The sequence below is a fragment of the Hippocampus guttulatus genome, chromosome 14 (assembly GCF_054856545.1).
Source record: "Hippocampus guttulatus isolate MCC_2025c chromosome 14, RoL_Hgut_1.0, whole genome shotgun sequence".
Classification (NCBI taxonomy): Eukaryota; Metazoa; Chordata; class Actinopteri; order Syngnathiformes; family Syngnathidae; genus Hippocampus; species Hippocampus guttulatus.
In genome coordinates this window covers 1,023,590-1,255,879 of record NC_141274.1, presented here as the reverse complement: position 1 = coordinate 1,255,879, position 232,290 = coordinate 1,023,590, and the positions used below count along the sequence as shown (strand labels likewise).

Genomic DNA, 232,290 nt, shown 5'->3' with positions numbered 1-232,290 from the left:
AGTCGTGTGCAATTCCACCTATTTATTAGAAAGCCTGAAATCAGTCCAGCTTTGCCCTAATGTTTTCACATTACAAGAAGAGAATTCACGACCCACTTTCAGAGTACCTCGTGTTCATCAGAATTCACATGGTCTCAAACATTATGTTGATTCACAATTTGTTGCTATTTGCCTCCAGGAAACAAACCCCATATTCCTTTTCAACAAGGAGATGATCTTGTCCGACCGGGATCCAACCATTCCCAAAACCACCTTCTCTATTGAGAGCGAGATTCAGGTGAAGGTGGAAGAGTCGCTACTGATGCCAGCCGTCTTTCACACCGTTGCCTCTCGAACACAACTTGCTCTGGTAATTGACTGTGAAACGCTTCTTGAACAATGCTAGCGAGACATTATTATTGTTTTTTTGTTTGCCCCCCCCAACGCGTCTCAACACTTTGTTGTCCTGCAAATAGCATGTGCACATTGTTTTTTTTCCCCAGTGTGGGACAAATAAAGGTTATCTTATCTTTGTTCACAACAGTACTTGAGATCTCAACTTGTGCCAAATTGGGCATTTCTTGTTAATTCACCACAGGATTTGAATAGATTTTGATCAAATTGAACATGAAGCTTAATCCTCACCTAACGCTGAATCATTTATACCGGTACATTATTTTAGTCAAAGTCCGGGTCCTGGTCCTAATTTACAATAAGAAGTCAAAAAGGTATCAACTGGCTAGCATGAATAATGTAGAAGTAAGAGACATCGATAGGAATAAAAAAAGCAAAACGTATACCACTTGTGTCAAGCATGGAAATAAGATAATTTGTCGTCTTCTTTGATCAGAATGAGGGCACCGCAATCATCGATGTTGCCATCACAGCGTGCTTGACGTCACTCACTCCAGGCTGCGTTTGCAAGTAAACAAGCAACTGCAGTCCTCCAACAGCCAATAGTCTGTCGATTTGTGAAAAACAGACATTCAGAAAGATTGGTCCAATTCTCTTGAGCATTTTAGGATAAGTGAACCAATCTCTTTTTTTCATCAATGGACGCTGCAGCTTCTTCTTTACTTTCAAACTTAGTTTGTAGCCGACGTGTGCACATGTTGATCATGATGTCGCTGATCCACTGGTGAAAGGACACTTTGAATCTCTCATCTTTCATCGAGAACTGCTTCAAACAACAAAGCGTATGAGGGAAAAGTGAGAGAAGATTGCACGACCGTCCGTGTTGATGTTAACTGTTTTGTAAAGCGCTTTGTTACAGCTGCAGCTGTTGTGAAAGCATAATCTAAATTAAGATGTATTGTATTAGCCGCAAACCGCAAAACCTTATTATTGTGACCTGATGCCTCTGTTAAACAACTTAATTCGATGGTACCTGTACTTGAATATTTACAAAAAAAGGGACTGTGCCATGAGGTACGTTGTGGGCTACTCCAACCATGCATTTTGGTTTTCAAAGAATAAATAAGCTGCAGCTTTGACCTGTCATTTGACTGATATAATGTGTTCTGCTTGCCACGCAGGAAATGTTTGAAGTTGCCAACAAGCTTAGTTCGTTCTGTGAACGTTTGGTTCATGACGAACACCTCCAGCACCAAGGCTGGGCCGCCATCATGGCCAACCTGGATGACTGCACGCTGTCCTATCAGAAGCTACTCGTAAAATTTGACACTGCATACTCAACGTACCAGCACGATCTGGAGGAAATTAAGTTTAAACTCACAAAGTAAGTGTCGCCCAAATCAAACGCAGTATTTTTGCAGTACTTTTTATGTTATGGGAATTCTGTTTTGCATTTGTTAGCACCACATTTAGCAAGCTTTTAGTTAAACCGCTGCAGAACAAACCTAAAACGAGGCACTCTTTGATGTGGTATAACGCAATGCATGGGAAAACTTGACTTAGCTGTATTTTTGTTTACTGTACTGTCAAACAAGTGTAAAAAGAAGTTAACTGCACTACCTTAAAACAACTTTGATGCATGGGGGTGGTAACGACGTGTGTCTGGGAGATGACGCTTTTCACATTAAGAACAAACACAACTGACTTTGTGGTGTACACTCAGTTCTTCAATATTGATGTATACAAACAGGTGAAGCTCCACGAAATGGAATATCTTCATGCATGTACCAGTTCCATTTAAAAAGTGAAACAAATGTATAGCTTCACTACATAATGAAGTATTTGATTACTTCATTTTACAATTTTGGCGATTTTATCTTTGACCTACCGAAAACCAAAAGTTCATCATCTCAAGACACCAGACAACTGAGATTATGTAGGCACTGGACATCTGACAAGTATTTTCCCATGTGTTTAATGGTTCTGGAAATATAAGTATGAGTTTTACTCTGAACAGAAATGAATTGCTGAAATAAATTAAATCTTATATTGTTTCTATAGCATATTGTACTCAGCAAGGACAGAGAGATATGTTCGTGCCCTTTTGTTTAGTCTTTGCCGTCATTGGTAAACGTCTGTGCCTTAATTGTCAACAGGCTGGGGACAGCAGTCTCTGTGATGGCTAGGATACCTCTGCTGGAATGTTTGACGAGACAAAGTCATCGAGAGCACATGAAGAAGTCTGCCTCCACCCCAGAGAAAGATTCCGACGAGACGGAAGAAGAAAAATCCACTGACTCGGTGCTATGTGCCCCAGATGCACAGCGGGGCAACAAGATACCAGGTTCTACCGAGACGTCCAAGAGCAAAGGTACTTGTGAGCGAGACATGAGTCAGATGATGGACAACGTGGAGCTCAGAGCCGCGCTGCAGGATGAACACATCCCCAAACCCGGAAACCTGCCCCAATTCAATGTCACGCTTTTGGACTGGATCAACGTGCAAGATCGGCCTAACGACGTGGAGTCTGTTGTTAGGAAATGCTTTGATTCCATCAACAGGGTGAGCCGCTGGTTATTCTTTTTGAAAAAGTCATCATAAATCTGTGATGGCTAAAAAAAATACATATATCCTGTAATTCTTTTTTTGACAGCTTGACCCGCGCATCATCCAACCTTTCCTCGCAGACTGTCGCGACACCATCGCCAAGTTGGATAATCAAAATATGAAAGCCATCAAGGGGCTGGAGGACCGCTTGTACGCTCTCGACCAGATGATTGCAAGCTGCAAGAAGCTGGTCAATGAACAAAAAGAACTTGCTCAGGTGTGTAAAGTGGATAAATACCGAAAATCGACTGACAAACAGCGCAACGGTTGATCTGTTCATCTTTCCAAGTAAAGCAACAAAACGCTGCCGCCGGAAGGGAATTAGTCAAACCGCTCCAGTACTTTGTCAGATAGTGTATCATATTTATTGACATTTGTATGGATCGTCTCACAGGGATTTTTAGCCAATCAGAAGCGGGCTGAAAACCTGAAGGACACATCTGTTCTGCCAGACTTGTGTCTAAGTCACACCAACCAGCTGATGATCATGTTGAACAACCACAGGAAGCTGCTGGACATCAAAAAGAAGTGCACCACTGCCAAACAGGAGCTTGCAAACAACCTTCAAGTCCGACTCAAGTAATTTCCCTCATGCTTTCGCTTAGATTGCGCGTTGCGGGTGGCTGCTTCCTGCTCATTTTCTCGACCTGTCATCTGAATCTTTGCAACAGATGGTGCTGCTACGTGATGCTCCACGCAGACCAGGACGGTGAGAAACTTCAAGCTTTGTTCCGACTCCTCACTGAGCTCCTGGAGAGGGTGCGCGTGGTCGAAGCCCTGAGTACAGTGCCCCAGATGTACTGCCTGGCGGTGGTGGAAGTTGTCCGGAGGAGAATGTTTATGCGACACTACAGAGAGGTCCGTAGTCTTGCCTCTACTGCATTACTTCTGTGTGTTGGGTGTGATTACACAAACTGGGAATCGTATTTCTTTTCCTAGTGGGCCTACGCACTTGTTAAAGATGGCAAGCAACTGTACGAGGCAGAGAAGTTCAAAAGGGAGAACTTTGGGAAACTCTTCAGTAAGGACAAGCAAATCGGTTGTTAGATTACTTGTTGACGACACACGAGATCATCGCTTGAACTGTTTTTTCAGGAAAGTCCTTCCTCCGAAATCGTTTGTTTCGAGGGCTTGACGCTTGGCCTCCGACCTCATTTTGTGTAAGGCTTTATGTTTCTTGAATAATAGCATTTTACCCTGATATTATGAATCATTTTCATTCACTCTGCTTCTCAATTGTTTGCAGACAAGCAAACCACGAAGATTTGATGATGAACTTCCAGACATCTCCGTCAATGACTTGGAGTACTTGAAATCGTGCTGTCCTGTGGAGGTGCAGCCTTTCCTCATGTAAGCCTTTACCGGAGACGTGTGGATGAAAATGCAATTGGAAAAATTGTATTCAATTCTGAAATCCATAAAATGTATTCTTTGTCTCGGTAGGGTCCCGACGATGTGCGATTTTGATCCCTTGAATCAGCACGTGCAGAAGCTCACTCGTCTGGTTAAAGCTACACAGAGTTTGGACGATATGTCTGAAACTATTACTAACCTGCTGAGTGAACAGAGGGTAATCTTTCAGATTTGGTCTACTGGACATTATTCAACATGGGAAGTTGTCTAACCATAACGACAACGATAAATGACATGCATCATATTGACAGATTTATTTGGACACTTGTAGGAAGTGAATATATGGCGCTTCAGCTCTTTCTGGGAAAACAGTCTGCGGGATGTCTTATGTTTTTTGTCCATTCGTCCATCGACACCAGGGCTGCTCAAAATATGGCCCATTAGTCACTTACGTTCCAATGTGTTTCTTGTGCCGCGTTCGAGAAAGGTGGGAAGTCGGATTTATCCCACTCAGATTGTCCCAGTTCCGACCTCAAATCGTTCGAGGATGGAAACAACAAAGATGGCCGATGCCGAGTAGTTGTTTGTTGTTCATCACAACACATCTGGACCTCCAGCAAAAATTATTCATAGTTTCCTTTATTTATACAAATAAAGGGATAACTTCTCTTTAAAGCATTTCACCAAATAACATAATGTTGGGAGATAACGGCATAGCTTCGTGGAGTCATTACAAAGCCCTCCTGCATTGTAATCTGCCTCCAGATTGGCTAAGGTAGCGTAGACCAATTTGAATACATCTCCTCCGTGCCATGTCATGCCAAGGTCAGAGGAACCGTGAAGTATGCGCCAGTCACAATTAATAATTTAGGTTTCCAACCTCATATGTTGTTCATTAAAATTTAATTTATTTCCCAAAAATGTCATCATTATTTGTCCAAAAATGTCAACGGATGTTTGGCTCTTCACCCTCCTGTTGTTTTCATTTCTTAAAAATGTTCACGGGGCAGTATAACCTGCTCTAATTTTTAATCATTAAAAAAAAATATATATATATATTAAAAACAAAAATGAAAAACACAGGCAGCAGACTAAGCATTTTCCTTTTTTCTTACCTTTATTTTAAATGGGTCAATTTCACCCACAATGTAACAGGAGGGTTAAATCATATCAAATAAATAAGTAATAAATACAACAGTAATAATATTACTTCTCGCAAAGTTTTGGACGTTGAGCGTGTTTAAACAGAGAAATGGGAGAAAATGTTAATGGTGAGGTGCTTGGCGGATTTCACCTATCGCAGGTTCCCCTCGACAAATGAAGGGACCACTGTACCTTATCAAAAGATATAACTTTCAGATATTTTTGAAGTAACTCAATTAAACCCGATGTAAATAACCAGATTTATCTTCACTGTTTTGTCTTTCAAGGTGTCTTTTAGCCAGAGCATGCACAGGTCAACCGCATTAACGCCTCAGTCCGCAGAAAGCCCACCTGGGCTGGCCGCGGCCTCCAAAGCTCCCGCCTCCCTCAGCCTTCAAGGAGCCAGCTCTCATCCACTCAACATTCCCGCCCCTTTAGAGGACCTTTCTCCAGACAGCATCGACGCACAGACATTTGACTTCGAAACCATCAGCCATCCCAACATGGAAGGCGTCTTGCAACCCGGGTCCCTCGACCTGGATTCACTGGCAGAGAGCCCCGAGTCCGACTTTATGTCCGCCGTCAACGAATTTGTGATTGAGGAGAACCTGACTTCCCCGAACCCCATTAGTGACCCGACCAGCCCCGAAATGATGGTGGAGTCTTTGTATTCTTCCGTCATTAACGCCATCGACAACAAGCGCATGCAAGACACCACGATCCTGGAGAGGGAGAACTCGAGAATCGCTGTGCTCCACCAAGCGATTGACAACTATCGACTAGCGGCTGAGGAGTCCCACTCCAACCTGAGATGTGTGAAGGACGACTTGTGTCGCCTGCGAAGTCAGGTCTCGAAAGAGCAAAACGACTTTGGCTTTGCCCTGAGGAGTGTGAGCTCAGAGGTTCGCGACATGGTGGACAACATCTGCCGGGCGCTTCAACTGGAGCTGAAAGAGCAGCATCAGAGCGAAATTGTGACCCTTCGGCAAGCATATGAGAAGCAGGTCCGCTCGCTAACAGAGGACAACCAAGTCAACCAGAATATCGTGCGAGATGTGCAGCGTGCCATGCTGGAGCTGGAGGGACTGATGGAGCGCAAAGAAAAAGAACTCACCCAGCTGGAGGGCGACAAGGCGCTTTGGCTCGAAACGGAGAGCAACCTGAACGAGAAGCTCAAGAAGTCTGAGCGGCTGGTGAGCGTTGGAGAAACAGAGCTCCAGAGCGTCTTGGCTTGCAGAGACTCTCTGAAAAGTCAGCTGGAGAATCTGCATTTTGAGATCGAACGTGGCCAGCAGAAGATTAGGCAGGAACTGGAGGCTGAGGCGCAGGCGCATTTGAAGGAGCTTGAGGACCGACTGAAGGTGGAACATAGAGCAGAACTGGGTCACCTCTCCAAAGACCATCAGAAGGCTTTGGAACACATTGCTGCTGACAACATGGCTAAGCTAAAGGATGCAATAGAACACCATAACAGAGCTGTACAAGAGAAGGACCTCCAAATAAAAGAGCTTGAGGCTCGCTATGCTGAGCTTTCAGAACTGCGTTGCAAGGTGGAAATGGAGTTGGCCCTAAAAGAAACAGAAGTAGAGGAGGCAAGGGTCCTCCTAGAGGAGACCAAGATGCAGCAGGCCGAGGCAGTGAGCTCCCAGGTAGCAGCCGAGACGCAAGTACTCACCGAAGAGCTCGCAAAGACCAAACAAGAACTTCAGGTGAAAAATGAGGAGTACGAGATGGACCGAGCCGAGCTGAAGAGCCTCTTGAAGATTGAGAAGGACCACTGCATCTCGGAGCTGGTAGACAGACACGAGAAGGAGATGGGCCTGTTGCGAAGCGAAATATCATCCCTGCAGCAGCAGGCCCAGGAGACTGACGGGAACCACGCAGAGCAACTGAAGAACCTCAAACAAGAGTTGGACCGGCAGGTGTCTGCTGCCAATGAAAAAAAGGAGCTGCAGTTAAGGAATTTCCAGGAACTGGAGCTAGAGTTGAAAACTCTGATCGGTAATTTGCAGTCCGAAAACCAGCTTTTATGTCAAAGACTAGAGGAGGCAGCCTCAGACGAAACGTTGAAAGTGTTGCAGTTGAAAAATGAGGAGATAGAAAAGAGACTGTCTGACAGGATACGACAACTTGAGGATGAGCTTCAAAACAGGCCGTCGTTATCGAGGTAAATGTTTTGACCAACTCGCCACAAACTCTCGAACATTTCAAATCTGACATGAAAGGAACTTTGTCGTCTACGCAAGTTCTTTGCCAATATACAATTGCACGTTGTGCTTTTCAGTGACGCAGGGCTACCCCTTTGCGCCGAGAGCCGCACAGATGCACCTCTCTCTCTGGACTCAGCCCTGCAGGAGCGCCTGCAGCAGGAGAGGGCCTCCCTGCAGACCCAGCTAGAGCTCCTGGAGAGGAAGAAAAACGAGGAGATCCAGAACCTCAAGACCTCCCTGATAGCAGAGCAACAGGTCATTGTTACTACTCGTTCTGTTTATAGAACAAAGATCCCCCCCTCAGCCTGACGTTATACTGTCAAGTAATTAGTTTTGTGGGATTTTAGTTCAGTTTTTTCTTTCAAACCAAATCTCAAAATGGAAGTTTTTCAAAAAGGTTTGGAGACGCAACTTTTTTTCACACATCTTACAACTTCAGCAGAACAATCCAAGTTTTGGATAAGATGTCAGACAAGCAATCATATTTTGGTGTGGGAATAGTATGCAAATGAAAAATGGGTTTTGGAGCGCTGCATGAATTCAGATGGGGGTAAAAAGGGGGCTGTGTAACTAAAAGCAAAAGCAAAAGCTTGTAATGTGCTAAGTCTTGACGTAATGAATCCGACTTACTGCCGGCAAAGGGAATCCAAACTCCGGTGGTGCACGGATTGAACTGCTCGTATTAGGGCGTCAGATATCCCGTACTCCTGGCGCACACCCTCCACAAGATACCTCGGGGTACACGGTCGAACGCCTTTTCCAAGAAGGCAAGGGCCTGGCTCAATGGTAGAGCGGTCGTCTCCCAACCCAGAGGTTGGGTGTTCAATCCCTGGCCATTGCAGCCTTGTCCAAGCGTCATTGAACAAGATAATGAATTCCCAGTTGCTCCTGATGATGTGTCATCAAGAGCTACGGCCCATTTTCCAAGTCCACAAATCACCTGCAGATGGGTTGAGCGAACTTCCACGCACCCTCGAATATCCCGCCGATGGTGTACAGCATTTGGCCGCCACCCAGCTCACTCCTCGCCCGACCCCCTTGGGGTCAGGTGGCGAGCCCATGGGAAGCGGGGCCCAAGTTCTCCCTTCAGGCTGAACCCGGCCAGGCCCCATGGGTGCAGGCGCTCACCTTTAAGCCCCACCTCCAGGCCTGGCTCCAGTGGGAGGCCCCAGTGACCCATGTCCGGGCTGGGGAAAACTGGATCAATTATTCTTTTTCATCATAAGGGGTCTCTGAGCCACCCTTGGTCTGGTCCTCACATGGGACCTATTTGCCATGGGTGACCCTGCCAGGGGCTTAAAGCCCCAGACAATTTAGCTCCTCGGCTCATTGGGACACTCAAACCCCTCCACCACGATAAGGTGACGGCTCATGGGGAGGAGGAATTTCATAGTTGTTGCATCTTAACTCTTTCATTCCACAAGACGTACTTGTACGTCTTTTTAAAATTAGGCCCCGCCTTACTAAGGACGTACTTGTACGCCTTAAGTTTTATTTATTTATTTATTTATTTATTTTTTGCGTCTTCGAGAGGAAGGAGGGTCTGATGCAATCTGAATGAGAATAATCCGTTTACATTGTAAAAAAAAAGCCATCAGTAGGTGGCAGTGGTGCCTCACGTGATTGAGATGCATGCTTTTACAAAAAGTTCTTTTTCTCCGTTTTTTGCCCAGGAATCGCCATTTCCACGAAACTTAGCCATTTTGTAATGCCGATTGCTGAAGAATGGGAAAAGATAGAAACAATTTTTTTTCTGCTGAAAGAAGAGAGTCCAAACTTTATTTTGGTAGGCTCCATGTTTATATAGCATTAGAACCAAATATTCTGTGGGCCTTGCAAGATCAGTCAAAATCCAGTAAAATTCTGGGATTGAGGGGGTTGCTCCAGTGAAAATGGCTGGGATCGAATGAGTTAAGTGTTGGTGTCTTTCTTTAGACAAACTTCAACACTGTTCTGACTCGTGAGAGGCTGAAGAAGGAGCAGATTATCAGTGACCTCGCAGAGAAGCTGCAGAATGTCACCCAACAGCAGGAAAAGGACAAAGGTGAGCGCCTCGCATGTCTTTTCATATTCCCGTGAAAAGCGCCAGATGACGTCCGTCTCCATTGTTGGTGCTCGTAGCTCTGATAGAGACACTCTCTGAGGACCGAGCCAGCGTGATGCAGGAGAAGAAGCACATGGAAGAGGAGCTGAGCCACTTGCGCAGCACCGCCCTGGTCTCCTCGGCCATCTTCACCACCCACGCCTACGCGCATGAGGTCGCCGGAGCGTGTTCATCCGAGCTCCTGGCCGACACCGACAGACTAGCCTCTGTGGCCACCTTGAGGGACGACGAGCATGTCGACTCAGCAGTGGAGGCCAGCATGGTGACGGTCCAGTAAGTATCATATTGGAAGACGAACCAAACTGATTTTACGATCATTGAATATTACATGAAGAAGAATTACATTTGCATAGCTTCACGGCTCTCCTTTTCTTTCTTGCGCCTGCAGTGAGAACATCGTAATGTCAGAGGAAAAGCAGAGGATACTCTTACTGGAGAGGGTATTTACACACACTTTGCATTCGCAAAACTTCCACCAGAGGGTTCACTTCAATTCAGTGTGATAAACAGCACATCCGGATCTATTTTCCCTTTATCCATGTTTCTTGCCGTTTTTCTCCATAAATAGTATGACGGAAAATTACCAGGTTCATCATCACAAGTTCATAGGTGGTACCCCATTGAACTTGTGATGATGGAACTGCAAAAAGCTTCCCGCATCACTGAGCCCAAAATGTGCTGCTCTGTGGAAAGGAGACAAAAGAGAACTGTTATTTGTGTGGTCTAATCAAGTGTCATCAATGATTTGTTTCAGACTTTGCACATGAAGGAGGAAGAGAACAAGCGCCTCAGCCAAAGACTGGTCAGTCCACCATTGCTGCTCTACTCAAACCTTCCGTTAGATGGCAGTAGCATCAAAGAGTAGAATTCTGATGAACCCACAGACAATTTGTAGCCTGGAGTGGAACGAAACGATGTATTAAGGCTGCATACAGGCAAAAACACCAACAATCAGACAAATATACAGTTTTAGTGCCTTTTGCATAAGTGACATTGTTCGGTTTATTTATTTGCCTATTTTTCATTTATTTTTAGATGTCTCAAAGCATGTCTTCTGTGTCCTCGCGGCATTCCGACAAAATCGCCATCAGAGAGTAAGTGAACACAAGTCGACACGATCGCCGAACGCATGGGATTTCTGCACTCGGTTCTATAATCGTCTTTTCGTGTTTTCTCGCCTTAGCTTCCAGGTCGGCGATTTGGTTCTAATCATTCTGGATGAAAGGCACGACAACTACGTGCTGTTTACCGTCGGCCCGACGCTCTACTTCCTGCACTCGGAGTCACTTACTGCGCTGGACCTCAAACCGGGTTAGAGTGAAAGCAATAATTACAGTTTATTAGATTTTTTTTTAATGAATGATTGTGCTAAACAAGTTTCTATGTTGTGCTGTTGTAGCCTCGGGGACATCAAGGCGGCCGTGGGTGCTCGGAAAGGTGATGGAGAAGGAGTATTGCCAAGCTAAAAAGGTATTTAGTAAGACTATAACAAGCTGTGTTTTGAAGTGAGAAATTCTCTTTTGTTCGCTGTGTTCGGAATCACTCCCTATCCAACATAGAGTGATTTTATTTTGTGCCATTCAAACGTGTTCTTGCCTTGGAAAGTGGTGAGCAACGATATTCATTTGAGAATCGAAATCCCATGCTGCGTTGTGCCAATACAGAAAAATGATTTTCCATTTCCAGGGTATTCTTTCATCAGTTGGGGTGTGAAAATACCCAACGCGGATGGACATCAATAGAAATGGAAATGATTTTACATAAAATGCGGTCAGTTTTAAAATGATCAGTTTTTTGTTTGCTCATATTTACTATAGAAGGTAAAGCATCTGAAGGTGAGTCGATACATCTAATGTAGTTATGCATCACGGATGATAGTCCACTATGAATAAAATAATTGTCTGGTTTTAAGGGAGTAGGAAATAAGTGGATGATTTTGAACACAGCAGCCGTCTTTTTTGGAGCGTTGGGCCTCACAAAAGCTTTTCCTGTGTTCTCTTACCAGGCCCAGAACAGGTTCAAGGTTCCTCTCGGAACCAAATTCTACAGAGTCAAAGCTGTTCCGTGGAACAGAAGAGTATAAAAACCAAGTCATAAAATGTAGAAATCATCTCTTCCTACCCTCACCCCAAGACATAACATTTCACTTGAAAGAACTTTGGAGGAAAAAAAAGATATACAAGGAAAACTATAGGGCAGCATCATGCCATTTATAAGTTGAAAACACTCACCTGCTACCGTTTTTTTTTCCCCCTCAATCAAATCAATCAAACTTTATTTAAGCTACGTTTGGTTTTGTGGACCAAATGCTATTAACATGAATAGTTAGGGTGTTGCCCTATTCAATGTGGCATTAAGCCATATGACCTGTGTGTAAAAACAGAACAAAATGTAGACGGCATTAGTTCTCATTTGTGGGAAATATCTTTGTCATTATCAAAATAATTAAATGAAGAAAAAAAAATATCGAGGCTACACTTGTTATGATTATTCATGTTTATGGAGGAATGTTCATGGCATGCATCTTGATATGTTTTCTTTGATTTGACTTATCCAAATAAGTGTCGTAGTGGGAAAATGTAGTGTTCCTCACAGCAAAGCAGTCAGGCCCTTTTGTGAATACTGACATGTATATTATTATGGCCGTGCTGACTCGGGGGTGGGGAGGTGTGGCAAACAAATCACCTTTGCAATCCTGAAAATGCACTTTGAAAAACAAACAAGTGTAAAAAAAAAAAAAAATGATTTTGGGAGGGGCTGTGGGCAACAGAGCAGTCGTGGTGATTATTACGTCAATAATCACACGCAAGCTTTCCGGCAGAAAATGTAGAAAGGAGCTCTGTGTGACGGCGTTTCATGATGAGACCACATTGTACATTGACCATCAGATCTCACGTGTAATAAGCAAATGACTGTATTGCAACAGAAGAGAGTTGTGAAACAATAAAGGATGGAATCCGAAATACACTTTCACTGCCTTTCCTTTTTTTGTATGCAGTGAGATCCCAATTTATTGCACTTCACATCTTCCAAATTGACTGCACTTGGAATTTGTGATACACCCACACAACCTTTTACACACTGCGTTTCACTTTGCAGATTTAGGGGATAAAGGCTGTTGTTGTTCGATTTAATTATTCTCAAGCTGCTGCTGCATCACTTGCTCGGCTTTTATAAAACTAAAGTTGGCTTATTCCAAAATGATGGCAATTTTAGGTACACAAAACCTTAATACATTGCCTTGATCTGAAGTTAGCTGAGCAGTATTTCATTCATTTCATTTTTATCACATTGCTACACCATTAAACGTGAAAACTTGGACTCACCCCATCCATACATTATAAATAGCACAGTCACCTTATGCAGCATATATGCAGCGTATATGCAGTTGCATATATGCTTATATCTATATTTTATATTTTATACTGCATTCTGTACTGTGTGCAGTTCTTTTTCTGAGACATTTATTTTTATGCATGCAATACTTTGTCCCCCCCCCCCCCCCCCCCACCCCCTTAAATTTTGCTGCTGTAGATTGCAAATTTCTCCGTTGTGGGACAAATAAAGGTTTTCTTATCTTAAGCTTACTTTTTTGCCTTTGATATAGTTGAAATTCGCTTCTTCCATTTTGATAGCAAGTTTAGTTTGGGATCAACTTCATACCTTCAATGCCTCACACAACAAACATTCGGAACCTTAGGTTGTTTTGTTCAACAAAAGTACTGCGGCATCAATTTGTAAATTGCGCCTTGAATATATCTGAAAATACACTTGCCTATTCTAAACCTTTTTTTTTTGTTGCATGCACCCATTTAATCATAACTGGAAAATAGCTCAACAGATTTATAGAATAAAAATGGTTCCGTATTTTTCTCCCAACTGCTGTGCTATCACTCGTTCCACCTAAGCCTTCAACCTTGCTAAAATGAACTTATTCCAAATTGGTGGCTATTTTAATATGGGTTACACTCGCACAACCTTTAAAATAACTCAAGCTAGTTTTGGAGTTTAATTTTCCAATCTGCTTAACCTTACAAGCGTCGCGGACGTGCTGGAGCCTATCCCACTTTCTTCCGGCAGGACGAGGGGTATACTACTGGCAGGGCACACATAGACGAACAACCATTTGCGCTCACAATCACACCTAGGAGTCTTCCATGAACCTGCCATGCATGTTTTTGGAATGTGGGAGGAAACCAGAGTACCCGGAGAAAACCCACGCAGGCAGAGGCAGAACATGCAAACTGCACACAGGAAGGCCAAAGCCAGAATCGAACCCTGCGCCTCTGCACTGTGAGGCAGACGTGCTAGCCAGTCGACCACTGGCACGCGTATATCATTGCAAATTTGTAAAATAATATTGAGACCTACTCATTTTGTAATATAGGGTGGTGTAAGTGCAAGACATGACTGCCATCTAGTGGTGATTGGTGATATTCCAATTTAAATCTACACTTGAATGTGCATACCTTTTTTTTCCTCCTCCAATATTTTTTCGTAGTTTGGAATATTCCATAATTTTTATTTTATTTTTTATAATTCTCAGGCTTGTTAGATTCCATTTTGCCTATCACAAAACTCACTCCAAACTGATTGCAGTTTTATTGCGGGATATAGTCATCGGGTGTCTTCAAATCAATAATTTGTTACTTTGGGGGCGTCAATAATAACTAAATAGCTTTAATCATATCTTTAAAACAGTTGGCAGACTATCGCGTGATCTTTTTTAAAAAAAAAAATGTATCGGAAATGTTGCATTTGGGTTTACTGTATATGTTTACTCGCACAACTTTGAACACACTGCCTAAAACAATTGAAGGTAGCTTAGCATTGCAAGCTCAACAAGAAAAACATTTTCTAAACATGCTCGTGAGCTACTGCACTTCATTTTGCCTTTCACATCACTGAAGTTCCAAATAGATTGCAATTTTACTTTGGGACACACTCCCAAAGTACCTTTAAAAATAATGATGAGTGACTTTGGGGGCATCTATAATAACAAATGGCTTTAATCACACCTTGAAAACAGTCGGGGGAATTCGGCACACTATATAGCACATTCATTTAATTTCCCTTTTGAGGAAGCCTTGCAGTTGGCACACGCGGCTGCAGGCAACAGACTTCAAAAAGGCTTCAAATAGGGGGGGCCCGGGAACGCCGCGGCCCTCATGGAGACGCGAGCCCACCAACATCACTTTCCCAGTTCACAGCGGGGTGCATCGCAGCTCGCCGCCGAGCGCTCCCTTACCATGTGGGTCTCGGGGTGTTTGAACAATGTTTAGCTCTATTTCCTCCGCTCAGCATAAGCCTCTTGTCACATTTTGGATGGCTCCTTCATAAATTGATGGTGTGATTCCTACAATTTTCGGGACAGGCCTGAATGACAAAATATGCAACACAACATTCGATACCGAGGTGGCTGGCAAGCGCGGAGCATGTGCACTGGACAGGCTCTTAGTGTAAATGTTTACAACCCCCTGCTGAGCTCGGTGCTGCCTGGAGTCGCTCTCGTCAGGCTGAATGGGATGCTGCGTTGCCATGTGCGCCTGTTTCCACCGAAACCTTTGAATGGCTGTCAAAACTTCTCCCTACAAACACTTGACGACCCCTCCGTGGCGCAGACCAGCTTTTAATTGGCCAGAGAGTAGAATGCACCGGACACCGTAGTGGGCACCTTTTGAGCTTCTGTATTGTTTGTTATGGATTTAAATAGCTTTAAAAAAAAAATCAGCAATAGATAAATAGATACTTTCTTCATCCCGTTAGGGAAAATGAATTTAAATGGAGCAGAATAGTAAAATATTACGAACACACAATGGAAATTGTTGAGCTGTAAAGATGTGCTAACAATTCAGAAAAAAAAAAGGTCAACTCATAAATAGTGAGTGGGAAAAGAAAATTGAAGCTCAGACATTTGATTTTTTTTTTAAACCTTAACAATATTAAACACAAAATCAAACTTCAAAACACTCAAGATATTAATTTGTTGGTCAGTATATTTTTGACCCTCGAGTTGCTGACTTCCTCCCTCGTTCCAAAAATAAGGTTGATTGATGACGCTCAATTGTCTTTTGGTGTGAACGTGAGTGTGAATCCTTGTTTGTCTCGATGTTCCCTGTAATTGGCTGGCAAGCAGTGTGAGGCGCACCCTGCTTCTCTCCCAAAGTCAGCCGGGATAGGCTCCAGTTCACCCGCGACCCTATTCAAGATGAGCAACGTGGAAAATGAATGGATGAAATATTATTTCAGTGATTATTTGGAACTGTATGTATCAAGGTTCAACATTTCAAAATCGTTCCAAATAAATAAATGTGTGTTGATTGGGTGAGAGGATTTTCCAAATCACACAGAATTATTATTATTTTTTTAATAAGTTGTCGTGGTGGTATTATCAAGCATGAGTAATATTAGCTACTCTTCTCATCACAATCTCATGACATGCTGTGTTATAATTTGTTGGGGAATAATTCAACTCAATAACGCAACAGTGGGTCTGACGCCGAAATATTTCCTCATGGCACACCTGCGTACAGTGCTGCTAAATATACATTTGTATTGTAACAAACAGATTTTATTGAGTCCCTTCAAAATTCTAATTGCTATATTTTTCCGTTTTTAAACACAAAAAAAATTATGCTGCCCTTCATCACTCCCTCCATTTTACCCGTGACATAATTTCAATTAGAATAGCATAAGAATGATGTCTTTTGATCAAGATGCCGCACATCAAGGAGTGACACCTGATTTCATGTGTTTATATTCCAAATTAAGGTTGACTTGAGCATCACTGAAGTTAGCGTAGCACATGTGCAAAAATGGATTTCTTTGTCATTCTCAAGCTACTGTGCCATCACTCACTCTTAACGTAACTGAAATGACTCGATTGTATGGCTTCATGGCTCTGAACGTCAACGAAAAGAAGAGAAGTTAGGATGTTTGGTCCCTGTGGTCTCACCCTGTTGACTTGGGCCTTATGGCATCTTATCTAAGGGCAACAGTCTAGATTATAGACTTCCTCAACTGGCGGACCGCGATCCACGACCGGACCGCTGATCTCCTCTGTCCGGGCCTCCTCTGTCCGGACCCTCGGCAAATTGTATAAAATAAAAAATTATAAAGTGATTTTTATGTTATACATTTTATATTTTTGGACTATAATCTGCGCATTACCGCGATCGCTTGTTAAAATTATCCGTTGTATTCTTTGCGTGCACTAACAGATGTAATGCAGAGGACCGCAGCAGCGCGACTTTGTGTGTATAATGTTTTGACTAACTGGAGACCCTGGCCGAGCAGTCGGCGATAACGATGCGCTGATTGGTTCCTCTGAACTGAAGGTGTGTCCATACACAAGCGTCAGCATATACGATGCGCTGATTGGCTCCTCTGAATTTAAGGTGTGCTCATACATAAGCGTCAGCATATACGATGCGCTGATTGGCTCCTCTGAACTTAAGGTGTGTTCATACATAAGCGTCAGCACGCGTCTATCCCAATACACACGCATTCAAAATGGATGATTGTGTCAGGAAACAGACGCATGCGCGACCCCACGGTGTGCTCACAGCTTCAGCACAGGAGAGCCGCACACAATTAGACAAAACGAATCGCGGGAGGTTTCGATTGTGTGCGGTTCTGCTCCCGTCTACCCGGGGATCTTTGCAGCTGTTTAACAGCAGAACACCGCAACATGGTAAATGAACATCACAATGGCGTCCTCAAATAATATTTGCATGCCTCAGACATTGCATTCACCTTTAGTGGAAGAACAGCACTGCACATTCCTGTGCTCCCTCGTGTCAGTATTTAAAATGGTTCTTAGCTCCTCTTCTGAAATAATTTTTAAGTGATTTCAGAGGGGATGTGAAAAGGGGAATTGTACAAATGAAAAGGATATTTTTGTTTTCATGTTTCGTATTTATTTCGGTAAAATTAGTATTTTGTTTTGTTTTTGTTAAATTAAGGGAAAAAAAGACAACTACTGTTTAAAGTAAAAGTTAAAGTAAAAATGTCTTATTTCCCTAAAAGGGCTATTTCTATTATTAAGCAGGCACAACTTAACAAAATAAAAGAGTTCCTGTGCCTCAACACAATACCTCTCATTATTTGCTGTGTACTGGCAAAGTGAATAATTGTTATTTTCATGCACCCCATTATTGGTTGGTTGTGAGGAGTGTTGATTTGTATAAGCTTGGCTTTACCATACCAAATGGGCATATAGCCCTGCTCCCCATGAGCGCCGTGCATGGGATCGGACCTTGGTCTTAAAAAAAAAAAGTGGACCTACAGCATTTCTAGTTGAGTACCACTGGTCTGGAATTTGGGTTTTAAATTGGACAGTGATTTTAAAATGAACTAGCAAATTCGTGTTGTTGTTAAATCCAGCTGGTTTTTTTCTTTTCAATTTTAGGCAGCTGGCTAAAGTACGGTTCACAGCAGTACTTAGAAACTGTAACCCATGCCTTTGTTACATCTCTGCTGGATTATTGTAATGGATTCAATTTTGGAGTCAGCCAGTCCTCCTCTCAACTGTCTCCAGTTGGTCCAAAATGCTGCTGCTCGCCTGCTATCTTAAGCTTGTAAGAGGGAGCACATAACTCCAATTCTGGCTTCCCTTCATTTTATATTTCATTTGAAGTTCTTTTCTTTGTTTTCCAGTCATTTTCTTGTCCCACCTTACCTCTCTGAGCTCCTCCGCTCCTATGCACCTGCCCAATGTTTCAGGTCAGCGGACCAGATGCTACTGGAGGTACCGAGGACTAAGAGGAGGCTCAGAGGGGATCGAGTTTTTTCCGTTGCCAGTCCCTCCCTTTGGAATGACCTTCCGTTGAATGTTCGGCAAGCCCCCTCGCTGCCCATCTTTCAAAGTTAGCTCAACAATTTTAGATGGTTCCCCCTATTATTTTTTTCAACATTCATTTTGTTTATTCTTGTGTAGCTACATCACCACGAGAGTTGTTTCGAAAAGTTTGGTTTTAGCTACAAGAGAGTGTCAAAGTATTTGAAACGGGTATCAATAAGTAATCTACTGCCGCAATAATTAGCAACATGTCATGTTGTCAGGCTTGGTACAGTCTGCTTCTGTGTTGGGTGTCATTCCATTCAGCTGTAGTGAACACGTGATACATTTGAAGTAGTCAACTTCTTTTAAAAGCGTTTAATCAGCCGTCTTGATGCTATTTTGATCAGGCCAGGTTTGTTAATACGGCTTTAAAAGGGCCTCAGCTGCAACCCCCCCCCCCAAAAAAAACCCCATTACAATACCTTTTCTCCTCGTGTCAACACGCAGTCTGCTGACGCTAAATGAAGGTTTAGACGAGCGCACGGGAAATATCAAGACGATGTCGGCGGTGATTCTCGAAGAATGTCAAATCTCGCCCTTTTGTCACGCTCATCATCCGCCGTTTGCAGATCATACACAAGTTTTATTTGATTCCCTGACACTCGGCGAGATAGATGCAGCTGTAAATAAACAAGCATTGTTTGGCGAGGGGGGTGGGCGGCAAATATATGCGTGAACTTCAAATGACAGATCAATGAAAATGAATAGGCAAGCCTTCATGTAACATTTTTTATTTTTTTTTTATATATTTTTGAAATCTAAATGAATGCCAACGTTTGGAAGAAGAGCCAAGGGGAATTAAGGCTGAAAGTGCAAAGCAAGGAGGAAATCGACTTAATGCCATCACATTTCCGCCCTATTCATTGCCAGATAGAGAGTGAGAGAGAGAGATTAGGTTACATATCGACTGTCAAGTGGAGAAGTTCACCTAAACACAATGATGATCAAACAGACATGCTTTAACAGACATGCTTCATAATCTCATCCGCCATTGTGCCTCGACTACAGGTTGCGGAGGAAATCTTAGACAGGGCCAGATTAAATGTGTGATGAAATGTCGGCGAAATATGACTGGAAGCCTGTTTGAGGTTTTTTTTTCCTTTTTTCTTTTTCTTTTCCCCAACCCACATAATCGCTATTAGTAACACACGCAGCCGCATACATTTGAAATTTCAACACATTTATTGGTTCGGGATTGGAAATTGTCACCAAGTGATGGCAGCGTTTTATGGCTAATTAGCGGTGTGAAAGGGGAGCTTTTGAGGCTCCCTCGTAAAGGAAAAACACTGCGTAGGTTTGTGTCGTACCCAAAAGGCACATTTGCGGAAAAGTTTGGCGGGGAGCATCGAGTGTGTCTAACAAGATGAAAAGTGTAGATTTTTATGCATTTTGTGAGTCAAGTTGAAACCATATTTGAGACCCACAAAACTAGAAAACTATCAGGAGCACATTTTTACAAAAACGAAAAAAGTCCTGGCAAAAAGAAGCAGAAGTATCAGATCAATTCCAAATGTCCTCTCTTAAGGGGTGAAAAGTGACATCTTGCATGGCGTTCATCACAACAGCAGCACCACCAATGGGTGATATTTCACCCTTTTATAAAAATGTGTTTTTTAAAGGAATAAAACATGACCATCACATAGTTTTCGCTAAAATGGACTATGAGAGACTTTTGAAGTTAGGCAAACGAAAAAGACAATTTTTAGTGTGTTTCAGCGTTGTAGTCTTTTCATTTTATTAAAGTTACTCTCTGGTGCATCTCGGACGCACATTATGAAATAACGTTTTAAAGATTAGCGAGATGGAAAAGAAAAAAAATAATTTTACATATGTACTGTATATATATATATATATATATATATATATATATATATACTGTACATACAGTATATATATAGTAGTTTGTGACAATCTGCATTTAAAAAAAAAAATTTAATCGTGAAAGTCATTTGGAAAAAGAAGTACAAGTATTGGATAAATGGTAAACATCCTTCTAAAGTTCCGCCTTCCCGCGTGTCGTTAACATGACTAGCCCACATTTCAATGGACAATCTCGCATGTCAAACATTTCGGCAGCACCACACAAGGCCCATAGTATACGTTTTTGTAAATGTACCGTATTTTCTGCACTATAAGGCGCACTTAAAAGCAATCAATTTTCTCAAAAGCCGACAGTGCGCCTAATAATCCGATGCACCTTCTATATGCATTAATATTCCGATTTCTTGGATGTATTATTTCAAATGTTCTGTAAAGCATTTTATTACAGCTGCTGCGGTTGTGAAAGCTCTATCAACAAAACTATTGTATTGTATTGTATTCCTTTAGCATAGCTCCATCTAGTGGATGTATAACACAACCGCAGCCACTATTGTAGCTCGTATTCTATGCGCCTTATAATGCGGTGAGCCGTATATATAAAAACAGTCTTAAAATAGGCCATTCATTAAAGGTGCACCTTATACTCCGAAGTACCTTATCGAGTGGAAAATATGGTCGTTTTTTTATTCAGGCCAAATATTCGATTCGAGTACAACTTTACATTACATCACGCAAATGTCTGTTTCTCAAAGACCTTTTAATTGTTTTTAAATGATTAAAGACTGTGACTAATATATATTTTTGTTATGGTAAGAAAAATACATTAAAAAAATCAAATTGAAATAGGGAAGAGTATGATTGGAACTTGGGTAAATTTTATTTGTTTGTTTATTGTTTATTGAACATATTAAATATACAATAACAACAACAAATTGGCAAGAAATGAAGGCAAGCAAGATATAAGAAAGGAAAAGAAAATAGTCATCATCACAAATTATATGTTCAAAGGAGTAGGAAGAAGTAAAAAAAAAACGTATCTAGTCCTACCCCTTGTTATATATTATATATGAATTGATTATTTATCAATACAGAAAAATCCAGAACATTTTTGTTGTGTTGTATTTCATTTTGAATGCATGAAAGTTACCGCCCGCCCCCCGGCGCAAGCCTCCTCTATTTCAAGTCGGACAAATTCTTTACACGTTAACTTGAATTGCATGGGTAATCCTTCCAAATATAAATACAAGTGTGGAAATAATTATTCAAATAGCTTGTTGCACAAATCGCGTTAATGGAGCGCGTGACACCGTTTTTGATTCCCCGCCGTGAAACAAAAGCAAACATTAAAAACGGCCTTGTCTTATATTTGTAATCTGCCGGCTTAGGCTGACAAGTATATAATCGATACAAATAGTTGTGAAGTGTCTGGAAATAGGCGGGCGATTTCCACTGTTTTTTTTTTTTTTTTTTTTTTTTTGCAGCTGCAGCGTGGTGTCGAGCAAATGACACCAGCTTTGATGGCTTGTATAGCGTTTTGAGATGAGCCTCTTTATGCCCGCTTGCCGCGCCATTATGGCTTTGTTGGAAAGCTTGTTTACCTGCTGATAACATACACCGGTGGATTCGGGAGCAGCGATCCAAAAATCTGCTGCCAAAGTCACTCAAGTCTCATTGTGCTGCAGCAAGAGGGAAGAATGAAATGTTTACGCGGAGGGGAATGCAAATGCTAAATGTGAAATCAAACTACGGGACCAATAAGGGATCAGAATAACTTTGCCAGGTTTTATTTTTAGCCCGGTTGCAATGCTAGATTTGTGCAACCCCCCCCCCCATTTAGCCTCTGTGCAATTGGCTTTGCTCAGTGACTGAAAAGACTCTAAAACTGCAAGGTTCTTTCTTTGTCAGCCTGAGTGAAACAAAATATCTCCTGGGCCTGGTACAATCTAGGATGCATTTAACACCCAGTTGAGATTTGATATCTCTTTCCAGGCTATTTCCATCACCGCTTTCATCGACTGAACGCTTGAAACAAACACCCCAAATCTCAAGTTAACAAGCGCTGGTCTGTACAGAAGCTGAAGTCCTAAAATCCGTCAGGGAATATACGCATGAGCAAACATGCAAAATGAATCTGAATACCGCTACGGAACAGAAATGGCAATTGTTTTCAACATTTGCAACATCGGGCGGACAGCCGGCGTCAAAACAACACAAATGAATGTGAACGCCGCTATAGAAATGGAGGCGCTGATTCATTTTGACAACTTTGATCAAATATCAAATCATCTTTATCTGATTGCGCCATGCGGACGTTTGGTGAGCGCACCGTTCGCGGATGCTGAATGCAAAAGTGTGTGAAAGAAAAATGAATCTACAACTGAAAAAATGTGGGATTTTTTTCCTTTTTTGGGGGTGGGGGGATGTGTGAATTGGGTGAATGTTGAAAATCATGAACATTTTGAAATTTGAAGCGGAGTGATTGTCGAATGAATGTGGGAATTTTGGACGTGAAAAATGTGGAATTGTGAGGTAAGAAGAAGACTCATATGGGGTGAGTTTTTGGAATATGTTGAAGGTGCATGGGTGAGAATCGAGTGACAAATGTGGAAGGAGAAAACATATGAACCCTTTGAGGGACACCTTATCGTGTTATCGGGTTACAGGTTATCATTATTGGTGCATGAAAGGGTTAAAGTTGAATTGATGAATCGGTGATCAAAATAATTTTGGATGAATTTATTAATGGAAGACTTGATCAATCGCTGCCGCTCAAATCTCACGGCGCCATCCTAGCAAAGAAATGCATTGCCATGCCCCAAACATTTTTTTTTTTTAGCTATAGCTGAGACATCATTTTGTTCCTCACGATTTTTTTTTTTAACGTCGTCCGCTGAAGTTACATCAAACTACGCCGTATGGATTGAAAAATACCCAGCAGATGAAATGCTCCCATTTTTGCATTCCCTCGGTCAATTTCAGAGCCGTCTGGCGGATGATTTCAAATCCAGCGCGGGGTATCCCTTCGTTTGCGGTGTGAAAATCCGTCCCCCCTTATACCTTGACGCGAAGGGCCGAATGGAGATCGCCTCGCGCTAGACGCGCCGTTAGCTACAGTTCTACGCTTCCATTTGAGATGGAGAGAATGGTCGGCGACTCCCATCCGGCGCCAACCTGAAGATTAAAGACCATTGGAAAAAGGATCAAAAAGCGCCCGGCTCATTTGTGATACCTCGCTCTAATACGTGAGATGTGATGCTTCGCAAAAACCAAAGGGTCAAGGGAAAAGACCCCCTTTGGTTGGCGTATGAAACGAGTTGGCCGGACCTTTGTTAGTCACGCTTTGCCCATGCGGGCAGGTCTCCAGGGGGGCCAGCAGGACCCCACAGACGGGCGACTAAGGGGGCCAGGTGACCCCGTCTCCGAGGTTAGTAGGAAACACTAAAGAGGGATGGGCCGCGAGCTGAGGAGCCATCGAGTGCGAGTGTGCGAGGCTGGTGATGGCAGCTGTCAATGGTTTGGAAGGAGAAGCGGACAGATTGTGCGTTCCGTTGGTGCAGCCAGTTCGCCACCTGGCAGGCTTTTCCTTGTCAGAACTTCTTGCCGTTTCTCTGCTCGTCGCACAAATGTGGCTCCTCTCATCCGCCGTCGCCGGGGGAAGTTGGATTTGTCAAAGTGTTTCATGCCGATTGCTCAGTTCGGCAAGTCTTGCAAGTGCGATCTGGGTAACGCAAAGAATCGCCGTCGGATCGAGAGCCGTCCGCCGCGAAATGTCCTCGTGCGTACATTTCCAACTTTCTTTTTTTTTTTCCTCCCCCCCAGACTTTTCTTTGCGTTTCAGATAAAAACTAAATTCGGAAATAGTCAACACGGCATGGCGTGTATTTGAATTGAATGAAAAAAGTGTTCATGGCGGGTGCTGTCACTGCTGCTTGAGATTAAAAAAAAACAAAAGGCCGGGCAGGATAGGCGCTTCTAAATTGAAATAGAATTTGGTAGAAACATTTATTCATCTCACCTCACAAACAAATAAATACATAAAACCTAAGGAACATTCTTTACCTTAGGCCAATATCGTCTTCGTTTGATTGATTGATTTATTTTTAATGGTAAATTTGAGGTTTTATTAGCTTAGTCGTCAACATTATTAAAAAAGATAATCATCATCATAATGCAACCGTTCAATTTGTCTAATATGATTTCTCCTTTTTCAATTGAGCTACTGAAAAACAAATCAAGATTTGAATGTGTTGAGATATCACCCAATGAAAAGTGTGAATCCCCCAACTTTTCATTTCATCTGAAAAACAGCAAAAATGACTTTTCGTTGCCGGGTGGATCCCACGGAGATTTGAAGATAAATGCAAATCAAGATCTTCAACCCAAATGGACGAAACGGCCAACATACGTGTCTAGAAATCTGCTCTGCCAAGTCAGAATTTGGATCGGCGCCTTCATGATATTGTATGTCTATATCATGCCAATGCCAACATTTTATCGTATTCAATAGTGCATTATTCTCAGATAAATTCACAAAAAAAACCCAACAACCCTCGTCTTGTTGACAAAAGTAAAAATATATTTCATCCACTTTAGGGTCTACCAAAATCCTCCTCGTCAATCCTTTCACCTTCAAGTTTAATGAACATGAGTCTAGTAGAAGCTTGACGACTTCACCTTTGATTAACGATCAACCGGAATTGCTTTCTCGCCTCCCTTTCGGAAAGGTGTGTCCAAAATCAACGTTCACATCGATGGCGCAGCGTCACAATTAGACGGATTGGTGGGTGACCTCTGCGCGGCAATTGCTTTCAACGCAAAAAGGGCCACGGGCGTTAAACGTCACACCACGGTCGCATTCCGCCTCTGTTACATCCCTTAAACCTTCGCATACGATGGCAAATTTGTGAGTTAACCACGTTAAGCGTCCATTGCGCACGGAGAACAATGAGTCGGCAAAAAGGTGGGAAGCGGCCTTAGGTGTCTCGTGGGTAGGACGCTAAATGAAGAGTATCGCCAACCTCGTATTTATCGGATAAAAGATACACACCGGAAAGATCATCCCATATGTATTCTGGCTCGGACAATAGCTCAGAAGATGGGACATTTCCTGGTCGACATGGCGAGAAAAGACTTCATTTTTACATTTACATACAATTTGAATTTGGCGGAATATCCTGACAACCGAAGGCAGAAGAAATGTCGATGCGCCCGTCTCTCCGTGTTGTTTTTAGAGAACAGCAACATGGAATAAAGGCCCAATAAAAACACGCAAATGTTAAAAGACTGAAAGATACCTTCCTCCCGAATTTCGTTCGCCGAAGAGCATAACTGCCCAAGTCACTTTTGAATGTTTGTGAGAAACAAGAAAACCACAATAAATTTCACCAACAAGAACAGTCCAGGCACACTTATTGAACCGTGATCACCGTGATCGAGGAATTTGCATGCAGACGTTAAGCGACCCCCCACCCCCAAATTTTACCAAGCTAGCACATTTGTATAGTAAATAATAATAATTTACTATATAATAATAATAAATTTAAAGTGACTTCGGCAATTATTCTATGAGGATGACAATATTCTTAAATGTTTTGTTTCCTGCGAAATGACGGAAAACTTCTGGAAAAAAAGATTCCTCGCAAAAAAAAATCCTTGCATCCCGTTAAACGTTTTCACGAACCCTTCTATGTTTTCCTGGGAACGGATTTAGCAGTTCTTGTGTAATCCTTTGAAAAACAGAAACGGTCAACATTATCCGAAATTTGCAGCAAATAAAATGTTGGGTGTGCCATCATTCAATGTCGGTGGGCAAAAATCCCAAAACACAATTTTGTCCTTTGTATTCATATATAATGACTTAATGATGGAAAAAAGTGCCCGCTTTTGTAACGTTGATGTCACCCCCTCCTCCTCCCGACATGCTCCTAAAGCAACACGGTACGCCTTCCAAGTGGTATGAATATTAACATTGTGTTACTAGTTGAACTATGGCTTATTTTTAATTTACTTAGGGGAATATAATCTGTAACTTTCAAATCCTATCATAGCAGTAAACACTGCTCCGTGTTTCAGTTGAGTGGTGAAACTGGAAGAGCTTAAAAAGTACATTTAAAAATCAAATTTGGCAGTCAGTCCTTGTTCCAACAGGATTAAAAAGAAAAAAAAGTCTTTCATTGGATATAAATATATGCAAAGCGAGTGGCGTGGTGATCTGGGTGCCAGAGGTGGCGCTTTAGTCGGGATATTCTGGCTTGGGCCTGTAAGGGACATAAATTAACATGAATTAACACATGCATGCAAAGAAAATAATTAATTCAAGTTATCAGTCACCTCTTCCCTTCCAGGAATCTGATTGACAAGATAAAGTAATGTGCAAACTGCTTTTTCAAAAGCTTAACAGCCTGGAGCGCCCCTCCTATTTAGTTAGTCATTCCCTCAGTATCACACCCGGAATCTGTCATTTCACAATTTTCTCCCGTAATGCATATGTGCCGCTCGCTTGCGCTCCACTACAGCGACTGCCATGTTGCGCGTTGACACGGCGGATAACACCATTCATGTCCAGCATTCACGTCCATATACGGCACTCATTTGAGGCAGACAGGTCATGAATATGGTACATTCTGTTCCCTCACAATTTTTGCTGCTCTGTAATGGCGGTAAATTGTTACTACACTATGCTATAGAAACTGTACATACAAATAAATATATATATACTGTATATACTGTATATAGATATATATTGTATGTATATATATATATATATATATATATAAGATTGCATTGAATAATTTTATTCTTGTTTTAAGACCAATCACTTCATTTAGGTTCGGTTTTCCAGTCAGCTTTTTTTATGGATTTGACAGTAGACAGGCTATACCAGAATTTAGCCTTAAGATCCAGTGTGCCACCATCTAGCAGTCGACTGTGGAATTACACCCAAAATACAAACGAGCATTCGACCAGAATAATTAGCGGAACAAAAAAAAGCCGTGAAATAGCGTGACAGTGAATTTAGAATCAGCGATAGAATGTATGAAGTTATTAAATGAGACCACTATTACATTTTCAACCACATATATCACAGTTTTGGCAACCTAAAGAAATGCCACTCTCTGAAGAATAGATAACATTTCTGAATAGACCAGGGGTCGGCAACCCAAAATGTTGAAAGAGCCATATAGGACAAATAAAACCAAAAAACAAATATGCCTGGCCACAATAAAATAAAAGCCTCCTGTAAAACGTACAATGAAGGAAACACATGCTGTATGTGTGTAGGAGACTGGACTGTCTCAGAATTGTTTATGTTATTCATTCCTTTGTTGTGTGTTCACAACCACCCCCATAGAATTTATTTTGTGATTTCCTCGCTTGATTTTTTTTTTTGGTTCGCTTTACTTAGTTTCAGTGACGTGATCATGAATTTCCGTTTTTCGGAGGCTGTCTTTGAACGCCTCTCGAGTTGAACGAGAAGAGGGAAGGCAGGGAGTCGGACACAGACGTGTCTGTGTTTGTCGAGACTGTTAAAAGCATAAATAGAGTGTACGTTTTAAAAAACCAACACCACAGATCTCCTTTTTCGGAGCTGCAACATGTATCTATATCTATTTGAGCTATATTAGCCTACTATCAAAATCTTTTTCCATTTTCAAACATTTTTATAAAGCTCCAGGGAACCACTAGATGTCGCTAAAGAGCCGCGTGTGGCTCTGGAGCCGCGTGTTGCCGACCCCCGGAATAGACGGTAGTAAGTGAAAATACATTCCTCATTCCACTACAGCAACTATTTTCCAAGGTCCTTATTGTCGCACCCCTTCAAATGTCTTGGAAACTTTTTAGGAACTGTAAAAAATAAAAATAAAAAATATCCCCTTTAATGTTCACACAGCTGCTGCACCACCACTCGGAAATAAACAAAACCCAAATGCACCCCAACAACATTGTCAGAACTAATGTGGAATTCACAATCCAGGAATGTCACTCTTGAATCATCTCAAGGTAAGTCAAAATCTCTCTTTGGAATAAATCTGAGCAAGTGCCGCGTGTCTGAAATAACATACATATGCAAATACTGTTTTTGAAAGAACGCAACAACGAAAAAGTATCTCGGGGAGTTTAGCTCACACAAAAGTAATTCTGTTAGTTGCCGGCGTGGTGTCAGTCGGTCCCGGCCCCGGCCGCGGCCCCTTGCGGCCCTCACCGTTCAGGCCTGCCTGCAAAGTGACTGCAGCCGGGCACATGGCACATTGTTCGCTGCCCCCCACGCCCCAACCCCCCCCCCCCCCCCCCCCACTCCGACCCCCTGTCTCTGTGAAAAGAGTTATGCTGTCTGTTTTGAATGGACAGCGTTTTGCTTTGTGTGCGCCACTAAAACAGAGGGCAAAGTTAGTCAGCAAGTTCTGATTCTTCGAGCCCTCTTTTGAGTACGCAAGTGTGGCACAATGTTGTACTGTGTGTTCCAGCCGAATGGCGCGCTGAAGGTAGGAACGCTCCGCTCCCTGTGGCTACAAAGTATAGAAGTGACTCGCGTGCGTGTGTGCGTGCATGTGTGTGTGTGTGAACAGATAGTTGTCATTGGTTTGCTTCCAAACAAGTACAATGATCACACGGGGTTAGAAAGTGTGCAACAAAATGCCAGAGTACGGCGCCGCTGAAATATTCATCTGCTTTTATCTGATCTATTTCCTAACCGCAAGGTTTTTGCCTGCGAATCCCTGGCACTTTTCATATTACCTGGAGGCAAACGGTATATAGATTTATACAAGTTATTTACAACAAGAGCCAAGCCATTCCTCTGGAAACTAGGCTGCAGATCAAAGGATTGTTTTGATCTCGACTTAGCATATTTGTTTAACCTAGCCAGTGATTCTGAAAAGTGCAGCAGCTTTTCGGTGATATGCAGAGCACCCTTTATCCGTCTTTTTCTTCTGTTCGGTCTGGATTTAAGTACTTTCTGTATTTAGGAGACAACTGGATTTGCCAGCTTTTGAAATGTAGTTGCCCACTTCCTAGCAGTCTTGGCACTCGGAAATAGATAACTAGGTATGTTCCGCCACTAATCCTGATCGGCCTTGTAATAGTATTTGTGGACTGTACCGCGCTCAATTAGGGCATAATGTGCTATTTTTATTTTCCTTTACGTTGGATTAAATGTGAAAATGCGTTTCCCTCATATGTTTCCAGCTTCCGTTTACTGTTTATTTATTTTTTTGGTATTGTTTTAGTACTGCAGTCAAAAAGGCAGACAAAAAAAAAACAATGTGGACATGCCCTCTAAAAAAAACAAATGTCAGGGCAATCAGTACAGTTTCTGGAATGCTTAAGAGAATGCACTTGCACACAATGCCCTAATTCTCTCTTTAGCTGGTCATACACACTGCCGTTTGGGAACTTAAAGTCTGACTCGCGCTGTATGAGATAATCATCAATGCTAGCGACTGAAGTGCCTAGCGACTTGGAGCAACGAAGTCACAACTTGGCTACCATACATTTGGATTGTTGCTGTTTCACTTCAGTCCTGCGGGTGTCAGGAGAATTTAAAATGTCGCCCACGGTACAGATGAATCGAAAAGAAGTCGACCTCCTCACAAAAATTCAAATACGACCAACAATGTTAACAACACAGCATTGTGCAAATGTGGCTGAAAATCGTATGTTTACTGTTCATATTTCAAACTTGAAGAGTGTAAAAAAAGACGAAGTTTTGGCATCATTATTTTCACCTCAACTCAACTGTATTTCTAGAGCACTTTCAAACAGCCATCGCAGCATACAAAGTGCTGTACATGGAGCAACTAACATATATACAACAATAAAGATGGCGGCCAGTGTGTGCGACGACGCTCCTGCCATTTCGGCTTTTTTTTCATACTCGCAATGCTTGTTGCTTTCTTAACTGCGTCTCGATAGGTTTATGATCGCCATTCGTTGCTGTTTCTTCAACAACATGTCAGAGATTCGGCCGCGTTTTGGCAAGGCGGTGGTGAAAAACTCTTGGCTAACATATCGGCTAATCTCTTCGCTATTTTAACGCTCAAAACAGTGCTCTGTGCCAAAAAATCTTAAGTCACATCTCCAAGTACTATCTACTAGTCAATGCTAGTCTACCCCCCTTATCTAATTGGTTGACAAGTTTTAGTTAAACATAACCACCAATTTTTCGGGCAGGCCAAAATTCCGAGACATCACCCGCTCAAAATTAGCTTCTCGTTTCGAACGCCAACGCGTGCCCATAAAATTTGATGTAGCCAGCACAAATGGAAGATTGTTGATGAGAAAAGTGTGTTTTTGGAGGGGGGGGGGGGGGTGAATTTTTGAGGCATTTGAAGTGCTCATTCCATGTTCTTTAGCAAATTCCACAAAGATAGCATCCACGTGCCACGCTGCGAATTAATAATTGCAGCCGTTCAAATTTGCAACACGCACCAGCCATGCATCCCACCTTTGGGGAATTCCGGTTATTCGAAAGTAAGTCTCAGACGAGGACCTGGCTTAATTCGCAAAGTGCCTGCCCAGCTTTACTTTGGGTTTTGGAAAAGATGAGCTCAGGTTTTTAGTGAGAGCCAAAAAAGGGGGCAGATGGCTCACAAGGGGGATAAACCTGGGAAGTCATGCTGTAAATGTGTTCTACAGAAAACAATGAAAGGAGCGGACAAAGCGATTGTGGCAAAGTCCTTTGGAAAATGGGAAAGCGGCTCTCTGAGGTCCAGGACCGTGGAGAAGCCGGATGAGCTGTCCGAGGAGAGCGAGCGCGAGAAGCCGTCCAGGAGCACCGGCGAGGACCCTCAAGTCGGCGAGAGAGCAGCAGATAAACGTAGCCTATCTCCTCGACGCCCCGTTCACCGCGCTACGTCCCCGAGCTTATTTTGTCTTGAGGCAATTTTAATTATTACTGCGGCGACTTGTTTTGTTTTTTGCTGTTTTGACTCTCTGGCCTGCCACATCCGGCGAACAAACAGACCACATTGTTGGGCAGGAGAATTCCTTTTGGAAGCAAAGTGTGTCTCAGATGATACCGCGCTGCCAGGAAAAGACAAAGCAAAAAATAGCAAGCACAAAAACAGTCACAGGTGCATGGGAGAACGAGGCAAGCGAGTGAATGGTCACCGCGGTCCCCGGGAGGTCTTTCAGTGTTAGCCAGTGCGGTGGGTGGACTTCTGACAAGGACGCTGGTGCGCAGCCAGGTGGAGTGTGTAACTGAGAATGCGCCTGTTTATTCTTTTCACATGCTAATGCGGCTCCTGTGCGACTCGGAAAAAGCGGCGAAACTTTTCCTCCCGAGTTAACGGTGGTTGTTGTCGCAATACCTGCTCTTGTATCACAGTGGTGGCTTGATTCAAAGCCCGCCCCCCGCTCACCTTTATGGGAGTTCTTGGGAGGGTGCCAAGGGACGGGGGAGGAATAAATCCTACTGTCCATCATGAAAAGCATACACTTGCGGTGCAAACAGGTTCATATATTTGGCTTCTACGCCCATGAATACAAATTTAATGATTGCATTCTGTTTTGCCAGCGGAGACAGTTTTGGCCTACTTTTAGGATACCTGTGTTTCACCATCATTTGTTTTAACAGCATCCCAATATTCAACAACAATAACACCAAAAAAAAACAAAGTATCCCTGCGTGTACAAATCCAGGCCATTTTCCCTCTATAGGTGACGCTCGGTTCATGATGGCCCATGATGTTTCGTGGCTACGTATGAAGCGGAATGAACTAGTTTCCAGTACGCGAGCCAACCACAGGACTCAAGGTAAGACATTACTCTCTTTTATGACGGTTTCTCATTTGATTGTTTTATATTTATGGCTTGAAATGTTTTTCATACTAAGATTGACTGTGATTATGATTTTAGTCCGGCATGAGCATCAGTTAGCGCAGGGGTGGGCAAACTTTTTGGTTCGGGGGCCGCATTGACTTTTAAAATTTGACAGAAGGGCCAGGTCAGCACGAGCTATGGCACATTAAAAAAAAAAACAACAACTGCATTTGTTGACAGTCCATATCAAACATCAACAGAACAAAAGCATGAAAGTACTGTATTAATATACTTTTTTAAAATGACAACAGTGTTGTTGATGACCTATTAGCCTGTGCATTGCTGCAGATGGGTTGTGATCAGACCAGTAGAAGTAGAGCGATACAGAGGTCCTAGGTGGTTGAACCCCCCCCCCCCCCTCCCCTCCACGTGCTGTGCAACTTCAAGTCAATGCGCCACCTGGCGGTGAAATGCCTGTCATTACAAGTCCAATTGAAATGAATGCAATCATTCACATAGAACCTTAATTGTGGACCGACCTTCGGCGGGCCGGATTAAAAAGACCAACGGGCCGGATTCGGCCCGCGTGCCGTAGTTTGCCCACCTCCGAGTTAGCGGCTGGTCGATAGACGGCGCTTGGGCACCAACGCACCACGCACGATAGTCACTACATTACTTTCCGAAATTTGTCCTTTTCAAATTACCGGTATTAGCATGATTTGAACGTAGCCTCTCTTTACTTCTCCCTACCACCCCAGTTTTTGCACAAAGGCTCCCCCCTCACTTATGTAAAACCACATCTGGCACATTGTTAGCATGACTTACTCAGAATGGAGCGTTGTGTTGCTGTCCTTGTTATGTCTTGAGCTGTCCAAGTCCTTCTTTTATAGCTTTTATTGCTAACCATAGGTAAAAAAAATCCAGTCAAGGAAAAAAATATCTATGTATTAGGACTATGCATCTCCTGGGGTACGATTTGATTCAAGAACGGGCCATTTTCAAGAGGAATGATTCAATTTGGTTCGATTCATTTGCAATGTACATTTATATATCTATCTACACACATTAGCAATCACTCTCTAAGTATATCTCTGTATCTGCCACTCTGTATTTAGCATAAAATATGAGTTGGAGCGCTGAATGAACATTCCAAATGGTCCTATGTGATATGAATCATTGGACCATCGCCTATAACATCCCCCCCTGACGAATGTAATGCCTTGTGAGAATATTGCCTCCCACCAAGGCCTTTCTTTACCTTCTAGTACAAACCTTCAAAAGCCTGCCATCTGCACTTCGAGGAACTCTTCTGCATAGCCATTAAAAAAAAAAAAAAATCCAATGTCTCGAAGGACAGCGTTCTGATTTCAGCCTCTCTCGCCTGCATTACTGGGTGCTCATTGTAATTATAAGGGAGGAGTGTTGCCAAGCTAGCGCGCGGGATGCCAGGTGCACGCTAACCATCGACGAGCGCTTTTTAAACAACTCCTGTCTGTACGCGACTGCGACATTAGTTCACTGTAGCTTTCAGTCTTTTTTTGGAAGGTAGTGGACGACTTTACCGTGTTCCATTCTTTTTTCTTCCCCTTCTAAGCCTTCTTAGAGGTTATGTGACTGCTCTGTGAAATTGTATCCCGATACTGGCACCGCATCCTTGTGAGGGAGTCTTGTAAAATTGCTTTACTTAGCGCCTCTCTTTTTTTTTTTTTTTTTTTGGCTGGCATTTTCCGAAGATAGCGAAAGCACAAACGCCGTCCGTGATCGGATTAGCCGTTTGACGAAATGATGTAACTCTTTGTCTCTCTTGTGTGACACGCAGGTTTCCGTCTACGCTTTAAGTTCAGTGGTCATCCCGTCAATATACGTATAATCCACCAGTACAATAGCTGACAGCTCGAGTTAATCGCACGCCCGCAGATCCTGCCTCCGATTCTTTAAGGGATACGAGGCGTTTAATTTTTCAACTTTGCTTGTGTACCTCTGCAGCGAGATTGAAATTGCATGTGATGAGTGTGAAGTGTTTCCTTTAGCATCATCCATGTTGAGTGTGAGCTACCCGGTGCCAAGCGCAGCTCCATCTTTTGCACCTGAAGACATTTTTCCCTCCATGTCGTTGCAAAGGTGTGTTTAAAAAAAAGACCCCCCCCCCCCCCCCAGTAATTACGCAATTTATGATGAGGGAATCAGCGAAGGCATCTCCGCAGATCACGCTTATTTACATTTTAATTATGACTATTACTTGTTTGTTTTTTTTGGTGGAGGATGTGGCCACAGCCAGCCCAATTCCTCCCCAGCATGAGAAAGAAGCACAAAAAAAAATGTTTTCCACCGGCGCTTTAGATGCTTGTTTATCACTTTTAAATACCGTCATCTTTGCTGAAATCCCCTCTCAAAAGAACCTTTCACTTGCTGGAATAAATTCAAATTAAAATTTAAATCCCTCTTTGCATTTCTTCAGCCTTTTTTTTTTTTTTAAATAGCTGCCTCCTTTTTAGAAAGCTGTTTATGTAGTGATCTGCTCATAATCCAGTTTGTTTCTCAACAGCGGAAACACACACACACACACACACACACACACACACACACACACACACACACACACACAACTGAAATCGTATTATCTTGGAAAGATGATGGGAGAAATCAGGGAGTATAAATGTCTGAGGATCCGCGCAAGTTTTCAAAAGTTGCCAGGCTTAAAGAGACCAAGCAAAGAATACTTTTATTTGACTTGATAAAGCCGCAGGAATACAAGGCCCGTTATTTGCACACCTCTGTAAATACTTGACATTTTTGCCCCCCCCCTGCCCCGCATCAGCACCTAAGATTATACGTCTTGTGTAATGTTGATGGGTGACACCCAACCGGAAGATTAAAGACGTTGTCGTTCTAATCTGACGAGGTGGTCACTTTCCAGCGGCCAGCAATACAAAAAAACAAAACAAACAATATCTAATCAGAAATGTAACACGTGGCAGACGTTTACATGCAGTGCCATTTTGATGAGAGTCCATTTCAGATGGCGGGCGAAGGAGGCCAACGGGGGGAATATTTGATTTGTGAGCGGGCGATTGCGAGTATTGTTTGGAAACAAATGACAATTGTGTCTCGGGAAAGTTAAGAAAGATGGAAACAAAAGCAAAATCAATGAGCGCCTCACGTTAATCACTCCAAAAAGCCAAGAAACTTATTTCATTATCACGTGCTTTGTTTGCTTCAAATGCGCAATCACCAAATTGCAAATCATCCGCATAGCGTGTACTTATCTACTCAACGTGATTTTTAGTTGTCTTAAACTACTCCTCACATTTGTCATATGTCATAGTTACACCCATAATTATTCATGCTCTGGCCAAACTAATTACTTGCAGATTTCGAGGATGCAAACATTCCACATTGAACCAGCTTGTTTCCAAGAAGGCACACAAGTTCCCACTATGCTTAGTTTTTCATTTGATTGTTTCTTGTATTGCGGCCAATAACTGTATTTCCGACAAATATTACAATCGCTATGACTGTACTACTGCAATAGTGTAGGCTAGTGATAGACTGCGGCGCCTTCAGAATTGCGTACACATTTTGTGTCATGACACCGATGCAGTTGATGAGAAAGCTCTATGTGAGAAAACTTGCAAGTGTTAGGCCCGCCGCACACCCAAGAACGTGGCCGTCAGAAAAAAATTAAATAAGAATTACAGTTTGGTGACACTTGGATGCAGACCACGCAGCTGAGCACCTGGCGGCTACCTGTTCCCTATTTATGTATGTATGTATTTATTTATTTATTTGTGACGATGCGCATTAACTCATTCACTCCCAAAGACGTATTTAGATGTCTTTTCAGACGCCACACATTTAATCCCAGCTCCTCATTTTATATTGACGGGCTGGTACTGGTTCCACAGACTGGTTGTTGGGGATCACCGCTCTAGATTGTTCGAGATCATCCTTACCTAAACACACCCCTTCAACAAATATGGGGCAACCCTCTCGCCCTGCCCACAAATTTAAAGCAAAGCCCCCCCCCCACACCCCCACCATGCAAAAATGATCAACATGTGACCGTTTTTCAAATTTGTTCATTTTTCAATGAAATTTCATACTTTGTTGAAAAATTGCTACTCTTTCACCTTTTCATTTTGCGAAAACATCACATCGCAAAGTTTTGCACACCCGCAGATTTCCACTCCTTGTCCTTGTAGTTAGCAGGATTCTTTAGAATGGTGCACAAAATATTGTGTTTCTTCAAATTGCACAGTCATATGACACAACCCTAACCCCAAAGGAAATGAGCAAAAAGCCCAAAACACATATATTTCATGAATATCACTAACACAACTTCTTGTGTCAATTTCCATCTACCATTCAAGAAAACGCGCCCCAGGTCCGTGGATTTAACCATATTTGTGACATTCGTGTTTATTCGTATCACAATATCTGAGCACTCATGGGACACGCGAGAGGAGACAGCATGCCTCCCCTTCACTTTTGTGTCTAGACACACTATTATGGCCAGCAAGGTCATTACCCGCGCGCACATTAATACACACCTGTTACCATTGTCTCCCCCGCTCGCTTTTTTGGCCCAACATCTAAGCTGCTATCTGGCCTTTAAGAGGCGTGTCGGCTTTCATTGTGCTCCTGCCTGAGTAGAAAAAGATGGGCCGAGACCCCCAGAGATGCCCGCGAATGCGCACGTCACCGCCCAATGACAATGAGTTGCTGGCCTATGAATTGCAAAAGCCAGACGTGAACTGACCACTGAGGCGATGATTTGTCTCATGTGAGCGTTTAAGGGCAGCACAGGCCGATTGGTGGAGGCTGATGAAAGATGCTTTTTACTATCATCAGCAAATCTGAAGCAAATTAGCATCTCTGGTGCCTGCTTTTTTTTTTCTTAATTAAAAAAGTAGGTTTATAAAGCAATGTACCCAACACCACATATGTCCCACAAAAACGTTATCTCAACATCTGTTGCTAGGCAGAATTCAAATTTAGCACTGACATCACTGGCCCAAAGCTTTATCAGAAAAATATTGTGGGTTTATGTAAAATCGATACAGGTTAATTTCACAAACGAAATAAGATAAGATAAGATAAGATATCCTTTATTTGTCCCACACTGGGGAAATTTACAGTCTACAGCAGCAAGATTGTGGGTAAACGGGGATATGAAACCGTGTACTAAATATAAAATGCAAAAACTGAGCTGAATTTTCATCTCTTCACCTTCTGAATCGAAGACCACTCTATCTTAAATCGAAGTCTGAAAGACTGCAATAGTTGCTGTTGAGATATGCTCATGCGCGGAAATTCTACAAATGGATAACTACACTGTATTAGCTATTAGCTATAAAACATGGAAAAACAGCACCACCTGGTGTTGAGATGAGTACATTTATGGACATGAATTTGAAACATTGAGACATATCAACACTAAAATAATGTTAATATAAAGCACAAAATAGATTAAAACAGCATTATCTGTTGTTGATATCCATTGTCGATTCAACAAACGTATGACTGCTAATAAAAAATAGAAAATATCAAAACCCGAAAAACAGTGCCATCTGCTGTTTACAATTTTAGTCATACATTTATTTTGCAAATGATTTCTACTCTGCATTAAATAGTGACGTAGGTAAAAGAGGTGCGTAGATCATTTATTTATGCACGTTTTTGTCAATTGATGACCACTTTGGATTAAAGGGGACTCAATTCAAAAAGTTTCTCACATTGATGTTAAAGGGCCTTCAGGCTCACATTGCGAAAAACGCGGCTCACCTCTTTTCTAGCTTTGGTCACGTACCGTTTGTAACGCGAGCCCGAGGGCACTTTGACATCATTTTCATTCAACAGCAGAGGGCGGAAATCATGTCCAAATGGGAGCGCCCTGAAATGGTTGAAAATGAAAATTATTTTCCCATCAACGCCACATTAATCAGAATGCGGTGGTTAGACATGTCAGGACACTTAGAACATATTATTGCAAATAACATTTTTTGACTTGAGGTCCCCTTTAAATCTGAAATAAGAAAACTGGGAAAATAGTCTCCTGTCAAAAAACAAGCTTCCACATATTCATTTTACAAATAGTTGACTACTCTGCATTAAATATAACATGCCAAAAGCGTTCCTACCTGCTGCCGGGACAACTTTATTTAAATATAATGCCATTTTGCAATCAAATTACTGCTCTGTATTCCGTATAAAATATTAAAGAAAGGAAAACCACTGCCATCTGCTGTTGAATAGGTAAATTATTTCTACACATTTCTTTTTTAAAAATTGGTGACTACTCTGTATGAAATATAAAATTCAAGAACCAGCCCTATCTGGACATTTACCGGTATTTTGCCAATCGATGCCTCTCTGTCTTTAATATGATTAAGAGAAAAGCAACCTCATTTATTTCTTTGTATGCATTTTGGAAAGGGATTACCATACACCTAATTTTACTCTGTATTAGATTTAGAAAAGAGCGCCATCTATTGAATCTGATGGGGCACTGCCCCCCACGTCTCGCCTGCTTCGCACACAGGTTACAGGTTAGGTGTTAAGCCCTTTAGTTACCGCCACTGGATCTTAATTAGTTAATTAGAACAATTTAAATTTTTTTTTTTTTTAATGTTTGGCACACTTTTGTCTGTTCCCAGTGTCCAAAGCAAGGTCGATAACGGCACCCTTGGATGAGTTTAGCGGGGAAGAACTTGGGATAAACTGTCCCAATACGTTTGGTCCTTAGTGCCTATGGCTTGTACCAAAGAGCAAAGTGGCAAACATTTGTCCGTTAAAGATACGAAATGTTGTGGAAGTGTCTTCAAAGGACACGGAATCAATTATATATTGCGGGGTTGCTGCCAGTCGCACATGAATGGGCCCAAAGGGGACGACTGGGACGTCATCTAATCGCTGCTTTTAAGTGAGACACGCTGACACGCGGTGTAGATAGTGATCCCCATGAAATAACGTAGTGAAGAATATCTCCTTTTCCACTGACATTAACATAAAGATACAGTTGTGTGTGCGCGCGTATGTGTGTGTGTTTGTCCCGCAGCCATATCAACATGTACTTATGTTGGCTTCCTCCCATTTGCATATGCAAATAAATGTTTTTGTTTTTTTTAAGAATGAATTCAGTCCCTTTTATGTCACATTCTGCGGTGAACGGGCGGCATCAAGAGTGGCAACAATGAGGCTTCAAGACCACCGCGAAGATGCGTTTGTGTCACATTAGCGCGAGCGTTGACGGCTGAGATTAAGCACAGTTTAATATAGATTTTGTACACATCGCCGCAATTCAATGGGGTCGCTTTGTTTGAGTGTACGGGCTGCCACGTGACATTAGGCGCTTTGTTATTCACTGTGAAGTCAGCGAGGGAGTGAGTGGTAAACTTCAACTAGATTTGTACACAATTCGCTTGACACAGTATTTCGTCTAAATTATGAAGGGCAGGAAATCAGTGGCGTCTGTTCTCGAGAAACACAGAAGACAATCTTTTTAAAAATATGAACCACAAAAGACAAAAACAAAAGCATCACCATCTGCTGTTGAGAAGTTTATTTATATAATACAATAATACTATAAATGGGTAACTACATAATCTGCATTAAATAAATGTTAAAGGCAGATAGGAGCGCCATCTGTTGAGCCAACCTATATGCAATCATTCTACTAATGAACGACTACTTGGTACTGAATACAAACATACAAAAGAGAAATGTTTATCTGATGCCGTACATACACAGTGCTCTGTATTAAATACAAAATACAAAAGACAGAGCCATCTGCTGTTGGGATAACTTAATTTACTTCTCTGCATTAAATGTAAAATATGGAAGCCAGATAATCAGTGCCATCTGCTGTTGATGCAACCTTTACACAAAGTGATTGACAGTACATATTAATGTTGTATATTGATCACTACTCTGTATTAAATATGAAATACGGAATACAGTGCGTTTCGACCCGAATGTCTTACTTTCTCACCAATCTAGGGGAAACGGCGCCATCCCCGTTGAGAAAAGTGTACTGATGATAATTTCAGAAATGATGACTAAACTATAAACGATTAAAGACAGGAAACACAGTGCCATCTGCTGTTTAGAGCAATTTATATTTCAAGGCACCTTAAGTTATGAGTGTTGCAATATTATAACTTTGTAAGCAACGTCCATTTGGACACAAGCATTGGAGTAACACAGGGCCAGAGACAAAATAAAAAAACACACCGGCATATCTTCCCTATCCTCTACAAAGAATGACTAATATGACTGCGGCTTATTTCGGAGCTGAGACGGGGCTCCGTGTACTGTCTATCCATATGTCCGTATGATACTGCCCCCACGTGGTCATGGCGTGCACAATGTTGAAGAAGGAGCACAATGTACATGGAACTGAAACATGTTTTGTCAAGAACAATAACATAGAGTGCTGGTTTTGTGTGTGTGTGTGTCTTTTTTAAAACAAATATTTTCTTGTTTTTGGGGGGCGGCTGGAACGGATTAATGGCCTTTCCATTCCTTTCAACTGGGAAAGATGATTTGAGATATGGCCAATGTACCTTAATTTTTATCAGTGTTGAGCATGTAGTAAATATTCAACATGGCGGACCGCTATGTATAACAGTGTCATCTGCTGTTGACGCAAGTTTATTTCCATATATTCATCACTTAAGGCTGAGATTAAGCATGGTCGAATATAGATTTTGTACACGTCTGCGTAATTCAATGGCCCTAAGTACTCTTTGTTTGGGCCGCCACATGACATTAGCCGCATTGTTTTGTGGAAATTGCAGGGTGCGCTGTGCCGCGGAGTGAGCGAGCGAGCGAAGTTCCGGCGCTGACACGGTGACCCGGCAGTGCATTAGAAGAAGTGAGGCTGACATGTTTGTGTAGGTTTTGTTTGCGCGAGGAAGGTATGGTGCTCCAAAACAACGGGGTGCTGCGACACTTCACGAGGCTTGCATCATTTGCGGCAGAATGCAAAAAGCTTTTAGACACAGATGTGACCCATTGTAATACCTTTCTAAATGCAATCAAACACTTTCTACAAATACGAGGCGGCACTTTTAAAAACGCGCACCCTTGTTTGACATGTAATTTTGTCCAACCCACTCCTCCATCAGTCCATTTTTTGTTTTCAAGGGATGAAACAAGCTAAACAAAACGGCAGTTTGTTTGATGCTTGCTGGGAAAGAGATTTTATTTTTGTGTGTTTGGCAAACTAGGGTTGAACAATTGATGGAATTTAAATCGATACCTTACTGTAGTAGAATGCATTTTCAACGCAAGGGCTGCAATCCTGGGGGAAAATATATATATATACAGTATGTAGTCAAACCTCGGTTTTCGAGCCAATTCGGTTTTCGACCAAAAATTTCGAGTTTTTTATGCCTCGGATGACGAACAAATTTCGGTTCTCGAACAAACTGAGCACGCTTGAATGCACCATTTGACTCCTCTCGCCTTCCTTACACGAGGAAGTGATGCTTCCTCGTGTTGCTTTCCATTGTGAGCAGACGTGTTCATGAAACATTTTTATTTTAAAAAGAGCGTGGTTTCGGTTTTCGAACAATTTCGGTTTTCGAACAGCCTTCTGGAACGGATTATGGACGAAAACCGAGGTTTGATATATATATATATGCACACACACGCCCGTCCGTCCGTCCACCCATCTTCTGATCCGCTTATCCTCACAAGGGTCGTGGGCCTGCTGGACCCTATTCGAGCTGTCTTCGTGCAGTCAACGGGGTACACCCTGAACTGGTTGCCAGCCAATTGCAGGGCAGACGGTGATAAACAACCATTCACGTTCATAATCCCACCTAGAGACAATTTGGAGTGCCCAATCAATCAACATACCATGCATGTTTTTGGAATGTGGGAGGAAACCGGAGTACCCGGAGAAAACCCACCACAGGCACAGGGAGAACATGGAACACCTCAGCACTGTGTGTGTGTGTGTGTGTGTGTGTATATATAAAGCACCAACAATTTTTATCCACGTTACATGGGCTTCTCCTCCTGGCTCTTTCCAGTCTTTTTCCTTCCTCTTCTCCTTCTCCCTCTGATCCTATACAGTATTCCTTCCCTGCTTTCATCAAGTGGCTGAAGTAGCCACACCTGCCGGGAAATGTAGTGTCTGGCTTGTCGGCCATTTTTGTGTGCGACATTGGCTTCTGAAATGGGAGGTAGCGTCCTTCCACCGTACGTCCCCGTGTGATGCCACATATCCCTTTGCCAGGGCCCGACGTCCTCGGCAGGATGACAGAAGACCAAACGGCATTACAGCGCGACAATGCTTCTGCGTTTCCGCTCTTGCTCCCCGGCCTGTGGACAACAGAAAAATTAAAAGCGGGCTTCAAAACCATCTAGTCACCCTGCTATTTGTTTTCTTGTTTTCCGCCATCAAGTCAAGTCAAGTCAGCTTTATTGTCAAGTATGCTCTATGTGCAGCATACAGCACACAGATGACATTTATTTCCTCTCAACCACAGTGCAAACATGCAGTGCATTGAAACGCACATCCAGGCATTCCATTTCCACGATAGCATCGTTTTTCTCTCTTGGTGGCAACTTCCGACTCAAATAAAGTGTCGGGTGTTCCTCACTTCCATTGACCTAGGCAAGTACAGCACCCGGACCCAACTCCGAGGCATCTGCCCGGACGACAAATTCTCTGCTGAAGTCTGGGGCAGTCAGCACGGGTGTTGAACACAGGGCCGTCTTCGGGTTGTCAAATACCTCTTCAGCCATTAGGTTCCGCTTGACCATCCGATTGTGTCTCTTCCTTGTCAAATCTGCGAGGGGGGCAGCTACTGCGGCAAAGTTAGGAATGAATAGCCTTTTGTAATTAGCCAAACCTAGAAATGATCTCACTTGCTTCTTGGTTACTGGCCTTGGGCAGTTTTGAATGGTGGAGAGTTTCGCTTCTTGGGGCTTCACAAGCCCCCGCTCAATAGTGGATCCCAGATAGCTTGTCTCGCTGCTGCATAGCCTGGATGTGGCTGCAAGACCTGATTCATGAAGCATTGGAATGTTGCTGGGGCTCCAAACAGACCAAAGGGCATCATATGGTACTGCCACAAACCTCCTGCGGTGGAAAAGGCCGTCTTCTCCTTTGACTCTGCTGACAAGGGAATCTGTCAATATACTGTAGCTTTGGCGAGGTCCAGCGCGGTTATACAGTGTGCAATTAGCTCATCGACCCGAGGATTGGGTCCGAAGAGTTGTTCCAAAAACGTACCGTGTTGTCTGTTTTTTAGGCTTGATCAGGAGCTCTTAGAGCAGGGTGTGTCAAACTCATTTCACATTGTGAGCCACATACGGCTTCGGTCGATGTCAAGTGGGCTGGACCATTAAAATTATACCATACTCTGCTATAAATGACCAAAATAGCATGTATTTCATTTGTTTTGGTCCAAAGAAGCAAAGAACATTAGGAAAATGTTGAAATTTGATGAACATATCTTTGACAAAACATTTCATGAAGCACCTTAGATTTCTTTGTGCAATTTACTTTTTTCATTCACGTACTGTATATGCGTTGCAACTGATCCCACTGATTATAAAAGGCACACAACTTTTAACAAGTAATTGGTATTGAAAATATAGTAATGCATTTGAAGAGAAAACGAGATTTAAAGAAACGAAATTTTAAACCATTTACACATGTGCATATAAAATCTCAATTTAATCCCTGCCTACACCTTAGAAACTAAGGAAGTGCTATTACATGTGTAAAGAAGAAAGTATCCACCTGTCCTTGATAGCGTCTGTTGTGTTGGGTCTGTCTCAGTGACAGACTGAGACTGCTGTTGTCTTCTTCTCTGATCAAAACAATCTTCTCTTCTTCTCTGATTAAAACAGTGTGTCCCCTAGCGGATGCTCCATGAATTGCACCTTATTCATGAATTGCACCTTATTCATTCTGTGTCTTTTATGCATTTTTTCACTTTGAAATGATCCTGCGGGCCTGATCGAACCTCCTTGGGGCCCGGTTCCGGCCCGCGGGGTGTATGTTTGACACCATTGTTTTAGATGGTTCTATGTGTGTGTGTGTGTGTGTGTGTGTGTGTGTGTGTGTGTGTGTGTGTTGTGTGTTTGGCCAACTAGGGTTGAACAATTGATGGAATTGAAATCGATATCTCACTGTAGTAGAATGCATTTTTCAACGCAAGGGCTGCAATCCTGGGGGAATATATATTAAAAAAAATTTAATTTTATATACAGTATATATATATACAGTATATATATATATACTGTATATATATATATATATACATATGATTTGTCTTACTGTATTTACAGCACACTTGTTTGATAATATTTTGTGAAGATGCAGTAAATACCCAAAAGACTACAAGACTAAGTGTTTTATAAATTAACAACTCTAGATTGAAGTAGATAAATAAACTGACTTTCATATTAATTCATGTTTCAGTTGCCAATTGTTCAATTTTAGCCAAACGTACAAGGCCAAAAAAAAACGGATGTATGTTTAATAAATCTGATATTGTTTATTGTAATACAGATTCATGTATTGCTTCTTTGTTAAAAAAATATATAATAAGTGGAATGAGGACCTTGAAAAACATAATCACATTTTGAAATTGCAATTGCAATTTTGGGACTTGGGTGGGAATCGCAATAAGATTATTTTTCAAAATCGCTCAGCCTTACCTCAAACATGTGAACAGATGTTTGGAGCCAAAACGAGAACATTACATTTTGTGCGTTGAGTGCAATTTGTCAGCGTTGTGTTGACACAAGTTGATTTGTCGTCTTGACACTGGAAATAATCCCGGTTTGTTGTCATCCCCACGGCGACACTGTCGTTTGATAAGATGCTTCGGATAGATGTTGCATTGCCTCTGACGCCAACTCCTCTTCTTCTTTTTCTTCTTCTTCTTCTCCTCCTTTTGTGCGTCTCTCCTGGCCGAGTGGCTCTGGAGTACAATTGGGCATTAGAATTTCAAATGAGCCATTAAACAAGGCGACGATCAACCGCCAGACCTTTACGTAACAATCGTATTGGTGCGTGGAGAAAACAAGTGGAAATATATTATAACTCCATATTGTGTTCTCACATTGATTCCCTTGAGATTTGAGCATGCAGAGGGCGGGCTTGGGGGTGGGGGGGGGGGGGGTGATAAGCATGTTTGGGTGGCCTCTTCCATCAGCTGGGTGAAAGGAAAACGGCGGGCGGGGGGTGGTCTCTTTTTTCCTTTTTTTTATCCAGCCACAACCACCCTCCCCCTCTTTTGCCCCCTTTTGCCCTCAGGCTCCACCCAGAAGTGCGGTTGCCTTTTGTCATTGTAATCTGGCCGTGTTTGCTAAACGTTGCCACTGTTTACTCTCCGCCACGGGGGCTTGTATGAACAGGAGTCAGCGGGACGACAGGGGTGACATCACTTTGGCCGGAGGGCCAGGAGGAGGTGGGGAGGGGGAAATTAGTGATTTCTCAGGAACCTTTTTTATTAATCAGGGGTAAGGTGAGCATGGCCTGCAGGGAGGAATTAAACCCAGTGACTTGAGTAACGGGACTCGGCGGCAGTCAATGGTAATCACCCGGAATCATTTCCAGGTCGCCGTTTCACAGATAGCCGAGGCTTTTATTGAAATGATGCGGGAGAAGTGAAACAGACTGACAGGTAGAGACATTTAAAAAGAAGAAGAACAGGGCGAGTTGGAGGGAGGGGGCTGGGGGTGAAATCAAATGAACGGACAAGGATTTCATATCATCTATTTTTGTTGTTGCCGTAGCGATAAAGTCGCAGACATTGAAACTGGTCTGTTGAGCCATTGTTATCATCCCTGGCCATCTGCTACTGAGGAGTGACATTCGCTCTCATTTGCATGATGAGTGATGGAGGAGGAGGTTGGGAGGGCATATGCCTCGGTCTTATGACAAAGCCAGGGAAAGTTTTTTCCCCTCTTTAAATATCACGGAAATGAGGCTCGGCAAATAAAGTGGCAAAGAGAATCTATAAATGTTAGCCCGGCGTACACAAATTTGTGGTTTGGGCACACATGCGTGCATGCACATTTAGGAGGCCTATGGGCCTTCCTTTTATGACAAAGGCAGAGAAATCTCCCCTTTACAAATTCAAGGGGAATAAGCATAATTAGACAATGTGTTGAAAATAATATGGAAGAACAGGAGGAGACTTGCCACGCAAGTGTGTGTGTGTGTGTGTATATATACTGTATATATATATCCACATATATATAATCCACACACTTATTTCTTATTTCTTGTAATAGCCATCCATTTGAATGACTAATTGAATTTGAAGTGAACAATTTAATATAATCGACATGATAGACATGACATTGCCGGTGTGGCTGTGAGCGGGTCTGTGTGTGTCCTGGAACTGGCTGCTGACTAGTTCAGGGTGTAGTCCGCCTTTTTTCAAAGTCACCTGGTATATGCTCCAGCACCCCCCCCCCCCCTCCCACCCTTGTGAGGATAAGCAGTGTCGAAAATGACGTGACATACAAGATACACACACACATATATATAATATTTAAAATTTGGTTTGGTTTAATTAAATCAAAACCACCATTTCACCATCTCACCATCTCACCCCAAATATACAGAATATACGATTTATATTAGATGAGCAGAACTACAACAAATAAGTATGCACTTGTCCGAGTCTGTGCATTGCCTTTTTCACACACATCTGCTTCTTGAGCGCACCCACATGCATTTTCAGTAAAGTTGGGAGGGCATAGAAAATCATATGAGGACTTTGAAAAAAAAATCGTCTCATATTAAAACACAATTGGAATTTTTGAAGAGGAAAAATGGGAATTGGATTTTTTTCTAGTCATAATTGTTCCCTCTTCTTTTATGATACTTTTTTTTGGACACAAATCTGCTGCTTGGTTGCACTCTTGCATGAGGGTGTTCAAAGTTCTGACAAGTATCCTTAAATGTTGATAAATTAGTACAAATACTACATAAAAATGATTATCATTCTTGCATTACTGTTGCATTTTTTTTAAACAATTCTGCTGCCCAACGCCCCCCCCCCCAAAAAAAAAAATTGTAACAATTAATAACGGCAGCAAAGTAGTAAAAAGCAATTCCAAAATGTTAGTCTTATAAGTGATACCGTTTTTCCGCACAAATCTGCTGCTGGAGCGCGCTCGTGCATCTGCCTCTTTGCTTGCCTGTTTGTGTTTTTCTTTTTTGTGTGTGTGTGTGTATGGGTGTGTGTGCGTGGCTGTGGGAGTAGAGCGAGGAGGAGGAGGAGGATGGGGGGAGCTGAGGAGGGGGGGGGGGGGAGGCTGAGGAAGCTGGGTGGAGGGCGGCTGTTGATGTGCAAATGTGCATCATGTTGAAGGGCTGTGAATGGGGAGGTGTGACGTAAAAAGAAACCCGAGCGCAGGTGCTTATCTCGAGCCTGTCAAAGACACAGTATGTCATATTCCCGGGGACTACCTTTCAAAGCCGGCGCACCGGCGCCAGCTACCATCAACAGCACCAGCAGCAGCATCGCTGGGAGGAAATCAAACTTTTGGGGATCGCGGCACTTAGGTTGGTTTCAAAGTTCTTCTGTGTCATTTCTTGTAGTTTCGCTGAGAGGATCGATCGGCGTCGCTTATACGAGCGACGCCGAAGCCTTTGAGGCTCGCCCGCCGATACTGGCCGGCATGCTTCAAACTTGCGGAGATGTGTGCGTGTGTTCTTCACGTTTTCTGAATGTGCTGACAAAAGTGGCGTCTTGGAGGATTTTTTTATTTGTATTTTTTTGCTGGAAAGCCAGCGCAGGTTTTCGACAGTTTGAGGGGGAGATTAAACAGCTCAAAGTGTTTGGTGACCCCTTTTTCTTGGGGGGGGGGGGCGGATAACGAGAGATGGTGTGGATTTTAAAAAATCGCCGGTTTGTTACTGAGTATAAGCTTGTCTTAGAGGAACACATGTCGGTATTGTGCGCGCAGACAAAAGCATTGTCGCGGCTCGCCTGTGGCTTTGACAGTGACAGCTGCACATACAAGACCACTGAGCCCCGCTGCCGCACTTCAACATTGACTCTTGTGTTTTATTTCAACGCCGCCGTTGATCGCCCCCCCCCCCACCCCCTTCCCCCCTGCCCCCCGTCCAAGATTTAAAAATGTGTGTTTTCATGCCTTCCGTGTCAATTGTATCAGGATCATAGCCTTCGAGTCGGGACTTGTGCGGAAAGTTTTGCCAAACTAACACTTTGGCGTCGCACGTGGGCGTCGTTGGAAAGCGAGCGGAAAGCACTTGACAGTCTCTCCAGCAACTATTGGTTTAGCAGGACAGATGCCCGTTTTCGAAAAGTTCATCATTGACCAGATAAGAGACGCCAGGCGCAGTCGGGACTCCAAATATCCGCTTGGATGATTACAAAATGATGTTGGCGGCGGTGAATGCGAGATGCGAGGTATTAATTTCGAAAAGAAACAGTATTTCGGGATATTTTAATCAGGGATACATTCATCCGAAAGGCCCACAACGAAATAAGGTTTCCCAGTTCGCTTTCAGTGCGTCGCGATGGAACAAAACAGTTTTGGTGTAGAATTCATCATATATGTACTGTGTATATTTTTTGTCTTTCTGACTTTTAGAAGTCTTTGTAAACCCCACATAGATTTTCGTTTATGGATTCCCGCGTCCAAGTGTGTTAAATCTGGCCTGCAGAATACACATTTAACATTAGTGAAAAGTAACTGTACAGAAGTACATAATGGGCGAGTCTCCTGTAATGTTCCTCAACTTTGTGGTGTTCTGGAGATGACGGTAAAGTTCCGACTCTTTACTTTTTGATTACACAAGCAGCATCCAAGCTGTGTGCGTGTGTGTGTGTATGTAGTGAAACAATGATAAGAGTCATTATTCCTCCCTGGACCCCTTGCCACTTTCCCATCCCCCCTCTTGCTCTTTAAAGTGCAGGCGGGTTGGTTGCTAAACAACGCATCCATGTGACCTGCACTCGCCTGCAGGAACTGTCCATGGTACCCTTCGCCATCTAGCAAAAAAAAAAAAGAAGAAAAAGGCCGCCACGAAACCAAATCCGACCCTAAAAAGATTTTCCTTTCATTCTTTCGACTCCACGAGGCAGAAGGACACGGTGTTACCTGTCCCGACAGGGCCACGCATTGTCAAACAGCCGTGACCAGCGTGCTCCCACTCCAACTTCAGTTGGTTAATCCAGGAAAATGAATTATGTGGATTTAATTCAACGTGGTCTCAGAAATGATCCATCTGCTGTCGAGCAGCTGGCCAAAGGATAAATGTAATTAATGACTTAACTTTTGATCAGTATTCCACAGAAAGAGTTGTTTGCGTGGTGGCCCCCGGTGGGGGGGGGGGGGGGGGGGGGACAAACAAAACAAGGCCAGAGTGTGTTTTTGTTTCCTCAATTAATGCCAGGATGGAGTTTTTAACACCTGCGATATTTTGTTTTACATTGCTGATGTATAATTATTGGTGTAGTGGCATTGGGCGGCAGCACAAGAATATGTTGCAAATTAAGAAATGACTTTAATAACATCAGTCGTTAATGTGGTGATTCTTGATGCTATTTCAGACTTTTTCTTGTTTGAGTCAAGCAAATTTGATTCCAGATGCTTTTGTTTCCACTCGCAGTAGTATGTACTCCAGTGGAAAATATATTCCATATACAGAATATATCTGTGTGTGTGTGTGTGTGTATATATATATATATATATATATATATATATATATATACAGTGTATCCAAAAAAAACAACAACAAATCTTCTTGACGACAGTCACGCAAAAATTACATGCAAGAAAATTTGCTTTGATGAAATCCATATTTTCCATTGCGACGCGGCCTTGTTTTTTTTTTTTTTTTTGGCCTAAAGTATACATCCCAATGTACCTTGATGGCGGCGCACCTCATTGGCTGCGCTGCGGCTCACTTGGCCTAACTATAAAGCATCTGCTTATACCCTTGTGGGCTGGGAAGAATTAGGATTTATGAATTTATTTCCTCTGTTGTATTGTTTAAACAGCTTTGGTTTAGTTTTGATCCCTTCCTCCCGCCTTTGAGGCCGTTCCACGGTGTCAGCTGTTGACTGATAGTAAGAGAACTGCCTCACAGTGTGAATGAAAGAAAACTAGCGCTTGGTAAACACTGATAAGGGATAAATAGAAAGCGGTCAGGCAGAGATAGTTCTGTGGGAGCCCAGATTGTGTGCGGTCTGTTAAAATGAGATTCGGAGCCTGTCCTTTTTATTCTCGCCTCCCCTCCCTTCCATGGTGCACCGTTTGTCTGGAAAATCTCCAGTGACCAGGCTCGCCAATCCCAGGCTGCGCCATTCTCTTCTTCTATTTGTTTTCTCTCCCAATGAGGGTCAAGTTGGCCAATAGACACGTCCTCGCTGCTTATGGACAGCTGTCATGACTTCAAGTGCTTACGCTCGTTACTTAAAATTTTTATTTTTTATTTTTATGGATGCCTTTTCAGGCAGAATAGTCAGAAATTACTTTCAAAGTCATCGCTTAAAGTTACATTTTACCGTTGGGCTAAAGGGAGCTGAAGAATTTTCATATGTTGTACAAAATGGCATTTTTACATCAAGAGGAATCTGCCAGTTTTAGTATCTCAAATTGAAGACAATTTTGATCGATTTGAACACCTCTCTTTCATTAAATGTTACCACAAGGAGAAAGTAAGTCCAATGAGGTCACGTTAGGTCACATTATTTTTCATATTATGTATGAATCATTTTTGCATTCGGGTATCCACAACTTTGAAGAAGCAACATTTCATCTTTTTAAGACCTCCCATCCAATAAATGTAACCACAAGCCATATGGGCTGAACATTGTATGACAACTACTTTGATGTCCAGTATGATTATTATTATTTTTTTTATCCGCAGCAGGCTATCTGCAGGTTGAAGGATGCAAAAATGCAAATAAATCAACACATAAATAAATAAAAATACCTCCCTTCCACTAAAAGAGACCATGAGGAGTGAGTGGGCCCTCTGGGCAACTTATTATGTCGCATCTTATGCAATATTTTTCATTACTTGTATGACATTTTTGTCCCAGCAGGATAGTTTGAGGCTTCAGGAAACAAAATTTTGCACTTTTTCAGATCTCTCCTTCACCAAGCCTTGACACATTTAAGAATGCCATATTTAAGATAAGATAAGATAAGATATCCTTTATTTGTCCCGCACTGGGGAAATTTACAGTCTACAGCAGCAAGATTGTGGGTAGATTTGCTCTACTTAAGACATTTTTCCTCAACTCTGTGACCTTTTCTTGACTAAATGGGACCACAAGAAGTTTCTCATATACATTGAAAGTTAATTAAGGCCTCCATTTTCGAAAATCCAAAGTAAGGCTTTTTAAAGATACAGTGAAGCGTGATTACAATGTCTATCTATCTATATCTATATCTCTATCTATCTATCTATCTATCTATCTATCTTGGTATATATACACAGTAAGTTCTGAGCTTTGTCTCTGCCCATCCAATCTCTTTGCAACTGCTATGTTGGTGACTCGCCCCAAACCTCAAAGTAATTGTTCTTTTCAGGTGCAGTCTGTTGTCATCCCTGTTGTCATTTTTGGGGTGAAACTGTGTGTGTGTGTGTGTGTGTGTGTGTGATGAAAAAGCCCTTTCCTTGAGGAGCACCATGTGGTGTATTTACACAGAACATAATTCAGCCCATTGTAGCCCAGCAGCTAATGAGATTGGTTGTTAAGTGAATGACACAAAGGCTGAAAAAAAAAAGGCTCGGTGTTTCGAGTGACACAGACACACACGCATGCAATACACGCATGCACATCACTGTGTTGGTCGAGTCCACCTCAGTGCGCTCCTCGTGCTCCGTCTCTCCTCTGCTGCGTCACCATGAGATGGAAAACAAAGGCTCAGGAAAGTGTAAGTTGAGCTTGCCGTTCTGACACGTTCGTGCTTGGGGGCATGAGTGGTGGATTGGAGTCGATGGTGGGAGGGTCAGTGTCTGTGATGCTCAGGAAGTCTTGTTTTCACTTTGGGGGATTTATTGGTAGTCTTCAGTGAAGCTGCGGTTTGCTTATTTCAATCTGTGTTAGAGTTGCACATCCGCCAAAGTGAAATTGCTGGTGGTTGTCGACTTGCACTTTGCCAGAGTTGAAGCGTTTAGTTTTGGGCTGTGTCATACTGCAAGATTTGATATTGTGTTGATGTCAATCCAGTATATAAAAGTTTGGGATTTTACATTATAGTTTCAGTTTAAATCATTTTTTTTAGAGTGGTTTGTTTTTAGTTCTTTGAATTTTTTTTAATTTTAGTTGACATTTTCTTAGCTTTAGTGTTAGTTTTTTGGACTACTTGTCAAATGCGAGATTAAGTCAATTAAAGTAAGCGCCAATTTCCAAACGACTGTTTGACCATCCCTCTTCTTTACAGGCATATGGTCATACCAAAAGGAATACATTTAAAATGAACAAAGAAAGCTCGCTAATGATGCCAATACCGATACTTTTTTTGAAGGTGGTGACGTTAAAAAATGTTATTTTGCCCCTTAACTGTAATGTATGTTGAGGAAATACAATACAAAAACAAACAATTAATTCCCTTCACTGAACGAGTAAATAAACAGTTTAAAAAGCTTGATCATACAATAAATTACAAACTTGGCCTGTGACGAGCTGACGATAAATCCAGAGTGTACCGCGCCCGCCACTTGCTCAAACCCAGCTGAGATAAGGTCCAGCTCAGCACCCTAATGAGGATAAAGATGGTCAGACGTCCTGGCCTAAATTTGAAGTGGACGCGTGAGAAACACTGAAACTAAAGTATCCATCTCATTACATCGGCATCGATCTTACCGGCACTTGGATCGATCTGCTCACCTCTGCCGTTTGGGTGTGTGTCGTCGCCCTTTTTGGTGGCAGCGGCAGTGATGGCTGCTTTGCAGAATGGAAGTGCATTAGCTTATCATGCTCGGCTGTGGCACCGGAAAGTGGGTTAAAGTCCGTCGTGTAAAATAAAGCCTGGACTTAAGTCAAATTTACATTTTGTTCAAGATTACTCCTTTTATTGATGCCCATAATCATATTCATGGACCATCTGCTGATTTTGGCAAGCACGGATCAAACTCGCCCAAAAAGCATCCTCGCTAACCTTTTAAGTACAAAATAGTCTGGCTTAACTGTGCAGGCCCAGAAGTGTGTATGTGTGTACGTGAGAGATATTGTTTGGATATCGGTTGCTCGTGCCATATTTGATTTTATCGTGATCTTCTTATCCACATCTCCTCCATCTTTCTTGGCGACGGACCGCGTAAAATGTCGACGCAAGGAATCGGTTTATTGCCGGTGACGCGGCAGAGTCGTCAAAACCCGAAGGCTGCCGCGTGTCATAAACACGGGCGAAGGTTTTTTGTTTTTGTTTTTGTTTTTGTTTGTTTGTTTTTTTGTCTGTTCTGAAGTCCCGACGTGCACATGCCACACACGAAATAGCAAATTCACCAGTGGGCATCCTTTGCCGCCTGAAATACTTGATGTTCGACTCACTCCAAACAAAGCTTACGCAGATTGAGAATTCATATGCATGAGGTAAATCCGAGTTAACACGGATTTATACTGGCATGAGTTAAAGGACTAGAGTTTGTAATCCAAGTGGCCATGGGATTTTAGCGTGCAATGGCAAAAATCACTTCAAACTCCCCCCCCAATGTTCTGAGCCACTCGGCTCAATGAGCAGACGGATCTTTCCCAATTGATGAGAGCGCAACTTTGTCACCAGTGGACAGTTTGTGTGCGACATTCATCTTGGATGCCAATGCTCCTGCTACTTATATTTACTCCATTGAAGAAAAAAACATAACCCTCGAGTCGAGAAGTTGTTTTGGAAAATACTCTCATACACCTGCATGCCCGGGGGCCCTACATTCAAAGTGAACTTTATAGGCTTTATCGTGTGATTAATCAACACTCTGTGATTATCGACAATACTAAAAAGCAATGGATGAAATAGAGCTTGTGTTCTTGTTTCCCCCATAATGTGGGGACCGATATGTTTTATGTAACTTTTGGAACCAAAAAGCAAAAAATGTGAAATGGTACATTTTACAATAAAGAGAGAGTTGTATCAAACTTGTGAAGTGGTGAATGTGTTATATCAGTGGTTTGCATTGAATGGTGATGAATTTGGTATTGTGGGTTTTATCAAAGTATTAGGTTGTGGCAGGGTTACGGTACATCTGGAGTTGTAATCAAACTCTGTTTTGAGTATGATTCTTGATTTATTTGCAAAACAATGACATTGTTTTCAATAAAAACTTTGAGCACAAAAAGCAAAAGAAATACACTGGTACTTTATAGGGTGTTTTTTTTTTTTTTGTGATTCTATAAAAGTTTGAGTTGTGCATTGGATTATCTAGCTGCCATTATATAGCTGCTAGTATTACAGTGAAGTCCAAAGGTGAGTGCGTTTTTGTTTGTGAAGACCCATATCTTCTTACGTCATGGTGTTATTTAGCTGATATACTTTGAGTTGTAGTCAAAATCTAATGAGTGTATTTTCAAGTTTGTCTTAAAATCCAGGAACCCATATTTATGTATTCATTTGTTTTTGAAAGAAATGTTTGGAGACTCTGAACCAAAGACATAAACGAGTTAATTTTAGGGTGTTTTGTTTTTAAATAGTGTGTGTTATACCAAAGTTTGAGGTTTTGTCTAGGGCTCTGTTTTATATACGAGTGTTGTAGTAAAACCCAGAGGTATATATATGCCTTCTTGTTTTTCCTGCATTGTAGGGGACTGATTGTTCTTCAAAATGCAAAACAGTTAAACTGGTACAATTTAAGGTGAACAGTCTTTGTAATGTGGCTTGTATCAGGATTGAATATTTCTGTTTATGTTACCATAAAGCAAATGATTAGTCGGGTTGTCGTCAAACTGTAAGACAATGTAGGTAAACACATTTTTAAGTACAGTACCATTTGAAGAGAAGAAGTACTAGTACAATACGGTTGTAGGTGCATCTATATTTAGCTTTAGTGACTAACTACTATCTGGGCAAAAAATAAAAACAGTCAGTTAAAGTTGAGAGTTTTTGTGTCAAAGGTTTATGGGAATATTAGGTTTAGCTGAACTGAGTTAGCTTTAGCTTTTTTGTGTGTGGTTTTCACTACAAATTGAATTAAATTTGAAGCATAATTTTACGTAACTCATCGGGACAAAAAGCAAGACAGTAAATCGGTACATTTTTAGGTCAAGATTGTTATTGTATTATGATTTGGTTTGGAGTGAGATGTTTGACATAGTTGGTGTGACTATCGTTAGCTTTAGCACAATGATATTAGCTGTGTACTCAGATTGTAGATTTTACTCAAACCAAAAAGATTGTCTGTCTTGTTTTGCCTGCAATGTTGGGTCAGAATTTTGAGGTATCCTTTGGGGACCAAAAAAGCGGAATACTTTCTGTATTGTGTGTGTGTGTGTGTGTGTGCTTCTTTTTTTCCTCTGCAATGTGGGGAATCATGATCTTATATAACTTTTCAGAAATAGCGAAATAAACATTTTAAGGTGAAGACACTTGATCGTTTGGCATGTGAAGACTAAAACGAGAGGTGTGGTTATTGTTAGCTTTAGCATGTTATGCTATAACTAAATTATAGTTGCTTGTTTTCATGTCAATGTGGGGACAAATCATTTTAGGTGTTTTTTTGGAGTCAATAAGCAAAATAAATATATTTTTACCAATTTAGGGTGAATTTAGCTGTCGTGTTTGAGTGAGAGTGGGAGTGCCTCTCCCGTTTTTCCTGCAACATCAGGTACACAATTTTTCAGCCTAAAGTGTTCTATTTGAGTATTACGTCTGTAAAGTGGGTCAATGGTTCCAATCCAAGTCGAGTATAAGGTCAGTGGGTGGGGTTGTGATTGGTCTGAGCTACTCTATGGACGGGGTTATGGTCAGTCTCCAGGGCATAAACATACATCAACATCATGTCGCCTGTAGTGTTGCCTGTGTGTCCGTGTGTGTGTGTGTGTGTGTGTGAGAGAGAGAGAGAGAGCTAGAGTGGAGTTGTTTAATGACAGGAACAGCTGACTCATTTAGAGAGCGCAGTGAAAGGTAATTAACCCTGGGAAAACTACAGCTGCCATGCGAGCTGTTCACTTCAGTGCAATCTGATTAGAAATCACTGACTCCTTTCGCAGGCAGCGTGTCCAACATCAACTTTTCTTCTTTTTGCACGGGAGACCTGCCTTTTGTGCGGGGGGGAGGATTAAACGGAACGACTCCTATGTGCCTCCCAATTGGGGACCACCTGGTGGCATTCATGCAAAAAAAAAAAAAAAAAAAGAGGCTCTTTGGGCAGGATTACTCAGCTCATTGTTACACCGGGGGCCTGGAACTTCTTTTTCCCCGAGCACCTGTCCCCAAATTAGGCAAAGCATGTTCACAACACCATTCAAAGATTGCAAGTAGCCTGAGAGTGCTTTGGCAGAAGGGTCTACTATCCACTCTGCTATTGATGCGCTGAGAAGATACAAATTTTATTAGACTCGGCATTAATTGGATTGAAATGAGCAAATAAAATAGCAGATCTTCATATGACAGGAGAACTAAAAGCAGTGAATATGTGGTCAACAAAAAAAAAAAAAAAATCAGCAATTGGCTCTCTGATGTCAGAAGAAACGTTCTGGACTCGGCGCCGCCCGTGTGGTCCGGCTCCAGATGAACTCAATTTAGAGGGACTGACTTTGGAACGCCATGACAAGATTTGCCAAAATCACCGCGGCAAAGGTGTCACCATCTGACTCTTTCATTGGGACGCTTGCTAACTGGCTCCAATAACAAGTTTCCCCTGTAGTTATGCCATCAGAACAAATCATTGAAGCTGTCGTGGTGAGCCAGCTTCCTAATTGTCTGGTAAGAATTCTGTGAGCGCTGTCCTCTTATTGAAGCTTGTCTGTCTTGGAGAGGGGATAAGATAGCAAAACGATATGAAAGTCCTCTTTGGCAGAAGGCACAAACACTTTGCAGGAGAGCTGAGAGGCTGTTCCCTTGGACGTGTCTGTTGATTTCAAGATTTAACACCAACGACAATGTCCGTGGAGCAGAAATAGTATCAAACTAATTCTCATAAAATATTGTGATCTAATATTGTCCCCAAATCGCCCACTCCTGATGCTTAGACTTACTGAAGGAGAGATCTTAAATGTGCTCAAAGGGGCCTGGATAGGCTTTTAGATGATTGTAAATCGGCTTCTAATACAAATTGCAACCCACATAACAAAAGTGAGCGATATGAAGCCAATTTCGCGTGCTGTGCTCAATGAAATGCTCTCAAAGCAGTGGTGTGAAACTCCCCGATATCGCGACGCCATAGAAATGCATTCATGATTCCGCCATTCTCCCGTCATTTGATGATCGGGATTTTAAATTGAGTGATAACTTTAGTAAAACTGAAGGACTTTAGTCGCAGAAAGCATTGTTGGATGCAATCATATTGAGATCGAATTTTGAGTTGCAGTGCCAATTCTTGGCCCTAATTGAAATGAGTAATGAATTAAGGGGAAAAGATGATGACATAAATATGCCGGCACATTATTTCCATCTTTTGGAGAAAAACTCTCGCTCTCTGGATTAATAAAAAAAAAAACAAACAACAACAACAATTTGCTTATACTTTGTGAACACGCGTTGATTTTAATCTCGCCACCGAGCTTCATTTGCGCAACTATTTGGGTGAATCATTCGCATGTCAATGAAAAATGGCAAAATCCAATGAATCCGATTTGGCCACTGAAAGAGGGGAAAAAAAAGGTGCGTGACATCACTTTGTAGCCATCTGATCTTTTGTTGCCGTCACAGAAACTTTCGATTTGGATTGAGGATGGACACAAGGGATTGGAGTCACATGGTACAGCAGCAATCAAACAAATCATAAACATATGTCGTGTGGAAGTCTCAGTTATGGCACTGTTGTTTTAAGTTGCGAAATGGAAGCAGACCAATACATGGGTCGTCATAATTACCTGCGATACGGTGGCTTGGTCCGGAATAAAATCGATGTAATCTGACACTTGTAATACATATTGGATGAGAAAACAATTTCCTTTAATGTCTAGTTGATATCCAAGACCATCTGTTTTTGAAATCAATTAGGGTGCTTAAAAAATGCATCCGACCCTCTGACTTTAAATGTGACAGAGAGCAGCCAGCATGAGGAAGTGCTTTAATGCGCTCTATTTCTGTTTCAGAGGTTTCTTGAAAAACTGAATTCTCCTCTCTGTCTACCCCAAATGAACCACTAAAACACTTTGGCTGTCTTTGGAAATTATTCATGTGATTCACTATTGTTTTATTTTTTTTTAAATTGGAAAATAAATATCCAACAATAATCACTATGTTATCATTCATATCATCTTATCATTTAGGTGAAAGAGCTCTTGCACACAGGTGTCTTGATCATTCCGGGAAACATCCGAAAATGATTTTGGGAATTAATACCAGTGATCATTTTGGACAATTTTGGCATCAGTCTTCCATTTAATTGAATTGCATCCAAAACAGACCGTGGCACAGCAAAAGTAAGCGTTACACAAATCGGAAATATTAAACATAATAAAACACTTCTGTTTTCCGAGCGGATCAGCGTCAGAAAAGTCTTTCAACACATCCCACACCACCGGAAAATCGCTCTGGATCATGTTTCTTCAACATCCGAAAATATTGAGTTTGATCGGAAGGGAGGAGAAATGAGGTCAGATTTTCGGTGTATGTGTACACTACTTACCATTGTCGGTACATTTTCGGAGCGTTTTTCATTGTCAGCGATGCCTGCTTTTCTGAGCAGGTTAGGGGAGACAAATCCCTCTGGACACACCCCTCACCACATGATAATCAATCTGGATAATCGTTTTGAGACACCTGACAATCTGACCTCTTCATACATCAGAACAGAAGAATTATGCTCAAAATAGGTGAGATTATCAGTATGTGTGTACCCCACGTTTCCAATTGTCAGACACAACTTTCGAGCAGCTCAGGGTGGAAAAAAAATCACACTTAACATACCACACACCTCAGGATTATTGGGGATAATCCTTTAGAGACATCTGGCAATTGGGGCCTTTGTTGACTTTGATTGAAAAAGAGTAAATATGCTTAAATCAGGCCCGATTGTCGATATGTGTTTACCCTACTTAACGTTAACATTAGACGTGACCGTTTTCTGAGTAGATGGGGCTGGTTGGAAAAATTTCTCTTAGCACATGCCACACCACAGGATAATTGATCCAGATAATCGCTTGAAGACATCCAACGATCAGTTAAATGGAAGGAAGGAAAAACGTCTTCAGTTCGACTTGATTTTTGCTATGTCTGTACCTCCTAAACGGTTACCACTGTTAGTTGTGACCATTTTCTGAGCAAATGCGGGGTAGAAAAATCATTCTTAGCATACCCCACACCGCAGGATAATTGATTCAAATAATCCTCTCGGAGAAATCAAATGATCATTTGAATGGAAGTAAGAAAAATAAATTCTTCAATTGGACCCAATTTTTGGTATGTGTACAGCCCCTCAATATTTACAACGCCCTGACTGTTGAGCAGCTCGGGGAGGAAAAATCACTCACCCTACATCACAGGATAACCACTCAATTTTGGCTCGATTGTCAGATGTCTTTACCTTGCACTTCCCATTGTCGGTGCTGACCATTTCTTCCTCAGACTTAAAAAGGGGGAAAAAAAATCATCACTTGAGACATCCTCCACCACAGCGCAAACATTAAGGGACATTTTTTGCAACTTGCTAGCCTTTTATTGATTTTGATTGGAAGAGGGTAAAAATACTGGAATAGGCAATCGGCAGTATTTTGTATCGTATAAAACAACAATACGCTACATCGCAGAATTTTGTCCCGCCCCGCATGGAAATTTCGCACCCCCCACGATGTTCCATGGCAAAATGAGATCAAACCACCCATGTCGCCAAACATTCATTACAAGGAAATATGAAAGTAAAAAGCGTCTATCTCTCGCCCTTTATTACACATAAACAGAAACACTTAGCATGTAAAATGAATGTGAAAATTATTCCCGGGGTAAACTATAAACACACACAAGTTACCCTCTGCACGTTTCCGCCCTTCTTCTTTTTCTCCCCCCCTCTGCTCCTTCCTCCCCTAGATCAGAGTGTAATTGCCAGTAATCAGGTCTGTTTGCCGCTGATAAAACCACTCTGAATGCGAGGAAGCCTCTTTGTGTGATGACTCAATTATGCCAGAAGTGGCTCATCAAACCTGGCCCATCAGCTGCTTTAATAAATAAGGAGGAAAACTTGCTGCGGGCGCATTATAATTCCATTCATTCCATAATTAAATCCATTCCCCCCGTTTTTTAACCCCTCACGCTCGTCGCATTTCTAGAAGGGGGAAACAAAAACAAGAGCGAACGGGGGAGGAGGAGGGGGGGGGGCGGTGCGCTTTGGTGGGATGTACACCAGACAGTGACCTTGCACAGAGCACCCATCCGCCGCCTATAATTCACCACGATACTGCTGAAGAGAGGTTAAGAGAAGGAGGCTCCTGAGCACCGTTTCCACGCCGCAATTGTATTAAAATCTCATTACCAACTGTCCCCATGATGACATTTGGAAATCTTACTCTTCGTCTAATCACATTTGCATGCAAACAACGCTGTGTCCAGCCAATCGCGCTGTCCCTGCTCTCTTTGCCTGAAAGACCCCACCCCCCACAAAAAAGCCTTTTTAGAGTTGGGGCTACACTCCATCACAATAGCGACTGTGTTAATTACGCCACGAGAGCTCAGATAAACAGGCCGCCGAACTCAAGGTCAGCGGTGGATATCCGCGCCAGCTGCGCACTCTCGTGATGATGAGAACAGCAATAATAATAATAATAACAATAATTATGATAATAATAATAAAATTTTTTTTAATATATTATTAGAGGAAACAATTCTCGGAAACAAAACAAACACCGCTCATTGCACTTTCACTGCTTCTCCCTGCATGCAGCATCTCGGATGTGGTGCTAATGGTGCGAGGCCATGGTTATTCATGACCGCTGGACCCCCCCGCGCCCCCCCCGAACAACCCAGCCCCCGATCCACCTCCCCAGGCGCGGCCCGCTCGCCCCTCTGTGCTGGGAATACTGGCAGATGGGGTTAAGGCGGGGGGGCCTCAAGGACAGCGAGCAGCCAGATTAACACAGACAAGATCGGCCGGCGACACCCTCGCGCTGAGGGAGGGCTTCGAAAGTGTTCTCGGAGGAGCGTCATTTGTCTCTGTATAAGGTGGCGGGGGTGAAGGGCGCGTAAATATGATTCAGCAGATGATGAACCAACTCAAATAGTCATGAGTCTTTTTTCATATGCTAATGAATCCACAGTGAATACCCCTCCCTCCACCATCATCATCCCCTCCCTCCCGACACCCCCCCCCCTTTTTTTTACCTCACCCTCCCACCCCGTGAGCTATAATTAAGATGTTTTTTTTTTACCCCCCCCCCCCCTCCACTCAAAGCAAACATAAATAAATAATTCCATAATAAGATCTGTGAAGTGAGCAGGGCTGAATGTACTCATTGTGCTCCCGCGTGTTTTCCCACTTGGATGTTTTGTATTAATTAGAAGCGAGCAATTTGATCCCTGTCGAGCAATCAATTTGCATCGTGTTTCCTTCCTGTACAGTGTACACATGCACCCCATTTACACCTTCGCCCATGTTACTCTATACTGCAAAAATAAATATTCAAATCTAAAAAATATACATATTAAAAAGTAGTGCAGTTGGACTCACTTGACATTATCTATCTATCTATCTATCTATCTATCTATCTATCTATCTATCTATCTATCTACCGATTAAATGACTTCCATATTGTTGTCATTAATGTATGCGCTTTGTATTGCAGGGAATGAAGCACATGAACAGCTCCTGAGAGACAAGACGAGTGTCGTCGATAAGGCCCAAGAGTGTGGAGCTGGCATCTCTCCCAACACAGCACCCTCCAAACAACAATCAAAGGTAAAAAAAAAAACAATAATAATAATGCACAAATAAGAAAAGAGTGTTGTTTTGTAGATTTGTTGAACAGTGTTTTGGCATAGACGGATTACAATTACTGGATGATGAAATACTGATGCTGCTTTTTCTGTTTATCAACACTGTCATATTATTGTGTTGCCTTAATCAGATGTTTTTTTTATGCCTATAGTTTTGTCATTTTCTCTTTCGGTGGGCATTTCAAACCTGAGAAATGATGTTACAATAATTAACAAATTCTTGTTCCTCATTCAGAAGACCGTACTTTCTGTTGTGTTCCAGTTGTAGTGCTTTTATGTTGAAAGGAACATGGCTTTGTACTTATGATGGTGAAGATATTGTGTTAGTACTTAAACAGTGTACACGATAAGAAAACGTGAACAGAAAAGTTTGTAAGATGTTTTGAGGACAAAATCAACTCCATTTTAAGAATACGCAGAAGATACTATTAGCAAATCGGATAATTTGCTATCATACCACGAAGGTTGTCCTCGATTTCATGAAACTGAGCGGACATTAATCTGAAAATAAGGATAAAAAAAAGAAAAAAAAGACTGCTCTAACATCTTTAATTTTAAAAAAACCTAACAAACAAATTACGATTAATTTTGGTTTGATTAAAAAAAAACATCTCATACTTACAATATACACATTAAAACTCATTATTCATATTCATGCACACATTTAAGAAATATATATTCAAAAATACAACAAAGTCTGTGTCATGTTTGATTTTTAGCTGCATTGGCAACATGACCTTTGACATTGACATTACAATTTGTGTGTGTGTGCGCACACATGCATGTGTGTGTGTGAGTGTGTGTGTGTGTGTGTGTGTGTGTGTGTGTGTGTGTGTGAGGAAAAAGTGTTCCAAACTAACAAGGTACATTCCTTTTTACACCAGCTAATGTATAGTGTTTGCGAGTTGTTTGTCTCAATAGGCCGCAGTAATCAAAAGTAATGAAGCTATTACGAGCAGGACCTCCGAGGGTTCGGCATGGCATTAAGAGTGCACCACATAAAAAGGTTTATTAAAGGAAATTAAGGTCCATCACTGCCACACCTGCTCCCCTATTATAAATGTATGACAGGTCAGTGCCTTCAATCACAGCAGCAAACGAGAGAGAGGAGTCATGTTTGCCATTACCAGGGAAAAAAGTAACAGCGCATCCCGTGACTCACACATTTCGCTGGCTGGTGACCACTATATGCCGCCATCAGCCTGGAATAATTATGTTTAATAGCTTTTATTTGGGAGCCACCGGCAACACGCGGACAGAGTGGATGGGTTTTTTGCCACTGTTTTGGTCGAAACACACACTCGCACACACACAGCCGAAGCGGTGGCTCTGTCCGCACTTTAACGTCATTATTTGTGTAATGCATTTTTTTGTTTTTGGGTCACCTTTTCCAAACTTTTACTTTTTTAAATTTCCACTCCAACATCGCGCAACATGATTCGGTCAGCTGCTAACCTTGACACTTTGGCCCCGTCTGACACTCTAGTTTGGGTTGGTGATTGTTACCGGGTGCAGATGTTGAGTTAAAGTGGACCCTCAGGTTGTTGAATGGGGTGTCTTTTCGTTGCAAATTATGGAGGAGTATTTGGGCCACATTGAAAATACACTGCAGTACGAATTACAGTGGAAAAAAGTTGTATATTTTGGAGACAAAAGTACATTTTTGAGAGGGGAAAGTTCAAAATGAGGTACCAGTATATCAAGAGAAAAGCAACAGCTATGTGTGTACTTTGATTGTGTGGACAGATTTTGAAACTCACTTCTCCAAGGATGATTTTTTTTTTTAATTTTGAAAGAAAATGCAATATTATTCTCTTATGTTGGAAATTCAGTCCCCAAAATTATATCACTTTTATGCATCAAATATCTAACTTTTATTTTTTTTTCCTGTGTGGCCCTAAAAATCCATTGATGGAAATCACACAAAAAAGTGAACAAGATTCATTTCTTCCTCTTTTTTCTTCTTACATTTTCATAAAGCATGTAGAGTAACTTACTTAATTTTGAAAAAAGCAGTTTTGCATGTATTGAGAATGGTGTCATTTCTGCATGGACCATATGGCCATTTAACATTCAGTGCTTGAATGTGGAATCTTTTACTTTCAGTGATTTCGCCGTGTTTGACGGGAATGGGACATTTCAAAGTAGGTTCCCGTTTGGGGCATAAAATCGGCTCAGATACAAATAAGTCTGGGCTGAACCCTCAGTCGGAAATTGAGCTGGAACCTGTTCATATTTTGTTTGTTTGTAACAGCACAAAAACGGAATGCTTGTGAATGCGTTCATTAAACTGTCATTGAACAATTTACCAGAACAATTTGCCTCCAAGTTGTGTCGCACGTATTCAGACTGTTGGGCACGAAGAATTCACAACAAGTTCCCACCCGGAACATACCAATGAAGGAAAACTGCAGTAACTCTAGCCACACGTCTTCTCTGCAAACAAACACAGAGTGGCTCAGCTTCTGGCGAGCGCTATTCTTTTTTGGCAGTATGCCAAACTTGCTGACTCGTTTTTGAACGGCAACCCTTTTGTTTAGCTGAGAATCGGTTGCATTTTAAGTTTGATGAAATCTATTCCTCTTTACACAAAAAGTGCTATTTTTTGCATTTTGCTCTTTTACTGCAGTCGACGTGATTGTTAAATTCCTTGTCAACTCCAATACATGACAACATCGCCCCCGTACAAATGTCAGGTTTTTGTGAACCCCCCCCCCCCCCCCCCCCCCAAAATAATAAATGAGATCACGATAAATCACTTCACAATTGAAAGAATCATCTGTCAGCACGACAGTGACCCAAAGCGTCACCACAATAAGATGAAGGTTCAGGAATAGCAGAGCCTGAGTCCAGACCTGAATCCGATCGAACGCTTGTGAAGAGAGCTGTGCACACGGGAAGCCTTTGCCTTTTGAGAAAACATTTTTTGTGATCATTTTACCAAAGAATGGGCAAATATTGCCACAATAAGGTATTAGTTTGCCAGAATTCTACTTTTATGCGACCGGGTGATTATTATGTTTTGATTTTTTTAAGCTTTCTCCTTGAAAGATTTTGATTTGAGTCGTACAGGTTGTGAGTCACATTCATGGTGAAAAATGTTTTCATTCGGTCTCATTGTTTGTGTCGCATTTAGAGAGGGGTGTGTAGACTTTTTCTATCCACTGTACCCGAGGTTGTATCGTGACTCTTACTAAGAGCTTAAGCCGGGGCATGAATCATTGTCGGACTTTTTTTATTTCCAGATGGATTCTGAAGGCGAGGAGCAGAGCGTGAAAATCTGCGGCGCAGGTGAGTCGCGCACACACACACACACGCACACACGCACACACGCACACACACACACACACACACACACACACACACACACACACACACACACACACACACACACAGACATGTTGGACTGGTCAAAGTGTTGGAATGCTCCAGGTTCAACGGTCCAACTGTACCAACAGCCGATTCTGTGTGTGATCTTGTTGGCCTGAAGTGCAGCGCCCACCACACTTGATTACTTACATGGGAATAACTATATTCAACTGGAACCATGGCTACAATTAGTTAAGGAGTATGTGTTTGTGCCTGAGTTTGTGTGTGTGTGTGTGTGTATGTGTGAGAGAGAGAGAGAGAGAGAGAGAAAACCATGTGATTGAAAGCCTATAAGCTGCAAACGTCACGATGCAAGTTTTTGGGTCTTTGTGGAGGCCTGTTGCATACTGGCGAGATGCGTGAAAAGAAAATCATTTTTGTTATTATTCTTATTCTCTGTTGATGCCACGCACGGTAAATTGATTTAACAATTTGAGCTCGTGTTGTCAGCGCCGTCGGAGGATAGGACACACATGCGAGCGAATGACAAGCTTTTCATGTCAATGAAGTGTCCGCATCTTTGTTCTCATGCTGGCATTGCCCCCAAGACAGAAATGGAGGAAAGCTTTTTTAAAAAAAATGTTTTTTAATGCCTACGCGGTTCTTCAAAATGTTAATTTGATTTCCTATAAAAATTACTAAGTGATGCTACACACACACACATATACTATATGATATAAATTCAGTCTCAGCTCTCATAGTTCAGTGGCTTTATTCTTATAAATTGCAATTTCATTTTCGTAATTTTAATAATGTCAGATTGCAACTTCTTTTCAAAATATACAATGAATCTCGTAAATGATTGACTTTATTCCCATGAATTGCGACTAATTGTCATAAAATGTTGACTTTATTTTTTTTTCTTGTGATTATTCTCATCGGATTATGATTCACAATCGTATAACAACTCTCATCTCATGACATTTTTCCTCATGAAAGTCCAAAGATACGTGATTTTCCTCGTGACGCGAGAAGGGGGAGGGATTACAATTTATTGAAAGAGACTTGATGTTTGTTCCAATTAAAAAAAAAAAATCTTGCAACATTGAAACCATTCAATTCAATGCATAAAATTCTTTTTTGGAATGTAAAAAAAGCCGCTTTGGTGGGGGTTCTCGTGACTCTTTTTATTTATTTATTTTATTTTTTTCCAGACCTGACCAGTCAAGACTTTATTGTTGAGACAAACAGGTAAGTTCTTGGCAACATAAAGGCCATCTCCCAAAACGTCCGGCTAATGAACAATAACAACTGTTTGCCCGCAGCCCATATGGGTCATCGGTTCGTAAGCGAAGCGCTCAGGACGGGGTGCAGGGCGCCCCCATCAACAAGCGGAAGTCCCTGCTGATGAAGCCGCGCCACTACAGCCCCAGCGAGGCCTGCGATGAGGAGAACGAGGACCCGGCGCCGCGGCGGCGGCACAAAGAAGGGGCGAGGAGCGCCGACGCTCCAGCAGGTAAACAGATGTCCTGTTGTTTTGATGAACAATCCACGCTGAATTTTAAAATCCCATCTGTTGCATTCATATTTGCCTCCCCTCCCCTCCCGCGAGCCGGCCAACCAGCAGCGGCATCAACAGCAGCCGTGCTCATTGTGCACTGCGCACCGGCCACATTAGTCGCGTCTGGCGGAATCGACGCGAGTTTTTGACAGCCGATCGGCCGCGACGGCGGCGACTTGGCGCCACCCTCTTTGCTTGGGGCCAGCTCGTTTGCCGACCCCCTCGTCTGTCCTTGAATGGGCCGGTCCAAAGCCATTCGATCCATAGAATGAGACCGCGAACGGACGCCTGCGCCAGTTCACTCTGATTCAAATGAGACTCCCTCCATCCTTTCTCAATTCAGTTCCAATTCAAGTGGCGGAAAACAAATTAGTTGTCGTAGGACCGGCAGGCAAAACTCTTCACCAACACGCACCGTCAGCAACACTTTGTGTGTTTGTATTTTGTCTTGAGAAAAAGAAAAGTCTTTTTTTTTCGCCCCTTTAATGACTTGAATTTTGTCCATTTTGACAAACACGTGCATTCTCGCCCACTGTAATCCGCCCTGATTTGGTATATTTTTAACGATGTATCCAAGCAACAAACGTAATTGTCCCCTTTCAAAAGCTTTTGTTAAGCCCTGCAACACAGTCTAATACATAATTAGGCATAATGTCCACAGCTCATTATAGGACACATGCGCGTGTGCGCGTGTCCTTTAAATGGACCGCGAGAGGAGCCGACTGGAAATGGAATGGATTTGTTTCCATGCAGGGTTCGCATGACATGATCATGGGGGGGGGGGGGGGGGGGGGGGGGGGGGCACGATTTCCTCCGGGATGAATCATGTTTTTTTCTTTTTTCTTTTTTTTTTAGGTTGTCCAGGACATTTTTTGAGACATTTGTGTTGCATTTCCTGTTCAAAACGAGAGAGACAGCGAGAATGTTAGCAACAGGGGGGGAAAGGCGCTCGGTGGCCGCGTTGGAAGGCGTCAAAATCAGGCTGTTGTTTTGGTGGCGTCGCGCTGTGTTCAGCTACAGCCAAGTGCGGGCCTGCTGCAGAGTGCTGCTAATGGCTATTCTGGAGTGACAACTCTTCACCTGCTCCAACACACAAACCATCGCGTGGATCCAAGTTTTTTTTTTCCTCCTCTTTCTCTGCTGTTTCACTGTGTGTGTGTGTGTGTGTGTGTGTGTGTGTGTCCAGCTGGATGCTAAACAATACCCCGCTCGCTCGCCTACTGCATGAATGTAAATACATGTTACTGGCTGTTGGGGGTTTTTTTTTTGCACTAGTAGCATTGTCTTTGCAACATACGGTACTTTTAGGGCCATCTATAGAATATAATCAAATACAGTTCACAGCCATGCATTTTTGGCGAGGTCTTTTTAATAGCCGACATTTAAAAAAAACAAATTGAAAAAAATTAAGAATAGGGCTGAACAATCAACAAAGTGGTAGAATGCAATTTTCAATCGCAAAACATGCAATTAAAAACAAAATGAAAGAAAACAAACTCCCCCATGTTTGCTGGGTCGACTTTGGTCAAGTTTTCTTGATTTCAGAGTCAGCCTAACTCATAACATTCATGTAGAGAAAATCTGATATAGTTTATTGTAATACCAATCGATTTCTTGCTTGGATTTGTTCAATACAAGGACAAAAAAATAAGCGCACATGAAATTGCAATCACAATATTAAAACAACAACAACAACAAATACCACAATTAGGTTATTTCTCCAAATTGTTCAACCGTCGTGATTTGTAAATGGCTGAAATATTTTATCTTACTATACACTCCTAATAAATGCCACAATCCAGAAAGTGGTACCTGTGTTGCTATCCATCAATGCAAACGTGGAATGATATCACAACTTTTTGTGATTCATACAGAATTTTATAAAAGAAAGAAATCCAGAAAAGAAGCACAGAATGTTAATCGATTGTTTTTGTATTGCATTTCCTGAACACGCTGCCTGAAAAAAAAAAAAAAAAGGATTTGTTCCTCAGTGTCATTTCTGTGCACTTGATATACAGTATTTTTTCAAGAAAAACGTAGGGGCAAATTTTGTTACTGTTATATTATTTGGCTCCATTTATAAAGTAAAGGAGGGCAGCACAGCGCTTAAGGGGACATATGCCTCGTCACAGCTCTGAGGTTCCAAATGCAAATCGAATTATGTGGACTTTGCAAGATGCTCATTCGCAGGTTTTTCTCCTTATACTCTGGCATCCTCCGCCATTCCAAAAATATGCACGCTGGGTTCATTTAAGACTCCAAATAGTCTACAGGTGTGAATGTGACTCTTTATTTGCCCCGTGACTGCCTGTTAACAACCAAGTCCGTCTCTCCTCAAAGTCAGCTGGGAAAGACTCCAGCTCCCCCGCGACTCCATGAGGACAAGCGCGCTCGGAAATGGATGAATGCAATGCGAGTGGCGATACTTTTTGCGGATGGCATTGTAAGATGTCGTGTCATGTGGCGCATGACAAGAACACAATTTGGCCACGGTCCACTCCTGTCTATGTACCTACTGGAGGTTGTCTGCCCCCCAGGTCAGATCACTGGCATTGGTCTCACGGCTGTCCGCTGCAGCCGTGTTAAAGTCTGCTAAAGAGGGTTAGAGTCATCCTCTCAAATGTCCGCGAAACAACCCCTTATTAACACCAGTCCTGTCTCTCAAGTGTTAGTCAGTGATTAACAATGCAAGGCTATCGGCTGGATTGATTCCATCAAATCTCCCTTGATCCTCTCAAACGCTTCAAACTTATGCTCTGTTAAGGCTCTTTGGCTTTTTTTTTTTTTTAACTTTCTATCCTCTTAAGTGGCCAGACAGAACGAGAGCAACGCAAAATGTAGGATTCAATGGATGAATCAGGTCACATGAATGATAGATGGATGGATGGATGGATGATGTCGATGAAGATGATGAGGATGATGATGAGACAAACACAGGAATTAACAAACTTGCTAAATGGGTCAAAATGTAAAAATTAATCCAGGCAAAGAGGTTTTTAAAATCTGTCAAATAAAATATGTGCCTCTAATAAGTAGACAACACAAATCCACCGACGGCCATTACGTAATGTGACCGTTTTGTGGGTTGAATGTTAATGGGTCATTTAAAGCGGTGAGTCTATAAAAAAAAATAAAATTGTCTTAAAGGCCGGCGTTTGCTTTGTAGTTTTTAGGACTTTGTTCATGGCAGCCATGCGATGAAGAAACAAATATATTGGACAGGTTGCATTTACTGACATTAAGTACCATAGGCTGCCGTTCCATGTTGAAATTAAACAGGCAAGTTTAGGTTTTTGCATTCATTTTCTATTTGGACATAAACATTGTCATGCGCAGTTTTCAACATGATTCCGAAGCACATTTCACTTTGGGCTGGGCAATAATCCACAATCGATATATATCGCGATATGAACGATATCAATAGAAATTGCGCTCAATGTAATCCATCCATCCTTTATCCGAGCTGCTTAGCCTCACGAGGGTTGCGGGCGTGCCGCAACCTGTGCCAGCCGTTTTAACGTTAAAAATAAGTAAATAAATCAGGAGGCAAAGCTAAGCCCAGCATCCTGCGTGCTGCGGGTAGAGGTGACAGTATGACATCACAATTGTCGTGAAAAAAGAATTGTCTGAGAATTAATTTTTCAAGCTGAAACCTTTGTACTCTTACTAACGTGCTTTAGTGAGAAAGGAACTACAAAGTTACAAGAACTAAATCTTAATCGTGTTTAAAAAAATACTTTGAGCTAAAACTCTTTCAGGCATACTTTTGTTAGTTTTTTACGCAACCCGCCCAGGTTCATAGTTGGACCAATTGCAACGCGCTGAACAATGAATTTGATTTTGTTCAACAATCTCCTGCGGTTGACGTCATTTACAGAATGCCGACTTGCCACAGTCAGCCGTAGTAATGCGTTGATTGTCCCGTTAACTGCTCTTTGCCATTGTTATCGAATTATTCGGCGAAATACCTCGCCGCCGTGTCGCAATGCACTATACACATTCGTGCAAACAGTCGTTTGAGTAACCAAAAGAAAAGAAGAGGGCACGTGAATGGACCAGAAAATTGGAACGATACAATTATCCCGTTTTCTCAACCGGATTTGCAAAAAAGGTAGCTGTGCTAATCAATGAATAACTCTGGTTGTTGTTTATGTAAACATTTGATTCAAAGTATTATACGTGTTCATGGATGCAGTCCTGTATGAAAAAATTCAAATTACACGAGTGCACGGATTGACCAACAATACTGCCGATATAATGCGCGGAGTGGCCGACAACGCAACAGAAGTACCTCAGCAATGACAATGTAGGACACCAACTCACTATGACGTGTGCTCTCAGTGCTAGCGGGAATCCATGGAACAAGGAGGTAATCCAATCGTGCGCGATTTATAACACGGCACAGCATCAAATTGCAAACAATAATGCTAGGCTAATAATCGCGGCCTATATAGCCTTTGTATACGTTCCATAGTGAGCCCCGCTATTGTTGTCTTGAAGTGACGTCATACTTCCAGATTTGTCGTTCATCGGGATCTCACTTCAGGAAAACGATTACTTTGTCAAATTCATGAAATATAAATTCTTTTTTCAAGCTTTATTTAATGTATTTTGTTTAATTACTCGTGACATAAAAACATATTTTGTTTGGGATTTTCAAAAGTCACTTCACACTTGACCTTGAAGATTTTGTTCCTGAAAACGTATTGTGCTGTTACCAGAATAAAGATGTATGTGTACAAAGATCAAATCATACAAAGTCATTAATAGCGCATAGATTTATTCCAGCCTGACCAGCGTGAATTGAATTCCCACTCAGTGTCTGGGAATATCAAACAGCACGGAACCAGTATAACAACATGTACGAGGAAAGTCAACAACTAGTAGCATCTCATTCTCTTTTTAAAACGACAACAACATAATCCAAATCCATTTTTGTCTTCAGGAATCTTCACTTTCCTTCTTCCAGATTTGATGTTTTGACATCTGTGTTTGAGCAGATGACAACATGTTGCTGCTTGGCTTCACCATAAAAACACATAACTAATTATTATTATTATTTTTAAACGTACTGCAAATCCCCCATAATCTTCATCTTCAATCTTTGTTTCGCCAGACAAAAAGAGGATGGAAGCAAAACAAATTTAGTTCCTCAATTTGGGTTTTCATGTTCAGACCACGAGGAAAACCCAAAAATGAAAAAAGATAAATCTAAAATATACTTAGCGACGAGTAATTACTCGAGAATCCCGCAACCTTACGCTGTTACATGTGTTCTTCACAATAACATGTTTTTCTCACGGTATTATTTGGAAAAGTCACACAAGTTCTAAAACCTTAAAAGGATTTTGGAAGATTACATCCAAATTATTTTCCGGTGGTTGAGCGGTTTTGTTCCTTGAAAACGGGGCATGTCCGAAGTGTGCCATGGCCTGCAGGATGATTTAGAATATACATTCAAAAAATATCATTATGTATGGAATGTGTCATTAGAATTTTTTTTTCTCACCAATCTATACTATTGGTCAGTCCATACATGCGGGTGTTATTTTTTTTACCTGTTATTGACCCCCCCCCCCCCCCCCCACACCCCCAAAAAATATCTTATAAAGTAACTACTGAATGTTTGTGTTATTTCAGATGGAAACTTGAGTCCAATCAATGGCGTGCCGGACAGAAATGGCCGCTCCAACGATTCACCGGGGTGGTCGGAGATGACGCCCGAGGGCTCGCCGCAGTGCGAGGTCAGCACGCCAGAAATGTACGATGACGATGAAGAAGAAGTAGAGGACGACCAAAGTCAGGACAGGCTAAGCAGGTCGTCGTCCCCACAGAGCCCGAGGGAGCTCCGGTGGGCCCTCTCCGCAAAAACGAACGGCTTGAGCCCCTTCGGAATCTGTGACGACCCTTCACCCCTGAAGGAAGAACCTCAACCGGACCTGAGCTCAGGCCTTTTCCAGAGATACAGGCCGGAGGAGGAGCGAGACAGCGACACGGAGGTGGAGAGGCCCCCGCGGCTGGAGGGTTGGGCGCTGGACCACCTCCACCAGAGAGGCCTGGAAGTGGGCCACGGCAGAGTCAATCTAAGCCTGTTGGAGCAGGCCATTGCCCTGCAGACGGAACAGAGGCAGGTCCTGCATCATGCCTACCGCGAGATGGACCGCTTCCTCATGGAGCAGATGACCAATGAGAGGCGGCATCAGCGCATGATGGACATGGACAACAGGATCAGCTGCCATTCAGGCAAAGGTAAGACTGAGGGTGCTATTTTTGTGCCCAACTCAAGTCTCAGCTCAGGATCTGTCTGTCAAATCCACTAAAATCATATTACACCAGCCGCGCCACAACTTAGACCTGCTTTTAGTTGTTCTAAAGTGTAGTCTACTTTTTGTCAACAAATTGTCAGGTGCGCTGGGGACGTGTCAGAGGAAACCTTTCGCTCCAGCTGAACGCGTAGTGAGGCGCAACGCGTTTGCCAAATTACCAAACATTGTAAACTAGACTTGCCGCAGCACGAACATGAAGATTCACGTGCACCTGTCTATCAAAATAGGGCCCTGAGTGGACCATACTGAAACACGTACAGTACGTAGAAACACCTTAGCAGCGTTACGGTTTCTCGACGGAGGGTTCGGCCCAATATGGATCACGGCATCATTTTTAGTGGTTTGCCATAGTCAGAATCATTTACTCCTTTTTTTTTATCTGATCATAAAGTAGGTTTGAACATTTTGTGACAAATGATTTTTCAACATTCATGTGAGTCCCAAAGTAATTCTGTAAATCCATTCTGCTATTTAACCCTTAGAAAAAAGAAAAAACAAATACAAAAAAAAATGATACCCAAGTAATTATTATTAATAATGGAAAACATGGTCTTCTATTTTTATTTTCACACATCATATTCATAATATTGTTTTGTATTCTCTTAATTTACTAATAAAATACATGTAATTATGTTATATATTTGCTGTTAGTGACCATTATTTTACTCAAGAAATCTTTTTTTTTTTTTTTTTCAGATCAGGCCCGCTCATCAAGTATACTGCAGTTGTTGTTGAAATGTTGCACCCTATTTTTTTTTTTATACATTTAGTAAAGGCTCCATAAAATTGATATGGATGAACAGGCTGTCCAGCCCCACAGAAAAGAAATGCGTGTCGATTGCGCGCTCATAAAGCAGCAAAGAGAATTACAAAAAGAAATCGAGAGGAATCCGAGCTTGAAATCCTCTTTACCGCTTAAACATTTTGGCAACGAGTCAAGTAATACATAAACAGACTTATAATAATAATAAAGCGAAATTGCAACGACTCCGAATATTGGATTTTGATAGGAATCAAGTGGATATTTAACCATGACCATAAGTCTCAAATCCTGCTAAAGTACCTCTCATGTTTCGCCGGGATTCTTCAAATGACCATGGCTAAATGTGTAATCCTCCGTGTAATCTTTCCATGGTCGGGCATTAAGAAGTGTGTTCAACTACAGCCTTAACTAAAAGGACAAATTAATAGATGCTTTTTATAAAGAAAAAAAAAAGTGCCCGCGTTGATATTTCAATCTCTTGGCTCGTATCCAATACGTCCTTGCTACAAACTCCTTTTGTACTCAGAAAGTTGGTGTAGCAAAACATATCATTTCAATGTATGAAATCAACAACAAATGTTTCTCCAGACTCTCCGCGGACAGACAAGCGGGACATCAGGTGTCCCACGCCGGGCTGCGACGGCACGGGTCACGTCACCGGACTGTACCCCCATCACAGAAGTTTGTCCGGGTGTCCTCATAAAGTGCGAGTTCCTCCAGAGAGTGAGTGTGCAAATGAACAATATTCATCTTGGGACACTTCATTAGGCACACCTGTTTTTAATCGACACCATCACAGATGCAGCAGCACACTTTGGCCATCTTGTCAGGACCCCCAAAAAATGGATTCAACATTTATATATATGATATCGGCAATTTTTTTTTTTTTTTTTACATTTTTAAATTTCTTTTTCATTGTATTTTATTTATTCAGTTGACATATTTTTCATTTACGGTCAAATTCCGCGAATAATATGCACCCGTGTATAATACGACTCCTACCAAAAATCATCCTTTTTTTTTCTCTGTGCTTGTCTAAATTTGAGGTATAAATAGAAGGTGAATAATTTTTTCATTTTGTATTTTATTTTGATACAGTCGCTGATGGGAAACTCGGTCAAACTTGTAATGTTTGGTACAAAAGTCAATTTGACAGGTGCCAAGTCTGCTCTGTGTTCAACGGCGACAGGTAGTGCCGTCGGAAGTCTTTCTCAGCGTAATCCAGTGGCACATCCTGTTATTTGAGGTGTGGCAAAAATAAATAAATCAATAGTCACTGATTAACGAGGAACAAGGCATCTATTAGATCAAAGTCCACTGTTAATGCCTCCCCGCGTCAGCATCGTTTTAAATATGGTTTTATTGTGTTCCAAATATTGAGGCTGTTTTATAAGCCTGTTTTTTTTCTCTCATACATAAAGCGTTTATTTGATTCAATTCAACGGTCTTATGGAGCGCGTCTTCCTAAAAAATTGAATTGAGTTGAAGCGTGCATCACTTTAGCGAGTAACTTAAAGGATTTGTCAGTGGCTTCTGTTGTGCGCATTGAAGTCTCTTTAAATGTTTTATTTCACGTCCCCCCCTCCACCCCTCATATTGCCGATTGTTAAGACATTCCAAGAAAATTCCACAAACATTGGACATTAAAGCGTGATGTTACAAAAGCAACAGGAAAAGTAATTAACTTTTCTCGCCGAGTGTAGGCAGTGTTTGCAAATCAAAGGGTCGAGCTAGTATGCCATTGAACAAAATAAATACGACAAGTCCGGCCAACTAATTGGAGGACGTGGAGAGAGAAAAGAAGTTTCTAAGGATGTACGGGAGCCCTTAAAGACGCTTTTCTTTTGAAGAATATAATCAGCCGTCTTTTCTTTGCGTGAAGCTATTTACATTGCGGCCACTTTCTCGCTCCCTCATACGCGCCAAGGCACTTACATAAATCATCACTGAATGCCTAAAATGTTCACTGCTCTCTATATTCATCTCATAAACATTTAGCGTGACTCATTGAAACACTTGCAAATTCAACATTTTCAACCCTGGAACGGAAAAGACTGCAAGACTTGTTTAACTTCCATCTGGCAAACCTATTTAATTATTTCACTGTTCATTTTGTCCAAGAAACAGCACCGAAACAGATTTATAAGAGGCTAGGGAAGATTATAGGGTCATCATTTCCATGATGCTGATCATTTTTCTTCATCGATGAGCTGGAAGAAGTCATCGAACCTCAGTGTGAGACATTCAGGGTCCATTCCAAACACCGTTTAAGGTACCAAATGTGGTTCCTGAAATAGTGGTTTTCAACATTCTTGAGTTTTTTTTTTTTTTTTCTGGTAACGCAAAGCAAAATCTAGAGTGTTTTAATTTGCGAAAAATTACCCAGAGAAGGCATCCTCAAAGGACTGCGAAGCATACAGGGTTGATTTTGAACATCCACTTAAGTTAGCAAATATGTTTTCCAATCGAGAGCTAATCCGTGGAATTCTAAAGTATCCTGGTCATATCTATGGCATCTATAACATCAAATAAAATGAGCTGAAAGAAGTCATGCTGACCCCATCGTGATGCATTCAGGGTCCCCCCACTTATGTTACCAAATATTGTTCCAAGTGAGGTGCTCATGAGCAACTTTCTGAAAAATCCTTGTCATTCCTGACATTCTAATCACCTATAAGTCGATGCAAGATGTCACGCTCACCTCAACGGGAGGCATCACATAAATCACCAAATACTGATTTTGTAATTCACACTATTCTAAAGAATTATGCTAACTTTAGCAAAATCCGTAGTATTATAATCATTTACAATTCGCTGGAAGATGTCGCCTTGACCTCATTGGGGCAAATATGGTTCCCACAGTTGAGCTTATTTGCATCATTCTACAGGATCCTGAAAGCTTCTAGCAAAATCCAGAGCAGTCTTGTCAATTTTATATTAGCTGGAATGCCTTGTGAGGTGTTTCGTGTCTATTTCGAACCAAATGGGGTTCCCGAAGAAGAGCTAAATTGCTCCATCTTAGAGGGCCCTGGTCATTTCTAGAAAAAAAAAAACATCTAAAGCAGTGTTTCCCAACCAGGGGAATACCCAATTCCACAGAAATTGTGTGAAGAAACATTTTATTTTCTATCTATACAAGTGACATATAATGACTGGCAGAGTAATTCAATGCTCTCCCATGAGATGGCAGTACATCGAATGAACGTGTCACATTTGCCAAGAGTAAGTCAGCTTTGCGTTCAATCAAAGAGGCTCAGCGAGTAGTTCATTCGTTTCGTGATATGCTGTGAGATCGTTCGAAGGGAAAATGGACGCCTTGGCTCGATAAAGGATGGGGAGCGCGGGTCTCGAGCTATCTCATGCACATCGAACAATGAGCTCGATGACATCACGATGGCCTCATCGTGAGGTTTTCAGGGTCCATTTTGAGCACCGTTTAAGTGTCAGCAAGTATGGTTCCCCAAAACGATCGAACATTCAGATCGCTCTCTTTCTCTCTCTTTGGTCCGCTCAGTCTTGGCCATGCACGAGAACGTCCTAAAGTGTCCCACTCCCGGCTGCACGGGAAGAGGCCACGTCAACAGCAACCGCAGCACCCACCGGAGGTAAGAAAAAAAAATAATAATAATAATAATTTAAGAATACGCCATCCATTATGAGAATAAATAATCATATCACACCACAGAGAGCAATGAGAGTATCGGGGATTGGCTTACACCGTGTTTGATTGTCTTCCCAGTCTGTCGGGCTGCCCCATCGCCGCTGCGGTGAAAATCTCCAAACCTCAGGACGAGAGCCTGAAAAACAGACAAACGCCCGATCGCTCGCCGAGGTACGCGCCCGCGCCAGCAGGCGTTTAAAGCCGTCACGCGATTTGCGAAATAATTAGCGTTCGCAAAGTCTGGACTGGAGAAGAGTTGGGGGGTGGAGGGGGTTGAGAGGGGTGGTTTTCTTGTGCAAGTTAAGCTCTGCAAAAAAAGTGATAAACACTCATGTTGTGTTTTATTGAGCGATCCCTACAGAACGCGCAGTCTGTTGCGAGCTCCATCCCCTCTATTAGAAATGATAAAAGAGCAGAACTCTTTGTTCCCGCTGGATTTATCGCGGGCAGGATGCCCACTGCCGCTATATTAATTAGTCTGGCAACCTGGCTGCCGCATCGACAGCATCAAATCCCAGACTATGTGTACAACAAAAAAAAATGTATAATTAAAAATACTTTCTAAAACAATGCTTTTTATTGGGGTATCTAAGCCACAGCCGTCTTTCACTTTCATGTTGGATCTGGTCAAAAAAGGTTTCAACTGAGCCAGCTCGACTACTAAGGTCGCGATGGTGCAAGAATAACGTTGTTAGATTCAGAGGAATAAAGTCCGAATTTTAGGAGGACGCGATTGAGGGATAACAACATCTACGAGAATGAAGTCGCAATGTTTACAAGAAATCAAGTCTGAATTCTACATAATTTGTTCTATGTTGAGCCTAAAATAAGTTAAAAACAAGTCTACATTTGAATGCCGTAAAGCCGTACTATTACGGGAAGAAGTTTGAAATTTTACAAAAGTTTGCAAAAATAAAGCCTTGTGCATTTAGAGGGAAGTTAGAGCCACGTAATACAGGGATGTCAAAGTCATTTCTGTCATGGGCCACATCTTAGTTACCGTTTCCCTTGGAGGGCCGTTATGATTGAAACCAAATAAAAAAAGTCAATTTATTCGACTATTGTTTCAGTCGCTGTAATGAGGGTTTTGGTTACAAGCAAATGATTAAAATGTGTCTCTTATTTATTACATATGAGAATCTTAAATTATGGTAGAGATTTTAGCAAGCAACATGGAGGTTGATTCGCTTTTGCAGGCCACATGAAATGATGTGGTGGGCCAGATCTGGGCCCAGGGCCTTGGGTTTGACACCTGTGACATAATACTTGTATGAATAAGGTTGCGATTTTTGAAGGAGAAATTTCATGAGGATAAAGTTGTGATATTAGCAGAACTAGTTTGTAAATTTATGAGGAAAAAAAAGGGGTCGAAATTTGTACAAGATTAAAATCTGAATTTTACTCACAAATAAATATTTTACAAGCCTACAGTTGTCATATTACAAGACCGAAAAGAGAATTTAAATGTAATTTTATGTGACTTGTGCTATTTAATTTAGTCCGGTGAGAATAAAGTTGCACTATTATGGGAGTGATGGCGTCATTTTCAGGATAAATTCATGAAATTATTAAAATATGAGGGAAAAAAGCAACTATTTTATGAGAATAAGTTCCAATCGTGCAAGAGACATACTTTAATGAGGGGCAAAGTCTGATTTTGTCCAAACTAAAAATCTGAATTTTCTTGAAGAAAAATGAAATGAAATATTTTATGGAGAAAAACGTTGTAATATGGAGAAAAACGTTTGAGTCTAATGAGAGTAAAGTCATCATTTTAGAGTGGAAAATGGCATCACCTCAAAAGAAAGAAAGTTCGCAGAATGTTACCTGAAAATTTTGTCGTAATTCTTCTGAGGTTACTCGAACCCTCATAACTAACTGCTACGTCGATAGTACCGATTGTGAGACTGTCGACCCCAAAAAAATCCCAAGTCCTTTCGAAACAACACTTAACTGTAAGAGTGAAGTGAGCCTCACCCCTCCTTCATTTTGTGTTCGCTCGCAGGGTCGTGGGCCTGGTCAAGAAGTTCGACCTGAGCCAGTTGAACTACCGCCTGGCTCATCCGATGGCCGCCCTGCAGAGCGGCCTGGCCAAGGACATGGACAAGTACAGCAGGATCCGCTTTGACTACGCCAGCTTCGACGCGCAGGTCTTCGGAAAGCAGCCGCTCAATGGTGTCAGCCACGATGTGGAAGTCTCACGCTATCCCGACTGTACGTTGACTCACTAGAGCGCATGTGCCACACTTCATTGGGTGTGCCCGCACAACACCGATACGACTCGATACGCGAGCTGAATCCACCGGTCTGTATTCAGAATCGCGAGCGCGCTCGTGCGTGCTATTCTTTTTTGGTTTTGTCTTTTTAAAAGGCGCATTCGTTGTAACAGTCCCGTCGTATTATCAAGCTCTTATAAAATAAACAGTACAGCATTTTTGGAGGATTATTAGGTTAGCCCCCAACCCCACAAAAAATGACCACTGAATCCGCAGTTCAGCTACTAGTTTTCATGAGTGACCCAGCATTTTGTGTTTTCCAATAATACTTAACTATATTCATAACTTACTATGAACCTGTGACTAAAAAGCAAAGCGTGGAGAGTCTCGGTCGACATACTACAGACATAGTCAATTAATGGGCTGAACGATCACTGTCAACAGCCTCTAAAAAGAAACCCACACCCTCCTTTAGTTCTTGCCTGGTGTAAAGTGAATGTCGTAATGGTGTCACTTTGCATGAAAAGTTAGAATTTATGAGAAACAAATTGCAATGAGGTACAATGTTGTATTTTTAGGAGGAAAAATTCGTAACTGGATGAGAATAAAGTCCTAAAAGTAAAAAGAGTCACAATATTATTATTATGAGGAGATAAAGTTACGATTACGATTAATTGACGAGGATAAACTCGTGAACATGAGAAATGAATCCACGTCTTTAGCAGAACTGAACACATTGCAAAATTGCAAGTAAAAAAAAGTGGTAACTCCGCGACAACAAAGTCCAAGAAAATGCTCTTTCGCCGTATGATGCCGAAGTTACATGATTGCTTGAATGGCTTTGTAACTTTCATGAGAATAACGTAGCACGTGCATGACGCAAAAAGGCCGTCATTCAAAATTGTCGTTTGAAATATTTCAAGAAATGAGTCGCCGTATTTCACCAATAAAGTCGGGCATATAACAAAACCGGCGCACACCACAACCACACTCAAGAAGATATTGTTCAACCGACGCCTGCGTTGAACACCACAATATGGTAAATGGTTGGAAGTGCTCGTTAATAACGCCACATGGGCCCTTTTTGATGGTTTGTCGTCCAGCATCTTATTACTACATTTGCTTGGAACACCTGCTGTCCCCCGCGACTGAATTATTCACCGTCCGTTCTCGCCATTTATTCCTTTATTTATTCCTTTCTTTCTTTCTTTATTCAAGCACCTCAGCAGTATCATCCCGGCTTCCCGGCGGCTCCGGGCGGCCGCTTGCCGACCTCCGGCCGGCACAGCCCACCACCTAGTCACTTTAAGCAAGAAGACGGCGGCCCCCCAAGCGCCGCCACGGCCGCCATCCTCAACCTCTCCACTCGCTACCGGGAGAGCGGCGAGACGGCGGCCACGCGGCCCCCGGCAACCTCGACAAAGGTAATCAAATCGGACCACTTGGAAAGGAGGCGTTTCATGTGCTCATTCGAAAGCAACGCTGATTTGTGCATAAAACGGCAAGACATCAAGAGAAAGATGTTGGCAAAGAGTAAGAGAGAGAGAGAGAGAGGGGGCGGGGGCTCAGGTGACAAAAAAAATCAATCAAAAATGCATTGGAAAAAAAAAGGCTTGATAGCATCTCCGGCTTTAATGTACACGCATGAAAATTGGTGTCGTCGTATCAAAAGAAAATTAGAGCCATTCATCTTTTCTTTAAAATAAAGCTATTTGGACATCAGCTGGCCTGGTGATGAATAATAGAAGAATTGAATCCCAATAACGGGACATTAAACTTTTACAAAGAAATGTGTATTACCAGGAAATTTTAGTCAAAGTCGTACGATATACGTTATTTCATGAAAAAAAAATAACATCAAGAGATCAAAGTCATAATCTTACCGTGAGAAAGTCATGATATCACAAAATAAAAATCATGCTACTATGAGAATAAGGTCATACTATTAGAAGATTAAATGCATGACATTAAGAGAAAAAAAGGCAGGATGGAAAAGAATTGAGTCCAAAGGTTACGTGCAAAAAAAAAATTTAAATGATGACATGATTAAAGTTTACATGCAGACAAAAGCTGTAAAATTGCAAGGGGTAGAAGTAAGCAAGTCACGATTCTGCTGGGGGGGGTCATCATTTTATGGGAATTTGTTTTTTGTCATTTTAAATTGGTCCAGAGTAGGAGAAGAATGCCGCAAGTTTTGGGATGTCATGAGAATAAGGTTGATATCCTGTGGGAAAAAAACAACAACAACATAATTTAGGAGATGAAAGTCAAAATATAATGCCAAGAAAAAGTCTGACCCCGACAAGGAATACAATTGCAATTAATGAAAAAAAGAAAAAAATCACAACAAAGTTAAAACTGTACCTCAGATTCCTCGAAGAAACAAGTACTACTCTTAAAAAAGGCCTCATTTTATGACGATAAATTCATAATATTACATCAAAATGTCCAAAATTGAAGTCAGACACGTACGAAAAAAGCCATCATGTTTCTTTCCCATCATAAGGTTGTACTTTTATGTGAAAAATCCTAATTTTAGGGGAACAATATTTTTCTAATATTCACAGGATAACGTCGCAATTTGTAGCAAATGCTGTAATCCAATCCAACGATAAAAAGACATGAGCTACTCCTCCTTTCCTTAAAAGTGCGATTCCAATGTTGTACAATGGCATTTAAATGGAGTCGTTCGCTCTGCGATGTGTCTGAGCTTGGCTCTCGGTCGTCGTCGTCGTCGTCGTCGTGGACGACGGGAAACACTTGGAAAAAGTTGTCTCTACACACATGACAGGCGGTTGCGTAACGTCGCCGTCACCTTCCATACTGTAGGACACGTTGATGATTCGAGGTTGTTGTTGCACACCTTTCCGACACGTCCTCGCTTCCCTGGCCCGCTACCGAGCTGCGCCCCCCCCCCACCACCACCCCGCTGCCCCCCCCCCCCCCCCACCACCACCCCGCTGCCCCCTCTACCAATGTCGATGAATAAAACAGTGTGAGCGAGTTGATCATCTGCTCCCGTTTTGCAGCTAAGTCGTCTTGTCTGCGGGCGCAGCAAATAAAGAACAGCTTTCCTGTCTGGAAGGCTTGGCGAAGAGGAGCAGCCATATTTAGAAGGCTACAGTATAGGCGACAACATATCTGCATATGTACGTTACGCCTCGAGAAAATGGCGCCGGTACGGTTTGAAGTGCTTTTCAAAAACGATCAATCATACAAATGGTCACGTCATATCATCAAGATGTGATTGAAATGTTCATTTTTCATCCATTCAAATGCATGGATATTACAAGAAAAAGAACTACTCTAGACTTTCTAGAGTGATTTTTTTTTTTTTTTTTTACAAGCATGATGGTGTAATATCGTGAAGGGAGTGCGGGGGGGGGGGCAAGTTAAAAGATTTTTTTTGTTTTGGTCACTTTACAAGAGAAGCATTTTCGTTGTAAAATCAAATTTGTGGTAATTTGACGGTATAGATATGATTTGATTTTGAGGTGAATCAAGACACGTTTACACGAGAATAAAGTCAAAGCCAAAAAAATAACTTGTAACTTTATGAAAGGAGTGTTTTCATTTTATGACAACAAAGTTGTCATTTACAAAAAAGGTGCCAATTAAGTTTCAGTTTAAAGTGAAAACTAAGTGGCTGTATTATGGCCATGACAGTATGGTCCAATATATTTTGTTATTATTATTATTTTTTTATTTTTCTGCCCTAAACTTGCTGGCCACGTCTGTTCGAATCTGAGACATCCTTCATTCAACCGATCACTTAATTCTTCCTCTGAAATTAAGGTATTGATCAATCTAATCAGTATTTGGCAGTATCCTCAACCTGTGTTAAAATGAGGACTGTCAAGTTATTCTTTTATGACCATGACTTTTTTTTGTCACTTGATATGACGATTTGACACCGGAATTTGACATTTCTTTTGGTATCGTGAAGTTCAGTGAAACAAATTGGCTCCCTCAAATTGATTCCTTTTCCTGGGAAGGGAATTTTATCTGCTCGTGTTTCGCTGCAAACATGGAAAACAACAACACATCTGTCAGCGGGGGGGGGGAAACTTATGTCACATTCAGGCTTTTTCATTTGAGCTTTAATAATGACGACCTACAATCTGACGCAATACACACACATGCATGCAAAACCCCCTTCTGATGTGTCCTAGAAAAAACACTGACACAGATGTCAATGTATAAACACACACACACACACACACACACACACGCGCACCCACAGTGATTATTGTGAGTTTGCTGTGTTTGGCTCATTCTCATGATGTGTTTCTTCCTGCAGGACATGCATATAGAGGTGGATGAAAACGGCACCTTAGACCTGAGCATGAAGAAAAGTAAGGAAAGCGCCCATTCCAAAGCGCCTTCGGACGAGCAAGTGCTCCCGGAGCAGGCGGCGGCCAAAGGCTGTGGCGGCGTGCTGATAAGCCCCGCCTTCTACCGTCAGCTGTGCGACAGGGACAGCTGGGACAGCCCCGTTCCCGTCGACTTTGGTCAAGCTCACGTCTTACATGAGAACGAGGTAAATTCATACCAACCAAAGTCCGTGTTGCAAGTTCACTCCTAATGGACGCTTCCTGAGCCGCACCTGCAAAATGTAATGAGACGCCATGTTTACAAATCGTACCTTTCAATCCAAAGTGATTAAAAAAATTGATCATTATGGCTATATTCCTGTAAAACTATCAGTCTGTCTTCAGAAAATGTAATTATTTTTAACTGTAAAGTAGTGCGTCGGCCTCACAGTACAGGGGCGCAGGGTCCGATCCCGGCTCCGGCCTTCCTGTGGGGAGTTGGCATGTTCTCCCCGTGCCTGCGTGGGTTTTCTCCGGGTTCTCCGGTTTCCTCCCACATTCCGTGGCAGGTTAATGGAAGGCTCTAAATTGTGTGAGCGCGGATGATTGTTCGTCTATGTGTGCCCTGCGACTGGGTGCCAACCGGTTCAGGGTGTCCCCCCCACCTACTGACCAAAGACAGCTGGGATCGACTCACCCGCGGCCGTTGTGAGGATAAAGCGGATTGGAAAAGTGATGATGGATGGAAAATCTCCACCGGACTCTGAGTGGCCCCTCGATTAATTAAAATTAAAAGTTTTCTCTTTTCCTAAAAAGAAACAAAAAAAGAGAGAGACAATATCCAATGCTTTTGTCCGTTCCATTGCTGAAACAAAAACATTATAAAAGAACTTCCATGCTCATTGGCCTCAATGTTTCTTAATCTGGGCTTTAAGGCTTTTGTTTTCTTTTAATTTCACTCATTTGTTGGTGATATCAAGCGCATGTGACCTGCTTTCTTTCTATACAACATCTGGTGACTCCTGTCTGGAGGGAAGGCGGAGCGGGGGGGTCCATACGTCATGATAAATATCATGTGGGTTAAGTGTGACTTTAAATGGATGTATGGTTTGCTCGTGCGCAAGTATCCGAGCGCGTAATCTCTTTGCCTTGCACTCTATCCCGGCGGTTTGTCTTTAAAGAGTATTATAGTGCAAAAGGGGGGGGGGGGGTGGTGGCTTTGATTAATTAGTGACTTTCAGGTCATCGCCCAATGACACCGATATCTCGTTGTCTTCTGTGCGAAAGCAGGAGGAGTTTGATCAAGTCAGCATGGAGGAGCAGCACTACCAAGGCGAGGCGGGCATGATGAAGGCCAGGATGCTCCTACAGAGAGAGTCCAAGAAAGAGCTTCTGAGGTACGCCCCCTTGGCGTCGGCAAACAACTTTACTCAACAGAGCCCCCGTGCCTAACGTGAGCTTATCTGACAGATGGCGGCTGGGAATAAATAGGTGACTTCCCGAGGCTCCTAGCACAGAAGATAGATCGACTCGTTTAATACTGCGCCGGGCAAAAGTTTGAGGCCACCGTGATCTTATGTTCGAAAAAACTATTTTTTTTTCCCGGGCACTCACGATGGCTGCAGTCTGATGACAGTCGGCGAATTAAGAGCAGTAGACACACAGTTAGCAGTTTAGACAAAAATTGGACAAGCGCAAAACTTGAGTGATGATCTGGAACTTCAAATAAATCAAACTAAAATTATGTTATGAATTTTTTTTTTTTTAAATTCTCCTCACATGACAAAGTTCTTCTCAAACTCTTCACTAAACTAAACTCCATTCAACTAACATTGAATCTTTCGGCTGTAAAACCTTAAACATAATTACAAAATGTCATCTTTCGTTCCTTTTTGAATAATTACGACTGCTGTTTGTAATATGTTTTTTTTTAATGGAAAATCTTTGATGTTGTCATTATGACATTACTTTCAAAAATATAAAAAAAATTCTTATGACAACTTAATTTTCTTAAAATTCCCATTTCTTTAAAATGAGGACTTACTTCTTTTTCGTTGCAATTTTACTGCTAAAAATTATGGCGACAGCAAGCCGCCCCCACCACCCCCCACTCCCGAAAGATTACCGCTAAATTCTGCTAACTGTAACTTTATGTTCTAAAAATGTAAATATGGAATTTTATATTTAATATAGTAATAATAAGAAATTAAAATGATATGATTTTAACTATATTAATGATTTATTCTTGTAAAATGTATATTTATTGTACCATTATCACAGATTATATTGGTCAATTTACACTATTCTTCTTGTAATACAACTTTTTTCTTCCGACGTTAATTTTCTTGGAATGATTTCATCTTTCCATCAAACTTGTGTTTTATTCTGTTATTTGGACTAATAGGGGAAGTAAAGTCCATTTTTTTTTTATTTATTTATTTTTTTTTTTTGGAGAATATAGGAGTGTTTACACGGCAACTTTCACTCCGGTGTAGCACCAAGGCTGCCCCTCAAGAGCATTCACATGTGCAAAGTTATACCGGTGTAGCCCCTCAAAACAGCTTCAACCGGAGCAAATTTAACCCTGCTCAGGAGGCGGTTTACAAATTTACTCCGGAGTAAATGCTCGTTTGCGAGGCAGCACCGATACAAAATGGGACGTGCGAATGCTACAGGGGTAGACTCGCTACGCGTGAGAAGAGTTGATTACATAGGTTGCTCTCGTGCTCTGTTGTACTTCCGTCATCTTTTCTTTCTCTCTCCCCTCGTCCTATTACGGTGTCTGATAGACCACAGTGTTGATTTGTCTGGAGAAGTAATAACTATGGTTTTTCGAGATGTCACAAACAAGGCGGGGAAAAGGAATTACACATTACGAATGCGCGTGTTTTATTTCCGGTCGCAGAAACGGCCGCGTGAACGCGAGTGGGGCCGCGCCGGGGTTAACGCGCTTCTCCTTAGTAAGCAGCTTTTTACGTGCGAACGCTACACAAAATTTACACCGGTGTAAGATAGATCGCAACAAAATACGTCGGTGCAGCACCGATGCAAATGTGCGCCGTGCGAACACCCCTTATGTCCTACGCGGCCCCGCTTGTCTGAACGCAGCATTCTGATTCATATTGTGTTTGTGGAATATGAATTCAGCATCAAAATCCACCTGTATTTGTCCATCTGAAGGGGCAGCCTTGGCGGCACCGTGATGTCATTTTTAGGGGGAAGCAAGTGGCAAAATGGCCGCCCCCTGAGATGGCTAAAAATAGCTGGATTTTACTGCTTAAGTATCATATCCCACAAACGGTATTAATCAGAATGCCGTGTTTCGACAAGTGGGGCTGCGTAGGACATATTCTTATCAAGAAAATGTTCGACTTGATTTCTCTCATTTCTAAAATGCCATTCTTTTCTTATTCCAACTTGATTTGTGTCCAAATGGGACATCATTCTTGACAAATTACAACTCTTTAGTTATGGCCTTCCAACTTCATTGTTGTAAAGTTGCCGCATTTTATTTTCTCTTCAAACTGCATCTTACACTTGATATGACTCCAGCAAAAACGTCGAGTAAAATCCGGCACGAGGCAAATAGCGGGCGAGTGTGGGCCTTGTGGGCCTCACGTCACGTTGTAACCGGTATGTCCGCAGGTTCATGTGGCCTGAGAGGAAATGTGTCACTTTGGGAAGTGAGTTTTTTTTTTTTTTCTTTGCGCCTCTGCTAGTTGGACTGCATGCTCTGCAGAGCCGTGACCAGCGTCAGTAGGACCCTATAGTTCCGGACCCTCACTGACACTAGCCGACGCCATTAAACAAACATGAGGAATTTCTTACTAAATGTACTAACCCCCACGCCACTCCACCAGCCTGCTCCCTCTTCCTCCTCCTCCTCTTCCTCCCCGTTAATGCCCATGGGAAGCGTCTCCCAATCGGCGGGAAGTCATCCTAATCTGTGTATGAAATGTTGTGTGCCCTCCCGCAGCTGTCCGACCCCGGGCTGTGACGGCAGCGGCCACGTGACGGGGAATTATGCATCGCATCGGAGGTAGCGTAATTAATCACTCTCTCATTAGCATCGTCTGCCACCTAGCACGAGACGCCAGGCGGCGGCTGCACTTTCAAAAGCGTGCGACCGAAAAAAAAAAAGAGGCAAAAACACTTTTTTCGAGTAATATAATTTTATTCGATTAAAATGACAACCGTATTCTCTTAAAACAATGTAAACTCATTTGAATATCCCTGAATGTCTCTCGAATTTATTATTTTTTTAATCTTTTTTTTTTTTTTTAAATAATAGTAATTATAGTGGGCGGCCCGGTAGTCCAGTGGTTAGCACGTCGGCTTCACAGTGCAGAGGTACCGGGTTCGATTCCAGCTCCGGCCTCCCTGTGTGGAGTTTGTATGTTCTCCCCGGGCCTGCGTGGGTTTTCTCCGGGTGCTCCGGTTTCCTCCCACATTCCAAAGACATGCATGGCAGGCGGATTGAACACTCTAACATTGTCCGGTGTGAGTGAGGGCGTGGATGGTTGTTTGTGTCTGTGTGCCCTGCGATTGGCTGGCAACCGTTTCAGGGTGTCCCCCGCCTACTGGATGAAGACGGCTGGGATAGGCTCCAGCGCCCCCCGCGACCCTAGTGAGGATCAAGCGGTTCGGAAGATGAATGAATGAATAATTATAGTTTTTAATAGTCGTTTTTTATAATTAAAAAACGAATAATAGTTTTTAAGATAAGATAAGATAAGATATCCTTTATTAGTCCCACACTGGGGAAATTTTATAATAGCCTGACCTTATTGATCTCCATCCATCCATCCATTTTCCGAACCGCTTGATCCTCACTAGGGTCGCGGGGGGTGCTGGAGCCTCTCCCAGCCGTCTTCGGGCAGTAGGCGGGGGACACCCTGAATCAGTTGCCAGCCAATCGCAGGGCACACAGAGACAAACAACCATCCACGCCCACACTCACACCTAGGGACAATTTAGAGCGTCCAATCAACCTGCCATGCATGTTTTTGGAATGTGGGAGGAAACCGGAGCACCCGGAGAAAAGCCACGCAGGCCCGGGGAGAACATGCAAACTCCACACAGGGAGGCCGGAGCTGGAATCGAACCCGGTACCTCTGCACTGTGAAGTCGACGTGCTAACCACTGGACTACCGGGCCGCCCTTATTGATCTCATTTTATGAAATTAAAACTATGGCTTTACCTATGAAACATTCTGCTTTATTGTTGTAGTATTACAACTAAAATATCTTTAAATGGTGACACTGTTCTTCAACTTCTAAGGCTTTTTTCTGGGCATGATGACTTTTTTTATAGTCATCATGTAATCATACTAAAAAAAACGATTACCGGTATTTCAACTGTATTCTCATATTAGAACTTTATTAGTCTCAAATCAGAAATTTTTGATCATAGCATTAAATATTTTACCTAATGTCACAAGTACATTATTAGAAAATTGATTTTAATTTTAATATTTTGACTTAAGTCGAATAAAGCGACAGCTATTTTAATCACCAAAAATGTCACTTGTTTGTCCATTTTTTTCCTTTTTCCTGATAAAGTTTTGAAGAATTGCTCATATCATAACAAATTGTTATAAAATTACAACATAAAACTTTCTTCATTTCCTTAATTTTTTTCTTGTGATCATTGGACTTTGTGAAGTTCATTTGCGACTCAATCCCAAATTGAAAAAGATGACTTTTGCCCTCGTGGTCCTCTCAAAACGTTGACTTTGCACTAAAAAAAGAACAACATTAAATTAAAAGACTTTTCTTTTGATTACTTCAATTTGGTAAAACCACAACTATTTTGTTCAGTAACATTTGACTAACATGACTGTATTTGCCTTTTTTTTTGCTCTTTCTTTCCTCATAAAATTTTTATTCTTCCAAAATCGACGTGGCTCTTGTAAACTCGCAAGCTTGGGCTTTAATACCTGAAAGGCATGACTTTTCTTGTGATTTGACTTATCTTTGGGTAAACTACCACTATGTTGGTAAATAACGTTTCACTATAGCTGGACTTTATTTGTCTATTTTTTTCTTCTTTATTTTTCTTTTCAATTTTTACTCAAATAGACAACTTTGTTGCTGTAAAACTGCAACGCATGGCATTATCTTAAAATTGTGGCTTTTCTTGCTATATGACTTGAAGCAAAACTACAACAAATTTCCTAAAAAAAAGGTTTGACTAACATGCCTTTGTCCACCGTTCCCCCACCCCCTGACCCCCCCCCCCCCCTACAAATTTGGACTTTTCTTGAGGTAGGATGACTTTTAGTCAAATAAAACTTCCCATCGCTGTTGCTTTATTTAAAAAAAAAAAACATCCAGGCAGATGAAAACAACTCCAGCTGACTGTGGGCAACCTTACCGCAGGGATTGAAAACAAACAAACAAACACACAAAATCCCCCAAAATACGAGCGCTTTGTGAATATCTGCAAACAAATAAAAGCATGTACGCGCGTTTAAGATGCTTTAGTGCAGCGGTGTGATCAAAGAGTTCACTGAGATGACTGTTAGCTCTTTATCCTCACCGCAGCGTGTCGGGATGTCCCCTGGCTGACAAGACACTCAAGTCGCTGATGGCAGCCAACTCTCAGGAACTCAAGTACGTATTTAAAACACGGCCATTGTTGTTTTTGTTGTTGTTGTTGGAGGATTTGACACCTCGGAACAAGCTGGTTCTGCTCCGCCCCTTGCTCCTCTAGGATGCATATTTCTGCGCACTTAAGGGATGAGTTTCTTTGGCGTTTGCAGCGGTGGCGGTGGCTATTTGCATGATGAGCATGATGTGTGTCTCGGCTGCGCAGGTGCCCGACACCTGGTTGTGATGGATCGGGACACGTGACGGGGAACTACGCGTCGCACAGAAGGTAGCCATGGCTGAGGGGCGGCGGCAACACGAATAGCAACCGCCCGAACACATTTGTCAGATGTGTGACATCGGAGCAGACGGTGAAAGTCTCACTCTGTGTAGCAAACACGCTGTACTTTTTCCATTTATGGTCTTGTTTTTTTTTTTAAATTGATTTATTCGGTGGAGACCTCTTATTATCTTATTTCTAAAATGATTAAATAAATCAAAACATTTCTACTCATGAAGGAGCTACTCTGTGTGTTTGTATGTGGCGCATGGCACAGAAACTCAACAACTTGACTGAGCAATCAAGTATGTTCCACTTATCAGAAGTTAGCCTTGTTGACTAACACTGGCCAACAAAAGGGAGCGCAGCTCTGCTTACCATTTGGCTTAGACGCGGGTTGGAACGACAACAGGGGCGACGCACATGTGCGTGATGTGGGCGTTGCTCCATGCTAATGTTGCAGGAACTGGAGTCCAGCTGTTGCTTGAAAGGGGCTTTGAAGCTTTGCTCAGCCTCGCTGATCATGTTATGGCCCAAGAAGTTAACTCTGGGAGTGATTATGATGTAAATTTGTACGAATACATAGACAAAAAACCTGAAATACAAAGACAAAAATGCAGTATTTCCGCACTATAAGGCGCACCTAAAAGCAGTCAATTTTCTCAAAAGCCGACAGTGTTCCTTTTAATCCGATGCGCCTTATATATGGACAAATATTCTGATATCTTGGATGTAGTATTTTAAATCTTATGAAAATCGCTTTGTTCCAGCTGCAGAGGTTGTGAAAATGCAATCTAAATAAAGCTGTATTGTATTGTATTGTATTCTAGTGCTGCGATTGGCTGGCAACCGGTTCAGGGTGTCCCCCGCCTACTGCCCGAAGACGGCTGGGATAGGCTCCAGCACCCCCCGCGACCCTAGTGAGGATTAAGCGGTTTGGAAAATGGATGGATGGATGGATGGATTCTAGCGGATGCATAACGCAACCCGAGCCACTGTTGTAGCTTCTATTCTACGCACCTTATAATGCGGTGCGCCCTATATATGAAAACAAATTTAAAATAGGCCATTCATTGAAGGTGTGCCTTATACTCCGAAGCGCCTTATAGTGCGGAAAATACGGCACTTGTTTAATTTCATAGCTGATGAATGGACAGGCACTCGTCAGATCCGACTGTTTATATACAAGTCATGAAAAAAGGAGCCTCCGCTTCCCATATGTCCCCTTGAAATGTTCAAATGTGCTGTGCTGTTCTTCCTTCACAGCCTGTCAGGGTGTCCACGTGCCAGAAAAGGAGGTTTAAAGCTCACCCCGAGCAAGGAGGACAAAGATGAGCAAGAGCTTAAGTAAGACATTTCTCTCTTTAGTCGCTCTTACTTTGCTGGCTGTCACAAAAAAAAAAAAAAAAGCGAGGTAGCAGCCTTCGTATACCTGCAGGCCATCAAGTTGCACCAAAAAAAAAAAAAATCAGCAGCTTTTGTACTCACATTAGTGAATTACTTTCCTAGGATTAGTACGCTGTGATGTGTTTTGTGGGATTTGAAAGAGAATATCAGGCTTATCACTCGCTTGCTGGCTCTCTCTCTTTTGCTTTCTCTCTCTCCCGCTTTGAGTGCTTTCTTTGTAATTATGTGAAGAAAACGTCGCCAGCGGCCTCATCATCCAAAACAATAATGTAATTGACATGTGAGCCTTTGTGGACGTGTACATCTGGATGCTGAGTTTTGGAGGGGTTTTTTTTAATTACTAATGCATCAGCTTATAGGCATTAAACGGGTATGGATCTCATACACATTAAGAGAGGAGGGAGGGGGGTCGGTGCCCAGATGGCACGGCCATTTTGGGTCTACCTGTGGTTGGTCAAATACAAAATGTGGACCGTGATTCCCTTTGCTTTACATTTACCGGTAGTTTAAAAGTACAACACTCAGCCTCTCTTTGGCTGAATTGCTCACAATTTGCCAAACTGTGGCCTGTTGTCAAATTGGCTGCCACAGGAGCTCGTGCTCAAAACTTCCATGTTTGCTTGACCCCCACCCCCACCCCAAATGCCCGAAATGGCAGGAATGACAGTTTCTTTTCCTTATTATAATATTAATAACTACAATGACTTTTATTGTGTGAATTATTATGTGGGGCTGCCCGGTGGCCCAGTGGTTAGCGCGTCGACCTCACAGTGCAGAGGTCGTGGGTTTGATTCCGGCTCCGGCCTCCCTGTGTGGAGTTTGCATGTTCTCCCCGGGCCTGCGTGGGATTTCTCCGGGTACTCCGGTTTCCTCCCACATTGCAAAAACATGCATAACAGGCTGATTGAACAGTCTAAATTGTCCCTAGGTGTGAGTGTGAGCGTGGATGGTTGTTTGTCTCTGTGTGCCCTGCGATTGGCTGGCAACCGGTTCAGGGTGTCCGCCGCCTACTGCCCGAAGACACAGATAGGCTCCGGCACCCCCCGCGACACTTGTGAGGACAAAGTGGATCGGAAAATGAATTAATGAATGATTATGTTCTTCTCATGAGCCTGAATACTATTCGACTTTTTGGGTTTCAAATGTTTTCAAAAAACAAAAAACATGCTTTTGCCATTTGCTCTTTTATTGTATTACCTTATGCTTCATGCTAATGCAGTGGTTCTCAATTATTTTCTGTCATGCCCCCCCAAGGAAGAGGAAAACATCTCCCCCTCCCCCCCTGCACGGCTATAAATAGTATCATTTGTATAACACTGGATCCTTATTAACATATAAGAGAATAAAAAAAAGAAAGAAATATGGACCAACTTACAACAAAGAATAGCTTTAGTAACTGGGATAGAAAAGATTTAAAGTGCATCTGAAATTCAAAAATAACATTAAATCCTTAATTTAATAAATATTTTTTGACTGACTAATCACCAACATTATCTCAGGAGCACAATATTTCAAAAAAAACAACTTTAACCAGCAAAACAAAAATACAGTATAAGAATGTGTGCTTTTTTTTTTAAATCAAAGATGATGTCTGGATTAATGGCTACAATGAGCACGTTTTGCAATGCATAGCTTTTCGAAGCGAGGTTTGAAGCAGGACACAGCAACTCCCGGCTCCTGCTCAACGGGACCTGTATTTTAGTTTACTGAAGTAGCAGTCACAAAGCGGCATGATTGTTGGCAATATTCGGCACGTTTTCGCTGAAAAAAACTCAAGCACCTTATCAGCGTGATTGGGGTGTAATGTCTTTAAGTGACGCCTTCATTTATTTGGCTTCATGCTGTCCGCTACCAAAATTTTTAGACAAAGTAAGCACATCGATCTTCCCTCGTCTGCCGCCGCAGGCGCATTCATAAAGCCAAGCTCTACATACGCCTCGTCATATTTCCTCCCTGAGAATGCTCCCTGCGCTAACTCTGCCAATGAGAGCGCCACTGCCTCCTAGCGTAGTGGAGGTGCAACTGCAAGTTATTTGAGGACAGTAAAAAAAAATAAAAAAGCATGTTCCCCGAGGTCAAACGCGCCCCCCCCCCTGATGAAGCCTCGCGGCCCCCAAGGGGGGGGGGCGCCCCACTATTTGAGAAACACTGTGCTAATGCGACATTTTCTTCCCCACACATTTACAGCCTTGTGTCCTCAAATCTTTCTCATGAAAATGCTAAAATGATGTGTTTTGTGTGGCCGTCGCACCCCTATTCTGCACTCTGCACCCCACCCATCCTTTTTTATCAATCATAGCACACGGAAGCAGTCCAACTCACTACTGAACTGCACAGTGGCATGTAACAAAACAACAGTAACATATCAAGCCTGTCAAAGCAACTCTCGATGAAATTTTCTGTCAGCGCGCTCCCATTAAAGTTCAGCATGGATTAGTTACTTCCACTTAATGCGATTATTTGAGTCCATTTCCAGTTTTGGCCACTTCTTTTTTTATTATTTTTTTTTAATCAGCATTTGGCTGGATTAATCAACTTAATGGTCAACACATCTTCCGGTCCAGTTATTGAAAGAGATTGTACTAATGATCTCAGACCCCGTTTTGCTCACACACACACACACACACACACATATATATAAAACATGTTCTCTTATCTTATATGCGTATATTGGAATCTTGTCATCGAGAGGCATGCACTGAAAGCATAGAAATGAAATAAATTGACCCAAAGAAAAAAGAGGGGGAAAAATACATTGTTAACCAAAAGTTCTTTCTTTTTTTCTGGATCTGGACACAAATTCTGTACCGCGGTACTCTTTTCAAACTTGCAAAGGACATGCTCAAAAGATGGGACTTTCTTTACATACCGTAATATTGCAAATGTATTCTGTGGAAATCATAACTTTATTCTTTCTACAATAGCAATTTTTGTTGTTGTAGTTATTTTCCAGTATGATTTTTATTTTACTTTCCCTCGACAGAATATACAGTTTTTCTGTTGTTGTATTTTTGGTCCAGCCTTGTGTCAAGTTGACTAAAAATCAGATGTTGTTGTTGTGTGGTCATTCTCATAAAGAAGCAAACAAAGGTGGGACGATAAACACCCCGGATTGGTTGCCAGGTAGACCCATGGTTGACGTAGTGCCTTCGATCAACATCGTGGACATGTTTTTAAAACGTGGAAAGAAGCTGACCAAATGTTTTATCACTCGGCCCAAAAAATCCCAACACGGATGGTTGTTTTTCCATCAGGTGTCCGGTTTTTGGCTGCGAGGGGCAGGGCCACATATCGGGCAAGTACACGTCTCATCGCAGCGCCAGCAGTTGTCCGCTGGCCGCTAGGAGACAGAAGGAGGCCTCCTCCCTCAACGGACTGCCCTTTGCCTGGAAGAGCAACAAGCAGGAGTTGCCTCACTGCCCTCTGCCCGGCTGCAACGGCCTCGGTCACGCCAACAATGTGTTTGCCACGCACAGAAGGTGAGCCTCGCCTTCACGTAACAATACCGTGTGCATCAGCTTCATGCTAAATTGCCCCGTCTCGAATCGAAAAGCTTGTCGGGATGTCCGCTGAATGCGCAAAGTATCAAGAAAAAGCACTCGGAAGAGGAGATGATGACCATCAAACTGAAGGCCAGCAGCGGTACGTTTTTTCCTTTTGCTTTTCCTTTTCCTTTTGGTGGGTGAATTTACTCAATTTCATTTCATCAAGTGGTTGCACAAAATAAAATCCTCTGTATCTAGATGCACTTTTAAAGCGGATGTACAGACTGCTGGATTTAGATGATTTCATTTCATGCAACCGTTCAAAGAAATAAAATTGAGCAAATGCGCTTTCAGTCTAGGAGCATGTTCACACTTGTGCACGCACGCACGCAACATTACGTACACTTGACCAGGTCTGCACTCCTTCACGCCGAGCTTCTCCTCTCCTATAAAAAGGTTTTGTCTTTCGTAGGAAGCGACCAATTTCTTCATCCCATCTCTACTCCTTTAAAATCAGTCAAAATCGGCCCGTTTTTGGTCATTTTCTTTCCTCGCACAGTAACACATTATGCAACGCAAAACAAAGATACTGGCATGAAACAATGACTGCCAAATAAAAACGAACCAATTTGTGCCAATGTTTCTCTCTGTCATAAAATTAAACTAATGCGAAAGGACATCGTATAGTCGACAAGGCAAATTGCTGCACTGTTCTCGACTTTTTGTTTGTTCTATTTCCGTACCCAATACAAGCCTTCTCACATTGTGCGCGAGGGTGGAGTTTTCTTTCTTTTGCTACTTTTGTCGACGAATGCAGTTAGAAATGGGCGTTTGAGCCGTTGTGGGAGTGAACGCAGCTGACTTTATTCCGGGCCAATCAGAGAGAGGCTCCCCTCATTCCTTTTAAATTGAGCGCACTAGCTGCGCCGCGGTCACTCTGGTGCTTTTATATATTCATATCTACAATTATTCAGAGGCTTGGATATCACGTTTCTAAATAAAATATGATAACCTCCACCACGCATATCAACGGAGCAGAAAATCCGTTTGCCTGCGCATCGAGCGAGTTCGGCAAAATCGTGTTACTCCACCTGCGCCATAACTTAAGACTTGGTCGACTTTCTGTCACTCAATGGACGGGGGCGTCGGGAGCATGTCATCCAAAACGGAATGCCCAGTGAGGCGCTGCATGGTCTGCCAAATTCCCAAACACAGGAACCTGGACTTGCCCCAGCACAAAAACGAAAACGCAGCAGTTGTTTGCACCTCTCTACGAAAATACACCCTGTAAGGTCTTTTAATATAACTTCACTCTTGATTTTATTTTGATGTAATTTTGTAAACTATACTATGTTCACAGAAAATTCGATCCCAAATAAAAAAATTACGATCAACAAAGAAACACATCCGCAACGTATCCAAGCACCATTTAAAATGAAGACTTTTCGCAGACATGCATCACTTCATTCTTGTACTAGTGTGACTCTCTTATTATGTCAACTTTGCTTTTATATTTCAAAGGAATTCTATTAAAATGACAACTCTTTGTAATATTACAATTTGATTGTTTTTTTTTAGCTCATGTCTTGTAAAATGAAGACTTTATTATGAAAAATAAGACCTTGCAACTCCACTCAGACCGACAACAAACACACCCTACACTCTGGCGGTTTCTCCTCATGAATTAACTTGAGTCTGGTCCACGTAAAATAACAATTTTCCAGCACCGTTATAAAACCAGCCAACTTTGTCCATCGGTACTCCTTACTGACTACAAATTAAGATATGATTAAATATTGTCATTGAAATTGGGTAGATGCAATCATCATGGCAGGAAAACGACTGTTTAGTTTTTTAAAGATATATTCACCAATTAAAATGTGCGACTTGTAGGCATTGAAAGCAAAGAGGACGGTCAACATTTGGAGCAGGATATTGAGCAACTGAATGAATCCAACATGCAAATGGAGGCGGACATGAAGCAGCTGCAGACGCAGGTAAGCATCAACTCCTTTGTGGAGAAAGGAAAAGCGGACGTCTTTTGAACTGGACGGCTCTGCCGCCGTCGTCGTTTTTCTACCCGAAAGCAGATCTCGTCGATGGAGTGCAACCTGAAGAGCATCGAAGAGGAGAACAAGATGATGGAGCAGCACAACGACGGCCTCCTCAAGGAGTTGGCTCGCCTCAGCCAAGCGCTCATCAGCAGCCTCACTGACATCCAGCTGCCTCAAATGGTACCGCGCGCGTGCGCGCGCGCACACACACACACACACACACGCGCCTGAGCCGGACATTGCATTTCAATAGCAAGCCGTGTTTTTTGCCGTGCGCAGGGGCCCATCAGCGAGCACAACTTCGAAGCCTACGTGAACACGCTGACAGACATGTACAACAAGTCGCAGCGCGAGTATTCGCCCGAGTGCAAGGCCCTGCTGGATAACATCAAGAAGGCCATCAAAGGTATCCACGTTTGAGCTCTGCCGACCGGGCGCACATGCGACACGTCAATGTCAAAGGCCGCTTTGAGAGACGGCCACGTTTGTACCGCTTTTCACTTTGGTTCCTTTGATCCTGCTGAGATTTCCACTTCTCTTGCACTTCGTTTTCTTTTGATGACAGTTATTTATGATGATGGTTCTTATTATCCATGATTCTCGATATCCTATTTGTCCATCGCTGTATTTATTATTATGAGCATTATTATCATTTGACTCATGTGTATTTATTTCTAGAGATGTAAATGATTGAGAATCCCCTCCTCCTCCCCCCCCCCCTCCAAAAAAAAAACCAACATTCCAATTTTGTGGCGCACGTGCATTACAGTTAGCTCTTCATTAAAAAAAAGTACTAGTACACCAAAAGTGAACCTATTTTTATTGGAACGTGAATGTATGCTAGATGATGTGACAACACTGCAATGCCACCGTACTGTACCTTTTTCTTTTTTTTTTTTTGTCTTTATATCAATTTAAACGGCAAAAATGCATAACAAAAATCCACTTTTTCCATTACTATCAAATATAATTATTATAAAACTGCCTTCTGTGCACACACACACACACACACACATGAACGCACACGCGCACACACGCACGCGCACACACACACACTCACACACACACACACACTCTCACACACACACACACACAGGTGAGGTGTGCATGTCGTACGTGCCTAAATGTATATGGATCAGTTTTAAAATATTTAAAAAGGAAAAAAAAAGACTACTAGTACTATGTTTTGTTTGTGCTAGGGCAGTATTACGTGACTGGTGTTTCATTTATTCACAGTACAATTATTTTCGTAAGCGGAGGACCGGCGTTTCCTGATGACTGTTTCTATAGCTCAGTAGCTGATTGCAATTATTTCTGATGTGATCCTTTTGCAAGCATTGTGAGGTCAAAGCAAACACAAATGGACTCCCGATTCACATTTTTACAAGTGCTTCAAAAAGCCTTAACGCGCCTTCCTTAAGACACTTGCTATATTCTTGTATCGCTTGGGACAGATTTGAAGGGTAGCTACTTTAAAAAAGAAAGAATCAAGTTTTACTTTCATCAAATGATCCCAAATCACATGTTGATAAATCAGTTCTTTGCAATTTTGCAATTGACTTTACTTTGAAGCGGGCGTGTGGGCCACGCTAATACCACAAATGATCATGGCACCGTACATCATAAGATTTATACATTTTGCATCATTTTCCACAAATTTACTTTGGCCCCGGGAGGAGATTTTTAAAAACTGAAAAGGTTTACCGGCCGTGCTTTAAATCTTGTTTTTTTTTTGCTCTCACTTCTGATCCCCCACAAACAGCAAAGCACATTTCTGTCAACGTGTAGCCAAGCTTACTATTTTCATGAAAAAAAAAAGCAAGAGCCAAATTATCACAGCACCGCTCCTATTTTATCCAAATAATGTTTTAAAAATAATCCTAAAAAATTTGATTCCTCAAATGTAATCCTTTATTTCTATTTTCTTATATTTAATTCCTACCACACGCATTGTTTGCTCAGGAAGCTCTGTGAATAATATTTATTTATCCCCCCCGCCCCCTCCCCAGCCCCCCACATTTCTTCCTGTTAGTATTTGATGTTTTGTAATGTGAAATGCTTCTTTTTTGTGGAACGATTATTATTAGTATGATATGAGATTGTATTGTTTTTTTTGTTTTTTGTTTTCCTTTTTTTTTTATTGGACAGGATGACGTAATGATTGAAATTTTCCGTTGAAGTGTGTTTGTACATTCAAACGTACTTTTACGATTTCATAATTTACACACACAAAAAGATATGCGCTGTGTTGTACAGTTTGTGTATGGTAGAAATAAACTTTTCAAACATTTTTTTTTTTTTGTGTCTTTACTTTCTGACTTCAGGTTTCAGGTTGAAACTTTTCTGTCCTACATCGACCACAGGCGATGAAGGGGCATCAAATTATAGGAAGGGGTATAAAGTTTGAAAAATCGTCCATCCAACAACCTCATATTCCCCCTTACGTTGGGTAAGAGTGCTTCACCTCAAGGGTGAAACGTCTTCAACAAACTGGACCCCATTTGCCACAAAAATCCAACTTTTGCGTGTTACCTTGTGTGTTAGCACCCCTCGGTGGTCAAAAACGAAGCATTACAACCACAAGTGGGCCATCGCTGGAAAAGCGGACGGGCGGCACAACTACATCATGTACAAGAATGATAGGCGAGGCAGCTTTATTTGTGGAGCGATGTGCTCTGCATCGTGACAAAACAAAATTTAAAGACACAACTATTATTAGAGTTTCAAAAAAACACAAGAATTTAGGACATTTAAAAGAAGTAAACATAGTTTCCTAAAATTACAACAACAAGAAAAACCACATAGAGAAGAACAACGTTATTTTGGGGCCGGGGTAGGGAGGCATCGTTTTTAACCTGGATTTAAAAGCATCGACACACGGGCCTAACTTCACCTCCCTTTGGCAGCTTATTCCGTGCGCGTGCAGCATAACAGCTACATTCTGATGCACCATGTTTGCCCGGTAAGTATACGGATGAAATCGGCATGCAAATCCAACTTTGGGTTATCAAGGATGAATATAGAATTGAAATAAAAACAATCATGTACTGCAAGAATAAAATCAGTATACAAAGACAAGAAATCAAACGTATTTGCTTTAATATTAACGTAATACAGTAAAATAATACAATTTATGCTCATTTGGTTCTATGTAAGCATCAAACAAAAGCGTAGGCTAATTTGTCCAAATACTCCAATGGGTACAACAGTTCATGTATGACAAATTTTTGCTAGAATTAAAATACGTGCGACCTCTTTGGAATTACCAGGGTACATGAACTGACCATCAAATGTGACTGGATCTATATCCCAAGCCGCAATAAATGACAAACACCCATTTCCTTATACTTATCCTTCACAATCATAAAAGTGAGAGGTAAAAACTGTATGGAAAATGTTGGAGTTAATACGTGATTGAAGCTCTTTTGGCAGCATTCACCACAAAACATTTCCTGCACAACAGCCAGACCCAATTTGGGAATTGTTTCTTTTTACAAAATTTGCTCTCTTGAGGCCTTGCCCGGCATCTCAATCAGCTTGAGGTGTGACTGGACATCTCCCGCCGACCAATTTTCTTCTGTTAAAGCTATTCAAAGTTTACTCGCGTCCTTTTGTTTTTTTTCCGCTGTTGCGTCGTCCATCTCCTGTTAAGCTTCAGGTAGTCTTAGGTTCTGCTGGAAGATATCTTAAATTAAACCCGGCAATTTATTTTTCCGCCGATGACAGCAATGCGTCCAGGCTCTGAGTATGCAAAGCAGTCCCACGCCTTGCTGCCCCTCCATCATACTTCAGTTGAGATGAGGGTTTGATGGTGGTGTGTTGTGCCTTTTTTCCCCTCCACACATGGCATTGTGTGTTCCTTCCAGACAAATTCACTTTTCATCTAGCCACAAAAATGTTCACTTGTAGCACTAAGGAAAATCCAAATGCTTTTTATTCCAAACTTCAAACCCTCAGCAATGTTTTTGGGGATATCAGTTGCTTCCCCGCGGTGCCCTCCCGTGACATCCTTTTTCTTTCATGTCATTTCAGAGATATCTATAAGTCTGCAGCTCACGCATAAGCATTTCTTTCACCTCGAACAATGATGAACTTCCTCCATGTAGGGAAAATCTGTTTTCTCAAAGCGGTTAGAAATACTTTTGTGACTCTTTCTTGCTTCATGCGAGTAAACAATTCTTAATTTTAGATCTTCCGAGTGCTTTTTTTCTGCAAGGCACGGTTCACGTCAGGTAATGCTTGTTGAGATGTAGAAAACTCAAAACTGGTGTTGTATTTTTACAGGACATGGAAAGTTAGCCTCGGCATTCACAAATGTTTCCCGCCCTGCACTCTGACGTTTGCATGATGCGTTGAGCAAAAAACATAGAAACGTGATTGATACGACCAATTTTTGCAGAATTTTAGTTCGGCGCAAAAAACACAAGCACCTAGTGGCTGTCAAGCGGCGACAGTCAAAGCGCGCTAACATTCCTGCCCATCAAAATCAGTGCTGGTATACGCGTGCTGCCGAGGAAGGCGCAATCATCAAGTACAGCTTTTTCTTCTTCCACAAATGTCACAGCCAAAACGCTGAAAACGGTCCACAACGGGTCCACACAAAGGACAAAAAAAACCCCACCATATGATAAAACAAAAGGCGAAAACAACAAAAAAGCAGAGGTCTTGAAGAGCTCTCGCAGACAACTACGGTGCCATCTTGATTAACCATAAATGCTTTCTCAACAGCAACGGTTGAGTAGTTTCAATTTATTTGACTTTTTTCTTTCACAGCACTTAACTAAATGTGACTTCAGTTATTGCCCGTTCTGGAAATAATGTTGTCCTTTTTGTTTGTTTGTTTCTAGCATGGCAGCAATTTAACCCAAAACCGATCAATTGAATTGTTTCAAAATGTCAAACCACCCAAAATGGAGTTTGGCATGTCTTCTGCTGATGATGTCATAGAACATGTTATTCGTGGTGTCACAGAGGCCCGTGTCATCCTTTCTGTTATATGAGGTGTGCGCGCTGGAATTTCTTCTATAAATGAACCTAATGGCCTCACTGACTGATGTTGGCCGTTCATGTTTATATCACGCTCAACATCACAGTGTACCCGGTAAATACAGTATTGCGATGATTAACCATTTGAAACTTCCACACTTATTTGAGCGGTTCCGAGCTGGACACGTGACTGCATGAACCAGTACTCTGAATGTTCTGAACTCCTGTTTACATGCCAATGGCACCGTGGGTGTTGTGCCACAGTGCGGGTGCAGTCAAGTAGGACATTTATTTCTCACAATGTACGGTAATTAATTGCACCCTTATAAAATAAGATAAGAAAACCTTTCTTTGTCTCGCAATGGAGAAATTGGCAATTTACAACAGGTAAATTTGGAGGGAAAAAGTCGAAAAACAAACAAAAGTATTTGCATGCACAAAATAAATTAAAAAATGAACTGCACACAGTACAGAATGCAATATAAAATATAAGAGGGAAGCACTTTAAAACGGCACATGTGAGCTACGGTAGTTTACAGGCTGCAAAAGTGCGTCGCATGCCTCTGTGTCAGGCTGTTGCTCATCATGGCGTGCGTGCGCGGTGACGGGTCGATCGCGTGAGAGTGGTTGATCGAAAAGTCGATCTTCGGTCCAAAAAGTTTGGGCACGCTTGATCTAATGGGAAGGAAGACAGAACTGAAAAATATGTGTGTAAGGCAGCCTCCAAATATTTTAAATGCAAGTTCACCAACTATAGCAGAATTTTCAACATGCTGAATATTGTCCAATGTGCATGCAAATTTAGTAGGATTTTCGGTACAACAGGAAATGAAGCACAGTATGAAAATTAACACAAAAGGCTATTATATTAATTAATATAAAAAATATTATTATATTATAATTAGTGTTGGGGCGGCCCGGTAGTCCAGTGGTTAGCACGTCGGCTTCACAGTGCAGAGGTACCGGGTTCAATTCCAGCTCCGGCCTCCCTGTGTGGAGTTTGCATGTTCTCCCCGGGCCTGCGTGGGTTTTCTCCGGGTGCTCCGGTTTCCTCCCACATTCCAAAAAAAAACATGCATGGCAGGCTGATTGGACGCTCTAAATTGTCCCGAGGTGTGAGTGTGGGCGTGAATGGTTGTTCGACCTCTGTGTGCCCTGCGATTGGCTGGTTACTGATTCGGGGTGTCCCCGCCTACTGCCCGAAGACGGCTGGGATAGGCTCCAGCACCCCCCGCGACCCAAGTGAGGATCAAGCGGTTCGGAAAATGGATGGATGGATGGATAATTAGTGTTTCTTGTTTGTGTATGAGATGTCCTGTTTTGTTGGCGGTGCCTGAATGCATCTTTTGCACATTCGAATACAGTAACGCGGTTACGAGCATCCGGTGGGATCTACATTGCCGTTACAATTTGCCCGTATTAACCAGAATACAATAGTGGGCGTCAATGCCAAAAGGGGAGTCTTATCACCGATAGGGTTTGTGCAATGCTTTCCCATGTGTGGAGTCCGTCGGTTTGTGTTTGCATGTTATTGAGACGAGTATGCTAGCTAATAGTATTGATGAGCCTCATCATGTGTTGTTGGTTTCTTTCTTTTGAATTCGCTGAGGTAACACCGAATATTGGATTCACAGTCAGTCGAACAGACTGACAGAGGAGAATTTTAATTTCAAACTGTACCGTAAGGCAACAGATGACACATCATCCGTGTTTTCCATCTCATTAATCCGGGGTACATATTTTTGCACATGAAAAATCTCACTGCGAATGGATCGGCGCTCGATTATCATTTTTTTCACTGATTAGTGATTAGCTCTAAAATCCTAATCGAGTAAAGCCTAGAATAGAGCATTTCATTGTTCTGACTCTCATTCTATGTAGCTGTCGGAGATAATAAGAAAAAATGGAGCAACTAAGGACAAATCCCTGTGGGAATCTTACATCACAGGTGTCAAACTCAAGGCCGGGGGCTGGATCCGACCCGCGACATCATTTCATGTGACGAACATCATTTCATGTGACCCGCGAGGGCAAATCATTTTTCTTGCAAATTGTCTTCACTTTTCACAATGACATAATACAAGATGTTTTTTTTTTGTGACCAACCCCTCCTTTAAAATAAATTGAAAAATACTCGAACAAACAATTTCCTGGCTTCCTATTTCAAAACTAGTTATCCATAGATAGATAGATAAATAGATCGAGTGTATGTAAGTATCAACGGTGCTTGCCTCTCTGTGGACGCGTCCGCTCACCACGTGACGTGCTGTGTTTACATCCTCTCCGCTCAGCTGTTCTTTCTACCAACACGACAAAACCCCTCGCTCATTTGCACTTACTCCACCGGAGCCTGCTTTCATCACACACAAAATAACAACTCTTAAGACGAGCTGTAAATGTTTCCTGTTGCCTCCATGAACCGCCGCATTGCACCCGGAGACGAGCAGTGACTAAATGCGACACGGCATTGTTGTGAGTATTGTTCCGTTTGTTGACACGCTAACAGGTTTTACGCGTTAAAGTACAACGTTTGGTTATCTTAGCTCGGTGTTTTGTGGTTGTTACATGTGTTATTCGTGGATGAAAAGTCGAAGTGAAAGGGGGTGGGGGTCATCCTCTAAAGCTGCTTTGTGTGTGTTTTGGTGATGGCGCACTCAGGCCCTCCGAGCTAAGGTTAGCTAGCTTGCTACTCCATAATTATCTCATCATATAACTCCAGGTTAGTCCCGACCTTAGCGATCTTTAAATGCCCCTTCGCGTCCTTGTTTTGTCACTGTCTAAAAAATATGAGCTCAGATATACCTCTGGGATAACTGTTATTGCAAATATAGTCATAGTTATTAAATTCTCCGTGGGTGGTTGACACTGAAAGATATATTTATTGCAAACCGGTTGATCTAGTCAGTCGCTGCTTAAAAAAGATTTGGGTTAATCGCATTGCAGAGAACTGGCAGTTGTTGCTGCGTTTCTGCTCAAACGGGGAACAAACCCTGCATGTAAATGCAAAACAGTTTTCTTTTTTTTTTTGTATGTGTCGATTTATGTAACCAACGCCTGGCCCGCCATTCTCTTCGCACAGATGCGCTGAAAGAAACGGAACAGTCTTGATTAAAAAGTGCTCAGTTGTCGACTTGGTGCGACGAACGTTGTTGTTTTGGCTTCGTCGACACACACAGTGTGGAAGAACCGTCGGTGCGATTCGATTGGCCGAGAGGCAGTTGTCTCTTTGGCAACTGCGGTGCGTGATTAACTGGTACACTGATTGGCTAATGAAGGTGTCACTCAAATGAAACCCGGAGCATAAGTAAATTTAAAGCGACAACTTTAACAACATAGACGAAAAGCGCTTACGAGCACATTTCAGAACATCTGCAGAGCTTCTACACCACATTAAAAATCCATAGATTTTTTTGAAAGGCCTCTATTATTTTGGTCACGGCACGCTGATGGCGTTGTTTAACGTGAGAAAAAAACTACCTGTATAAGGATATCAGATTTAACAACATCATTTAGTACAGCTTTAACATGCCATGTAGTCTTCCAAAGGTATAAAATACGGCACTTAACCAACCTGCGCACCGATTAGCTGATGTAGGTGTCACTCCATTGGGTCCGGCAATCATAATCATAAATGTTCTGCGACAAAATAAAGCAAACTGGTTCAGTCATCCCTCGCTTATTGCAGGCGTTACGCTCCAGACCACCGCCATGAAAGATTAATTCTGGAAAGTAGCCACCAAATATTTAATTGTATTATTTATATACATTTTAAAGCCTGCGGTTGTCTGGCAACCAGTTCAGGGTGTCCCTCGCCTCCAGCCCGAAGACGGTTGGGATAGGCTCCAGCAACCCCCCACCCCCCACACCTCCCGCGACCCTAAGCGGATTGGAAAATGGATGGATGAATGGATACATTTTAAAGCTTGATGCATATAATACCAAAAATATGTGTGAAGTGCAGATATTAACATTGTCCCCCTGGAAGTCGCCATCCTTACATTCTACTGTACGTTGGTATCTGTGACGGAATGCCAGTAACTTTAAAAGACAGGGCCTGGCTGTCCACTGGCCAAACGACTCAGTGCAGTGAACCCGTAAAAAGTGAACGGTGATGTTGCAAGGGATGACTGTAAACAAACACCATTTAGAACAGGGGTGCCCAAACTTTTTGGACCGAAGTTCGACTTTTTGTTCAACCAACCTCCCGGGATCGTCCCTTACCGCGCACGCACGCACGCACACACACACACACGCACACAGTGATTATTGTTATTATACATACTCATACTTCTTTACTCTACTTTTACATTTTGTAAAGTTTTTTTGTGAATGAGTTTAAGTGTTGTCAATCTATGTTCTTTTAGGAATTTTTGAAAGCTACTTGTGTGCCATTTGCTTTGCTTCTGAATGGCTAGGACACTCTTGGGAAATCTAGTTTTAATATCTATGATGTTTTACTGGTTTAAACAAAGGATAAAAAGGGGGGAAAGAAGAATGCCATTAGCGGTTGAATTTGTAAATGCTTGTAAGTCTTGCGTCTTGTGTGAAGCACACTGAGTTGCTTTTTGTATGAAATGTGATATTCAAATAAATCTGCCTTGCCTTTCCTTCAGAACAGCTTTGACACACCCTTTATTCCACAAAACATTACAAAATAGTGAAACACAACAAAAACATTTTAGCCGAGGCAGCTGTCACTCTGACAACTCTGTCAGGTGAACAGTGGATGCGCTGATTAGTTGAGTTGGTGTCACTGAGTTGGAACCAGGATTATCTAGTAACCATAGAAACCTAAGATTAACTCGACAAAATGATTGACAAAATAAGGCGAAAACAAACTTTTCTCATCAAAATGGATTGCATGTATCAAAATTACACTGTATGTCCAATATGTGCATGTCCAGTACCTCCAAAGGGAACTTTAAATTTCAGATTTTCCCACAGGAGTACACTCATGCTTAATTATAGAGCTAAATTACAGACATGTGAGGAGGGCTCACTTGGTAATTTAAAATAAACAAACAGGTCTGTACTGCTGTGAGGTGTGTCCACAGGGGAAGTACAGAAATAACAGCAAACGCACTGCACAAACGGCACCTGTGGGCACATTAAGTTGCTCAATAAATGACAATTCGGTTCATCCCGTAAAGAAAAGTGTAATCGTGTCATGAGCTTTTCCCACCTTGTTTTGGTCCGCTAACGGCAATGGAGTACATAGAGAGTATATTTTTTGAGCCCATAGTGTTTTGATTGCACTTACAAGATAAATTCCCAATTTGATACTTTGGTTGTTTCACCGAGGGCTCGTTGTTACCCGCAAAATAAAGTTGTGCACATCGGTGGGAGCAGGACAATTGCAACGACAGGTATCCTTCAGTGCGGTGTCACACTGTTATGATGCCATAAATCATGAAAAATGTCAGCCAAAGAATGGAGGAAAGGTATGTTTTGAGTGCAGTTTGTGTGCATTTGAATCAGCAAGTTAGAATATAAATAATAGGTTCTACCACAGGTCAGTTTTAAAGGTACGGTATTTGTTCAAAAGCCTTTTGTGTTAATTTTCGTACTCTGCTTCATTTCCTGTTGTACCGAAAATCCTACTAAATTTGCATGCACATTGGACAATATTCAGCATGTTGAAAATTCTGCTATAGTTGGTGAACTTGCATTTAAAATATTTGGAGGCTGCCTTATACACATTTTTCAGTTCTGTCTTCCTTCCCATTCGATCAGGGGTGCCCAAACTTTTTGGACCGAAGATCGACTTTTCGATCAACCACTCTCACGCGATCGACCCGTAACCGCGCACGCACGCCATGATGAGCAACAGCCTGACACAGAGGCATGCGACGCACTTTTGCAGCCTGTTAACTACCGTAGCTCACATGTGCCGTTTTAAAGTGCTTCCCTTGGCCCTCTAGATTCCTATTCTTTGGTTAATTGTACACGAAACAAACTCTGAATGAGAATAATGATAGCGATAAAAGTTTAGTGCAACAGCTCCGATTGCAAGCTGCAATTGCAGACTGCTGAGCGCTAACAACTTCCGGTGACGCAGGTCTCGTGCCACCGTAGGTTGAAGTTTGACCTGCTTTGTTTTATTTTATTTTTAAAATACTTTTTGTGAATATGAGACTGATAGGATGATTTGGGTGCAGTGTACATCAACACAAAAAATATATATTACCAACATGCATCAAGACATACAAATGGTTGTTTGTTTTTTTTACACTCCTCACGATCAACTTGGGACCAGTCCGCGATCTACCAGTCGATCGCGATCGACATAATGGGCACCCCTGCATTAGATATTATGTAAAATAATCAATTGTGGCATATTCTGTAGTTTTAAGTAACATTTTAACATTCCCAACTGCCATACAAGTGTTAATAGATGTTAACCCCCAAAAGTAGGGCTACATGATAACACAGTTTTTACAGACTGATACCATTATGGCTACTCAAGTCTTGAGTACTCATTGATACCAAGGAACCAATACCACAAGTACTTTTGAATCATAAAAATTCTATTGAACCAAATAAAAGTCATTTTAAAGATATATATATATATTCCAATACAGTATAGCATTTTTCTGTAAAGCGGCATGGAATGAATGGCAATTTTCTCTTAACCTTTTTCCATTTGTGAATAAAATATCCATTTTGTGGAGCACGCACACAATAGAATGAATGTTTTTAAAATATAGATAAATAAATAGAATGAAACGCAAATACCCAGTGGCAAGAAAAAATACCAATAAAAATGTATGGTTGTACAACTTATTTTCGAGGAATGCATTGAAGTAGAAATAACTAAAACGCGTACAGCAGTGCTGCAGGTAACATTTAGCAATAGCTACCATTTGGCCAGAGTTTTAGCAACACGGGGATAAATAAAGTTTTCTGAATCTGAAACACAAGTTCGTCATTCTGTTCTGAAGGTCACCGTTGAATTCAACTGTGGTGTCTTAGAGCACAGCGGGGCACAGACAAAATGACATACATGACAGAGGAGGAAGAAGGCACAAAGCAGATCTGATGTCATGCATGGTTTGCCGAGCTGTTTATAAAAAAAAGTGAACAAATATAATTGTTAAGAACATTCAACCAACCAAACCTGAATGTTAGGACAACTCACGTCGATTGCGAAACTTGTAGAATGATTGGAGCGCAACGATGCCTGATGCTAATGCTAACGTGCACACGTTTTATCACGTCAATGATTGGCAAGCTATTAACATCTTAGAAAAGTACACGCGCTTCAACTGCCACGATACGACGCGCAGTAGAAGCCCAGCTCGGCAACATTCTATTTAAAGGCAATGCCTGTGCATTGAAAATAAGCCATAAATTGCAACTGGTTGTCATAATTTACCTCTTTGCCAACGCCCAAATTTGTTAAGCATTAATATAAACCTTATATACTTGTAGAAATTGCATCGTATTGGGCATTTAAGAGGACTGGCATGGACACGTTCTGTCAGCAAGGCATGCCATTTTGTTCTTTGTCGTAAAACAGCCACAAGAGGGCGCCTTGCTATCAATGACTGGCATCATTACCTCGATACCTTGAAATAAGGCCGGTGAATTAATCAGTTGTTGCACGTATTGATTGTTCTTCACACTTGCTGTTTTTGCCAACCTCTGCTATTCACACTTGTTGTTTTTGCCAACCTCTGCTTTACTGTGTAGCATCACACACACATGAACACACACAATAAAAGTCATGTGGGTAACTTGCGGTAAATTAGATAAGACTTTTGGATGATCAAACCTGTGGTGTTAAATTGTTGTGAAGAGCGAGGGTTTCCTAAGGATCAGTTTTCGTGATTCACTGTGGCGTGGCCTCTGCAACTCTGCGCTGTCAGACATGACGGCGATTCACATCCAATCCCCTTCTCCGCACAAGGGTTATCTTTTGTTTCCCCACCGCTACGATAACCGTTAACTTTTTTTCTATCCTACAGATACATCTGTCGTTGCAGCTTGAAAGAATAAAACATTTCAATCCTGCTACCGACTAATGTCGCGGTGTTAGAGGATCATGTAAAAAAGAAAGTTGTCGACAACGACGTACCATCGCGTGTTTTGCTCCTTTCTGAACTCTTGTTACGCCAGATGGTGTGGCGATGAGCAATCTGAAAAGCTCTGATGCCTGTCAGTACCTAAAGTTGGTCGCATTTTGTTAACCCCTCCACAAGTGTTTTACATATACAGTTTTTAATAGTAATGCTTCAAATAATAAATCATTCACAATATTATTATTTACTTAGCAGTGATGATATTTCAGCCATTCACAATGCACACACATACACGCACGCCTATTTTTAAATAAAGGCAGGCCCACAAACCCTAAAGTACTACTATTCCATTATCATGGGAAAACTTTTTCAAGAACCAAAATAAAAATTCATGATTAAAAATATCACTCACCACAGCTGCACTTCAACGAGTTCACCGTTTGTATTCCAACGAGTACAACAGTGAGTGCAGTGTCATAGCGTTTGCTGTCATCCACTCATTCATTTTCTGAACCACTTAGCCTCAATATTAGCCATTAGCATAGCCATACCTCAGGTGAACTCACCTGCTTTTGTTTACAATGTCTCTGCAGTGTGCGGCGCCTGCCAAACCTGACAACAATGCACGGAGGTCCCACTCGTCGCGTGCTTTCCGATCCGGGATGTTGAAGGTTCGGTGAAAAGTTGCTAAGACTCGTCAATTTGTACTGACAAGGTTGATAAAGTCCACTCCGTAGTATCCAGAAACAAAGGTAAAAGCACAGTCAAAAAGGAAAAGTCGTCAGTCCGTGTTATGGCAATGTAAAGAGAAAGAACCATGGCACAAATCCGTATCTCCTCTAACAACACATACACGTTAAATCAACATTTGCTGGAACTCAACGACAGCAAAAGCAGTGACGATTAAACATAGTCCAAATATGGTACAGTAGAGGTGTGGCTATCATGAGGGAAGCAAAATAAATACTGATCATGGCCACTGGAGGTATGTGGAGGTTACCGTCATTGAAATCATGGGCGGGAGAATCAACCCCTACCAGCTAAAAGTGTAATGTAACCACTGGTAGATATTAAACATTGTGTCAAATGTATGTCTTTTGTCACAGGGGATATGTAACAATTGAGCATATGAAGAAAAATGTGATGCCTCGCCAAAAGGTTTATAAATGCAAAGATGGCCCAAAAGCATGACTATGCCGTTGCATGCTTTTTACATATTAGAAGCTCCTCCCCTCACGTCGACATAGTTCCTTGGCACTAGGATACCACAGGATGGTGCCAAAACATTACTTTTCCTTTAGACGGGGCTTCATTGACATATTGAGGCTCTTTAGAAGGAGCGCCAGAAGATGGGGGGGAGTGCTCTACACGAAAATGAAAAATCAGGCACTTGCACCAGCATTGTAAGTAAATCCAGCCTAATAGAGTAGCAGCTGTATTAAGACCCCTGTGTGGATTTTCTCCTGTAAGACTGTACTGCAGTGGGGCAAAGGCGCTTTATTTGTACAAGATTGTCTCTGACCTACTTTCTCTTCCTTGGACTTAAAATGACCAAGCAGGGCAGGCAGAAGGAGGGGAAACTTAAAAATACGCAGCGGCCGGCTGATGGCGAGGAAAATGGATGACGATGCTCTGCGATGGAAAATGACCTCAGTACAGTCCTCCTCTCCCGCTATCGAGTCGAGCCTGAATGTGAATTCACGGGCCGAGTCGGACGGAGCGATGCTGAGAAGGCATCAAGGACATTGGAGAGGCGTCTTCCCTCGGGGGCTTTGCCAACGACGCATCTTCGATGAGGGGAAGAGTGGGGCGGTATCAAAGCTGTGTAACACCGTCACTCTGATGTTTACTCCAGGCGGCGTAGTATTACCGTGATTGTGAGGGAAGCACAATGTGAGACGTCTTTCATGAATATTGCGATTGACTTGGAAAGTAAACCCCCACTTATCCACAAAAACAACAAAAAAGAAAAAAACAGGTGTCCCCCCCCCAAAAAAACAGCTACAAAAAAAACATTTTGAAAAAACATTGGGCAAAAAAATCCACAAATAGCAAATAGGTTGAATGAATGAAGAGTTTCATTTGGACATAAGTAGAGCTTTACTTCTATGAATTGTGACATGTTCAGGCATTTACAAAAAAAAAAAATTGTCAAGGGCTATAGCTAACAATTGTTTTGAGAATCAATCTGTCAATTATGGGGTTGATTCATTGATGAATCGGATGCAAAAACATTCGATAACATATTTTGAAAACGGGGGCAAATACTGATCATCATTTCTTGAAGTAAAAGCAGATGTTTGCAAAGGTTTCATTTTGATTCAGTACAAAGACAATCGGTCTGCTCTCATGGGCGACAACAAAAATCAGGGAAACATTGATCGGTTATCAAAAATAATTGATTATTTTGACAACTTAATTAATGTCAGATCTGCCCAGAACCACATAAATGAAAACAAATAAACAGTACTCACACCTCTTGATACACTCCTACATTTCCCGTGTGTCCTTTTCAACATGCCTGTCATAAGAAGTACATCTTATTTAAGCCTGCACCTACTCCAGTATTCACCAATGGCCAAGAATGACCGATTCATTGACAATTGATCAATACATTGTTGCAACTCTATTTTGGTCAGTTACTCACAGGTTTTCCCAGCAAACTTTTTGTTACCTGTCTGCGATTTACCTGTCATGAGACAGAAAGGCTCCGGTTGAGAATCACTGTACTAGACAAAGAGGTGACATCGAATCGCAAAGCTTTTATTTCGCAGCGGCCATCAAATGTGGGCGTATCGCGGCGTCAAAGTTCGATCATCATTTGATCTGGTTACTGTGCTTAATACAATTTGCCTCAGGTCACTCGCTGCCCGGAGATGACTTTAGCGTGAGGAGACAAATCAGCTGGATCTTTTTCGGGGGCCCAAAGCAGTTTTTGTCGGCATGGGTGGAGCGGTGAGCGCCGGGGAGGACAATGACGACCTCATCGACAACCTGAAGGAGGCGCAGTACATTCGCACGGAGAGAGTGGAGCAGGCTTTTCGCGCCATCGACCGCGGCGACTACTACCTGGACGGCTATCGGGACAGCGCCTACAAAGATTTGGCGTGGAAACACGGCAACATCCACCTGTCGGCACCGTGCATTTACTCCGAGGTGATGGAGGCACTCAAGCTGCAGCCGGGACTTTCCTTCCTCAACCTGGGCAGCGGGACAGGCTACCTGAGCACCATGGTGGGACTCATCATCGGTAAGCTTGGCAAACGGCATGGGGAAAAAAAAAAATCTTTCCTTGGAAATAGAACACAGATTGATCAGGATTCATGTTAGCTGCAATAGAATCAAATCTATTTTGCAAAAAATGACGATAAACATTTGAATCCGTTTATTTATTGTCTTTCATTGTCATGTGTGGCGATTTTCCACACTAAAAGGTGCACTGGATTATGAGGCGCACCTTCAATGAATGGCCTATTTTGTCTTTTTTTTTTCATATATTGGGTGCACCGCATTATAAGATGCAATCTACAATGCCTCCACTAGATGGAGCTATGCTGAAGGAAACTCCAACAGAACGATCAGATGTCAGTAAAACTTATTTAATAAAGCAGCGACACGGTTCACTTCACCAACAGCAAGTTATAACACTGACTCGTTAACGTTAACTCTCTTGCCGCTGCTCTGTTTCCGTGTTCAACTGCAAAATCGCCTTAAGTTTGAACTCTGCGTTGTCAGCCATTTTGGGGTGGAAATATTACCGTAATGACCATACACAAGGCGCATCGGATTTTATGGCGCGCTGTGAGCTTTTAAGAAAATGGAAGGCTTTTAGTGCGGAAAATACGGTACAGTTTGTTGCTCCTGCAGGTCCATTTGGTGTGAACCACGGTGTGGAGCTCCACAAGGATGTGGTGGAATACGCCAGGGACAAACTGGACAGTTTCATCAAGACCAGCGACAGCTTCGATAAGTGAGTGTTGGATTAATACAATGTTGTTAGGGGTGTCATGCAAAACGATTTCAATCGGAAAATCGGTTTTCATTTAAAAGGTGAGTCGTGCATACTGGACCGGCCATTCCCAAAGCCCGTGGCGAAGCATTTTAAAGTTAGGGTTAAGGGAAAAGATCCAATTTCAGCACTTTTGGTCCTAAAATGATTTTTTTTCAAACGTTTTTTTTTTTAGTTACAAATAGCTGTCTTTGTTCAACTATGTATACAAGTGTATCACACCAGGCTGATGACTTGACATAAAACACAAAACTCAAGCAACTCACTTATTGTTTCAACTTTGTGAATCGCTCTTTCGAGGGCTTCAAAATACTGAAACACCAACACAATTTTCAAAGACTTGTCATCTGAAGAAATTTTGCAAATTTTAAAAGTAACTCGCTAGTGCCCCCTCCCAAAGTGAGGGGGGAAAAAACCTGACCCGGGACTCTGGAAAAGTCTCAAGAACAGATTGCCTGAAAGCTCACAGGAAGCCGTACATTATAGCGGAAGGGAGGCGTTTTTAGTGGGTTGTTCTTGATGGAATGCCTCCTAGTTTGTTGTTTTTCTTACCGCAGATATTATGGTAATTTATTCTTTTTTTCCACTGTGTTCCCATTCGTTGTGCTTTCTATACTTGTGGCGGCATAACAGCCTTATAGGGCTCACCATAATTTGGCTTCGTCATTTTGTATGTTTCCATCTGATGTGATGTAACCCCCTCCACTCTCCCCGCAGGTTTGAATTCTGCGAGCCTGTCTTTGTTGTGGGAGATTGCCTGGAAATCTCCACAGACAGCCACCAGTATGATCGCATTTACTGCGGGGCCGGCGTGCAGAAAGTTCATGAATATTACATGAAAGTCCTGCTCAAAGTCGGGGGCATCCTGGTGCTGCCTATCGAGGATCAGGTGACACTCGCAGACTCCTTTTGCTGCATTTGAAGACTAGCACGTGTATCAATGTTTCATGGCTTGTTGTGGAGCCCCCTTAAGAGGGGTGTCTGCTCTATTTTCGGATGCTTACAGACAAGGGCATGTATTGGTCTTCAAGGTCAAGTCTGAAGTAATCATGGCCAACCGTCTTTTGAGTAACACTTAGAGCTAAAACTATTTCAAGCATACTTTAGTTCATTTTTTTGGGGGGGGGGGTTGTTTGCTTTTTTTTAGTTAACAATGAAAATGCTTTTGTTCAACAATCTCCAGCAAGTGATGTCATTTACAGAATGTCGAGTCGCCAGTTAGCCATTGGACTGCATTGTTCATTGCCCCGTTAACTGCTCTCTGCCATTGTTATGGAGTTATTCGGCAAAATGCCTCTGCGCTGTGTGGCGATGCGCGTGGCCAAAAGAAAAGAATAGGGCACATAAATGGACCAGAAAATTGGAACGATGGTTTGTTCTCGCAAAGCGAATGAATTTCACGCTGCTGTCGACGAGCATGCTTGTATGCAGCGATGGCTGTTTGAAAGTGCTCTGTAAATACAGTTGAGTTGAGTTACAAGCACTTCGAAGACTCGTTTTCCCAACTGGATTTGCAAAAAAAAGACAGATATGCTAACCAATGACTAACTCTAGATGTTGTGAATGAAAACATTTGATTCCAAGTAATATACGTTGACAATAAAGTTGTATTGAATTCAATTCAATACGTTTACGGGGTTATAATCCTGTGCAAAAACATTCAAACTATCTTAGTGCATGGATGAAATCCTCTGTAATGGTTTACAACTAACAACGCTGCCAATATAACGTGCAGAGTGGCCGACAATGCAGCTGAACTATCTTAGCGATGACAATGTAGGACACCAACACACTACAACGTGTGCTCTCGGTGCTCGTGGGAATACGACGACGAAGTACGTAATCCCATCGCGCGCAATTTACAGCACGGCACAGCCTTGAATTCTAAACAATAGCGCTAGGCTAATAACCGCAGCCTATATAATTTAGCGTTCTTCCAATCCCGGTGGGTCCCATCTCCACTCCATGTACGGCCATTCGGGCATAACATTTTCCTCCAACTCTTCAGAAACCGGGATCCCCTGAGATAGGTTTGAAACGTTGCCTTTCCGAATCGATTTCTGACTGGCTTTGTACACTTTCCATAGAGAGCCCCCGTTATTGTTGTCTTAAAGTGACCTCTCACTTCTGGGCTTGTCACTCTTCAAGAAGAAATACATTTTTTTACCTGCTTTATTTAATGTGTTTCGTTGATTTACTTGTGATATAAAAATGTGGCATTTCTTTGTGTGCGGCATTTGTCCGAAGTGGATACATCTGAAACTAAGTGGGGACTGGCATCTATTCGAGAGTGGTGTTAATAATTGGGGTATGGCACATGTATAAGGGAGGCGTTTATTTATCAGCAGCAGTTGAAACACCTGCCGTCTAAATGAGGCACAGCAGGTATTTGAAGGAGCCTTTTAGTTGTCTTAAAAGATATTTACCTGTCAGCTGATTAGGGCATGGCGTCTCACTAAGGGAGGTGTTTATCTTAAGTGGATTGATTTACCTGCCAACTAACTAGCAGTGTTCTTTGTTTGATGGAGGCATTTAGTTATCTTAAAGGCTGAACACTCGAACCAACTGGGGGGCGGGGGGGAGTGTCTGTTTGACGGAGGTGTTTCATAGTCGGAAGTGGAGGAATTCATTTGCGGATATTCCGACTACGTTGTAATTTGGGCACAGAGTGTATCATCATTTGAAGAAATAAAAGCATTATTACACTCCCTCCTCTTTGGTGCCCATTATAATCGATGAAGAGGACATCTGGCAAAATGCTTTAATGGACCCGCTCTTCGTTATTACGCCCGCCTCAACTGGATTTAACATTTCCAACCATGCATGACAATGGTGTGCGCTTTAATTGTACCTTGATAGCGTTTAAATATACCCCTCCTATTTGCAAGTATTTTTGTCTGTGTGCAATAACAGTGCAACCGACACTTGATTGCCTCCTTCACCTTGAATCGAATCTAATAAGATCAGGTACGAGAGCTGGCATAAGAGCGCTACATTGGAAAGAAAAAAAAAATCAATATTATAAAGGCCTACTTTACAGCACGGGTGTCAAAGTCAAAGCCCGGGGGCCAGATCTGGCCCGCCACATCATTTTATGTGGCCCGCGAAAGCAATGCAAGCATGTCAACTAACATCATGCTTGCTAAAGTCTGAACCAAAATGTCAAATTGTTGTATATAATGTCATAAATTCAATGTTTGAACAATCCATTATTCCATTATTCTTGACTTCTGATGTGAAAACTAGTTAGCCATCTATTTGTTGCTCGCTGTAAATGTAATATGTGGAGGTCGTTGAACATTTATATGGTTTCACAAAATTCACAGTCATAACGGCCCTCCAAGGGAAACCGTAAGTACAATGTGGCTCGCGACAAAAATGAATTTGACACCCCTGCTTTACAGGGAAAAATGTTATATTTAGTGAAATGTGTACATGTAATGTAACAAAAAGTTGTGTGCGCGTGTGTTTCTGCCCTACGTCCCCCACAGCTGACCCAAATCACCAGGACGGGCCAGTGCACGTGGGACAGCAAAAACATCTTGGCTGTGTCCTTTGCGCCGCTGGTCCAGCAGAGCAGAGCTGACGGTGACAAGTCAGACAGTGTCCAGTTGCGTGAGTTCCTCCCACATGCCTTTTGAGTTCAAATGTGCAGAGATCACATGTGCCCAATGCAGTGTACAAGGTTACCTCAATGAAAGCTGCCGTGTTCAACAGAGCTGCTTCAGAGTTGGTTACAGTTACACTGTCTGATTCGGGAAGACTTTTATTTGTCTTGTATGGCTGATGCACCTCTGCCAACCAATTGGGGCATTGACTCTATTTGAGGGAGGCATTTATTTTTTTCTGAAGCAAACAACGTACCGTATTTTCCGCACTATAAGGCGCACCGAAAAGTCTTCAATTTTCTTAAAAGCTCACGGCGCACCTTGTGTATGGTCATTACGGAAATATGTCGACCCCAAGATTGCTCCTTCCGGGAGAGATGCTTACAATGTTATAACTTGCCATATATAACTGTGTCGCTGCTTTATTAAATAGGTTTTTGTTGCAGCTCTGAAAAAAGGAGAGCTGTGGTGTTGTTTTTTTAAAACGCACACTTTATGAATGTTTATCGCAGTCTCAACAAATACAGTTGTCTGTCCGTCTCCGTGCCTTCTCTTCTTCCGTTGACTTGAGAGGCGTTCATGACTGCCTCGGAAAAACATAAATTAACGATTCCTTCATTGAAACTACGAAAATGTAAAATAATGCATCAAAACAGAAAATCAAGCGAGGAAATCACAAAATTAATTCTATCGCCCCCCCCCCCCTACTGAATTCATTTTGTGAGTTCCTTGTTTGTGAATACAGGACACAACAAAGGAATAAATAACAAACACTTCTGAGACAGTCCAGTCTCCGACAATTTACTGACATCTGATCGTTCTGTTGCAGCTACGCTCAAGGAAATGCCAAAATTAATTCTGTTGGGGGGGGCTATAGAATTTATTTTGTGATTTTTCTGTTGTGATGCATTACTGTATTTTCAATTTTCGTAGTTTCATTCAAGTAATCGTTCATTTACATTTTTTTGGAGGCGGTCATGAACGCTTTTCTAGTCAAATGAAGGGCTGTAGCTCCATGTCGTAGATGCATTGTAGATTGCGCCTTATAGTCCAGTGCGTGCAATATATGATTTTTTTTTTTTTTTAAATAGCCCCGAAGGTGCGCCTAATAATCCAGTGCGGCTTTTAGTGCGGAAAATATGGCCCACTAAGTGGCGCAGGGCGTCTATTTGGGAGAAGTGTTCATTTAACTAAAGAATGTATAACTAATTGGGATGATACAGGAATGTAAGGGAGGTGTTTATTTGAGTTGCCAAATAATTGCAGCATTTGAGGGAGGTATTTATCCGTCTCAATTGCACATAATTGGGGCACAGCATTTATTTTTGGGTGGTGTCCCGATGTCATAAGAGGTTGACATTTATGCAAACTAATTGTGACTTGGAGCAAGATGTTTCTTTGTCCTATACACAGTCTTTTTCGGGGAGGCCTTGATTTGTCTTGAGCGGACGATGTGCCCAAGCAGCTTATTGGTGCACGGCGTCTGTTTGAGGGGGAGGCATTGATTAGTGGCATAATCGAAGCTCGGTAGCGACCGTCACAGCTGACACGGTACCACGGAACAGTTACAGCGTACAAGAATAACCTTGAGCCACGAACCACATGCTTCTTCACCAAATCTCAACATCCTTTTTTGCAGCCTGACCCGGTCAAGACACAATACGCGTGTTTGTGTTTGCGTGTTTCCCTCTCCGTCCTCAGCCCCCGTGACCGTGCGCACCCTCCAGGACCTGTGCCGCATCTACATCCGCCGCACCCTCCGCGAGTTGGCGGGCGGCGGCGAGGACGACGGCCAGGCCAGGCGGGCGGGGGCGCAACGGGCGCCGCAGAAACGCAAGCGGCGGCACTGCCGGCGGCGCCGCATCAACACGTACGTCTTCGTGGGCAACCAGCTCATCCCGCAGATGGTGGAAAGCGAGGAGGAGCACGGCGACGAGGAGCACAAGGACGGCGAGGCCAACGCCGAGGAGGAAGAGGAGGAGGACAAGGAGGAGAGGGACCTCGGCGACGTGGAGATCCTCAAGCAGGCCAACATCTTTAGAGACCAGATCATGGCTCTCCCCCTGCCCGAGTCCCTCAAGGAATATTTACTGTACTACAGGAAGAAGTGACTGAGGTGCACACGTAGCATTATTTCCGCACCATCTTGATGGCAGAACTCAGCATCACAGATCACACTGGATAATAATGTTGACATTGTTATTTGTATATGTTGCTTTCCTTTTGATTAGATTTTTTTTTCTTTTTAACGTACACACCATGAAAGTGAGAATTTCAAATTCGGTGTACACCGGAACCTCCAAATTGGAACACGATCCCCTTTGAGAGTGGTTTTCAACAAAACTATTCTTCCCATTATTGTTTATTAATCGGTCACCATTGTAATGGCCTGTAACTGGACACGCAGTGTCGCATTAACGTTGTTGAAAAATGTAAGCGTAAACTCTGTTATTAAACGCATGTATTCAACCACGAGTCGCGGGTTGGCCACCCCCGATGTAGAGTTTGCATGTTCTCCGTTTGTGGGTACTCTGACTTCCTCCCGCGTTCTAAAAACATGAATTTTAGGTTGATCCATGCTAGATAAGCTGATGCCGAAGGAAGGACTCGAGTTTTTTTTATAGAAACTGATGAAAAAGTTACAAACTAAATTTTTTTTTTTCGTTTGGAAATTGTAGGTCAGTTTACTTTCTGACATCATACATAGTCACCTTTTTGTTTTTGTCTTGCACGTAACAAATATCTAAAAAAACACGTCCTCCAAACTCATAAAACCTAAAGTCAAGCAAAGCATTTTCCCCCTAAATTAAAACGATTAAAAACCATCAAGCTCTGAAAACTAATTAGAATGAACTGAATTTAATAAACTCAACTAACCATCATGAAAAATCCAAAACAATTGCGGTGCCCTTGAGCAAGACGCCAATCCATCACCCCATCTCGAAAGTTGCAGCGGTGTTTGGCGTCAGAATAGTTTCTGAATTACTCTCACAGAGTGTCATTTGAGAGTTTTGTTTAGTATCTCTGAAAATTTTGAGAATGGAATTGGAAATACGGTTGGACTGATTAATCGGCAGGCCGATTTAATCGTCTGATATTAGCGTGTTTCAATTTGGCAAAAATCCCCAATTTATTTATTTAGCCCGCATGAATAAATTACAACATAAGAAATTTAAACACATTCAAACAAAGCTACAAATACAAAACAGTCAAATGTTCTGCCAGTAATTCATATCTTTATTGTCAAACATTTTAAGGGAACAAGAATGAAATTATTTTACTCATACATAGTTTTTGACGAATTCATTGTCAGAATTTTTGTCTGCCAGTTACCAGAATATCCAAAAATTCAGATTGGAAATAAAGCTGTATGAAAAATCCCTGTCATAAAACCACGCTCAACCGTACGAGCAATGGTTCAGCGGCTAATGTTTTTTTTTTTTTTAAATCATTGAAGGATCCACTTGGTGAAATGAACCGTGCTGCACAATTCATCTTCATCATTGTTTTGGCAGTAAATAGCATTTCCTGTTGATCAGTGTTGCATCACAACACCAAAAAGCCAAAGAAAAAGCATCCTTTTGATGCTCACTAATATAAATTTTCGTGAACTTCAAATTGTCCCACTCTTGTGACGTTCTACTTTGGAGGTTCTCCTGTATCGGAATGATTATTTATGCCTAAAGGATTGTTTCATAATCATTCATGAGATGAGACCTGATGGGTTTTTCTACCTAGGAGGTCTCATAACCTTTTTTTACTTGGGGGACACCTTTTAGCACAACCTTTTCTAATAGGAACGCTGACTTGGCGCGATGTTGTATTTGTTGGAGCCGGAGGAGCCGAGGCCCTTCCGTGAAATGTTACCGATGCATGATCGCACTCTTACATCGAGTCATTCATGCCAATCAATCGAGACGAATCTGGAGCGATTGATTTTTTTTCTTTTGTATGAAAAGCAATGCAAATTTCAAAGCCTTTTTGTATAACAAAGCACCTTAATGTGGTTTGAGGTGAGAGGGTGTTTGGGTGGGTGGGGTTGATTTTTACTGCAGACTTATAAATTCTGAAATGTTCTGATCAAAGTATGATCGGTCTGCACCACTTGTATAGTGATGGTGTTTTTTTAAGTGCCAACGTCACATGGAGGAGATGACATTCCACTTTTTTTTTTTTTTGGTCACGTGTTCTCTGGACTTTACCTTTGTCTTACCTTGAATGCATCATTTAGTGTTTATAAAAAAAAAAAAAGCTGAAATGAAAAAGATACATAAGGTAAGGACACATATATGGATATAGTCTATACAGTTTAGTTTGGGGTTTGTCGTAGCACCTTCTTGCTGTACTGTAACTTGACACTGGCAACTCTGTTCACCAAAATTCCACTGCTGTCTGTTCAATAGATGAATATATACAATAGTCTTCATTGATGGCAAAATGTGAAAACAAATCGCTGATTATTGTTAGTTATTTGTGCGGGTGTGTGTGCGGGTGTGCTAATGAGCTGACTTTTCCCCCTGCCTGTGTTTTACTTTACATTAATCGGAAAACTTTTCAAGTGAGCAATAATTTCTCATTACCCATGTTTGATTGGCACTGTGGCGTTAAAACTCTCATGCCCCATCATTTAAGACAAAACCAGAACCTCCAAAGCCCAACACAATCCAAACTGCAACGCTGGCTGACTTAACCGCCGTATGATCAAACCAATATCAAGTTCAACCACCCACATAAGTCGGAGGGAACGGGAAAGTGCCATCCTGTCACCTAGTGTTGCTGGAACAAATACTGCTGAACAGGGAAACCTTACATATTTGCGGCTGGGCATTTGCAAATTCATAACCGCGTATTTTCATTTTTGGGAGCCTCTGCTCCGTTGCCTGTTGAAAAATTCACCAATTTTACATTTTTGTTCATGGCAAAAGCAATACAGGTGTTGCTTTACCGCCATCTTGTGGCATCTCTGTGACAGGAAACTGGGTTAAACCGAGCCGAGGAGCTTTATTTGGAGAAAAGTAGTGCTTTTCTGCTATCTTGTGGCATCCCGGTGCCCTGGAACAAGGTTGAACTGAGTTTAGGAGCTTCATTTAGATGAAAACGTGGGAGTTGCCGCCATCCTGTGGCCTCCTGGTGTTAGGGTACTATGTCGAAGTGAGTTGAGGAGCTTCAGTTACACAAAAAAGCAGTGCTTTGTGGCCCTTTTATGTCATCTATAACCAATTGAACAATATTTTATCTTTTTAAATATTCACTCGTGATATCTAAAGTAAAACAAAAATGCAGTGATATGATTCTCACTTTGAAAATAGCTGATATTGTAGAGTGATGCTGTCTCCTAGTGTTGTTTTGTTGATATTGCTGGTATGAATGCATACGTTGAAGATTTCAATAAATTGGAGTCAACCACGACCATTTTATGGACATTGCAAGTGTTATAATGGTGTTTTATGGCGATTACTGCAAATAATAACACTGTATAATGATACTTGAACTACTCACACTGAGAAGATGCCTTTGATACTCAACATGGTCACTGCTTGGCGTCATCTCAAAATCGGGCCCAAGCCCTGCCAAGAATAGTGAAAAACGACGAGTAATTTGACATTGGTTTTCCTTGTCTTTATTAATAGTTTAAATCAAAAATATGCCCCGAAGCACTTTTAATGTCCTCTTCAACTCATATGACTTGAGAATGAATCGTGTCCAGATGATTTTTTGCTTTGTAAGTGCGTGAAAATGCAGTGTCGACTCTCCAACCCTTCCACTGACAACTCAGGCTAAATAAGGAATTTAGACATACAGTACACAAACTTGTTTCTCGTTCAAGATGTGTCACTTCAATATAGATTTTTGACACCACTCGCACTACTTTCCTATTCATCTTGTGGAATTTCAGAGCCTTTCAGAATGAACTCTATTCCCCAACCCCTCAAAAAAAAAAAAAAAAAAACGCAAAATGGTCGGGAACGTGATTTTGTGAATAGTGAACTGTGAATAAATGGGGGATTATTGCACATGTAATTGATAGGGAATTAATTCTCATCCCATATTCCGCTGAGCAACCTTAGGTGTTATTTCCATCATGTTAACTCTTTGAGATCATTTTTACCCTTACACAAAAGAAAAGCAAAAAAGACTTGTGGACTCAATGTGATGTCTTGCATGATGATGCTTTGATGTTCAGAGGCCAATTTTTCAATACGTTCAACTTTGGAGGTTCTGCAGAGACAAAAATTGAGGTTTGGATGCAGAGCCAAAATGCATCCATTTCTGGAGTGTGATTGCGTGCTGTTCTTTTTGAAAATGTGTTGTTTCTCTTTGGAAGTTTGGCATCAGAATAAAGGCCACAATCGCAATCGGCTGCCCCCGCTTGTCACTTGAACTGTGGCGTTTCATATGGCATCTGAGTGGAGAGAATTGAGGAGGACGGTAAAGATGCTGAACCGGTGCCCTCAGTGCAACACACTACAGACAGCCACGTGGCGTAAGTGTTCACACAATCCAAGACAAAGAAGCTACAAAAGTGCATTTGCCACTGAATGTTGTGATGACGTCATTAGGGTTACTTGCATTTTTCTAATCAATCTGAATAATAACAGACTCGAGTGCAAGATGAATCCAGTTTTTGGAGAATTAGATTCCATTAATTGTCCTGGTTTGATTCAGCTCAGTAGTTTTATGCTAACTTAATCTTGTTGATGTTTATTTTTGCCTCTGATATGCCCTTAAAAATATTGTTTCATTCGGACTGCGACTATAGATATACATAAACATCCTTTTTTAAGCCCCAAAAGCCAACGTTACATCCTTTTGCTAAGCCACCCACCAAAATGCGGACTTGCTAATCACAGCACAGAACAGTAACCCCACTTGAATCCTCACCATAAACCCAAGTAGAACCACCAAACCTAGCCAAACCTAACCTAGCCCTTCTCAGTCCTAACCCAAAACCCTTACCCGACCTGACCCCTAATTTAACCCTAAACCTTGTTTCGCCCAAAATGCTAATGTTACGCTACTCGCATGAGGCCGCCAATGTTAAATATCATTCAGTTGAGGCATTTGTCTTAACTAAGACTAAATGGAGCACGTGTTGACTGTATTTGCGGGAGTTGTTAATTTTTTTATATGGACAACGTACCCACTGACTAATTATCTATTTGAGGGAGGCGTTTATTTTTCTTTGAGGCGTAGCAATGTACAGCAAACACTTCAGTTCTTCACTTGACTAAAACGGCGGTGCTTGTACAATGCAGAAAAGCGATCACCCAGCGAGCAGTGTTATAAAAGGTCACCTTTATTGATTCATGACACAGTATATTTGTTAATAAAACATCTGCAAAAAAATAAAATCAACTCCTCTATCTCGCATGAATCTTCGTTTGTTTGAAGGGCATTACTGCGAGCACCATCTTTTGTAAAACCCATTAATCTGATTTTGTCTGCCATAGACCGTTGATGTTAGCCCGCCTCGAGCTGCCCCAACCAATGTGTTTGATTCACTGCCGCCGATATCATTTTTCATATTTACAAACCAGAATCCAAACTCATGATAGTAAATGAAAACATCATAGCTTTGTATAGCATTCTTCTAAATTGGTCCAGAGTGAGTTAATAATGGAGAGTGGATGCTATCAGCTAATTTAGCTGCAGTACTTCTGAAACAAACTCCGCAAATCATACCAACATTGTAATTTAGGTCATTTCAGGGTGAATGCTTATTTACACAATCATACAAATTGGGGGGGGGGGGGGTGGAGTCAAATTCCTGTAATAATGCTGCCCTGAAAAATTATATGAATGCAGACTCCTCCTGCAGATCTCATTCTGCCGCTACTGTCGTAAAGTGTGTGGACAAACGTATTGAGACATATAACACCTAGAAGTGATGAAGAAGAAGAAGAAAAATGAGAGTGATGAGCTGCCTACCACGCACTGCCTTGATGACTCACAAGCGAATCTTTCCAAATCTTCTCATTCGTAGCAAACCTTTTTCAGAGGTTGGACAAAACAAGTGTGAAACCCTAAATGACGAATACCATAATTAGTCCCTAGACTTTTGTCCGTATAGTGTCAGACTGATGAGATCAGGAAGAGTTTAAATCCTCAAGAAAGGTTCATATAAAAGTAGCCGTATTTTATGTGTCAATCATAATATTAATATTCGATATGACAGGAGCCGAGTGGCTGCACTTAAAAAGATGTTGAAATAAATGCACACTTGGTGTCCATTGAGTCTTTTTGTGCGGAAACTCTTCCCAGAAAGGCTGCGAATGAGATTTCAGGCATTTTCCAGAAGTGTCCGCATCAAAACCTCCTATGGAGGCTTTTTGTCCATCCCATTCAGCGTTTGAGGCTACGGTCACGCCAAAAGCAAAAACGCCGCGTCAAGTGTTCTTGTATTTCAGCGTGGGCGTGTGCGAATTGCACGAGATGCTCCCCAGCGAAGGAATGCCGGCGTTAGCCGCTGTGGCCCGGCTCTCCACAAACATGGGGTCCAGGCACGCCACCTTGGCGGCGAAGAAAGCGTGAATGCAATGAAGTACCGCAAACAGGTTGGAGAACTCCAGCTCCTGCAGGAGACAATAATCAATAAATCGGGCTACACACATATTCTTAAAAACGCTGGGTTGAAAGAAATCCAATAGCTAACCCAGCACTGGGCGCCAGAGGGGCCAAGCCAATTTTGGGTTATGCACTGGGGTGAGGATTTCACCCAGGACATTGGGTCAAGATTTTGATCCAATAAGTGTATTTGGATTCACCACAAAAAATTATCAATGTAGTTACCAAATAAACCTTGCAGGGACAGCGGTTACTACAGTGGATAGCTTATCATGTTATCAGGTTACAGGGTGCGTGAAAGGGTTAAACTAACAGTTCTGCTATTCCTACTCTTTCTTCTTCTTTGTTTTTTCTGGTAGTCTGCATGCAATGTGACACATGCTGACTCACGCAGGTCAGTTCTGGTACTACGACAGACAACATTTGTTTTAAACATCCATTAAAACAGTGGCGTCAAACTCATTTTTTGTCGCGGGCCACTTCAGAGTTATGGCTTCCTTTGGCGGGCTGGTGCAAAAACTCATCGCTATTTGTTCCCGATTGTCATGACGATTTGACATTTCAATACAGATTTCAGCAAGAATCATGAAAGTTGACACACATGATTTGCTCCCGCGGGGCACATGAAATGACGTGGGGAGCCGGATCTGGCCCCTGAGCCTTGACTTTGACACCTGTGCATTAAGATGTTAAAAATGGGTAAAGCCCGCTTGAAGCAAGTCACCGTTTGTGAAGATTTACTTGCCTTTGCTTCAATAGATTTGGAGTCTTGATTTTGGAATAGAAACTTGATTTTGCTTTTCCCGTCATCTGATGAGCCTTTCAGCTGAGAGAATTTGTATCTCCAAAGGACAGCCTGCAAATGCAGAGGGTCACAAGGCACATATCATTGGTTTGCGTTTTTAACCGATCATGAATAATGCATGTGGGACTCTGCGTGACATTGCGCCATGCGTTCTTTTTTGCTGCCGCTCGGGAAATAATAGCGGCAAAGAAAAGAGCATGAATATTTATGAGTAAAGCCTACACAAACTGTTTATGTTCGTGTAATCATCTGGAGGTGGAGTATCATAATCAGCACTGAGGTTGACAATAGTACAATGAAAATCATCATGGTAATGCCCGAAAAAATGGAATTGCAAAACGAGGAAGGACACTTTTTATTTAGTGGGGTTGTTTAGTTATTTATTTATTTTGCATGCGGCTTTACTGGAATTGTAACAATGTGCCGTGCAATCGGCCGGTGACCAGAACATGGTCAGGACTAAAACACACTTTAAACAGAACTATCCAGATGTTCATACATCATAGCAACAAGCAGCATAGCAGACACTGCCGTGACTACTCCACAAAATATTTTAGAGCTTGACTTCAAGGTTTCTGTGTAGTTTATTGTGACAAGCAGAATCCGTAGCATACGCTGGTTGACGTTATTGTCACACACCCTTAAATCAGCCTGCAATTCATTCAACCTGACTCAACTACTTAATGCCTTAACCTGTCCCAATGGGACCAAAAAAACAAAAAACCTGCCAAAATTAGCTTTGATTTAATTTGAACGAATGCCTGACACAGGCATTTTTGTAAATCATCTGAATGATCATTGCGCCATTGCAACATTACGTACCGGAAATTCAAAATCGCTTCAGTTGATGATATTGAGCTGCCCTTGCAATACTTTGATGAGCTGAGTCGCATTTTTAATAAGCATGCTCCCATCCGGAAATTCAGAGTGACAGGTTGGAAAAGTTTGTTTTTGCGCCGATTTGGGAAAACCTCTCGAGGAGAGGGATATTGCTTTTGTCAAGGGCTTGAAAATCCATATCAGAGGCGGATTTCTCACATTTCGTCAGATGTATCACTCTTTTTTTTTTAAACAAGCCTAAATCCAATTTTTATTTGATTGACTCCACAAGGAATCTGAATGCTCCCCTACAAATTTCGGCATATCATAAAATCAATCAAAAAGATCCCAATTTTTTTTCCTTTATAGCAACAAGCAGCATATCATGCATTGCCGTTATTCTTCTAACATTCCAACAAAACAACTATCCAGATTTTGTCACCAATTAACTTTCTATAGGTACACGTTTGTCTGAGGCATAATCTTTGTCGTCACTTAGCAAAGGACAGACCTTCCCGGTCCTTCCCACACATCTGCTGATTTATGCAAAAGCACATATTTTATGCCTTCATTTATTGAACACATCAATATTAAGTGCTCTCGGTCCATTAGGATGAGTACACTATTGGCATCACACTCGGCCAAGAGAAGAAAAAAAAAACTTGGAATGTGTTTTGCTTTTATTTGTCATCAATTACAGTGAAATCAATGTTTTTTTGCTTTTTGTTTGATGTCGTTCACAAGAAGCTGCAGCTAACTTGAGATTTGAAGGGGAAATCACCAAGTGAGTGTTGTCAACTCTGGTGCAAAAGTTCTGTCCTTCGTTCATAGGTCCACTACTGGGAATTAAACAGCAATGACAATGTGGAAGCATGGAGGAAGCCATTAGATTTAAGTACCCTTGGAGTTCATTGGAGAGTTCCCAGCCCTCACGTTGTCAATTGGACCGTGTCTGGTCAGTAAATAATATTTTGGCACCGTGTACCAGTGGCCCAGAATTACTCAGTCACAAAGTGTATTTGCACATTTATCAATTTATCTCAGTGACATACACTGAGGGTGGCGCGGCGGACGACCGGTTAGCACATCGGCCTCACAGTCCAGAGGAGCAGAGTTCGATTCCGGCTCCGGCCTTCCTGTGCGGGGTTTGCATTTTCTCCCCGTGTCTGCCTGGGTTTTCTCCGGGTGCTATGGTTTTCTCCCACATTTCAAAAACATGCATGGCAGATTAATGCAACACTCCAAATTGTCCCCGAGGTGTGAGTGTGCGCGTGAATGGTTGTTTGTCACTGTGTTTCAGGAAATGCATTGCTCATGCTAAACCCTGCTCAGATCACATCAATTATAAAGTATAAAGTATAATGCTCATGTTGGAAATTGCCAATGCGAGCACCTGACACTCACTCACCTTGGAAGCGGCGTCAAAGCACACAAAGCCCATGCTGAAGTCCACGGTTAGTCCCATCAGGTGGCTCTCCATGATGCAGGCATATGTTTTACACTGTAAAGAAGAACAAACAGTGAGTTTAGCAGCTAAAGTGATTATTTCTCTCTTTCTCTCTCTCTCACTGCAGCATCAACAATCTTGGCCACCTGTATCCACTATCTCTCTCTCATTCTCTCTCTTCCCCCCCCCCCCCCCCCCACCTCTCTTGCTGTATCGCTCTCCCTCTCTCTGCCTGTAGCACCATCAATCTTGGCCACTTGCAATCTTGGCCACTCGCATTCTCTCTCACTCTGTCTCTCTCTCTCTTTCTCTTTCTCTCTGTAGCATTATATGCATATGTATCCACTCACTCTCTCTCTCGCTCTCTCTCTCTCTTTCTGGCTCTGTCTCTCTCACTCTTTTTCTCTCTCTCCCTCCCTCTCTCTCTTTTACTCTCGCTCTTTCTCTGTGTAGCATCATCAACTTTGGCCACATGCACATGTATCTGCTCTCTCTCTCTCTCTCTCTGTAGCATCATCAACTTTGGCCACATGCACATGCTCTCTCTCTCTCTTTCACTCTCTCTCTCTCTCTCTCTCTCTCTCTCTCTCTCTCTCTCTCTCTCCCTCTCTCTCTCTCTCTGCCTGTCGCATCATCAATCTTGGCGACCTGTATCCGCTCCACTTCCAGGTAAGTGGCCATCTGAAAGGCCTTTTCCCAAACGAGCAGCTCGGACTGCAGCTCCACGCTAAAGAAGATGTCCTCGCCAGTTTCCGTCTGCACGCTGAAGCAGTGCCTCCTCTTGTCCACCAGCTCGTTGTCCTGATCACACAGAGCGAACGTAGGGCGCGTTGTTAGCTAGCACAACATTAGCTGTGCCACCGCCGCCTCAAGCTCAAAAACCTCTGACATCATGAAAACTGTTGTTATTTGACCACCTATGACAGGGGTAGGTAGCTCCAGTTCCTCGAGACTCATATCCTGCCTGTTTTAGATCTCCCTCTACTTCAACACACGTGATTCAAACCATCAGCTCATCAGCAAGCGCCGTAGAAGCCTAAAACGATCATGATCAATTGAATCAAGTGTGTAGGATTAGGGAGAGCTCTTAAACAGGCAGGATAGTTGGTGTGATTTTAAAGTGCAATTACTGTTGCACACCAAGGGAGGCGTTGTATCAGAAACAGCTGGACACTTCTAAAATTGTAGAACAGGAATGGGGAACTAGCGGTCATTTTTTTTTGTTTTTTTGTGGGGGGCGGGGTGAAAGAGTGTTTTACTTTAGCATAAGAGGTTGCTTTGTTGACGTACCTTTAAAGTCTTGCACATAATTTCATAAACGGTAAAACTTTTCTCTGCTCTTGTCCAGTCCCATGTTGTCACCTGTAAATGGAAGACAAATGAATGAGATGAGAAAAATGAATGTTTGTTGAAGACCGTTGCCTCTTCAAGGTTCCTTCATCATGAAGAATCTGAAATAATACAGCAGCTTGTCTCAAGGCCTCCTACTCCATTCCGCCATCCGCATACATTAAAATATTCCATTTACATCGGTCTTTCCTGCATTTCTATTACTGTGCTCGTCATGATCATTTTACACAAAAAGGTGGGTGGCCTCCTCTTTAAGAACGTATACGATAATAACCGGAAAAAAAAATATCCTACCGGGGGAGCGGAAAACTTGAAGAGAGAGGAACCCCTCAAAGCAAGGAACTTTGGTGAGTACATTCGGTCCTGGACGCAGTCCTGCTCCTTCTCGTCGGCCCAGCCCATGTAGATGATCTGCGCCGTTCGTGGAAGGAAATGTGACGTTTATCACAGAAAAATCATGAACAGTAAGATGCTGTTAAAGAGGGGTGCGGGTGTCATGCCAACAGTGCAAAACATTGCACCTTTAAAACAAATGGCTGACAGATTATTCGATTTTGAAAAAAAATGTTTAAGGGCACACCTGTGGCGAAGACTCTCTTAATTTCCAATTACAACCCAAGCTTCGATATTTTCCTTCTCTTTTCAGATTCTGGTATGTTTTTATTGTTGGGTGTTGTCTGCCACGATTTCATCTGTAATGCTCACTTTTCTAACATAAATAATAAGAACAATAATACAGTGATTAAAAAAAATTAAGAACACATCCATCCATTTTCTAATCCGTTTATCGTCACGAGGGTGACGGGCGTGCTGGTGGCTATCCCAGCTGTCTTCGGACAGTAGGCGGGACACACTCTGAATTGGTTGCCAGCCAATCGTCGGGAATAATAATAATAACAATAATAATCAATGCATCAGATTAATATAATGAGAATGAATTAATGAGTGTGAGTGTAGTTGGTTGTTCGTCTATGTGTGCCTTATGATTGGCTGGCAACCGGTTCAACTACTGCCCGAAGACAGCTGGGATAGGCTCCGGCACGCCCCGCAACCCTTGTGAGGACAAAGCGGATCAGAATACGGATGGATGGATTTTTGCCGTTTTTGTTTTCTACACTCTCGCTCTGGATGTGGCCGAGGAGAGCCAGTGAAACCGTCCAAGTAAAACACCAGGCTCATGCTATTTTATGCACACACGTCAGAAAATTCCATTCTGAGACCTAATATAATTCCAGTGGAATAATATATGAACACAACTCAGAGGCAAGCACCCTCCACCCCCTTCCCACCATCACCAGTTAGACCCACACAGGGGGCGACTTTGCCTCGCCCATGTCATGGTGTGTGACTCCACGGTCTTAACTGGATTCAACTCGTGTGCCAAAGAGCCACAGATAGGGGTGGCCAGAACAACAGAAAAGGTCACAGTGATACAATGGCCTAGCTGAAGTTACTTTTCCTACCGTCAGCCATCTCATCATGTATGCTAATGAGGCCTCATCTAACACTCTTATTTGAGATGTATCACACGACATACTTCCTTGTTGTTGTGTAACTTTCCCATTGATTGGGGGAATTGCTAGACGCAGGTTCCGCAGGAAAAAACTCCCACCAATATGGGAATTGTGAATATGCAGAGGATTACTATATATTGTAAATCAGATTTTTGAGAAGTTGACTCAAAGTTCAAATACAAATGGAGCAAAAATGCAGTCAGGGCCATGACAGTCACCAAGAGATGACAAAGGGGGGTTGCTGGGGACTCCCGGGGATGTTGAACAGACAGACCGTGACAAGTAGAAATCTTAGAAAAAGGACACTTTGATGGCATCAAATATTTCTCTGTGGCCATCAATCTCACATGTTGCTACTGTCGTCCGTTTGATGGATGACTGTTTCATTTGTGTCATGTAGATCCATGTTATTGAAAGCAGACAGCACAGGCGAGACTAGACTGACTGAAGGCAATCAAGCTTTTTTTGTTTGTTTTTTCCCCTCCCTGGGTTATGATGCAAAAAATTTAGTTTGTAATGCAATGGTTTGGTGCCAGTGAAGTGTGTCCATTCTCTGAGTGGCTGACCTGCTCACACTTTTAAATATGAAATACATTCAGAAAATTTCATTTTTTACCTGCTGGTTGACTGGAAAATTCCGGTTGATCTTCTTCACCTGTAGAAAATAAATGCGTCATTAAAAGCTAAATCTCAAGAGGCTTCAGCTCAGCATGTTTTTTTTTTTTGTGTGTGTGTCATCGCAGAAGGGCTGCAGGGATGGAAGTGTGACAACTAAAGATGACTGAATTGATTCATTTAATGGAAGTGTAATGCTAATGATAGCTGCTTGTGCTGAGTGCAGATGGGCTGGTTAGCGAGACGTTAGCATCTTGTGCTAACTTGAGGGTGTGTTAGCTGTAATAGAGTACTGTAATAGTAATAAAAGGTAGCTGCTGGCACCAGCTAACTAAAGTGATATGATTTAGTGTGTTACGTCAAGCAAAATGAAACACATCCAGTGACACTTTAGCCGAGGGTCCCCAACATGGTACCCATGGGCGCAAGATTCCAAAGACCACATTGGTAGGCTGAAGGGAGTCTTCGAAAAATCAATCACCAATGATGGGCCATTGTGATTTTCTAGGAATGTTGTAGAAGTGAAATTAATTAACAGATGTGTTAAGCTCATACTAATGGTAGCTGTTTTACTGGCAGTTACGTTAGTAAAAGGGTATTGCATATACTGTACCAGCTCAGATCTAATTAGCTTAAGTATAATGCTAATGCTAACAAACCAATCAAAAGTGTAATGATGATTTAAAAAAAAAAACAGGAGGTGGAATGAACTTTATTAACTCTAATGCTCATGCTAGCATCTGTACCAAATCGGATCAAGTTAGAGAAACTTGCTGGTGTTAGATGCTAATGTGTAATTATTTTAGATTTTAAAAAACAACAATGTTCAGTATCATACCTCCTTTCATCCATCTCCAATGGTACATTGACAGTATATACGTGTGGTTTCTTGATATTGTTTAACCCTCTGAGGCTCAAATTACGTTTTCGTAACAGGAAAAATCTGTTACTTGGTTGTTGTTGCAAATCAAAAATTACTCTGAAAAAAAATGCCATTTTGAGGTATCGCGTAGAATTTTCGAGTAAAAATGTACTTAATGTACTTTGGAAAATGACAAGCTGATATGTCGTATAGTTGCATTTTTTAAAAATAGACGCTAATATATGCTTTCACGTTTAAAGGTGCTAACAAGTCAAGTCAAGTCAAGTCAAGTCAACTGTATTTATAGAGCCCTTTCATACAGACATCACTGCATACAAAGTAGTGTACATGGAGCAATTTAACATATACAATAAACAGTAAAACAAATCGGTAATAAAGGCGGTAGAAAGCACCAAACAGTAAAACCAAGAACAAATCTAAGTCATGCTGAGTCGAATGCCAAAGAATACAAGTGAGTTCATCATGTCCTAGTCTTATTTTATAACACACCACTTTGAATCCACAGTGGAGTACAGTATTCCACTTTCATAAAGGCAGCAGTTAGAAAACGACAAGCTACTACATGCCGTATAATTGCATTTTTCAAAAATAGACGGTAATACTGTATACGCTTTCACGTTTAAAGGTGCAGACAAATCATGTCCTAGTCTTATTTTATAACACACCACTTTGAATCCACAGTGGAGAACAGTATTCCACTCTCATAAAGGCAGCAGTTCGGCACGTTTTTTTTTTTTTCAATGGCATTCAGCTGCTGCTATTATCTCCTCCTACACTTATTTAATGCGCACCCTCGTGCAAATTGCTATCATTGTAGCACGGGGACACCCACTTGCCTCTCCACTGCTCTTACCGTTGCCCTTTAATTCATGCCGTGATGTCGACCATACATCAGTGCAAAGGTTTCTTCTGTGTGATGTTTTAATTTTCATGCAGGTGCAGATGACACAACCCCCATCCCCCTCCCATAATCTATGATCATTTTTATTGTGAATGCAAAAAGGAAGGGAGGTGGTCGTAAAAAGTTAATTATTTTATTGTAATAGGCGACCACGCACCTGTATTCATTGGATCACGACCCACTACCGAGGCATTCAGAACAAAAGCACCGGCGTGGTGGTCGCATATGCATAAAAATCAATGAGATCGTTCCTTTGGTACAGCTCAAATGTAACTTGATAGTCGGATTTCATTCAAAATCAATGGTTCATTCTTTGATAAGGAAAAAAAGGGAACCTGACACTCATATTCCATTCAAAATGCTACTCAAAACCAGCAGAGTTCCTCCTTGGGTCCAAACCAAAACTACCCTGGTGGTGAAATGTCATTCAAAGTCAAGAGGGCTCTTCCCTTAATATGGAACAAAACGACTGCGGTAGTGAGCTATCACTCAAACCAAACAAGGTTTTCCCTTTCAAATGCATCAAATCAACTTGCGTGGTTGATTATCAGTCAGAATCATTGATGTTACTCAAAAAAAATAGGCTCCTTCCTTGGATCTTGAAAGAAAATCGCCTGATCGATTGACACCAGTCCCGATTGATACCAGTCAGAATCAATGCTATTGATCATAATCAATAGAGTCCTTCCTTTGATCCAGACCAAAACTACCCCATTATTCAGATCGGGTTGAAAATCAACATGGCTCAGGTACAACAATCAATGACAGCTGGAGGACAACTCTTGTGTCGTCATGGTGACATCGTCTTACCTCTTTTAATGAAAGGGTTACAGTGTGAGTACAAAATGTCGTCTTCCTCTAATGGACTCCATTAGCGGACGGTGTTGTCCGTGCTGGTGCTGCACTCACTGTGCACCTTTTTGACTTGCAAAAGGCCACAGGAGCGCTCGTTTGTTTGGTGAGTCATCCCCGTTTGTGCCGCATCCACTCCAATTAAGCAAGGCTCAGTTATTTACCCACTGGACCCAACACACACACACACGCACGTGCGCACACACGCAGACTCGCAATAATCACACGTCTCTAGTTGTTGCCACTGCTGCAGCTCAACCATTTGTGTCAGAGCCCTCCCCACGAGAAGAAATACGCTATTCATTTTGTGCCGTCGTCATGCGACGCCGACATGAATATGAATCTATTTTATGTGCTGACATTTGCACCGTTGCCGGTCTCACTGGGAAAGGAGGAGAAAAGGCCAGGAAGCTCACGTTGTGCTTAGTGAGAGCAGAGATGTTGCCTCCGACAGCCTGAAGCCAGTCCAAGCGGTCCTCATCCGAGGGGAACTGGAGGACACCGCTGCACACCCCGTCCACGGCCACAACCTGGAAAGCATTTTTCCTTGGGAAGGAGAAAAAAAACAGGAAAGGTGACACAGGATAAAACTGGACGCACGCCTATGAAACGATCCAGTGCCGTTTTATTTTTGCAATACTGCCGATATAATGCGCGGAGTGGCCGACAACGCAACAGAAGTACCTTAGCAATGACAATGCACGACACCAACCTACTATGACGTGTGCTCTCAGTGTTAGCGGGAATACATGGACGAAGTAGATAATCCGATTGTGCGCAATTTATAACACGGCACAGCATGGAATTGCAAACAATAGTGCAAGGCTAATAATTGCAGCCTATATTGTCTCCACTCCAATGTTGTGCCCGGATTCGGGCACAACATTTTCCGCATCCTGAGCATCTGGCTCGTACATGTTTGGTCCAACATACACCTTGCCGACAAGCTCCTCTTCCTCCAACTCTTCAAACACCTCGATCCCTTCAGGTAAGTTTCAAACATCGCTTTCCGAATCGATTTCTGACTGGTGTCAATTGATGTAACCGTTGCCCTTGGTGTAACTTTTCAAGTGAACGCTGATAAGAATCATGTTTTATACCAACATTGGATATCAGAATACTTTTCCTTTTTGGTTTAAAATATCTTCCTTCAACTTGCAGGATCCCTTGTTGTAACCCTGGCCAATGATAGACTCCACGGTATTTTTCTTGCTTTGGTCCAGTAAATCCCTCTGTTTGGTGTCGTACCAGCTAGCAAGTGCTAAGCTAACCCGTCATCTCTGATCACTTTGTATGATGCTGTGACAGTGTTAGGGGCCAACAGCACAGTAACAAAGATATTGATACACTGCCTAGCTAGGCGTTATTGACTGACTGCTTGATTAACAGTTGAATTTAATCCCTTTAGCTGGCCAAATATTTTCATACACAAGCAAATGCTTTTGGGCGTCGTGTTTGAACACGGTGCTTTCATGCACGTGCACCCGCTACGTACATACGTCACACTAAGGCTTGAGTGCCAGTCAGTCTCTGTGACAAATCAAGCGCGCCGTGCTACGACCTGTTCTGACTCAAATCCAAAAACTCTGATTCATTTTCAGTGGACAATTTGCAACTCGCTTTGAGTCATCAATTTGTACACAGCCCGAGCGCTAACACTTGCTCGGCCTCTGGAACTTGGCAACCCACGCAACACCTTTTCAAGTCGCATTCATAAAATAAATACATAAGTAAATCTTTTTTTAAAACGCCAGACATCCGAGCGCCTTACCAAAAAGTGTTTGCACAGATAATGAAATCAAGGCTTTGCTATCGCCTAACATCTTAACTCATCCCCAGCACTTCTCTGTCAGTGTGATCCTCCTTCTTCATGTTTATTAAAATCTAACCATGCCTGCAGAATGCTTACTACACAGTATATTTAGTATTTCAAACAAACAAGTGGGCTCCATTCAGAGTCAATACACATTCCCGCTGCAGCGTAGCACTGACGGAAGTGTATCCAAGGACAGCTTAATGGATTCATAAATCAAGCAGCCTGCGTTTAATACATCCCTCCAACAGCAGATGGTCACGGCCGATGTGACATTAGCTCGCTGTTTAAAGGCACATACAGTAACACGTGCAAAGCAGACCAGAGTGAACGCCCCGCGGCCCACCTGCACACATCAGAGCCTGGCATGTGCTGGGAGAGGCGAGAGTGCAGCAACGGTAGAAGGCGCAGGTCCACCCATCTTTTCTCCCAGCGGAGGCCCGGGGAAGTGGGCCACGACGAGCAGGACAGCGTGTCCTGCGAGGGACGAGCGCCAAAACAAAGCACAGGAGATTATTTGGCAACATTTTGCTATGTGTTTGTTGCAAAATAAATCGTCTTCTTTGAGTCATCATCATCATCGGCGTTTGGCATGAGAACTGAGCCCTTATTTTCACTCGTTCGGGAGGTGTATACATCATGTGATATTCGAGTTATGTACGTTTGATGAATTCATGAGAAAAAAAAACAAAATTCTTACTTTGTCATCATGGGGCATTATATGGAGAATTTTTAAGACAATTTAAATGTAATCCAGTGTGAATATTGTTGTAACATACTGTATATAACAAAATGTGCCAAAAAAATGGAAGGGGATGAATACATACATGTACCGATAGCAGATAGTTTGTTGCTTTAAAAAAAAAAAACCACAACAATTTAATTACTTTTTGCACTTGGTCATGGTAGAGCAGCGTGTGGAATATTGAATATTGAAACAATTTTAAAATACGCTGCAACATACACCCTTACAACTGCTGGGTTAAAAAGCCATTTTGGATAAAGTTATGCTGAGATAAAAATCATTTTGGGTTATTTTTAACCCATGTTGGGTTATTTTTAATAATACCCATGGAAGATTTTTTTTTTTTTAATTTTGGATCGATTTGAAAACATTTGTGATCTTTCTATCGTAATTGACTACTAACACAACATTTGAATGTTTTTGTCAATTTTTCAAATGGATTTAGAAAGACAAATAACTCATTTATACCATTGATACGTTTTAATTATGGGAAATTATGTGGTTTAAGGGAAATAATGTATTCAATCCATTTTGGAATATGACTAAGGAAATGTTTTATTCCCTCATTTTACCAAACTTTGACAATGACATTGAATCCTCTAATCCTGTATGCATGAAATGGGCTTTATAGATAAACTTCCCTTGCCTGCTACCGGGCTGGATTGATACCTGCAAGGAGGTTGCAGATCAAGACAGACAAGTACCGTGTTATTTGGATGGTAGTTCAAGTGGAGGCCGCTATCACACAAAGGAGATGAGGTGCCACTGCTCTGGTCACTGGGGATGCCTGCAAGATGGGGGGGGGGGGGGGGGGGGGGCAATAAACACACAATGCCATGAACAAAAACTTTTTTCTCTGCGCCGATTTGTATGGAGGCGAGCGGCCAGTCAACCTGGCCTATATACGCTTATGAAAGGCTTTTGTAAAGGCTCTCATGTCTGATGACAGGCTGAGACTTTCCAGCGCAAGAGCAAATCAAGTGCACCACAATGAGCAGTGTCATTTCCTTTACTTCACATTTCAAACATTACTCGCCTGTTGCCAAATGTGTCTTTTTGACGTTTTGATCCGCAACAGACAAACCGGTATATTACGCTGCAGCTCAATGAAATGTGTATCGAAATTTCAGGTTCTCCGTTTTTGTCTGAAAATAACACATTTTTTTACTTGTGCATTCAGAAAGGAACATACCAAAATTGAATATCTATGCTTTTTACTTGACACTGACCAAATGTGGGTGGCCTCCTCCAGGTTTCTTTGTTGGTTGACCTGCACCTTAGTTTTTCCAGTTCTTGGAACTTTTTTTTTCTTCAAATCTATCATAGGTAGTTGTTTTCCCATACAATGATGACATCATTGAAAAAGTGGTGAGGACAACAACAATTTATCCCCCACGTCTCTGTCCAGGATTTTTGTTATACAATATTGCAATATGCACGCATCCATCCATCCATCTATCCATTTCCTGATCCGCTTTATCCTCACAAGGCTAGCGGGGTGTGCTGGAATAGGTCCGAGCTGTCTTCGGGCAGGAGGCGGGGGACACCCTGAACTGGTTGCCAGCCAATCGCAGGGCACACAGAGACGAACAACCATCCGTGCGCACACTCACACCTAGGGACAATTTAGAGTGTTCAATCAGCCTGCCATGCATGTTTTTGGAACGTGAGAGGAAACCGGAGTACCCGGAGAAAACCCACGTAGGCACAGGGAGAACATGCAAACTCCACACAGGGAGGCCGGAGCCCGTGACCTCTGCACGGTGAGGTTGACGCGCTAACCACTGGACCGCCCAAACTTTTTAAAAATAAATCCAAAAATATGTCTGAATGTATTGAATTAGAATGGTTAACTTCTTAGAAATTCTCGATCCTAGTTATTATTATAATGATGATTATTTAAAGACTTACACATACAATCCTCACTCAGAGGCAGTTTAAGGAAGGCCGGGGTCTTCTTGAGGAAAGAGACCGTGAGAGTCACTTCTTCACCAGCATTCCTCAACACCTGAACCTGCAACATATGGGTGACGTTTTTATTCACGCTGTCGGAGGGGTTTCCCATGAACATCATGATAAAAGCTGAAATAATATTTTAAAAAACAAAAACCTGATGTTTAGCTCATGCGTAAGGTAAATGCAGATAGGAGCTGACAGCTTACCACTTCCTCGTGGCGATAGCTTCTCACGTTGATTCCATTTATCTGCAAGCAACAGTGGCGTGGAAGTGTAAATACATTCGGGATTGTACTGTTGCTGGCATCATAACACCGCAAAAAATGATGAATGAAGCCACTAAAATGTCTTTTATAGAATACCTGCAGCGGAAATTACGAGTAGGAAATGTACAACCTTCACTATGAAATGTTTTTTTTATAGCAGCTAAATGATGTATCACCAGCATGGAGAGCCTTTCTATTTCGACAAATGGTAATGGGACGTTACGTCAACATTATTGCTATTAAGATTGATATTATTATGGGCTGGAATATTGCATTTGAACTAGTACTCAGCTTGCTGTCTCGCTAAAACCAATTGTTAGCATGGTAGCATTTGATCAATTCATGTTTGAAATAGTACCCAAATACAAGGCATGCCTTGATCAATCTGCCTTTGAGCCTTTTCGAGGCAGGTTGCTCTCTTGTTATGTGTTAGCATGTCAAATGTCTGTGTGTTGAGTATATTGAAATAGCAGCGAAGAAATGTTTTTCCCTTTCTTTTTACTTGTGTTGCATGTTAGAATTTATCAGTCCTCATTTGAAATAGTACCTCCCCACTTACATGATAAAAGAATTATCTTTATCGGTCTGTCTTTATTTTGCTATACTGTTAGCATTTTATACATTTTCATTTCAAATAGTACCCGACTACTCTGCATGATATAAATTATTTATCCAGATTGCAACCTTGCTGTGTTAGCATGTCAACTGTTAGCCTTTTAGCAATTCCAATTTGAAATCGACCAGGGCCATCACACTGAATTTAGGGTCCCCACAAGGATGTCTGCTCTTTGCGCTGCTAGTCCACAACTTTGATCCATTTAAGAAGCAGAAGCAGAAGCAGAAGACAATCAATCTTAAAGGCCATCAGATACAAAATGTGAAAAATGATTTTCGAAAGCTAACATACTCAAAGATCCCTTGTTGCTCGCTCTAATTTCTTTCAATCGGGAATGATTGTGTTACGTTAAAAGAATAATCCAGTTAGTTGTTTACCGGGCACAATTACCTGCTAATCTTCAAACTATAGGGGAGTTTAATTGTGCTTTGTCAAAACAAGAAAAAAGACTTTGCAACTTTCTGCCATTCTTCCTCACTGATCCAACTGTCGAGTGACCCATTTTTAGTTAGATGGACCCAATCACATTACCACGTGCCATTAAGTTAGTCAAATGAGATGCCTCTAATTAGTGCCAAGAGTACCTGGAGGATACTATCGCCAATGAAAAGCAGCCCAGAGAGTTCAGCTGGAAAACAGGAAAACAAAAACACAATCAAAAACCGTAGTTTTAGAGCAATATGGCTGAGGTCAAAACAACTTTACCCATAAAAAACGATAACTTACCTTTTTGTTCTTTGGATATTTTGGATATCACCACAGGGATTTTATGCTCGGCACCACCCTGATATACATGTAATGAGTGTCAAAAAAAGTCCAAGTGATCAATTTTGATTAATAAATGCCTATAGCCCATTTTTAACTTTTAATACATACCGTATTTTCCGCACTATAAGGCGCACCGAAAAGTCTTCTATTTTCTTAAAAGCTCACAGCGCGCCTTAAAATCCAGTGCGACATGCTCACAATGTTATAACTTGCTGTTGTTCAGTGAACCGTGTTACTGCTTTATTAACTAGGTTTTTGTTGCAGCTCCGAAAAATGGAGAGCTGTGGTGTTGGGGGTTTTTTTCTGTTTGGTTTTCACAGTCTCAACAAATACATCTTTGTCCGTCTCCGTGCCCAACGATTCCTTCAATGAAACTACGAAAATTGAAAATAATGCATCAAAAGAGAAAATCAAGCGAGGAAATCACAAAATAAATTCTATAGTCCCCCTACAGAAATTATTTTGTGATTTCCTCGTTTGTGAATAGACAACAAAGGAATAAATAAGAAACACTTTTGAGACAGTCCAGTCTACTACATGTTACTGACATCTGATCGTTCTGTTGGAGCTACGCTTAAGGAAATGCCAAGGGGGGCTATAGAATTTTTTTTGTGATTTCCTCGCTTGATTTTCTGTTTCAATGCATAATTGTCAATTTTCGTTGTTTCATTGAAGTAATGTTAATTTACGTTTTTCGGAGGCGGTCTCTCAAGTCGAACGGAAGAAGCGTAGCTACATCTCGTGGATGCATTGTAGATTGCGCCTTATAATCCAGTGCATCCAATATATAAATTTTTTTTTTAAATAGCCCATTCATTGAAGGTGCGCCTCATAATCCAGTGCGCCTTTTATTGCGGAAAATACGGTACATACAATCCAAGCGACACATATCCGACAGTGAACAATAATACAGAAATAACCTTGATGCTGAGGCCAAACCCTCCGATGGTCTGTCTCCGTATTGTTACAGTCCTTTCCTGGAAGACAGGCGGTCGGCAGGGAGACATGGCATATTCATTTAGTCGTGCTTCAGTGACATTTTCACGTTCCATTACATCTGTGCCTTGAACGGCTCACTGCCTTTCTTTATTGTCTTCTAGTTGAGGGCGATAAGAACAAATTCATTATCAAATTCAATATCGAGATACCTCTCGATATTCATCACAGGTATCTCAAGGACAGTACGATAATGGTTTTATTATGAAAACCACTTTTTTTAAGAAGACGCTGACTGATATGTGGACGCCATTCATATCACACAATGGCGATTTATGGAATGTGAGGGTAAAATGAAAGACGGGATACACATTTTGTTTGCCCACCACCTGTTAGTTACACTCATTCATGTTTTAGTCAGAGCCCATTGTGACACTGACATGAATTTGCAGTATTTGCCCAATCTTTTGCTGCGCATCTGTCACAAGCCCACTCACGAGTAGCGATAACACAACACTATTGTAAAAAAAACAAATACAATCATAAAATCACCCTAAGTCTGCAAATGCATTGTATATTTTCACAATTATGTGTTGTTGTGTAATAAACAGCTTTGACATATGTGTTGATTTCAGTGAATATTTTTTTTTCATTTCCTGCTGCTATATCTCTATTTCAGTTGGAAACTTTATTGGCGCCCGTTGAGCAGTTGTCTCATGGCGCACTGAATCTTAACTTTACAAGCCAGCTCCCTCCAGCTCCTTTGAGATTTACAAATCCCATCTTGCAAAGCGTCACACTGATTAAAGTGGAATGCCACTGAGGGCATATAACTCCCAATTTTGACTGGAATTTCCCGGAAATATATATCTCAAGTCGTACAGAGGCTGACAGTGCAAACCGTTGTCATGCATGGCATCCAAACCCTCAAGATCTCAGTTCAGCGAGCGTCAAAAGATTGTTGCCTTTCTGCTTTTTTTGTGTATTTGTTTTGCTTTTTTCCCCTTCTGAGCGAAAGGACAAATTGAATGGAGCAGAATGGAGTACAGGACAATGTGACTAAAGCCGTGGTGGCTGTTTTTATCAAAACAGGACCACATGTCTGATGGATAGATTGTAATGAAAAGGCTTATTCATGGTGATCTGATCACTGTTGCTAGGGGCAACCATTTATCTTTTAGTGGTCATGAGTCAATAGTAGGCTATATGCACTGCATACGGTAGTTCCCACACTCATATTAACACCGAGGTACAATTTATAGTCTTCAAGGTAGCTAACGTGTTTTTGCAACGTGAAAGGGAGCCGGACTAGTCGGCACGAACTACAGCTCAACAATTTTGAAGAATAATCAAATGAATGTACAGTAATTTGTTTTCCTGATGATTATGATTGAATATGCAATTTTTTTTTCAAGGTCTTCTTCCCCAAGAGTTTTTCAACAAACACAAGCAATAAATTAACATATATGATAACAAACAATGAGAGATTTATTATACAGAAATGTTTTGGCAATGTGATAGGCTAGGCTTCTGCTAAAATAACGGCAAATGAACCATGAATGAATGTGGAAGACGGTTTATTTCTATGCAGTAATGTAATTAGTGTTGAACTTGCACTCTTTGAAGTGTTCTCAATGATAAATTGGACCCTATTGTTTTACCAACTATTGTGGAACGATTCTACATCAGCAACACACACACACACGCACGCACGCACACACACACACACACACACACACACACACACACAGACACACACACAGCCTCCGATTATCGTTTGTTTGCAGTAGTTGAGTGCATACGTGTGAGTGATGTCAGCGGTTACTTACGCTTGAATAGAAAGGTTCTCCCGACACGCAGATGACATCTTGCTCCTGAATGGTCAGAATATCTTTAGCCAAGTGCAGTCGGATATTAAACGGCTCCTCATTACCTTCTTGCATCAAATAAATCCCAGTCTTTGTCTGCGAACATTGGGAAAGATAACATCGTTCATCGGGGCTGAATTAAGTGGCCATGAAATGAAATGTCGGCAAGGCCGCTGGTGGCGAAATGAACATTGCAAATTAGACGGCTTTGCCGGTGAGCGTTATTGCCTTTGCTTGGTGACGCACATACACACAATCCTAAAAAGAAAAAGTTTTCCTGGCCTAAAGAAGCAGTGAAAGTGAGCAGGCGCCGTTGTCACCTCCTTGCATGACACAAGCAGCAGGACTGTGATTCCAATCACGCATTTAAACACGCTGATTTGCATCAATTTGCATGGTGCCACCGCTTCCCCTCCCCGGCTAATTACGATGCCTGTCTGCCCTTGACTTGAAAGGGTCTAAATAAAGAAGGCACCTTCACCTGGCACGACTGCTAAGAGGAAAGGAGCCACCCCGTGTCAGCGTGTTTGTCACCCATCATCACTTAACAAGGCTGAGCCGCATGCGTGCAATATGTTAGCTCCACTGCAGGTCAGTTATCTTTCACTGCTAATGAGCAACGCGGAGGAACGCGGCCTCCGCTCGCAGCTGCGGGGTGACGGATGGAATCAGAGGAAGACAGTGTGTTTTCCTTCGCCTATCTCGGATGCACGTGTGTTCGAGTGTGTGAGAGAGAGGAAACAAGAGGACATGGCTCGACACAGTCAGGGTCAGAGAACGCCTCACGAGGATGAGCGCCGGTGACCTGTGCCGAGGCTCGCATTGTTCCTAATTGGCCTCATCTCTCCTCTCATCGCACGCCTCGCTATCCCATCATTAGCCACGACATCATCTGTAAGCAGGCACACACACCCGCATCATGCCGTGCACTGCATGCAACAGCTGTGTTGCTCAACCTTTATCACGCCATGGAAACAACATTTACTATGCTGAAGAATAGGCAACTTGTATTTTTTGGCCCAAAAATATCAATCTAAGTTGGAACAAATTTCAAATGTAAATTATTGACATTTATGGCAACAATGTACGTAGTTAGCACAACAAAGCAAGCAAGGTGTTTGCTCCGTAATAAGTTTTATTTAAATTATATATTTAAGTTGAATTTGTGTTGAAAAGCCAACTAAACTAAAATTTGATCAGTTTGTTGCCTTGAAATTTTCAGTTCACCCAACATTGTTTTTTTTTGTTGGGTTTTTTTGTTTGTTTGTTTTTTTACAGTATACAGGGCACGAGCGATTATTTGGTTGGGTAATTTTTTTCATCTTATACTGGCACTTAAAAAATAAATAATAATAACAATAATAATAATAATAATAAATAAAAACACACTGGCAAAAAAAATCTGCAAAAATGAAAGGATATTAGCCAATTTAATACATACTATTTGATACAGGAGTGATCCTGACCCAACAGCAGCATCAGCCGTCTTTCTTTTTTCACATCCAACAACTAAGCGTATTCAGCGAATGATATCACACTTTTTTTTTTACCTCCCAAAATGGAATTCATTTGAGAACAGATTCAAGGCACTCTGCCCCAAACCTGGTTAAACCATTCGTTAAATGGGACTAATACAAGCACTAAGGTAGATTGTATGGTTACACTCTCACGCCTTGAGGGAGCGTCCGTTGAACGACTCGCACAACTCCTTCGTGCAGCAAAGCAAACAACGTGCTTGCTCGACCAACTCCCCCTAGGAAGCTCGTTAAAGGGCCGTTTCACATCCTAGGATTTTCTTTTCTATTGTTAATGTTTCTCTCCTTTGATACGGCATACCGTCAGCTTTCAAGACAGCCATGAAAGATCCAACCTCGATTAAGCCTCGAGCATGTTCAGGGCAAATCATTCTACTGAGATGGCCCTCACAAAAGTGCTCAAGGATCTTTTATTAGCTTTGGACTCCGAGAGCTCATCAATATTATTATTACCTGACCTTTGCCCTGCCTTTGTTTCTGTCGATCAAAATGTACTGCTCGATCGCTTTGTCTTTAAAGGCTTAGAACGCCCCTGATTGAAATGTTATTCCGCAAAGAGAGAGCACCATGTATTTCATGGTAATGTGACCTCTGAGTACTATAATGTTACGTAAGGGGTCCCGCAGGGATCGATACTTTGTACTTTGCTGTTCCACTGTCGATGCTGCCACTCTGAGATACATATCATTCGTAATTATGACATTCGCTTTCACTGTCATGCTGATGGGATTCAATTTTGCCTTTAGAGCTAACTGACCCATGCAAGAGCTGTAACCAAATTAGGCACTGGATGTTTTGTAACTTCTTGCATCTTGACTCTGATAAAACCAAAACGATGGTTATTGGTCCTTCCAGACAAAAGTACCCAAAGTGACTCAGCAAAAAAGAAAAAAATGGGTGTTATATTTGACCCACCTCTCTTCCTTCAACTGCATATGGAGAGCATTACTAGAAATGCGTTTCTGCACCATCACCATATTTCCCAGATACTTCCCATTGTATCCATGAATGATGAATTTGGCAGCACGCCTTGACTATTATATTGTATGTTACTTGTGGGTCTTCCCATGTTTAGTCATAAAAGCCCGCAGTTAGTACGAGATGCAGTAGCAAGACAAAAGGCCTCTATTTTTATATATATATATATATATATCGATTTTTGTTCCAGGACAAGTCTAGTTTGCCTAGTTTTACCATCTTTGGGAATTTGGCACAGCGCGGTGCGCCTTTCTGGGCAATTTGGTGAAAGGAAGTAGACTAGACTTCAGGCCAGATGAAACTAGATCTGAGTTGCCGAGTAGGTAGGGTGACGTGATTTTGGTGGATTTGATCAATTAGCCTGGATTTGCTTTTCTGTATTTTTCGTGAATAGTCCTTTTCACATTCACATGACATCAATTGTAAAATACCACTAAGATTGTTATTATATATTATTCCCAAAATAAAGAAAATACCACTAAGATTGTTATTATATATTATTCCCAAAATAAAGACCTGACCGCGAACAGACGCCTACGCCACAGTTGAGTAAATGAAAGCCCCCCCGGCCACCTTTTGCAGGAATAAGATATATAATCAATGCCCTGCATTAGCCACTTGTAAAAGCAGAAAGGGAAAACAAAATAAATGCTTTCCATTTCCAGGGATTGATTAAATGCTACCAACCTCTTCATTTGAGGTCTTGAAATCCATGTGCTAGCGCGCAGTGAGGGATTCTGCAGAGGAGAGAAACACAACTGAGTTATCCAGCGGCTGCAGCAAAAGCCCACAGCCAATTTAAACTGACTTTTTTTTTACCAGCAAGAAGCGCTTTCAAAAGAGACTAGACCTTCATGGAAATGCTATGTAAAATCTCAAGAGATGCTTTTTCAAGGAGCAGAGAAGCAAAGCTTGTTAAAAACAGTTACATGAGGCGCGATATCTACAGCACTGTATATCGAAGGATATGAATGCCTATAAATTATGCAGATGTATCTCAATAAATGAGAACAAAAATTCTGGATTTTTTTTTTTTTTTTTAGTAGCTTAATTTCAAGTGAAACACATTTCATTATAGAGGTTCAATTGAATTAAATCATAGCATACAGTGCACCAAATTTCCAAATTCCCCATCTCAAGAAATTATTATACACATATATTACAAATTAGATGGATATCATCCTCCGCAGTGTTTAATGAATATGTAAAAGACGTATCAATGCGTTTCGCTTTTTGGATTGATCTACCGGACTCAGTTAACTTTTCTATTATATTCTAAATCATTGAGAAGCACCTGTTCACGAATGGAGGGAAAGATTGCCTTTTGAATGGATGAAAGCACATAGCAGCACTTGATACAAGACATTGCACTCAGAGATTAACGTTGTAAATAACTACCAAAGTTTTGACACTTTTTAAATTCAAATATTTAAAAGTAATAAAGTACTCTTCAAGACACAAATCACTCACGATCTTAAAGGCTACATGCTGTTTCGTCAAGAGATTGTCTAATCAAATGGAGCAGTCCGCTATGGTGAACTTTCGTTACAGCCACATTATATTTGTTTTGTTTGTAGCACAGCCATTTGTCCATTCACACTCATTTATGAATGAAAACCATAAGGTGAAAAATCTAGCACATCTACTAGTCCGTCTATACTTTATCCTTCTTTTGAAATTTGACTCCCCGGAATGAGTAACCTCTGGAGTGAAGCAGCAAGAAAGAATTCATGATCGCAAAAGGTGAGGATAAGGAGTGCTAATAAATGTTTCAATCCATCTTTCCCCATATAGAGAAGAGCTTTTCTTTTGTACTGCAGTGAGAAAGAAGGTTCCACGGATGCCATATTTAAGCCTTGCCTCATTTGCACAAAAGAAGCCGGCTCACTTTTCAGCAGACATAACAGCACTTGACTCGGCGACCAGACGTGAAACACAAAAGGCGGCTCCCGTGGCACCCGGTGGAGGAGATACTCACTTCAACTAGAAAGGCCCCAACTGTTTTCATGTGGCGATCAGGCCATCGAACATCCAGCTGATCCCGGATCAGAGTCACGCTGCTGCGAGCCGGCCTGTCCGCATCCCCAATGGACGCAGCAATCAGGGGCTGGGAGGATGGCAGGAAAGGGCGTACCTCAGGGCGTCATCTCGGAGCCACTCGCAGGCGCAGAGCTGTGATAAGAAACAGAGACGGGAAAGAGTAAATTCTCTGGTGAGGAAACGGGAGTGAATGTTACTGATTAAACACTTGAGAGGGGAAGGGATATGGGACCAGATGCAATTGGCGGCTGCTATTCCTCACATAAACAGGAGATTTGAGAACAAGCTTCATTCTGGAGAACAATGTCATGCTTGTAATACCCCGTCAATATGCAATTAGCTCATATTCTTGCATTTTGTAAGAACAACACGCGCCTCTTGTTAGGATGCCTTGCTGGCTGCAGGCCACCTTTCTGATGAGACGCAGTGTTGCCGCCATCATACAGTTAGTGCTCTACAGCATGAAAAAAATTTATCAAATAAACACAAATATACGAGTTGGTTCCAAGCTGCATTCTACGGATAAATCACCCACTGCTGATTATTATACAGAAAGAAACCCTTTATAGAATTCGAAAATGTATATGTCTGAGTCCCATCTGCACCAGGAGTGAGCGATCCGCAGAGCATCTGAGGAGGATAAACGCTGAAATGTAAAGCAATGGCCTTCAGGAAATAGCTCAGGGATGGGCGCAAATATTAATCGCGTATTTAAGTTCAACTCAAAAGCTTTCTTACATGGAGGTTACATCTTTGCTCGTCCGCTGGAAAAACATTGCTTGCAGTTTTATCAAAGCTTAATTAGGACGAAACAATCCTGCAACAAAAGCATGTGACTGGTTTTAGTCATCCATCCTGTTTTCTGACCTACATTCATATACAGTAAACCAGGTTCCATGTTCACGGTCCCACTATTGGTTGTTTTTTGTTGTTGTTGCTGTTGTTTTTTGTACAGTTGACGATATTTATATAGGGCCACGAGATGGTGCGCACTTATTTAGCTTGAGACACTGTAAATAAAGGACGAATGAAGTAGTTCAGCGCAGTGTCATTTTGGTTGATAATGATTGAATGTCACTTACGGAAATCCTGCTCTTTTCAGTATATACAGAATATACATACCATTTCCATCAAACCAATGACAAATAATTTTGAAGAAAGACCTTTCATTTGATTTCTGACACAAGGCAGAACATTCTGCAACCCAGAATTGAAGTTCAAAATATAACACAAACAGCTCACTCTGATTAAGGATTCATTTGCAAGAAATTAACATAATGGACAACTCTGTGAGTTTTGGGGCCATGTTTTCATAGACAGGCGTCCGCGTGCTTGGCATAAAAATGGCAGCACCGTCATTTTCGTGTCGGGGCAAATTTAGCTTACCGCGTTTGGGACCGTAATCCTAAAGCTAGCCATATGCCTTACCTTAATTCTTAGCTGTACCCTACCCCTAACAGGCAAAACCAGGCTAACCCACATGCTTGCCTTACCCACTAACTCTCGCCCCGAAAGCCTATCTATCGTTCTGACCCAAATCCTAGCCGTAAATATAGCCCGAAGCTAAAGATGAAATACGATTGCTAACCCTTTTGAGCTGGTTGGCGAGCAGAATTGATGTGCTTCGATTGCCTCATTAGTGAGTCACCGTGTGTTCCATTGCCCTATTAAGGGTTAAAAAGTAATTTGTTGTAATCCTGCCAAGACGAAGCTCTAACGTGGACTCGGCTGCTCAATAATGGGATTGTATTTCGATGCAACAAAACAACAACAACGGCCCCAAATTAGCATAGGGTGAAGTTTATAATGGTGTATTGATTAAAGTATTATTTATTGAATTGCTGTGGGAATACCTGGCAGCTAAATCAATCAGTAACGTCCCGCACTGGTGTACTAGAATGTATACAGAGCAGAAGGGCAACAGTGATGGGGAAAGCCAGTGATGTGTGTGAGTGTGCTCTAAATGAGTTGCGCAGAACGTCTAAAGATGTGACAGAAAGCTCCTATAAAAAGAAATGTCCTGTCTGAAAAATGCCTCGCGTTTCTCAATTCAAAGGTTTAGACCCTTTGTTGCCTTTTAAGTTCAGTCAGCCTAAGTGTTTTCTTTCTTTTTTTTTTTAAACAATCATTCCATCAGATATTTGCAGCGCCACCAACTTTGCCAGAGCCGCGTTGCCTCCGACACAATGGAGAGGAGATTGGCTGAATGAGGCAAAGATGATACACGGGACATCTCCATCTCCGAGACCCGATGACATGAGGCAGCCGTCGGCGCCGCGTGCTCATGAAAATCGAGTTTTACTGGAAAATGGATGCCGGCGTCACGTCCAATGCATTCGACTTCGTGAAACAGATACAAGAGAGCACTTACAGAATCTATCTGCTTATTTGAGTATTATGCAAGGGCGACACACATATCCACTTTTTGAGATCTGCAATAAGTAAACGGCAATGAATAGGTGAATGCATGAGCCCTGGGATGCAGTCAGTGCTCATGTATTTGTACTGTACGGTTGAGGAGACTGGGACAAGTTGAGTCTCCCCTTCTTCCTAAAATAACATTAAAAACCAAAAAAAAAACCTGCTTAGTTTGGCAGGTGGCCAAGAACCCGATTGTCACTCCGTCAGAGCTCCAATGGTCCACTGTGGAAGGAGGAAATCCCTCCAGGACAACCATCTCTGGAACCATCTACCAATTAGGACTTTGTAATACATTTGCAATAAAATAGGGATGAAAAAAAATACTTTTTACGTTTTATGGAGCACTGCGAGTAGACTTTTTGAAATTCTATTTTGGAATAGGGCAACACAGCATGGGAAAAAAATGAACAAATTCCTGATGGACTCTATGCGGAGCCAAATGGTTTATTTATTTTTTAACTAGTATTGTAAAAATGTTGTCCTAATTTCTCTCACAGATTATAAAGCACGTACTGTAGCTCGAGGGACTGTTTGGGGTCTGCGCTTTACTCAATGTCATTTGGGCTGCAGTTAACCAACATTGTTTATGACTGTAGCTGGGAATGGTCGTTATTTATTTAGGTTTCCTGATCTGCGAGCACTTGGATGGCTTTGTGCCTCTGTGAGATACAGGTGGCACATTTGTGGGCCAAACGACAAATGAAATGGGATAAGACCGCAGACGGTGACATTTGAAGACACCGGAGGACTTTCACCACATAACAAATGCAAATATTAAACATTGAGAGAAATAAATTGCAATTTCTTAATGATTAATTGCCGCTGCAAGCATGTGGAGATTGGATTGAGGCCAGCTAAAGACCTGAAAATGGTCACCATTGTCGGTTTTTTTGTGGACTGAAATGGAAGTCAATTTCAGATAACATTCTTAGAAAACGTTGGTGGAGGCTGAATGGCTGTGCGGGTAACAACGTTGAATTTGGACCGCCTTCTTCTTTGAGCATCTTGGTAACAACATTGCTTTTATTTATTTTTTGTATCGCAGTCCGGTGGGCCAGTGGTTAGCGCGTCGACATAACAGTGCAGCGGTACCGAGTTCAATTCCAGCTCCGGCCTCCCAGTGTGGAATTTGCATGTTCTCCCCGGGCCTGCGTGGGTTTTCTCCGGGTCCTCCCGTTTCCTCCCACATTCCAAAAACATGCATGGCAGGCTGATTGAACACACTGAATTGTCCCTAGGTGTGAGTGTGAGTGTGGGCGTTTGTCTCTGTGTGCCCTGCGATTGGCTGGCAACCGGTTCAGGGTGTCCCCCGCCTAGTGCCCGAAGACAGCTGGGATAGGCTCTAGCACCCCTGGCGACCCTTGTGAGGATAAGCAGATCGGAAAATGAATGAATATTCTTTGTATAAATAAGCCAGGATCAACTTGTGTCCCTTTTCGACCGAGCGTATTTCAACTCATTCGGCTCACTTTTGATCCGGCAGTTTTAAGGGCGTACTGTGTGCCGGGCCCTATACATTTCATCCTTTATGGCCTTTATTTGCGTGGACGTGTTTCTCTGCCTCCCGCTCAGACACACGCTCGGATCGATCGCTCGCTAGAGATGGAGACGCGTCTCATCGTGTTTTCAGTCCTCTGAGAACATTTGTCCAAATGGGAGTGTGTCATGGAGCTCCGGGCCCCGCGTACACGATGAGTGATGGGCGCAGTGGTAAATTAGTGGACTCATTTATAGGCTGTGCTCTTGGCCTTTCTGACTGTGATGCATGTCTTCCGCCAGAAGATATCAACGAGTCGCACACTCGACACACAAGGTGAGGACACGCCGAGTCAGCGGTTTTCCCATAAGACGGAAGCTCCCAACCCCTCCCCCTCGATTTTATCGCAGGACGAAACTATGATTTTGCGTGATCCCAAATGGGCTCATTCATCGTCTGGTGGCCTTTTTATGTACAGCCCCACTGTTTATCTCTAAGGCCCTGCCCACTTTGTTTAGATTGGTCAGCATCTGGAAGGCTGTGAGCGGAACCTCACCAATCACATTGTGGACTTCATGTTTAATCGCCGTGCTGATAGTTCCTTGATATTTGCCAGCGGTGATATTAAATTGCAGCTCTTATTAATAATAATCTTTATTGCGCAATGCATAAACAACCGCAGATTTGGAAACGACCCCGTTTGTTGAGTGTGTTTCATGAACTGACCAAAGACGCTTTGATAAACATTTAATGATACTTTTGTGCAGCTCCGCTCATGCCACTTGTCTTTTTTCTTTTTTCTTCCGAGTTGATGGTGTTGCCGAAAATGGCTTCTACAACCTTCCGTTGGTCGCAAATGCCCACCTCTGATATTTTGCCTAATGTTCAACGTACACTGGGAGCGTCTGACATTGTGACAGATGATGGTCCTTGGCTAAGCGGATTGGGCGTCTTAATCGTGTTATCAGACACAAATGAGCACAAAGCCTTGTAATGTGCCACTAAATAGCGGCCTAATTACTGCATCTGTGCGAGCAGACCATGCGTGTAAATACACGCATGGAACCGGGGCCGGGGCAACCGGGGCCGGGAAACGGCAGCCCAAAACCTTCAAGCCCTCAACCGTCCCGCCAATTAGTTATGAAGTCAAACTGTGCGAAGGGTTAGCCGATCGGTCTCGGGGCATACGTGAAACTAAATGTATATTTTATTGCTAATTAAAGCAGCGAGCGTGAAGTTGAACTTCTTTTTTTTTTTTTCACGTGCCTGAAGAGCTAAAGAGCTCAAATATGCAGCAATGAATGGCTGTAACTCTTCACTCCCAGCAGAGCCATTTTAAAGCATCTATATTTTAAAATCCAGCATGAATACTTCATCCTGATTTAGAAATGGGATACAGCACAGTGAAAGCTCTCAAAATGAAAGCTCCTGAGGTCGGTCTGAATTTCGCTTTTAAGGAAACATACGCCTCTGGAAGTTCGAGTTCGAATCGAACTTACATATTTTGCTTATTTTGAACATTTTTGCACCGTTCATTCCAAAAAGAGGAGCAATCCTAACAAAAGAAGGCTTTTAACCACTCCCCTCCTGCCTCGCAATACCCAGCCACTTCCTCGCCCAAGTGCAAAAAACAATAGGTCGGTTGCTTCAGCAAGAGGATCCGGTGAATACGATTTTTCTTCCTTCTTTTTACGCACACCTGTCTTGCACGCCTTTCAATTCCTCCCATCCAGACTAGACTACTGACACACCCACCGTGCACAACACTCCCTGAAGAGATGTGACTCATTGAAGTTTGAGGCTGGCTGTAATTCATTTTTTGGAGGCTTGTATAAGTCATAGAAATACCATTTAAAATTCTCTACTGTGTAACAATTCTCCTGGGCGCGTATTCTTCGTCCTCTGCAATGCAAAAACAACATGACTGCGGCTTACCGAGTCACCAAAGTTGTGAAACTCTTCTGTTTGTCTGCTTGATCAAATACACTGCCCACTAGTGGCCATGATGGAAAGTTACGTGATTACTCAGTTTTTCCCTTGTCAATGGTGAAAGAGCAGTTGCATGCTTTGTATTTTATCAATTTAATTCAGCATTTTTCTAACATAAATAGAGAAAATAACACAGATGCTGTATGTTATGAGTCAATAAGTGCCTAAATATTCAATTGATTTGAAGCTCGTTAGGCCGAATGAAAGCGCAGACAATCGATAGCAGTCCATTTCTCCGAGCTGCGGTTGGAAACATGAAAGCTTTGCGGCTCTCCTCCACACGGAGATCGTGTCATAGTTGCCCACCTATAATTATCGCGTGTGCATGCCAGGGCAAAGGTGCGCCGTCTGCCGCGTAGCAGGCCTGCGCCTGCAGGCGCTGGGGCGCGACGCTGGGCAAGCATCAAGTGCTGCAATCCGGTGCTGGAAAGGACTAAAAACCAACCAGCATGATTACGTTTTTTTTTTTTTGTGGTGCAGTATTCTGTTCACCCCGTGCCTGCGTGGGTTTTCTCCGGGTACTTTGCTTTCTTCCCACATTCCATTATTGATCACTCTAATTTGATTGTGAGTGTGACTGGTTGTTTGTCTCTGTCTGCCCTGCGATTGGCTGGCAACAAGTTGAGGGTGGATCGCGCCTGCTGTCCAAAGGCACCGCCAACACGCCCGCGACCCTCCGGGGTTGAGGATAAGCGGATTCAAAAATGAATGGATGGATAAGATAAACACTTGTATCAAGGATCGGCAACTGGCGGCCCGCACTTCGATTCGTTGGTTCCGCTGCGATACGGTAAGCTTCTATTTCATTTACTCTCAGGACAATGCAACACATAACGATGAACGATTAGGCGCGAATCACTCCAACGAAGATGCCATAGCATGAGATTCTACCTAATTCTGATACATTGCAATACTGTGTACCCCATTTATGATGTGATACAATTCAAATCACTCCAACTCGGTACATAATACGGTCTCTGCTCTGATCAATCCCAAATGTAGCCAAATATGGTGCAGCTCTTTAGGATGTGCTGTGCCCTGCTTCAAATATTTGTAGTGACGTTTAAAGCGAGGGATCTGAAATGAGACCTGTGACAGTTTTTCCAAACCGGGCCACGCGGTTATGCTGATGCATAGGAGCATATCTGACGATCCCCCAACGGACACAAAAACACACACACACACACACACGCATCTCTAGTATGCGTATCCAACATCAAGCATTAACGAGCCTCTCATCAAACAAAGCTTTTACTCAACAGGCCACACACAGAAGCCGTGTTCTTGTTCTGCCATCATAAGCACAACTGCAATCTGGGTTAATTGCCGCTCGGGGCTATTTGACTCTTCACAGGTTGAGTGAATTGACGAAGTTCCGAGGTGAGCAAGCGGGTAAAACAATTTGCAGCACACAATGCTCATCTTCAATCGAGCTGCTTAGCGGGTGGCGCTACTTTAGCCGGTGAACTGTCAACTCTTGGCCTTCATCGGACATGAGCCAACTTGGGTGCTTCCATGAAAATGGCCTCGTCAAGATTTATTGGGGGCTAAGGTGGCATGATATTGACACCTCATAGTCAACGGAGGTCGATTATATTCTCTTTCACTTCAATATAGTTCCTTGCCACCAAGATGCAGCACTTGTTTTGTCTAAATCAGTGGTTCTTAACCTGGGTTCGATCGAACCCCAGGGGTTCGGTGAATCTGTCTCAAGGGTGCAACGGAGCCTCTGCCATGGATGGTAAGACACACGCGACTCAATATGTCAATTAGTTATGATATGCCCGCTTGGCCATCACTGGCTGCAGATGATCACATTACATTGCTTATCCAATCAGTGCTGTGAGAAATTTAGTTCGCATAGTAGTCAACGTGTGACTGTCGTGATGGTACGTCGTACAATTTTTTAAAAAAGTACAGTATACTTATCTCTTGAAATTTTCTTTACTTTTTTCTGTTTTTAATAAATGTGTATTTTTAATATCTTGAATTTGTCAAATATATACTGTATGTATATACCTGTATATATATATATATATTTTTTTTTTTCACTAATGCAGGGTTCGGTGAATGTGCATATTAACTGGGTGGGTTTGGTACCTCTAAGAAGGTTAAGAACCACTGGTCTAAATGAAACTCCTCCACTCACTTCAATATAGTTCATAGCACCATGCTCCATTTGACATGCATCGGGTGTAAAAGACATTTTGCCGCCCATTAAAATAAGGCTTTGGATGCGCCTGCTAAGGAGGATTTCCCAAACCCGAAACTCCGCCCCCAACCCTTTGCACACCGCTGATGCCGCCAATCGTAAATGTTAAACCTGTACAATATGTACAATTACAAATCCTCATTTCTTTTCCTCATCATCTGGGCCTGTCATATTTTTGTTTAAGATGTAAAAAAAAAAAAAGAGTAAGTCATTGCGTGTGGCCCGCTTTAGCAACTGTGTTTAATTCATTCCTTAATTGCTTCCCGCGTCGCTGTCACGCACCTCAAAATCAGTGGCTGCGCGCCGGGCGCATGCAGATGAGGCCGGCGCTCTTCAACGGGATTGCCGCCTTTGCTTCATTAACCGGCGCTCCCTGCTAAGCCGGGCTACCGCTGCCCGATCGAGTTACCGACAGTCGCATATACGTCACCGCCTTTGCCACTTGGACATGTGGAGCGTTGACACGCCGTGACCTGCTATGAAACCCGCCACTCCATTTTTTTTCTCGCCGGGGGAGCGCTGAGGTTAGATGGCGATGACGATCTCCAGCAGTGCCACCTCTCAACTGCTCTCGAGCTCACTGCGAAGTGGTGGCTCTCATGTTGTTTTGGATCATACTGAAAGAGCGCGTGTCTGCCCTTCATGCTACAATCTACGCCAAGGTGGACCACAGGGATCATCGCTTGGCACAGAGTCTTCTGTTTGTACTCTTTCCAGAGTCAAATAAGCCTTGTGAATGATCCTAATCCATCGCGCTGAAACATTTCGGACAGGTGATTTCTTCCGGCTTTGTGGGAACAGCTTCGGGAGGGGTCCATAATGGTCCATAAAAGTGTGACTAGTTGGGTTTGGTGTGGATGCCAAACATCAAACACCTACAAGGCAAATGCGCCATAATCAGGAATCCTGAGTGGGCAACAAGCTTATAGAAGGAGTCGTTGGTTTAGGACCATCCCGACAAAGCAGGTTTCCAAGTTACAAACGGCACAAGGAGACATGCTCAGTTATTTTCCATTCATGGCCTACAAATGTTTTTCATGTAAATATTCACTGCAATACTGCCTCAGGTGTAGCTTACAATGAGGGTTGCGCACCGAGAAAAGAAGTGGAATGGGATAAACGTTCCGGTTCGCCTGGAATTGATCACATTTGAAGATGTTGGTGCTAAATTCCATTGCCTATCGTTCATCACACAAAAGCCGCCGAACATGAACAAAGAAGGACGAATGAGAAATGTGTGCACGACGGGGTTTTTCCTTTCTTACAACGGGTGCATTTGATTTTGTTTTGACTTTTTAAACAAGATCTCGATTGACAGTAGCAAATAACTAGCTTAGTTGGTTTTACTTTCATCGTGCTTTTTTTGGGGTGGTGACTGAATCGATTTCATTTTCATAATTTCCGATGGAAGAAACCAGTTTTCTTCACAAGGACTCAGTTCAGTGAGCATCAAAGGATTCCTTCTGCACGTGTTTCGCTTTGAGGGCGGTGGAGTTTTGCTGTGGAGTGTTTGGCTATTTATCTCCATTATTTACAATGGAAATTTTGTTTTAGATTCGAAGGTCACCGGAGACAATCATCAAGACTTCCTCTCCCATTCTGTCTTTTTTGTGCCAGCTGGAGCCTGAAACGGGCTATTTGCAATTCAGTCAACTGTCACAGTTCTCCCATATTTTTTGCATTTCAAGAATCCACCTTTTCCCTCATTGACTACATTTTTTGGGGCAAACGATTCCCCATTACTTGCTGAAAAAAATCTCACCAATGAGAACAGGCCAAAGACGTGTCTAATGTAAAAATAATGCTTTGCCGGCATCTTGAGTGAGGTGCTTCGTTTAGTCAAACAACAGCCTTTATCAAAAAGACCAATAATGCTTTCCTGCCAAAGTTGCCGCATCTCGATGAGGGGTGTCCAAAGTGGGTCCTCAAGGGCCGATGTCCTGCCCGTTTCCCATCACTCCCTGCCGCAACACACCTGATTCAAATTGTAGCTACTTCAGAGCTTGCTGACGAGCTGATCCTTTTTTTTTTTTTTTCCCACAATTTGCTCGGTTCCTCTCAATGTTGCATCGGAAGCAGGTCAACGACGGTATTTCTTTTTTCCGTTTTCCGTATCATTTAAAAGCAACACAGCAAACAACATTTGGGCCACGGGACCGCCTTGACTCCATCGAGTGGCCTCGCCTGAGGTGGGCAACAGCGGGAAGAGGCTCCCTCCCACAATTGATGTCTCGCAACCAACATTTGCTACTAATCATGATGCCGCCACACAACCTATCCTGCTTGTATCTTTAAGGCGATTAATGTAGTCTGAATTTTAACGAGCCAGCAGAGGGTCCAGGCGAAGGAGCGGAGGCAACAAGAGATTATCGATTAGGTGAGCGGGAAAAGATAAAGTGCGGAGGAGTTCTTTTGTCCACACTAGGCCGTTGATCACGGCAGTCGGCGGGGAAACTTTGTGACGCGCTCCTCGGGCTAATTAGCATTGAATTCACAATGTGACACCTTTTGGACGATCGTCTCATTTTCTACTTATCCGAGGTGCTCTTTGGATTTCGGAAAAGGCGACAATCAGAGCTGGGTGTGGAGGTGGTCAACGCTCTGCCACGTCACACTGCTGCTGCTGACCTATGACCACCCCAGTGCTCAGGCTCAGTTTGTTGAGGGAGGGGGAGAACGCAAAGGGGGCACGAGGGGGAAATCGCGGATTTGCGAGTCTCGCAGGGCATCTTAAGGCGCAAACCCCGTCAAAATGGATTACAGTAGAGCAAAGGAGAGGATGAGCTTTTTTTTTTTTTTTTTTATCCGGGAGCCAAAATACATTGTGTGACACATCACAGATTTCAACAGCTTTGGACCCCACATCAACCCCTCCATTGAACCTCCCTCCTACCCCCAGCCGTTCCAGTGCACGCAGGAGTACTGAAACATTGCTTTGCGGTGCAAACAACCCACATCAATGCCCAACCCGCAGCAAAAAAAAAAAAAAAGATGTTAAGTCACACCTATACAAGATTCGCTTCATTATGCATCCAACAGGCAGACTGGAATTCGTGTTCGTGCTGCATCAAGTCAACATGAGATAATTGATTAATTTTGGACTTAATAATCAGAAAGGGCAATCAAGCGGTCTTACCTGATCGAACAGGTGCTGACGTCCTACGAGGCTGCTTTCCCTCTTGAAATCAACGCATGCAACGGGTGTTACGGAGCATCTCAGCCAGCGCCACAATGCATCCCTTGTGGCAGCATCGCCCACATGCCGCTCCGCTCGCCTCAGCCTCCGAACACAACAGAAGAGATGGAAGGATGGAAGCGGTGGAGGAAGAGAAGGGAGGGCAGGAACCTGCGCACCGCATCCGATTTTAGTGTATCTCCGCCGGCTCAAAAGCGCTCCCGTGAGCTCGCCATCTTCGCTCGCCGCCACCCTCGAGTCGCTCGCGCCGCCAGCGGGCGACTCAAGCCGGGCATCGGCGCCTCACCGTCCGTCCACTCGCTCGGCTTGGCCCACGCTGATGCGCACGCTCGATCGGAAGAGCGTGACACGCGCGGGTCCACTTTTTGCCCCCCCCCCCCCCCCCTCCTCCTTTTTCTTCTTGTGTAATCCTGCGCTGTTTGGGGACGTTTGGCGCTCGTCCCGCGTCACAGGCGCACTGAAGGCGCGCAAAGATCTCAGTGCACGCGCGCGCACGCACGCGCCGCTTGTGCGCACACTGCGGCTTTAGGCGTGTGTTTGCGCGTGTGTGTGTGTGTGTGTGCATACGAAAGACGAAAGCGTCATGTCTATCTATCTATCTATCTATTATCCATACAAAACGTTGAGCAATAACGCAGACTCTTGGCCGCGTGTGCAAGTGCAATGTTTGTGTCACGCTTATGGTTAACGTGATCGCCGCACGTTAACCGACACTTTGAACTCTACAATCAAACACACCGACTTGAAATAATCCACAAAGTCAACAAAAAGCCCGCGTTGCTGTCGGGGCACACGCATATTCATATTCGATGGCTTTGCTGCCTTTGTATTTATCTTTCATTACGGTATATTCCGATTTCATTCTATTCATCCCAAACACAAAACACAAAAATAGGCTGTGTGTTCGGCCCAAGCAAATCCTTTTGATAGATATTCATGATGAATGTCACCTCACTTTATAGAAATAAACGGAACGACTTGAAATAATCCTCAAAAAAAACTCATTTTATTTTGTTGATTATTTGTAGCCAATGTGTTTATTGATCTTTTGAGGTGTCCGTTTTTTATGAGGCCTGATTGTCTTGACTCTCAGTACAGTCAATGACACGAACATTGAGTGGCCGAGTCTACAGTGGATTTTTTTTTTTTTTTACTTTGTGGATTGTTTTTCTAGTCGTTCGCTTCATTTTCATTGTGCAAGGTGTCACTTGGAATGAATCACTCAGCAACGCAAGTCGGTGACAAATTGTACATATGCCTGACAACGCATCGAGTTTCTTTTTTTTTTACTTTGTTGATACTTTCCAGGCCTTGTTTTTATTTCTATTGTGCAAGGCAACAGTTGGCACAACAGGGGGGCAATCACATTATCATTTGAATGCAGCGGACTGGAGTTTGACCTTGTGGATTATTTATTCAGCGGTTCTGTTCTTTTCTTTTTGTTCACGGTGACATCATCGTGAGTGCTTTGGAATTTGGGGGGGACTGTGTGGATTTTTCCCAGACATTATGGGGGGGGGTTTTCTATTCTCTTGTTGTTTATCCTGAGAAGCCATGACATCATGTCCAAAACGTGGGCATTGCATTTATGTGACTGAAGTGCATGTGAGCCGTTTTTGACTTTGTGGACTTTTTGTAGTCATTGGGATTATTTCTATTGTGCAAGGTGACAGTTAGCACGAATACGCTTCCAGTTATGTGAACGTGTGGTACTTGGAGTCCCTATTGGAAATGCAACGGAGGACGCCAAGGACGAGGCCTCCTCTGTTGTAATGTGTCAAAACATTTTGAGCGTTACTGGTCTGACGTGCGCTGCGTGCCTCCTCATCTTCATCGCCGCTTCAACATTTTTACTCCGAAAAACGCTCGGTCGCCGACGGATGCCTGATGTTTATTTTTTAACATTACTTGCAATCGAAGCCTGGCGTTTTGGCATATAGATAATCTTCCCAAGCCTCGGTCATCCATGAGAGCCAAAACCTCGTGGAGTCGTGCAATTACGTCGGAAAGATAAGCGATAAGGCTCACAATGAACGTAAAGATGTCCCGACATAAGACGGCTTTTGCATATCTGCCGTGTACCGCGCTTCTCCACATCAGCCGAGCCAGCTCGCTTCCACCGCCAGGCCACTGCTGAGATGTTCTTCAAACGCCCCCCGCAAGTTGAACACAAGGGGGCGTCGACTGCCAACTTTGCTCCACTTAAATGTTCACTTCCAGCAAGCAGAGTCGGGTGGGGGGACTAAAGTCATTATCGTTGTCGACCTTGAAAGAGGAAGGCAAGTGGGTGCACTTTTTTTTTTTTTTTACATTTGCATTTCAAGGAGCAAACGCCTGATTGCATTAGTGGCTGGGGAAAGTGCTGCATTAGCTGAGGGCCCGTCACTCGACCAGTACGTGGATGATGCGCACGTATAATGTGGCACTGTGCCGTCGGCACGTCAACAGTTACGCAGTTACTCTCACAATCGTTGCACGATCCACTGCATGCCGAATGACCGATATCATTAAATAAATACCAAAAAAAGAAAAATAAAGACTAGCGGCCTAGTGGATAATTGGATAGCATGTCGGCTTCACGGTGCAGAGGTGCAGGTTTCCGATTCCGGCTCCGGCCTTCCTCTGTTTGCATGTTCTCCCTGTGCCTGTGTGGGTTTTCTCCGGGTACTCCGCTTTCCTCCCACATTCCAAACAACATTCATGGCGGGTTAATGGAACACTCTAAATTGTCCCGAGGTGTGAGTGTGAGCGCGGAGGGTTGTTTGTCTATGTGTGCCCTGCGATTGGAAAATGGATGGATGGGTGGATGGATGTGTCAAAAGTGTCTACAAATCGACTTAAGTCCATTTTTAGGATAATGGGTCTTGAGTATATTTTATTTTTTACAGTTGTAGTAAAATTTTACTCAATATTATAAAAATCTACTCATATAAAATTACAATGTTGATGAACTTAAGAGCAGGTGAGTATGTAAATGTCGAGAACAGTTTTAGACCTTCGTACTGAAGTAAATTCTACTATAAAGTACAATTATACTGTGATGAAATGTACTACAGTATGTTTTTATTCACTTATTTGTCCTTCCAGAAAATGTCATGAAAGTAATTGTCCTTTGACTCAAGTACAAGTAAACTTGTCAAATAAAGGTTCACTTCAAAAGTGAACTCGCATCGCTCCGAGTGTCTGCAAAGCTACTCCAGTACGTTTCACACATACACTTTTATTTGGACTTGTGTAAAAGTTCAAAGTAATTTTCCTTTTACTTCTCAGTGCATGCAAAAATAGGCTATTTGTTCATTTAGGTTTTGCCTGTACTGTACTTTAATACATGACTGCACTTTTAGAGAGGTAGAGGTGAGTGATTGCATTTCTTAAAAGTCTGTAACTTTTAAAAGTAGAATTACAGCAATAATATTTTACCAAAAAAAAAAAAAAAGAGAGATTCAGAGACATTCGAGCAAACTTTGGGCTCAGTAATGTAATCATAATTTTTAACTTCCGTATTCTGAGATTAAAGTCAGAATTCTCACTTTAAAGTCATAATTCTGATATTAAAGTTTTCCTTCATTGGCCCTAATCCTCTTCCGTACTTTCCCCCTATCAACAAATCTACTTAAAACATTTTATCAGTCACTTCACTTTTACTCGATTACAAGTGAAAGTTCTTAAAAAACTCAAGTGACAGGACAACGACTGTCATTAAAATACTTAACTTGTAATGGTTTTGTTTTAACTGAACAGTTTAAAAGTACTTTTTTGCTTTCATTTTCGAAGCTTGAGCTCTGCTGAACCAAGCAACTTTTTGTTGACACGCCGGCCAACAAAATAGTTGCACCTGTTTCGCTTCGCTAGCCCCGCCCACTCCCTTATAGGGCGCGCCAAGCCCTCTTTCACGTGACGGCCTTTTAATTGGTGCGACGCGTGCGTCGTATGCAAATGAGAACTGAAGGCCCTGCCCTCGCACCTGATCGTCGGACTATTTACTGCTCTTTAGCGCAACTCTCTGCACTGCACTCGCCTGCCTCCAACATGACTCTCCTCCACTGGACTTGAGCAAGCAGGATTTCCGTCTTTTCAACAACAACAACAAAAAAAAAAACGCCCTTTCTAACGTCTGATTCACACTTTTTTTTCGTACAAGTGGGAGGAAAAAAAAAAAAAGAGTTGTGTTCAAAATGCCGCGCTCCTTTCTGGTCAAGAAGCACATCAACTCCGCCAAGAAGCCCAACTACAGCGAGCTGGAGAGTCCAACAGGTGGGGGGAAAAGTTTTTCAGAGCGAGTTTGTGGGGAACTTTCGCCGACTGACTCGCCGTCTTCCGTTTCAGTTCTCATCATGCCGCACTTGTACAAGGGCCTCCCGCTTCCCGTCATCCCCCAGCCGGAGTTCCTGAGCCCGGCCGCGTACAGCCCCATCACAATGTGGACCACCAGCAGCCTTCCGCTCTCCCCGCTGTCCGGATACCCTTCCTCGCTCTCCTCGTCGTCCTCGTCCAAGGACCACAGCGGCTCCGAAAGCCCGCGCAGCGACGACGAGGAGCCCGGCCCGCAGCAACCGGACCCGGACAAGTTCCAGTGCGTCCAGTGCGCCAAGTCCTACTCGACCTACTCGGGACTCGTCAAGCATAAGCAGTTGCACTGCGACGCGCTGCAGGCTCGCAAGTGCTTCACGTGCAAATACTGCGAGAAGGAGTACGTGAGCCTGGGAGCGCTCAAGATGCACATCAGGACTCACACGTTGCCTTGCGTGTGCAAAATCTGCGGCAAAGCCTTTTCCAGGCCTTGGCTGCTGCAAGGACACATCAGGACGCACACCGGTGAGTTGGCCTCGGGCCTCCCGCGAGCGAGAGAGCGGTGGAGTGAGGGAGTCTGGGGGATACTGCTGGGGGGTCTTGTTCCGTTGTTCTGAAGTCATAAAGTGCTCAGCGTACATGATTATAGCCGGACACTCTAAAAACAGTCGGGCCAAAAATACCCCGAATCGGCTCAAAAAAGGGACTAACCAAACTTTTGGAGTAATTCATTTGACCCAAAAGTTGGGTCAAATGAAGATCCATCCATCCATCCATTTTCTAATCCGCTTATCTTCACGAGGGTCGGGGGGGGGGGGGGGGCGTGCTGGAGCCTATCCTAGCGGTCTACGGGCAGCAGGCGGGGTACACCCTCAGCTGGTTGGCAGCCAATAGCAGGGGACGCACATTGACGAGCAACCATTCGCCCGCAACACCTACTGACAATTTCGAGCGTTCAATCGGCCTACCGTGCATGTTTTTGGAAATTGGGGGAAGCCGGAGTACCCGGAGAAAACCTGCACAGGCACGGGGAGAACATGTAAACTCCACACTGTAAGGCCAGTGCTGGAATCGAAGCCTGCACCTCTGCACAGTGAGGTGGAAGTGCTAACTCGTCGCGCAGCGTGCCGCGTCAAATGAATAGGAATATGTTCAAAAGTATAACTTACATTCTTAAAACTGCCAGGTCAAAAAAGAAGCCCAGTATATGTCAAAAATATGGACAAAGCCAACCAATTTGTTCAATTTATTTTGATGCAACTGTTTTGAGAGTGCAGATCTTTTTTCACCCCACTCAATCTCCCTTTTAACATTTAAACAGTGTCGACGCATCTCTACTACCAAGCAATTACTCATTTATAACACTGTTCTATATTTTGTTGTTCTACCTCTTCCTTTGATAACTTTGCTGCTGTGAATTGGGAATCTCTCCTTTGCGAGACTAATAAAGGTTTTCTTATCTTATCTTAAACGTTCGTGGTGAAAAATAACCCAAATTGGATCAAAAATTGGACTGACCGATTGAACCCAACAAAAAATCGGGGAGGTTTTATACAAAACCCAGAAAGCTGGGTCATAGTGTCGCAGTTATAAGGGTGTATAATTGATGCAAGGAAGAAAAAAGAATGAAACATTCTCCATTGACAGTTTTCTGAAGAGGCGCACCGGCTTTGACAACTCAACAGAGGTGGTGCTCAATTCGGCGCCCGCGCACAAAGCATTATATTCAAATAAATGTTAGGATTAATATTGTCAAAATGACACACCTCCTTCAACATCCAGACATACAGTAGTTTTGCACACCCCTTGTCCCTCTCGAGCACACATCTATTGCCAGTGAATGGAATCTATAGTACCTCACTTTGTTTCCTTTCAAAGTTAAAGTGGTCCACCCCCATCAACATCCAGACTAGCCACACCCCTTTGACCTCCCATAAATACCCATTCATCGTCATTAAAGGCATTATATTTACTTTGCTTGATTTCAAGATCTGTATTATTTATTTATTAAATTAATCCATTTTTAAAGTGGCGCACCCCTTTGACGTCCGGACAGAGTTGACATATTGTCTGTCCAACAGACACATCTGTTTATGGCCAATGAAGGAATTATAATTAGTCACGCTTTCATTCGAACTCCGGATTGTTTTCATCCACGCACCCCCTTCAACATACCGTTGTGTGGTACACCCCGTATCCGCTGCACGCAACCGTTTCAAGCCATTTGTTTTATGCTTATGGGGCCATGCACCACCATTCCCACTAACACACCCTATTGTCGACAACGAAGGCATTAGTTTTGTTCATGTCTTAGAATCGTCATTAGCCAAGCCTGCATTTTCCAAACTTTGATTTTCAGGATGCACCTCCTTCAAAACCACCTTCAGACAGATTTGGTGATGAATCAAAACAAAGCTCACTTATAGCCAATGAAGACTTTATGTTTCATCATGCTGCCTTTCATAATCCTCGTTTCTTTTAAATGGCGCGCCCCCTTCTCACATTGCGACAAAGCTAGTGCTGCACACGCCTGTTTATAAGCAATTAATTACAAGCAACAATTTGTTAAATCGTGTTCCTTTAAGAATCAACGGCCCATCAACCTTAGACTTTTTGAAAAAAATATAAATATAATTGAAGTCACAAACCCCTGCGATTGGTTGACAGTCAGTTCAGGGTGTACCTTGCCCACTGCTGCTGATGAGCTTCAGCAAAAAAATGGAAGACATTTTAAGTTGGACAATTGGATGAAGTTTAAGGTTTTGCTGTTGTGAATTTGGCTCCCCACCTTAAAGCTCGAAGTAAAAACAACTTGCTTGTAATTTGTATTTTAAGTTTTTCCAATTGAAATAACTGTTTTACACCCCCCAAAAATACAGGTTGTGTTTTATCCAGGGAAGAAAGCAGATCGTCTCACACACTCGCTCAATAGGAACGACTAACACGACGACAAAATCCCCGTCAAAAGTCTCATTTGATGCCGAGCTTCTTTTCAAAGCAGTTGCACTTTGATTGGTTTTTTTTTTTTGTTGTTGTTGGGCAAGCACATGGTGGACCACATAAAATGCTGTCCTGGCCCTGCAAATGGCCCCCGAGCCTTATGTTGCTGTCGCCATCAGCTCTAACAACGCTTGACATTTGCATGCGTGTGTCACTGTGTGTCTTAACCTTGCCTCCTGTTGTGTCATTTCCTGGCAGGCGAGAAGCCCTTCTCGTGTCCCCACTGCAAGCGGGCGTTCGCCGACCGCTCCAACCTCAGGGCTCACCTGCAGACCCATTCGGATGTGAAAAAGTACCAATGCAAGAACTGCTCCAAAACCTTCTCGCGGATGTCGCTGCTGCACAAGCACGAGGAATCCGCCTGCTGCGTAGCACACTGAACACACGGGATACTCGCTTCCACCACAGCAAGACCATTTTTTTCTTTTTCTTTTTCTGTTTGTTTGTTTAGAAAGCAAATTTCCAAGCAAGCCCGGGAGATGCGTCAGGGAATGTTTTTTTGTTTTGTTTTTTTGCCAGGATAAGTGTTCAATGTTGGCATTTTTGCAATCGCTTCTTGTTTCAAGCCTAATGTACTCGCCTACCTGTGCTATTCATGCACTTTTTTTTTTTTTTTTTTGCATGTCTACAAGGTCTCCTGTGCCTTCACTTTGCCCGGACACATCAAGTAGAAAAAGGACACCATGGGAATAGCGAAGCCGTTGTGACTTAGGGAACTTGAATTTTTTTTTTTTTTTTTTTTTTTTTTTTTTTTTTGCACAGACATTACAAACCGATTGCCAGCACTCGCGTAGGGATCGTTTGCTCCCGCCTGTTAAAGTGCCTCCATTTTTACTCAGCAATAATATGTATATTTTTACCTTTTATATATATTTTTTATACTATATTGAATGTAAGCGTGACTGCGATGATTGTATATTATAACTGCAATGCAGGTTTGTTTTCATACTCTCGTGACACTTTGGGAAATAAAAGACTCATGGCATTTTTATTTATTTATTATAGAAGTTGGCCACAATTCTGCCTGTTTTTACGATATTTAATCCATGTGCGTTTTGAAAAGAAAAGGGGGCGGGGGGTGAGTCAGCTCCCAAAATCAAGCCTGAACCCGTTTCCCGGGCCCAGCACACATCAAGCCATGTTGAAATGTCACACGTACGAGCTATGTTGATCGGCACACACTTGCTAGAGCTTTTGAGGACCCGTCAGGCCTCCCTGAGCCCGACTGTGCGCTGCATGTTTCCACCTGTCTGCAGCCTGACACTCTTTTTTTTTCTTTCTTCGCATAGGAAATAATATAAGGGGAATTAGTCAGTCCCAGGGTCAAACTGTCACCGTTTAATAGCTATGAGTCGACGGGCGGCGTTTAAAACACTCCTGGCTGTCATACAAGCGTTAAAACAAGTTAACCCCTGTAAAATATGACTCAAATGAAGCAAAATACGCCTGATGCCTGACAGACATGAAGAGAGAATCCGTAATCCATTGGCGTTTTACAAGAGGAAAAAAAAGACATTTTCCTCATTTGAAAAGTCCAAACAAAAGCTTGACTGCCATTCTTATGATGCCATCAAACAAGTTGGGAGCTGAAATCACTGTGATATATTTGGATTTCTTTGCGGCAATGGTTGCTTGAAATTCCTCAAATGTTTGCAACAAGTATTAAATGGATGTCCTCGGGCGACGCGGCATATGCTAATCGCCGCGCCACAGTCCATGGAGAGCGCCGGGAGAGCTTCAAAGGATGCCACCAAACATATACTGATCGTGTGTGCGTTCGCGCGTGTGTGTGTGTGTGTGTGTGTGGTGATTTGTGTTTGGGAAACTACTTACCTGAGACATGCGATCACACAAGTTGACGCCTTTGAATCAGTGCAAAGCTCTCCCAGGTGGTCGTCGGCCTCGGCCAAGTGGCTCCACGCTCCTGTAGGAAGCAAGAGTTACTCTGATAGTCATCATTCACATCATAGAAAGGAAAAGTGGCACCGGGGGGCCCACTTCAACTTTATTTCTTTTTTAAGAGCCGTTTCACTCTCAAAGTCTCCGTCAATCTGACGTCCTTGATGAGGTGCAGCCTCATCAAGGAGGTGTCGGGTAAGATGTGGAGACAAAATCAGACTCCATTTGAACAGACTGTGAGATACTTAAATATATTGAAACACATTTTTTTAAAATACATTGCAAACATATTTGAAGGCAAACAACAAATTGCAAGAATAAAGTGTTTGTAAAATACGATACATTTGGTGTCTGTGTTTGATAGACATAATACAATGCAATACATTCATTCATTCGTTCATTCATTTTCCGATCCGCTTATCCTCACAAGGGTCGCGGGGAGTGCTGGAGTCTAACCCAGCTGTCTTCGGGCAGTAGGCGGGGGACACCCTGAACCGGTTGCCAGCCAATCGCAGGGCACACAGAGACAAACAACCATCCGCGCTCACACTCCCACCAAGGGACAATTTGGAGTGTTCAATCAGCCTGCCACGCATGCATTTGAAATGTGGGAGGAAACCGGAGTACCCGGAGAAAACCCACGCAGGTCCGGGGAGAACATGCAAACTCCACACAGGGAGGCCGGAGCTGCGATTGAAGCTCTGCACTGTGAGGTCGACGCGCTAACCACTGGACCACAGGGCCGCCCACAATGCAATACATCTTTATTTATATTGCGCTTTCACAACAGCGGCAACTGTAACAGAGCGCTTTGCAAAAAAGTTAACATCAAATAACAAAACGATATAACACAATACATAACATAAAACACGGACAGTCATGTCATCTTAACCACCTTTCCTGCATACCATCCCCATCCTCGGCTCCTCAAGCCATCCATTCAACCGCCCCAGTGCATACTGTCCAACAGTGCCGCCATCTCCGCTAAACAAAACGGAGCTGTGAAAATGGAAAATGTGGATGAGGATGAAGGAGCGTTGGCGCTGAGCATTGATGCGAATCGCCGCTTGGAATTGAAACGTATTTACATGGGACAGGAGAAGAGAAACAATCTCTTTTTTCGTCAATGGACGCTACAGCTACGTGTTTACTTTCAAACTTAGCTTGTAGCAGACGTCTGCACATTTTCAGCTGGATGTCTCTGATCCACTGGTGAAAGGACACTTTGATTCTCTCCTCTTTCATGTATAACTGCTTCAAACAACAACGTGTGTGCAGAAAAAAAGTGCTTAAGATTGCGTGACTGTCTGTGTCCTATGTTAAGTGTTGTGTTATATTACTTTGTTGTTTTATGTTAACTGTTTTAGTTTTGTTTATGTTAAGAAACCTGCCTTGGGACTACGGCTGGAAACGAGCATGTATGCTAAGTCGAGCGCATTTACACTGTTGTGTTCATGAATGCGCACTGTCCAAATGAAATAAAGAAATAAAGAAAAATTTTAAAATGCTGCCCATTACAGCCGCAATAAACAAGCGACCTGGGTTTGTCCAGCAGCGACAGTCTAATAGCACTGACATTCCTCCCAATGAAAATCAGTCATGGTACAGGCATGCTGCCGAGAAGGCGCAACCACCAAGCACAGATTCTTCTCTTTTGACAAATCTCGTGGCCAAAAAAACAGTCCGTTAAGAGTCGGGGCTTGGTAGGGTGGCGTGTGACATTGGCGAGTTCGCACGTGAGCTTCTGAGTGTGAGCTTTTATGATCAAGTCATTTGTTTTTGCTTATGTCGTAAATTTTCAATGAAAATGAGAATTTTGTTAAAGAAGAAAAAAAAATCATAATCCTTGGAGAATAAAGATATAAAGAAAAGATATGGCATTTTTTGCCAAAAAATGTCCTATTTTTGGGGGGGGGGGGGGGCGGCGAGGGGGTCATTCTACAAGACAATGATCTTATTTTTCTTATGAAAAAAGTAATTTTGCAAAAATATTACAATGACATTTTTGTTGTCTTTTCTCTATGGTACTAAAATTTCTTCATAAACTGCACCAAAAACAGATTTTATTTTTCCACGATTTCTCCCACTTTTTCATTTTCAATTTACCCTGCATAGTGTCTTAAATCACTGATCTTGACGTTAGATTTATTTTTTTTTTTTTACCTGCACCGAGACAAACTGAAATCCATCAAGTGTTGGGTTTGGTCGACAACAATAAGTGACGTGACCAACCGATGGATTTTGTTCCGTTCTTTCTTAGTGTCGCGGCTCAGGGGCAGACAAGACGTAAAACCCTCGGCTAGGTGATTTCTAACAGACGCGAAAGGATGAATACACAATCATCCCTTTTATGTCTTACATTCCGTCACATGTGGAGTAACTGCTCTCACATGGCACAGAGACGTGGCTGGAGAGGTCAGGGGGTCCGGAGGGGGTGTCATTTAGGCCAAAGCCCCCCACTGGCTAGACGATGAAGCAGCAAGTGTGACTCCTTCGCTACCGTCAAGGGGAACAAATGCAATTTCGGCTGTCATCAAAGGTGTGCTTGTCCACAAGAACTTTCCCATTCCAAGCAGATACCATCAAAGAGGACAATGACTATCTATTAGGTTTTTTGTTTTGTTTTTTCCAATAAGTGCCTGGAGGAGTGAGAGTTTCCACACCAGCGACTAATTATGTCTTGTTCTTTACATGGGTGTTCTGTTTCTCAATCGGAACGTTGCGGGATAATTTCATTAGTGGGAAGGGTGTCTTCTTCCAAATCCAGCTGTGTCGGGTCATTAAATAATGAGAATGAAGTGAAATGCTTTCGGGGGGCGGGTTCAGGGAGTGGAATTTGGGCGGGGAGGGGGTTAATCTCACAATACATTGCACGTAATTACAGTCAACCCCCAGTGATTGCGGGGGTTTCACGAAAAAGAACTTCTTCAAAGTCACTCACTGCCAGATGATTGACTTTTTTAAGATCCAGAGGATGTTGTGTTCAATGATTGTATTGGCCTGTACACTGAATTGAGCTAATGAAAAACGGACTCTTTGCTTTCACCAGGAAAAAAAAGTACAATTCTGCCTTTTTGATACTGTATAAACAGCAGTAGAACAGAAATATGCTAAAAAAAAGTGATTTTAATTTAATCAATGTTATTTCATCAAGTAGTTGCACAAAATAAAATTATCTGGATCCTGATGCATTTTTTTTACAATTACAATTTGACATTTTTTTTACATCTACTAATACGTCAGTTTTTTTTTTCCAGAGTAAGTTTTACAAAACGAATATTTCTCCGAGTGGACTCCAAAATGGGATGATCTCAAGGGTGCATCGCTGCCATCTACTGGTGGTTGTGAGTCCTTTAAGCTGTCTTCAAGCTTGAAATTTACAGGGGCACAGCATCAAAGCTTCCGCCCACCTGCCCCCGTTGAAAAACATATTTGAAAAAAAGTATACTTGTCAGTGGCAGTCAATGTTCCTTTGAACATGATAACGGGTTGTACATGATTAAAATGTGGTAAACCGATGCAATTTTCTCTTTCGAAAATAATTAAATAACACAATAGCACATTTGAAACGTGAGCAACCGATGATCATGTTAGAATTTTTTATAACTCTGATTTATTCTCTCAAAAAGGATGCGACTCTCATACACTCACTCACATAACGACAGTCTTGTAGTGTGTGTGTATGTGTGTGTGTGTTTTATTATTCCTTTGATTTGGGCCCTAACCTAATTGCCATCATAAATTACAGTAAAAAAAAACAAACAAACAAAATCACAATTTCACCTTAGCTCCCCTCGTTTTTCCTCTGATTTGTCAGGTCAAAACAATCAGGTGCCTGAAAACTGTGCTCACAAACCCATAAGAATCTTTCAGGGTCTTCAAACGGAAGTGGCAAAGGCTATTGTTTAAAAAGGCAACTGCATACGGCAGTGACCAAAGATTTCGTTGAGTGGATCAGATGAAACAGATGAGTGTGTTGTCGGAATCAATAACAGCTCAGCTCCCGTTGCCGTCTCACTGAGTAGAGGTCACCTATCAAAGTGTTGTGTTATTGATCAGATTCGCTTGGTCTGGTTTCCACATGACTGCCTGCAGTAAAACACCATCAACAAACGTAGCGTAAATATCGGACTTTTTTTATTTTATGAATTTTTTTGGACCGAGAAGATTTTCTGTTTTCGAATGGAGCCGGGAGCTGCTTTTGACGCATTCAATTTAATTTTGAAAGCAAAGTGAGAAGCTCCTCAAGGTGCGGCTCGAGGTCGTTTTTTTTAAATTTTTTTAACCTCTGGCAATTTCTTTTGGAAAAACTATATTATTTAATGCGCTTCATTCAAATGGATCCGCAGAGAAAACAAAAATCATTCACAGCCTCGGGCCAAGTCTTGACCTCTTCAGATGGCTGATGCTGCACAGTTAGAGTTGATTAAAATGCAAGCTGGCGGTTGAGTGGCTACGAGTGCAAAAAACACATCTGACTCTCAGACACTTTTTGGGGCAAAGGAAATTTCCATGAATGAATAATTGTCAGGCAGTTTACGCTTCTGGCTTTTTTCGTGCCACTTTGTGATTGAAAGTTTTTATTTCGAGAAACTGCAAAAAGTCATTTCTAAAGGGTTCACTGACAATTTATTTCATTTCTAATGTGTAACGTGTTTCAAAATACTCAAAGACATTGATAGTTTAACTGAGTTTGCATACAATCTGATTTCATACTCATATTTTCCCTGTTAATAAACATGGGAATTTTCACATTTGAAAAAGCCCTGGAATTTTTCAACCTTATGCAAAATAAAATTGAAATACATGGATGAGACTACCCTAATATTTTGGGATATTTGGGATTTTTACTGTTATTTCCAATGTCAGTCCTCCCCCCCCCCCCGTTTCCTCCGTTTTTTTCCCCCTGGAAAACGAATACTGAATGTTTAGCAGCTTTTTTTGAAGACTTGGTTTGTAAAAAACGTCATCGAAAGTAAATACAAATCTCCACCTTTACACATCTTCTATTGGGATTACTGGTACTTAATTCCGTGGCTGTAAAAAAACTAATCAAAAAAAAAACAACGAGTCAAATGTAAATCAAACGTCAATGAATCAAGAAGAGAAGAAGATAAAATACTAAACATGTACATAATACAATTTTTAAAAAAGTACGCTCAAATCAAAAAGCTGAATCCAAAAGACAAACAACTTTGCCCGGTAATGAATGACGTTTTGTCATCTGTGAGCAAAGTGACGCGTTGTTACCACAATCATGAGGCGTGTGTGTGATCACAAAAGGAAGTTGACAAGTCGGCGCGGTGAAACAACAAATGAATCTTTCATGAAGCGTCGTCATTTTCAGCGGCAGCGAAGGGAGAATGCAATATTAAAAAGCTGCTTTTCCTTTTTGTCACTTGATGTTTTGACAGATGCCGCGAGTTGCGTGTAAATTGAGCCCTCTGGAGCATCGCAGCGCCAACAGGCTGCCAGCTTGTCAGGAGTTGCTAATCATGATGAATTTTTGGCGGCACTGTCAGTGTTTAGTTAGGAGAGCGCTGGGATGGGTTTGCGGGGTGGGGTGGGGGGGGATGTTGTGGGAATATCAGCGGATAAACAAGCTTTGGAGCATTTGGATAACAAGCCGAGCTGGTCAAACGTTGATTTTAAATTACGACACGGGGTTTGGTTTGCCCGCGGGGGATCTCCGTCCCGGCTTGAGGCCTCCAGGTTGGGGATGAGGCAAATCATCCCCACTCTGATTTCACGAGACGACTATTCATTCCACTCTGGGAGGCAAATTAGGAGTGGCTTTTAAAACCAAAGCGATCCCGTAGACAACATTGCTTTGTAATTGTAGCCAAGCTTCCCCCCTCGTCGTTAAGTTGAATTAAAAGATCCCTCGCTTGTGTTTAACTGCCTGCATCTTAATGTGTTGACTCGGTTTAAAAAAAAAACATCACGGGGTGTTTTTTTATGATGATCCAGAGGAGGAATCAGGTAAATCTTCACTTACTTTCACACCACGCGTCTGCACATCTTAGACACTCAACAGCCCAGCTATTACGTTTTGATTGCTTTTTCTTTCCAAGCAGCTCTCAATTTACGTTTATCAGAGGCCATTTCCATATTTATAAAACCCTCCATAGAGGCGTACTGAGAACCAGACCATTTATTATGATATATTGAGAGTATTGGTGGGATAAATGTCCCCGAGAGTTTTTATTTGTTTGGAGAAACGCGTGGCGGGCCGCGGGAGTTGAAACCATTCGTCGACGAGCTCAACGAGTACACTCAATTACTCCGCATCGCCGTTTAAGGCCTGAAGCTGGCTAATCACGTGTTCTTGGCATTTCATCTTCCAAATCGGCCGATATACCGAAAACTTTCGACGCGCCCGTCAGCTGCCTCCACCGCTATGTAAGCCTCTAGGGAGAAGTCAAATGTCCGGCCAACAAAGCCAAACAGTCTTCATATATCCGCACGGGTCCACGGGTACAAAAATGAGCCGGTTGTGGAAGAGGATAGCGGTTAGCCTCGCTCGCTTCCGCTATTCCAATCGCCGCCCGTCTTAATATATTCCTAGCAGCGGCAGTGGCGGGGAGGAACGACTACGTGCTCCCGAGACATAAAAACGATGCGATATAACACGTGTCGCTTTAGAACACTGACATTGGTATACATACGACCGTGTGGATGCTTTCATCCTATGGAAATATTATCCAAGTCTATAATCAAGTACAAGCACAACTGAAATAATTAAAGAGAAAAATGCTTAATTTTTAGGGAGCCTGCTTACGATGTCCCCATCTTACAACGCGGTACGATATGGACCCCGAGAGGAACCAGCCGGGCCATTGAGAAGAGCTCTGTGGAGGACTCTCACTCATGACAACAACTAACATTATTGTACCGATGACAGTTTTGATTGTTTTTTAAGTCGTGTTCTGAAAGACGCCTTTATGTGAAACTGTCCCGGAGAGCAAAACGGTGAGTGAAAAAAAATATATACATCAACGATGTCATCAATTAAGCAATTGTGTTTTGACTTCCATCCCAGCTGACGACCAAAAACATTGTAGTTGTTCAAGTAGTTGCTGGATGAAATACGCACATGGGACATAAGAGCAGGGGGCTTGAAAGTTGCTAAATCAACCCCCCAATTTTTTTTTTTAATGTGAAAAGTAAATTGACAAAGAAATAGTTCCGTTTTCCATCAACGCCAACTCAGGCCGGTGCAGCCTCGTCTCACGAACTGGCAAAAACATCTTCGAAAACAACCAGAGCAGTCCAGTTACGATCAATTCATTGCTACGAGAACCAAATTCACAAGGAATACGACGACAAGATGAAATTCGAATCATGTCAGCAAATTGAATTGAATTGAATGCAACTCCATTGTCAAATGTGCTGTACGTATGTGTAACATACGGCGCAGATGAAATTTCTTCCCTCTCAAAATAAAACGAGAGGATCAAATCAAACCTAACCAATAAAATATCAATTCAAATACATCAATCAATCAGTAGACTTTCATGGTTTGAAGAGACAGATCAACCGACTGTGTGACCTCGCTTCGCTTAATGGCTAAAGAGCGAAACCGAATACTGCAGCGGCTTGAGAAAGGTCCGCCCTGTACTTGGGTGTAACATGGGCCCCTTCGAACCGTACGAGCCGCCATTCCGCCGCACTTTAATATATTCTTCTGGGAGGAATTTTCTTGCCATCTTTGGAAGGATGTGCTACCCCACACACCGGGAATTCGCTGTGAAATCTCTGTGAAACAACGGGAAGGCCATCTCAGCTGACAGTTTGGGTTTCTCTGCCCTCCCGTCTTAATGCTGCTGCTTATCTGATCATCAGTGAAGGGAAAAGGTGAGCGTGGAGCGCAAACAAAAGGTGCTTGAATAAACTAGCTGGCGGCCACGTTATTCAGAGCGAGGCTATTGTGCTTGGGCCGACAAGCCTGAACAGGAGAAGCTTCCCGTCTTACGGCCCTTTGCTTCTCCAAGCGAAATCAAATTGGGTTGTTTTTTTTGTACGTGATCCGAACCTGGACTGCAGAAATGACAACTTTACATTGCAATTACTTCCACTTTAACCCTTTCATGCACCCTCTACCCTAATAACATGATAAGCTGTCCACTGTAGTGACCACTGTCTCTGAAAGGGTTAAAGGAGACGCCATGCTATTTGTTTGGGGGTTTTTTTTGTTTTTTTTTACTTATTTATTTTACAGTGTGGTCCTGTGGTTAGCGCGTCGACCTCACACTGCAAAGGTACCGGGTTCAATTCCAGCTCCGGCTTTCCTGTGTGGAGTTTGCATGTTCTCCCTGGGCCTGTGTGGGTTTTCTCCGGGTACTCGGCTTTCCTCCCACATTCCAAGAACATGCTTTGCAGGCTGATCGAACACTCCAAATTGTCCCAAGGTGTGAGTGTGGGCGTGAATGGTTGTTTGTCTCTGTGTGCCCTGCGATTGGCTGGCTGACCCGGTGTTCAGGGCGTCCCCCTGCCCGAAGACAGCTGGGATAGGCTCCAGCAGCCCCCGTGACCCTTGTGAGGATAAGCGGATCGGAAAATGGATGGATGGATTTTACAATGTAAGCAGGTGGCTTATCGTGTTTCATTAACGGATCAAAATGATAATACACGGAACAATTTTAGTCTTAAATCTTACATTTTTGAAGGAGCCACTGCTTACCCACATCTATGTACTGCGGAGCCAACGGCAGGAGCGGTTTGTGTTCCCATGACAAAAATAAGAGAGATCTCCGACAAACAGCGAGCACGCCCCATGTATCGCGGGAAATGCTCAACTCAACTCAACTGTATTCAAACAGCCATCGCTACATACAAAGTGCTGTACATGGAGCAACTAACATATACAACGGTAAAGCAACAAATCGGTAACAAAGACGTAGAAAGCGCCGAACAGCAAAACTAAGAACAAATCCGAGTCATGCCGAGTCAAATGCCACCACCAAATACCTTCCACACCTCATCCCCATTGGGTGAAATGACGATAAAGACACTTTCAAAATTAATTTTACACTTCCAACACCCATCAAACATGCTGAAACATATTAAATCTCACTTGTGAAAGAATTCCTTTGCCCCGTTCTCACTCTGTCACTATCAAAATTGGCAGGCCAAGGTGATAACATCAACTTGAGGAAACAAAAACACTCGCTTTCTCGCAGTTCTCCAGATTAGAGCTAAAACGTGCGTGCTTCCACCTGTACATTTGTCATCCCCATTTGAAGTCGAGTGTAAAACTGACACATGAAACACAGGAGAATTCAACATTGAACAATAAAACACAAAAATGAAGCCGTAATAATGAAAGCGCACCGGATTACTGCTCACGTGTAATGCAAAAGGTCATTAGCATCGATTCTATGTTACTTCTAAACCCACATACAATGAGAGCATACAAGAGTCACGCTAGGCAAATAATCTCTCTGCTCTGTGGGAAAGACTATTACTGGCACTTCCAATAGTTGAGGACCTTCTCTGCCTCTTTTTTCTTTGCTTTTAATTACGGCGCCTTTCATCCAAGGCTGAGGTCATGCCAGTCTGGCACCTTGAGAGACTGGAAAAAAATAAAATAAAATAAATGTACCTAACAGGGGATTGCTTTTAGGTCTGTAATGTTCACGGAGAATATTTTTTAAAAAAATCAGTACGATAAAGAGGATAGCCTGACCGATTGATCGACCAACTTTAAAAAAAAAAAACATATCAATGATGTCATCGATTCAGCATTCATGACTTGACTTCCATTACAGCTGACTACAAAAAAAATGCAACATATGCAAAAATGGACGATTTTTTTAAACTCAACACATTACAACATACGCCAAAGATGTTGACATTCAAACCCGCCGCACCCCCAAAAAAATTCTGTTATAAAGTTGAAAAAAAAATCAAATTAAAGGAGTATTGTAACATAGTCACACGTCATTTCTATCTTTACTGTTGCAAGCGTTTAGGTACCAAAAAAGAATACACGTGATTAATAAAGATTTTTTTTTTTTTTATTCATCGGCCGATTAATCGGTGATCAGTATTTCATTCTTCCAAACAAAGGAATCGTCCCCAAAAGATGCCATATTGGACAGGCGCTAGATTTCGTATCGCTTGTACAATAGCTACATCGTGCATCAATGCAAAATACGCCAATTGCTCCGCTTCATGTTTGCATTGAGATGAGGTTTCTATTTTTGGAAGTCCACCCTCGCCAGGCGGCGCGCAGATTTGCATGGATTGACATTTTGTAATTAAGCATGTCATAAATGCGGCCCCCACCACCGTCAACCCACTCCCACCGTGACAAGCAGATTGTTTGCTTTTCCGAGCGAGTAGTCCGGGTTGCCATAAATATCCCGGCGCATTCCTCAGTCTTCACCTTTGAGCGGCGTGGTGGCGGAGATGCTGTGACCGGCGCACATCCATGCTTTCATGATCACAGGGCAGCTGCTGGTGCACATCCAGCTGCTCGGTGCCCCGCAAGAGAAGCAATGGAGGCCGATAACAGGACACTGACGGATGATGGGGGAGATGGTTAAGGCTTTAAAGGCAGCGCACGGTATGGGAGATAACGCTAATGAAGCTGAGATTAGGATTCATTTAGTGTGGAAAACAGGTCCGGCCCCGAGATGAGCAGCGATAATGTTGGTATGAGGCGCGGACTTTTTTATACGAGGCGAACAAATGGTGGTCATATACTGTAGCGACAACATGGTGGATTGATGGAGCAAGAATTGCTGTTGTCCCTTAAATTAATTAACCTGTTGTCTATGCACTTTTCACCGTCTACTTTTTCATGACCTCTCATCCAGGAGGGCTGCGAGTTCCGCAGGCTCGCGCCAATTAGTAGAGACCAGAGTTCAAAGTAAACATGGTGAAGCAGCATTCAGCTACGATGCTGCACACAAACCGAATAAGCTGCCAACAGAAGTGAAGTATGAAGGTTTTTAAGTCCGGGGTTAAAAACAATGCCGATTTTAAAGCATTGTTAAGATCAATTCTATTTGGAAAAAAAATGATTGCACTGTAAGTTATTTGATTCATTTCAGTATACCATCTTTGATTTCTATATTGTGTTTTTTATGTCTTAAGTTCTTTGTTTTTTTGAGGGTGGGGGGTTGGCTTTTAACCCCTTTCAGGGACAGCGGTTACGACAGTGCACAGCTCGTCATGTTATCAGGTCACGGGGTGCATGAAACGGTTAAATGTTGTCATTTTTATCATATAAGGCACATTGAGCTCCCATATGCTGTATTATATAAACAAAGCTGCCTTGTCCAGGGTTAGGGTTAATGGCACTGACTGAGCAGCACGGCCTGAGATTTGGAGGTGCCGATTTACCACCCCGACCACTTTACACTCGTCTGCAAGCCACTCCATCAAGAGTTGAGGATGAAACTTACAGAACCACATCAACTACAAAATTAGAGATGAGATATAGGCCCCATAACGGCTGAAAACTAGCATTTGCGCTAAGTCCGGCGCATTTACACTGTCGCGTTGATTAATGTGCACTGTCCCAATGAAAATAAAATAAGTAAGTGGGACCACCTCACTGTCTCGGCTGCATCAGCAACTTGGGCCATAAAGGTCCGGAACAGAATAGCTAGCTGTGTGAATCTGGCCCCCCGACCCATGCAAATTGTGGACGGAAATAGTCTAGCCTCAGTCATATGAAGAAACATTTTTACATCTCCAGATATTCAAATGGAAGCTTTTGACGGCGATGCAATTTCTGGTCCATTTTGCAGTAGATGAGGGTTGCGATAGATGTCATCACCAGAAATTGAAGTGCGTCATATCAATAAACCGTATAGTGCACACAAAAGTTGTTATGTGGAGTAGATGTAGACGGCAGCACAGACAAAAGTTTTGTCGGCACAAAGCAAGCACAAACGAAACAGACTATTTGGCACGGGGTAGGGAACCAACTTCGCGCGGCTGAACCGGTGGTAAAGGGCAGCGTTGGCAAAGTCCTGCGCTTACTGGAAACAAATTTGACCTACTGACAAAAATGACACGAGCCGACCAGAGACCAACAGACCCCACACTGAAAAAAATGGTTTGTTGAATTGACTCAATTTTATTTGATCAAATGGCTGGACCGAAGAAAAATCATCCAGCTCCAGAAAAATGAGTCCATCTACTATATGTATCTGGATCCAGATGATTGGATTTTGTGCAACCACCTGACAAAATACAATTGAATCAATTCAAACAAAAACCTTTTGTCAGCGAACTAGGGGTCTGGTAATCCATAATCCTAATTTAAAAATGACAGTTTGACAAAGAGATAAATGGCTTAAAAAAGGGTGTTGTGAGTTGTCAAAATAAAAATAAAAATGGTGCGGACAGTTGAACGGGGAGTCTCACCGCACCCTCCTTCCCCTTTCATGCCGAGTCAGCACTCATATTAGGTATGCCACCAAGCACAGGAACGTCTATGACGACACGGGTCCCGTGATGGCGAAGGAACTTCAGTTGCCACTCAAAGCCGGAATGTTCCATTGGGATGACAGAAGGTGTGTCCCCCCCCCACCCCACCTGCTCCCCCTCCCTCCTTCCTCCCACCCACCATCAGCAAATGGTGACGTGTTTCCTAAAGTGAAGCCCCAGCAGGTGCTGTGCTGCCAAAAGCCACTTGGCACCTCGCCTCCCTCACACCACACCGCCACTATCGCCCACCCGACCCCGCAGGAGGGACTCCCCCGAGGGTCTGTTTTGTTATCAGCATGCGTCGACTTTGAAGTGAACCGGGAGCCGCAATCTGGCCTGTGTTTACTTGTCGACTGTGTCAACATGAGGTCACTTTTTCTTTTTGCATCACACAACATGGTAGCAGAGGGCTGCGGAAGAGTGCAGCGTTGTCTCGAGAGCTTTTTACTCAGGGGGATGCCATGCAGACACGCTCATGTGAGAGCAACTGTTATCCAAAAAAGCCAAGGCAATAAATGTCAGCCGGGCAGTCCGCATGCTTTTTTAATTTTTTTAAACGAGTGATTTAATTTCATACAAAACACAAATTAACGTCACGTTGCTTTGTTGGCCTGCCATAATCGGTTTGGACTGGACTACGATCCATCAAACGATCCATCTGTCAAACGTTTGAAGCGTTATTGCAATCGGCCAAACGCTGATATCGTCACCCATTGCGTAATGATACGTGTGGAATTTTGACGATGTCGCTTTGTCGGGGGTGGGCCCAGAAAGACGCGGCACCATAATGTCAACGCACTGAGCATAAGGAAACATTTACAAAAGCGTGTCTTCAAAGTCAGATGTAATGCATGAAGGAGATGGCGAGAATGCTTCCGCCGCATTTGTCTTTGATATGGCCAATGAATCCGTTGATGGATCGTGGCGGTGGTCCAAACTAACAAACTAATGTAGCTTTCATAATGTACGGTACTGTAGTTTCAAAAGTTCCCTTTAAATATTGACATCAAACTGAAGCATATTCCCATGTTGTATTTTTGATCGGAGCCTCACTTGAAATGATGAAAAATCTGTTTTGTTTTTTGTAATGTTTCACAATCTCACTTGCCAATAGAAAATAAAGGAGGGGGAAAAAAACAGAACCATCCACGCATTCGTTCCTAATAATACAATTATTGTGTCATTGTCAAATTCACATTTTAACAAAGATGTGTTTAATCCACCCATCCATCCATTTTCTGATCGTCTTATCCCCACAAGGGTCATGTTGGAGCAGTATGCGGGGTACACTCTGAACTGGTTGCCAGAGTGAACAACCATCCGCGCTCACACTCACACCTGGGGACAATTTGGAATTTTCCATTAACCTGCCATGCATGTTTTTGGAACGTGGGAGGAAACCGGAGTACCCGGAGAAAAGCCACGCAGGCACAGGGCATGCAAACCCCACACATGAAGGTCGCAGCCGGAATTGAACCCTGCACCTCCGCACTGTGAAGCCGACGCACTGAGCAGTCGACCACCAGATATGTTTAATGTTAACCCCGAATTAAGAAGTTGAATGTTTTTTCTTTTTTTTTCGAGCAAAGAATGAAATTCACTGGCAATGAGAAGACATTTTGTGTTGGAATACCGTCAGCGCAAGAGCAGCGGGCATTTTCAAGCAATCTTATCTGAACATTTTTAGTTGTCATTAAATCGCCAACATTTTAACAACTTTAAAAGTTTTTACGGAGTACGCCAACGTTTGTTTATACCATCTAAAATTCAGCCAAACGTTTTTTTTTATTTTTATTTAGTTGTTTTTTTTCACTCAAGGCGCTTTATGAGTCAGAGGCCCACAAACTGCGTCTGCATTTTGCTCTTTGAGCCACGTGAAGATATGGCAGCGCCGAGCCTTGTTTATCCACTTTTGAGAAGGGGAAAGTACGCTTCCTTGCTCTGCGACCACGACTTAAAATGAGGAGATCACTCGCACTCTCATATTTGGCACATCGCATACCATGCTGCAGACACCACTTTGCTTAGATCAGCAGAAAAAAAAAAAAAGAGAAAAAGAACTGGCAGTAAGAGGAAGCTGCTAGCCGCACTCTGTCCAAAGCTGAATAATCCCCCAAGCAAGCAGCGGTAACTCCGAAGCTCCTTAATTAGAACGGAAAAAAAAAAGCCCCAAGAAGTTGTGGTTATTTAACGGCGCTTGTGTTTGACAAGTCCTGTGTTGGCTATTAAAAAAAAAGGCACAGGGATATGCCATAGCGAGCGGTCAAACAGGACCGTTTGGAGAAAAAAAGGTTGGACAAAAGGCAAAGAAAAATTGTATTTTAAAAAACACGTGATGTGTGGTCATGTTTAGATTTGTCCTTCAAAATGTCCTCCATCTGGGAGGTAATACAGGAAGACTTCTAGAGTAAATATCTATCAGTGTGGCTCAAAAAACATCATGTGACGCATGACCCAGCTCAACTGCGAGTCTCATAATGAGATTTTTCCTGCGACATCGCTCCCGTCTCGCCCAGAATACAAATTAAAGGCTGCCGTTTGACTATTTGAGGTCCAAATATATATGTTTAAAGGCAGTCACATCGAAAATGTCAGAACGGCACCTCTGTCAAGGATCAGCGTCTTGCTTCCCGAGGTCCTCAAACATGCCGATGATGTCAGAGTCAAAGGTCGCATTCCGCCTTATTCGGCGCCCGTCTCACAGATGCGGCGGCACGGACGGACGCGCTCGGCCGGAGCTAAAATGGCGCTTTGCAAAGGCCACGGCCGGCTCCACGTCGACGTGCGGACCGCCTGGTGCGCTTGTCCTGCGGAGGATATTCAACATCTCCGTCACTGCCTGCACGCGCACACAAAATCACACAACTATCATGTCCCAAATCTTCGCTTAGCATTATGGGAACAACTGAGACACATTATGGATGAGTCAATCAATCTATTATTGAAATATTAGAGTATATTCATCCATGTCAGCCAATCGCAGAGCACACAGAGACGAAACCACCATCCGCGCTCACATTCACACCGGGGGACAATTTGGAGTGTTCAATCAGCCTGCAATGCATGTTTTTTTTTGGAATGTGGGAGGAAACCGGAGTACCCGGAGAAAACCCACGCAGGCACGGGGAGAAAATGCAAACTCCACACAGGAAGTGCGGAGCTGGAATCGAACCTCTGCACTGTGAGGTTGGCGCGCTAACCACTCCTCCAACGGGCCTCCATATTTGAGTATAGTAGTTAAAAAATAAAAATGAAAAAATGAAAGGCAACGGATCCTTTTTCAACCGCCCGCGACTGGCCTTTGTGTCAAAGTAATTGTCGCTGAAGCATTAGCCAAGTTTACGCAGAGACATTTTTGTCAATCCCACAGGAATTAATTCCAATTGAAGATCTGTGGGCAGCTGTTTACATGTGACGTGATCTATTCCGGTCTGGCGTTTACATGTCCCGCCAATCAAGACACTTTTTTATTTTATTTAATTTTTTCAACAACAATCTGTTTTATGAGCCCTCACTACTGTAAACATGATGCTGATTAACATTCTAAAATATAAGGCCCGTGTAACGAGTATCATGGCTCATCTGTTTTCTGGGTTTGGTCATGTGACATTTGCAAGTTGATCCCTTTGGCACCCCGAGATCCGCGTAATTCATATTTCGTGCAGAGACATTTATGGACTATCGCAGACCAGCTCCGGTTGAAGGTTGCCATTTTCAAGTGCGCAAATGATGACGTCACCGCCAGAGCATGCGCAGACGGGAACGCAGCCTGATCATTCCAATTGAAGCCGTTTGCTCAATGTGCAAAAGGAATAAAACGTCAACCCAAATGAAATTCCATTTGGATTTGGCCCGTTTATTCCGAATGAAGGCTTTATATGGAACATTTCCATTTGGTTTCATTCTCATGAGAATACAAGGCGACTGATGGCAGGGGTGGGAAAATGCAGTCATAACACAGTTTTCCACCATAATTCATTCCAGAAGGCAGTTCGAAAAGCGATTTGCTCGCAATCCGAAACCATTTTATTCGCCCATCATTAGGGGCTAATACACAATGCAGAAATAACAAACAAACAAACCTCCCCCGCCCCCCCACATCTGCTCACAATGAACACACGCGTCACTTTCTCGTGGAAGGAAGCCAAGAGGAGTCGAGGGGCGTAATCAGGTTTGCTTAGTTTGGTCGTAATCCGAGGCGTAAAAATCTCGAATTTTCTGCTAAAAACCGATTTGGTCGAGAACAGAGACATTCGACAACTGAGGTATGACTGTATATGAATTTTCCTGCATGGTCCTGGACATCGCTTCTGGCCAACATCCCCCCGAAAGACTCCTCCTTGTTGTTTTTCTGTTTTAATCAAGTTCTAGACCAGTGGTTCTTAACCAGGGTTGGATCGAACCCCAAGGGGTTCGGTGAATCGGTCTCAGGGGTTCGATGGAGCCTCTGCCATGGAGGTTAATACACACCCGACTCCACATATCAAGTAGTTGTGACACGCCCGCTGCAGATGATCACATTACATCACCAATCTGTGCTGCGGGAAATTTAGTTGGCTCAGTCGTCAACGTGTGACTGTCGTGATAGTACGTCGTGTCATTTTTTTTTGGGATTTTTTTTAATACATGCTATGTATTAAAATATATTCTTATAACACGTGAAAACCTGTAACCATTGTATATTGCACAGCCACCTTATGCTGCATATATGCAGTTGCATATATGCTTATATCTATATCTTTATTTATATTGCATTCCATACTGTGTACAGTTCTTTTTCTGAAACATTTACTTGTGCATGCAACACTTTGTTTTTTGTTTTCAACCCCCCCCCCCCCAATTCTGCTGCTGTAGACTGCAAATTTCCCCAGTGTGGGACAAAAAAAGGTTATCTTATCTTATGTCGAGCAAAGAAAAAAAAAAGTGCTCGGACGAATATTCACAACATGGATTCACACGCATCACGGAACGTGATGGGATTCAGCATCCTATCTATGCCAAGTTGAGCAACTCTAGTCTCGCACCGGCAAAAGTGAAGGAACGCTTCTTGAATCCGATTTTTATGTTTCACGAATGAAGGCTTCCGTGAATGTGCATATAAACCGGTGGCGTTCGGTACCTCCAACAAGGTCAAGAACCACTGTGCTAGACGAACATTTCGGTCCACGATGATTGAATGGCGTTCTCGCTGATGAAAGTGTCTGCTTTTCACAGCTCTGCAACGCTTAAGTCTCATTAATGAATACGAGCTTTCCTTCCTAAAACGCTCTGCAGCAATTCCCAGATGACCCAGGTGATGAACCGCACAGGGTTCGGAATTAAGTGAAAGTTTGTTCAAAGTGAGCACGCTCCCGCGCGCGCACACACACGCACACACGCATTTGGGCAGGCAAAGATTAGGGAGGATCTACAAAGTCCTCGCCAATCTGATAAGCCTCGTGCCGTTTTCATGTGCTTTTTATCTGCGACAACTGCTCGGCTTGTCTTATCGTGCGCGCAGCAGCGTCTGCTCTTCCACATTCTCTGATGATTGCCTCGTTATCGCCGGTTAGCCCGAGCTCACGAGTAACTCGACTAACGCACGCGTTCGTAAACCGGTACAGGCTGAGCGTTTTAAATTAGTGCAATTGCGCTTTCCGAGTTGTAAAAGTGCGCGGGTTGTGTTTTTGTTTGCTTGCAACAGGCCCCTTTTATTTCTCGGTTGTAAATTTGCAAAATAAAAGCCAGTAACACATCATTGCTTAGCTGTGTTTAAATTGAAGGAGACGCAATGGAAGTGCCCACACAACATTAAATCCTATTGTAATAAAGCCTGACGGGATGTTTACACGTTTTAGAAAAACCCACAAACAAGACTATTGTCTGGAAGATTTAGTTGGATGGTGGACAACAGTGAATGGGGATTTTGCATTTTTCTGATTGATTGCAAAGAGACATTCATTCGAACCTATGAATGAGAGCAAAAAGGTTTCGTGGCAAAATACTGTATTTGTTCTTTAAACGTTTCAGGATGAGAGTAAGTTGTGATTGATTTTTGTGCAATATGGTCCACAATTCTTGAGCAAGACACATCTGGTTGTGCTTTCCAAGAGAAGGAGCAACCTCAACAAGGAGTGCCACTTTTCTCAAGCCGACTACAATTAGGAGTGCTTATATTTGAGTATGCATCAATACCAAGTACCTGCCTTTCTAAAATCATGATGTCTTGCAATCACCGTATTTTCCGCACTATAAGGCGCACCTAAATGCGTTCAAATTTCTCAAAAGCCGATGGTGCGCCTTATAGTGCGATGCGCCTTATATATGGATCGATTTTCCGATTTCTTGGACACAGTATTTTTAATGTTCTCAAAAGCGCTTTGTTACAGCTATAGCGGTTGTGAAAGCTCTATATAAATAAAGCTGTATCGTATTGTATTGCATTCCCTTTAGCTCCATCTAGTGGATGCATAATGCAACCTCAGCCCCTATTGTAGCTTCTATTCTATGTGCCTTATAACGCGGTGCGCTCTAAATATGAAAACAGTTTTAAAATAGGCCAATCGTTGAAGGTATGCCTTATACTCCGAAGCGTCTTTCCGTGTGGAAAATACAGTACATTCCCCTTTCGTATATGTTACTGCGGCATTTGTGCGTGAATATTCCTTTCTTAAAGTTTGTGCGGCAACATCGATGCTATTCTTGAGCCCAGCTGTAATGTGAGGCATTATGCGTTAGGCGAGCGGACTCTCAAAATGAATGTGCTTGTTTGCTTAAAAATACGTGTTCATTTTGTTTAGTTTGGTTAGTGGAAACTTGAATTGGATCGGGTTGTAAAACCATCAGCCATAGGCTTTGTGGGGAGCCGATAACCATTTCAACTTGTCAATGATCCGAAGGCCCCTTGGAGCTCAGTTACCCAGAAAACAGTTGGTTGAAATCTTCTAGTGCTCAAGAATGAAGGCACACACACATGCCTGCATTAAATTTGTCAGATGAAACCAATGTTGAGTTACTTGGCATGAGCGCATGGAAAAAAAAAATGTGAGCATGACTCCAAGAACACCATTTTGGATGCTGTTTTTTTTTTTTTTTAACACACTTAACATCTTTAAAAGTGAGCAAACTTATAAATTCAGCAGGGAATGAAATAATTCTCGACCGCAGTGTGTATTTTAAAAAGCAACGACACAAACGCTTCCTTTTATACGTCTTCGACATCTCCTGGTTGTGTTTGTTTGCTTAGAATTAGCAAGCAGTTATTGCACTTGACAAAATGCAGGCTGGAATGGAGCGCAATTTCAAAAAAAAAAAAAAAAAGAGAAGTCAAACCTAAAGGATGACAAGTTGTGAAGTCAAAGCGGAGGCCGTGTTTGACCTTGTCCTTCTCTGCTGAGGGTCTGTGGGTTTGGGCCAGGGACAGGAACTCCCTGTACAGACACCATGTCTGCAATCGCTGCTCCCACTGCACACTGGAACACTTTGTTCAGCGCCACCAAGGAAAGCCTAGACAACAAAAACACACACATTCTGCCTTTGCTCGGGCTTTCGGCGGTAAATAATAGCCCCCTCAGGGCGGGAAATCATGCAAGAAAAATAAAATTGACCTGTTGTTATCCAATCGTTTGTTTGAATTTACGACTAGCGAGGGGCTACCATGCTAGAGAGTCCTCGAAATAAATACATTGCAACGCCATATTTATGTTGTTTAACTTCCAGGGGGGGTAGCCAACTGTTTGCAGAAATTAATCATTTCAGGAGTTTTGGGGATCACTTACTGTGAGCCAGCCAATAAAAACAATAATGCAGCACTGTTATTTGAACAGGAAGTGGCTAGATGATCACTTTTTTTTTTTTTTTTGGACTAAAACAATGCATGGAACTAAAAGTCCATTTACCCGGGTGACTTTTGACTTGTGCTTTCTCCTTTAAAAATCTGCCTGCAGTAAAAGAAGAGACATTTTAACACAAATAACTTGGAGAATATGTTCACAATAATTGCAGTGTATATGAATACGACATATTGGGCTCTTTAAAGACAGCATTTTGCTTTCCTGTGAATCCATCCATCCATTTTCCGATCTGTTTATCCTCACAAGGATCGCGGGGGGTGCTGGAGCCTATCCTAACCTTCTTCGGGCAGTAAGCGGGGGACACCCTGAACCGGTTGCCAGCCAATCGCAGGGCACACATAAACGAACAACCATCTACGCTCACAATCACACCAATTTGGAGTGTTCGATCAGCCTGCCATGCATGTTTTTGGAATGTGGGAGGAAACCGCAGTACCCGGAGAAAATCAACGCAGGCCCGGGGAGAACATGCAAATTCCACACTGGGAGGCCAGAGCTGGAATTGAACACAGTACCTCTGCAGTGTGAGGACGACGCACTAACCACTGGTCCACCGGGTCTTCCTGTCAATCCCTTAAGTAATATTTAGTTTAGTTAGGCACCGTTTCTGAAAATTGCTTCACATTTGTGTTGCATGGATTCAGCCAATTTCAACTCAGTTCCACAGTTGATGAAGAAATGTTGATCGAATTATTTGGCAAGCAAAAAAAAAAAAAAATTCTCTTCAAGTGTTTGACACGTTTGAATTTGAAAGGAGTTTCCAAATTTTTGACAGGTACTATTTAAGTGATAATATGAGGGAGCAAATAATTTATTTTGTTCAAAATTCAAATGGCCCTCTGAGGCAAACCGTAACTATGTGGCCCGCGACAAAAATGAGTTTGACACACCTGAGTCTTCTTTCAATTCAGCTCTAAAAGCCGTTTTTGAACATTGAGACTCCTGACCTCAAAACGGGGAGACGGAAGCACCAACCACTTCCCACCTTGTCACCACTTTTTATTCTGTCACCTATCAACCAGAACAGAATGTGAACAAGCCGTAAATTTGGTGACTACTTGCTACCACAACGCGCTATCGCACAGAAACAGATGGGCAATTCCTTGACATTTTTTTTCTAACCAAACATGCCCGCCAAATAGTACTGTATCCCTTCAATCAGAGTGGCCCCAAAATCTGATAGATGATCCAATTATGTGCGTCCATGCATTTCCCTGCGACGCTGGAACATTGCTTGCGACCTTTTTCTTCACAGAAATTAAGTTGTCTGCCTCCCAGGCTAAACAAAAAATAAAAAAATTAAAAAAATCACAGCGTGCCCCACCCTTGCCACTGAGTCACGCCGTCAAGGCTGCACTTTGACATCACGCCCGTTTACAAATCAGCCGCCATTCTGTCCTTAAAAGCCACACGTTCCTTCTTCCTGGACGAGGTCATGAGAGTGGAGGGGGCGGGGGGAGGGGATTGATTTTCGAGGGGTGTCAAGCGGGGCGGGATGGCGCGTCTTGGGCCCGCTTTTCGCAGCAGGTTATCTCCGCCTGCGGCAAGCCGCCACGCGCCTGCTGCACCTGATTGTCTCATCGGCACATTCCAGGCCAGAGGGCCCGACAAGCCCGGGCAGAGCGAGCAGACTGTGATACACTTGTTCTGCAGACGCAGGTGTACACCCTGCATTCAACACACATCGATGTGAGGGGGTGGGCGGGGGGGAACAAGAGTCGTATTGAGCAGAGGAAGTGTCGAAGACATATGAGCTTGATGATGACCCGAATTCATGTGCATCAATCAGACAGAGGATATTGAATACAATAAAGCAATAGATGGAGTTGAGGGGAAGAAACTCACACCCGTGATTCATTTCAGCGCTCAGTGGGCTTTTTTTTTTTGTTTGGTTTATGCTTGAGCAAGTTTTTTTTGTCTCGATTGACTGGGAGAAATCATGTCAGGCCCTGCCTAGCTCATTCACTGCAAATGACGGCTCCAGACGTCAAAGATCCATTTTAACTGGGCTGGCAGTGAATGAACAAGTGAGGAGTCCATTTTGGCTTTGACCGCCTCTCGCCAAAGTCAGCCGGCATTGGCTCCAGCGCCAGTCACCCGAGAGAAGATGCTTGGATTGTTTTTCAAATGCGACAATGAACCCAACCACGATATGATGCTAAAGATGTGTTTGAGATGAGACATTTGAAACAATGGGAAAAAAAGCCAACCAACGTTCATTTGATGGCATCTAAAACATTCTGACGATGTTCCACCTCCACGAGCAAAATAATCCCAAAACACGATGATGTCGTTCATGAATGCCTTTGATCAGCGCAGACAGTCGTCACCTCCGTTGAACGACGACTGCTTGGCTGTCTGGTGAGGTTGGAGGTGGGTGCCCTGGAATGGGAAGGGTGGCGGGGGGAGGCAAGAAAAGACAAAAGTGAAGCGCTGTGATGATGCAATCGCCAGCAGATGCTGAGGAGGAGAGAGATAAAGGCGAAGGAATTCCAAATAATATCAGTTTGGGCATGCAGAGGGTTATCGCACATGCAGAGGGATCGTGTTGTGACTTTGCGCCCGCTGACTCACCGTCGCTCCACTGCCTTCCTTTTTCTTACTATGGAAATCTGACATTTCAGGTGCTGACATTGTTTGGAAATGAGAATACATAAAGTAGCATTTGTCCAAAGGAAGCACTTTGAAAGGAATGAAATATGAATGCAGCACATGGACACACGGGGACTGAAGAAATTGGATGCGCTAAAGCTACACGGGGGAGGGGGGTGGGGGGGGGGCAATGTTGTATTATCAGCTTCCTCTGGAGAGCGTCCACGGGAAGATGTTGTTCCAAAAAAGGTCAACTAGACATTTGTATTTCGACCTTTCCTTGACAATCAGCACAACAAGGCAAAGTAAGAAAAAGAATGAGATGGAAGAAGGTGGTGTTTTGTTGGGGGGGGGGGGGGGGGGGGCAAGCCGGGACCTGCTCCGGCATTCATTTCTGCCTTTGAGAGGCTGAGGCACTTGCCTGTGGCAGGTGCAGCCGCTGCAGACGCGCCGCCGCCGACCTGCTCCACCTCGGATGTCGACCCCGCGAGCTGTCGCAACAAGTCGGACAACTCGGGACCCCGTCTGGCTCACATCGGATCAGACCAGGGTACGGACGCAAAATATTATTCAAAAACACAGAAACATTTAATATACATTTTTTTGTGGAAAATAGAGAAAAAAAAAGTTTCAGAAAAAAAGGGGGAAAATCAGAAAATGACAAATTCTTGAAAAAAATAAAATCGGCAAATATGCAGGTGCTGAACTGCGAATATACAGCGGTTGAGTGTACTTTTGAGTTGTAATATAACCAATCACCAGTAGATGGCAGACATGTCTTAATTGCACTTACACTGGCTCATATACTGTCGTATATTACAACACGAGTAGGCCTAACTTGTTTTTTTGTTGGGGTTTTTTGCGGGTTTGGATCGATTTGCAGGACAAATAGTCTCTCAATAATAATATGAATAATAATAATGAATACATTTTGAGTGAGTTCATCTTTGTGAATTTTTTTTACAAAATTCGTATCTGCACTTAATGGCGTTTTCCTTGCTTAGCAGTTTTGTGCCGTCCTTCAATGGTTAGTTTTTCAGGAGAGCCCAATGCATTTTGAAAAAAACAACAACAACAAAAAGACACTATTCGGTTATTTTGTTGTTTGCTTCCAACACTTTCTTGTTGGGTTAGGATAGTGGATCTTTTGCACATACTGTACATTGAGAAATATATTGTCTAAAATGAACTATATCAAGAGCACATCTTTTGCATGTATCTTTTCCATGTGTAAAATAGCATTGTTGTCATACTTCTGGTTCTGAAGTGTGCAGAGGTACTTGGCAATGGAGCGAAATTGTGACCTTGACATACAATGTAAATGGCAAAAATGATTGTTGTTATTGTTGTTACTGACTGGATTTTGGGGGAGCCTGCCCACCCATCAAGTGTGAAATTACATACCGGTAACTAAGTACATGTCAGGCAATACAGTGGTGGGAATCTTAAACCGTAAAAGTGTACATGCTATAAATGTGTGGCTTTTGGGCTCTTTGATAGGTCTCGGGGAAATGTCAAAATAGTAGAAGAGTGGTATATTTCTATGGATCGGTAATGACTGTGTGCACTCCAGACATTGGATGAAACGTGCACCCGTGAGTCTTTGGGGGAATTTAGAAAGAGCTTTTTAATCCAAAAACGACAGTTTTAAAACATTTGCCTTTTCTGTGAAAGACTGATTCAGAATCAATCCTCCATTAAGTCGCACAGGCCATTAAAAACAACTAAAATGATCTGCAGTTCATAACTTGATGTCGACAATTATTACAAGTTATTTCTTGACCCAGGTCAAAATTGTCCGCAAACATACTGAACAAAATGAACACCTTGAAGGTTTAAAGGTAACATTATTGTGGAAAAGTGATTTTTTTAATTACTATGGGACATTTAAAAGCGTCTGCCCGCCCATCAAGTGTGAAATTAAAAAGATTTTGGTTGAAGAGGACTCATTTAAATAATACTGTGCCTGTAACTTGGCAGCTCCCAGGCAAATGTTTTTTTTTTTTTCCCCATCATCAACTCAAAAATATGCAGAACTGGAGGGTTGCACAGATGAGCAACATTAGCTTCTGATAACCCTGGTCAAAAAAATAATAATTATCAAAGATGCAAGTAAACTTTCCTGGATGTTTTTGTGTGTGTGTGTGTGTGTGTGCTGATTCCAAATCCTATTTTTTTCTCCAGCACACTAGACTTTCATATGAAGAACTTCATATACATCATAATATATGAAGTAATATTAATGAATTAAGGGTTAGCTCCAGCAACAGATAGTTCTGTTCATCGCTGAATAAAATTTGCTGCTGAGCGGTGCATCCTGCGGCCCTTTTCCGCATCGCCGTAGGAATGGAACCCCTTTGTGAACTGAGGACCTTCTCTACACAGAACCACCACTACTAGCCCAAAAGCGAAGCAGAGCTAAGAGACCTTCTGACGAATGACTCATTAGACAACTGAGTATGTTTGTTGTTCTTATTTGATTCAATCGGAGGTTGACGAGGTCAGAGAAGATAATCGTCGTAACATGGAGCATGGTCCATGTTTAGTGAAGATAATGGAGAGAGATTTACCCGGTCATGAAGAAAAGACGAGCTCAAAATATATCAGCAGTTTTTCCAGTTCTCCGAAGATATGATTCAAGTAACTCAAACAACAGCATCCCGGATTAATCATTTCTCGGACTTTCTTTGGGTTCAAAGTACCTCAAATTGTGCGAAACAGCTAAAAGGGACTGAGCCAACGCAGGGCTATTGATACTGGCTTGAGGATTTGACCCAACAAGAGGCAAAATTGGTTCAAGCTACCTAGAAATGGGTTACCAGGTTATCAGTGGTTAAAAATACTACTTGTTTTATTCCCAACATTTTCGACAAAGAAGCAGCAGCTTTCTTCCCCTGAGATGGGTGGGGCGTATTTTCTTCCATTTTCACTTCTGTGAGTGCAATAATTACCAGGTGTCCCTTTACTTTTGCCCCAACCCGATCATTTCGCTGGTCTGTCAGAAATAAGCTTGCACAAAAGGAGAAGACGTTTACCCTGGGCCAACAGGAAGCACTGCTACAACTCAACTGCACATGTACACCACGTACCGCACTAAAACATCTTGTGGACAAATTTACGCTCAGCCTTAACATTTGCCACCTCGCACACGCTCTCCTCACTGCAGGTGATTAGCCTTGCCTTGAGATGACAAGAATCCCGCAGCTGACATGGCTGGACTTGCTGCCTCGGCGTGCGTGCGTGCGTGCGTGCGTGACTGCAGCTACAGGTGCCTCACATGAGTAGAGTCTCATACGTTTACCGTTTGGAGACAATGCCGAAGGCTCAAAAGGGTGAAGAAATATGACAACACTCTTGAGATGTTCAAGTGGAAAATTAATTTCAATGTTTTTAAGTGTGGCGCATCCCCAGAGAACAATGACTTTAATATCCCCGCTAAGGTTTTGCTTCTCAAGGTTTCTTTGTTAGTTGGCAAGGCTACAAAACCTCAATGTCACCGATTGCTAGGCAGAATTCATCGGGCTTAATTATAATTGGCCCAAAGGCCAATAAAAAATGACTTAGGATGGCAAGGATGGTCACAAGCTGGGAAAATGACATCAGAGCATGATGAAACAAAAAGCTTACATACACACAGTAGCGTGCAAGGCACGCTGGCTGCCTGGAGCGAGTGCATGATTATGCCCATTGATCCATCCATTCATTTTCCGATCCGCTTTATCCTCACAAGGGTCGCGGGGCGTGCCGGAGCCTATCGCAGCTGTCTTCGGGCAGTAGGCGGGGGACACCCTGAACCGGTTGCCAGCCAATCGCAGGGCACACAGAGACGAACAACCGTCCGCGCTCACACCTAGGGACAATTTTGAGTATCCAATCAGCCTGCCGTGCATGTTTTTGGAATGTGGGAGGAAACCGGAGTACCCGGAGAAAACCCACGCAGGCCCGGGGAGAAACTCCACAGAGGACGGCCGGAGCCGGAATCGAACCCCGCACCTCAGCACTACGAGGCCGATGCGCGAACCACTTGCTCACCTGGCCGCTCCGTCGCCACCCTTTTCGCAAAATTTGCTGACCTCACACAAAGTTAGTTTGCACTGTGATGTTTCCATGTACTTCCAGTTCTCTGCTTTTCAGAGACTCTTCCAGTCCTCCTGTCTTTGCGTGGCAACATGCTGATGACACAGAGTGTGTTCAAATTCATGAGCTGCATCCTCCAATAGCAGAATTTGTCAGCCACATGACATAACTTTCCGCTGCACCGAACACACGTCAGTGTCCAAATTCAGGCGCCCTTCAAATCCAGACCGTGAGCAAAGGCTGCTTCAGAACACACTTTCATAGCCTACATTGCTCCGCTTTTCTTCTCCACTCAACGTTCAGACTCGGACGGATTTCTTTTTCAACGCGAGTATAACTTTTGGGATTAATTCCTAAAACATCACTTATAAGACACATGAGGCTTATCCAAATTTGTCAGGATTTAGGTGGTCCACAGAGCTCCATGAGGGAGGAAGAGCATTCGGAGGACGCAGCCTACAAATGTGGACACAGCTACTGTGCGGCACTAAATTCAGTGGCCACTTCCCTGAGAGCGCATCCTGTTTGACGCCTCAAAATGGCGGGGTACCGTTTGATCAATTAGATGAAAACACACATTGAAAGTAATGATTATAGAGCTGTTCATTCTTGTTTCTGCACCAGTGACACTAAAAATGATCCCATTCAAAAATGTTGGATCAGGTCAAGCTAAGCTTCATGCAGAGTCAACAAACAAAGTTGAATGCATGAAAATGTTTTAAATGTTGTGCTGAGGAATTTACATTCAGATGGGACTCACACGGTTTCGAGCAGAGAATCCTAAATTGTGGCGCACGCACTTCTACGGCTACAACTAAACTTGTCCATCCATCCATCCATTTTCTAATCCGGTTATCCCTATGAGGGTCGCAGGCATGCCAGAGTTTATGCCAGCTGTCCTCAGGCAGTCGGCGGGGAAACACCACGAACCGGTCGCCAGCCAATCGCTGGGCACACACAGACGAACAACCAGTCGCGCTCACAATCACACCGCGCGACAATTTAGAAGTGTTCGAATTAACCTGCCATGCACTTTTTTGGAATGTGGGAGGAAACCGGAGTACCCGGAGAAAACCCACATAGCCAGAATCAAACTGTGAGGCAGACGTGCTAACCAGTTGACCATCGTGTCGCCCCAATTACACTTATATAATTTTTATTTTTAATTTATTTTTATTGAACAAAGGCATTTGACACGATGGATCCTACTTGAAGGCATGGAGCTTCCCCACAAAAAAGGGCCGAGGAAGCAAAAAAAAACGATTCTGCCTCGGCGGTGCCGTTTGCTTTGCTTGAATAACTCGCAGTTCCACCAGCATGGCGTTGTCAGAATAGATTAGTGCCACGGTCCGTCTCCTCCCCGGCTTCACATAACACAATCCTCTAAAAAGCAACGCATGTCACTCAGTCTCCAGAGACGCGAATCGGGTGCCGGGACGACCGCGAGATGTGCCTGCACAAATCGAGTGACAATGAGCTATTTGCACAAGTGGATCGCATCAGACACCATCTCGGGAACTTCTCTTTCATTGTACTTGATGTGGAGACTTTTATCATTAAGGGCATTGAAAGAGAGATTCAAGTAGCTTCAATGAGGTGTTATTCCACATAATCACGGCTGCGGGCTTTTCCAGACCCGTCGAGTCTATGAAAACAACAGGAAGTTCCTCCACAAGAAGCCCAAAGGCAAAAGAGTTTGATCCTTGCAAAGCCACTTAAGCCTGCGCCCAAAACAAAAAGCATTAATTCGTGACGATATATAATGAGGCGGTTCACGGACGGCACTTGAGAGCCCGTTCTCATGAGAATTTGGTCGGATTATGGAAAACGAACACACTGAAATTTTACCCGTTTCTGTATTTGAGTAGGTACTGCTGTTCGAGTTAGCAAAGTTCAAAACAGGCTCATCAGTTCACTCTTTTAAACTCACTCAGTACCAGCCAATTCTGGACCAAGTCTGAAAAGACGTTTAAAAACGTCTTTGGGAGTGAGTGAGTTTTAATTTAATGTGTCGACAATAGCATCCAAAAAAGGGATGCGGTAAATTGAATAGAGGTTATCAGTTTTTTTTTCAGACACAGCAAATGATTGCATACGGCTGTTTCAAGTTTGATTCAGCAAGTCGTAAGATCAACAATGGGTCATTCAAAATGCTGCTGGAAATGCTGGGAAACCGAATTGCAGATCATGATGTGCAGTTTTACATGTACGGTACAAACAGGCCAAGGTTTTTAGCCGATTGCAATTGCGAGTTTAAAACCTAATTTTATCAAATTTGTGAGATGCGGAATAAAAAAGGATGGCCACTGGTGTGTACAAAATGGGGGAAGGTCGACTCCTGCCAGGGGCTCAAATGCCTCGCCTGGGCCCCGTTTCAAAAATCGGAACAACTGAGAGGGTGAAAAGGAGTTCAAACGCGACATCTCAGCTCTTGACCACAATATTTTTGTACATTTTCAGCGCTTATGCTCAAACGTATTTTACTGTATATAGAAACAAATCATGAAAATGACGTTGCAGGGTCTTTCATCTGTTGTTGCCATGGCAATGGAAGTACCGCTTTTCTTCGGTTCACGATCACAAGTGTCTGAATTATGATGTCAGTATTACATTCTAATCGCATACGTTTGAATTCAAAATCGATTCAAAATGAAAGGATCACGATTCACAATTTTTACACACGGTAAATATTTTCCCATTTGGCTCATGACGAATCTGACCTGCTTGAGTGACGAAGATTGAACACCACCACTACAAAAATCTGTTGTTGCCATGGTAATGACATCTCCTCGACTTCAGATTTACATTATTATTATTATTTTATGATGAGATATTCTTCTGGTTTGAATTTGAATTCAGCAAGTAGTGCATGATGCATTTTTTTTTTTTTTATTCTATGCAACAGTGAGGGTGAGGGGGTCTTTAAAAGCGTTTCTGAAAGGGTTCAGGGCATCTGGGCAAAACTTTGCTTCAACTTGGTAAAAACATCAGCTGACATGCGAGGCAAGATTTTCATAGTGTTGATTTTGAGCCACGGATCTCTCCTCACATCGATTCCAATCACTTTGGCGAGGCGCAACGAGGAGCGTCTCTTTTTCATCTCCCAGTCTCATTGATTGGTGGCGTCGGAGCAGCTACAAGTTTGCAGGTGAGATCGCCTCCGACTGCTTGCGCCGTGATGGAGCGTTTGTGTGTCAAGAAGCATCATTTCCGTGATGCGCTGTGGAATGGAACCAACGCGTGTTGACACAGCCATTCACTCTCATCCATTATTCAAACAACCACTCACACTTTCCCTTTTTTTTTTTTTTCAATATATCAATGTCATTTAAATATGAAGTCATCTCGGACGATTCAGATGCGGCGTTTCCGTTTACTTGTTTTCCCGAGCGCGTTTGCATGCCTTTGCCGTAATGACAGACTGACGAGCGGGCGGGGAGCGACGGCAAAGCAGAAAAGTGCGACAGACATTCCTGAATGCCAGCGCTGCTCGCAGGTTGAAACACGCCAACGGTGTTTGACTGAATGCCTCGGCCGCTCTTGCTTCAGGATGAGGCCGGGAGTGACGCAGCGTTGCGCTCGTCCGCTGTTAAATTCAGAAATGTGGAACACAGTCGTTCTCAATTTTTACGACCACCTCAAAAAATTCTCGGCAGTACCGTCACCATGACCAACAGTAAAATCAAGTCGCGCATACAAACGAGGTAGCCGTTTTAGTCCTTAAAAGAACATGTAAAATCCTTGAACTGATGTGGAAAATAAGCTTTTTTTTTTATTACAGCACAAATCACGAGGTATCAAAGTGATGATGATATTTGCAGCTACGTGGTTGTGTTCAGGGTGGTCAGACTGCTGCGATTGAATGTGTGGATCCACAGTAAATGTGGACCTGACAGTCACAGTTGATAAAAAAAAGTTTTGAGGGTTCACCTTTGAAATTCCACAGAGAGTCCTCGGGTGTCATTTTTGACCCCACTTATGCATCCGAGGGTTGAGCGGAATTCATCAAGTCTCACAACAAGCTGCATCAACACGGTCCTACATTGTCCCCTCGTAATTCATGGAAAACACGTCATTTAATAAAACGCACAAAATTCTGGTCACCTGACCTCTGAAATGCATGAAAGAGCCTCATTTAAGGTGCTCGTAAATTACGTCCATGATTGGTCTTGCAGAATGGAGCGGTCCACGTGTCGCCTGCAGTCAGAGTGTGTGTGTGTGTGTGTGTGTCAATGTATGCTTGACTGTAACAGAACAATTGAATGTGCACCCTGAGTAGCGCGACTGAAACGCCAAGGGTAGTGGGAATGGTGTGGTGTCCTGTTTGGAGATTCAACTGGGGAAGGAAATGAAGGAATGAGAGTTGAAATGTAATGTGTGCGCGTTGATTTTATAACACTGGTGTAAATTGCAGCTTGTATTAATGTCCACTACAAGAGCCTGAGGCGGGCCCCATTCAAAACGAGCAGCATTACTTCCAGGCTGCATAGATCAGCACCCGCTACTCAAATCGGCAGCAATCGCTTCCTCTGCACCTCGGTCGCCAGCTGGCTCGCTGCAGCAAAAAGCCAGAAATAGCCATTATTGAATCCAAAATAAATAATTAATCGCCAAAGCACTGCTGAGTGATAAGTGAGGTCATTTCTTGCGTGGGTTACTCATCAAATATATGAGCGTATTCTATTTTCCCAGCCTTAACGCGGCCATCCAGAGGCTTAAGAACTTTCCCCAAGCCCTATCCAACTTAATTAAATAGAAAAGGCTCCCAAAGATAATAGCCGGACCTGCAGTTAGTCACTAACCTTTTTCCCCCCTTTGGCTTTCTTTAATTGAAACGTTCATCAGCGACTGAGCCTGCGGCCGCCATATTCCCAGGCAATGAAGCCGGCTAAATAAAATGGTGGAGGAGTGGGACGATGAGGCAACACGCCACCCGAAGGATCGCAAGGGACATGACATAAATGAGAGCGCCATTGGGGTGGATTAGCTCAGCCTGCTTTGGTCTTGACTGGATAACAAGCTCCGGGCCCCGTCCGGTGCCGTCCGCCTCGCCGCCTTGCAACAGCGGCGCCACGCTCGGTCGCACACGGCCGCCGCTTCATTTGTCCACTTTTCACATCTTTCGCAACCTCAAGGCCTCTTCATTCTTTTCGCATGACTCATTCTCATCTTTGGCACTTTTTGTCCAGAAATTCAAAAAAAATTGAATCCACCGAGCCATAACATAGTACGGGAAGAAAACTAAACTTGACTGATCAACGGATAAAATCGATTAGATATGCGGAGTCCGTGTCAAATGACTGAGTGTTGAAGGTTTTTGCTGCACCCGATGACCAAGAAAACAAGCATCTCTGTTGCCGCCGGCTGGAGCGAGGCTGCAGTGCTTGCACAAGAACACCTGGACGCCAACAGGCAGGTGCGCTCATTCCTTCAATGTTCACCCCTGCTTGGACCTCGTCATCAATGAGCTTTACAAGCGTGTTGGCATAGTTGTAAAAAAAAAAAAAAAAAAAAATTTGTAAGGCATCTCGTCTGCGCACACAGCACAAGCCAGGAAATCACACACAAAGACGTGGATTAGTCAGAAGAGGCTCAATGTTCTTGTCAAGATTGATTGCGTGCGAGGCGAGGCACTCTAACAAGTGGCTGTAAATTGTCGCGCCGCTTTGTACAAGACGACGTAAACACACAAGGAGGACACCAGATGCTACACAACCGTCATGCCACATGGGCAGCCTTCCGGTCTAATGTTCTTTTTCTAGGGATGAAAAAAAAGGGGACGCTGCGGCTGTCAAAGACAATCATTCCCCAAGCAGGTAGTGCCCGTCTATTTTTAGATGCTCACATCACCAAGAGGGAATAACAGGCGCACACCGAAGAGGAAAAAAAAAATGCCTAAGAAAGACTTTGGAGGGCTTAGTTGTGTGAGGAAGTGATGATTATCGCAGAACGGCAATTTCCAAGTCACGTGGGCTGCGTGGCAATGATTCATAATCATGACTAGTCGAGCAACTGACCTTTTCAACAAGTCTGCAAAGATGTCCCTTTCCATCAATCTGACTTTTATTGTGCTCGAAGCAGAAGTTGGTGCCCTGCAGAAGTCAAAGAAATTAAAAATAATAATAATAGGAGTAATAATAAAAAGCTCCCCTCGTACAATTTAACGCCATAAACGACTACAGATCCAAGTCTGATAATTAATTAATTTTTTTATTTCTTGGACGCGATCCACAATAACATCCAGGAGGCCATTGGTGGGCTAATGTTTTAAATTTAAACATATCAAGTCATTGTTTTTAAACATTCACTGGACATAAAACATTTCGAAAGACAAATTTGTAGCCAAGAATATAGGGAGTGGATGATTTATTTTTGCTTTGTATCCAACGGGGTTTGTTTCAAAGAGCTCGATTCAGTTGAGTTGAGATTATCATTGCTCATTTGTGTTTCATAGATTCTACACTTGTAAAATGATAGGGTCATCTTCATTTTAACCGGCAGTCGACACCGTTTTGCTTGACTTGTGTGCAAAAAGTGCTTGCATAAGTTCAACAGAAAAAAAAAGTTGAATTCACAACTACGGGGGGGGGGGGGGGGGCTTGAATAGTTTCCTTCAATTTCAGATTTATTTCTTTTTAGCCGTTAGACTGCCATCAACTGGACTGGCATGCATATTACATCATCGTTAGCTCGGTTTGTGATGCTTTTGGTTCGATGCGGAATCTTTCGTGTGTTCAATCCTGTCAACATTGTGAGAAAAACATGAGAGCACAGAAGCAGCATGAGCACCAATGTGAGTAATGAAAGCATAATTGGGGGGGAAAGTAGCACGTAATGTCGTATCTGCATTCAATCCGACTCCTTGTTAAAGCTAGCAGGTCGGACTTTCAGCTGGAAATGTTCTATTGAGCTTTGGGCCCCGTTTCCTATAATCTGCGCTTATTAAAAACAGAACCGCCGGGATTTAATTCACGTACTGGGCCACAGACCACCACCGATCCTTGTAAAAGATGAGAACGTGAGAAGAGGGGGGAAAAAGCCAGTGAGCAAGAAACGGCCTGGGCAATTGCGCCCCCCCCCCCCACCCCTCCCCTCCCCCATCATTATGATCATCTTGATTCATTATGTTGCTCATTATTGGCTTCTAAAGCTGCAGATGAAAAGGCACCCGAGACGCTCAATTCCACATGTGGGAGTCGTCCAGCGTGGTGGCGACATATTTTAATGATGTGGAAAGTGGCGGTCATGAGTGATGGCGGACAAACAGCAACAAGCCAAATGGGAACCATGAACGTGATGTATGACTTTGATATTCTGCAGTGATGAAATGCGCCACAATCGGGGTGTAATCCGTCTGAGGAGTGAATCAAGTCTTCTTTTCGAACAGGGAACATTTGTGTGGTGAATTCATCCTTTGGAGGATCGCAGCTGAACGTGGCGTGAATCCACGTCCGATTCACCATTCATCACGTTAATTAAAGCGAGGCCTTCTCACAAGAAGCTTTCATGCAAAATGTGAACATATTAGGTGTATAATTGAGCGGTTTTTTCTAGTGACAAATGACTGAGTGTGAGCATGTGACAATTTCAAAGCACAAAGCATAATATCAGGGGTGGGCAACTGGAATGCTGTCGCTGAAATTCAGGGATTTGGAAAATTATAAGTTAAACAAGGCTTTTTGTGAACCATAAGTCATTTATGACCATTAATTGTCAATTAACTAATCCGTCGATTAATTGGATCATTTTTTACACCTAAAATGCACAGTTTATTTGTGGTGTGACCAAGCAATCGGGACGATATCGGCTCTTTTAGAATTTATGAAAAAAAAATATTTTTAAAAAAAAATACATTACAACGCAGGTGTCAAAGTCAAGGCCCGGGGGCCAGATCTGGCCCGCCACATCATTTTATGTGCCGCAAAAGCAAATCAAGCATGTCAAGTTCCATGATGCTTGCTAAAGTCTGAACCAAAATTTCATATTTCCACCATAACAGTTATTATTCTTGACTTGTGATTTTAAAACTAGGTTATGCATCAATTTTTTGTGCGCTGTGTTTGTAATATGTGGAGGTGATTAAACATTTATCTGGTTTCCCCAAATTCCAAGGCAAACCGTAACTACAATGTGGCCCAGGACAAAAATGAGTTTGACATCCCTGCACCACAACATAAGAATCAGGAATCAGAAAAAGGAATCAGCATGGGCCTAAAAAAAAAATCCATATTTGTCCGGCCCTATTTTCCATCCATCCGTCCACCCATTTTCTGATACGCTTTATCCTCACAAGGGTCGCGAGGGGTGCTGGAGCCGATCCCAGCTGTCTTCAGGCAGTAGGCGGGGGACACCCTGAACCGGTTGCCAGCCAATCGCAGGGCACACAGAGACGAACAACCATCCACGCTCACAATCACACCAAGGGATAATTTTGAGTGTTCAAACAGCCTGCCATGCATGTTTTTGGAATGTGGGAGGAAACCGGAGTACCCGGAGAAAACCCACACAGGCCCGGGGAGAACATGCAAACTGCACACAGGGAGGCCAGAGCTGGAATTGAACTCGGTACCTCTGCACTGTGAGGTCGGCGCAAGGCACTGGACCACCGGGCCGCCTGGCCCTATTTTCTTCACACAAAATCCTTCTACCAATCAATTTTTTGAAGCAGCTGCCTTATTTTGGTTGCGAGTAAGCCGGAGCCGATCGATACACTTTGGTCAAGAGGCTGCGTTCGTACCCCCACGCCGGGGCATCCCCACTCATTTTGTAGTCACCACAATTCCACTCTAGACCCAGGACCTCTTGCCTGTGACGTGCAAACCACCAGCTTACAGTGATGCCAACATTTCTGTCATGAATAATCGAAAGAGCATCGAAGAAATCGCTCCGTGACGTTCAGGCCACCCTGCTTCTAGGCGACGGCAAACCACAAAATGGACCCTCTCAAGATTGACTGAAAGCGTATCTGTATGCGTCACAACGGAAGGCAAAGGTCGAAGATGAAAAGCGGCTAACTGGAGACTTTGCTTCTTCCTTTCATTGTCTTCTTTAACGTCATTATTTCTATAGATAGCTTTTAATCATTTGGCATTTTGGCATTGGAGCACGTTTGAGGTAACGGGAGCCAGCCTCACAATGCACAAGGATCAACAAATACTTTTGCGGTTTTGTGTGGGAAGAGAAGCAAGGACTATTAACACACAAAAAGTCAAAACAAGTTTGAAAGGGTGTTGAGGAAAAAAAAAATGATTTGCTATTAGTGACTTGGCAATTTCTCTCCCAAGGCGTTTGGCGTCCGGGGGCAGACGTCGGTGGGATCGGCGCTCGCTGCAGCAATCAGCCAGACTGTCTTGCGCTCTAATTGTTTCCACATTTGTGGGGGAGGTCGGAGCCCCACACTGCTGAGCCTTGCCAAGTTTATAAACAGAGCAGTGTTTCCAGATGGCCACTGGCTCCAGACTGGCTAGCAGGTTGATTGGGAGCAGAATAATAACAGGTGGAGAGCAGACAATGAATTCCTTGACACTTTTTTGTACCCTCCCGCACACGCACACACACACACACACACACACACACACACACACACTTACAACACTGCGAGCAGCAGAGACTCCTGACGCCGTTTTGGTGGTTTGAGCTGAGCGACAAATCAAATGCGAGAGGAAAAAGTGCGGCAGGATGTCAAACACATTCTTCGAGCGCAGCGTCTGGTTTACGTTTCAAGCGAGTAACCGGACATCGTGACACTTTAAGAAATGCTTCGTGTAAGAGCCGACCTCGTGACTTATTGTGTTGATTAAATCTTTATGACTTGTTAAAAATTTTTGCAAGAACCAATTTATAGACACTTCATAAGGAAACGTATCTTACAATCTCTTATCGCGGTTTATTGAGTCGGTATATCATGTTAATAACGAGTCAATCGATGGACTCTTTATAATGACATTTTGCTGTCATTTTTATGTTATCTTATGGCCCGATGTTTATCGAGGTTTCAACTCCACTCGTCCTCATAAGCATTGCCCCCACAATGCTTTTGGCGGGGAAGCCGGATCCCATCCAAGATGACAACGGTCGAGAGGCCGACTACACCCCCGGATCGGTCGCCAGCAAAGCTCGGATCACATTTAGACAAACGAGCAATCGTTCCAACTCACATTCGCACCTACGGACGATGACAATGGCAGTCTAACTGCGCACATTTTCATTGACGGGAGCAGGTAGAAAAAGGGGCGTTTGCGTCATCGCGGGAGTGACCGCAGCCTTTGTGTTTTTTAATGGGCATGTTTTTGGAACGTGGGAGAAAGTCAGAGTACCGGCAACGAACTCGCGCAAGACATGCAAACTCCACACAGGAAGGCCGCAGCAGAAATTCAAAGCGCAAATTTCAGAAGTGCAAGGCAGCCGTGTAAAGCGCTAGCCGACAAGATTTGAAAATGTTGAAATATTTTGAAGCAGTCTTGTTCATAACCCAACAAGAACACATTCCTAAAGGCACCCATGAGGGCATTTGATTGTAAAGGCTCAGGCTGAATTGCAACGGCGGAACGGTTGCAGTCGACTTCTGCTTTTTCTGCTGACGTCCGACATTTGACGGTGTCTTTTTCCTGCACTTGGCCGCCTTGTCAAGACCTTTTCCTCTTTTTCGCCGTGGGTTTGGTTGAGGGGGTGTTGACAACGTCAGCTGCCGCTTGCAACATGAGGGGAGATTATAAAATCTACGCGCAGCTCATCTGTAAGAAGCGTTGCTTTTGAATGTGCGATCTGCTTTAATTAGCATTGTTTTCACATTGCTAAACGTGATATCCATCCTTGCCCGGGAGGCGATAAAATGGAATCCCCACGAAACGCACCCCCAAAAAAAGAATAAATAAATGTGTCAACAACAATCCGTGTACAAGTCAAATCATAACTGTATTTGGACTTGAGGCTGAACATTCAGTGTGTTCTCGCGATCAACTCCGACACATTCACACACTCTCACTCACAGAGAAAGTTCCCAGTACTATCACATCATTAAGTGCAGCATGTCTTTTAATGTCTCTCTCAAGTTTTTGTTGACACTTTGCAGTCTTTCCAAAGGCTTCGAGATCTGGCTTGCGGGAGGAGGGAGGGCTTTGAGGATATGATGAAGGCAGTAGGGGAAAATGGGTTTGGGCCGGGGAGGGGCGGCTTTCGTCGGCTTTGCTCCGCTCCACTGTTTTTCAGTCGGCGTACTCGGCACCAGATGTGCGGCGGCTCCAGAGTGGCTGCCATGTACAGTAAATCGCCATCGGAGGGCTCATCAAGCCGTGGGGTAGGAGCGCTGCGGTGTCGTCAGCCTCAGCCGCTAGAATCTAAACGGAAATTTGTACTGCAGAGATCCCGTGAGGCCCCTGGGGGAAGGGGTGGGTTCAGGGGAGGATACTTGAGGGAGTGAGACTGATGAGCAATGAGGCGTCCGAGGCTGTTAAGACGCACAAAAAAAAAAAAAAAAGTCTAAAAGCGAGGAACACCAAAGATCTCTGCCAAGGTTTGGCTTATTTAACAACAGTGGGGCTCGGGGCATGATTGCAGTACAGTTTGTGTGTTTCCCGTACTTGCTAATGCTAGCCTAACCTGTCTTCGCTTCATGGTGGATTAGGCGAGTAGTATAATAGGAGTCAGCTCAGTGATAATTCCATCCAGCCATCCATATTCAAATCCGCTTATCCTCATAATGGTTGGGGGGCGTGCTGCAGCCTATCCCAACTGTCTTTGGGCAGTAGGCTGGGGACACCCCGAACTAGTTACCAGCCAATTCCATTGAAACCCCCCCCCCCCCCCCGACTAATCATTGCACATCATACCATGCTCTGGTCATGGAGAATGACATAAGATAATGCGGAACTGTAGCATTATGATTGTAGGCCATGGACAATCATTTGATCCTCACTGCATTGGCGAGGGGGGGGGGGGGGTTAAATTTAAGTGCAGAAAAAAAGTGTTCTTTTATCCATTCACAAGCAGGCTACTTACTGGTTGAGATACGAATCCAAGATGGGCTCGATTGTTTTCAATTTTGTTCAACATAAAGGCACATAGTGCCATTTTTGTGTTTTAACATGTGAATGCTAGCAGACCACTTCCTTGTTCGCAGCGGAAGAATTACAATGACAGGACCAGTTTTGATTCCATTGTGACTCAAATGATAAAGTGAGGGAGGAAAAAAAATCTCAGAAAAGGGAGGCAAGATGTGTTTGTGGTTTATCAGACCATTTCCTTCCCTTTATAGCAGCTTACAGAATTGGAGCATACCAATTTTTATTTGGGGGCACGGAGAACTGGTCCACCGTGACTCAGACAGCAAAAACAAAAGATAAGAGGATCGTGAATGTCTTTTGGTTGTTACTTCAACAAAAAAGCTACTTCGGAACAGCCAGATGGGATTTGCATTCTGTAGACGGGGGCGCAGTCCAACCGTGACTCAAACGGCAACATACAACAATCTTTCTCCACTGCATTGATAAACAAGGCTCAAAGTAAAATGCAGTGTGAGATGCTTGTTTGTATGTTGGCTTGTAACCTGGCTACTTCCTGGTTAAGACAAGAGCAATATCCAGATGGGACTATCCAGATATTTGCACGGTGAAGCAGGGGGCAGTCCTACAATGACTCAAACGGCAAAAATAAAAATTATACTTTTCTACTAAATTGTTTAAAATAAAATAAAAAATAGTGCAGGAGTACGTCAGTTTGTATGTTAGCTTGCTAGTGACCTGGCTACTTCCTAGTTAAGACGTCAACAATATCCAGATGGGACTCTAATATTTGCATTGTCAAGCAGGGGGCGGTCCTACAATGACTCAAACAGCAAAAATAAAAATACATTTTTCTACTAAATTCTTAAAAAAGAAAATAAATAGTGCACGAGAGTACATCCGTTTGTATGTTAGCTTGCTAGTGACCTGGCTGCTTCCTGGTTAAAACGTTAGCAATAGCCAGATGGGACTGTACCGTTTGTATTCTGGGATTTGAGGCAGTGGTCATTATTCCACTTTCTACAGCACCTTTCCTCATTGGGGTCATGAGTGAGCCGGAGCCTATCCTAGCTGACTTGGCTAGTGGAGTAGACTTTTCACCAGCCAATCAAAAGTCATATCAACAAACACATTTACAATTTTGGACAATTCATGTCTTCGATGAACCCAACGTGCATGTTTATTGGACGGATGCGTGTGGAAGCTAGAGTGTCCGGCGAAACTCATGAAAACTCCACACAGGAAGGTCAGAGTCACTCAGAACAGAACGGTGGGGCAGACGGGCTACTGCTAAATCCACAATACAGCCGAGAATGATTCTGTGGTGTTTCAAAAAGTAGAAAATGCAATTCTCAATCTGGATCCGCAAAGAAACTGCCCAACAAATGGCAAACAATACCGCTCGGGTTACAAGGAACGAATCTTGCAGAAAAGTGATACGACAGGCGCAGCTCTCCGGCGTGCCGTAAACGGAATCACCCACTTCAAACGTGCATAAATGAGGCAGTTGTTGAACCAACACAGCAGACTTTACGACACCCTGGTGGACAACGTGCACATAACGCAACACTGCCTTATTAGTAATAATATACCCGTAATGTAAATACAAGTGGTGTGAGTCATCGTGAAGATGGAGCACGCAGACTCTGGAGTGTCATCAGGTCAGACAGTGACCCCCCCCCCTCCTCCCCACCACATTCCATCCCTTTATGTTTTCCCAGGCTTCAAGCTCGGGGATGCTGCAGGCTGGGGGCTGTGACTGCTGCATTGGAGAGCTGCTGATGACTTGCAGAGCAAAGCCCTCATGTGCACGCTCATGTTTTATCACTGTCCTTCGAAGCGTTTCCTCCCATTAGATATTCAAGGTCACTCGTGTTTCTGTGACACTGGAGAGTTGCGAGCTTGAGAAAGCTTTCACATGGAATAACTGACTAGTGGAGAGGGTGAGACTGTATATATATCGGAGGTACTCAATAGGTGTATCGCGGTCCAAACAAACCTATTACTACAGTGTGTGTGTATATATATATATATATATATATATATATATACACCGGTTACAAGCGGCCGAAATGAGTTTTCTCCGCAGGGTATCCGGGCTCTCCCTTAGAGATAAGGTGAGAAGCTCGGTCATCCGGGAGGGGCTCAGAGTCGAGCCGCTTCTCCTCCACATCGAGAGGAGCCAGATGAGGTGGCTCGGGCATCTGATTCGGATGCCTCCTGAACGCCTCCCTGGTGAGGTGTTCCGGGCATGTCCCACCGGGAGGAGACCCCGAGGAAGACCCAGGACACGCTGGAGTGACTATGTCACCCAGCTGGCCTGGGAACGCCTCGGGATCCCCCGGGGAGAGCTGGAAGAAGTAGCTAGGGAGAGGGAAGTCTGGGCTTCCCCGCTAAAGCTATTGCCCCCGCGACCCGGCCCCGGATAAGTGGTAAAAGATGGATGGATGGATATATATATATATATACACATTATATATATATATATAATTGCAATTTATTCATTCCAGCACCCACAAAGCAGATTGAAATATTTTTTGTAACATGTTTTTAAATACAACAAATAGCCTGATGTATAATATCATGTACTGTATTGGAATATAAGGTAATAACAGAGTTTTGCTTTAATTCAACGGACACTGTGTTGCGCCTTTTTGTTTGAGCACCTTGGCTGCCATGGGGCAGTGTAATATGTACATACTTATTAGGGCTGGACAATTCATTAAAATTGTGATTTCAAGCTTAGCTTTAGCATAAGAACACGATAATTGAAGAAAAACCGCGTACACCCTGAAAAGCTCCGCTTTGTTGCTTGTTGTAAGCATGTGAAGTACAGTATGTCCATTTGACTTTCCTCAGCATGCTTTAATCTGTTTAGTGACACCCAGCATGGGGCACATCGGCAGTTTAGTGGTCATACTCAATAGAAAACCCTGTTGACCAGCTAGCAAAAATTAGCATGAGACATGACATGATGGATTTACCATCAAATAAACATTTTTTGGGGGTCTCAATCCATTCAAAAATGTTAATTAGATCATATTCATTTTTAATTGCTTGAGTACATTTTTACGGTCATGTGTTGCCGTTTATTATTTAATCTCTTATTTAGTCGTTTACATTGTTGATTTAAAAAAACATTTATGTACCTTAATATGTATTTATTCGAACCAAGTGGATACTTAATTTAATTTCTTGTATGTTATTTGTTTTGACCTATTCACATTTGGTTTATTACTGAATCTTAAATGCATGCATTTAGTTAATTATATTTGAACACTTTTTTTCTTTCTTTATTTGTGTCAATTGTGATTGGATTATGATGCGACTTTTATGTTGTGATGCCAGCATGAAACAAGAAAGAGATGCATGTTACCTCAATCTTCCAATACTGGAGGCTTTGCTGCACATGGCAGCATAGCGCTCTGATGCCGAGCCAAAATCACTGCTGGATGTAGCCTCTGGGCAAGCTTCTTGTCGCTTTGATTGACAGCTCACAGGAATAGATGTGCTGAATCAACAATTGCTGGGCAGCGCAAGCAGAGAGAGAGGGAGAAAAAAGCTACCATGGAATGACCAGAACATTAAAATGCGTTAACATCTGGTTTTGTTTGTTTTTCTATCCCATTTTTGCCTTCAATGAAAAAGCGAAGTCATTTATTTTCAGGTCACATGACTCAGCCGCAGTCGCTTTTAATGGCTGGGATTTTGAAGCGATAGAAGCATTATGAGGGAGGAAGTTACTGCAAGGCTTTTTACTTCAGCACACATCCACTTGGGTAACATCCAAACAAAGGGTGCTCAAAAAGGGTCTGGATCTGTTCTGGTAGTTTAATGCCATTCAGTCTTTGTGACAATGTAACCCCCCAATTGTTTACTGTAGTAATATGGACTAAATCGTTCTGCTTTGTGGAATGTTTGTGGGGGGGTTTTCCAACTACATAAAAGCAACTTTGCCCTGGTCATGTCATACAAATGTAAAAATGACAAATCACACTACAACAAAACCATTATAAACCAATGCAAAATAAAACAACTCAGCCTTTGATGACAGATTGGAGAGAGAGGCTTGTCAGTGTCATGCTTTTGATCAATTTTAAATGGCATGCAAGTGTAAAAAAAAAAAAAAAAAAGCACATACTGAAATGTAAAAACAGAAAAAAGGTCAATCATCTGTTCAGTCATGCAGAGCGAAGATTACTGCACGAACGTGTGTTGTTGGCCAATGGCGAGTCAAGCTTTCGATTTTCACTTGTGAAGGCAGCACTTCATAAACCGCACTGTGTGTATATGGCATCACAAAAAGCGAATACTCCCAACACAAATTGCGTTGACAACTTCTCTTCGCAATCAAAGAAGTGCCGCTTATCAAAAATTAACCTGTGCATCCAACCAAAGTCATTGCAGCTCTGCTTACCTTCTGGCTATGACATGACAGTTGGGGATGTGGATTTTTCTGCATCAGTGTTTTTCCAGACAATATTGTCCAGGTAACACATGGTAGTGGCTCTGGATTTTATCCTAGCTTCCAAATAAAAGGTGCAGAAACGTGGTGTGGGGGTGGCTATTATGTTAATTTGATGTTAATTACAATTAAATGTTATTAGATGAAAAATCTATGATAAAAAAAACTTGGTTGTGGCCAGTCACTCCAGAGACCCCACCTACTTTTATACAAGCCGATGAAAAGCCCATTTTCCAAATGATGTGCCCTTTCAAGAGCGAAAATGTAACTTGGTGAACACACTGTTGTTGTCCCCCCTCCGCTTCATCGTGACCTTTAACTCCTGCAAAGACAGAAGCAGTGCATGACCCCCAGTTTCCTTTGGGATCCCCCACATTCAACCCCCGGGCCGCCCCAGCCTCACCCAGTAACGAGGCAAGGCGTCAGAGGCCTGATTATTTGCACTGACCCGGGTCTGGCGGCCCGGGCGCAGTCGAACTGGGTCCCATTGACTCGGCCTGAGGCGGAGGGAGGGGGGCCGGCGGTGACGGGGGGTTTGGTGCGGCCCCCGGCTCCAGTCAGTCGGCCCTCCTCGGCAGGTTGATGAATGTCCAGGACTTCATGATCTTTGCCACCCAAGCCAGTTGAGTCGGGCTACAATGACTTACAGTCTCCACGTTACCGCCGGCAGAGGCCCCTCCACCTCCTGCCAGCCCCCTCAACCCCAACCCTTCCACCTCCAGCCAGGCAGCAAACTCTGCGGTACTCCAAAACTCGAGCTGGCTTCCTTCGCCGACTCCTCAAACACAGGAGGTCTATCCTCCCTCGGCCCGATTGAACTTATTCTACCCGGCGACACGCACTCGCAGCCCCGACCGCAGGCTGGCACACATCCACGCCGCACTTTTGACATACGTGACATCTGACTGTTGATTATGTAAGCAAAACAAACACCACATCACATATTTTGTCTTCCTGAAAGTGGTGACGACTGCCACCAGCCCACACAAATAATACATGGGAATACTTGGTGTGCCTTGGCTCGCAAGTGCAAAGCAGGTGAAAATGTCCTCTTGCCGTTCCAAAAAATGAAGGCGTGCCAACAAAACGCCACACGTGAAAATTTGATTTTTAAGTCAAACAAGCAGAATTTTTTTTCTCATCGTTTTCACCATTCAAATCAATACACTTTCATCTCATGATTTTCCAATTATTTCAGTCTGGTGCCAAAACGGGTTGGCACAACACTCAAATAATGACCATTTTAACGGAATAGTTTTCCACAAATATTGGTAGAACATCCATCCCTGGATAGCTTTTAGCGTAACATCATATTTATGAATCACATTATCTTTTACAACTCAGCAGATACCTGCAGAAAAGGCCGTCGTTTCCGGCCTTATTATTATTATTTTCGTGTACTGCCTAAACGGGCTGCCAGATGAAACAATTTTGACAAACTAAAAGACCGGAATGGGAAGCTGAAGTGTATTTATATTTTGAAAACATTCCCCTGAAAAAACATCAAAATAGAAAAGAAACCATTCTTCAGAAATAATATAAAAATCTCCTTTACAACGGCTGTAAACATTGCAATCGCGTGCACACACAACACAGGCTGGAATGCAACAAAAATATTAGGCAATTGTTATACTGATTGTTGCAAATATTGCAACACGTTCATAATGTAAAGCTACAACTAAAACTGTACTTGAATAGATGAAGCCTCACTTGTGATGCTAATTCAGACGAGTGCGATAGCAAAACAATGGTTGGATGATACCGAATTGAAAGCACATTTTTTTAAATCAGGGATGCAAGTAAACCTTTACAGATTTTAATTATGATTTTTTTTTATTTATCTGTGCCGATTGAAAATCTGTCCTCATTTTTTTTTCTCTAGCACAACAGGTGTTTGTTCCAAGGCTTCAATGCATTCACTCACCATTTGTTTGTTCATGCGAGGAGGTCAGGAACCAGGTTATGGATGATGGATAGGTTGACGAGTTGAGATTAGTGAAACGATATTGAGCTTTCAAGCTTGAAATAAGGCACGAGGCGAGCTTGGCGATTGCCTCATGGTCGACACATCAACATGACTTAAGACGCCATCTTGTTTTTAACCCTTGACCCCAGGAAGGAATGCAGCCCACTGAACGCAGTAGTCATACCTGGCCAGTAGGGGGCATACGAAACAAAAACAACCAAACCAGAGTCAAGACTTCAACAACGCATCTGTACTTCAACCACGGTATAATTATATTGTGTTTCATTTCCACAGATAATAAAGTGATCAACACAAAAACAACTCTTGAGTCAAAGACATTTTTGAAATCGGTGTAAAAAATACATTTAGCGACACATAAAGGCAACTCTGATATAAATTTGCCGTTGACCGCTATAACTGGACAGACTTAAAAAAACAACAACTTTCAAATGCCAAAAGAAGAATGGTTTAGTCCGCTGTGAGGGAAAGAAAGAAGCAGGAGGTGCAGTACAGAGAAAGCTATCAAAGATTAACATGCGTGCGCTATGAGAACGGCGTGTATTCATTATTTTGGCATCATGATTTTCCCCCCGCAATTGTGTCTGGCTACATTCACTGCAATTTGGATGACGCACACGTCACCGCACATTTTTTAGCCGCCGCCGCCTTTGTGCTTTGCGCCATCTTTCCATCGAAGTGACCCCTTCAATCATTGCCACCTTCTCCTTTTAAGTTTGACTTCACTTAATGTAACAGTGCTGGTCCAATAATCCCATTGGGCGAAGTGTCGTTATTACTTTTTGCGGGGTTAAGAGGAGACGGAAATGTGTTGTGGGTTGTGCAATGGCAAATAAAAAAATGTATACAATTTGGACCAACTGCAACATGTTTGTCAGCGCATCCTATTAGCAATGTACTAACAATGAAGAGGCAGATTTGAGTGCGATGAAGTGAATGTGGATGGCATTTGACGCTACTGAGCAGTTGCTGCTTCGGCACGCCGATTCAATTTAGGGGCTGTTTCAAAATATCGATTAGCGACCTCATGAAAAAGGAAACTCAATGTTTCCTACTGGAAAATTGAGTTAGCCTAAAATTGCTGATGCTGTAATTGGATGAATTTGTTAATGAACATAGGAACATGGTCAACACTGACAAGAAAAAAAAAATTGAAATGACAAGAAACACATTCCATTTTTATGAAGAATAAAGTAGGCTAACCATAGGAGAAGTTGTGTTTTTTTATTTCTCAATAATCCATATGCACACCCGATTTGGCTTTCACCCACTTCCTCTCTTTGTAGCAACTTGCTTCTGCCCTGACAATCACACTATGTTTTTATGGTTTAATGAGTGTTATAGAGGTCAATATACAGCGTTGGAGCCTCAAAAGCCGATACAGGTTGGCAGTTATCAATCGCAGCAGGTTGGCAGATGTGCTGGGCTTGGCTCATTGCGCGGGTGCGACTCGTTAATTGAAAATGTTTCGTTCCACTCGGGTTGGACATGTTGCGCTGCGTGCGACAGGCCTCAGGAAGATAAAGTCCTGATCATATGTACTGTCGTCTTTTTTCATTTCTTACAAAGATCATAAAAATACAAAAACAATATTTATGACATCTAGAAAAAGTCTTCATTTTACATGTATTACAAAAAGTGTTCTTTTCCAAAAATGGAAAATTCATAATTTGACCAAACTAAATGCCGAGAAAAAAAATGAGTTTTTTAATTATCAGAAAAAAATGTATGTATGTATGTCATGTATCATGTGTATAAACGTAACCATGCAAGAAGTCATATTTTTTCCGACATTTTTAGTAGCACATTATGAGAATTCAGTCTGATTTTTTTTTTATTTTTTTTTTAAGGAACAGATGCATATTCAAGGAATCAACACACACCAGAGCAGCACGACATCCATCCTCTGTTTACGAAATCAATACAGGGATCCCTCGCTATTTCGCAGTTTGTTTATCACGGCTTCGGCGCGTCGCGGATTTTTTCAAACATACTGTATTCATAAAAAATAAAAATAAAAATTTTAAGTCCGCAAACGGTCCGCGAGAAGCGGCGAAAGTCAGCAAATCAACAGCGAGTCACATAGAGCAACATGTACAGTACTACATGTATATGTTTATTGTATTTTGTTATTCATACACTAACCTAACCTAACTGATACACGTTCAAATCTATTAGTGTACAGCATTAAGTAATGTTAATTACTACAAAATTTACTTCTACATGCATGTATACCATTAAATTTGGCCTCATAAATATTTTTTATACTCATACACATGTACATGCACCTATACGAGGGGGGGTCGCTACTTCGCGGATTTTCGTTTATCGCGGGTGGTTTTGGTCCCCGTTAACCGTGATAAACGAGGGATTACTGTACTTCTTTCCGACCTAACTTTGGACTTTTTGTTTGTCTTGAGAGTGATACTCCTTTGCAGCGCCTCGATGACGTCGGATGACAGCTGATGAGGATCTTTCGCGTCGAAGTGATAAAGCTGACAGAGTGAGTGTCAAAAGAGGTCTTTGAACGTCCTTTGAAAGGCAACAGTGTCCGCGCACGCCTCATCCGTTTGTTCGCTTTGAAGCACATCTGACTTCCGCTGAAGCCCCCCTGCCGGTGCAAGAGACATTCCTGACAAACGGGGTGAGCCGGGGGCTTTGAATGGCGGCCTTGTTGAGGGTCAGCCTCGGCGGCAGTGCGGGGTTATTCGGGGGCTGCCCCGCTGAGCCGGTCCGTGACCCGGCCCTCGGAGCGGCGTTCCCAGGTGACAAATAAAAAACATGGCGAGGTTGGGGGGTATGGTTACCTCGGGCTCCACAATGCTAATTCCACACAATGTCTCCAATTGTAGCGCCTCCGCCAGCTATTCGCAGGATGGCTGCTAATTGGGGAAAAAACAATAGGCTCCTTGAGTATTTTTATCTGCGGTTGGCGCCACACACTCATCCGGCGCCATCGCCGCTTCACGCCACATTTTAAAGCGTCATAATTCATACTAAAGCGCACTTCAGTAATGGCGAGTGGCGCTTGGAGATATGGAAATTCCAGACGGTCGCCGTTCTTATCTGAGATGACTGAGGCCAGATATTAAGTCAAAAAGAGTTTGTTAAAGGCAAAGGTGCCTCATAAATGCTTGGCCTTATAAAGGACAAGTTAGGAAAATTTGCTCGCTCCTGCCCAAAGACGGCTGGGATGGGCTGCGGCATGCCTGCCTAAGGATAAAGCGGTTCGGATAATGGGTGGACGGATTTCGAGATATCGCGGCACAACAAGCATCAAGTTCCTCCTTACTTCTACTTTAAATTCTTTATGATTGACAAACTACTTTGTATTTAGGGATAATGTTGATCGAAACAGGTAGCTCGCTTATCTTAGCATGACTCTAAACATTAATTCTGTATGCATAATAAAAAATCTAGTTTGAAAAAGTATATTAAACAGATATTTCCTGTCACTGTCGCTTGTTAGCTTAGCTAAGTCCAGCCACCGAGTTAACATGGGTACAGCCATTTACTGGCACTAAAATCTATTACTACCACAGTTTTACTTGATTTGCTGTGGTCACTATTGACGATCAATACGCTTGTTAGCTTAGCTATTTGTTGCCCTCGCGCTAACCATAATAATATTCCATTTACTTTAATGTCACTTTTATTTAGATTTTGTATAACTGACACACAGAAGATATGTGATAAACCGAAGCTATTAAGCCTCGTTTGCTAGCTTATTTTCCATCGTTAAGCTCGCTAGTATTGTTTAGCCGTTTCCCACCACAAGCTAACAGCTGTGAGGCCCGGCTGAGTGTTACTGCCGTGATCTAATTGTCACTAAACAACATGAACTTTTGGAGTCTACAGGTTCCTTTGCTCAATGGGAGAACGTCATAAATGGCTGTGGGTCGCTTGTGTAAAAATTGGGTGCGTCTTTTCGGGAGTGCTAACACAAAGCACATGTTCAACTGCTGTCCTCCAAATGAATGGGCCTTCAGGGAGGGCAAGGCCTGCCTCTGGGGACATTCCGCCGTCGGCTGCTATTGAAACAACATGGCTAAGATAAAGCGTTAGGATCTCAGAAGAATAAATGCTTAGCGCCAGAGGAGGAGCTGAGCTCATCCTGCAAAGGAAAACAGTGAGCATTGCGAGTGATGGACACGCATGATGACTGTGGCGCCAGGCGACCTCGCTCTACTTGTGGGCTGCATGGGAAATGGAGAGCATTAAAGAGCTGGCGTACTTGGGTTTGTGCTGATGTCACCAATGTGCTGGCTATGACTGTTTTTTTTCCCCTTTCCAAATTGTTCTATTTATTTTCCTCTCCTGACGGCGGCACAAGGAGAACAAAAACGATTATACAAGACGCTTTGAGGCTTCAATTCACTTTTTACAGACACGATTCTCCACCAAAATTCGAAACTCCAGCCAATGTTGGCCAACGAGTGAAGCCTATACTGCAGCTTTGAAGAAAATCGAAACTAAAATCAGTGTGATACCACAAACAAACCCTGCCCAACCGTGCCATTTTGTGACTGTCCAACAAAATGTTGTTATCCAAAACAACAACAAAAACTGTCCAACATAAAACACTGAGCTTCAGTTGTTTTGCTTTTTTTAAATGAAAAAAAAAACCAACAAAAAATGTCAAACAACAAATACGCATCTATATATATTATTATTACTGTTAATTTTTTTAAAACAACTAAAACTGTTCAAAGACTGACAGTCCAATGCTTTTGTATTTTCAGTGTAAGAAACTTACATTTATTTAACAAAAGGCATCTACGGTCAATTTGTTGTATTAAAAAAACAACAACAAAAAATAACAAACTATTTTTAAAAATCCAGTATAATCTACAAATGATTGCTTTTTTTCCACTAATAGATTATGTTATCTCTAATCAAAGACTGCACTTGCACATTTGGATTTTTTTTTGGCATTCTTTTTTTTCATCCCAAAAGCAACATAGACTTTTGTTGACTCAAATGTTTGTATTCCTTTTTCTTGCAACAAAAAACAAAACCGTGTAACAAAAAGCATTGACGTCAATTTTATTTGACCCCACAAAAAAACAGTTGCATCCATCCTTTGACTCTGGCTGAGATGAGGTTGAGTGAGGACATTTGTATGACTTTTATGGCCCATTTTTATTCCCCCCCCCAAAATATGACATTGAGTTTCAAGTTACCTTGGCGGGAGCACTGTATTAGCGATTGTGCAGCTTGCAACTCGGCAAGCTCACACAAGGGTCAAATTGACACAGAACAGGACTTGTTGCAAAAATGCTGCATTCTGGCCAAAATCATCTGTGTATTTGCAACATTCCAGGTTATTTATATAGTAGTGAGAGAACGACGGAGTGGAGGGGGTAATAAGTGTGTAGACTTCATGTCTCTGCTTGGTGAGAACTATTAAATTACCAGTGGATGTTTTTAATTACTTCACATAAATGTTGCAACACTAAACGAAACTTGAGGCTGAGTGTGTGTGTGTGTGTGTGTGTGTGTGTGTGTGTGTGTGTGTGTGTGTGTGTGTGTGTGTGTGAGTGAGTGAGTGAGTGAGTGAGTGAGTGAGTGAGTGAGTGAGTGAGTGAAGCAGAAAAGTGAGCATTCCTTCTGTTGGCGTGAGGCAGAGGAAATGGCTCATAAAAAAACTATCGGTGCGTCCTGCTGGAGCCTCTCATTCTGGGATCCACTTAATTGCCAGTTTTGGCTGCCGTTTATTTTCTCATACGGGATGAAGCAGCCTAAACCCACTCAGAGAGCTACCAATAGGACTTTTATTATTAGTATTATTAATGAGAAGAATAGTGAGAAAAACACTGACATTTGGCTTCTTTGCTAAAGCCAGAGCGGGGAAAACAGGAATGATTAGTTTTGTGGCGGGGGGGGGTTCATCACAATTGATTTCGAATATGATGATAAATGACTACCTTTACCCATAGTCTGTCTTCATTTTGTTTGTAAAGTGTTGCTTTTAATGGAGGGTTTCTTATAGTTTCTGCAAATATGAAAAAAAAAACTGTTTCTCAGTGAGAGAAAAAAAAATCACAATTGGGAGTATAATTTTCTTTGTAATCTTTGATGTATTTTTTTTCACATTTTAAATTATGATACTATGTATACGGTATGTTTACCACAAAAACAGTTACGGTAGCAGCTGGTAGGTTTTTATTTACAACCTACGATTAGCTTCAATTATGCGGCTAGTCAGTATTTTCTACCTAGTATTAGCTTTAGCAGCTGTGCGAGTCACACATCTAATGCCTCAAGTATTTACCAACTAGCACTGGCTTTGGCAATCGTGTGTCTCATTTAACAGCTAGTTACCAAGTGTGGCCACCGAGTGTTATCTACAGGGATTTTACAGCTCGTTACTAATTCTTAGCCAGCGGTGTTTAGATTCAGTAGCAGTGTCACTCTTCCAGGGATTATTTAGCAGCACTGATGATGGTTTAAACAACTATGTGAGTCATTTAACAGCTAGTTATCAAGTATTAGCAACCTTGCATTAGCTTCAGTAGCTAACCTAGTTAGAGATTATGTAGCATTACCTTTAGCAGTCATTCACTCATCCTCCAGCTCGTTGGTGAGTGTGTGCTACCTAGTATTACCTGTCGTGACTGTGCGATTCATCTAACAGGTAGTTAGTGAGTATTTGCTCTGTAGTGTTCGCTTCAGTCGCCATCCATTCTTCAAAGAGATTAAATTTGCAGCCTAGAATTATGGCTTCAGTACTATTTACTGCCGAGCGTGAGCCTTAGCAGCAAACTTTCCATTTAGCTTTGCAAAACAACAGCTTGTCAACAGTGTTACTAAAAATGAGCGGCACTTGCGCAAAACATCAGAGAGTTTATTTTCAGTGACCATGTTTATCACACTTGTGACATAGCCACCAAGGTCCAAAAGCGTCACGCTAAGATGGCATTTTGAGTCAGGCTGCCGAAGTTTCTTCTTTCTTTTGTTCTGCTTAATTGCATCGAGAAGTAGGTGGCTTCCTGTCAATCCGAGCGCTGGTGCACCCTCTCCCTGCCCCCGGTTGCCCCCTTGGTGCCCGACACCACCGCCGCTGCCCGCTATTGTGGCTGCCGAGGAGGAGGGGAGGATGTGGGACAATGCAAGGAAGGAAGAGGAGGGAATCGACAAAGAAGACAGTGTTCCCCCTGAGAAGCCTATCTCCTTCCGTCCCTCTTGACCACTGACTTTGTCATCCCCACACCTTGTTTAACTTTAGATGTTGTTCAGCAGGCGACAGAGTGGCGAGTGGTAAGCACATCCGCCAACAGTTCTGAGGTCACCTGCTCGGATGTGAGCTCCAGCCCTTCTTTGCAGAATTTGCATGTTCTCCCCACTCTTGCGTGACTTTTCTCCCATTTCCTTGCACATTCCAAAAGCACGCATGTTAGGTTAATTGAAGACTCCAAATTCTTCTTTGATGTGAATGTTAGTGTGAATGCTTGCTTGTCTATATGCACTGCAATTGGCTGGCGAGCAACCTAGGCTGTAGAGCTTGCTTCTCTTGCTCGTAGTCAGCTGGCATAGGCTACAGCACACCCGAGACGCGAGGTAAGATAAACGCTGCAGATGATGGATGGATGCCTACATTGAAGCCAATTAGTGAGTATCTTCCACATCATGCTAGCTTTAGCAACCAAAAGAAGACACGTCTAACGGCTAGCTAGTGTGCTATGCCCAGCTCGCGTTGGGATTTCAAAGCTGAAGGAAGAGTCATCTCATGACCTGTTAGCACATTATTGCCACCTTGCTTGAACAGCCATGTGACTTAATAGAACTATTTTCCATTTAGTGTTAGCTTTAATAACCAATCGACTTTTCTAATGACCAGTTGTCAGGTTTTTGCCATAGCTTTAGTATCCCGGCTGTATTTGTGTTTCATACATATTGTTGCTTCTAATATGTTTAGGATAGATAGTTATTTTGGATTATTTATGAAATATTAGTGAGATAGCTGTTTGACGCATGGACCAGTGCAAGATGACAAAATACCGTTTTATTGTCATCTTTCACTTGCGCATGCAACGAGCAGCTCTCTTCATCTGGCCTACGTATGCCGCAAGCCAAATGAGTACACACCATTGCAAAGGGCACCCCGGCAAACTCGTCGGTGGAAGGAAATGTGTTTCCAGACGTTTTGTTTACGACGTAGGCTGACTTTTTCCATTAGTGTCTCACACACTTAAGCCTCTCTTAAGAGAATGTGTATCTCAGCTGATGGATCGCCCTATCGTCAAGCCGTCTGGCCAAAGAAGGGGAATTAAACCCTCCGGATATGAAGTCAAACTGCAAAATGCGACCTGTGCTTTTTCAAGACTTGGCCAGGCTGACACATAATGGGCCTTTATTAAAAACCTCAGACCTCAGAAGGAGGACTGCGACACTGATACTTGGCGGCAGTGGCGAGTGGAGAGACGAGAGAGTGCTGAGGCATCACAAAACAGAGCCGTGGCGCATGCATGAGCTCACCACGCCGCTATGCCAGCGCAAGGCCGCAGGAGCCGTGGAAATATTTGGACGCGGCTCCTGGCTTGTCTGCAGAACAAACCGGCGCGTCGTCTCCCGCGGTCGCCAGGACACGTGTACACGTGAAAAAACCGGGCCACTCAGCAGGAGGAAGCCGCAGTCGTACCCCGACACCGCAGACTCGTCTTCGTCAGGCCGGCATGACTTGCTCTTGATGTACTTTGAATGTTTTACCCCACAAAAACATTGTTCAACTAACCACCATTAAATTTGACATCTAGCATTAGCTTTCGCAGCAGTAAGATCTGCCTACTTGCCATTTTCAAGCATTTGCAGTCTTTTGTTAGCTTTGGGGGAGTACGACGTCTCCACTGGCTGATTAGTGAGTATTTGTTACCTAGCGTTAGCAGCTGCGCGACTCATCTAATCGCTACATAGAGAGTATTGGATTTTCCAGCTAGCATTAGCATAAGCAACCATAAGACTCACAATGGTTTGCGATAATTTCAGACCTAGCATGATCATTAGTAGCTGTAGGAACTTGTCTGATGGCTAGTTTGTTTGAATTTCCATCCATCCTTCTATTTTCTACCGCTTATCTGGGGTCGGGTCGCGGGGGCAGCGGCTTTAGCAGGGACGCCCAGACTTCCCTCTCCCCAGCCACTTCTTTCATCTCTTCCCGGGTTAAGCAGCCATAAGACTCATGTACAGGCTAGTTCTTGCTTTCGATCTCACCTGAGTAGTGTAAAGGGTAAAGACCCATCTATTAGCTAGGTAGCGAGTATTATTTTTAAGCATCTGTGCAACTCGTCTAATGACTAGTTTACAACCATTTCTTGTCTCGTTTTGGCTTTTGTTGTCATGTAACTTACAGTGGCAATATAGTATTTCCCTAACTTGAGCAGCCGTTATGAAGTATTTGCCCCCAACATTAGCTTTAGTGGCAGTACTACACGTCTAATGGCTACTTGATAAGAATTTGCCAGCTACCATTAGCCTTAGATAATCAGTCTTATCTCATAGCTAGTAACCCAGTATGTTCGTTTTAGCAGACATCCATTTTATCTAATGGTGAGCAACTGTTCCCTGCCTTCCATTAACTTCAGCAGCCATCCTTCTCATCTAAAAACGGTCTAACAGGGAGTTAGTATCTGGTGGCTCGCGTAAGCTTTGCCAGCGATGCAACTCTACCAATGGCTAATTAGCAAGCATTTGGCTCCTAGAATTAGCTTTAGAAGCGATGTGACTCATCTAATGTCCAGTTAATAAGAATTTGCAAATTATCTTTAGCTTTGGTCTCCATGTGACTCATCTCATTCTAGGTGGCGAGTATTTTCCACGTAGTGTTAGCTTTAGCAACCATGTGACTCATCTCCTACGCAATATATTTTACAATGTAGCGTCATCGTGCGTGTGACTCCTCAAATGGACAGTATGCGACTATTTACCAAGTAGCCTTAGCTTCAGCACGCATGACATCTCATTCATCGTTGGTGTGTATTTCCCACCTCGTGTTATCCTTAGTGCCATGTAACACATGAAAGTATTACATGCTGTACCATGAAAGATAGTCATAGGATTTATCTCTCTGTTGATATTGTGTTCGTCAGAGAATGTCAGTGGTGGAAGTGCCAGAAGTGTGTGTGTGTGTGTGTGTGCGCGCGTGCGTGCGTGTGTGTTTTTTTTTGGGGGGGGGGGCATCCCTGTGAAAAGGAACTCATAAAAGTCCCATTTGTCGGTGATGCATGAGCAAGTGAAGGCAGCTTTGGCGCACGTGTTGGCGGTGGCGCTAAATGAACTGTTAAGACAAATAATCAAAGACTGCACTGGCGCCAGTCGAACGAGAGAAGTGGGGTGGGAGTTTGGAGGGGTTTAGTGGTTCCCCATCCGCAGACCCTCCGCGCTCTCTAGCAGGTGGAGGACCCACTGACCAGCCAGCCGTCAGGGGCTTTCACAGGACGGAAGTGCTTACACAAAAGAGGCCGAGCAGCCCACTGACAAGAAGAAAGTGCTGCCGCACTCCCCTGCTTTCCAGCTATTGTGCTCCGGCACGGTTCTCTTTTTAGATGGTCTCTCTGGAAGCAGTCTGACAGCTCTACGTGCCAAAGGACGTCGATTCCACTCACGGCCGCCTGCTCACTATTAAAGTGAACACCGACATCACCGTTTGTGTTACAGGCAGCATAACACGTCCTTAGCTTTGGTGTGAAACACCTCACCTGAGCTGTCATTAGAATCCAAATGTGCATAGGGTACAATGAAACCTCAAGACTGTCACAGAATTGTCGGTGTGGGCCATGTTTTCCTCTGCTCACATCTAAAGGACAAGCGTATTCATTTATCGGACTGCAAACACAGCACTTGAATCCTCACCAGGCACACCGCTTGGCGAAATAACTTCATCGGCTTGGATAATTACTTCCCGCAAACCCTGGTATGCTTGTGCTCTATGATGACGCTAATAATTCACGTAATTCAAGTACGTCGGGTAGTCTCGATTACATTGTACTCCACCTCATTGGGAGCACATGCGCCATGTATTGTAATAATATTCACCACATGGCGAAAGATGCCCACAATGCATCCTGCGGCTGTTTGAGAGTGTACATGCACAGAACTGTAAAAGTTGAAGCACATTACTATCACATGACTGTCACCTAAGGCTCACATGAATTTGATTGACATTGACAGAACAAGGAAAAAGGATGCCATCAAAATGGAAGTGAGAGGCCAATTTGAGCTTTCAAATACTAGGAGAAATTCCCAGTTTTGATTGATACCACAAGAGTTGTGTAGTTAACAAGGTGTTTACTGCTGTGGTTGTAATTTGCAATGGTGTCATACAGACTGCTTTCGAATGCTTTCCTTACCATATTTTGCTACATTTGTGGTGGCAAAAGTCATTAATGTTGACAATAATAGAGAGCTGTGGATAAACAGTGTCAGTCATTGTATATACACACACAAAATTATACATATATACTGTATATATATATATATATATATATACTGTATATATTCATTCTCTTGTCATTAGATGAAGTTATTTTCAATAGAGCTGAAATAAAACCTCTGGACAAGTGTTTGCTCTTTGCTGTTCACATTGCCTGGTAACTGAATGTTTCTTTTATAAATGTTTGTTTTTCTTCTTTGTCATTGATATCTGTGGAACGAATCAGTGCATGTTCACAAAAACAAAGGCAACAATTTAAAATTGAAATCACAGACGAATAGGCCCTTGCATCCCATTTTCCGGGCAAATAGGTTGCATGTCCCAGTGTGGGACAAATAAAGGATATCTTATTATCTTATACTGCCCACATTTGACAATGGGGAAACGGGCAGTTTTTGAAAGTAACGTTTCTGTAGCAGAGCAGTTTCAAGTTGTAATAATAGTGATCACCAATAGATGGCCTAAGAATGCCTATTTTGCTCAGACTCAGTCACAAAAGATTTTCACCACTCGACACCGATCTCAAAGGTATAGGTACACATAGACCACGTGTTCGACCTCAAACATGTCTCCTCCAAACTTTTTTTGTGGATCCTGGTATGACGGACACATCCACCAAATTCTGTGTTGAATGTTTTTTCCAGGGCTTGAAGGGGGGAACCGACTTTGACGCCATACTTCCCCCACTTTAGATGAGTGCAATCAAAAGAGCTTTGCAATATTGAGGCCTCCATCTGTTTAGCATACCTGCCTGAATTTCCTTAGTCTGAAATTGTCAAATTTCTGGTATAGGTCCTTCATATTTTTTGGATGCATTCTGTCCATTGAATTCCACGTCAATAAGTAAAATTGGTCTGTAGGGATCATTTTTTTTCCATAACTTTCCAGGGGGTGCTAAAACATCACAGTGTCTGAAGCTTGATCCCAACCAAGTACAATAAGACACATTCTCCATTGTGTCAGCAGGAAGAAAGAAAAACTTTTTACAGTACCAACAGAAACAAGAGGTGGACCTTTTGGCCCTGGAGGGTGAAAGGTCACCAGTCTGGCAGCAGAGGCCTGCCCCCGACAGTCTGCCGGCTGCAGACGAGATCCATGTCCTTCTCTCCGACTGCTGGCATTCCAGCCCATCTTAGAGCACTAAACAGCTACTGCGGCTCCGACCTGTTCCAGCCTACAGATGCTATATTTTTGCATCGTAGAAGACAAAGTAGCATATTTATGTACTAAACTGCAGAGAATACCAGGCATTTCATCGTGGCTTTAGGCATATATTAAAGTAAAGTCTTTCATTTGTGCAGGGTTTAATAATACATCATTTTTAGCAATTAGTGACCAGGCAATAGGGAAGCCTATTTGGAATATTATACAATGCTACCAGTATAGAACAATAAATAAGTTCAAGTCAAGTTCAGTGGTATTGTAAAATGCCAAGACAGTAATTGCATTATACCCTCTCAAAGTGAGCCGTAACCTTTCAAATCAAATCTGCATCGTAGCACTTCAAAATGTAGGATCTTTGAATTGTAGCTACGTATCGAATAATCTTTTATTGGAGAGATGTACAGTATAGCCTTAAGTAGCAGCAGTTAAGGCCGTTATAACCACCAAAGTTGTTGTCGCCCAAGCAGATGAAAAAATGAAGTGTAAAGGTGTGGACTCTGTGTCTAACTGGGGGTGGGGGGCGTCTATGAAAGCCGAGGCCACTGTCTGTGGGAATGCAATAGCTTGGTGCCTTTGTGCAGGTGTCGAGTTTGAAGGGAAGATGAGTGTGATGGGCCTTGAGGACCGATTCGCAGCTTCTGTAAAAATGAGCTGCTGGAAAACATGAAGGCTTGAGTGTGCTGAATAAATGTGACAGATATTTGCTACCCGGGAGGCTCTCTTTTATATTTACATATTTTGGGGGCGTCAGGTGATGGGCAATGTTGCAGAGTGAACGCAACAACTTGAGATATTCCTGGAAGAGTGGCATAAACAAATCAAGTGGAAAAGGGACGAAGAGCAACCATCTACATACTTGATATTGGCTTTCCAAAGTCCTGCCAGTGGGTCCCATGTGAGGGGCAGGATGGGGGTGATGGGGGTCATCTTCTGCAGCAAAACACTGACTCACTTCACACCCACATACATGCATGCTAAGTGCAAGAGTACACACATGATGCTTCTGCTACACACACAAGCTACAACACATGCCTGCAATGTGGCGACCTCCTGCAGCCGAAGTGCTAAACATGTCACTTCACTAAAGCCTGACAGCCTGTACTCAAGCAGCTTCTAAGGGGCACACAGAGGAAGCCACGACTCAAGGCCTGGGTGGAGGCACAGCGCCCTCTAGGGTAACACAATCGAGAAGTCAGGTCAGGAGGATAGGGCCACCGGCAAATGAAAGAAAAATCAATCCAGGCCTCACAATGGACTGGTTTTATCCGCTCACGTAACAGAGCTTGTGACTCATCATGATTACACCAAACAGACATCCACGTCGTAATACAAGTTAGCCTCCTTGTGAGTGAAGACAGGATTCATTCCCTTTTTTTGTGGAGGTGGGGGCGGGTGCTCATCATCATCATGGCCAAGAGGCACATGATTCAGCGAGACTTCGAGTCGGGACAAGTTACAGACATCTATGACTACGGTCGACTTTTAGACTCAGACACACCAGAGTCCCTTTCACGCCGTCTTCAATGGCCAATGCGAATTGGGTCTCTTTTTTACCTACGCTGTTGATGTAACCACGATTTGCATCCAAATTGAAATAAGCTGCAGTGTATGTGGACTATCGCAAGACCACGGTAATGCAGAAGCATCGTCATATTTACAGCATACAGTAGAACTGATGAAAAACACTTTTACATCATTAGTATAAAAGGATCAAATGAAGCACACCGACCGACTATGGTGTTTAAAAACCCAGGGACAGAGCTCTGCTGCAAAACCACACACGCACGCACACACACACAATGCAAGTAGCCTAATTGATGCCCCCACCCAAACTAGGATTTTTTTTAGACAACAGCATCATGTGCTGGGCAGGCTGAGTAAGAGAAAAGCAGATGTCCCCACTTATTTATTTACTTGTTCCGAAAGCAGCACAATTATGGCAAATGGTTGAGTTGTTCAGCTTAGAGCAAAGATACATTGCACATATCGCTGAATTCAGGAACAGCAAACCACAAATATGTGAGAGATCACTATACAGTACATTTATGTGACAAAACACCTGTAAGCCACAAATATAATCACAACAAACAGAGGTAACAGAACAGGGCTTCTGTTACCTGACACTGTTGTCCACGAATATGTACTGGAATAATGCTGCTCATTGTCATGTGGTGTTCCACAAGGCTCAACTCTGGGGCCTCTGGTGTTCTCACTGTATCTGCTCCCATTAGGTTCCATCTGAAGGAAACATGGTATGTCCTTCCGCTGCTATGCGGATGACTGTCAGATCTATGTCCCGCTGCGCAAAAAAGAGGCTTCCTCACTGAGACCACTTTTATCCTGTCTGGAGGAAATCCAGAACCGAATGGCACAAAATATTTGGAATTTCAATGAAAATAAGACGGACCTAATGGTGTTTGTTCCCAGTGGCCCTTGTACATCCCATCCTGCATACTTGGACCAGTCCTCAGTCAGCCAATCTTCCATTAAGCATCTCCAGTTGGTCCAGAATGCTGCTGCTCGCCTCTTGACCGGCACTCATAAGAGGGGACACAGAACTCCTAGTCCGGCATCCCTTCACTGGCTCGCTAAAAGCCTCTTCGCTGCCCATTTTTAAAACTCGTTTTGGCTTTTGACTCAGCATGAGACTTGATTTTTAGTTTCACTGTTTTTGTGCTTTCTACTGTCTTTGTTATTAATTTATTGTTTGGTTGTTTGTTGATGTTTGAATTGTTTTTGCACAACGTACAGCACTTTGTACACAGCGGTGGTTGTTTTAAAGTGCTCTATAAATACAGTTGAGTAGTCTCGGTTCGTGATAGGCTACGGCATATTCTGATTTATGTACAAATTTGTGTGAGTGTTGACGCTGTATGAATGGAATTCAGTCAAAGTCCATGGTCTCCTGCATGAAGGCTGGATCTACTGTTATGGGCTCGACGGAACAAAGGATCTGTTTGTCAAAATTTGGGTCCATTTTCAAAAGGCATTATCCATCATGATTATGTTTACTTTTACCGGGCTAATGAATAATGATGAAAACATCAATGAGGATTTGACTGATGTCGATTCATTGTGGTGGTGCTGTATTAAGAGAAGCAAACTATGTTAATCCTGCAAGATTCCACCTTTGAAAACAATCATTTCAAACGACTTCCTTAAGCAGGTAAAGCATCATTGAAACAGATCAAACCGCCCTCACCGTGCAACTCCACAACAAAGCCACTTTTACATGCTTCTCGATAATTAGACGAAGAAAAGAAACATCCAAAAGTCTTAGTGAAGAATGCTCTAAAAGACTGAGTATTTACTGGTGAAATGAGAATTGATGCACAGATTAAGAAAGGCCTGTGTGCACAATCAGTCATGATGAGCATAGTTTATATATTTTTTAAAAAATCTGGAGAATTGAGTGTTGCTGGCAATAAATGGCTGTGAATGCATTATCCCAATAAGAACATCATCTTAAGTGTTTGTTTTAACATGACTCAGCAGTCAGACAGCGCCTTCTTGTGGCGCAGACCTAAATACGAGGTCCCCACGTAGCTCACTTTGGGGAGGAGCCGGCCAATAGCAGGTAACATCTAGATAACTGGTGACTGAAAATGAAACCACAGTGCCTAACGGCTCACCTTGTGAACATCACATGATCAAACAGAAAACTGGTGAGCTAATACTGATCGTTATTTGAGCCATTAGGCACAGTGATGTCATTTTCGGGTGACAGCA

At 42.7% G+C, this 232,290-nt stretch overlaps 5 protein-coding genes across 12 annotated transcripts in view; 4 read left to right on the top strand and 1 right to left on the bottom strand.

Moving 5' to 3' along the window:
* rb1cc1 (RB1-inducible coiled-coil 1) overlaps positions 1–12,717 on the top strand; it is a 16,129-nt gene extending 3,412 nt beyond the window's left edge. For 3 of the 4 annotated variants that reach the window (XM_086129291.1, XM_086129293.1, XM_086129292.1), the window contains 20 exons: positions 179–349; positions 1,515–1,717; positions 2,490–2,895; positions 2,987–3,157; positions 3,335–3,519; positions 3,612–3,798; positions 3,880–3,961; positions 4,036–4,100; positions 4,187–4,290; positions 4,384–4,510; positions 5,724–7,603; positions 7,721–7,901; positions 9,582–9,690; positions 9,768–10,023; positions 10,139–10,190; positions 10,505–10,552; positions 10,786–10,844; positions 10,934–11,061; positions 11,150–11,220; positions 11,756–12,717. In XM_086129291.1, coding sequence (XP_085985417.1) covers positions 179–349; positions 1,515–1,717; positions 2,490–2,895; positions 2,987–3,157; positions 3,335–3,519; positions 3,612–3,798; positions 3,880–3,961; positions 4,036–4,100; positions 4,187–4,290; positions 4,384–4,510; positions 5,724–7,603; positions 7,721–7,901; positions 9,582–9,690; positions 9,768–10,023; positions 10,139–10,190; positions 10,505–10,552; positions 10,786–10,844; positions 10,934–11,061; positions 11,150–11,220; positions 11,756–11,833 — 4,563 coding nt within the window. In that variant the 3' untranslated portion in view covers positions 11,834–12,717. The other variant, XM_086129294.1, reaches the window with a different exon arrangement.
* A 34,762-nt stretch (positions 12,718–47,479) lies between these two features.
* On the top strand, positions 47,480–100,483 carry st18 (ST18 C2H2C-type zinc finger transcription factor). 4 transcript variants are annotated; one of them, XM_086129829.1, is made up of 22 exons: positions 47,480–47,723; positions 62,077–62,189; positions 65,473–65,518; positions 66,751–66,787; positions 66,862–67,052; positions 72,738–73,346; positions 74,775–74,909; positions 77,701–77,791; positions 77,926–78,018; positions 79,853–80,061; positions 81,282–81,487; positions 84,364–84,603; positions 85,667–85,773; positions 88,353–88,415; positions 90,923–90,991; positions 91,194–91,256; positions 92,514–92,594; positions 95,909–96,133; positions 96,208–96,296; positions 98,033–98,136; positions 98,230–98,373; positions 98,473–100,483. In XM_086129829.1, the coding sequence occupies exons 1-22, from the start codon at positions 47,606–47,608 to the stop codon at positions 98,611–98,613; spliced, it is 3,174 nt and encodes a 1,057-aa protein (XP_085985955.1). In that variant the 5' UTR covers positions 47,480–47,605; the 3' UTR covers positions 98,614–100,483. The 4 variants fall into 4 exon arrangements, with proteins under 4 accessions (XP_085985955.1, XP_085985956.1, XP_085985954.1 ...); XM_086129830.1 differs by having other exon boundaries at positions 98,227–98,373; XM_086129828.1 differs by having other exon boundaries at positions 85,664–85,773.
* A 4,902-nt stretch (positions 100,484–105,385) lies between these two features.
* On the top strand, positions 105,386–125,173 carry pcmtd1 (protein-L-isoaspartate (D-aspartate) O-methyltransferase domain containing 1). Its single transcript, XM_086128314.1, has 6 exons — positions 105,386–105,651; positions 114,059–114,450; positions 115,068–115,170; positions 115,927–116,098; positions 118,701–118,824; positions 120,519–125,173. Exons 2-6 carry the CDS (start codon positions 114,144–114,146, stop codon positions 120,926–120,928), a joined length of 1,116 nt encoding a protein of 371 aa, XP_085984440.1. The 5' UTR covers positions 105,386–105,651; positions 114,059–114,143; the 3' UTR covers positions 120,929–125,173.
* Positions 125,174–126,093: 920 nt separating this feature from the next.
* Positions 126,094–161,761, bottom strand: sntg1 (syntrophin, gamma 1). The gene is made up of 19 exons (XM_086128313.1): positions 161,325–161,761; positions 150,028–150,221; positions 148,737–148,786; positions 145,498–145,632; positions 143,653–143,709; positions 142,691–142,748; positions 142,549–142,592; positions 141,289–141,330; positions 141,038–141,140; positions 139,831–139,913; positions 138,728–138,858; positions 136,985–137,114; positions 133,934–133,972; positions 132,098–132,214; positions 131,744–131,815; positions 131,102–131,254; positions 130,415–130,507; positions 128,128–128,238; positions 126,094–127,390 (listed from the first exon to the last, which is right to left on the bottom strand). Exons 3-19 carry the CDS (start codon positions 148,761–148,763, stop codon positions 127,205–127,207), a joined length of 1,581 nt encoding a protein of 526 aa, XP_085984439.1. The 5' UTR covers positions 148,764–148,786; positions 150,028–150,221; positions 161,325–161,761; the 3' UTR covers positions 126,094–127,204.
* A 3,623-nt stretch (positions 161,762–165,384) lies between these two features.
* On the top strand, positions 165,385–169,659 carry snai2 (snail family zinc finger 2). Of its 2 annotated transcripts, XM_086130119.1 has the most exons (3): positions 165,385–165,638; positions 165,711–166,199; positions 168,873–169,659. In XM_086130119.1, the coding sequence occupies exons 1-3, from the start codon at positions 165,560–165,562 to the stop codon at positions 169,052–169,054; spliced, it is 750 nt and encodes a 249-aa protein (XP_085986245.1). In that variant the 5' UTR covers positions 165,385–165,559; the 3' UTR covers positions 169,055–169,659. The 2 variants fall into 2 exon arrangements, with proteins under 2 accessions (XP_085986245.1, XP_085986244.1); XM_086130118.1 differs by having other exon boundaries at positions 165,385–166,199.
* The last annotated feature ends 62,631 nt before the right edge of the window (positions 169,660–232,290 follow it).

Coding starts and splice junctions, on each gene's coding strand:
- st18 (XM_086129826.1), top strand. CDS start 47,606: ATGTCATATTCCCGGGGACTACCTTTCAAAGCCGGCGCACCGGCGCCA. Junction 47,724..62,076: donor TTGGGGATCGCGGCACTTAG/GTTGGTTTCAAA, acceptor TTTGTATTGCAG/GGAATGAAGCACATGAACAG. Junction 85,774..88,352: donor TCCAAGAAAGAGCTTCTGAG/GTACGCCCCCTT, acceptor GCCCTCCCGCAG/CTGTCCGACCCCGGGCTGTG.
- pcmtd1 (XM_086128314.1), top strand. CDS start 114,144: ATGGGTGGAGCGGTGAGCGCCGGGGAGGACAATGACGACCTCATCGAC. Junction 115,171..115,926: donor ACCAGCGACAGCTTCGATAA/GTGAGTGTTGGA, acceptor CTCTCCCCGCAG/GTTTGAATTCTGCGAGCCTG. Junction 118,825..120,518: donor GTCAGACAGTGTCCAGTTGC/GTGAGTTCCTCC, acceptor CTCCGTCCTCAG/CCCCCGTGACCGTGCGCACC.
- sntg1 (XM_086128313.1), bottom strand. CDS start 148,763: ATGGATTTCAAGACCTCAAATGAAGAG. Junction 131,255..131,743: donor TTATGTGCAAGACTTTAAAG/GTACGTCAACAA, acceptor CTGTGTGATCAG/GACAACGAGCTGGTGGACAA. Junction 127,391..128,127: donor CCAAATCTATTGAAGCAAAG/GCAAGTAAATCT, acceptor TGTCTCCTGCAG/GAGCTGGAGTTCTCCAACCT.
- snai2 (XM_086130118.1), top strand. CDS start 165,560: ATGCCGCGCTCCTTTCTGGTCAAGAAGCACATCAACTCCGCCAAGAAG. Junction 166,200..168,872: donor ACACATCAGGACGCACACCG/GTGAGTTGGCCT, acceptor ATTTCCTGGCAG/GCGAGAAGCCCTTCTCGTGT.